Source organism: Scardinius erythrophthalmus (assembly GCF_964197995.2).
Source record: "Scardinius erythrophthalmus genome assembly, chromosome: 3".
Taxonomy (NCBI): Eukaryota; Metazoa; Chordata; class Actinopteri; order Cypriniformes; family Leuciscidae; genus Scardinius; species Scardinius erythrophthalmus.
The window spans coordinates 12,355,549-12,643,906 of NC_138223.1; the positions used below are offsets into that span (position 1 = coordinate 12,355,549).

The following is a 288,358-nucleotide window of genomic DNA, read 5'->3' on the forward strand; positions in this document are numbered from 1 at the left end:
ATGTTAGGTTTAGATGTAGGTTCAGGGGTAGTACCTAGTTATTACCCAGTTTTTGTAATTACTGTAATAAGTACATGGTGGAACAAGACTGTAAAATAAAGTGCTACCAATACTTTTAATCACAAAAGACGCTTTAAATTGATCAAAAGTGACAGTTATTATATTTATAATGTTACAAAAGATTTCTATTTCAAAGAAAGCCTGTTCTTTTGAACTCTGCTTTTTACTGTATTTCAGATTAAATAAATACAGCCTTGGTGAGCATATAAATATACCACTTTCAAAATCATTAAAAAAGTATTATTGATAATCTTAATGAACCAGAATAGCCTAAGTGTGTGTGTCTATCCATCCATCCATCCATCCATCCATCCATCTCTGTGAAGCACCCATAGATAGTTGGTCTATAATAGACCAACTATTAACCTACATGTTACATGATTACATGTCAGGGAGTAAACCTTCTCGGAAGAAAATGCTTTTTAGCAATTAGCTCAATAAACTAGTGTTTTAATAAAAATAAAATCTGTTATTTTTATGTTTAGTGGCAGTTTTATAAGGCATTCGAGGCCGTGCTGTATTGTGAAAAATAGACACAGCTGAAGGGGTTGCGTGCACAGGTTCTTAAAACTGCCCTTTAGCCATCATTATATTCACAATATAGCAGCGCCTTAAGTGTGTAATTGCTTAATTAATACAGCAGGTCTGCTATATCACCTACAGTTACACTTATGGACTTTTAGGAAGCGCAAACTCGCACTCGCAGACTCTCTAAAGGGCCGGTAAATAGCCACCGACTCAGTTATGATGTCAGTGAAGAAGATGTCACTAAGCTGGCCTGACTCCAGCACAGTCCTCCCTCGTGTGTTCTGTGTCTACTGCACCTCCTTTTGTCTCTCTCGCTCACACATGCTGTGAGATGGTACACACCTCTCCATCACTGCAGAATGACTCATCTCCCTCTAGCTTACTTTTACTCCCTGTCCTCTTCATTCTCACATTTCGTCCTTTTTTGCAGTTATTTGCGTCTAATCAGGGTGACCAGACATTCCTGTTTACACAGGACAGTCCCAGTTTCACAAGGTGTACCCTAGTGCCCTGACAATTCACTTACAAATTGGTAAATTTGTCCTGGTTTCAGCTGTTGAACTGACTTAAAATGACGTGTCCCTCTCAATAGAATGCCATTACAGATAAGGAAAAACTTGTTCTTTTCCATGATATAAAAAAATCACACAGTAACAATATCACACTCTCAGTATGCAGTCAATTTCTAAAGATATCTAGCTAGTTAAATCCATTTCTTTGAGCAACACAAGCAAAGTGAGATTTATTGGTAAATCATTTTTCATCGTCCACAGTGATACATCTGAAATGGCACCTGACATAATTTAAACAGCTAAGACACACTGCACTTTTCTATATAGTTGAAGCACTTAAGTGTTATATATGGATGTGAAAGTATATTTTATAGTTTGAGGTTCTAATATTGTTGTCGAGTCGCAATTTGAAAATGATTTAAACGGTTTGAATGTTAAAACCAACCAAGTACATGAATAATTATATATATAAGTTTGGGGTCAGTACAATGTTTTTAAATGAATTAATACTTTTATTAAAAAATGACTGTACAGACATTTATAATGATGCAAAAGTTTCTCAAATAAATTTTATTCTTTTGAAATTTTTATTAATCAAATATTCTGGGGCGGCGTTTAAGGACAATCAGATGTTCTGCAAATCGCTATAAATTTACTTTTGTGCCTGAAGCAATTCATTTATGTAATAAATTTAGTTGATTATCTTTTTTTATTATTTTATCCCTTTTATATCCTTTTTTATTTTATTTGTATGTACTACTTGCCCCATGGGGATTAATAAAGCTAAATAAATAAATATTAATGGGGGGAAAAAACTGTATCACTGTTTTCAACATTGATAATAAGAAATGTTTATTGCACAACATCATCATATTAGAATGATTTCTGAAGGATCGTGTGACAATGAAGACTGGAGTAATGATGCTGAAAATTCAGCTTTGCCATCACAGGAATAAATTACATTTTAAAATATATTAACATATTTTCTTTAAATAATATTTTGATCAAATAAATAAAGTCTTAGTGAGCATAAGAATAATAAAAATTTGATATTATTTACAATCAACATTTATTTTGCCTCATCCACCATCTTGGATTTATTTTTTTCACTAAGCTAATTGCAATGCATTATTAGTTTGCCTCATCTGTGACAGATACACGAAGTGCTGGCTTAGAATTTGGCCAAAATTAGGTATCTTAGGAGGCAGCATAATTAAGTTGTTTATGTTTTGGAAGCACACACTAGGTTTTGGAACAGAGCGAATATGTTTTGTTATTTGCATTTTATTCTCTTCGAAATTCAGGCCAACTGAATTAAAGCGAGATACCCATGAAGATGCGAAAACACACTAAGATTAACCTAAAGGAATAATGCTAACAGGAAACGCACTGAATACACTGTAAGGCATTTTCTGTCCCTACTGTTATTCCCATCATTATTTTAAACAACGATGTATGGGCACCTCCACAACCTGCCAATGTTTCCCAGACTGGGACTTGAAACAAAAAAACTGCTCATATCTAATTTGTTATAAACTCTCTCTGACTCTCTCCTCCCCCTTATCTACTTCATATTTTATCCTTCATTAAAAAGAGAGTGTGGTGTCCGTATGAAGTTGAGAATAAATGTGATAGTGTGTTAAAGCTGGATTGGAGGGAGGGGGAAAGAGACAGAGTGGTTGGCAGGCTAGTGCAGTGGGGAGTGGGGCTAAACGAAAACAGATCTGAGACGGAAAGGGTGAGAATGAGCTGGCACAGCAAACGACAGAGACTGGCAGGAGTCTGAGTGTGTGTGTGTGTATGTGTGACAGAGAGAGGGAGTTGTGTCTCTGTTTCCGAAAGATACTGTGTACATGTGTGTATGTGTGCATGTGCGCTTTGTGTGTGCGGCCATGTGTGTTTTTGTGGACATTAACTCTGTTTCACCCTCAGTAATGCATTGTGATTGGCTGGATAGGGGCTGGCTTTGGCACAGTCTCATTTCCGCAGAAGGCCGTACAACAGGAGGGACTCGACCACATGCCGCATCTGCCTCCTCTTTTGCTGCCAATACACACGCACACACACACACAAACACACACAGGTGCTCATATACAGGTGCTCATATATATGTATATATATATATATATATATATATATATATATATATATATAGGCTATATTAGTGCTGTCAACATTAATATATTTAACGCACATTACATTATCACGCTCTTATTCATGCAAATGCTTTTAAATCATTCAAGCGCGACAAGACAAGAGAATGCACAGCGCGCCAGAATCGAGTTCTCTTTCGTGCTTGAACGAACAATAACACACACAATTGTGCCAAAATGTCTGTTTTGTCGAGTACCCTCATAAGAACAGTCTTAAATGAGTTAATTAAAATCTTAAATGAAAATAAAGAGTTGTGAGGTCCGCGTCATTTGCAGCAGCGGCAAGTCTTAAAGTGACAGCAGCCACTAAAGCTGTCTGTCATTCATTTTAATCAAAGAACAAAGGTAACAGAGAAAATGTCTCACTGCTATTGACTAAAGGACTTTTGTAGCTTTAATATTTAATTGTAGCTTTTCAATCTTTAATTTATAATTTATGCAGTGCAGACTGTTTGATAACTTTATTCAATTTCTTAATATGTCCTACTTGTTAGACAGGTACACAGGTAAATATGACATTTATTATGGGTTTATGTGAGGATTGTTTTAAGTTCACTTCAATTAAAAGTTGTTATATTTTTTAAGCCTAATGCATTTTTAAAAAAATGATAGCTTTCAATACACTGTAATGTTGAATGGCTATGGGGACATCAGTAGCTGTATTAGTATAAGTGAGACTGGCCTTCATTTATAAAAAGATGCCATTAAACAAGTATTTAAAATATACTGTCTTTATGTTGTTTCTACATTAATTTGGGGATTATCTGTGAAATGATTACATTATAAAATATATTAAAAACATACAAATGTAAGTGTTTTTAATCGCTATATATATTTAAAAAAAAGAAAAATAAGGAACTTTTTTACATCCGTGCCCCTGATCAACATTATAAGATATTAATGTATATTAATGCAAAAAAAATCAAAGTCAGTCCTCTTCCTGAATGTCGTATTCGTTCCATAGTTCAGCTGATATGAATTTAACGGGGCCAAATAGGATCTGGCAAGTTTCTGATATCATTTTAAGAAATTGTGCTTATATTTTCCAGAATTGGTAAAAATATTGGATGGTATTTTTAGATAATCTCCCTCATTTTTAATTGTTCTCATAAGCAGCACTAATTAATCGTTTATATTTGACAATTACATTATTTTTTATCTTTCAGTTTTGACAGTAGATGAAACAAATGTAAAAGTTTTAAATAAATATTCTAGGATTATAGAAAGATTCATTCAATTGAGTTTGTTAATGGCTCCAAGACAGCCTGTGTTTTTGATATTAAGTATAGTGTTTAGTGTTTTTTGTGCCGTTATTGGACTGGACAGTAGGAGAGACAGGAATGGGAGTCAAGAGGGAAACAGGACGAGTAGCTGAGGGGTAGTTTACCCAAACAAAAATTATCCCATGATTTACTCTCCATTAAGCCTAGGTGTATACATGGCTATCTTCTTTCAGACGAACACAATCGGAGTTATATTAAAAAAAATAGCAATGCTCCTCCAAGCTTTATAATGGTAATGAATGGCGGTCCTGATTTTGAACTCCAAAGAAGTGCATCCATCATTAAAGTAATCCATACAACTTCAGGGGGTTAATAAGCCTTCTGAAGTAAGCTTTGACGCCTCTTGCATTTCAAACAAATAGGGCTGGGCAACAAACTCAAGCTCCTCTTCTCTTATATCGAAATCCTCAGACATTTCTCTTTAAAAATTCTCGTTTTAGACTGGTGTTTTGTTTTGCTCTATCCTCTGCACTTCCGCGTTGGTCAATATGTCATGCGTCAGGTCAGGGGTTACTCTTTCGCCGTAAATCGTTGCGTACAGACCTCTGTCGGGAGCTAGTTATTTTAGTTTGTAAAGTTTTAAATATGGATATTTTTCTTACAAAAAAAGCAGTAGTAAACTTCTTTCAAGCAACTTTTGTGCTGTTTTTGACACTTGAAAGCTTAATAATAAAAAATAATTAAAAATAATTTAGTGAGCCGTCTTTAAAAAGATAGTGCACTCAAAAATTAAAATTCTCTCATCATTTACTCACCTTCATTTGAAGTAATTAGATTTTATGGTGCATAAAAGCTGCATGCAATGATAATTAAAGTGATTAAAATGCACAAATTAGATGCAAAGAAGGAGCACTATCAGCCAAAATGGTTTTTATGTATTTTTACTGACTCCGAATTGGTGTTTAGGATTAACTATAATCTGTTAACACTAGCATAGATAAATTCAGAGAACATATATAATAGTCCACATTATAGATCTATGATATTAGCTATTTTATGCAAAGTCGAGCACTGGGCTGTTCTGAAAATAGAGCAATTAGTTTGAACAAGTGTGAGGAAGGACTAGGATAAAAGGTGTGAGCTTGAGCTTCAAGTGTTCATTAAGATACAGAAGTGTGTGCTTTTGCCCTGCAGCTACAGGACAGGATCATGCACCTCCTCAGCATACTTTGGGCGGGTGTATGTGTGTGTAGTAGCGGGGTGTTGGGGGTCCAACAGAGAGCACTGATAATTGCATTTGTGCATATTCTTATGCGTGGGTGTTTGGGTGCGTGTATCTTTTATGAGTGTATGAGTGTGAGGAAGTAGTTCTAGGCTTTTCACAAGAAGTGTCTTTGTGTGAAAGAATAAAACAAGATAACACAAATACCGGGATGAAGCGTGATGTCCGCAGGTTTAACATGATCTAATATCAAACAAGAGCTCACATTCCTGCTGAAAACACCCGATTAGACCAGCATGAATGCTGGTCCGGGCTGGTTTTGATGCGTATCCTTGAACATCAAGATTTTATATTCAAATTTCATACAAATAATCAAAGGAATGTGTATCTTTTCTATCTGGGTGCCAAATGTATTTTTTTTCTCTCTCTATTTTAATCAAATTTCTTTACTTCAATTATAGTGAAAGTAGTCCTACTATTTCACAAATTAATTTTTAGTACAAATATTCCACTCATGCAAAATGTTTATTTAAAAAATGAGAAAGATTCAGTTTAAAATACTTTTTGACCAAGGACACGTCCACCTCCGAAAAGTATTTTATGTCAGCTAAAGTTATGCTGGTTAGTGCTTATTTGGTGCTCGCTCAGGAAAACTTGTCTTTCTGGTGAAACTGATTTAGCTTAATGTCAAAATGATCTGGTCTAAAAAATAAATTAAAAAAATGTAACAAGCTTCTCATTTTCACATGGGCCTTTTCACATGCATTTTGTCGGGGTACATATGCATTTAGGGTTAAGATAGTCAAGAAGCCTGAAAGCATCCAAACACAATAGATTAGCTTGTCTTTTCAACAATTCAAGCAGTTCTCCACTGCAAAAGTCCTATTTTTAATCCATGTTATATTTAAAAAAAGAAAAATCTATGAAACAAGATAAATGTGCATGTGATGCAAAAATCACATATTAATGTTTGTTTTCAGAGAATATATCTTAAGTGTTTCTTGTCTTGTGCCGCTGGCAGATGTTTTTTTTTTCTTTCTTTTCTCGCCTATGTTTTTTTTTTTAATTTAGTGAGGTTTATTACACCAATCTGCCAGTGGAAGAAGATGAAATACACTTATATTTAAGATGCATTCTCTGAAAATAAACCTTAAAATCATATGCACTTTTGTTTTACTGGTAAATCCCCAAAGCTAATCAGATTGTCTCTGCTCACATAGCGCATATAATGCATTTTGGACCCAATGAAGTGGATATGGCCAACACATTAGCCAACACGATGACCTTTTAAAAGAGCTGAAGCTGGTGTCCACCTCTTTTATTTTGCTTAATTTACATAGTTTATATGGCAGATTTAAAGCACACACAAATCATCTTTACAATCTGCAATAAGAAAGAAAGAAAGAAAGAAAGAAAGAAAGAAAGAAAGAAAGAAAGAAAGAAAGAAAGAAAGAAAGAAAGAAAGAGAGAAAGAAAGAAAGAAAGAAAGAAAGAAAGAAAGAAAGAAAGAAAGAAAGAAAGAAAGAAAGAAAGAAAGAAAGAAAGAAAGAAAGAAAGAAAGAAAGAAAGAAAGAAAGAAAGAAAGAAAGAAAGAAAGAAAGAAAAAAACAAAACAAAAGGGGGGTGTGTGGGTCTAAAGATCCTGGGAGAGAGATAGCTGCAGGGAAAGAGAGAGAGAGGGCGCAGACTAAAAGAAATGGAGAGGGAGTGAGGGAGACTTTGATGCAGCTGTGAAGGCATAATTTGATCTCCTATGCCACCAAAACTGAGACATGAGGCATGAAATATTTATTTGACCCAACAATCAGCAAAACCGGAGACGAACAAGAAATACAGGCAGACACTCGGGCTCTGAGAGGATGCCGCTGACTGTCAAAGAAATCTCTGCATTTTTTTTTTGCACCCATTTGTTTTTATTATTATGACTCATGAAAATTTTGCTTAAGCTATGTTTTTTTTTTCTGAAACGATATGTATTTTTGAATTTTGTATATTTTATTGAGGGCTTGTCCAATCTTGTTAGAGTGATTAGTTCACCTTAATTGGATACAGTGATATTGAATAATTGAAGAGATATTTACCTTGTGTGGATGGGCTTGTGTGTGTGTGTGTGTGAGTGTGTGTGTGTGTGTGTGTGTGTGTGTGTGTGTGTGTGTGTGTGTGTGTGTTCATGCAGCTACACTGATGTGCGTGTGTGTGTGTGTGTGTGTGTGTGTGTGTGTGTGTGTGTGTGTGTGTGTGTTCATGCAGCTACACTGATGTGCGTGTGTGTGTGTGTGTGTGTGTGTGTGTGTGTGTGTGTGTGTGTGTGTGTGTGTGTGTGTGTGTGTGTGCGTGTGTATGTGTGTGTGTGTGTGTGTGTGCACTTAATCATTAATGATAGAATGTGTGTTTACACCCACTAAAGCCTTCCCGTGCCCTTAAAGATCTGACGGTAATAACACCATCCATCACCTGTGTGCGTGTGTGTGTGTGTGTGTGTGTGTGTGTGTGTGTGTGTGTGTGTGTGTGTGTGTGTGTGTGTGTGTGTGTGTGTGTGTGTGTGTGTGTGTGTGTGTGTGTGTGTGTGTGTGTGCGTGTGCGTTTGTGAAAGAGAGAAAGAAACGGAAAAGGAAAGTAGACTGGCGATTCAGCATACACCCTCTCCAGGCATTCTGTATGTGTTAAAAAAAGAATATCACCATGTTGGGCATAAAATAAAATCTTAAATTCTGTTGAGACTCCTAAAAATAAATGATTTTATCTATGGCACTTTAATAAACCAATAAAATTAGCAGATTATCACAAAGATACAACCTTAAAATCAACATTATACATCTACTTTGCGCTTAAGGGTGAGTTTCTTTACTACTTTTGTACTACCCTTCTTTGTTTCTTTTTGTTTTTGTAACAGAGGGTGATGGGACACATTTTATAAAGTTGAAAGCAGTTAATTTAGGGATTGTTTTTGTTCTACTGAGTGAGCAGCTGAATGTGAGAGATGTATCTAAATTATTCATGAGAAGGTGTGCTTTAACTGCTACTTTTTTCTGTGATTTGCAAGCATTGGTTTTGAATGCATGGAAGTGTGTTTCCGCCAAAGAAAAAAAGGTTAATCGCGAGTTTTAATCTCACAATTCTGAGAAGAAAAAAATGTATGTGATTTGTAAATTCGGAATTGCGAGAAATAAGGTCACAATTTGGAGATCTAAACTTGCAATTCTGTCTTTTTTTCTCTCACAATTTTTAAATATAAACTTGTGACATGAAAAAAAAGTTGCAATTTCTTTTCTTTTTTTTTATTCACAAGCTTTCATATGAATGTGTGTTTGCATGGTACAAAGTTTGAAGGAGTCCTTGCTCATATATTGACAGCGCTGTCCATCAAGCATATCTTTAAAATATTTGTGTTCAACATACATTTGAGAATTATGGAGTCGTGGACTGGGATTTATTTGAAACAAGTGTACTGTTACTATAGACTCAGCATCAAAAATGCCCTCCATCCTCACTGTGCGTGTTCACAAGTCCACCCACTTACATTTGTGAATAAAAAATAACAGCCTAAAAATGTATGCCAAATGCAAAAAGTGCATCCACAACTTTTTTTTGTTGTTGTTGTTGCTTTGCAAAGGACAAATTTAAAGAGCTAGACCCACATTAAATTGAAGAAACAAAATTACCCAGCTGAATTGTAAACTCAAAACAGTATATGGGTCAGTGATGGTGACTTACCGACTAAATCCAAATCCAAAAAAATGGGGTCCATTAACAGTTTGATTCTTCAAAATATCTTGTGTTCTTCAGCAGAGGAAAGGAAATTCATACAGGTTTGGAAAAACTTGAGGGTGAGTAAATGATGACAGAATTTTCATTTTTGGATGAACTATTGCTTTAATCTTAGTTAATGTTAATCTCAACATTTGCTTGTACATTTTTAAGATCAAAAGTTGTTGACGTCTGTTAACATTAGTTCTATCATGAGAACTCTCAGAAGAGTTTTAGCACAGAAATGTATACCCAGCTAACAGGGAACGTTCCCATAAATTTCACTAACGATATTTAAAAGTTTTGTAAATGTTAGTAAAAAAAAACTCTCCTGAAATAATGTTTCTGGTACGTTCTCATAATGTTTATAGAGTTAATACATTTTCGTAACGTTGAGAAAAAAACGCTCTTAGAACAAAGTTTTTAGAACGTCCTTGTGATGTTATTTGTTCCTGACTGATGTTCTCATAATGTTGAGTGAAAACGTTCTTAGAACAACGTTCATTGAACGTCCTTGTGATGTTCTCATAATGTTGAGTGAAAACGTTCTTCTAACAACGTTCATGAAACGTCCTTGTGATGTTCTCATAATGTTGAGTGAAAACATTCTTCTAACAACGTTCATGAAACGTCCTTGTGATGTTCTCATAATGTTGAGTGAAAACATTCTTCTAACAACGTTCTTGAAACGTCCTTGTGATGTTCTCATTATGGTGGGTTAAAACGTTCTTAGAACAAAGTTTTTAGAACGTTCTTGTGATGTTATTTGTTCTTGACTGATGTTCTGATAATGTTGAGTAAAAACGTTCTTAGAACAACGTTCATTGAACGTCCTTGTGATGTTCTCATAATGTTGAGTGGAAACGTTCTTATAACAACGTTCATGGAACATGCTTGTGATGTTTTTTGTACTTGACTGATGTTCTCATAATGTTGAGTGAAAACGTTGTTAGAACAAAGTTTTTAGAATGTCCTTGTGATGTTATGTGTTCTTGACTGTTCTGATAATGTTGAGTAAAAACGTTCTTAGAACACCATTCATGGAACGTCCTTGTGATGTTATTTGTACTTGACTGATGTTCTCATAATGTTGATTGAAAACGTTCTTATTACAATTTTCTTGGAACGTTCTTGTGATGTTCTCATAATGTTGAGTGAAAACTTTCTTCTAACAACGTTCATGAAACGTCCTTGTGATGTTCTCATAATGTTGAGTGAAAACATTCTTCTAACAACGTTCATGAAACGTCCTTGTGATGTTCTCATAATGTTGAGTGAAAACATTCTTCTAACAACGTTCATGAAACGTCCTTGTGATGTTCTCATAATGTTGAGTGAAAACATTCTTCTAACAACGTTCATGAAACGTCCTTGTGATGTTCTCATAATGTTGAGTGAAAACATTCTTCTAACAACGTTCTTGAAACGTCCTTGTGATGTTCTCATTATGGTGGGTTAAAACGTTCTTAGAACAAAGTTTTTAGAATGTTCTTGTGATGTTATTTGTTCTTGACTGATGTTTTGATAATGTTGAGTAAAAACGTTCTTATAACACCGTTCATGGAACGTCCTTGTGATGTTATTTACTTGATTGATGTTCTTATAACATTGAGAGAAAACATTCTTAGAACAACATTCCCAGATAAAAAAAATATGTTCTTAGAATGTTTTTCTAGCATTCCCATTAAGTTATGAAAACGTTGTTTCTGAATGTTTTCTCAAAGTTCAAAACATCCGTTTTTTAAAGTATTAAGAACGTTTTATCATTTTGGAAATGTTATGAAAACGTTCTTTTTTTTTTAATGTTTTAAGAACGTTTTGTCCTAACATTTATACATAGTGAACGTTATGGGAACGCTCTCTTTAGGTTATAGAAAAATGCAGGGAACGTTATGGAAAGCTCTCTTTAAAATATACTGTAAAACCTAAAATAACCTTGTAGGGAAAGTTCTTGAAAGTTATCTTTAGGTTAGAACCTACAGAGAATGTTCCTAGAACGTTCTTTGGTTCCCAGATCTGGTTTGAAATCCAGACCTGTAGCTGTAAGAACTTAATTGCTTACATTTTATGAATTCAAATCAAAAGAAATAGGAACAGGGCAGCACAGCGGCTCAGTGGGTATAGAACTATCACCTCGCAGCAAGAAGGTCCTGGTTCGAGTCCCGGCTGAGCCAGGAGTTAGCAGGTTCTCTGACACATGCAGCATAGGTTAATTAACGATACTCGGGTGTCTGTGTGTAAGCCCGGTGATGGACGGGCCATCCGTTCACGGTGATGTGCACGTCCAGAAAACATTCAAAAATAACGTTTTCATAACATTTCCAAAATTATAGAATGGAATGTTCCTGTAACATTCACATAAACCAAGAAAAAAAACATTCTTAAGACATTAAAAAAACAGATGTTTTGAACGTTCAGAAAACTTTAAGAAATAATGTTTTCAAAACATTTTTAAAATGATTGAATGGAATGTTCCTTTAACGTTCACATTAACCAAGAAAAAAACTTTCTTAATTAATCTACAGCAGCAGCGTAGCAGGACTATTCCACCAAGACCAAATGCATTAACATTGTCATACCCAGCTAACAAAAATAAGTTGTCAGAACGGTTTGCTAACATTCCCAATAGGTTAGGAAAACGTTATTTCTGACTGTTTTTTTAAACACTGAAAACTCTGAAAGCGCACTGCAAACTGCTATGGTGAACGCCAACCAGCTATTTAAATGTTGAGCAGCAAGCTCATTGGTTGCAGATGTGACATTAACCTATCAGCTTGTGCCATGTAGTTAACGATGTAAATAAATATCATTAAGTAAATATCATTAGTTAAAGGTATGGTTCATTTTGAAATTAAATTTTGGTATGTTTTAGTTTACCTCAAGGGCATCCAAGATGTAGGTGTCTTTTTTTCCGCAGTAGTTTCAATTTTGATATTTTTAGGTCAAACCGTTCTTGTCTGTCAGTCATATAATGCAGGTCTATGGTCACTGTCTCAAAGAGCATGCACAGAGTCCAAATTAAAACAATTCCCCATCGTCCAAATTAAACAATTCCCCATCGTAAGTACACATTGATGGCCTAAGACACGAAACGAGCGGTTTGTGTGAAAAAACGAACAGTGTTTTTTATCGTTTTAACCTCTTGTAAACAAACACATCCTTCTTCTTCTTGTTATGATGTTTTATTAACAAAGTTCGGGAGGAGCACGTTCAAATAATCAAGCAATCAATCAACTCATCAAACAATTACCATGTCTACCCTATCAGCATGAGAGGAAGTATATATATATATATTCACTCTGTCAACTCACCTAACTTCCTTGACAGTTTTCAGCATCCCTCCACCACCCCGACTCCTCACTCTTGGCTTGTTCTTTCACAGCCAGGAATACGGGGGGAGTACTCTGGGTTCGGGCCAAATACCGAGCCCGGAGCCCTCTCCTCGGACAGCACGCCAAATACGCATTTATTCTATCTGACTTATTTGTAAGTGTGAACTCGTGAATTTTTACGGCGGATCGCAAACAAATTATGTGCATTACCGCCACCTATCTCAGAAATGGACCATTGACACTTTCCTATACTTCTTTAATCTATCAATGACATAAATTCCCCTTATTTACCCGCATAGAGGCTTCATAGAATTTCATCCAGCGCTGCGTGTTCAGCTCCTCCGTCCAGTCTCAGCCCCCATGACAGAAAAAAAAAAATGTCCAAGTGATCTGAGCGTGCTTCCTGGTGTGTGAAGTGTGGGCGCTGCGCAAGCACCGGAAAGCACCGGAATTAAATGAGGTTTTTTTTCTGTCATGGGGGGGAAATGGTCATTTTTCCGCAGCGCCGGATGAAATTCTATGAAGCCTCTATGTGGGTAAATAAGGGGAATTTATGTCGGTTGATAGATTAAAGAAGTATAGGAAAGTGTCAATGGTCCATTTCTGAGATAGGTGGCGGTAATGCACATATTTGTTTGCGATCCGCCGTAAAAAAACAAGAAGAAGAAGAAAGCGCCGGTAGCGCGCGCGCCCTCAGATCAGTTGGATGTGTTTGTTTACAAGAGGTAAAAACGATATAAATACTGTTCGTTTTTTTTCACACAAACCGCTCGTTTCGTGTCTTAGGCCATCAGTGTGTACTTACGATGGGGAATTGTTTAATTTGGACTTCTCTGTGCATGCTCTTTGAGGTGGTGACCATAGACCGGCATTATATGACTGACAGACAAGAACGGTTTGACCTAAAAATATAAAAATTGAAACTACTGTGGAAACAAAGACACCTACATCTTGGATGCCCTTGAGGTAAGCTAAAGCATACCAAAATTTAATTTCAAAGTGAACTATCCCTTTAAGGACCATCAGCCTGTGGCATCTAGAGATTCATGACAGAACTTGGTATTTAATGCACTGTGATTTTTATTTATTTATTAACTAACATTAACCGAGGTTAATAAATGCTGTAAGAATGTATTGCTCATTGTTAGTTCATGTATTGACTAATGTTAACAAATAAGACCTTATTGTAAAGTGTTACCTGTTTTTTTTGTTTTTTTTACATATCACATATTTTGGCCTTTTTAATAAAAGTCATTTTTTTCAACTGGTCAGATGGTGTTAAATTAAACTTACATTTAATAATCATCATGCCAAAGTTGGGTATGCTTACATGTATTCAAGGTGAAAGAAAAGCATTTTACTATTTGATGGTTACAGCTCTTGACATTCTCTTTAGAAAATGGTAAAACAAAAGAAAAAAAGAAGACATGAAACCATCATGAATATACATAAAAATACACTTGTAAGAACATGAGGCATGTCTTAAACTATTTTTAAAAAAGATTTCTTATTTTGTATTATCATAGGCATTCTTATTTGTCACTGATGCATATATACATAATTTGTGATATTCGACTGTGAATTGTATGCATCCGTGAGACGTTTTTATACTGTTTTGATTCAATTATTGATAAAAAATAAATAAAAAATGAATTCATTTTGAGTGCTTGTGTGCTGTGAATATCCCATAGTTTTCAACATTTGTGGCACATAAATAAATAACATATTTGGTGAGTGTTATGGAATCGTGTCTTATTTAATGTAACAGTTGAATTTTACTGTGCATCTTGGTAGATCAAAGTATCCCACTGCACTGATTTCAAGTCAGAACACGACTGGCAGGCTCTTTTAACTTCCGTAGAATCGGATTTCCTGAACTGCATCTACAGCTTGTTTTTGCAGATTTACATGCTGCATCTGTACAAGCTTTACAAGCATCCATACTCATGCTCTCCTTAATACAGATCATCTGAGAACTCCTTGTTTTCTTCATTAAGCTTGTAGAAACAATATATTTTCACTGTTGTAGACCACTGCACCCATGTTGATGCCTTGTTTAGCACATTGGGTGATAAAATGTTGTTGACACTTTTCTTTAAAGTAGGAATACAGCAGAGAGCCTTAATGCTGAATGCGTTGTATAAATTTACAGCAGCCTTTCACTGCATTAATATCATTTTATAGATGTGCTAGTTGTGTTGTTTACATAACAGTCCTTTTGTATTTGCATTTAAAAAATAGCCTTGTACAATGCGTAATTGTAACAAGACAAATTTTAAATGGATAAAGTCTGATGTGGAGCAGTTTTATGCTACCTAGTTTTAAAGGGGGGGTGAAACACTCAGTTTCAGTCAATCTCTTGCTAATCTTGAGTACCTATAGAGTAGTATTGCATCCTTCATATCTCCAAAAAGTCTTTAGTTTTATTATATTTATAAAAGAAAGATAGGCTGTACCGAGTCTTTCCGGAAAAAAACGAGCGGCTGGAGGCGTGCCGTGTGGGCGGAGCTTACGCGCCGATAGCTAACAACACACAGACATTTGAAGCAGTTTTACTCACTGTTCCAACGCACGACCGTTAACCTTTATCGTTGGGACTGCTCCATCCTTAAGCATTAGATGATCTGCAAATCCGGCGTCGAACTGGGCCTTGTTTATAAAACAATCATCGTCGAAATGCAGGGAACAAACAAAGTCCTGTGACTGCAGCGAGCACAGCGCTCGTACTGCTTTCGCTCTCTCGCTCTGGTCTACGGGAGCGCGCGCGCCCTTCCGGGAGAAGTGCCCTTAGGACCCGTATAAGGAAATTCCGCCTCATCTGACGTCACACATGCCCATACTCGAAAAAAACTTTCCGAAACTTGTGACAAACCGGAAGGACTATTTTTGGCACAGAAATACTCCATCAAACGTACAACTTAATTTTTGAAACTTTGTCCATGTTTAGCATGGGAATCCAACTCTTTAACAGTGTATGCATAAAACTAAAAACTAAAAACTCAGTATGCATAAAATAGCATTTCACCCCCCCTTTAAGTTCTCCTGGGAAAATTTTGAAATCACAATTATGATGTAATGTGCATTCAAGTGTTTTTTGTTAAGGGAACATTTTTTTAAAAAAATTTTAAGCGCTGATGGAACAAAATGAAGGGCAAAAGACTTGGATTTGTTGTGTAATGATGTTTATTAAAGGGATAGTTTACCCAAAAATGAAAAATCATTTACTCACCCTCAAGTGGTTCCAAACCTGTATGAATTTCTTTCTTCTGCTGAACACAAAAGAAGATATTTTAACAATGTCGGTAACCAAACAGTTGATGGACCCCATTGACTTTCATGGTATCCCCCCCCCCCCCCCCATCAACTGTTTGGTTATCTGTATTCTTCAAAATATCTTCTTTTCATCTTCAAAATATCACCCTGAGTGAGCTGTACACAGCCCGCCATGTTTATCTCCTCGCCAGAGCATTTAACAGCAGCATTCAAGCAAGAAATTTCTTCTTATTAAAGCTACTAAAGTTATCAAGTTAGCAGTGAGTTATATTTCTGTCATATTTAGCAGTAGGTACTGTATATTACGCTGCATACACAGATCTAATATACACATGCAATTTCTTTACTTCACAGACATAACCAACTGTGTTTATGTGAACTTTTTTTTTTTTTTTACATAACCTTGTGTGTATTTGACAGTTTAAGCGCAATAAGACTGAAAGAGAACTTAGTTTAATACTCACGGGACGCGCCGTCTGACATCCAGCTTTCTGTGCGTGTGCTTCAGGTGTGTGCGCTCAGAAAATCATATATCAGAAGTTTTGACTAATATGGCTTTAAAACACATGCAGATAATAAACTTTCATGATGATGAAGAACTGCAATGTCACGTGAGCATGACAATTCAAGATGACAATCAAAATCAAACAGATGTTTTTGTTTTTGGCAGAGTATCCAGGAAAGCGCCGTAGGAAGCAGCAGCTCATTTGCATTTAAAGATACATGCACGAAAACAGCATGTTTTCCCTCCTACTCAAAAATGGGCATTTACAACATGGGTATAATAAATGAACTATGGGGTATTTTAAGCTGAAACTTCACAGACACATTCTGGGGACACCTGAGACTTTTATTACATATTGCAAAAAGGGGCATAATACTGTAGGTCCCCTGTAATGTATTTTTTTCCTTCTTGTGCTGCACTGAAAATAATGAGAAATGTGTTCATATGAAGGTGGTACATGTCTTTAAGGAATTTTCTGGGTTATTTTTATCTTGAAGGGACTGTTCATCCAAAACTGACAATTCTATCATCATTTATTCACCTTCACGTTGTTCCAAATCCGTATGAGTTTCTTTCTTCTGCACAACACAAAAGGAGATGTGAATGTAGAGAATGACAGCCTCAGTCACCATTTATTTTCATTGTATGGAAAACAGACACAATCAAAGTGAATGGTGACTGAGGCTGTCAGTCCTCAACATTATGCCAGACATCTCCTTTTGTGTTCCACGTTAAAAAGGAAAGTATGTCATGCAGTTTTGGAACGATATCAGAGTGAGTACAGTAAATGATGACAGTACTTTCATTTTTGGGTGAACTATCTCTTTAATGTCTTTCTTTTCAAGCCTGTTGCCTCATACGCTGGTCGTATTTTATTGCACGCTTCAACAACAAACTAAATTGTAGCAAATCAATATTCACAATTACACCTTAATAATGACCATTAACAACTGGCTTTCATCTTGAACCTTCAGTTGAACCCCCAATCTGAAAATTCAAGGATCAATAAAACTTCTTCCTGTTAATTGTGACTTTGCTTGCACCTAGTAAACACTCATACCAATATGAAGGCAGCATTTCTAGCATATTTCAAATAACCCAACCACTGGCTCCTGGAGAGGTCATATTGCAGGGAAGAGTTGCTGAGTGTGGCTCTTATCTGTCTGAAGCCTTTTTAAAGGCGTTCCCACTAAGCACAGATTGGTTTTGAAGTCTTTAAAAAGACATCACCTGTTAAAGTACGTTCTGTCTACATTTACTTGTTAGCTTCTAAGTAAAAACCACAGTGCTGAAAAGGCCGCTTATCATTTGCAAAGGCTTTCCATTATGGCTAAATGAAGCTTTTTCATAGACTGAGGAACCACTAATGCATTTTATCTCTCATAAACACACAAATAGATGCAGACACACACAAAGGTGTGATTACAGTATCTTGCATATATTCTTTTTTTTTTTTTTTTGTGGGTCAAGTTGTTGAAAATACTGGTCAACCTATGATTTTTTTCTTTTCTCATTTAGAATTATGAAAATGCATGCAAAGTTTCAACATTCTGATGTTTTGTAGAATGTGCATATCAAATGTTTTGGTTCACTGGTCAAAAACGGATAAATGACTTCAAAATACATTTTGCACATGTGGGCGATCATGAGACGCCCCTTTCAGCCAACAAAATAATAGTCCTATGGCTCTGCGTACCGCTTCTTAAACTGTGCAGGGCAGGTCCAAGTTTGGGCTTTCCTCTGTGCAACTTAACGTGTTTCACAGAAATATTTATATCATAAATATTAAATATTAATCTGCACCCAGCCGGTTTTATTTAGCTGTGCAGAGTTAAATCTGTGTGGTGCTGCGCTCGACATTGGACTTCATTGTTTGCTGTAAGCTAGTCCTGGAGAGTTCCTGAAAACCTCCACCTCCCCAGCTCCACCTGCCTAGATCTGCTGCGGTATCTATGTATGTCTATTTATGCAGCAACAGCATATCTTGCATGCTTACAGCAGAGTGTCTGTGCAATAACATGCTTAAACTATTCCGAGAGTTGTCATGATTTAAATATATTTTGTATAAAATAATTTTTTATTTTTTATTTTTTTGCTTTACAGTGAACTTAAAATTCAATAACTTTTTTCCACTTTCATTGTTTGAAGGACTTCACTTCTGCAATAATCTGCAGTGTCTTCTTTAAAGCTGGGGACACCCTTAACGACTAGCTGAACTGAACACACTTACAGACTGTTTCCAACGACTGCAGCAGATTTTAAACGGCAACTGTGAACACCGACTGAACGCAACTCGGCGGATTTGGGCATGATCAGTCGTAAGTATCAAATTACATTCATAATCGGCCTTAAGGCCTGTTCACACCGGGACGAATTTCGCACGCGATATTCGCCGTCGTTTAACGCCTCGTGACTAAACAAAGGGCGCCAATGTGAGTGTGCACACCGACGCGAAAAACGCCACGCGTAAAAACGTCATTTTTTAAAAAACGCCTCGGGTTCGTTTTTTTGGTTTGACGCGCCGCGTCAAAAACTATCCGACCAATGAGATTGGCGCTTTTGCTCACGTGTCTGGAGCTTCTGAAGTTACAGTAAAACACAACTTGGGGGCGCTCAAACACAAAACGGTCTTGTCGAGCACACATACGTAACGGCGAAGAAGATATATGCCGAGTAGCGTCTAAACACTGCCGGGAAGAAATAAGACGAGGAAGATGCAAGGCAAGATGCATGTAGAGCTGCTGGTCTCGTTGGTGTCGGAACATAAAGAACTATATGACAGGCACGACAGCGACTACAAAAATCTTGATAAAAGAGAACTGTTATGGAGTGGTATTAAGCGCCATCTAATGTCAGGGAATGAATTTGCATGTTCACTCGGCTCATCGTCAGCGAAAATCGCTTGGGTGTGAACACATAAAACGCGTTGAAAAACGCTGGCGAATAACGCGCGCGGATATTCGTCTCGGTGTGTACGGGCCTTTACAGTCGTTAAATGTCACCATAAAAAGAGACCAACTGTATTCTAAAGCATTTATGAATTATATCCATATGCTCGAAAAAGGGGGATGACAGTTAACTGGTAGTTTTTCCCTGCAAAATTGAATTTGAATTCTATTTCTTTCAATACTGACTTTAGTATTCAAATACCCATCCCCAGTTGGCATCCTAGAAACACCATTGTCGTAAAGAGAAATATCTTAGTTACTGGAATGAGTTAATTGTGATGGGACTGAAGTCCAGAAGTTATTCATTACAGTTAGGAGCACTACAGGACTCAAGTACTGATGTATTTCTCCTCTAACTTCATGTAATTGCACTTTTCTGTATTTTCATAAGTCCCCTGCTTCGTTCTGCACTCTGAGAACCCAGGGTCAATTTTCTCCGGTGTCTTTTTGTTAAAGGTGGTTATAAAGCATTTAATTTTTTTTTAGGCTTCCACACAAGAGTTAGGCTCCCTCTCCATCAGGGATTTTGATATAATGTCCATCAATTGTTTTGCTTATATTCTGTCTTTCTTCTCCATCAGGGTTTCTCTATTCAGTCTGCATTTACATTTATTCATTTAGCTGACGCTTTTATCCAAAGCGACTTACAATTGCTATATATGTCAGAGGTCGCACGCCTCTGGAGCAACTAGGGGTTAAGTGTCTTGCTCAGGGACACATGGTGTCTCACAGTGGATTCGAACCCGGGTCTCTCACACCAAAGGCATGTTTCTTATCCATTTCGCCACGCCACCCCCTTATGTTATATACATTTACATTGTATATAACTGAATAAACTTTCTGTTCTGATGCTTTAATTTTGAAATGTAACTATGGAAACCTTGTAACTGAAAGTGAGAGCTAAAACTGTGTTCAGAGTAGAATCCCTGTAGGTTTTGATTCTAGATGTTTCTTATTTGACTCTTGTATTATTTTATATTTGACGGTGTATTTTGGGTTTATGTGACTTGCATTAGACAAGAGGCATTGCATCTTTGGATACCTTGGTAAAATAAGGACTAAAAGACCGAATCAGCCACAGATAGATATGCTCACTGACAGATTGCATGTTTAAGAGACTGTAAATAAACTAGCAACTGACAGTGCAGAGGAAGTGGTGAAAATGTCTTATAAACCAGCCTGGTCTAATTGTCAATAGGTATTAATACGTAACATTTACAGGTACAAAACGTACATTTTTGTACGTTTGGATAGATGATGAAACGTACAATATATATTGACAACATTTAAACATAAACATTATTACGTATTGTGTTGGGCAACGATTAATCACATCCAAAATAAATGTTTGTGTTTACATAGCCTATATGTGTGTGTGTGTACTGAGTATAATTATTTTGTATATAATACACAACATGTATATATCTAAGAAATATTTGCAAATATATTTATACATAATTTATATTATATCTAAATATTATATACATAAAAATGTGTGTGTATTTATAAAATAATTATACACAGTACACACACATATATTATGTAAATAAAAACTTTTATTTTGGATGCGATTAATCGTTGCCCAGTAAACAATAAAAAAATGTTTACTAATCGTTTATATCATAAAGATATTTTTATAATTGCCCTTTTACCATTTTATAGATACATTTTAGATCCTTCAACCCTATACCCCAAAACCCAAACATAACCATTGTATATAGATGATATAAATAGAATATATAAAGCGTATAGTCAAAAATGTGTTGGAAATTTTCAATTTTAGCAACAATGATACAATTCTATCATGTAGGTAGATGAGTAGCCTAAACTGTGTTTAATAAATGTGACTGAAAACATAATGTCATTGATGTGACAGTTGAATACAACAGAATCGAGATATTAGTGCCACGATTGTATTATTCATTATAGGATAAGGAAAGCTCCTGTGAGCAGGTCGAGAAAAGCTGAAGAATATAATGAAATTTCATGCAAATTTACAAAAGTTCTTTTTTACAATGCTGAAAACAAACATATCATCATAAAAACAAAGTACAAAAGCACAGTGAACTAATTGGTGCTCCCAATACATAGGCAATTCCCCCAGCTCATTTTACATGTTTAAAATTCATGTCCTCACTCTATGCATCAGTTAGAAAATGCAAGATTGCACAGTGGTGGGGCCGACCTTTCATTCCAAAGATCTATCTATCTATCTATCTATCTATCTATCTATCTATCTATCTATCTATCTATCTATCTATCTATCTATCTATCTATCTATCTATCTATCTATCTATCTATCTATCTATCTATCTATCTATCTATCTATCTATCTGTCTGTCTGTCTGTCTGTCTGTCTGTCTGTCTGTCTACTGTACCTTTCTTCCTTTTAGTGTGATGCTTTTGAATGCTTCTTAGATGATGAGGATAAATAATGTGCATTTTATTTGTACCCATCGCTTTTTCTTGGAGACTTGTTTTGTGCTGTCTTTTCTCATATGCTTTGAATTGAGGATATAGCTATATGCAGTCTAGCCAGGGGTGTTTGCTATTCGAGTGTGTTCTGCAGATGGTAAAGTTTCACCGGTGGATCATATGCTAACTAGACCTACGCGTTAACGTGATGGGATAAAGATGGAGGGTGCTCGCGGGACAGGAACGCTGAATCCACTCTCCCACCCACTTCGACTGGGCGATTGATTGCAGAAGCGAAATCAAAACGCGCGCGGTGGAACAACAGAGGGCGTGAGACGCAGAGTATACGCTCGTGTGTTGACGCCGGTGGAATGTTAACCAGCCCCGGTGCAGCAGCAGCAGGAGAGTCGCGCCGAGATCTGATGCTGCTCCTCTGCGATGACCAAACGAACTGAGATTGACCAGGGACACCCTACTACGTGAATCTCAAATCATCCCAATCCTCGAATTAAACGCATGTTTGAGACTGAGGACACGGGATGGAGAGTAAAGATGGAAAAGGGCTGCTCCTTTTGTTGTGTGTGACTGTAGTATTACGTTCATTCAGTGCTGCATTGCGCTCGCGCATCCGCGTGGCTACGGGGCAGCCCGTGCTGGGACCGGATAGAGTGAGTGGCGACATGCTTATTGTTCACAGGATGAGCGAAACGCACTGCCGCATTCGGACAACGAGAACACTTCTTCGTGATTAAGATATATAAAAAACAAAATAAAAATAATAAAAAACAATAAGATAATAACAATATGGATTTTAAATAACGGAATGACATTAGCTATTCAACCCAATAGTCTCTTATAATAAAAAAAAGAAAACCGTTTAGATCTATCTATCGATCGATCTGCACTTTGAAGTTTTTATTTCACAGTTGAATCTCCTTAAAGAAATATTTGGTGACCAAATACCTCGACCACTAACCTTACAACCATTAGCCTATATCATCATTGTATTCAACTTAGCAGTAACAAAAGAAGGATCACACTTGAACACACTGACCTTAAACAACCAAATACCCAAGACATTTCTTCGTATGTTTTTGTGTAGGCCATACACCAATATGGCTTAGAAATGCCTGGTCCATTGTAAAAGATCCTATTGACCCCAGCCATTATGTCTTTTTCCTTCTAAACAGCTTCTAACCACAGAAAGACTACCAAACATAACATAGCTACTGTCTCTCTGCATGAAACAGCTCCCACTTGTATAAAAACGTTGCTTTATTTCTTTTTGTTTGTATCATACATGCAGGCTACACCTCTTTAATATTTTTTAATGCTATGCATTTTTATAGCTTTAAATTTACTACTTTTACTTTTCTCTTTTACTTATTTTTACTACATTTTCTTCATATTTTATTTTTAATTTAAAATATTTACTTAAAATGTTTTTTTTTTTTTTTTTGAAAAAATACATTCAGTGTCAACAAGTACTGCTTTTGCTGTGTTGATGCACATTTAACAAATTAAACGGACACAGATGCTTAATTTTAAATGTCCGTTCACATTTAGGACAGTGCTGTGAAAACTATTTGATTTAATTAGTTGTTCTGTTTTGAGAAAATTAAGTGCTTCGCTGGACTTGTCTAGTTATATCAGTGTATTTTTCGCTTCTGAGGTGTTTTGTTTTGTGGTCGTATGCAAACACACCCCCGGTATTTGCGCGTTTAGACTGGTTAAAAGGAAAGCGCGAGCTCCTTCGAGACACTCTCGGTCTCCCGTTTCATCTGAACGGTCGAGTTACGTAGCGAGGGAAGTGTTGCAGTGAACGGAGGGAAGAGAGAGGGAGAGGTTGAGAGAGAGTGAGGGAGAGACTGCAGCATCATTTGAGGGACGTTCACATGCAGTGCAGTAGAACGTGCAGGTGAGGGGAGGAGGAGAATGCGGGACTTTTTCCTCAAACACTTCACACACATCCACCACGGACTCCGGAGGAATTACTAAAGGCTTTTGTTGCTACTTCTCTATCCTGCTCTCCATCTTTCCATAAGTGGCTAATTTACGTGCTCTGAGAAGTCGAACTGAAAAGCTTTTCTCTTTGTCAAGTTCACCGTAAAGGAATCTATAAGAGCTTGGCACGCGCTCGTAAGACTGCGGGAAAAGATTGCCAATTTTCCTCCCGCTGTATTTTAAGGTAAGAGAATATATAATTTCAGGGAAAGACTTTAAAAGGCACTTTGGCTTCTTCCCAGCCAGTAGCGAAAGCTCTGGGATGCGAATGTGAGAGCTGAATTCACAGACAGATCTCTTTTGTGTTCTACTGCATTGCAGTTTAAAACAGTGAAAGCGCGAGAGGAACCCGCGCTCCGCAGCATCTCAATGAGCCGGACAAAGTCATTTAAACTGCTCAAATTTGACTCTCGCTTACTCCTAAAAGACACAAAGGAACATTCTTGTCCGTAAAAGAGCTGTAAAGACTTATCGCCAATGCCGATGTCTTCACAAAGTGGATGTGTTATTGTATCGTGTTGAAAACGTGACTGGGGAACTAAAAGACTGTCGGATAAAATAAGATTTTGCCAAAGGAAGCGTTTATAGAAATTATTCGGTGGCGAGTCTGTTTTGGACCGGAGGAAACTGCAGATAGAGAGTGAAAGAGAGAGAGAGAAAGAGAGAGAGAGAGTCATGGGGAGCAGGAGCGTTGGCGCAGTGCACTCCGCGCGCTGCTACCTCGTGCTTATCCTGCAGCTGCTGACTCAGCTCCCGAGCGCCAATTCAGTGCTGCGCTACCGCGTGGCGGAAGAGGGGCCGGCCGATGTGCACATTGGGAACGTGGCTTCAGACCTGGGGCTGTCCACCTCTGGGATTGGGACTGGTGATGTCACTTTTGCTTTGGAATCTGGCTCTGAATACTTCAAAATTGACAACGTCACTGGAGAGCTTACCACAGGCACCAGGAGGATTGACAGAGAGAAGCTGCCGCAGTGTCAGATGATATTTGACGAGAATGAGTGCTTTTTGAACTTTGAGGTGTCAGTCATAGGTCCCCTGCAGAGTTGGGTGGATCTGTTTGATGGCCGTATAGTAGTCACAGACATCAATGACAACACCCCCTCTTTCCCTTCACCAGTACTCACACTATCTGTTGAGGAGAATCGCCCAATCGGCACTCTCTATCTCCTTCCTACAGCCACAGATCGTGATTTTGGTCGCAACGGCATTGATCGCTATGAACTTATCCAGGACAGTAGAGATGGGGGGTCATCTTTGCGCCGACCTGCGAATGGCCCAACAAATGGGAACGGTGGTGACCGTAGGAGAGGGTCAGAAACAGGGTCGGGGCCTGCCAGCAGAAGCAGCGTGTTTGAACTGCAAGTTGCCGACACACCTGAAGGACAGAAACAGCCTCAGCTGATTGTGAAAGGGCCTCTGGACCGTGAAGCGCGGGATTCTTATGAACTCGTGCTACGCGTTCGTGATGGCGGCAACCCGTCCCGCTCCTCTCAAGCTCTGTTACGCGTGTCCATCACAGACATCAACGACAACAGTCCACGCTTTGAGAGAGCAGTGTATGAAGCGGAAATGGCAGAAAACGCCCCACCTGGCACACCTGTCCTGCAGGTGCGTGCCACAGATCGTGACGTTGGCGTGAACGGGCAAGTTGAGTATGTGTTTGGAGCAGCGACGGAATCAGTGCGGCGCCTCCTGAGGTTGGATGAGGCATCAGGTTGGCTGAGTGTTCTACATCGAATAGACCGTGAGGAAGTTTCACAGCTACGTTTCACCATCACAGCCCGTGACCGTGGCCAACCACCCCGCACTGACCGCACTACAGTCGTTCTCAATGTAAGGGATGAAAATGACAATGTACCCATAGTCGAAATTAGAAAAATTGGACGAATTCTCGTTCGGGATGGCGCTGCAATGGTTCCAGAGAACGTGTTGGTGGACACACCAGTGGCGTTAGTGCAGGTGTCGGACCGTGACCAGGGAGAGAATGGTGCGGTTACCTGCACTGTGGTTGGGGATGTTCCATTCACATTGAAACCGGCTGGTGAGACAGCTCTAGCACCTCCACCAGCCACGGATGATGCCTTTGAACGAAACAAAAAGAAATATTTTCTCCACACCTCAGCACTTTTGGATTATGAAGCTACTCGTGAGTATAGTGTCACTATCGTGGCGGTGGACTCCGGTAGCCCAAGCCTCTCTAGTAATAGTTCCCTTCTGGTGCGAGTGGTGGACATAAATGACCACGCTCCCACTTTTGCCCAAAGCTTAGTGGAAGTGCATTTTGCAGAGAATAATGCCCCAGGAGAAAGAGTGGTCACTGTTGTGGCGGCTGATGCAGACAGTGGCAAGAATGCAGAAATTGCCTACTCACTGGATCCATCTGTTAATGGAGCTTTTTACATTGATGCTGATAACGGTGATATTCGTGCCACTGGGACACTAGATAGAGAGCAGAGGGAACGCTATGAGTTTCGTGTGATAGCTCGAGATAAGGGCACCCCGTCTCTGCAGGGTTCTGCTACCGTCGTAGTCCAGGTCACAGACAGAAACGACAATGCCCCCAAATTTGTCCAGGAAGTCTTCACATTCTATGTCAAAGAGAACCTGCTCACCAATAGCCCCGTCGGCATGGTGACTGTTACCGATGCAGATGAAGGCGAGAATGCAGAGTTGAGTCTTTTTGTTGAGCACGATGAAGAGGAGGGTGGAGAGGAGGGGAAGCAAGAAGTTTTCTCCATTGAAAATAACACTGGAACCATTTTCTCCTCTGCATCCTTTGACCGCGAACGGCGTAGCGCATACTCATTCCGTGTGCGTGCTGTTGATGGCGGAGAACCGCCACGGTCTGCCACCGCCACGGTCTCCCTGTTTGTCACTGATGAAAATGACAACGCGCCATCCATCACATCACCCGCTAATGATTCATACACCCTCCTGCCATCCGCTAGCGGGGCCCGGACTGTAGTCCGCACAGTCATAGCCTCTGATGGTGATACAGGGTCTAATGCCGATGTCCGCTATGCTCTGGTAGGCGGAAACCCTTTTCGTCTGTTTGAGATTGGCTCTAGTAGTGGGGTCATAACCTTGGCAGAGCCCCTGGAGAGAAGACACAGGGGTCTGCACCGCTTGGTGGTCCGGGTCAATGACAGTGGCATGCCTTCCCTTTGTGCCACAGCACTGGTGCATGTCTTCATCAATGAGAGCTTGGCCAATGCTACGCTGGTGGATGCACAGGTGAGACACATCAGTTGCAGCATGCTGTTCAAATAAACTCAAACAAAGTGTAATTCAATATAGAGAAACAATAACTGTTTGTGCTGTTGAACAAAGAGCCAGTGTAGAACAGAACCAAATAAGAATAATTAAAGTTTTAGATTTAAATTTAAGAGATGGGGGGGGGGGGGGTGTTCAGATTTAAATTGAAATGAATAATTTTATTTCACATGAGAGGATGGAGCAGAGAAGTGAACTGCAGTCAGAAACTTACTGATAACTTTGCACAACTAGGAAATCCTAGTACGAAATAGCACATTTAAAAAAAAAAAAAAATATATATATATATATTGCTGTTTATAAATATTCATGCATCAAATTGCTGTTGACCCACATTGGATATTGGATAGAAGGAAACACACACAAATACAAAGATGAAAGTTACACAAACACGCTCACACACACACATACACACACACAGTCACACTTGCCTGCGCAGAATAACTATGATTGAATATCCAAGCCTTGACATGATAATTGAGAAGTCTGGGCCTTGCAGTGGGGATGAATGTATATGTGTGCGTGTATGGTTCAGCAGACATAGATGTAAAATGAGGATGCAGTTATCAAAGGGCAGACACACCATTTATGACTTTCCATTTTTGCTCTCTCTCTCTCTCTCTCTCTCTCTCTCTCTCTCTCTCTCTCTCTCTCTCTCTCTCTCTCTCTCTCTCTCTCTCTCTCTCTCTCTCTGTCTCTCTTCCTGCCTCTGTATGTCCGTCTCTCTTTCACTCAGGTGGCCCGCAGCCTTGCAATCCCCCTCTATATGGATATTGCAGGTGACCCAGACAGCGAGAGAGCTCTGGGTAAACAACGCCTGAGCGTTGCTATTGGTGTCCTGGCTGGTGCTGCTGCCGTTATTCTGGTGATCCTTCTGGTTGTGACAGCACGACAGTGTGGGGTGCAGGGTAAGAACGGCTATGAGGCTGGCAAGAAAGAGCCAGAAGAGGACTTTTTCAGTCCACAGCCTCCCCCTCTACAAGCCCAGGCCTCCCAAAATGAACGTGGGCGCAAACCACGCAGAGACAAGCGTAATAATGGTACTGCCAAATCTGAGCGTTCTTTATACAGTGGAATTATGACGGTGAATGGCTGCAGACGTGGGGGAGGTGATGAAGAAGAGGATGATGAAGAAGCAAGCAGTGCCAGTGAGAGGATTGCGGCCCGTTATTGTGCAGCTGCTAATGGAGACCCCAGCAGTCCAAGGCTAAGTGCGAGACGTCACCAGTCAAGCCCAGATCTGGCCCGCCATTACAAGTCCAGCTCACCTTTGCCTGCAGTGCATCTTCAACCCAACTCACCACCCGTGGAAGGCAAGAAGCACCAGGCTGTGCAGGAACTGCCCCCCACCAACACCTTCACTGGCAACGGCACCAGTAATGCAGACGCCATGTCACTCAGCTCAGACCAGTGCTCCGATTATGGCTGCCAAACTGTCAAGTACAGCAAACAGGTAAGAATATATAGATATATGACTCAGTTTCACCACTGCACCTTTAACAAGTACAAAAAATGTTACAAGGCTTGTCAGGACAAAAGCCTCAAGCTTGAACTAGATTTGGATCCCAAAACTAACCTGAATTCAGTGAGTCCTGTGGGATATTCCCATATTATTTTCTTTGAGTAAATTGATATGAGATTTTCCAAGAAATAAGCTGGTATATATGAAAGCCATTTTCCACCTCAATAAAATTGTGAGATAATGTTTAAAATAAAATAAAAATAAGTCAAGCTGTGATATATATAGTCACACTGTGAGACAAAAATTGCAACTGTGAGCAATAAAGCCACACTGTTAGATATAAAGTTGCAATTGTTACATATAACGCCACTTTGTGAGATATAAAGTCACATTTGAGATCTAAAGTCACAATTGGGACATTGAAATCATGAGAAGTATTGTCACAATTACATTTTACAGGCGGGAACAGGCTTCCCTGGATGGATAACACAAGATTCTATCTATTTAGCTACAATATTTTGCCCGTATCTAGTCAATGGCCCTGGGGTTCATTTGTATTTCTGAGGCAAATTTAACGAAATCATATCTCATCAAATACAAAAGAAAAAGAAAAACTACGACAAGCACAAATGTAACAACTTCTGCAATCACCCTGTACTGTTGTTGCGTTACTGCGCGTGGAGTGGTTAAGGTTATACGGTGCTAACTGCCTGCTCTCCTTTCCAGGAGTAGCTACTGAAAATAGACTGTCGAAGAGAGGATAAATGTAACCCATTTTCTCTCACACCACCATAGATCTCTTTCCTCTTGCTCAGTCTCTCTCTTTTTCTCCTTCTGTCTTGCTTTCTATCCTTCTCTCCATCATACTCTCTTTATTTTTCTGTCTTTGACACTCCTTTACATGGTCTTTAATTTTTCTGACACTTTTGGAAGTGTTAAATATAGAGTGAAATATACAGTGTGTCTACCTGCTTTGAGCGGAAACTGGACAGTGTGTTTGACAGGATGAGCGTGAAACGCTTGAGGGAGAAACCATGCAGGCTTGCAGAGTTGTCCTTTTTTTTTTACTTAATCTGTCATCTTTACAGTTTTATCCAGGTCAGATATTTAATGCAGCATATCCAAACTGCTAGCTTAGCACTTAACAGAAAGCATTAAAAAAAGATTACCTGTGCACCCTTTGACAGGTGCTTTGGACAAGCCCGAACCAAAGGGTGGCCTCATACTATAGAGAGACATGGTTAAATTGAACACTGGGATCGCATTACATTTTCTGACAGGTGTTGGGAGCTTAAACCAAATCCGCGGAGGTCTACACGCAAGATATTGAGTCCTAAATGACATGTCATTTTTGGTCTTTTTAGCATGACTGACAGTCGGATTGTAAATCTCTTTACCCAGAGCCTAAAAAACAGCTGATGCAGTCGTTAGGGAAATGTGCGCCTCACAAGACCTAATCAATCTATCCATGCTGGTGTGATCCTGACCGCAGTGGGTGGGTTAATCCAATACCGAGTCAATCCTCTTAATCTGCTGACTTTTATTTCCTCTGAAAATGCTTAATAGAGAATTCGGTCGTGTAGTATGTGCTTCTGCATGTGCATTCATACTCGGCCAAGAGTTTGGTGTGTGTGAGAGAGCGTTAATGCTTACTGGTGAGTTTGTTGGACTCTTTCTGACGGTTTAATCAATTATTGATCACACTGTAATTAACTCCTCTACCGTGGAGCTTTGTGACCTAGCCTAACTTGAGCCCGGTGCAGACGGTGAGTGTATGCGTGCGCTTGGCTGTTGCTTCCATGATGGGACGGTATAGCGTGATAGGAAGCCAATACCCTACCGCTGTCTGAATTTGCAAATAGGCCTGTGTGCGGACACATGCATAAATGGCACTCTCGGAAATTGAACGCCAATGAAAATGGTAATCTTGTTGACCTATATCTGTCTCACTCTCTCTATTGCACGTCTCTCCCATCTTCTATAAATGCACAACTCAGCATTTTCCTAAGTGAAACTCCGAACTCCCTCTTTGCTGATGGGCACTTTTGCTATAGCCCCTCTCCTTTACGCTCACTCACGCCAACACATATCGACCGGCTGCATCCTGTCCCCAGGTCGGCCCACATTCCTGTCATTTTAATAGACACAGTGGCAATCAATATACTAGGCTTGTTAATGTTGCTAGCACCGACGCACACCCGAAGACGTGCCACTCGGGTGTGCAGGGTTAACGGTCAGACAGGTGGGCAGTAGGTGAGTCTGTGTAACTCAACACACACACTTGGGATCAGGCAACAGGTCAGATGGATAGCCGATACACTTGACACTCACACTTGCATGCTCACGAGGGGCCATGCATATGCTAGTGAGGGCCGACTCCAGAGATAGATATTATAAATTAATGGAGGAGACCAGTGATGGAGGGTCCAGGAGACAGTGGGAGACACATGGGGAGAGAGAGAGAGAGAGAGAGAGAGAGAGAGAGAAATGAAGGGAGATTGCTAATGCTAACCTCACTTTTGCAGGGCTGTATTGATTTTCATTGGGAAAGCATTATGAAAGCTTTTACATGGACGTGCACTGCAATTGTTATAAAAGATTGAGAATGATGGTGGAAGTATGTGTGTGTGTGTGTTCGACCTAGCAATGTTATTGGGAGAAAATTGATGAGAAATGTCAAGAAGTCTTCTAAATCTGAAGAGGGAAAAAAATCTAATTTTTGGGAGATCCTTAAAAGGAAAAATGGTAAATTAAGTCACTAAATTATGTTTTGATTCACCTCTAAAAATGGCAGTTTCTTTTAGGGACAGATGTGGGTTTAGAATGGAGTGATTAGAATTAGTGATATTAATTGCAGACCAATATAAGGTAATTAGAAGACCTAGATACATGAACATTTTCAATTCTCTCTGTTTCTGCTTTGTTTTCTGATTGTCTCTCTGATCACATTTAATGTCAACCGCTCGATTAAAAGTCATTTAGTGTAAATGCAAGTACACTTGCAGTAAATAACCTCAGTACTGTGTACTTCCCATAAAATTGTGCTGGACATCTGTGAAACGCAAGGCTATAAAAATGACAGAGGATGCTTTTTAGTGGCCAAGTGTAACGTACTGAAAAATGAGAGGTTAATAATTTATAGATGACACATTAGGTTAGTAACACTGATGGCCATGACCAGATGGGAGGTGTTCTCATGTGACCACCACATATCTTTACAACAACAACCATTAGTGCAAGGTTAACTCATTGTTTATCCATATATTCCTTCAGTGAAACTGAATGATAATTGAGAATAGAGAAGATGTGTAAATAGTGTTTACATGTACCTGACATTTAATCGCATATGTTATATTTCCAAGGGGTCCAAATATGGAGAAGCTTTCTGATTTATTGAAAAGTTATTCATGCAGAGACCTTAAAGTCAGCATGAATTGCTGTTCGCTCGCAAACCCATTTTATTTCCATAATGTGACATATTTCCAATTGAAACAAGATTTTCAGCTTGTAGAAGAGAATCAATTGGGTGTTAAAAAGGGAGTTTTTTTATCAGAATGGAGTCAGACTGAATTCAAATTTGCTACAATAATGCACAGATAGCTATTTGACTATTGATTAACATTAGCCAATAGCCTGCTTAGTGATGTCAGCGTTACAATGAAAATTAATTTCAGTCATTTTTTTCTTTTGAATAACATGCAGTGAAGAATCATTCAATAAGCAACCACAAATGTGCATTTGGAAAGTACTCGGGGTCAATTGAGACTTAGGGCCAATCTCATTTCTCTGTCTTACCCCTTCCCCTTCCTCTACCCCTTTGTCTGCGTCTTCCCCTTGCCCCTCGATACCGAGTGAAGGGGGGTAGGGAAAAAAGAACATTTCTCTAAGAAATGAGACACCACTCGATTACCGTTTGCGTCATCTTCCCTTTCCGCTAGCTGGCTGCTGCTACGTCAACAGAGGCGATACGCGTTGACATAAACAAACGAAGATGCCGTCATCTCGGGTTGTGATATCGATTGCCTGGTCTCTCTTTATCTTTGCACGCTTGTGTGCCATCAGTCAAAGACGTTGATTCATTGTATTTAACGGCGGCGCCGGCGACACCATAGCTAAGCAAAACATTAGTAAACGGCAAATAGCGCATAGCTGCTAGCTAGCGGTTAACTAGCGATTCAAAACAAAAACATTACAATTAAAACCGCTTGAACATTTTATTAAAAGTATCATAAAACACGAGTGTCATTAAACTGCTGAAAATAGTTACATTTGTGCGACTCACTTCTGAGAAATTCCTACCCCTCTCTTTCAAGTGTGGTCCTCCGCAGACTTCGTTTCAAGGGCTATGTAGCCCTACGCCTTGGCCCTAGCCCTTAATCAAAATGAGAATTGGGACGCCACTTCCCCTCACATGAACGCGCAAAAACGAGGGGAAGGGGTAAGAGTAAGGGGTAAGACAGAGAAATGAGACGCAGCCTTAATGTTGATTTTTAATGTTGAATGTTGAGAGTGAAAGAAGTAAATTTCATTCAAGTAGGTCATATGGACAGAAATGCTGGGAAAACACAATTTTATTAAAATATCTTTTTTTCATATCTCCGACACAAAGGCTTTTTTTGCCACGTCGTAAAAAAATCTGAAATGAGCCAGAGAGTCAAGGCTGTCAGAGCTTTGTCATGCACAGTCCTTTTCGCCCGACTGTTTCAACCTCAAAATGAGACACGACAGGAATTTAGGGTATTCCTTACCCATATACTCTCAGACAAGCAGCAACAGAACGAAGAAAACACACACACACACATTATTAAGCTGAGATGCAAAGGTATGCATGGAGATGAAAAGTTCCCATCCTCTTGCATCAGTTTCTAGCACAAGATCTAGGCCATGACTCTTTGCTGTTTCTTCCTCTGTGTCCAGACTGGGAACAGTCCTTAATTTGTATTTTAGTTCGTTTTTTTTTTTTTTTTGATAAAATGATAAAACTGCAGTCACTTCATTGTCTTTGCAAAAGTAAGTTGTAATATTATGCTTATGTTGTGGATTTAGCTGACTAATTTCATATACTGTACATATAGGATGCATTTGAGTCAAAGTGGTTCAGTTAACCGGTATTCACTTCTTCCAGGTCAAGTAGGTCAATCCCCAATGTACTATGATTGGATTATTAAAATCAATTCTTTCTATATTTACCTTCTTACAAAAACATTGCTAGTGCATTGTTATTATCCTGCAGTGTTTCTTTTTTTCTCCGATCTACCAACAGTTTTAAATAAAATCATTTAATCACCTCACCCTCGTTAAAAAAAAAAAAAAACCTGTCAACAAGCATTTTTGTCAGTAATTTTGTTGACTAGATGAATACTGAATGGGAATCCTTTGTAAAAAGATGCTAATGGAATGTTGGAATCAAAATTATTCTTCATCATCTTTCAATGATGCACCATACTTTAGTTCTGCAGCCAAAATATCATCTGGCCAAATGTTTAATGGCTATTATTAGAGATATTCCTGTGCTGGCAGCCCTCTAAAGGCATCAATTCCACACAAAATCACACACACACACACACACACACACACACTTAAACAATTAAATACACACACCCTGAGCAGGCTATTAAACAAACAACCCCACACAATAACACACCTCTTTGTTAGCCCTGTGTATTGTGTCTTTAGCACACTGCTGGCATTGAGTGGGAAAGCTCAAGCATTTAGAGTCCCAGTGTCATTTCCTATTCAGCTCTTACTGAATTGCATTCATATTTGAGCCGGCATTAACTCGGCTCTCCGATTCCCTTGTTCCCAGTACTGAAGGTTGTTGTGGGGTGATCCTTTTGTTGTGGTCTGACTGTAGCTCTGTGGTTCTACAGTTACAGTTCAGGGTTACCCCAGTGTCATGAACCAGCCTGAGTATTCATCTTTTATTCAAACACCCCAGGCTGCTTCTGTCACAGCCTGTCAGAGAAAGAGAGATGCATAGTTAAACCCCTGAGTAATTGAAAAAAAAAAAAAAAAAAAAGAGTTAAGTTAATAAATATATAATAGGTAATGAATAAATAAATAAAAATAGAAAGATCAGCTATTTTTGACAGATTGAGAGATTATAAGAAGTATTACTGTATACAAATAAATACAATATAATAAATAGCCTATTAGAGCTGCAGGATTCTCTCAAGATTCTAAAGAAAAAGTTAGTGATTTACAAAACTTGAACATTAGGCTACTAAATAAAATAAGATATACTTCGAGGTTCTGACAAAATGTTCTTTACTCTGTCCATTTAAAAAATGCAGTAAATAGTAGGAAGCATGTGAATCAAAATGTATAAATGAATGGAAGTATATATCCAATGAACAGTTTACATGGGGTATATAGCTTACACACTTTTAGCTGTCCCTACTTAAAAGGAAACACAGGCAAAGATGAATGAAACATTACAGATGTGTCGATTTTAAGTTTTTACCCACAAGTATTTATTCATTTATTATTTTGAACAAATTAATTTTTAAAGAATTGGTTGAATGTCAACTCAAGTCACTAATAAAGGCAGTTACTTTTTCATTGCTTAATCAATTAGTGGCTTTGAATGAATCAGTCGGAAAAAAAAATCGTTGTGTCACAATTTGCCTACTTATACTATGCCCTAAAAGTATGAGTGTGTTTTTTGAGTGTGTAGCAGAAGAGTAGGCAAGCTTTGGGACATAGGCTACTATTCATCACAGTAATTGTGTCTTTAAGGGACCAATCTGTCACTTAGTTTTGTGCATCCTGCCACAGTTTAAAGGCCCACTGAAGTGCCTTGAAACACGCAGCATTATGTGTTGCCGTAATTTCCACTGAAACAGGAAGACAGGGCGGGATATATCAAGCAGCTCCTCCCCTTTTTTTAATAGCCAATAGTGTTTTATTTATATCACAGCAGGGCCAGAGCAGTTGAGCTCGGTAAAGCCGCAGTTTCCTTCTAATCTCCTCCATATCGCTTTAAAAGATTGCATTCTGTGTAGAATTCAAATGGGTCCGATATGTTTTCTGGTACGCGCCGATTCGCGCATATGATCCGCTCTGTGCTATCGTGTATCTGGACCGGAGCTGCGGCAGTTCGCGTGACACTAACATGAAACCAGACTTCCTTTGCCCCAATGGAAAGCATATATGTACACTGTCTGAATCATTCCCTATCCCCATAGTGCACAATGTGCCATTCACCATGTAGAAAACAGCAAATGTGTGAACACATGACCAATTTTAGCCGCAGCTTCAGCGTCTATATATAATGCAGGGGGCGGGACACTTCAAATTCTAGAGAGCATTTGATTGGACAGAAAATCTGATAAGCTGAAGTTGGGTTTGCCAGCTGCCATTCAAAGAAAAAGAAGAAGCTTAAATGTGTGTGCAGGAGAACTGTTATAGTGTGACACACATACGTGCAAGCTTCTGTGTTTAGCATATTTGATGTGCACTTTTGTAATGAATCACTCAAAATCATTTATTTACTATTTTTATCTACCGTCAGATTATCTAAGATGTCGTTGCCAAAACGCGTTGCTATGGGTTGCTTCTTGTTTCGCACTTAACTGATATTCTGACACCTTGAGTTTCATGCTTTCTAACTTTATCTGTGCTTTCTAATTCACTATTTATTTTCTTTTTGTTGTAATTTTTTAAGATATAAAAATATACGTAAATACAGCGGTAATTGTTATATTGGAATTACTCCAGAATGATCATATCTTTATAAAAGTTCACAATGTTGTTGGAGATGAAGTATAATGTGGATAACATTGAATAATTTTTTTTTTTTTTTCATCAGGTTAGATACTGATTCTTAATCACTCAAACCCCTTACTGTCGGTCTCGCATCATGTTTGTAGTTTTTAACACTTTTTATTTGTGTTTGTTGTTGTAATCGAATCCTCATTCAAAGCACGATGAGTTGTGGGCAATATTAGCTGTTCAATTTTGCATACTAATTTCAGCATACTACAGTTTGGGACACACTAATTCTAATTTTTAATACTATTCAGGATGGATATTATGCAAATTGTGACTCAGCAAAACATTTGTTTTTATTCCTGAATGTATCACCGTATTTGAACGAATCGGTTGAATGAATGATTCAATGACTCACTAAATAAAACTAAAGTGTCATTTGCCGTTTTGGTGGTATAATAACAAGTATTTATTCTTTTGAAAAGTCTTCATTTCATACAGCTATTAGCTTTGTCAAATTAGGTTTATACATTACATACCTTATTAAATAACTATATCTGTTAAAACTTACAAATTTCATTTATTGTAAGTACATATATTTATAATTTTCATAAAGATTTGTAGTCTCTGAAATTGTCTTTAGTGAAGCTGTCCTTACTTTGTCTAAATTATCTGTGTGCTAGAACCGCACATTACATTCAAACACTAATGAGATCACGTTGAAATTCCATATGCACTATGTATCAGTTTGGATAACAAAGAATAAAGGGCACAGTCTTTAATTAGCGTTTTAGTCTGTTTGGACTTGCACACTTAATTATAAGTCTGTAATTAGGGATTTTACCTTGGCTCAACTTTTTCTTGCTGAAAGAAAGCTCAGGAAGGAAAGTAGATAAAAACGGAGAGATGAGGTTTTCTGTCTTCCTTTCATCACATTGTTAGGCCTGCGAACCTGATCATTATATTGGCTCACTAATTCCTGACTTTCCATATATCCATGAACATGATATGACCACCCAAGGGTTTGTTCATGTATGTATAGGTGTATATCAGTCAAATCAAATAAGCTTGTGTTTTTAATTGCTCACTTTTACCGCATTGTACACAATCCATGTGTGAACAGCATGATGATGGGGGAAAGAATAGTGGCTGAATGCAGCATTACCGGGAGTCATAGGGTTTGTGAACTACAGTCTTAGAAACGTTCAGATATACTACTGCGACATTATTCTGCTTCAAACCACAGGCTTTACTCTTTATTTATTTGTTTGTTTAGCTATTTGTATATTTTACCATTTAAGGCACACTATAGGAGCACTATAGATATAATCTTTTCTTTGCTTCTGTTGCAAAGGCGCTTTTCATGTAGAAGAAAAACTACTTGTCGTTCTCCTTGGATACAACACTATACAGTCGTCCGCCCCCCTCCGTCTCACAATGAGTGTGTGGGCAAGTTAGGGCCTGTGGGCCTGTTCCTCTGTCTGTGCGCGTGTGTGTGTGTTAGTGTTTGTGTGTGTGTGTGTGATCCCTTACACCTGCCTGTACACGTCGACCGGAAGCCCTCAGAGATAAGGCCTGATGCTTTCCCTACACTGCCCAAGTGTAACAGTGTTCAGAACAACACCCACCACGCTTCAAAGAATGCTAAAAATGCTTGAAAGTAAAGCAACCGAGGCAACACACTTTCTAACCCTGGATCTAAATCCGACACCCTCCCCAATCTGGATCGCACTCACACACAGACACACTCTTTCGGTCTGCTTTTTGATGCGCACACATACAGCAACACCCATAAACACCCATGCACACAACCCGCACACACTCACACGTGGCACCGGCCCCGGGGGAAACAACAGCCGCCTGGGCGAAAATAAAACTCTTCACTCGGTTAGAATTAAATCAAAGCGATGCAAATCAAATGGCCAATTAAAGCCACAAACACGTTTCCTGGGAGATGAAATGCTGACGCCTAATTGGTCGGATAAAAGGGGCAATACATCTAAGAAGACAGACCTGAGAAGGACGTTTTGGAAACGCAGCAATGAGAAGAGAGGGATACGTGTGTGTGTGTGTGTGTGTGTGTGTGTGTGTGTGTGTGTGCGTGTGCGTTTGTGTTGGGAGATTCGCTGAACATAAGTTAGACTGTCAACTATGTGGGCCGTAAGTGCCTCGTTCTCTTTGTAATTTAGAGCGAGCACTTTGCTAAGCGAAAAGCATAGCGTGAGGTGGAAAGTCTTTTTTTGAAGTTCAACAACACAGTAGTTCTTCAGGCTTCTCACAACAGAGGAGGGATTTTAAAGGCGTTTGTGCTGGAAAAACAGCTAGGAAGAAAGAAAGTGTCTGATGTCTATGCACACACATAAACACGTTCAAGCTGGGGCTGGGTCTTCAGTCGCACGACACGGTCAGACAACTCCCGCTGAGATGTCACAGTTGCAGTGTGTGTTTGTGTGGGTGATGACGAGTGAAACAGCTTGTGAGGAGAGGCAAATTCACAGTTTTTCACAGAAAGTGGAAATGTCTGATGAATTGATATGATCAAATAATTTTGAAATTTACAATCGTTTTGGTTCAGAATTTCAACTTATGGTTGCCAACTTCAAACTTTTTTGTTTTACTTGATCAACCTTGTGAAACAGAAGTTTACTTTTTATATTGAATATGCACTTGTAGTGTACTTCAAATCTTAAAAGTATATTTTTCAAAAACGACTTGCAGATTATATTAATTAAATAAAAAAACAACTTAAAGAGAGTACACTTTCATGTATCTTAACACACTTTTAAAGTGTACTTTGCAATAATGTCTTCAAATTAAACGTTTCACTTTAAAGAACATTTCAAATCATTGTTTTATAATCTTTCGTCATGCTTTAAAGAACTAACGTACTAAAGCACATGTAAAGTACTTGATTATAATTGTGACTGTAGTTTGTTATTCGATACTACTTTTATGTACTAAATTGCAACTTCATCTTTACAAATGTGTAATTACAATGTATTTATATATATGACTTACTATTTTCAATAGAAGAGACTTCAAAGTATTTAGTTTACCTTAAATGATGATTGTCAGTGCATTTATCACACTTTAATTATATTTCAAAGACAATAGAAGTAATTATGAAATCTTAGCCCTATGGGTCAAAAAGCATTCTAACGTTCAGTTAATTGCTTTTAATTTGAATTTAACATAATGCATTTTCATTTAATGGCAATTAACATGCAATTAAGTATCTAAAAAGGACTTTTAATTTCCTAATCCCTATTTTGTTCTCTCCCCTTTTTTAAAAAAAAAATGTTGGGTTTTCATGTTTTATGGGGACTTTTCATAATGATTTTTATACTTCACAAACTGTATATTCTATCCCCCTACACTAACCCTACCCCTAAACCTACTCATCACAGAAAAGCATCTGCCTTTTTACATAAAAAAACATCACTTAGTATGAATTATAAGCTGTTTCCATCATGGGGACCAAAAAATGTCCCCACAAGGACAAGGATTTCAGATATTGCCATCTTTGTGAGGACATTTTGTCCCCATTATGTGGGCTACAATTGTTTATTGCTTCTAAATGGATTGATTTTTTCCCCTTTCCTGTGTTGGGTATTTCCAGAGGCAGCACTAAAAACTGTCTTTTCTATTCTAAGCTTCTTAGGTTAGTGATACTAACCTTTTTAGCCTTACGTAGCATCAGACTCAGTCTCCATCAGGCCACTATCGCTGACCTGATCTCCGTTTATATCACCATTCCTTAAAATACAGTGGTTGTGGCAGTTTTGGTGTTTCATAAGAAAACATGGCAGCTTTCTCCCTCAGGAGCGCTGTGAACCATCAGTTATATTCGGATCTGATAAAGCGTACAGTATGATATTCCCCATAACATTTGTTTGAGCTGCAGGCTAGTGGTTTGACACGTTGAGCTGTGGTTTTTGTGTGAGAAATGTGGGTTCAAATCGGACGTGTATTGATTCTATCCTCGTCATTTTAAGTTATCTGTTTACTCTCTCTCCCAGTAACATGGTGAAAAATATACAATATACAGACAACTGTATATATTTACAATATATAACAGATACTTGAGACATAATAATCAAGTTCCAAACGGATGTTCAGGAGGAGCATGTTCATCTAATTCTGCTAATCATGCCACGAAGGATATATACACAGCTGCTTATCTCACTCCTCTGATAATTCGTCTGGCATCTCTCCACCACCCAGACTCCGCCTTAATTTTTATAATTAAATACGTCCGGGAGGTGGGGGTGGACTCAAGCCCCTTCATTGTGGACAGCAAATCCTTCATCACACTCAAGGATATGATGAACATTTGAACTCATGAAATTGATGTTTACAACAACCTGGTCTTTAAAGAGAGGTGCCTATATTGTCAGGTGTCTTTATGATGGTTTATGCTGGTCGTGGATTGGGTTTTATTAAAGTGCAGAGTGATTTAATGTTTGCATCTAAAGGTCTGAATATTTTATAGCCTAAATATACAGATGGAGAGAGAAAAAACAGTAGCAGAGGGAAAGGAGAGCTGAACACTGCTTTGAAACTGTAGCTTGTCAAGTTATGCTTTTGGAAAAGTAGTTAGCTACTGTATAATAGGCCTACCTTTTTTGAAATATGTAGTTTTTTTTGTTTTTTGTTTTTTTAAAACATGAACTTCAGCATTTGACAGATTTATTTACTCTAAATTACATGAATAAAGCTAGAAAACAACATAATTTATATTAAAAACATAGTGACCAACAGTGACATTTAGCAAAATATTACTACAAATATTAAAAGGTAATTTTATATATGGCTAGAAAATGAAAAATTGTCACTCAAACATCTGCGCATGGACACAAATGAATCCATTCCATATATTCCATATTATAAACATTTAACAAAATATTGTTTGAGAAATTATTGCTATAAATATTATAATTTAATATTGTGTATGACAAACGAAAATACTACATTGACACAAATGTGAATCGTTTTATTGAACTGGTGCATATAAATAAATTGTTCAGTTTATAAAATAAAATAAAAAATCTGTCTCCCAAATTCTCCGTTTGAGATATTTATCCAACACCTCAATTTGTTTAGTGTTTTGTACATTAAACCACTACTTGTTGGAAAAAGTCACTTGTATCTGCAAGCAGTTTTGAAAACAGCAGAAATACTGTCAGTCTGAAAAAAAAAGGGATCTTAACTTTGCAGTGTTGCTACTTTTAGTTAGCTACTTCCTGACACTAGATGTTAATTATGCCTTGGTCACAGAAAGGGCCTATTCTCACAGTGGACGTCATGAGATGAACCTAGATGATGAAGGCTTCACAGAGATGAGCGATTGCGTCTGAGAGGAACTGAGAATGGGGGGCGGACTGAATGAGTGTAGTGTGTACTGTTAATAACACCCCTCTGTGTCGCACGCATACACACACTGAGATTATTGTCACAGCAACCACAGCATGTCGTGAGACATTCGGTGTAAATTTATGTGTGTCACAGGGGTGTGTTCACTGTCTGGGCCACTGAGTAGGTGTGTGCGAATTTATTGTTTCGTGTTCAGAGACTGTCCAAATCGCATGATTTCGGATTTTTCATCTCATCACGTGTCATCTCAGTGACAAGTTTCTGACAGGAAATTGTGTGTGCATTTGTTATGTGGCAAAACTGCATGTAGCATAACTGATTAAAAAGGTCGTATATAGCATGAGCTCATCTTCTTGTGAAAATAACTCACCCGGCACGGGACATACTTATACAGCTCATTATACACACATTGTAAGACATCCTTATTCACTTCATTGTGTATTTTTCTGTGTCTGTAACAGAACTGCATTGTTTGGTTGCTGGTCAGTATAAAATGGACAATAGGGGACGGTGTGTGTGCATGTGTGTGTGGGTGTATCTTTTCGTCACAAGTGGGTATTCATTAAAATTCAGTGTCTCACCATATATACCCAGACACACATGTGAAATTCACAACACGCACACATATTTTGCTGAAGCATCCTGTTTACTACGTAAAGCACAATGGAGACTTTTATGTGGAAGTCTGAGACGATGATGAGGGGAAAGCCATAAATATCACCTCCACATCCATACAGTGCTTGCTAACATCGGGACACCCTCATTAAGCAAGCCTTGTTTTCAGAGAAACAAACCAGGGAGACACAGAGACGTCTGTCAGACATGCACCTAATCATTATATTTTATTCAGTCAAAGCTCAATCACGTATGGATTAGTTTGCCCTCCCCTCAGGAGCTTAATCCGTCCCAAACGCTGCGTGGTTGGTTAAACAGCTTTGCTTCAGACGATGCTCTTTGGTTCCTCTAGGAATTATGTGCTTACACTTGTTTGACTTTGACTCAGCTGTGGCACTTTGACTGGAGTCAGGTGTCTGACTTCATTAAACTAATTATAATAATGAAAACTCACTGCAAGGTCAAGGAATATGATTATTATTATTTATCACTAATTAAAGCACTTGAAAGAAGTCTGCATTTATTTGATTAAATATAGTAAAAACAGCCATATTGTGAAATATTTAAAATAGCTGTTTTGCTTTTCATATTTAAAATGTAATTTTTTCATGTGATGTCAAAGCTGAATTTTAAGCATTATTACTCCAGTCTTCAGTGTTTGAAATGATTCCAGTATGCTGATTTGGTCATCAATATGTTTAATACTTTGTAGAAACCATGATTTGTTTTCAGGATTCTTTATTGAATAGAAAGTTCAAAAGAAATAGAAATCCTCTATAAATGTTTATTTTATTTTTTTCCACCTTTGATCAGTTTAATGCTTTCTTGCTGAATAAAAGTATTACTTTCTTTAAAAAAAACTTACTGACCCAAAAATTTTGTACTAGTGGAAAAAACCTATACCAAAAGTTTAAATACATTTATTTTATTAAGTATACTACAAAGCATTCACATATTTACTGACATATCGTTTGATACGTACTGATAGAAATATTATAATATAGTATAAACTTTATGTGGATGACTTCTTTATTGCACAATGCATATTTCTAAATATTAAGCTGAAAACGTGTTTATGTAAAAGTATGATCTGTATGATCATACAGTATGGCATTTTTCGGCACTAGGGGTCGCTAACCTATTTACAATAACAAAGGCGTAGATTGATGACGCAACATTTGCTAAGAATTATGGATCTTGTCGTCAACGTCAAGCCGACCGATCTATTAATGTTTATGGATGAGTAAATACATCGATGTTTTTATCATGACTGTGATATGAAGCAGTTCGGGATTGCTAAGAGACAGCTATCATCTCCAAACGCGACGCGAGTCCCGCTGATATAAAAGGAATATGGACATTTCATTCTACCGAACTACACGCAGAATTACTACTCACAGGTCAGTTTATTAGACAAATTAAACTTGTGAGGTAACGCAGCGCTGTTTCACTTGGTCTAACATTACACTATCACACTAAACTGCATTTGAATGTGTTGAAATGTATGTGTTAGTCTGTCTGTATGAGACTAGCAGTAAACTAGATCAACATTAGAATAACATAGGCCTACAGATCATATTCTGACATTTTATCATTGTTGAACTATATAACATTGATTAGTTTTATGTAAATGTGCTCACCTGTTTAATAAAGTACGTGTAGGAGCGGTCGAAGTCTCGGATGTGGAGCTCTCGTTTATATACTGTCTATGGGAGCTCTCTGCATCTCGAAAACACCGCGCTGATATTGATTCTCGTTTTAGTCCTCCTTTTTTATCCAAAGTTTGCTTGCCATGGTCCATAATGTTTGAACGAAACAACAACAGCGTGCAAATAGACATTGCGAACTACACAGTTGTCCGCGTCAGTCGCTTTGGTTACTATCAGACGGCTCTGGTTCATAGCTCTGGTTGCCATGGCAGCACGAGCGGAAACCAGGGACAACGTGGATATGACGCCATTGGCGGCGACAAAACGGAAATAAAGAAACGGGACGTTTCTCGAATTAAATTACAAATTTCTCCTGGTTTGAAAGTTGTTGGAAACAGTCGGGATAATGTAAGTACACAACTAAAAAAAATATATAACATAGATATAGTGATTTTTGCTATTTTTAAAGCAAAAATGTTACATATTGTGCCTTTAAAGTGCACCTAAAGTATACTTGCAATAGTTTTTTTTTATATATCGCTGTCAGTGTGAATGCCCCTTATGAACACTCTCAGAAAAAAAGGTACGAAAGCTGTCACTGGGGCTGTACCTTTTTAAAAGGTACATTTTTGTACCTGAAGGGTGCATATTGGTACCTTAATGGTACAAATTAGTACCTAAAAGGAATAAAAGTGTACCTTTTGAAAAGGTACAGCCCCAGTGACAGCTTTAGTACCTTTTTTTCTGAGAGTGAAAGACTAAGTGAGTATGCCAATATTTGCTGACATCATGGCAGATTTTGAATTTTGAAACTCTTTAATTAATAGTCAAGCCAAAAGGATCCAAGATTTTGAATTCTGCTCATGTAATTTCTCAGTCCCTATCCTCTTCTCCTCATCATTTCTTGTCCACTCTGTCAATAAAAATGTCAAAAATAATATTTTAAAAGGTATAAAACTTATACGAATCAAAATATATAGCAAACCTATGTATATGGGCTATAATTACCCACAATTAGAGAACATGTAGGAAAAAAACTGATGTCATTCCATTCACAGCATGCTTGAGAAATTGACAGTGCTTAATTTCAGCCACTGAGCGGCACTAGTGCCCGTCTTCCTCTTTGACTTTGTGTTGCAGTCAGTCGATGACCCCTCTGCAACAGTTAATGTGCGCTAATCCACGCTTGTATATCTCTGTGTGTTTGTGTGCGTGTATACTAGCGCAACCACTTCTTACCTCTGTTTGCTCTCTGCTCTTCTCACGACACTCTCCACCTCTCTCTCTCTCTCTCTCTCTCTCTCTCTCTCTCTCCCTCCTTGTCTCTCTCTCTCACTCTCTCTCTCTCTGCAGTGCCTCTTTCACTGCATGGTGATTATTATTCCTCACACAGACTCACACTGCTGATACTCAGATACTGCTGAGCAGCCCTGTAAATCACCTGGAGCCGAAAGAGAGGAAGAAAGAGAAAGAGAGAGAAGATGAGAGATATTCAGAGAGAGATGAGAGAATTCAAGGTGGGCTGAATGAACCAAAGAGGTTCAAACAGCAAGGGAATTGCGGGAAGAAAAAGGGATGAGAGTTATGGATAAAGAGGAGAAACAAGGGAAAAGGAAGAGAGCAGAAAGAATGAGTGAGTGAGAGGGGAGCGTGAGTGTAAAATGCTGCAGTTAGAGCGAGCCGTGGTGCAGGATGATCATCGGGAGTATCTGTCACGCTACTGCAGAACACATACGCATCTCTGTGACCTTTATTCCGCCGCAGAAACGGGAGTCCTGCGCGCACACTCGCTTATCCTTCTCATGTCATTGAGCAGGAGACGTACAGGAAATTGTAAATGATGTGTGTGTCTGTCCGTCTATCTCCGTCCTACACAAACTTACGCTTGTCAGTTTGCCACCTGCTTGTATTAATAACTGTCAGTGTTTGCTGCTGTTACACACACACGGGTGAAATTGTTTTCCACAGGACAAGCGTATGAGTGAATACTAAACTAAAGCAAACACACAACGACAAAGTGTCTCTCAGTGTGTGTGCAATTTTACATCCTCCTTTAACGCCTTTAAGTCCCACATTTGTAAATGCTTGGTGTATTGCTGGCTTTTGGGCAGACACTGCTATTTCATAAAACTTTAATGCTCAGAGGTTGCGCTTTCATAGATCAGGACAAAAGAAAATTCTGTAAAAAACAAAAACAATTTCTCAATATCTTGTTGTTCTAAAGCCACATGACTTTCTTCATAAAATTAGGAATGTTTTTGTTCCTCGCACAACACTATGTTATGACCTCCAAACACATTTATCATGGTTCAAGGTTTTGTAGACTAATATATTTCCACATTGCCTCACATAATCATCTCCATATCTATGGCTTTTCTGATGTGGTAAACTTGCTTGATAGCTCACCTGATACAGCACTGTGCTTGCAAAGCAGACACTCAGGTCCAAGTTCTTGAAACAAGAGTCACAAAAAAATAGCCCATTGACTTGTAGAGGCAAAAATGGCATGGTTCCTTCAGCGGATGCATTTCTTATTGTTTCATGTTTACTTTTGTGCACTGTCAGATAAGTTCAGGGAAGGGTTTAGTGTAGATGGTATGTTATCTTCAAACACAATTAACATTTTAGGGACAATCGCTGGACATATTTCCAATAATATGCTCCTAACCCACACTTGAATGCCATTGGCTCATTCAGTTGTCAGTCTTTGAGGGGAGGTAAAGCGGTCATGTGATTCATAAAGGAGAGTCTTCTTTGAATAAAGTGAGTCAGTACATGTAAGTGAACGAGAATGATTCATTCACTAAATACAATTCCTTCAAAAACACCACTGAACAAAACACAAAGAGTAAACATGCATCATATCATTGGTTCTCTTTGAGTATTACTGAGATTTATTTTTTGGTTGAACTGGAGGTCTCAATCTTTTAAGAGTTTGATTAGAAATGTTTGAGTTCGCATTGAAATCTTTGGTTTTTGATTAGAGACTTTGAACTGGGCAAATCTGAGCACATTCTGAGATATTGTTGAGAACTTTTGCTCTCTTGGATAGAGATTGTAGAGAGAATACATTTGTGACTTTTCTACAAATTGGGAACAGAATAGACTTGAGCAGAATATTAATAATAGAGAAAAATTATAAATCTGACCAAAATGCTAATTAATCATTTACGGAATAAGCGGAATCGTTAACAGGACAGTTTGTACACACTAATCGTGAATAAAACTGATTCCACGGTTAATGGCAGAGGATTGAGGAGCTCTTCTGTGCTGTTTGAGTGATGTCAGTAATTGAATGTACTTATAGTTGGAACACACTATAGATCCATATCCAAATCAACTCGCCTGAATTATTCATTGTATGCGGCATGCCCTTTCAATATGCAGAGTCATGGAACGCAGAGGAGAGGCTAAGCACTAATTAATCAGGCCTCATTAATTTCCTTTGAGCCGTCAGGTAAGAGTGTTTCTCTCTAATTATGTTGATGACTGCGGAAAGCAGATACACATACACACACACTCAGGTCTGATATCTCACAAACAAGATTGTTAGATGTGCATGCACACCGGTGTAGATGTGGACACACACATGCACACAAAGACAGGCAGGCGGTGATGCACACCTGGTTTAACAGACAGTCACATCATTAAACATACACAGACTCAGTTGGATGTCATGCTGGAAAGGGAAAGGAAATGGCCTGTGTCAGATTAAAGGGTTGGTTTTTAATGTTTGCCGTCAAAGTCCATTAATATTCTATCAGCTCTGTTTCTGCTGCTGGTGCACTGACTGGACCCCAGCCAAGACCCAAACACACACACACACACACACACAAACATCCAAAAGCCCAACCTTTGTGACTTTAGCCAGACTCTGCTTTTCACACACATCCACACAGCCAAACCTCTGTGTCTTTAGCCAAACTCTTCTCTCACAAACACAAACAACCACAAAGCCAAAAGCTCAACCTCTGTGACTGACGCGCTCTCAGTTTCTGTCTCCCACGCAAATGTTATGCCATCATATTGCGACAATATGGCATAGCATGTGTGTTACAAATGTAGAAACTCATATTATTATTCTGTAAAACCTCCTATTTTTCATGGGTAGCAGTTTGACATGATATACAGGTGCAGCTTCTGAATATGCATTACCAACGCTATCTCACGACCAATTCGTACGAATTCGTACGAATGATAAAAAGTTGGCTAATTCGTACTAATTCGTACGACCTAGCTCGTACGAATTTGTACGATTTGTCTAAACCCACGTGATGGGTAGGTTTAGGGGCGGGGTCAGGGGTAGGTCATTCGTATGAATTCACACGAATTGGCCAATTCGTAAAATATGTACGATTTTGCAAAAATCGTACTAATTCGTACGAGCCAGGTCGTATGAATTCGTACGAATAAGCCACCTTGTAGAATTTGTACGTTTTCCCGTGAGATCGGGCTCGCATTACATATGCATATTAAAGAGCCCCAGAGGAACATTTTATTACATGAATGCTTCTCATTTGTGGCTCAGAAGAGAGTGGATTTCCACTTTATTCTTCATTCGTGTATAAGTTTTGTTTCAGATGTACACTACCATTTAAAAGTTTGGGGTCAGTACGATTTTTTTAATGCTTTTGAAAGAGGTTTATTATACGCTCACCAAGGCTGCATTTATTTGATAAAAAATACAGAAATATAAAAACAGTAATAAATATTACAATTTATTTTAAAATGTAATGTAATGGCAAAGCTGAATTTTCAGCAGTTTTAAGTGTCCCTCAGAATATGCTGATTTGGTGCTAAAGAAACATTTATGTGAAATAGATCTCTAACATTATAAATGTCTTTAGTGTCGCTTTTGACAATTTAATGCATCCTTGCTAAATATAAAAATATAAAAGTATTCATTTCTTTTTAAATCTCACTCACCTCAAACTTTTGAACAGTAGTTTTTTCATCATAAAGAGACATTAAACATAATTGAGAAAATTGTTGACACGGTAATGTACAATTAATATTGCATAATATTAAATAGCACCGCTCAGATTATTTGGTCTTTGAGGAATTTAATAATATATGTTCTTATTGAAATATATTGAATGCCCTTTTCTGACACTTGAAATTACAGTAGTCTTTTTCTCAGAAGAAAAATCAGAGAAGCAGGAGAGCTCCAAGTAACAGCTCCATTTATTCGCCATTTAAACTGAGAAACAACAATGTTAAAAAAGATCTAATTCTTTGTTTTATCCTTCCTATAAGAGACCTTCACCCACAGGTTAGCAAGGTTTTAATTGAAAGCGTTTCTAAATAGATAATACAAAACGACAGTGAGAATCACTCTAAAACTATAAGCGTAATGATGACAGTTTAGAACAATGGCTCGTTATTTGTCAAGGAAACCGCGTCAAACCTTAAAACGAATGTTTAATCACTTTCTCACACTCATAATAGGGCTGATTACGCTGTTTCTCAGCCAAATAGGCAACTAAAGTTGAATCTGTGGAGCTTTTAGAACAACCTATTGCATTACTCGTGAAACCTCAAAAATGAGAAGGTTATTCTCAATTCAGTGGGTAATTTGTAGCAACCCTTCAGGCAATTGTGTGGATTTAATGATGCTCTACAATCTTCTGAAATGTTCTTTATGAGCTATGTTCTTTAGCTACTGGTTTAAAGGGATAGTTCACTTTGAAATCAAATTTTGGTATGTTTTAGCTTACCTCAAGGGCATCCAAGATGTAGGTGTCTTTTTTTCCGCAGTAGTTTCAATTTTGATATTTTTAGGTCAAACCGTTCTTGTCTGACAGTCGTATCATGCAAGTGTATGGTCACCCCCTCAAAGAGCATGCACAGAGTCCAAATTAAAACAATTCCCCATCGTCCAAATTAAACAATTCCCCATCGTAAGTACACATTGATGGCCTAAGACATGAAACGAGCAGTTTGTGTGAGAAAACGAATAGTATTTATATCGTATTTACCTCTTATAACACAGCCACGTCCAAGTGATCTGAGGGCGCGGGCGCTTCCTGCCGTCTGACGTGTGCGCAGACTGGTGCATAGATATATATACACTAGATGCCGCATTAAAGACATTCGTTCCAAAGAACTGCCGTAGCCAAGGCAACATCTAGTGTATATATTTCTATGCACCAGTCTGCGCACACGTCACACACCAGGATGCGCGAGCGCCCTCAGATCACTTGGACGTGGCTGTGTTACAAGAGGTAAAAACGATATAAATACTGTTCGTTTTCTCACACAAACCGCTCGTTTCGTGTCTTAGGCCATCAATGTGTACTTACGATGGGGAATTGTTTAATTTGGACGATGGGGAATTGTTTTAATTTGGACTCTGTGCATGCTCTTTGAGACAGTGACCATAGACCTGCATTATACGACTGACAGACAAGAACGGTTTGACCTAAAAATATCAAAATTGAAACTACTGCGGAAAAAAAGACACCTACATCTTGGATGCCCTTGAGGTAAGCTAAAACATACCAAAATTTTATTTCAAAGTGAACTATCCCTTTAAGTGCAGATATCGTTCTTAAATATGAACTTATTTAATCTTCATCAAACAAATCAAATGCAGCCATTAGTGTAAATGTGGGCTTAGGTAATCAGTATACAGTGGCACATAAGCCAGCAGTGCTTGGCAATTCAACATAAAATCCGCCGTAATCTGATTGGTTCCACTGTGTCGATAAGACAATGCAGCAAACAGGCTTATATTCCCACCCATGTTATTGAGCCTCTAGACCCACCCTCATACAGTTAAATGAGTCAACCGTGTACAGTTTTCATAGAAAGCAACAGGTTTCACTGAATTAACATGGATGTAGGCCAACAATGTAGTAGAGTTTGATTGGAAGTGTGGCCTTGACATGCATTCCTGGTCTCGAACAGCACAGCATAGTGCAAGCAACGCTACGGCAGGTTGCTATGATTTCCATGATGTCGAAAACACAGACGATGTCATTAAATACAGTCATAAAGATGGAAAGATCGAATGGACTAGTGTGCATGAATATGAAACCACAAAAAAAATATGAAGTCTGCATTTTCTGCATGTCTCTGTGTGAATGAATGGCGCAGTTTCATCTACAACACATACTGAAGCATGCAGGACATGGACATTATGGAGATAGCGTCTCAGAAGCTCAAATATATTTGCTACAACCCTCCAAAATAAAAGTTTGGTTAAACTTAAAAAAGATTATGATAGAAATATTACCATTATACGTTATTATATTGTCTAGTTCAAAATAAACAAGAATCGGCACACTGCCACTTCTGCTCCCAAGGATTTATTAAAATGAACAACGTTTCGACCCAAAGGTTCTTCGTCAGGCAAGCAACAATCATAGAAAGGTACAATTTATACACACCTGACCTCATTAGTGAACTAATTACCCAGTCATACGATGCAATAACGACCTAATCAAACTCAAATGTAACCAGTAAAGCATCAAAAAAACAGAAAAACAAACCACAGAAAAATACAGAAAAATAACCAACATGATATAAATAAAAATTTAAAAATAATAACATAAAAAATGTTCACAAGAAAAGTTTCAAATCAAACTCCATATTTGGAGAAAGAGTATTAAGTGTATGTATATAGCGAAGAGTCGACAAATTGTGTTTAAAAACATTGAAATGAACAGCAATTGTGTTCTTTTGGTCATTCAAACAATGCTGCGTTTTACCTATGTATGCTAAACCACATGGGCATTTGATCATATAAATGACGTTTTTGGTATTACACGAAATTATTCCCTTAATTGAATATCACACATCACTTTTTTTTTCTTTTTTTTTTTGCTTCATGTTGTAATTTAACCTGTAAACATATTTGCCAGTAAATGAAAGGAATTGTAAAAAAATAAAAATAAATCATAAGGCACTATTATTGTTCAAAAAAATAAATTATTAGCTGAATAAATGTAAACTGAATGCAGTGAAAGTCACATTGGATAAAAGCGTCTGCCAAATGCATAGTAAATGTTGACGTCATCAGTGAAAGTTCACAATGCTGTTTATTATACTGTATATGACTGTATATGATTCAGTAGTCAGTTACATTTTATGATTCCCATTGTTTTCCCCTGCTGTTTATTATCAGAAAAGACCTACAACCCATTTCTGGGTCGCTATCGCACCAATTGAGAAACCACTTATATAATGCATCTGAAACTGCACAATGTTTCTCTCTCTAGCGTACAGAAGAGCTGTGCTCAATGTCGGAGTTAGACCCTAGGAGATCCCTTTCTTAATTGAAAGGCAGACATTCCGAGAAAAGTGAGGAGTGGAGTTAGTAAACGAGGGTGGAGATTATGGGTCAATAAAACAGCGTTCCACTGAGACTTCCAGCAAGGGTCAAGGGCACTGCATTGATTGGCTCAACATAAAGCTGAGTAAAGTGTGTGTGCGCACTCTCTTTATGTGCCTCCAGAGATGCACACAGAGAAAAGAGCACAACGGAGAAAAGTACAAAAACAATATTAAAGATTCAAGGATCTTCTAGGAACGACTGTATGCATAACCATCAAATTATTACGCATTATGCTCCCGATACAACACAGAATCATTTTATAATGATACAACATGCAGAATACTGTACATAATAAAAAGCAGACAGTATGTGTTTTTTTTTTTTTTTTGGCTTGATGTCCCTCAAAACCTCTCAAGTGTCAGGACCATGTCAGACATCAGCTCGCAGACAAAACAGATGATTTGTTCTATTAATGTTCATTTGTCGCTTGCTACATTTGACACCTGACACCCATAAAGACTGATTCATCACCCTCTCCCTTCTCCGTTACGATTCCACTTCCCCCCAGTGAAAAATGAAACCATCAGTTAATTACGGTGTTCATTTAGCGCACTCTCTCGCTCCCGTTCTCTCTCTCTCTTTTCATATAGTCTTGATTAAGGCAGACACCGGAGCATATAAATATGCTTCTTATAAGGCAGATCTCCTAATAGCTGTCAGTCATCTCTCCAGTAGACACTGAAGGGACAATGTGGGACTCGTTTGCTTGGCTAGACTTTCTTCCTTCGGTTTCAAACAGCCTGAACTGGACTTTATGATTTTGTTGGAGACTTTGAATGTGCTGATTTGCTGGTGTGAGATTAGGTTGGGGAGATGGAGTCATACCCATATAGATGAGGCCATAAAACACATGCTATAAAGTATTCCACAGGGTGTAATAAAATGTGTTTTTTCTTATTATATGTGCAACTAAAGTTTTACATTTTCTGAAGAAAATGTAAGTGGTGCTTGCTCATGTCAAACTTGCCGCCATTATGCTAGGATTGTTGCAGGGTTACTATCAGTATCTAAAGACAAAACTAAACCTATTACAAACAGTTTGTTAACTGCAATAAAGCTGAAATAAAATCATGTTTATTTTTATAGCACTTAATACAATAGATTGCAAGCAGCTTTACAATATTAAACATAACAAAATTAGAATTACAACTTCAATTTCTACCATAAAGCAGCTCTGCGGTATGTTCTGACCTCAATAGAGGAAGAAATGAACCAAAGATTTCCATGTCAAAAAAGATGGAGCCTCAGAACAAACCTACCTATTATGTATTCACTATGGACCATTGATAGTTCGAAGGTGTTATCCAGCCTGAGCGAACTCCAAAGGAACTACACTTTGGCCTGATTTTGTTCTGAATGACGTCACACCAGTTTATCCTTCAGTTTCGCTTGAAGTATATTAGGGCCTTAACTGAAATAACTGAAGTTGAAGCAGTACAATTACTAACTGGAAATAAATAAATGAAACCAAAATAGTTATAATTAAAAAAACGAATAAAAATGATAAAAGCAACTTCAAATTTGACTAAAATGAAAACTGAAAATAAAAAGAAATAAAAGCAAATAAAAAATATTAATAACAGCTATAATAGTAAGTAAATAACACAAAAGAGCCGTCCAGTCTTTGTGATAATCAGGTGCCATTGCTTAGTATATATATAGAGAGAGTCTCAATGAGAGATCATTGATCAATCAAATGTCTTATACAGATAATCCTTATTGACGTAATACCTACCGTCACCTATCATGTTTTAATCCCATGCCTCTCTGTGTCTCTCCGCAGCCTCTCAGAAGAGTGACATTTTCTGTGGTGAGTCAAGCTCCGGATCAAGGCTGCTATGATAGTGGGGTGGAGGACTCTGAGACCCCGAGCAGCAAGAGCTCCTCTGGACCCAGACTGGGATCTTTACCACTGCCTGAGGACGGATATGAAAGGACGACACCAGAAGGGAGCGTAGGCGAGGAGGAGCATGTGGAAAATGGTAAAAAGTCATCTGTGGGAAAGGTCTGAGACCACAAAGTGAAAAATGACATGCTTTTCAGAATTTCAAAGTAGGCTATGTCGGGTTTTTTTTCTTCTTTTCGTTTATGTCTTTCGCTTTAAAGGGAAAATTCAAAAGAAGATATTTTGAAGAATGTTGGTTACCAAACAGTTACCATTGACCTTTAATTGCATGGACAAAACACACTGAGACATTTCTCAAAATATCTTCTTTTATGCTTCACATAAGAATCTAAGTCGTAAAAAAATCCATCATGATAACACACGTGACACACACACAAAAAATGCAATAAATATTAAAAAACCTAAGATGTAACATAAAACCCAAATGTACTTATCTGATAACAAAAACTAACAAGAAACATTACTATTTAAATAAAATGCCATCAAATGTAAAGTCTCAAAGCAGGGAATTGTGGGAATATCATTTTCACTGTAAATTATAAGATGGCTGTTCATTTTTACTTCCAAAGTTTAAAGGTATTTTACTGTAAAATTACTTCAAATGTCCTTTTAGATCTATTTCCACCATATACAGTAAAAGGGAACTTGCCATTAAACAATTAACAGGTTTTAACATGTCATTTTTACAGTATTTTACCATTACATTTTTTACAGTGAGGTTCAAAAGACCGTTTTTTCTTCTAATTCTATGCCATATTGTTACCATTACAAATTATGTTCTTAGCAATTGAAGGATTAACATTTTTACCATTTTCTTAGTATTTGGTTTGTCCTCCTTTGCCTTTTTTAAAGCAGTAAATTACAGCAGTACTCATCCTGACATGAACATGGTCCCAGACCTTAGGACGCCGCTGTAGATAGACATTCATTCATTCTCCAGGGACATCACGAGTGTCTAAAACTTGACAGTCTGAACAAAAAATGTTGAACTATGACCTGCGCATATTTCAGTTGAGACAGTTCCCTGACAGGATATCCTAAAACAGCCTCTGTCTCTGTTCCTCAGACCCCAGGCAGCTCCCTGACGTGGCTCTGACAGGAAAGTGCACGCGAGAGTGTGATGAGTTTGGTCACTCTGACACCTGCTGGATGCCCGTGCAACCGTCACCACGAAGACGCATGGAAACACCCCAACTCTCCACCTTCGCCTCGCCCGGCGATAACAACAACAACACGGAGGACGACAGCGACCGAGAGGAAGACGGAGACGGGGGGACGGATAAAAGCAGCGGAGGAAGCGAGGAGGTCCGGGATTCGCTTGCAAACGGAGATCCACTCGGAACTCTCAGCCGCCGGGACCGGAACAGGAACATGGGCGACCACAACCGTAATCTCCTGAATCGCAAAATGACCTCGGCGTCCTATGACACGTTCAGCAGCGCCGGCTTTGGCCGTCGTCTAGAAGAAGAAGACTCACACACCCCAGAGGTCATACCCCTTACGAGGACGGGGGGCGACTATAAGACCAGCTCGTGCCTCACTCTGTCTCGCAGAGAAGTGTACCTGTGAGCTCCAGCCAACCCCTCACGCCACGGGACCGGCCTGAGCAACTTCACGACATCGGAGCAGGAGGATCATTAAGAGACTAGTGCATACCTGTTCAAAACAGGCATCTTCTCCTTGCCAAAAAAAAATCATCATTAATTCATATCTCTAGATGCAAAATATCAAAGTCGAGGAGAAAAAAAAGTGAATCGTCGTTTATTCTTTCATAAACTTGGTCGGACTTTGTCAATGGCAAACACTTGCATGTAAGGGCTCCCGTAGACAGGGGGCGATGTGGAGATTGATGGACAAAATCCGGTTACAGACCACAGAAATGGATGCGATAGTGGCACATTATGGAAATAAAACCATGTAGCATCAGGAAAAAGGAAATCCTAACCAATCATATTTTAATCTAAGTAGTTTCCTGTTGCTGAGCCGGTACAGTTATTTAATTACAGTCAGACTAGTCATGTAAATGCTTTCATCTCAGACTTTTAGAGAAAAATAAGAACAAAAAAAATCTGGTCATCCATTTTTATAATTTGTAAAGCTACTTGTTTTCCTGATTTTTTGTTTTTTTAAAACATATATGGGAATATACTACAGCTCTCATTAGTGCTTCAGAATTTTCAGATATTTTCACAATGACTGTTACATTACCATCCCATCAGACCTCAGAGTTCAAATCAGCCAATTAAATCATGCGACACATGTGCACAGCACAAAAACATGCACACACGGAGATACACGTCTATATCCATTTAGTGCAGATGTGTGTACTGTATAAACAGACATGTTTGGCATACCTGAGGCTTTTTTAAGAAACGGTTTTTTGAAAGTAGATGTAGCATTTTTGCCTGCTTGATCTTCAACTAGTATATAAGACACTGAAGTGTATTTGAATAACTTAATCATTTGTGTAAAGTGCATACACAGGGGCATTAAACAATGTTTAGATACATCTATACTATACTATAAACAACAAATATACTGTATCTCATCCCTTTTAAGTAGAGCTCATGTGTAAACCAAATTTCTTTAAAGGCAACACTGCATGACGATAAGCTAATGCTTATTTTGTTAAATAAGAAAGAATCAGATTTTGTTGTTTTTCTGAGGACATGACCTCGTTAGGAGTGTGTGTGAATGCAAAGCGAGGAGGAGAGCTAGATCTTTAATTTAGCCTGAAATGACACACACAATGTAGTTGTTCAAATACCTGTATTACAGTTCAAACGAATCAAATGAGTCTTTGTTAATCAGCCTCGTCCAGGTCTTCGCCACAATCGGCATCTCATCAAGCCTCTGGAATTTTCAAATTGAGTTTAGGAATGACATTTTTAGCTCTTGTTATGCGTTGTAAGTACAATCTGATTGATAAGAACAAATTGACATGTATTTCACCAACTCTCAGGAAACTTGAGATTCAGTGTGTGTCCTCGGCTTTAGTCTGCGCTCCGATTTGTCCTCACAAGGCCATACATTTGGGGAGCCTGTTTTCTCGCCCTTTCCCTTTTTCAGACACAACGCACCTGGCGACGGTTCCCGAAGTGTGTGTGTGTGTGTGTGTGTTTCCTGGCTTTCCACGGCGAGAATCGCAGACTCATCCCTTTCACTTCACGGAACAGCCTTGGGTCTGGAGCGGGACTGGTGGACTCCAGTCCATCTATGCCAAAATCTGTCCAGTTTTTCTGGTTTTACTGGAAGCACTGGTGCACAAACTTACCTGAAAAAAAAAGACTAGCCCAGAACCTGTGGTTCAGTGCCTGGATGAGAGGAAAGTGTTGAACTGGCCTACACAGGGTTTGTGAAACCGGAGGACTTGAGACGAGGGAATCTGTCTCTAAAGATGGCATGTTTCCTTTGCCAGGTTTATAGGCTAAATATGCTGTTATACAGCAGTCTGTAAGTAGTGTACAGTATGGGGTGCATAACGAACTATGTATATGAAACCATGTCTTTTCTTCTTTTTTTACTGCACGTTTACCTAACAGTTCAGCTCACTTACTGCAAAACGGGGAGGGATGGGATGGGCAAAATAACATTGTGTCTAAAGCGTAACATTCACTTGAACTTTTTTATGAGATAAACACTGAACTCATGTACTTGCAGAACATCCGCCATTTTACTGTTACCCTCTAGAGAAATGACCACTGAACTTTAACCTGAAAGGCATGTTGACGGTCTTTAATCCTGCACCTGTGAGGAATTTTTTAAAATATTATTTCTCTGTTTTTATGCTATGTGAAAGAGGAGTTTTTGAAGCTCTCTCTCTCTTTCCTGGAATTAATGCGTTCGTTGCGTTTGTTATTACAAATAACAAATCAAATGGGGTTGGAATGTTGGAATGAAAGTTTGGTATGTGACATGTAAAAGTTTGATTTTGACATTAAAACACCTTTAAACTGTGTTATGCTTCCTTTTTCACTCTTGAACTTGCTGTTTGATATATGTTTTTTTGCACATATTGATACTGAACACACAGTGATAATGTTTCTTTTGTAATCCTGCACCCTGCTGGTAAAACATAAAATTGCATTCCTTATACACTTCAGTCATATACGCAGTCCTCTCACGCATCTTTTGATTTCTCTTTTTACATTTCCACAGCTTGGTTTTACATAACTTTTTATCACCAGTAAATTATCCAGGGTATTCCTTTTTTTTTTTTTTTGTAAACCTGTGGTTAAATGTGTTGCAAGTAACAGCACTAATTAGCAAAATAAAAAGGGCTCTGAGAAAAGTTTATGATTTCTCATTTGCCAACAACGACTTACAAAGCTAAATGTCCTAACAAAATAAGATAGAGAAAAATAAATGGACAGAAAAAGAAGCAAGATAAGAGTGAATATATTGGCTTCTCACCACTGGAGGGAGCTGAGAATCGCGATTGATGGTTGCTGAGCTTGCTTTTTCTTGTTCTTGACAGGTAAAATAATTGTTACGATCAATCGGCGGAGTAGTAGAAAACGTTGTCTAATTTTAATGAAGTAATTTTGATGATGATGTATTTTTGTAGCATCAGCACCGGAAGTTAGCATCACTATGTTTCCCTCGACCCATTAGGATTTTTCCATTGGCTTGAGTGAACAACAAACGTTTGATTCTTACACACTTTGTTCATCATGATAATCTTGACATTACATTAACATTTACTAACCCTGACAACCCCATTTAGCCACGTTTAAGCAACCGCCTATTTCAAAACAGGTAAAAGCTCACAAAAGGGTATTACTGATGTATTTTATGTCATAGAATAAAACAAGTAAATATATTGAACGTGCATTATCCACAGACCTTATTTCAGGCATTTAACCAAAAACCCATTTTAAAAACCCATTGAGGACGATGGAACCAGAAGTGCTACGAATTTCCGGGTTTTGGCCTACAAAAATGCGCCATTCCCAGCAGCACTGTATTCTATCTGATTTTGCAAATTTTAACAGCAAAATCTATATCAGTAGGAATCCAGGCATTTGGAAATTTTGCATAAGGGCGAACAATTTCCCAACACAGATTTCACAGGTTCAGTTTGGTCACATGCATTTGCTGACCAACAGAAAGCTGTTTGATTTGAAACTGCATGTGAAAGTTCCAACTGTATGAAGCGCAACAATACTAGGCTATTTAATGTGGGCAACCGAAAAAAACAAACATTTTCAGCTTAGTTTATGATTAGTTATCTTATGCAAGACAACTAGGCCTAGTTGTTACGTCTGGGCACTACATTGTTTCACATTGTATCCTTTGGCATTGCGTTTTGTATTTTGCACTATAAAAGCAAATATCTCTGTCTTTCTCTTAAAACTATGATTTGGTTATTATTTTATTACTGTTAATATACATTTTGTAGAGTCTTTATTTTCAAATTTTCCACAGAACCATTAGCACCCCCCAGGACACAATATTGAAATTCCGTGGTCTTTGCTAAAGTTGTACCAGAGTACTGGCTGATGTAATAGAATGTCTAAAATTTTGTGGAACTCGCCTGAATTAAAATCGAGGAACTCGCCCCTGAAGGCATTTTCAATGAGCCAGAGTTCTTTGAAGACCGGAGCTGCTTAGGGAGGATGATGTTTTCACGGATTCCTCTGTCCCAGTGGAATATAGAAATGCTGCTCTAGTTATGGAAACAGCTCTCTTACTTTCTAAATTTTTGTATTTCTCTGCCATTTTCAGGGTCTCCTTTATTGCCAGTAGCTTAGAACATCAGGGATATCCAATCATTTCTCTAGTCCAGCATGTTGTGAATAGTCTAAAGTAATCTGGAAACATACCTAATGCCCGAATGAATATCAGACCAATCATTCAAGTTTCCCAAAGTCAAATGAATACATATACTTGGTATTTCTTTCCTGGCTTCAAAAGAGTGCACTTATTTACTGCTTGCTCATGTACATTTCTGCATGCTTAATTTGGATTCACATTGGGGCCCATCGTGGGCTCATGATGTGCAGCCACTTTGAAGTGCTGGACTCATTTTACACATTTTACAAGACAAATGCTTGTCACCCTGTAAACATAAAGACTTTTTTTTGTTGTTGTTATTGATTTTGGTGCACATAATCATGCATCAGTTACTAGATCTGCTGTCAACTGTAGTTATCTGTATAGTTATTTTGCATTCCATTGCTGTCGCTTTTAAGGCGGTTGTTCTCAAAACACAGGTGGACTCAATTGACCTCAATAAACAAAATAATTATATTTCACAAAAAGATGTCATGTTAAATATATTTTTTAATCGTTATTTATTGACCTATACTCCTTTGTCAGTTTACATGAAAATCAATGCCTAGTTGCCCACTGTGTTGATAGATTTTGCTGACCATTGTACATTGTATAGGCCAAATTATTTTCTAGAGAGTTTTTTTTGTGTGTGTGTGTGTGTGTGTGTGTGTGTGTGTGTGTGTGTGCAAGAACTAAATACATTGGGCAGGTTCAAGTCAAGAGCAGAAATATAAGGTATGTCATAACAATGAATTGGGCGGCTAACCATGACGGTTACCACATCAGGAAACGGGCCAATATTTTTTCAGTATACCCAGCTGTCCAACTACATGATGTGAAATGCCATCTTGTTGAGCCATTCGACCTTTTTAAAAGTAATATTCAGCATGAATCATTAATTGGTCATTCCTGTTACACAGTATATTTCTCTAAATAAAATACTAAACACAATTTTTAAAGATGAAGATCATTAGTTACCTTTTCATTATAACAATACCCCAATTAAGTAAGTGAACATTGCAGCGGATTTTAAATAATTTCTTTGATTTGAGTGGATGTCCTCAAGTGGTGAACACTTTTAACATGAAAACCTGGTAATTTGATAAGAAATGTTTATTCATTTTTTCCCTCTCTAATCAAAACATATTGGGAATATTGTTTCAATTGTCTTCCCGGTGTCCTCAATAACACAATATCACTGTATAAACTTTATGGGCACTAAAAAGTGACAGCAATGCAAAATGCTTTACACAGATAATACATACTTGAACTCTTTGATGAACCAGGGGAATACTCAGAAGAAACACACAACACAGTCTAGATATTAACTAATACAATAACCGACAGAGAACTGAACAACATGGTATACGTGTATATACACAGTGAAGTAAACTAGACACAGGTGTGACTAATCAGTAAGCAAGACAACTAACAGGGAGGAATCAGTAACTAAGGAGACAGGAACTAAACGGAAAGGAAACACATCACTATAGACAAATATAGGCACTATATCACTATAGACAAATCACAACGAGATGAAACACTTTCATTTTTACAATACTATAAGGGCTACGTTTACATTACAATGCTTAAAACATATGTATGTGTATGTTACAACAAGTATGTTGTAATGAGATATTTTCTTCTTTGAGTTTTCCGCGTACAGATGACACCATTGTCAAAATGATCCCCATTCACACTGTTACAGCCCTGCCCCCTTTTTTTAACTTCAATAACTTTTGTGAGAATTCTAGGACAGAGACTCCTCCTTGGTGGGTGGGACTGCTCTAATGAAAATCACTAAACACGCTGTATTCTGCCTCCATGCCTTTAGATGGCGATGAAACACTATAGACTGAACACATAATAGGTATGTGCATGATGTCATCGTTTTCAGAGATTCACGTTTTTGTTGTTTACATGGAGACCGTTTTCAAAAACTTGTTTTTAGTTGAAAACGGTGTTGTGTAAACTGCCCCTAAGTGTGTCCCATCGGGTAATCAAATGTTCTGCACACTCTTGCGGTCTTCACGCGCACTTGAACATTTGGGCCAAATACAGGAAATACGTCATGGAAGTAGACAAGTAGTCAAGTGCAAAGACCGCAAGTGTGGATAACTGAACAGGCCTTATATGATTGTGGTATTAGTGGTACGAATGGTAAAAACCTCTCAACTAATATTTTGATTAAAAAAAAACATCTGTGTCAAAGAAACAATATCCATAAACATTTTTATTAAGTTTCTCACAAATAAAATTGAATCACCTTTAAAATTGGACTAACTTTTTGTCGTTGACATTAATTAGTAATTTAGAAAAAAAGAAATGCAAAGAATACTTTTATTCAGCAAGAATGCATGACAGTAAAGTCTTAAATTATTACATCAGCATATTATAATGTTACACTGGAGACTGGAGTAATGGCTGCTGAAAATTCAGCTCTGCCATCACAGGAATAAATTACATTTGATTATATAATAAAACATAATTCAGTTATTTTATATTGTGATAATATTTCACAATATTAATGGGTTGCTGTAAATTTAACAAAATAAATGGGGTGTGTGCATAAGAGTCTTATTAAAAAACAAAACAAAAAAAAAAACAAGAAAATCTTACCGAATCCAAACCTTTGAACGGTAGTGTATATTTTAATGCATTTATGAGTTTGACTGTGCATGTTGGAATTTGGAAAAAGTTATTTTAGTAAGAACAAATTTGTTTCATTTGTTACTCATTTGGAACCTTTGCAGTTTGGCTATCTCAAAGTCTTATGAGGAAGGAAGGCCACAGTGAAAATGTTGGTCATCATATGTCAGGTAGTTAAGCTTTATGGAATGTGTGGGTTTATCAATCTTTCATCTTATCAGTTTTGTGCAATCTACCACAAACGGTGAAGATGAATCAGCTTTCCACATATAAGGATTTACTCTAATGTAATAAACTTTGACCTCATCTGACATCTCCACCTAGGTAAGAAATCCAACATATTGGGCTCTCTGAAATTTGTTTTTACTATTTAATTATTATAAAAATTAAAGAGGTTTTAATGATTTAACTTGTGCTGTTGTTTATAAAGCATGTTGTTTAACATGTTCATTTTACCTCAACATTTCCAGAGACTGATAATGAAGTGGGCAGGAAGCTTGGAATTTAATTTTACGCAGTGTTTTATTTCTGTTACCTTCATTTTTCATTGTGCAGGGATTTATTCACCATTACAACATGCAGTCAGCTGGATTCCTCCTGTTATGCTATGAATCGAGTAAGTATAGTGAGCCAAAAATTCAGCATATGTAGCATAATGAAACATTCATCTCTCAAAGCAAAAGAGTTGAAAAAGAAACAATATTTCTTATTCTTTATTTTTATGGTGACTTAATTGGTAAAGAAGGAACTGAGGGTAAATGAACTTATCTAAAGATGAGACTGTACTGTGGAAAAAAAAAATGAAATGAAAAATGTTGTTTCCTACAGGTAATACCCCTACACCTGATATCCCGGAGGAGCTAAAAGTCACTGCAAAAAGTTGTAGAGAACTTCTGAAGAAACATGGAAAGAAAGAGGGTACGTATGATCACTTTCAGCACAACACACTCATTTCAGCACAATATTATAATACTCTATGTTCCCCAGATGGTTTGTACCACTTGTTCTCTAAAAACAATGAGATTTACCAAACGTACTGTGACACGACCACCAATGGGGGAGGCTGGACACTGGTGGCCAGTGTGCATGAGAACAACATACACGGGCAATGCACTGTAGGTGATCGCTGGACAGGCCAACAAGGCACCTCTGGGAGATGAGACATGGGCTAATAAAGTCATATTTGGGACACCAGAAGCTGCAACCAATGACGACTACAAGGTAGGCTACAGCTAGTCTAAATAAAATCGCAGGAAATATATTGTGCATTTATGTAACAACAAATCAGCATTACATACACTCATTGCTTATTGTTATTACAGAATCCTGGCTATTTTGACATGAGTGCAAAAGATATTGTCGTGTGGCATGTTACCAATGATCATGAGATGGAGTTCTGGAAAGTTGCTTCCGTTTTACGCTACCACACTAAGAGCCAATTTCTGAAACTGTTTGGAGGGAATCTTTACAACTACTTTAAGGGACTTGTTCAAATTACTTTTCATCTTCTGGCAATACGAGATCTAGCTCAGTATTTCTGAGATTTGAAAAACTAATAGCAGTCTAAGTGTAATTAAAAGCTTTTTTCCCCCTTAGAAACACCCTTTAAAATATGGCGCAGGGGCATGCAATACTGATTTCTGTTCCTATTGTTTATGATGTTGGTGACAAGATGAGGACTACAGAATTGTATGGGAACTATGTTAGAGGTAAATCTTACATTTACTCATGAGCAGTATAAATATTAATAATTATCTTGCAGATGAGACTTTCAGAACAGAAAGCTTGAGATTAGTGGTTTTCAGTTTTTTCATTCATAATACCTTTGGTAAAAATATTGAAGTATAGAATTGTTAATGGCCATTGCAGCCAGAACGGATTTAAGCAATTCACAAATTCATGTGTTGGGGAAGGTTACTTTTAAAAGTAATGCATTACAATATAGCATTACTCCCTAAACAAAAGTAAGTAATTGTGTTATTTACCCAGTCAACAATTTGATCTCACCATGAGCTTACAGGATACTCATGATGTGGTCACAATTTGAGGTCACAAAAATTCCGTTTCCTTGTCTATTTTGTATTCTTTTCAGCCTGTTGCTGGCATTTGACACAAATATTTCTATTTGACGAATTCAGATTCTGGTGTTGTTTTGGGTGACTCCTTTTCACTTCTTAACCTCTATTTCTTTTCACATACTGCTTTGAAATGCACAACCGTATCACCACACAAAAAGCATTGTATTCTCAGCGTTACTGCAAGATCATGCTACTGTATATTGTGAAGTATTGTAAATTCAGTCAGTTTTCTCTTTCGGGGAGCAACAATTTTAGAGCTTTTTATCTAAAAATTGTAAATCACATCATACATATTTACACAAAATCGCGTAAAACAGTTACGTTTTCTCATTAGATTGTTGAACTAAGGCAAGCACTCGCATCCGCATTCACATACTTGCATAAAGTAGGCTATATGTTTCTAACCTCTTTAATAAAATTTCATTAGAATGAAGTAGAAATAGAGAATAAAAAATGACAGCTTGAATTGAAAATGTGAGTAGTGTGTTTTAGACTCCAGAATGATCCAGTGATTTTCTTACAGGGGAGTTTGACCCTGGATATGTAACATTCAGAGTTTTCAACTATTACAATGAGGCCTATGCAATGTGTTCTGGGGTCAGGCCGAAAGGATGCTATGCACAATATGTGAGTATTCCAAATGACAGAAATGTTTTTAAAATCAGATTTTAAATTTCTGTTTAAAGACATAAATCTTTAAACAGCAAATTGAGGCTGGATTTTCTTTTGACTTTTATCAGTTTTGTCCCATTTGTGACATATGTCTATTCCTTAGTATATTGGCATTTATATCTGTATATTTATTTGTTTTGCAGTATTGCATTGGTGGTGGTGGCTACTTTCCATACACTTATTGCAGCGATTTCGCCTATCAGGGTGCAAATAACGGTGCAACAAATGGATAGGGTGCATCTAAAGAGCTCATACAAGCATCTGGGCTTATTTTCTACCGCTAAAATACAAGACATTACAATGTAACTTCCAGCAACTGTTTCTTCATGCACTAAACCAAAGTTCCTTAGTAGACACACACACACACACGCACGCACACAGACACACGCTTTTGTATTATTAAACTCAAACACAAAATGAAAAAGTGTGATTTGCTTCAATATTTCGTCATCTAAACTTGACACCCCAAAGTTACTGCAACACTTTGCCATTGCATTACTATTAGCCTACTTCATTGCTAATAAATAATAATAATAATAATAATAATAATGACAATAAAGCTTTTCAAGAAAATACATACGATTTTTGACATGTTGTCAAATAATAATATTACTAATTTAATGTTCAGGTACTGATAAATCATTAGATTAATAAGGGATTGTTATATTATAGGCCTATTGTTTAAATTGTTTATATTATATTGCTTAAATGACAGCAGCACTAAAGCTGCATGAACACATGATCCATCTCACAAATGTGCATTGGCCTATTTGATTAGTGACCTAGAAACAGTGCATATTCTGATTATTTCTTATTTATCAAAATTCTAAATCCTTCCTGAAATCCTATCTGTTTATTTCAAGTTTAAATGAAATTTTTAAAGTGATCTCAGAATTTGAGTGTAGCCTAAGTAGCCCATTGCCCAATCTTTCCAATCTATTTTTAGACATTCAGGTGAATAATGTAAAAATGTATCCAGAGAGCCACATATGTAAGGAATGACTGCTTGGCCGTGTCTCTAAACGTAATGAGCTGCCTACTTAGCATTTATGGGCGTCGTATAAAGTTTCACATTTAATTATGAGCATAATTAGCGCGTTCAAATATTTGTTCAACAGTTCGTTCAGAATTAATAGTCATCGACCCCTTGTGTTAGCTTTTGAAACACATCATACGAGTAACGTTAGTCGATGTACTTTGACCCTCCTCTCTTCCACTACTTGCGCTGCTAGGAAGGAGGGATCGGAAGTATGTTGTAATGAAACAGGGGGAAATCTTAACATCAAGAAAGGATCGAAAAGAGGAGGCAGTGAGGTGTGATGTTATGGCATCTGAAAGGGGATACAGATGGACTGTTTGTGCTGTGATTGTTCTTTTGATAGCTCTATGTGCAGCCCATATGACAGATCGACCTGCCCGTGAGTGTCATACCTTAAAACCAACGTTATTCTCTATTTGATCGATGATGTTAAATGTAAAACACATTTCCTGATGTTTTGGTTCCCTTTTGTTTTTTTTTTTTAATTCTAGTTATTTTAGCCAGCTAACGTTAACTAGCGAGCACCACTATTAAGTTAGCTGTTTTTAGCCTATGCTAATTGTCCTTTATTATTAAAAAAAGAAAACAACAACAACAACAAATAGTTTAACATCTTATTGTGATTCACCTCAATGTATTTTTTAAACGAAGTTATATGTAAGGCATCCAAATTATTCACATATGTTCTCTCTGTTAGACTCAACAAAACCACAACAAAAACATTTAGAGATGTAATGCATTCAAATTTCCCTCGTTTGGCAGATCTGGGCAGTTTTATGATGTTTCTTGTGAGGCAGATTAGGGCAGGCATGTGACTGCAGGAGGGACAGAGTAACTATTGTAATACTGCAGTTGTAGCTTAGATTGCACCAAAGCAGCTGACCATTTAGTTTCATTAGGAGACCTACAGTTAGGTTGAATTGAATAAGAGGCTGCTACTGAAGTCTACTGAGTGGTGAGTATATTTTAGAAATTGTTGCTAAATGTTGCTTGAAGAGAATTTGTCTCTTTGTCAGAAAACCTAGTCAAATGCCTTTCTACACAGCATTTTTGGGCGTCAAATGTGTGATTCCTACAGAAGCTACCTATTTAGAGAGCGTTTAATTGCAATCTCTGATCACATAACTGCAAATGTGTCATAGTCGGTGATGATCAAGTGGGTTTGCTTTCAGTTTCTCACCCTCACCGCAAGACTTCTGTGCTGAAGATGGATGAGGCCGCCCTTTCGGTGGTCAATGAGATCGAGAATGAAATGATGTTATATGTGCTTTCTGATCACTGCTATCAGGTATCAAATATTAATGTTCTTGGTATATAATACATGCAGAATTTGCCATTGCAAAGGCATGCAGTAATCGCTGATCTTGAGCAGCATGGTGTTAAAGTCACCATGAAATCAATTTCACTTGCAAATACAGTAGTGGCCAAAAGTGATGTCTGGAGGGGATTGGTTTGGGGATTTGTTTTTAATGACCGTACAAGTTCGATTAAACCATCAAAATATGAGAAAAAATATTTATGTTTTTAAAGGGGTCATGACATAGTTTTTTTTTATATTATTTTAATATGTTATCTTATATATCTTGTATATCTTATAATGTTAATAAAGTTTTTTTGCACAAAAACAAATATTTGTTTAATATATAACTCATATATAACTCGTTTTTAATGGGTGGTTCCTTTAAGGCTTGTCAGTATACGGCCACTGTTATAACGTAAGTTCGGAAAGAGCATCAGCGGCCACTCGCTATTGCACGTGAATAAGTGTTTTGAAAACATTATCCAAAAAAAGCAGACATTCACAGACAAATCATTATGAAATTGTTTACTTGCAATTTGCGATTTAGCTGCTGTTAGATCCAATACAGCTGACTTCTTCATCTATCAACAAAAATTTCTTTGCGAACTCTCTGTGCCTCGCTTACAAAATAATCTGCAGTCAAATTCTCTAAACAAACATATAATCCTTCAGCACAATCTAGGATGGCATTAAAATAAAGCATCCACTTGTTCCTGATGCTGGTATCCTTCGGAAGTCAGTACAGAGCCGTTATTTGTCCTCTTCTCGGTAGACTCAAGCGTGGAGTAAAGTGTCTGTATACTGTTATTATACAGTGTAAACAGCGCCAGTGATTTTAATGGGTTCTATTTGCCTTTGACGCGACGCGACGCACGCATGTGGTGTTGGTTAGTGTCAGCCATTAAGCGACTGAACGCCAGTGGGCGGGGCCTGTTGTTCGATGATGTAAAAACTATTTGTCGGTGTCTTGCTTTGGAGGCAGGCGTATGCAAATTAATTTGCCCATGTGACATCACAAATCCCACAATATCCAAATGAGCTGTTTTGGAGCTTGATTAAATAAATGCTTTGTTTATAATGTGAAGGACATTTTAAGCTCTGAAACTTGCAGGATTTTAATGGTAAAGACCTCTTATCAAAAGATCAAGGTAAGTTGAATTTTTCATGTCATGACCTCATCTGATGTCTCATCTTTAAATATTTTAAATATGAAGGAAGAACAAAATGCTAAACTTGGTAAACTGGTTAAACTACAGCTACAGGTTTTATTTTGTTATGCAAAAAAATTCATAGAAAAACTAAATGCTCACACACTGACTACAACATATTAACATATTTTGCACGTTTTTATTTTTTATTTTTTGTATAACAGCCTGGTCAAAAATTATGTCCACACAACTATGCAATATGCTTACATATCATTTGAATAAAGGGTGAAGATGTCCATTTTCCTAGGCCAGACATCCCTTTTGGCCAATAGGGAAGAAAAGACTTTGCAACTGCCATTTCATGCTGACTTTAATACTAAATGCTGCAAGTAATTACATGGTAATAACATGATTGAATGTACCAGTATAATGCTGCTTAATGCTCTAGTATTGTTCCAATTGGACCTCTTTATCCCTGTGTTGTCTGTGCATGCGTGTGCATCAGTGTTTGCCCCAGCCGTTGGGAATATTACCTGCAAGGCCAGTTTCTGGGACCCCCACTACAGTAGGGTTTGTTGTAAGCACACAACACGCTTTGACACTGCTGCTCAACAGCACCTCTACAAACCTGGAGCAATGCAAGTGAGTTATGCATAGATGCGTTTAACACAGAGCAATGGCCGTTTCTGAACGACTTTATAATACCGAATACATCTTCACCATGTTTATTTCTTTTGGCCGTTATTGTCAAGGCCAGGTATAATTGTCAGACAATTGATTTGTTCTTCCAGGGTTCACTTCCAATTTGGGGAGCAGGGGAACTATTCTCTTTGGGTGAAGAACCTGAATGAGCAGTCGCAGGTCAGCTGCACTATGATTATTGAATCAGAGCCTATCAACAGCTACTTGCGTGAGTCAACCTTACATCTGCACACTGCATTTTTGGTCTTTAATTCAGTTTTCTTCTTGGTCATCTTGTATACGTGGCCTTGTCATGTTGTCAAATCCTTAATTTTGGAAAAAAAAAATCTTCTTTCTTGTGGCCAACTAATATAATTTTTCAGCAGCTAATACTGATGCCAATATCTGACTGATTTAACGTCAGTCAGTATACACTTAATACCGTTAAATGCTTGCAAATCAGACATGCTAAATTTAATTATTTAGTCTTATTTTACACATTATTTACAAGACATATAGAGATATCTGAAGATTAATTGGCCTGGGCCTATACATGATCATGAAAAGAGAATTTGTTTTTAATTCTGGAAAAAATATAGCAATAAAACAGGTAAATAATGTATTAAAATCAACTGGGCTGGATGAATGAGCAGTTTTATTGTTTGTTTTTTTCCAGCCATTTTGTTCGCTTTCCTGGCATTTGCTTTTCTGGCTGTATTATCTGCTATCTGGAACACAGTTAAAAGGTAAAGACATCTTTAAACATTTTTTTTAACCATTTAAACAAGCCAGAACAGCTTGTCGCAGCTTTTGTATTTGCTTGTAAATATAGTTCTTCCATTTTTAAGGCTGGATGTTGTGACAAATCTACTTATTCGCTTGGGAAGCACAGTGGAGACAGAGAGGCTGATAAACTCGGTAAGAGTGCTTTTCACTCCTTTTACACCTTTTTTTTACACTTTTAATATTTTCTCAGTGTGATTTTAACATCTTTGAAATAGAATCTCAAACCACCAAATAAAGTGTTTTTGTCATAGTTCAAATATGGTGTGCTAGATTTACTGTAGTGTTTTTGCAGGTTCCAGCTAAGTGGAAAAAAATACGAGAAAGAAAAGGAACTTTTCTTTTTTTTCCTCATGAATTTACACTCTCGCTGTCTTTCTTTCTCTCTTCATCTCCAGGAGCTTGGCACTCCAAACAGATTGGTAAATGCCTCCACGGAATCGATAATTCCTGCCACTACAGGACGGAGGCTTCGTTCTTTGGATACTTTCCGTGGGTATGGTGCTCTTTCACTAATTGTTTTGGGTCCAATGCGCTTGAGGTGGGAATTGAAACATTCAGGTGAAAATGATCTTGCACAGAAGCTGCTACTTTGCATACTGTGAAGCTGGTTGTGTCAACAAGTAATTTGCATTTCATTTCTTATTATCCTGAAATAGAATGATTAAATTCGAATTTGTTAAAACAAGGTTACGTCTGCTGGTAACCTTACCTGACAATTGGAACAGTTATTTTCATTTTCAGTGTTTTATTGTCTGCCTAATTTATAAAAACATCGGTTACACTTTATTTTACAGTGTCATTGTTACAGTGTAATTATATATTTAAGTACTGAGTAATATTAATTAAGTGCATGTACTTACTATAGAGTTAGGGGGTAGGATTAGGATTTGGTTGAGGGTTAGTTGCATGCAATTATGCATATGTAACATATGTAAAAAGGACACTGTAAAATAAAGTGTTACCAAAACATCTCCTGATTTATTGTGGTCTGGTTTAATTCCAGATCTCTGTTAAGACAAAAATGAACATTGCTCTGTTTTCTCCACAGCTTTGCTCTGGTCATTATGGTGTTTGTCAACTACGGAGGTGGACGTTACTGGTTCTTTAGGCATGAAAGTTGGAATGGTAAACTCATTTTTTCTTTACAGTTTCTGATAGCATGTCTTTTAAGCATCAGATCATTTATTATTGGTAACAATGGTGAGGAATACATTTATATGAACATATTTAGAATGTGTCTGAAAAGCACTCATGAATTTAATAGACCTTGGTATGACAACAGGAAGTACAAGTATCTGATTGTGTTCTTCCTCTTGCAGGGCTCACAGTGGCTGATCTCGTGTTTCCTTGGTAAGCCAATCCAACGTCACAAATGACTGATTCTGCATCTCCACATGCATCTTTTGCAGCTTCCTTAAACTCTGTTTCAGTTATTCTTTTATAGCGCAGTATTGCAGTAAAGCTTTTTATTTCTGTACCATGCATTGATTCATCTGCAAGCCACATCGGCGCTGGCATAAGCTGTAATGTATTGGAGCCAAGCATGGGCGCTTATCACTGTGGCACACATGAAGTGGCACATCAAAGTCAGCATAAATTGGTTTCACAGCTGAACTAAACCCAATAACCTTGTTTTCTGCTGTGCAGCTGAAAAGAAGCTAGTTAAAGTCATGACACCTCTGTGTTGTTGCAGGAAGCCTATATGATATGACCATGGAAGGAGTAGTAAAACATAAAAATGAACAGTCTGTCATCATTTCCTCACCGTCATGTCGTTCCAAACCATAACTTTCTTTCTTTGGTGAAAAAAAATGGAGAATGTTCTCACTGCTCTTTCCCATACAATGGAAGTGTAGGGACTGGTGGCTGTCAAGCTCCAAAGGAGTATAAATAAAACTATAAATTCTAGTTTAATATATTTTAAAATGTAATTTATTCCTGTAACGGCAAAGCAAAATTTTGTGCATCATTATTCCAGTCTTCAGTGTCACATGATCCTTCAAAAATCATTCTAATATGCTGATTTGGTGCTTAAAAAACATTTAACTATTACTAATATTGAAAACGGTTTTGCTGCTTAATATTTTTGTGGAAACTGTGATACTTTCAGGATTATTGGATGAATAGAAAGTTCAAAAGAACAGCATTTATTTGAAATTAGAAATCTTCTGAAACAATGTAGATGACAGTGTAGTCCAAGGCTTCTCAAACCATATGATTCCCTTTTTTGATAAACAGACTGAAATTCATGTATTTATTCGTTAAAAATCTCCTGTAGCTCTTGAATCTCTTTCATGCCTTCACATAATCAAAATTTCCATCACGGAATGAGAATGACGTGTCTTTATGGTCTAAAATTTCTCATTTGGTGTTCCACAAAAGAAAGAACGACATGAAGGCAAGTAAATAATGACAGCATTTTCATGTTTGAATGAACTATCTCTTTAATTCTGTGGTTATGGTGCTTTGAGACAATATATTGCATTTCTTACACAGAATACTAAGCCAAGATATAGCTTTGGATGACTTTACTGATGAAGACAGTGTATTTGATTAGAAAGAGATAGTATAGAGAGACAGGAAACCTGGGGGGACCAATGGGATCAAAACATGAGAGACTCCAGAGACAAATGTGTTCTACAGATGTTGAAGAGAAATTGGCTTTCACACAGTTCCATTTGTGGATGATGCTTAATCTGTGTGTTTGAAATCACGCCAGAAAGAACAGTAGCACTTCCTAAAATGAGTATCCTTTTTTTTTTCTCTCCCCTTCTGTCTTCTAACTTTCTTCTTCACAGGTTTGTTTTCATCATGGGTACTTCTATTTGTTTGTCCCTGAGCGGTTCAATTCGCAGAGGTGTCAAACGCACTCATCTGCTGTGGAGGATCGTCTGGAGGAGCTTACAACTCTTTCTTATTGGAGTCATCATCATCAATCCTAACTACTGCCAAGGACCCTGTGAGTAGGAACACATTTTCCTTATTTTTCTTCATAAAACTTTCAAAACAGTGCAGCTCTATCCCTGCAGATATTAATAAATTCTGCATTCTGTACTGTTTTATAAACTAAATGCAGTATGAACCACATCAGCATTAAATATGAGACTAATTAAGGTTCTCAATGTTAAAATACATGCATTGATTTTTTGTTGTTGTTGCATTGGATAGTTAAAGGCCCTATGAAATCAAACTCTAAGGACTTGCTGGTTTTTAGTCCATGTCTGTAACTTTAAGGTCATCTGAATGCTAGTGCACATCTTTTTCAATGGATTAGAAAAATCAGATCAATCAAATATTGAACATTGACTCGACTTGCTTATAGAATATAGAATTCTTCCAATAAAATGTTCTCTCACTGAGAATACCATCTTTCTCCAGCTAGCAATAGCAAGTAGCAAATAATGGTTTTGTTGGATAACAACGTAAAAAAGGCATCCAGCTATTTCCTACCCCAACTTCCTTTTTCAAAAGGAAATACGTAAACACAAGAAAGGAAAAAAAAACATTTCATGGGGTCTTTAGTATTGTCATTTCATAATATATTCAAGCCTAAGATTTTGCATTTAATCGCCATGTCAGATTATTTTTAGGTTTTATTTTTAAGTTGTTTCCAAAATCAGTCAAGTTGTGAGATTGTGAAGTTGAAGACTATAAGCACAATGTAAAAGAAAATATTGTAAAAAATATAAATGATGTTTCATGCATGTGTCTATGTATCTGTACAGTATCTTGGGACTCTTTGCGTATTCCTGGCGTATTACAGCGTCTGGGCTTCACGTATCTTGTTGTTGCTGTCTTGGATCTTGTGGTGGCCAAGGACGGACTAACCAATCTGTCAAGTGTGAGTCATGTTATCCTTCTCCACACGCAATATGCACACATGTAATTATAAACACTGTATAGAAACATATACCGGGGTTATAATCGTTAACTAAAACTGAAAACATTTCTGATAAATGAAATAAAGCTGAAACAAAATAAGACTGAATTAAATTAAGATGAAGCAATAAAAATACAAATAATTATAATTAAGGGTACGTTTACTCAACGATGTACTAAAGACGGAAACGTTTTTCCTTTGTGTTTTTGAAAAGTTTTGCGTACAGACGACAACGTTATCAAAACGATCTTCGCTCTCATGGATTCGCGAAATGACAAAAAAAGATGTATTATGCATGCCAGGCCAGTAGTTGGCGATGTCACTTTGTCGAAGAAATACGCACATATGTATTCTTCTGCATATGCAAATAATGTGTCTCTGCTGGTTGTAGTAGTGGTGCAGTAAATCTACACTTTGCTGGAGAAACGTTAATAAACTCAGTATCTTGAGCAGCACAAACACAGTCCTGTAGTCCACAAATTTGCGTTTTTGTAGTTTACACAGAGACTATAATGGTTTCGTTTAAAAAAAAATGCACTATGAAATGACAAAAGCACATAACAAAATTACTAAAAATGTAAAATTAAAGCTAATTCTAAATATAAACCAAAAATAATAAAACTAAAATAACATGGACACATACTCATCAATGGCCACTTACACACTGTGAAGTTTCAGGAATAACAACCACATTTAATTTTGTGAGTGAATCCCCTAAATGATTGTTCCATGTGTGTACGAAACCCGACTTCTGAAACTGCGACTGACACCGTGGTAACCATAGAAACATTCTGGCTTTTCGTGCGTTTGGTATCCGCTATTTTTGACCAAATGAATATTACATTGACAAAAGACTCGTTGTGTTCTGCAGTGTTTATTAAAGCACACAGTAGTCGGAGGCGTTTTGTTTATGCTGAAAGGCTGCTTCATAGAGCGCGCTCGCAGTGTTGCCATGTCCACTTATTTTAAGCGCTTTTGGGCTTGTTTAAGCTTGGATCACACAGCGATCGGGTTTATGGAGTTATTAAAGTGCACAGGTGCGGGTCACAATATTTCAGTCTTTTTTTCAGCATAAAGCATTTCCATTTATTTTGTTTTTTTTATGGGCTTGTTCTTGTTCGCTGATTTGCATGCAAGATCTGGCAACACGAATGCGTCAGGCTGGCACCGCTTTGCCTGTGATTTCTTGCACCGCACATACAGACAAGAGAAATCTAAATTAAATGCAATATTTTTAATAACTAAATGTATTATAATAATTTTGAGTGAAAAATGTAAAAATGTAATTGAAAATTTTCCCTTGAATTTTAGATTTTTATTTTTACTGTATACACCCCTTTTGTTTGAATGATGCTTTATGATTGAAAGGGTTAAAGGTGCCCTAGAATTTGAAATTGAATTTATCTTGGCATAGTTAAATAACAAGAGTTCAGTACATGGACATGACATACAGTGAGTCTCAAACACCATTGTTTTCTCCTTCTTATTTAAATCTCGTTTTTGAAAAACACCCCTGAAAAATAGGCGAATCTCCACATAACACAGACTGTGACGCAACAGTCGGGATCATTAATTTGTACGCCTCCAAAAATTTGCATATGCCAGCCCATGTTCAAGGCCAGGCGGAACTGCGCAGCCGAATCATCGTCCGAATCATTTTTCTTCGAGAGACATCATGGCTTGCAAACGAGCGAAGCATGGCAGTTGCTCAGTGTTTGGATGTACAAATGAACACAAAGGTATTTTTTTAGTTCCTTCATCCGAGCCTCTGAAGAACCAGTGGGTTATGTGAATGCCTTATGTGTAATTGTTCAAGTTCAGACAGATAATCTTTCTCTCAAAGTCGTTCAATACTGTTTATGCATCAGTAAATTAAGCCAGTGACTAAACGATTAACTTTACGTCATTTCTCTTAGTAGGATGAAAATAATCTTACTTAAACTGTGATTAAAATACAGATAGCGATCAAAGAACAATCCCTTTCCAGTCGCCCAAGCTGTCAATCACACAGCGCAAGTTTATCTGGACACTTGCCAAAACTCGTTATGAAATCAATAATGCTGTTACACTGCACAACGAAGCTCTTACGTACTGTACGTACATCATGTTTGCATTGGTGAAATCATTAGTGAGAGTGCAGAAACTGCGTTGCAATGATAAGATGTTCATTCACGTGATCAACAGGCTTACACTGAAGTCAGAGCCATAGAGAGAAACCCTTTCTCTCTATGGCTCTGACTGAGGTCTCACAGCAGCCAATCACAGCAGTGGGCGTTTACACTGAAGTCTCACAGCAGACACGCCCCTTCAAACAGTGTTCAAATGAGAGGCTAAAATCAGGCTAGGAAAAATGCCTTTTATTTCTAAATTATAACAAATTTTGATCTAAAAATCATACCAACATTATAAGGGCACCCCAGGAAACATTATAAAATAATAAAATAATCCATGCAATGGCACCTTTACTGCTCTAACTGGCATTAACTCTTACTGTAATTATTTTTTAATTGTAATAATAATAATAATTAAAATATTCTATCATCTTGTTGTTCACAGGAAACATGCTGGTACTCGGTGCATGATGTCTGCCTCTACTGGCCCGCATGGCTGTGTGTGATTGTCTTAGAGACGATATGGTTATGTTTGACCTTCCTCCTCCCAGTGCCAAACTGCCCAACGTTAGTAAACTCAAACTCATGATATAAGTATATAATTTCTTTAACAGCTGTCTAAATGTCCTTCCTAATATCCCCTGCCTCATTTGCAATCACAAAGGGAACCTGCTGCAGAAACTACTCTTTTTCTGATTTGTTAAAATTACATGACATTTGCATATATATCAGTAAGATATCATATACTGTATATAAAAATAGATTTGAATAGGTCTGCTAATTAGAATTGCAAAACAGATTGTTAGCATATTTAAAAAGTACTTTTTTCCCCTGGTAAATTATAAAGGGTGAAAAAATAGTTATTACATAATGTTATTAGCCAGTTGTAATTGGTTATATTGAATGGATGGATTGGTGCTACGTAAAATGAATATGCAAATGAAAGTGATTTGAATAGCATGACTCATGTCCATCTATTTGCTATTCATGACATGCATTTTGCATGGAAATTGCTAGATTTTTCTTCTTGATGTCTCTCTCTCTTGCAGTGGTTATTTGGGTCCAGGGGGCATTGGTGACTTAGGGCTGTACCAAAACTGCACTGGTGGAGCTGCAGGTTACATTGATCGCTGGTTACTCAGAGATAACCATATTTACCAGACACCTTCATCACGGGTAAATAGACACCAAAACAACGAGAACTGGTTGTCATTCTGCCAGACATAATTAGTAGGGCTGAGTTTCATCTCGATTCGATTCTATATTGATTCATTTTGATATATGTCAGATACACTACATGTATATTTTTCTCAAGGGGAAAAAAAACCTAACTATTGCTGTGCTCTACACAGAGACCCCTGTCAGTTGGCACATTACGATAATTTTAAAGTTCAAATTAACAATATACAAACATTAAAATTGTACATAAGGCAGTTTTTTATAATAATACATTTGTAATGGTAAAATTATGTTTCTACTCCAATTATATTTTTTTTAAACATAAACATTTAAACTCGCTGTCATAAATTGTTTTCATGCATACATTTATTGAAACATACATTATTGAAGAACAGGTTAAAGGGTTAGTTCACCCTAAAATGAAAATTATGTCATTAATGACTCACCCTCATGTCGTTCCAAGCCCGTAAGACCTCCGTTCATCTTCGGAACACAGTTTAAGATATTTTAGATTTAGTCCGAGAGCTTTCTGTTCCTCCATTGAAAGTCAATGGACGGCATACTGTCCATGTCCAGAAAGGCAGTACAGACATCATCAAAGTAGTCCATGTGACATCAGTGGCTCAATCTTAAGTTTATATAGTGACGAGAATACTTTTTGTGCGCAAAAAGTAAACAAAAATAACGACTTTATTCCACTATTCATTTCCTTCTCTCTAGGCCTCGAGTGAGTTCACGTAGTGTTTTTGCGTAGCGCGTCTGTGTTGTACGTATAGCTCGAGGACTAGAGAGAAGGAAATGAATAGTGGAATAAAGTCGTTATTTTTGTTTTCTTTTTTGCGCACAAAAAGTATTCTCGTCGCTTGATAAACTTAAGATTGAGCCACTGATGTCACATGGACTACTTTGATGATGTCTTTCTGGACATGGACAGTATGCCGTCCATTGACTTTCAATGGAGGAACAGAAAGCTCTCGGACTAAATCTAAAATATCTTAAACTGTGTTCCGAAGATGAACGGAGGTCTTACGGGCTTGGAACAACATGAGGGTGAGTCATTAATGACATAATTTTCATTTTTGGGTGAACTAACCCTTTAAGTAAAAATATAATGAATATGTAATAAAGTGCATATATTTAGCAACATGTTCTTCTCTAGAGTTGATTTTTCTAGCTAACTATCAAGCTATAGACATTGAATGGGTTTTCTGAGATAAATGTAACTTTACGTGACATTATTTTCTAGCTGTTTTATTAATGTATTTCCGCGGTTGAAATTGATTGAGTGATTACATGACATTACATGACATTTACAAGACTTTTTTCATATCAAAAGTAACAAAGCTTATTGCAATTTAGGCACACTACAAATAATGTTTAGTAAAGTTTTGTTCATGCATCAACTGAAAACAGCATAGACTAAAATTTAAGAATCGATATCAATTCATCAAAATGTGAATCGATTAAAATTCAGAAATCGATTTGCTTGAGCAACAGATAAGTTTCCACTCTTACTTTCTGTACTAGCACTCGCTGATGCAATTCATTGTGTTTTTGTCTGTGCATATGTCTAGGTTGTATATCAGTCTATGATGCCCTTTGACCCTGAAGGTGTTTTGGGAAGCATCAACTCCATATTGATGGCTTTTTTGGGTCTTCAGGTGAGTCAAGTAGAAGATCCTGGTTTTCACAGTAGCTCTATTCATGGACCCTTTTCACAGACTCTGGTTCTGCGTTTTCACAGTTATCAACAGTCAAAGTTTCATATTTTCATAACTTAAAAAAAAAAACCATTTATAATGCTGTACTTTGTGTTATTACACTGTCAGTAAATTAATTAATGAATTATCACTGTTGTGAGGGTGTTTCTAATACAATGGCTGAGGGAGTGACGGCAAATTTGACATCTTCTGGCCACTGTAATCAGAGATTCTCTATATTTTTTCCTTCTTTTGGAAAGTCGTTAAAACACTCATGTATTTTTTTCTTTTGATATTGGAACAAATGGGTATACAAACATTATATTTGTTGTTGTCTGCCATTCACCACTATATAAGTTTACTTCCACTTCTAAGAACCCCGGAAATTGCACGTTTTCTTTTTCTTTTCATTTCTCTCTCTTTATTTAAACCTCATTGCAGCATCAGTGATTCTCCTTTCCCTCCCTCTCTCTTACTGTATCAGTTTCAGCAGTGCAGTCAGTCACATGCTTCATGTTAACTATTTTTGTTCTGCAGTGCTTCCGGGAATCACATCTAATAATTGTCTTATCCTATTGCATGTTTTGTTTATTTGTGTTTCAGGCCGGGAAAATTCTGCTGCATTACAGGGACCAACACAAGCAAATAATCACACGATTTCTCATTTGGGGATTCATACTGGTATGTTTACCATATGATTATTGTTTGTTTTTGCTAGCACTTTATATAATAACTATATAATAACTCAGTAAGATTTGTATACGTTTTATTCAGCAAAACATTTATATTGTTACAAAATATATCTATCTCAAATAAATGCTGTTTTTTTTTTTTTTACTTTCTATTTATCAAAGAATCTTTGCAATCTTTGAAAAATGCATCACAGTTTCCACAAAAATATTAAGCATCACATCTGTTTTTAACATAATAATAATAATAAGACATGTTTCTTGAGCACCAAATTAGCATATTAGAATGATGTTTGAGGAATCATGTGACACTGAAAACTGGAGGAAAGCTTTGTAGAAACAGGTTTTTAAAATTGTAATAATATTTCACAATATTACTGTTTTGACTGTATTTTATATACCTACTGTATAAAAATAGAGTACAACATTGTGATCGGTACCCCAGTACGCAGGGGTATATTTTGTGATAAAGAGTTGATTATGCTATTAATTACATGGCTACTCACTGGATAAATTCATAAATCGACATTAAATACTGATTTACTTTCTGAAGTAGAAATGATTTTATTATGAGAAGAAAGAGACCTGATATTGGTGCAGTTATGTAAGAAATAAGGGTCATTTATACAGTTAAGCAGTTGTTATACAAAAAATATTTCAAAACAGAATGCCATGAATGACCAATAACAATCAAGTGCTTCAGAGAGTCACATAACAATGTTTGGTAGTGCTATTAGGGATGCATTTAATGTGTTTTTATTTATTTATTTATGCTTATGTTACAGTTGTCTTATTTTGAACCCCTACATATCAGAAGATTCAAACACAATTTGAAATGTACACAGTCAGTCAATATTTATATAAAGCTGTGTTTGTGGAAACCTCATGCTGTCTATCTTTGCATTAAGGGGATCATCTCAGCTGTATTGACCAAGTGCTCCAGAAATGAAGGCTTCATCCCTGTCAACAAAAACTTGTGGTACACTCAGTCTCATAGTTTTACTTATGTTTTTATTAGATACTATTTAATTTTTAAAAAATATTGTTTTGGTTATTGTCATTATTTGTGGTCACAAATTTCCAAACATCTTGTTCATACACTTTCATTAGCAGAGGAATGTATTGTCTGATGTGTGATTCACAGCTTCTGTCTTGTGTGACTTTCAGGTCTTTTTCATATGTGACGACTCTCAGCTGTTTTGCTTTTGTGACACTGGGTTTTTTTTACTACACGGTGGATGTAAAGAAGTGGTGGTCTGGAGCTCCTTTCTTCTACCCTGGTAAGCACTTTAAACATCCAGAATGAATGTACCTAGACTGATGAATGCACCCAAATTTACTTTATATGGCTCTTGCATTTAAGATTCAACCCCTATGACCCCTCTGTATTATTTGTATTATTGTGGCAGTAACAAACCTCAAGGGGACGATATAGTTACCTTCAAATGCCTGTGCCAGGGTCAGCATGAAACAGAAATGGCGATAGTTTTTTCTTCCCTATTATAAAATATATACGAGTAAACCGGCTTCTTGAACAAGAAAAAAAATGGAGGGCGGGACTTGAATTTGTCCAATGGCAATTGATTGTATCGTTGTGGTTTGCTTTTGCTGTGATGTCATGTGAGTCCAGTAAACCAGTAAACAGTCCATCAGTCCAGTAAACACGCCATCAGAGAAAAGATGTCGCCGCAAAACGGAGAGGAAGTTATTTTGATTAAATATTATGTGGGCACATGCATTTTTAAAAATGTGCACAGATAATTCATTTATAGTAAAAACTGCAGTGTTCTATACAAAATGAGAATTGTCAATTGTCACTTTAAACTTGATTTGTTGTTAATCAGTAGGGCTGGTCCGAATGCATTTTTTGAGCTTCGAAGCTCATAGAGCTGGCAAGTCCCTTCCGCTAACCCCGCTGGACCTCTAGGTTGAAAAATCGTCAATGCAAGTGAATGGGAGAAAATAATTATTTTCTGGTCCCGTTTGAATTGTGCCATGAATGTGAACATATGTTGTCTGTGAATTTTTAATATAATCTTTCGTGTGAAGAATGCTACAATTTAGCGGGTAGAAGTTTGATACGGTTAGACTTTGTGTGAGAGCACTTTGTGGACTACAACTCTTTGCTGCTTTCGACGCGTTTGAAACGTCAACAACACCACTAGCACACGGACACTAGCTCACGGATCCCGCTAAACATGGCTGTGTCTTTGGTGCACTTCACCGCCTTCTTTCAGGGAGAGGACAAAATCGTTGAGGTTGGCGAAAACGACGGGTAAGTCAACGTTATGGGGTGACGTCACATAGGCGACATGTAGTCTTTCTCGTCATGTCTTTTTCACAACTGCTAGCCGAAGAATCATACCATATACTGTCAAACTTGTAACATGAAAAGTTATATAAAAAATTCACAGACAACATATGTTCACATTCATGGCACAATTCAAACGGGACCAGAAAATAATTATTTTCTCCCATTCACTTGCATTGACGATTTTTCAACCTAGAGGTCCAGCGGGGTTTTACGGATGGGCGGGACTTACCAGCTCTATAGTAATGAACATCGAATATTCGAAGCTTCGGAGAGAGGGGGTTGAACATATTCTTCTCTCTAATTACTATGTGTCTGTATGTCCGTTTGCATTTTGATTATTTCGAGAACCCTTCATCCAATCGACTTCACAAGGGAATGCAGTGTCGCATTTGGTGCTATATAGATGGACACGCGAGACGCAACACATTCAGAATTAATAAACTTTTAGTAAACTACAGAACAGCGCGAGCGGGAAGCGGCGCACCTCACGCGGGCAGGGCTTATATGCTCTGAGAACGGACACGCACTAGTGATATAAAACATAGCAGTGTGCAAACTCCAACCTGTTAACATGGGAGCCGAAATAAAAACGGACACGCCACGCAGCCAGTGTGTCGCCGGCCTTATTCAAGCGTGAATGAGAACCGTTTCGCTGGGGATCCCAGGTGTGCAAAAAGAAAAAAAAAAGGAAAAAAAAACCTGAATATTCGAATGTCAAATTTTCAAATCGAATACCAACCCACCGAACGAATATTGGAATATTCGGGTCCAGCCCTATTATTCAGGCAGCTAGCTATAATCATGTTGACAGTTTAATCAAAGTAATAAAACTGACTATAAAAAAGGCAGTTTATGCTAATTATCGCTGTTACACCTTATAACTATGGTGTTTTATTTGGCAGGTATGAATTCCATCTTGGTGTATGTGGGACATGAAGTGTTTGAGGAATACTTCCCTTTTCGTTGGAAGATGGCCAATAGCCAATCACACGCAGAGCACCTGACACAGAACCTCCTGGCCACCTCTATATGGGTGTTCATAGCCTACTTGCTCTACAGAAAGAAGATCTTCTGGAAGATTTAAAAGCATACCTGTATCCTGCAGATTTTAGGACCTGCTCTTCATTGTGAAAGAGATTTTTTTTTGGGGGGGGGGGAGGGGGGATATTTTTAGATGTAGAAAATCAGCAGATCTCTGAACATCTGTGGGGAGACAAAAACTCACACGTGATCCAGGAATAGAACTTGGCTATTATTTGAGAAGAGCAGAAGGAAGAGAAAAGATGATCACATGGCAGTGCAAAGATACCTCTCTGGACTCAACCAAGCCTTCAAAATGAATAACAAGATGCCAATGGCAGATTCTGCTAAATTCTAATTCAGTCCACTAGTTTTGGGTTAATTAATGATGTTTTGAAGCACAGTGATGCGTTATGATTAGATTTGGAATTTCCTAAATTCTGAACGTTTCAGGACTAAGTTAGGTTTAGTTAAATAATTGATTTCAGCAATTGTGAAACTATAAGCAAATGAGAAGGAAAGAAAACCCCAAACTGTCTTCCATCAAGGTGCTGAAAGATCCACTATTAAGGCAAAATAATGTTACACAATTTTAGGTTTAATTTTTAATGTTATGAACACTCTGGGACTTTGTCTTTTTTATTTTCAGTGGACTCTTTATCTCTCTCTTTTATACTGTGGTTTTATTCTTTATATCTTAAGATCAAAGTATCATGGTAAGATTAGGATGTATATGTGTTCTGCCTTCTCAAAAACTCAGGAGATTTGCACAACTTGGAGTGCCAAATATAGTGTACGTTATGCTTTCTCAGATAAAACAAATTCCTTGTTTATTATAGTCGACCAATAACTTGTAACCTCTCCCAAAAATATACATCAAATTACAGAAGAAAAAAAAAAAAACACTAATCACATATTTCCCATACACATTGCTGCTTAAGAAAATAAATGTTCCAAGAGAAGGGAAAATATTGATCCACTGTATTTGTTGTCGACTCGAAAAATCAATTCCATTTTTGTTACAGATAATGGCTATTTTACAGATGTATGAACTACATTTCCTCATGTTTATCTTTGTTTTATCAACATGAATGTTTTTTTGCCATTTAATCTTTTTTTTTTCTTTTGAGTTCATTATATGGATGAGGTGATCATGGGACCTGGCAGCTTTCAATGGGCTCATCTTCAGGAGGGGTTCCCCTCATATCACCAGTTAATCTCAGACAGTCAGTCTGAGTTGCCGAATCTGACATCCATTGTAGTCCTCTAGATACTTAAAAAAACAACAATTTCAGAATTCATGTTTGAGGTATGTGCAATTTTGTGGAACAAAACGTGAAAGCTAAATGTATTATTTCATGGATAGTTCACTCAAAAATAAAAATAAATGTCTGTCATTACCTGCATGTCACTCTTTCTTCCGTGGAACATTAAAGAAGATGTAATCGAAATTATTCAACCCCATTGCAAATCAGGTTTATTGCCAAAACTTTGACAAACTTTCAGATGTTTGCAATGAACAAATCAATCAAAAGTAATTGAAATATCTCAACACAACAAATGTTTCAAGGTTTCCCCAAACTGAAAATGCAACTTTTGCATTTTGCAATGACTTATGCAGTCTCAAAATTATTCAACCCCCTGAATATAGAATCCCTCACAACAGCACAAATCTGCAAAACAGCTCTCAAGCAGAGGTGTAAAGTCCAGGTTTATAAAGTAAAAGTCCCCTTCAGCATTTTGTTTCAATCACCTGGATTTGCTAATTAGCAGTTTTTAAGCCATGAGATAGAACTAATTAGTGAAATCAGCTAGCTGAGTTCATGGCTGGAACAAACATATGGCAGGACTTTACACCTCTGGAGCACACCTAATGCAACTAATCAAGGGCTTTGTTAGTTGCACCAGGTGTGCATATATATATATATATATATATATATATATATATATATAGCAAAATATGTGTATAATGAAATATTTTGAGAGTGTATGGAGTGCAGTGCTTCACGGGAGTGGGTGAGGCTAGAGATCTTTTGGAGCGTTTTGCTTGCATCAACACTGATTAAAAACCTGCTCATTTTCCCTAAATGAATGGAGTTTTTTTACTTTTGGACACTAAAATGAATGGAGTTTTTACTTTTGGAACCAGACTGGATCACTCGCTGTGATCACATTAGTGAAAGGTTGTCCTGCCCTGGCACCAGTAAACACGTCATAAGAGAATATTAAAGATTACAGGGCACATGAACTTCAAAAAAAAAATGTATGTATAAATGATTTATAATATATATATACTGCAATATTCCATACAAAATAGAAAAATGTCAATTTTTTTTTTTCATTGGGTTACTGCGCCTTTAAAAACCTGTCCGACGGTGCGGGCACGCAGTGCGCATGCTTGAGAATATAGGAAGTCGGTAATGGTGACGGGTGATGTGGACTTAAATCGGTCGAGAGCATCAGCGCGTCTTTAAGAAGAACGAACAAACTCTTAAAGACGGACTCACGGATATGACGCGGGGTTTTTGAGAGGTGTCTGAGTTTCTCTGGACAGAGACAGAAAACACCCACAGTCCACAATGATGGCAGAATGCGATCCCACCGACGGCGAGCCGGAGAAAGGCGGTGGAGATTTAACACCGGAGGCGAACTTTCTCAATTCGGAGGTGCCCGCGGTCTTATTTGAAAAGACCCGGCCGGTGCCGTCACTGGGACTTTCGCTTAACCCCGGGGCAGCGGTTCGGATCTCGGACTCGACGGAAAGCGTGCTGACGGAGCTGGAAGCGGACGGGTCGGGGGAAGAGGCGCTTCTGTTACCAGGACCTGCCGGGAATCTCTCACCTCGGGCTGGGAGAGAGAAAAGGACGCGAAGGAACAGACACAGTTCATCATCTGATAATCTGGCATCTCCAGGTGAGCTATATGAGCTGGATATCACTCATAATCTGATTAAACTGGCTCAAACTATAGGTGTCTTCACACACTTCGACACCTTTTGTTTAGCTTCTCAAACAAAATACACAGTTTTGATGTATATTTGTTTCATTGTGATATTTCAGGTTTGCAAAAAGCAATTTTGTTACTACTTTTAAACAAAACAAAATCCACCCTATTTATGAAAGATAACACTACTGACCACGCCTTTATTTAAATATAGCCACTCCCCCTTTTTATTGTATAATCTGAGTTAAATTGGAGAAAGAACGCACACGGGACCAGTCTTCTCTGCATTAGTTTCCATAGCAACCGCGCGTGTTCTGTTTCTGTTAAGCGCAGTGTGTTCCAAAAAAACAGCTGTTATACTTTGGGGAACTTTGTAAGATATTAAATCAAACAGAGAGGGGAGTTTTTTTCTTTTTTTTTTTTTTTTCTTTGCCTCCTCCTAACACACGCTGTACAAGTTTTAATGTAAAAGAAATATATGAAATATTCTAAATTCACCCCCACACGTCTTGCGCTATGTGCTGCCTGTTGTTACCCCATCTGCTTTATCTCAGAACATGGTCCGTTATGCAACCTTTCCAGAGTTCAGTTTACATGCTCTTTGCACTTGGAACACACATGCACAGGTGACACCACAGCAGCTGCTGGAATATCTACACAACTCTTGATACACATGCTTAACTGTTTCTGATTGTTGTAACTTGCTGCATATATTTTCATCTTTCCAGGTGCGTCTGTACTCACAAGATTGTTACCGAGTAGATGTGGAGTGCATTGACTCAATAAAGTTTCCTTGCAAATTAATAACGGGTTCATTTGAATGCGGATAAGCTAGAGAGCAGAATCCGAGCCTTCAGTGAAAGGGAAAAAAATAATTAGGGTCTCTCAAAAGGGGTTGTATTGCCATTGCCTACTCTAAATGAAGGTGTTACTAGAAATGGATCTCTGTGATGCTATTTCTTTTTTCTTTTTCTTTTTTATAGGCATAACGAAGTGTGCAAGTGTTTAACATATAGTTGTTAAATAAAATGCCAGAGACATTATTTATTTACACGACAAAGTAATATGATTGATAACATCCAAAGATCATCACATAACACTAAAAAAAAGCTTAAAATTGCAGTGAAACAGAATCACAATGACAGATTTGTTTCTTCCATATTGTGACATACATACACTTAGCCTAGAAATCTAGACGCACCCTAGCGGCAGCAAATTTTATTTTGCAGCTGGGCGATTCCACAGTTTAGGGCCAACTGCAAGGACAACAGCCTGCAAAATTAATCTTCATGGAGAAAGCCATTGTCCTCAGGTTAACATCCTGAGAAAACCTGGGGTACAGCTGTGTGAAAGGCAGGATAAATCTGGCAATGGTAAACTAGTAAACTTTGATCAAAGTTGAGTTGATGTCAAATTTAACGTATGTAACATGGACGGAAAAACAATGTAAGTTCAAGCAGAAAGTGTACTTAATCTAATTCAGTTTAATAAAATTCTGGTTGAATCCCAGTTCATGTTTTACTTTGTTCCTAATTTGGTATAGTTATGAGTCATGCGTTGTGTATGGTTCACAAAACTGGTAATAGGACTTCCATGCAGGCAGGGTAGCCATCTAATATTATCTGTTCTATATCTTAAAGGTGCATTTTTGAGTCTGGTATGCTCATAAACTGAAAGCCAGCAAAATACTAACAAATACCACAGGTATATTTTTCAAATTTATTTGCCAAATGTAGAAGACAAAGAAACTCTTACAAGTGTGCTAAGTTATAACGTGTGTAACGTGGACGGAAAAAATTAAACAATCCTGCAAGATTGCCTCTGTAACACAAAATAATACCATTTCATGAAAACTGGCAAAGAATAGAACAAGTTCATAACACATTAAAATAACCTGTCATCATACTATCAAATTTAAAGATCATACAGATTGTGTTAACGCACTATAACGTGTTAACTTCGTCAGCCTAGGCTATATTCTTACGAACATTGGACAGAAAAAAAAAAAAAAAACAGAAAAAAAAAAAAACAGAAAAATGTCATTGACGATGTTGACTTTCATGAACAGCTTATTGATTCAAAAATACGCAGAAAACAACGTTGGAAGTTGGACAGACTGAAAATTTCCGTCTAATTTACGAACAAGATGTGCAGAATCTGTCAAAATGTATAAAACCACCATTCATGCATGCTCTTTCACGATGAACGACGCTTTCCGTCCGAAACCACTCGGAATCATCCGACTTGCACACTCTTTTATCCTTTCTCACCACAATGATCCTATTTAATGTTTACTTAACCAAAGTTTACCACGTTCGTAACATTTTAACGTTCGTAACCTTTTGGACAGAATCCACAAACTTACCCACATTCGTCGAAATCCGTGAAATCCTTTTAACTCTTCCTCCCGCGCAGAGCGACCGTGACCTAGACAATCTTATTTCTTTGATGAGAACCGTTGAGACATTAGGAGATGGAAATTCAGCGTCAGAATAAAATGTTCGAGCGTTATGATTTTTTGACAGAAAATCACGGCCCCTGTTTTATCCCGATTTATTAACAATTTATCATCTAGCAATGCATATGAGAATTTAACCCACACAAGATGGTTTTATCGTTATGCTACTGATAGAATTACATGGAAAGATTATATCTCCGCTTCCTATGCCAAGGCTTAGTGGGATAAAAGTAACTTTATTATTTCTTACATCTATCTTTAACAAAATAGTGAACTAAAAATAAAAAAATGACAACAACTGGGTATTATTCAATCTATATTGTTCATTACACCCCTTGTGGACAGAAACTGTGGAATCGCCCAGCTAGTGTCGTCTAGCAACTCTCCGATGGCTTGCGAGCTGGAAAAAACAAACTCTAGTCAGGCCAATGACATCGTGTATAGAGTTGGTGGGCAGGCTTAACATAATGGCGGCAGAGTTGCAACGGTTCCGTGTGAATTCCCTGCTACTTGAAAACAAAGATGGCTGCTAGTGTTGGCGAACAGCGGCCTTTCGAATTGGCTTTGGCTTTGACTCTGGAGGACTTGGAGTTAAGCTTTTCTTTGAGAAAAGAACAAAGAACGGCACTGAAGTCATTCTTAAAGGCAAAAGTTTAATCTATCAACTAGGGATGGGCATTCGATTAAATTTTCTTAGTCGATCGTCGGGAGAATTAACGATCGACTATCGATTAATCATTCATATTTTTATATTGAAATTCATTAGGCCTATTTCTTTAACTTTTTATAAATTAAAAATACAAATGAAAATACAAAAATACAGTTTGTTTGTCTTCTGAGATCTTTATTACAAGAAGATCAACTTGTGGCCAGTGGCGGACTGGCACCAAAAAGAGGCCCTGGCAATTTTAGCAGAGAGGCCACATTTGTCTTCTCAAGTCATCTGCAACCAACAAATAAACATAACATTACATTCTCATCAGGTCAATGATCGCGAGAAATTCCACTGACTAAAAACATTCAAAATACCTTATAAATAGAGAGATTACATACATTTAGGCTATTTGTCCTTCACAGGAAAAATAGAAATAAAAAGTCATTATTATTATTTAGTTCATAAGGCTATTATTTTTCAGAGATAGGCCGTGGTGTTTGTTTGTTTGTTTGCTTTTTTCCTTGTTTTTTTGTGGCCGCCTGCAGCTCTGCTTAATTTATTATTATTTTATTCATATTTACATTTACATTTATGCATTTGGCAGACGCTTTTATCCAAAGCCACTTACATTGCATTCAAGGTAGGCTACACATTTTTACATTTTGTCAGTTCATATGGGGAGCGCGGGGCACAACCTAACGCGGGGCTAGTTGTAACACGCTTGTTTTAAATACTTCCGCACATGCTAGGATGACGAAATTTGGTGTATTTACTAGTTGCCATATCAACACTATATATATATAAAAAAATCCAAAATTATTTATTTTTTGACATTTATTAAACCATAGCAAAAGTAAATTTCTTACTTAAGTTAATTTTTCATCTCTATTTTTTGTGTTTATTTAAAATAAGACAAATCTGATATTTTTTAAATCTCCAAGATGTTAAATAACCCAGTTGTGCAGGCGAGGGCATGTTGTAACACTGCGTTACAATGTGCCCCTATTAGAAATATGCTATTATATTCTATACTTTTATTAATTTTGAGAAAACGTGAGAAAAAGGTGAATAAAGACTGAGAGTCAATGTTCAGAAATTACTAATTATTTATTTGTTTTGAACTATGTTGTATAGCTGTGTTTTCCTGTGTTCGTAGTCAAAACTCAAAAATTAGTTTATATTTAATTATTAAAAATTGTCATTATTTTATATGAAAAAGTTTTTTAATTGTGTTTTATTTAGAAAATATTTTAGTTTGTTTTGTATATATTTTTTATTAGATCAGATAACATTTTAAGCTGTCATATGGTCATGTTACAATGTGCCCCACACATGTTACAATGTACCCTACCTATGGGGCATGTTGTCACATTTGACTTCCATTCTTTCGGGGTATATCAAGAAAAAAGTATATACTGTATTGATAAAACAAAAACACATAATTGTAGTAGACATGTGGGAAATTAATGTGGAAAAAAATAAATTCTCTGAACCATAAGTAGATACACAAACTGAGAAAGTCAAAAAGTGTTACTTTGTGCCCCGCTCTCCCCTACTTAGTCTGTTGATTTGCGACGGCCTATTGTTGCAGACACTCCGCTTTATTTATTTATTTAGCCTTTTTATATGGTTGTGATGAGCGCCGAGCGAGCCGCTGGCTGTGCTGCCGGTTGCGGGCGGCCAATCCGCCAAAAGGCGGCCGCATCTCCGCTTTATTTATTTATTTAGCCTTTTTATATGGTTGTGCGCCACAAGTTGTGATTGCGCCAATAGGCGGCCGCTTCCTCGCTTTATTTAGCCTATTTATTTGTTTGTGATGCGGCCACAACAAGTGATGAGACCAGGCGGCCGCAGTGGCATTTGCCCACATTGCCCAATGGCCAGTCCGTCACTGCTTGTGGCAGTGAAACTGGACGTTCGGTAGACTTGAAGATATGCCCTGTGCTCTAAAACAGCGGAACCTGCAGCTGCGAGCCGGCGTTCTTAAACAGAGACCCATGGCCACTTCATCCGTTTTCTGTGATCGGATAGCTATCTGATCGTGAAAAGACCAAATGTAAATGCCCTGCGAAACGCATTCGAGACGGATTTAAACCCGATCGCTCAAACCACTTCAGGAGGAGATCTGAGACGCATTCCAGATGAAACTGGACAAGAGTAAATGCATCTGGTTGTTGAAACCACATATGTAAATTTGATTTATCCCAAAAATGCTAAGAAATAAACGTGTGGGAGCGTGTTAAAGGCTATATGTCATGTTATAGCCAGATATGACGACGCTACTTCAACACGCATCACCGCAGATGAGCATCTATTCATCAAGCCAACGTGCAAACTATCGCAAATCAAAGTGAAAGTCATTCATCAACACACAGTCATCTTCATTAAAAATAAAGAACCGAAATGATCTTACCAGGGCTGTTGCCGCAATATCTTGTTGCGGTCTTTGATTTAGAAATTTCGCTGATGATCAATAAAATGCAGCTCACATTATGTGACCAGGTGTAAATGGAATCGTTTTGATAAATCAGATAGCTATCCGATCTGAGAAAACGCATGAAGTTCCCATAGAACTTCTGCACCAGTCTACTGATTTCTGTTGAGAAAGATAAGCATGTTGACATGATCTGGGATCAGATGCGACCGCAACCTGGTGACAGCTAGTCCAGCCGCCGAAAACACCCGCTCTGAGGGGACTAACGTTGCCGGGATGCACAGGTACCTCAGCGCTAAAATGAATTCCATTGCTTCAAGACTCACACTACGCAACGCAACCTGCATTAGTTTAATCGATAACAAATAAACGTGATCGACGAAATTCTTAACGATCAATTATCGATCGTCGATTAATCATGCCCATCCCTACTATCAACTAGCTCCGCTGGTGGGAAAACGCTCTGGTTGGTTGTAGCGCTATCCTTTTGCGTGCAGAGGGAATTTGAAAGACAACCGTTTATCCCACCTTTCAGATTGAGCCCTGCCAATGGTGTGTTCCCAGACCCAACATCTTGATGTGGGTCTGGCTTGTCAGGCTAACATACACTAATAAGCCAAAACAATATGGCTAGGCACAGATGAAGCAAATATCGTTGATCATCCCCTAATGACTCCTAATCTCCATCTCCTAATAATAAGGTGACATGTTAAGGTCTGGGTAGATTAGATGGAAATGCTCGGTAAGCGTCGAGACTCGACTTAAGCAAACAATCAGTTCTTGTAATCAACATGTTGGATGCAGGAGAACTGGCCAGGAATAAAGATCTGAGTGAATTTGACAAGGGCCAATGTGGCAAGCAGGATGGGGCTGAGAGGCGTGGCAACAGAGCGAGTCCGGTGGCGCGAGTGCTAATGAGCGGAGAGCTCACTGCAGTGCTCCTGGGTCTGTGAGGGGACGGAGGAGTTCGTCGTTCACAGGATATGCTGCTGTCTGCCATGATGATGAGGAGGAGCTGGCAGAGCGAGGGAATGGGCAGCTTGCTGCCCGGCGCCTGTAGCCGGAGGAGCCATCGTCATCCGCCAGGAAGCAGAGAAGTATGGAGCTGTCCACCGAGGAGCGTCCACTACCATCGCATGGCACTGCATGTGAGGGCCTCTTAGCTGGTTGAGGACCAAGCGGCAGATTATTTTTTTCTGTCTCTCCTCATCCTTCAGTCTCCTTTTCTCTCGCCTTGTCTGTCCTTACCCTCAGGTGCTGCGGCCGTGAAGGCCCCCCGGGAGGTGGGGAGAGTAGAGCACATGGTTCACCAATCTCGGTCCTGGAGGGCCGCTGTCCTGCAGAGTTTAGCTCCAACCAGCTCCAACATACCTGTTTGAAAGTTTCTAGTATGCCTAATGAGACCTTGATTAGCTGGTTCAGGTGTGTTTAATTGGGGTTGGAGCTAAACTCTGCAGGACAGCGGCCCTCCAGGACCGAGATTGGTGAACCCTCCTCAAGGGTATATGTGGCTAGCAGAGCGAGGCCGAGCGCCTTGAGGACAGAGTGGTGCGAGTGCTAATGAGCGTCACCTGCGCGCCACACCGGTCTTGAGTCTCACAGACAGTGCAAGACGAGAAAGGACCCAGGCCTGGACTATTCTGCCGTGCAAAGGCAAAAAACCGTAACTTCGTTTTTGGTCGAAAATGAGTTATTTATATTTTTGGCACATTCAAGACCTTCTTTATCATGTGGATAAGTATCTTGAATCAATTCCGTTTATTTTTCGAGAAAATAATGATTTGTCTTAACAGTAACTTCCAAAAGCCCATGAGAAACCAAGGCAGAACACCGTAACATCAGTTACCGCTCTTTGGCTTTGTTTTGGAACGCTCAAATTACGAGTTACGGTGTTCTGCCTTTGTTTAGCCGCGCGTCAATATGAAGTTACGGTGCCGGTGTTCAATCAAATAATGCTACCTACCAGATTGTAAGGTTATCTGCCTTTGTTTTAATGTCCATTAAAATTAAAATTACGGTGTATCCTGTGTACTTTGTACAGCTGCCATCAGTCGCTCTAACTTCTGATGTCCTCAGAGCGGTCAGAACATATGGTCTGCTCCATCGACAAACGTGCGATTACGATCGCGAAGGATTATGCAGAGTTGACGGAAAAACGTTACACATTGCCGTATCAGATGAATACATCCATGAATTAAAGCTCGCAAACTAGCTGGCAGAGTGCCAAAACTTCGCCTTCAGCCCCGCCCTAAACGCGGTCGAGTCAACGCTGGACTAATAGGAGGTATTTTGTCATGTCAAATGTATTAATAATGCCATCAGAATGCAACCAAAGCACAGGATAGCAATAAGTAGATGGCTATAAATAATTGTAAATCATACAAAATAAATGCCATGATCACTAGATTTTATACAGGTGTGACTGTGTACTATAATGATTTTGTTAATGGTGATCAGCAACTAAATTGATAATGTGGAAGTTACTGCCTTTTGCCTTGGTATGACCTCTCACTTTTTGCTGACAATACAAAGGCAGAGTACAGTAACTTTAAAATAGAGGTCAAAAGTCAAGTTTGAGCTCAAGATTTTTTTATGTATATAATTTCCATTACTAAAACATCTATTTGCCAAATTTCCAGTGTCCTACCTATAATTAATTAAGCGGGACAACTAAAAATCTTTAAAGTCATTTTTCTCAGTTCCACACTCTAGCGACTTAAGGTCTTTTGCCTTTGTAGGGCAGTATTTATGTTGTGTTTTATTATGTTTATATGAGACAGTCATCCGTGAGGGGCTGTCGCTTTACTTTGGCTTTGTTGTTTGTTTATTTGTATCATTAAACTTTGCGTTGATAGTTCACCGGTTCCCGCCTCCTTTCCTGAGCCTTTAAACTTCGCCAAATTGGTATCTCTGAAACGGCAAGGCTTGTGGTTTGCTCTCGGTCAGCAGTGGTGAGAATTTACTAACAGTAGTCTGAGAAGCTACAAACCACAAACTGACGACTGGGTGTTGGGCGCTCAAAGCTCATCGATGCACGAGCAATGAAGGCTATCCTGTCTGGTCCAAGTCAGCAGAAAGTTTACTGTAGCACAAGCCACACGATTTTTTTTATGATAGTAATGGGAGTATTGTGTCACAACACACAATTCATTGCACCAGTACTCGCAATGTCTAGTCTTTTTGAAATCATGCAATTTTGGCAGCATGACCAAGACATCTGCACTTGCAGTTATTTAATTCAGTGGATTTTTTTACTAGACTTTCTGACTGTCCTTTTTTGTGTAAATGAGATCTCTCAGTATGCTCAGCATGCTTACAACGGAAATGGCACAAGTACGTCTTAATTACACATTGAAGCTAAGATGAAGTCTTTAAAAATCAAGCTATTCTGATTATTGATATTTATGACATGCAGATATGTTTTCTGAGGTGTGTTTGTATGGGTGTGTCTGGTCTGTGTGTACGTACTAGAGAGGGAGAGTGTTCTTGTCTTCTAAATGTTTAATGGCCATCAGAGAGGTTCTGTCTGTGTCTAATGGACTCTCTTATTCACCCAGGGAAAGCTGCCCAGAGACGGTCAGCTGAGTGTGTGTGTATGAGTTTTACCTTTTAGAGCATATGTAGACCACTTTGTGTTTAGTGGATTCTGAAAAACGAATGTGAGTTTTGGTAAAATTCATTGTGAAATAAATAAATCTCCTTCATGGGTACATGTATCGTGGCGCGTATGTGTGCTAGGCTTTGTTCACACTGCATTTTAAAAATAGATTTTTAGGACTTGCTGTCTATGCTGTCATTTTGCAAGTGACTTAATCTGATAATCTGTTTGTAGAGTGTAGCTGCATCGGTTGCTATAGTAATAATGCATGCATCTTGCAGATACAGCAAGGCTTTTTTCAACAGCTGAGAGCATCAAACCACTTTCCGATTTGGCTTTGATCAGGTTTGTAAACTTTGGGTTTTGTGTGGTTTGTCAAAAAGCGAAATCAGCTTGAATCATATTCATCAGTTTTTGCTGCCTTTCTAAACAAAGCCTTAGTGAGCATGTTGTGTATGTAGTTCAGTGTTAGTAAGAGACATGCAGGCCCTCTCTACTTTAGTTTGGAATGGATGGTGACTGGATCTGATCATCAATAGGACGTGTGTGTGTGTGCAAGTGCATTAGAAATCCACAATGGTGTCACTAGAAAAAATAAATAAATAAAAATTCTTACGTATTATAATATCCAAGTAAACATCTAATTAAAATGGATTTTCAAAATATATATAAAAAAAATGTAGGGCAGTGATTTGTTTAATTAAATGGAAGCAGATCTAAATGTGAGTTTCAGCTGATTGTAAGAAACGGGGTTTATAAGCGGATGAAATGATTGGAGAAGTCCAGCATACATCACCAGAGAGAAGTAATTTCTTGGGAAGATAAAGTTTTTGTTTAAGAATTACAACGGCATGCATTTAAAAAAATGGAATTAAAATAGAAAGGTGATCAAGCCAATTTGAAGGAATATGTAGAAGTCTTCTTTGTGGTGCATGCATTAAGAAATACTATAGTTCTTAGCTTGTGCAGGAATTGTACTAGCTTGATTCTGTTTAGTCTTTTTTTTTTTTTGTCAAATTTTAAAAAATTGGTATGAGAACCCACATTTTAAGCTGTCAAGACCTAGTACAGCACATGAAAACATTGCATTTGCTGGTCTTTAGATGAATCGCTTTGATATTGTACCTTTCATCTAACGCCTATATATTTTTCCGCCTTTTTTGCACTCCAAAAATGCACAGTGTCCTTTTAATTTTTATCTTTTTGAAGGCTGGTTTGCACACATGGCAAAAGTGTTTGACTAAATTGCATGCTCACTAGTGATTCAGCTTTGAAGCTTTGATTTCTAGGAGTAGGTTAAATTGTTCCAGATAAAAATGGCCTTGAGCATGAATTTCACTCTGATGGAAATTATTAAAAAAATTATTCCCCAAAACGTTCTTCTGTATGGCCTTTTGAGATGAGGGGACATATTTTCATATAAATGTAGACACAAGTAAATATATTTGCTGCACTGTACATTCGACTCACTTTGTATTTGTGCATATAGGTAATAGCAGTGGAGATTTCAACCATTTCCCAGAAGACCCAGAGTTTGGAGAGATTATCCAAAGGGCGGAGCAGGCGATAGAAAATGGCGTATTTCCTGAACGCATCTCGCAAGGATCCAGTGGAAGCTACTTTGTCAAGGATCCTAAAGGGGTATGTGTATTTAAATGGGTGTTGAGATTGTCCCGTAAGAAAATCAAGTTTAAACGCCGTAACAGAAGAACATTACATTTAATCATTTAGCAGATACTTTTGTCCAAAGCGATTTACAAATAAGGTGAACAATAGAAACAGTTGAATCAACAAAAGAACAATATGCAAGTACAAAATGTAAAGACTCAGATCATTCCACCAGCAGGGAACAGTCAAGGTAAAGGTCTGTGAAAGGGATTTTGTGCCTCTTTGGGATTGGCCCCACATGGCGCTGTTCACTTGCAGAACACACGCTTCTGGAGGGCATATAAGTTTGAAGTAGTAAGTTTAGGATATAGGGGTGCAGAGCCAGTGAAATTTGATGTGCCTTGAATTTGATGCTAGGGGCTATTGGCAGCCAGTGCAAATTGATGAAGAGAGGTGTGACGTACTCTTTTTGGTTTGTAAAAGATCACTCTTGCTGCTGCATTCTGGAGCAGTTGCAGAGGTTTGACAGTGCATGCTGGAAGGCCTGCCAAGAGAGCATTACAATATATTCCTGCCTGGCTTGGACAGCGAGTTGTGTAGCATTCTCCGATAGGAAGGTATACTTCCTAATGTGGTATAAGGCAAGTCTGCAGGACAGGGTAGTTCTAGCAATGTGGTCTGTGAAGTTTAGCTGATCAAACAGCTCCAAGGTTCCTGGTTGTCCTGGAAGGAATTATGGATGATGAGCCTAGCTGAATTGAGAAGTTGTGATTAAGTGTTCAGTTGGCCGAAACCTAGGGGTGTGACGATAACCGCATCACCGCAATATCGCGTTGATGAGATGCCTACCGCGGTGTGAGGTCATCACCGCACGTTTTTTTTTTTTTTTTTTTCTGAAAGTTACAGGAGTGCATATGGTGTGTGATATGAACTATAAACACATTAATATTTTGCTTATAATTGACTGTATTCTGCGAGTCTCATGTTCAAGGGCTTCTGGAGAAAAAAAAAAACGCTTCCATGTGGACCTGTGCAAGGGAGGGAGTCGAGGGACAGTCCGTTAAACATAGCCTATGGGGGATTTATTTTTTTGTGTGTGTCTGATTATTATTAATTAACTGCTAGGTTTTGTGATGTTTACAGATAATGTTCAATTAAATTCAAACAAACACAGGAATAAAAGACAAGCATAACGTAAACAGTTGGAGTTAGATTTTAATTGCAAGTAGCGATCTCTCTTATATGGTATAGGAAATAACAGTTGACGGCGCTAGCCGAATGATTCAAAAAATAGCCACGAATCTAGTGTCTAAGCCAAATACTGTGTCGCCTTTGAGGCAGGTGACAATTAAGGGGAAGCCGGTGACTTTGGACAAGGCGCACAAAAGTATCCGTCTCGTGAGGAAATACCACTACCAATAACTAGACCACATCTTAGAAAAATTAACCGTCCTGTGGCGTTTGCAGGACTTAAGTGCAGCACACCTACCTTAGGTCGGCGACACACTGGCTGCGTGGCGTGTCCGTTTTTATTTCGGCTCCCATGTTAACAGGTTAGAGCTTGAGAGCGTGAGACGCGCTTCTCAGTTGCGGCACGAGCCGCGCGGAAAACGCGTGCATGCCAGAAATAGAACCAACGCCTATTTTTCACGCGACACGCAAGCCTGTTGGAAGCGTTTCCTGGCAAAATAATTAAAAGGGTTAAAATAACTATTCCTGGCTAATAGGAAAAGATGTTTGTATGTCATTTTGACATGAATACATATTGATGAATTACATTTTGATGTTTGAAAGTTAAGGTTTTGACATAAATGTAGATATAAATGTAATTAAAAAAATATTATCGATTTTCAAATATTGCACCTGTCAATAGCCTAGAACGAAATATTCTGTAGCCTATTTTGCCGTCAATAGCTAGCCTACTGCCGAGTGCCGACGCTGTCTTTGCTGCTATATATTTATGTTTAACATTAAGTAGCCTAGGCCTTCCACAACTCTCTCCCCATGTCGAATATATCACCAATGAGGCGTATATGTCACCTAGCAGCAGCAGCAGCGCTGTTTCTGGTGTGCAAAGTACGGTGGCCCAGTAGTGCACAACACAACGAAATGTAAAAAGCAAACATAAGTTCACAACACAACGAAATTAAGCCACAACACAACGGAAATAAGCCACAACACAACGGAAATAAGCCACAACACAACGGAAATAAGCCACAACACAACGGAAAATCCACAACACAACGGAAATAAGCCACAACACAACGGAAAATCTACAACACAACGAAATAAAGCCACAACACAACGGAAATGCTCCCGACCACTAGAGGGCTCTCGGAGCCCAGTAAAGTTAGTTTTCCAAGCCATTGTTCTATAGAGTCAGCAGTCTTAATATATCAATACCACGATTAGTTTTAACAGTGTATATCAACATAAAATATTACTTAAAAATAACCTACATGAATTATAGCTGCGTATTTGATTTATACTCGAGAATGCTTGGACGCGCTACGACAGCGCAGGGCACGTCTGGCAATTCCACCAAGTGGTTAAAACGTATAATTTATTATAATATGATTTGATAAATAAAAATAAAAACCATTTGGTGAAATAGGAAGGAATTGGCACAATTCCACCTATAATAAGTCAGTCTGGTCACTAACATGATAAAAGAAAAAAAAACTATTACAGAAATTTCCTAAAAAAAATAATTGTTAATTACTGTAAATACATGAAGGGTATTGGAAAAAAGTCATTATTAAGTCATTATAAAAGTCATATTATGTCAGTCTACTATCAAATACAATCAAGCTTTGGATTTTGAACATGTCTGTTTTTGAATGTTAAAAGTAATTTTAATTAAAACAAATGATACGTTTTAACAACTTGGATGAATTGGCAGACGTTCCCTGAGGGATCATGCGCTGTGGTAGCGCGTCAAAGCATTCTAGAGTATAAATATGAAGCTATAATACACGTAGGTGATTTTGAATTAATAAATGTCGATAAACAATGGTTAGCTACATACTGTTAAAACTAATCGTGGTGTTGATATATTTTTATAGACTGCTGACTCTCTAATGAACAATGGCTTGGAAAACTAACTTTACTGGGCTCCGAGAGCCCTCTAGTGGTCGGGAGCATTTCCGTTGTGTTGTGGCTTTATTTCGTTGTGTTGTGGATTTTCCGTTGTGTTGTGGCTTATTTCCGTTGTGTTGTGGCTTTATTTCGTTGTGTTGTGGATTTTCCGTTGTGTTGTGGCTTGTTTCCGTTGTGCTGTGGCTTTATTTCGTTGTGTTGTGGATTTTCCGTTGTGTTGTGGCTTGTTTCCGTTGTGTTGTGAACTTATGTTTGCTTTTTACATTTCGTTGTGTTGTGCACTACTGGGCCACCGTAGCAAAGACATAGAAAAAGACACGCAACAGAAACGCCACACTCACACCACACAGCCAGTGTCTCGCCGGCCTTAAGACTACCTAATTAATAGTTAATTATTAATATTTACAATTAAATGTTAATTTGTTTATTTTTTTAATAAAGAATACTGCTTTATGATTATTCATTTCCATTGTCATTTACAAGCTACATGCGGTCTTGATCGCGTCTGCAGTGAGTGATGCGGCCGCGGGTGAGGTTTTTTTTTTTTTTGGGGGGGGGGTGTCGGTGTCGGTGTCGGTTAACCGCCAAACCGCGATATTGGTTGCTTCTTCACCGCGGTAAGAAAAAATCCCATACCGTCACAGCCCTACCGAAACCATAAGCAATTCTGTCTTGGCAAGGTTAAGTTGAAGGTGATGGTCCTCCATCCAGCAAAAATATCTGTTAGGCAGGCTGAGATGCGAGCAGCAACCGTCGGACCATCTGGCTGAAATGAGAGGTAGAGTTGTGTGTCATCAGCATAGCAGAGAAGTGAATAGCCATGTCTCTGGATGACAGATCCTAGTGATGTCAAGCAAATGAAGAAAATAAGTAGTCCAAGCGCTGAGCCCTGAGGCACCCCAGAAGCTAGATGTTGCGACTTTGACACCTCACCCCCTCCAAGGACCTATCTGAGAGTTAAGACTTGAACCACTGGAGTGCTGTTCTGAGATGCCAATTGTCATGAGGGTTTATAGGAAGATCTGGTGGTTAACTATGTCAAAAGCAGCAAAAAGATCCAGCAAAATGAGGACTGGTGATTTAGAAGCTGCTCTTGCCAGTCTCAGAGCTTCAATAACTGAGAAGGGCAGTCTCAGAGTGGCTGCTTTTGAAACCAGACTGGTTGCTGTCTAGAAGGTTTTGTGTGAGAAGAACAATAACATTGACAAAGTTCCCATCAGCAGTGGAAAAACAATGTAGATGATGAATTACAAGAAGTGTTTCTTAGGGTGCTTTCACACTAGTTCTTTTAGTGTGCACCTGGGTTCTATTGATGTCAGATTTCGGTTCATTTGTATGTGAACGCTGATTTCCGAAACTCGTGTGCGCACCTGTGAACCGTACCAGAGTTCGCATAAAAAGGTTGGTCTGCGGTATGGTTCATGTGAACTCTAGGATGGTTTGCTGCTGATATAAAGGCAGTTTTACTCAATTTATGATATTTAAAAAAAAAAAAAAAAAAAAAACCCACAAAAATGTGTGTTCTCACTACTTTCCTGTCAAGCATGACTGACGCAATGCAAGCAGAGATAATATCTCATTTCTGCTCGCCTTAATCACAAATGGACTACTGCTTTCTTTAGAAAATTCGCAGTAACCTACATTTGAGGCAGATAGACTCAAGTGCCGTTATGTGCTGAAGCTTTGAAAGCAAAACCAAATGTTCAAAAACCAAAATATAATAGTGAGTTGATCAACGCTATGCATTTTGCCGCCACCTCCTGCATCATCTCACCATGCAATGAGTAAACAGCTGCTGCTTTTGATGCAAACGCACTGCGGTTCAGATCCAAATAATATATTGTGAACACAATCCAGCAGGGGGAGGGGGAGCAATCGAACCAAGCGTGAAAGCACCCTAAGAGCACTAAGCTTTTTTTTTTTTCTTCTGTCTTATCTTCTTTAGAAAATCATTGGTGTATTTAAACCAAAATCAGAGGAGCCTTATGGTCACTTAAACCCTAAATGGACCAAATATTTCCATAAAGTCTGCTGCCCGTGCTGTTTTGGCCGTGGCTGCCTCATTCCTAACCAGGGCTACCTCTCTGAGGCAGCTGCCTCACTCGTGGACCAAAAACTGGGTTTGGGGATTGTACCCAAAACTAAGGTGAGGAGGATGGGCATTATAGAAGCATTTTAATATACCTTAATATAAAGCTTTGATTTTGGAATTAAGAGCCAAACATTTTTTTTCTTTTCTTTTAAGGTTGTAAATTTGTCAAGTGAGACTTTTCACTATAGTGCAATTGACCGTGCCAAATCCCGTGGTAAGAAATATGCCCTGGAGAAAGTCCCCAAAGTTGGACGGCGGTTTCACAGAGTCGGCCTTCCTCCAAAGGTAACACCATCCCCATTTTCTAAAAGGGATAGTTCTTAAAAATAAAATTGTCCAAACTTATTTTCTTGTGGGGAACACAAAAGGAAATATTTTATTAATTTGTACACTGATCTTTTCTGTGTAACAAAAGCATAACTTTACACTTTAATCTAGGTTTTTTGAAGCCATACAATTGCTTAGTGTCAATATTTGCTGAAAATGTTTCGCTGTAGCTCTAAAATCTCATTCGCACTTTGTGCCCAAGTTTGTGACCAAACTTTTTAGATATTAAACCTGCCTTGACACATGATGTTTGAATGCATGGAAGAAAATTGAGAGCAGCAGAGGGCAAGATTTTCAGCAGTATTGATTTGTTCTCTTTTGTGTAGGTGGGCTCATTTCAGCTGTTTGTGGAGGGCTATCATGAAGCAGACTACTGGCTGAGGAAGTTTGAAGCAGAACCTCTTCCAGAGAACATGAGGAAGCAGCTTCAGTCTCAGTTTGAGAGGCTGGTGGTGTTGGATTATGTGATCAGAAACACAGGTACCCAATGCTGATGTTTGAGTTATGAAATATAATGCCCATGTTCTTGAACCTATCAAAATCTTTACCATGGTAACCATAGTCACAACTGTCAAAAAAAGAGAAAGTATATTTTTATACTTTTTGGAGGGTAATTTATGATTTTATTACTATGGTATTTTGGTTGCGGGTAAACTGGTTGCCATGGTTTTTTTCTTTTTCTTTTCACAGCTAGGCTTTACATTATCTTTCTTTATTTCCTGTTTTTCTACCTCCCACACCTTATTTTTTTAGCACAACATGTTATTCCCATATAAAAGAAATGCTAATTGTTTACTGTGCCTTTGAAAAGGAAATCTGACATCTCTTATGTGGCTTCTTCAGACAGAGGGAACGATAACTGGTTGATCAAGTATGAGAAGCCAGGCGATGGAGAGCTGACAGAGAAGGTGAGCTGGGGGATATTTATAGAGCTCTTCTGCTGGGCAGCTTAAAGAAAATGCCATGACTGAGAACCATGTGTACTATGTGCTGTAATGGAAGCAGGCAAATGCAGGGGTGTCCTATTTTTTTTATATGCCAAATGAGCATATGTATAGTATACTAAAATATATTTAATTAAACCTATTGAGGTGTAATATGTTATATCAAAATACTGGGACGTAAAATGTGACGATATGTATCGGTAATGTGAACAATATGACTCGGCTTACTGTATTTATAAGGTATAGTTCACCCAAAAAGTCTGTCATGCACTCACCCTCATGTCACTTTAAAACCTATAAGGTTTTCATTCATCTTCCAAACACAAATGAAGACATTTCTGTCCCTCTATTTAAAGTCCATTCCTCTAAAACTTAAAACTTCCCAAAAAAAAGGTCACAAAGGCATCATAAAAATAATCAGTCAAACGGCTAATCCTAGTCTTTATCGCTTTATATGATGAATAGATTTACATCACACATACTGTAGGAAACACGGACTGTCAAATGTTCTTGCGAGAACGACATGTGAATACATTGTCGGAACATTTAAATCTCTATCACATTTTTAGTTTTAGTATGATGATTCAGAGTATTTTAGGTGGTTTATTCTTATGTAAGTGCATTAATAGAGGCAGAGACAGGAGATGGAAAGCACTGTTGTGCAGCTTGTGTAAGAGGTCCAACAAATGTCTGCACTGAAAGTGCGAGTGTAATGTGTGAGAGAAAAAAAGAGCAGAGTTTTAGTGATATTACTTCATTAAATGTTGAATATAATGTATAATACTGCAATGGGGGAATATTTGTGTATTGATAATGCCAAATATCTGATTTTACTAGTAAAAAAGGGCCTACGTTATTTTAAATATGTAGTTCGTGACAGAGTGAAAGCATATGTCTCTAACATATTCATGATTCTGAAGCTGAAAATGTAGAATTATGTTTATTCTGGTGTCACCATTGCCCTGTGCACTGCCTGTTTAAGTCCACCCCATAATACCAAATTTAGCATTTCAATCAACAGTACTTTAACTTTTTACTATATATCTTAGAAGGAACAGGAAAAAAACTCTTTATTTTTGCTTTAAGTATCACGATAGTATCATATTACGATTGTGATGAGTGTATTGTTACACCCCTAATGTATACATGGTATCTCTTAGTAAACAGTTCCTTTCATATTCACAGTAAAGCTCTGTAAACATCACACCACGTCAAACAAGACTTATTCAGTATTGCGAAAGCAACTGTGCCTTTTATTTCTATTTGATTAAGTTGCTGCAAAGGTTAAATTAATGTAATGATTTTTTCTCAGTCCAACACTAATGCTGAGTTTCTCTTCCATGTCTCTTTTCAGGAATCTGAATGGACTGACCCAAAAGACTCGGCCATAAAGATTGCAGCTATAGATAATGGTTTGGCCTTCCCTTTCAAACACCCTGATGAGTGGAGAGCATGTAAGGATTTTTTATTTTTACATTTCATTCTAATATGCTGACTTGATGCTCGGGAAACATTTCGAAAACAGTCGTGCTGCTTATTTTTTTTGTGTGTGTGTGTGTGTGTAAACTGATGCATTTAAGGATTCTTTGATTAATAGTAAGTTCAAAATAGCAGTGTTTATTTGAAATGGAAATCATTTGTAACATAATTAGGGCTGTCAAACGATTAATCGCGATTAATCGCATCCAAAATAAAAGTTTGTGTTTACATAATTTATGTCTGTGTACGGAGTGTAATTATTTTCTATATATAAATACACACACATGCATATATATATATTTATATTTATATTTATATTTATATTTATATTTATATTTATATTTAAGAAAATGTGTTATTAATATATAAAATATTATAAATTATATATAATATAAATATATATATACTGTATATACATGCAAATATTTCTTAAATATATACATGCATGTGTGTGTATTTATATATAGAAAATAATTATACACCGTACACACGCATGTATTAGCCTATGTAAAAAACTTTTATTTTGGATGCGATTAATCGCAATTAATCGTTTGACAGCCCTAAACATAATATATGTCTTTACTGTCACTTTCAATCAATTTAAATGCGTCCTTTCTCTATAAAAGTATTAATTTCTTAGAGGTTTTTAAACAACACTAAAGAAGTTCCCATATATGCTCAGTTTATTTTTGTCTACCAAGCTCATTTCAAATATCTAAGCATAATACAACATAAATACAGTTTAGTATGTCTAGATTTTACTGAATGAATAATTGGTCTTTGTTTTGGTGCATGTAGATCCGTTCCACTGGGCTTGGTTGCCTCAGGCCAAAGTGCCCTTCACCCAGGAGACCAGAGACCTTGTGCTCTCACGCATTTCTGACATGAACTTTGTACAGGACCTCTGTGAGGACCTTTATGAGATGTTCAAAGTAGGTAATCTAATGTACCTGTATTCTTACCATTCAAGGCAGTGAATTTGTTATAAAAGTGTTGCTTTGGCTGTAGTTTATTTAGAGACTCAACTTCTAGGACAGGGCTTTAGCAGACTGTCAGTCCGGTTTCTGTTAGCAAGTTGAAGCTTAGCATGCTGTCAGCACACTAAAACCCTATTTTAAGTGGCTCTGCTAAAAATACTCCTGCTAAAATTCACAAAACCAAGAAAAAGTCTAGATAAATCATTTACTGATCCCTCTAAGCACCCTGACCTCATAAATCTGTTTTCTATGATGTCGGTATAATCTTACTCAATCTTACTCTATGCAAGAATCTTAGTATGGATTAATGTTCTCTTAAATTAAATGAGTTTTCACATGAACCACTCTGTGTTTTCAGACGGATAAAGGGTTTGACAAAACCATGTTTGAGAAACAGATGTCCGTTATGAGAGGACAGGTAAGTTTTATGCTTTGGAATTATTGTTTTACAATGCTTTCTCTGCTATTCCAGACACAGAGTTCTGTTCTCACATGTTTCATTCTCACTAAATACTGGAGCTCTTCACAATGAAAAATTCACAGCTAACGTATAATTCGGGAAGCTATTTTCACCCTATCACTGCTGAGATGTAGACCTGAATTTAGACCTCATATTTTGCAATGCCAAGTAAAAGATTGTCTCTAACATTATTAGTTATTTTCTGCATATGTTCAGACTTTGTCTAGTGTTCTCTATGCTATTATACATTTAAAAGATTGGGGTCAGTAAGAACTTTTTTTTTTTTTTAAGTCTTTTATGCTCACCAAGGTTGCATTTATTTGATTTAAAAAAAAAAAAAGTCATATTGTGAAATATTATTACAATCTAAAATTAACATTTCTATGTGTATATATTTTAAAATGTAATTCATTCCTGTTATGGCAAAGCTGAATTTTCTGCAGACATTACTCCAGTCTTCAGTGTCACATGATCCTTCAGAAAGAAACGCAAGGTTTTTTTTTTTTTTTTTATCAACACTTGACTGTGGGTTTTCATTCAAAAAAGCTGAGCAAAAAGCTGAGAAAATTATATTTTTGACAAAGACTACATCTGGATTAAATTCACAAAGATTATCAAAACCTAGATGGAGTAGATCGAGTCCATCAACATTCCCGAATCTTCAGTCCAATAGCTTGCCCTGGGTCGACATTTCATTCATAACATTAGGCAGTTTATGCTGTTTAATGTTGATCGTGTATTTTTACATATGCATATGATATGGCTTGTTTGTGCATCATCTTTGCGTGTGTTTTGATCAGGAGATTCAATACTCTTTCAGAAGATGCTTAATAGCGCCTCCTACCGAATAACAGTGAAAACAAACACGAAAAGCCGGAAAATTCCGTCAATGGCAGGGAACCGTTGTCTCATAAATGATGGAAAGTTACATCAAAAAGAGTTAACAATGCAGGGTTGGGATCACTTTTGATCAATTTAAAGGAACACTCCGACTTTTTGGGACTTTAGCTTATTCACAGTATCCCCCAGAGTTAGATAAGTCCATACATACCTTTTTCATTTCTGTGCGTTCTGTAAGTGTTATTTGACGCACCCACTGCTAGCCTAGCTTAGCATAAAGACTGGATGTAAATGGATAAGGTAGCATACTAATCCCAATAAGTGACAAAATAATGCAAACATTTTCCTATTTACATGTTGTGATCTGTATAGTCACAGCGTGTACAAATAACAAGGCTATATGAGACAGAGACCATTTTTAATCGTATAAATACTGGGAACTATATTCTCACTAGGCGTAGGAGCACAGCTACTTGGGCGGAGTGATTAGCGCAGCACACAGTATTTATACGATTAAAAATGGTCTCTGTCTCATATAGCCTTGTTATTTGAACACGCTGTCACTATACAGATCACAACATGTAAATAGGAAAATGTTTGCATTATTTTGTCACTTATTGGGATTAGTATGCTATCTTATCCATTTACATCCAGTCTTTATGCTAAGCTAGGCTAGCGGTGGGTGCGTCAAATAACACTTACAGAACGCACAGAAATGAAAAAGGTATGTATGGACTTATCTAACTCTGGGGGATACTGTGAATAAGCTAAAGTCCCAAAAAGTCGGAGTGTTCCTTTAATGCATCCTTGATGAAAAAAATTAAGTTAATTTATTGATTTCAAAATGTTTGAACAGAAGTGTATGTAGTATTAGGCAAACTGATTGATTGATTGATTGATTGATTGATGAGTTGATTAGGAAGTGTTATTGTGTTGTAAGCGCTGCATAAAACCCCCTGCTCTATGTAAAATTGTACTTGCCTGTTCTTCTCAAATAGATCTTAAACCTGACTCAGGCTTTGAAAGATGTGAAGAGCCCCATCCAGTTGGTGCAGATGCCCCGTGTGGTGGTGGAGAGGAGCCGTGGAGGAGGCCAGGGTCGTGTGGTCCAATTGGGCAATGCTTTTACCCAGACGTTTCACTGCAAGAGACCCTTTTTCACCTCCTGGTAAAGGGTCCTCACAGAGAGGATGAAGAGTGTGTCCTATCTTTGATGGTTAGGGCATATTCAGACACTGGATGGAGAACTTTCTGATAAGGACTTGATGGATGAATGTAGCAAAGGGAGAGACTTAAAAGACTGCACGGAGGATCTGAGGCCTTTTGTTTTCCTGAGCCTTTTCCCAGAATTCTCCTCTACAGCTCACTATGGCTGTCAAGTTGGAATGTCAAAAGGGAATCGTTCTTTGAAAATGTTGAAGTAATGTCGTGACAGCCTTTCTCAACTGCCAATTATTTTATAAGTATAAATATAGATATTATAAATGAAGAATGATGCTTAAAAATAATTTAAACTTTGAAAAAAAAATGCTTGAATGTAACCTGCAAGTTTACATTTTACACGTCTCCTGAGCACATTTCAACACCAAGGAACTCTGGTGACCATGGTATTTAATATGATGAATGTATTTGCTGATTATGTAACAGGATGCTGGTGACGGCATATACATTGTTAAAGGTGGGTGCTTTGAATCCCCTGGTAAAAGTATAATTCCAAAAGGTTGTTTTCTCTCTTTCACACAATCCTGTGTATGCATCTTGGACTTTGTATTCCAGCTGAACGGTTGCTAGAGCAGAGCTGTATATTAAAAATGAAGTGAATAAAAAATAAAGCTTTGGGATTGGTTAAAAAAATGACTGAGTGTTTATTTTATTTTTTTACGTTTTTGATTTGTTTGATGTAGTTGATCATCCCTTTAAAGGGTTAGTTCACCCAAAAATGAAAATTATGTCATTAATGACTCACCCTCATGTCGTTCCAAGCCCGTAAGACCTCCGTTCATCTTCGGAACACAATTTAAGATATTTTAGATTTTGTTCGAGAGCTTTCTGTTCCTCCATTGAAAGTCAATGGACGGCATACTGTCCATGTCCAGAAAGACATCAAAGTAGTCCACGTGACATCAGTGGCTCAATCTTAAGTTTATCAAGCGACGAGAATACTTTTTGTGCGCAAAAAGTAAACAAAAATAACGACTTTATGCCACTATTCATTTCCTTCTCTCTAGGCCTCGAGTGAGTTCGCGTAGTGTTTCAGCGTAGCGCGTCTGTGTTGTACGTCACACGTAGGCTCACTATTGGCCGACGCTGGTCATGTGTGATGCGTGTGACGTACAACACAGACGCGCTACGCTGAAACATTACACGAACTCACTCGAGGCACAGAGAGAAGGAAATGAATAGTGGAATAAAGTCGTTATTTTTGTTTACTTTTTGCGCACAAAGTATTCTCGTCGCTTCATAAACTTAAGATTGAGCCACTGATGTCACATGGACTACTTTGATGATGTCTGTATTGCCTTTCTGGACGTGAACAGTATGCCGTCCATTGACTTTCAATGGAGGAACAGAAAGCTCTCGGACTAAATCTAAAATATCTTAAACTGTGTTCCGAAGATGAACGGAGGTCTTACGGGCTTGGAATGACATGAGGGTGAGTCATTAATTACATAATTTTCATTTTTGGGTGAACTAACCCTTTAAGCCAGGGTTGGGGCTTTTTTTTTTTTTTTTTTTGAATGTATAAAAAAAATATTTGTTCCAAATCAGCAAGTTTTTAACTACCTGTGATGAAAACTGTTTGAGGGGGAAAAAAAAGTTAAAGATTTAAAAAATAATGTTTTTTCCCTCAATTCTCTAGTATTCACTCAAAAATGGTCAGAACACTATTTGACCCACGGCTGAGTAGATCTCAACCTTTTTGACTTCATGCCCTCCCCCACCCCAACCCCTGTTACATTTTATATCCAATAAAATAATTTCAGATCTTGGCATAAATAGAAAGAGACTGCCATTTTTAACATAAAGTGACATGGCATCTGACGCACAGAAGCCGATGGCACATGTCGCTGTGATTGGCACAATCAGTGGTGTAACGGACATAAGACAGAAAGAGCTGTGCATGTAAACCTCACTCCCCTGGCCTCAAGAGGCACGCTAGCGACAGCGGGTTTTAGCGTCCTTGTTAGCATGCCCGTCTACCATGCTGGTTCGAATCCCACTCGGAGCGGGTTGAGTTGGACCGGTTTCATTTGGTGCCGTGACCCGGATGAGAGTGAGGTTTAGGAGGGTGAGTATAGCGGACGTAGGCCAGTAAGAGCCGTGCCTGACACCTACCGTTGTGCTTGCAGTTGCAGCATCATCCAAAAATAAACGGACAGTGATTTGATATTCGTAGTGACTTACTACTGTATATGCTAGCTTCATTTGTTGTGTTTCCTAAAATAGGCAGTTTGCGTGATCAACAACATTGGACAACACTTGACCAGGATCTGAGTGGCACTTGTCACAAGTTGAAAGTCAGTTTAATGTAATTTAAGTTGAAGTGACTTAAACAGCCAAGTTGATTGTGCAGCTATATATATATATATATATATATATATATATATATATATATATATATATATATATATATATATATATATATATATATATATATATATATATGGGTGTTTCTGAAACTACGGGCACTTTTGACTATCCCAATTAAAAAAAAAAATCAACCTCTATGAATTTAATTTTCTATGAATTTTAACCATCCCAGTCTATAATACATATAAAAATGTACACAAAATAGAATGTAGTCGTTAAGATTTTAATCTGGAACATGTTTATTTTTTATGTTTTTTGGGTCATCTTCTTAAAAGTGTCCTTACCGCAATGTTACAATAACGTTCATTTTATACATTTTTCTTTAGTAATTTCTATAAAAAATATAATATATTTAAATAGCTTTTTCAAATTTGATGCAGTTTTGTAAATACTGATATAAAAAAATAATGCACAAAATAGGGAATTTCATGTTTTTTCCTATGCCATGTAAAAAATTTACAGTAACCTTAGATGTCAATTGTTTCCATACACACAAAAGATAACATAATTAACTTTTTATGACAGATGTTGCAATTTCAATGTGTTAATCATCTCAACTTAAGTGTAAAAATATTTTTTTGCAAATGAAAATGTAAAAAAAAGAAAGAAAATAGAGCCGTGCTGCGGTAATGACATCTTGTGTCGGTAAGGACAAATTTTTTTTTTTTGTGTAAAAAATGGCATGTTTATATATATACTAATATATGTATACTAATATATACTTCAGTACTAATAATATACTGAATATTTGTCATTTAATATACAGTAAACCTTGAATTTGTCTCTACTGCTACACAAGGTCTTTACCGCAACACCTAAATTTGCTGCGGTAAAGACATGTTGCGGAAATGACATTTTTGCTAATATTTTAGCTAATTGGCAGCTAGCAAGGCCTACCACATTAGTTTTGACTCTTAGCATCTTAATATACATGAATTCAACAGTAATATACATTTATTTTTAAAATGTAGTTCAAAAATACACAATTATTAAGCTGAATGGTAAGGACGCACAATAAATACTAGAGCAGAAAAAATTATGTTTACCTTATTTTTTTTGGTATCTCGTGAGTGAGGTAGTGTGGTGGCCCAGTCTGTCAGCAATGTGCTCAAGTGATAATTTCTGTTTCCATAGAAACTAGACTTGTTTGTGTTCGATGAAATTTCATAATAAAAGCTTTTTTTCATTGTTGCGGTAAGGACTCAAAAGTGTGGGACAGGCACATTTAGTTTAAAAAATCATAAAAATGATCATTAAATAATAATAAAAAAAAATTAAGATGCTGTAAATGAATCTGTATATTAAACAATTCCATTTGAAATAATGTCATATTGTAAAAGAATGAGCTAATTTTAAGTATCTCAACATTGAAACCACGGGTGTGGGACATGAGCAAAAATGGTGTTTGGACCTATAAATGCTTCATAATTTAACATTAAATCATATTATTTATTCATTATTTTTTTATGTCAAGGTGTGTATTGACACTACGTTTATATTTATGAAACATCAAATGACAAATTTTAACATAAATCTAAAATTTCACTCCTGGGACTTAAAAGTGCCCGTAGTTGCAGTAACACCCATATATGCTAGTAAAAAAACAAACAAGCAAACAAATGCAAAGAAATATCTTAATTTTATTTTTAGTATGTTTAGATTATTATTATTTTATTGTTTTATTTTTTTTTTGATAATCTTGAGGCTCCTTAGTAGGGCCCCGGCCCCCTGGTTGACAACATTGATGTTCTGTCGTTGTGCTGCCACGCTGTGGGCTCTATTAGTAACTGAGTTCATCCGCCTTGTGTTCATGTTGTCAGTTTTTTTGTTCTAAACTTGGTAGTATCTACCTGTATAAACCTAGGGCATGAACAATGTCATCATAACATAAGTCCTGTTCCAGAGCAAAGGGCAAAGTGACCGACGTCTGCTACTTCTACTGTGTATGGAGTGCTGCATGTTCTTATAATGACCAATAGGTGGCAGTGTTCACTCACAAACGAGCACCACTTCCTCACGCCCTAGCTGAGAGAATGCCACCACATCCACATGTCAAAACAAACCAAACAAGTTGATTAATCACCCTATGTAGCTGGACTGAGAGAAACATGTCCTCAATTTGCTGTTTAACCATGTTGCCTTCAATACCTAAACAATGCTAAATATCAAATATCTAGATATAGGCCTATTCGTATGTGAAATAATCAGTGTTGTGAAGATTACTTTGGAAATAGGTTACAGATTACAAGTTACCCTATTTAAATTGTAATAAGTAGTGTAACTACTATTTCAGTTACTTTATTAAAGTAATGTAACTGATTACATTTCCTACTTTTCTAACAAAGGTTTTCAACTGTTGATTTCATTTTCAAACATTTAAACCAGGCAGGGTTAACCAGTAGTACTCACTGATTTACTGTCAGACTTTTAAAATCCTTCATCACTTGAATTAAGATTATAATATTTTCATTGTAAAGCACAGCCACCACAAAATTAGTTTAACTTTGAGATAGTTCTGAGCTTAAATACAGATTTCTGGATTAAATGATTTTTACATTTCCAGCACTGGAACACTTTGTTTTTATCACTCGCCATGGTGGCAACTCTCAGACAGATTTCAGAATCAATGTGGATTGATGTGATTGGTAGACGCGGTGCGCTGCAAATTCAAACAAGAGAGCCAATCAACAGCATCAGAATAGCATTGCTTTACGAAACGGCCACAGCAGGGGGCATCGTGCGCATCAAAAACAGGCAAAGCAATATTATTCAAAATCATAGATTTAAGAAAATATTCAGATGTAACCCCCATTGTTATCATTTAGATTTTCATAAGTAGGCCTACTGTAATTTAAATGAAACTTTTTTTCTCAGTAACTGTAACTGATAGTTACATCTATTTTGTAATTAAATTACGTAACGCCGTTACATTGTAGTTACTCCCGAACACTGGATATAATGCTATGGAATCGAGTTTGTTGAATTGTCCAAATCGTTAAATGGACAGTGTTTAGTTGCATTTGACTGCCAGTTTACAGTTCCCTGAAAGTATGAGCACCTGCATAGACTCAAACTGACTACAAAAAAAGACCTCAGTCTGAATTAAACTAAGACTGAACTAAAAAAAAAAGAAAGAAAAAGAAACAAGCATGCATTTGTGAAATATTATAAAGTCAGGCTGCTCTATTAAAGTTAGGCAAGGTTATTTATTCTCATATTGCATTCATAATGCCTAATACATCATATTCTAAATAGGCTAATCGTAACTGCTGATATTTAAGAAATTTCAGTATCCTAGCTCAAGTGCTGCTTCATTAAGCACAGAAAAAAATACTGACAAGAATAAATGACAAATTCAATACATTATTAATGTTTCATCATCCATATTATTGCCTTTGTTCTACATTGTTTTCCTGTCAGACAGCTGACATGTGGCGAACTAAATTGAAGCACTCATAAACTGCATACACAATCTGGAGGAATGTGTTGTCCTGGTTTCCCTCTTTCACATTATCACACTATCATTTATCAATGTGGGAACTCTCCTCTAGCTCATTCTCAGAAGAAAGATGGAAAACTCTGAAATCTCTCTCTCTCTCCAACTTTCTTCACACACATCTTATCTGTCCTTTCCTGGCTTGTTTTTCAGTTCCCAGAGAAGCACAACTTGTTTTTTTTTTTTTCTGCTGGATTGGTTCATAAATGTGACTCCATATGAGGTGTTAGCCTATTTACCTTTCTTGGAAATAAGATTGCTGGAAGTGTTAAGGGTGTAAAGGTGACAGATTTCTCTGGCTGGTATGACTTTGAGTCTGGACTCAGCTTGCAGGCTTTGCAATGACAATTCCCTACTTTGTTTGAGCGGTATAGATGCATTATGTAAGCAGATGCTGAGATCACCAGCCACACACAGCTGGTTCACTCCCTTGAGACTAGACACTGACATTTTCTTCTCAAACATTGGTGTTGGCTTTAGTAAAAAAGTTATTAGTAATGTGGTCACACTTTAGATTAAGGTCCAGTTCTTACTATTAACTATAATTCTGCCTCAATAAACTCCTAATTACTGCTTATTAACAGTTAGTTAAGTTTAGGTATTGGATTGGATCAAGGGATGTAGAATATGGTCATGCAGAACAATGCATTAATATGTGCTTTATAAGTACAAATAATCAGCCAATATCCTAGTTATATGCAACTAGTTAGTGATAGTTGGACCCTAAAAATAAAATGTTATTGTAGTGGTCACTAGGAATGTCAATTATGAGAATATTCATAATTTTCATATGGACACTAATCATAAAACACTTGTATGAATTCAACAACTCTGTACCTCTGTATTTGAGTGCATATTTATAAATAATATATTATAAATATATATTTTTTATATAAATGATGTCAATCAATATCATCAGGTCAATTAATCATTCAATTCTTTTAAATATTGTACATCTCATTTTCTTCAATTAATTTGCAATTCACTGTTTTAATGCAAGTTTAATATCAATTTGAGATTAATAATGTGAGTGCTGAACACAACTGCACAGAAATTTGTCAAACATTTAAATATGAATGAAAGTCAGACATCAATCATTGAACACAAACGCATCATAGATGGAAGCCATTCATGCTTTTTTAATACATTTAATAGTGCATTTTGACCATGATTAATCTGTACAGAAATAACATTAATAATAAAAAAGATAAACAACTTTCTCATTTCTGTAACTTAGAGTGTAACATTTACAATACAATAAGATACATACAAAAACACGATATGAGTGATATAAATACAGAGGCGTTTAAATTAACTGTCATTGTCATGCGTTATTCTCTGTTTGGCAGCATACGCTTAATTTACACACGTTTATGATACACCGCCGTGGACAGGCACGTAAGTAGTAATAAATCGAGACATCAAACCCAGGACCGTCAGTCATAAAGCGCCTCAATAGGAATACTGGACTCATCACGTCAGAAAGAACTCTGTTGGATGATTTCAGCACTCCTGCTCTGATCTGCTGTGTGACCGCAGGCCTGGCTATATTTAAGTGTAAATGCAAGCTTTGTTACAATTTTAGACTTTTACTTCATTTCTGGTTAACACTGACAAAAACAAACAGACATCACTTCTCCTCATACATTCTCTACCGTCCTCTGACATTGGCTTGGTAGCCCTATAATCAAACCTGAACATCCAACCCAAACAAAAAGCTTTTCCTATCCTTTCAGGTCTTTTCACGCTCTTTTCCCAGGACTCGAGATGTTAAATGGCCCAAACATGAATTTTATTGGTTTGCAGCACTGATCTCGACCAATCACAGGCCTCAGGGTGAGTAAACTGTATTAATGTTCTTCTTTGGAGTTCTGTGTGGAATCCTGAAGAATTGGTCCATCGGTATATTGGTCTCGGCTTTGGTTTTGGTGCTGTTGGAACCTTCTGCTGTTTAAGTGTCTACATGCACTAGTCCTTTTCTCCATCACACATTTCCCGTCTTCCTTTCAAAGGTGTGCCAGCCACCACCATCTGTCTTGTTTATAGACTAACATGTCATGTCCATCCATTCATCCATCTGTCCATTCTCTGTAAGGAAAGCACTGTACACAGCTTTGCAGATACTATGTAACAGTGACGCACACAGGAATAGGTATAAACACTGTATTGCAGCGGGTGCCAGTGCATAGAATATGTCTCATTTGTCAATAATACACACACATAAACATCAGACACACTATTCATATGCTCACTTCCACAGTCATTCAGAAATACGCACACACATAATTGCTTCTCAGAAGCAAAAGCACCTCCCATCTCATGTAGTCACCCTATGACATATTCAGTAACAAGGTCAAGCGTTGTGACGTCAAGGATGATGATGTCATAGCAGCAGGAACGCCTATTTCCAGTCTTTCAGGCTTGTCATTTGATGGCAATCAAAATGGCAAGAACTTTGACCAATGTAGCTTGTTGATTTCGGCACAGTTGACAGTCCGTATCATCTAAGGGCTCAGATCGTGTGTTAAGGGAGTTTAAAATCATCTTCCTCTCTAATGCAAGAGTTTGTTGAGAGGTGAAATGAAACGTCAAAGTGCACACCAGATGTGTGTGTGTGTGTGTTTATTTGTCCAGGCAGGTGAAGGAGTCTCGTATCCTCACCACCTCTGCAGCACACAGGTGACCATACAGCTTATTGTACCATTCAGGGCAACGACCCCTAAAATCACAGAAAAAAAAAAAAAGTATGTGAGTGATGAAGTCCTTTACAGGTCATTGTATTTAATTAAAATACTTGAAATGAATATTGAATTAATAAAGTACATAATTATTTTTTATTAAAAATTAGATTGTTTAATATTAATACTAAATATTGAATTTAGTAAAAATATAAATAATATATTACATATTATTTATTCATTTTAAATTTATTTTAATTAAATAATTACAATTATTATAAATAAATATCTAATAATTTGAAAATAAGATATATTATATAGTATTTGTGTTTATGTTTAATATTTAAATACAAATTAAAATAAAAGAATTGGTACAATTTGATACAATTCTATCATTTAAATATTTAATTTATATAATACACATTTTAATTAAAAATATAATAATTAGTATAAATAAATATTTCATTAATAATAATTATTAGCATTATTAAATATATCAATTATATACTATACTACTATAAATAAATATAATTCAATACATAAATACATATAAAATAATTATCATTATTACTTTTTTAAATATTATATTATATTAATATCCTAATAATTCATTAAAAATGGAATTAAAATATTAAATACAAACATATATATTGGTTCTGAGGAGATATTGAGGTTCCTTTCCTCACCTGTAGTCTATTCTGGAAATGTGTGTGAGACGGCTCTTGTTGGATCCGCAGGGTTCGATATAATAGCGAGAGGTGAGAACGTTAGTACGAACACCCAGCGCCACTGCACTTTCATGATCCACCGACACACACACCAAAGCACACACTCCCTTGGGCAAGTCTGTCACCCACGACCTGAAACATAAAAAAAAAAGGTTTAAAGGCTTAGGATTTTTATGAACACAAAAGAAATTTTCGGATTCTAATTTCAATTATAATTGTAGCATGAAAAACATTGTGTTTCTAATCACCTGAGCACCACGTGATCTCTTGGCGGATGGGGCGCCATGGAGTTCCTGACGTACTGATAGACTTCTGTGTTATGCTCTAGTGCCTCCACAGTCCTGCACTCTAACAGGTCCTCATCCCAGTGTTCCTGTTCCCGCAGAATCCGCTGCAACACGTCCTCAGCCGGCGCAGGCACGTCCACGCACACTTTCCACTGCCGTAAAGACGACCCGTCCTGAACCTGTCGATAAAGATGATGATATACAGTCATTAACAGTTCCAGCACAATATGATATTACTCCTAATTGTGATTTCATCCAAAAATTTGCAATTCTATAGGTAGCTCAGAGGATTCTATACTGATTCATTGCGGGGGTGTCCAATCTCGCTCCTGGAGAGTCAATGTCCTGCAGAATTTATCTCCAACACACTTGCCTGGAAGTATCTACTTATCCTGAAGAACTTGTTTAACTGGTTCAACATGTGTTTAATTAGGATCTGAGCTAAACTATGTAGGTTAGTGGTCCTACAGGAGCAGGTTTGGATACCCCTGCTTTATGGGTACATCAAATAATATCCAAAGACAAGAGAACTAGGCTGAGTGAAAACTGTGATGAATGCAAGTGTATTTTGGTTGGTGTGAAGTGCTAGAACAACCGACAAACTGATGTCATGGTGGGCTCTAGGCCAAAACAGAGCTGGGAAAAGACACTTTCACATGAAAAAGGTGATGTAAGGGGAAAAAAAGACAGCTTTTCCATTAGGCACAAGCAAGAAAATGAGCAAAGGAAGGAAGGGAGCTTGAACATGAAATGTGACTCGAAAAGGGTGTGTATTTATAATGTTCCCTTACCTTCTTATATGCAAGTTCGGCGTTCTCTGGAGTCGAGCAGCTGTCATAACCTTTGAATTTGTCCTTGGCTTCTTTAAGCAGAGCATCAATACTGTCTTTGAGCAGACTTTGGTAGCTACAGGACCCACAGTCTTCCACCAACACCTCCATCCGCATGGGACTCAAGCCCTGCTCCACGTACGAGTTCCTACAGCGTGACATCTCTTCTGGGATCTGAAAGTAAAAGAAGGTATTAATAAACTAATAAATCCCTGAACGCAATCCAGGCTTTTTCATGCTGGTCTAGGCTGGTTTGGTGCTGTTAGGCCAGCATAACCATAATGTTCACCAGCAAATCTGAGATCAGCATGATCTTTGTGATGAAACACATCATGCTAGTTAAGATGTTGAAACTAGCACACCAGCAAAGCATTTTAGGGTCCAGCTAACAAAAAACAAATACAAGCTAGTCTTTTCAGCAGGGATGTTTTATAGAGAACAAAATGAATTAAAAGAGAAACTCATGACTAGTTCATAACATGCAAATCAACACATTAACTTCACCTATGGGAGCAACCAGCAGAGAGTGAACATCATAAGCTCAATTTTACATTACTAATGACAATTCATGATGGTTGTACAGTGAAAAAAAAATGGTGTAAAATAAATTTCACAAACAATCACAAAAAAACTGCAAGTAACACATTGAATTATCTGTGAAATTTGAAATATTTTCTTGTAAAACGTACTATATTAATCTTTGCTTAATAAAAATCTTTTTTCACAGTGTAGTATACTAGTTTTGTCAGTCTAAAATATGTGAATGTGAAGGGAAGAGAAGTGACAAGAGTGATTCATTTGTAACTGGAAGTGGCTCATCCTGTTTGTGTGTGTGTGTTGTCCAGCGTTCTGCCCTTTGTGCGTGTTTTTGTGCGTGTCCTGTCCTGCTCTCTGTCCCTTTCCTGCCTGACTGGTGATGTTTATCATTTCATGGTTCTTGTCCTTTTCCAGCGTTTTGTTGAGATAAACTTGTTATCTGCGTACAGCAAAAAGCATTACGAGCGCGGCCAGACCTTCCTCATCAGATTTAGGGGCGGAAGACCTTTAATACAAGATGCTATCTTTCTGTTACTCAATCTGAATTATTCGCTCTCTATAAATAGCCCATTAAGAAGAAAATAACTTTTGCTAATAGCCCGAAATTGAGTTATATTCTAATGTAAAAGGCTCCACATAATCAGCTTAACTTAATAATGGAGTTTGTTATGATCTGCTCAGGAAAAACAGTGGCACATGGTTTAACAATTGTGCAAGTGTGTAGGTGAACATTACAAGACAATGCTGCTTTGTGGACTTCATTTCAGTCGGATGCAAAATTGAATTTCTTATGTTTTTCAACTTCTTCTGACTTTCATTATTTTAAACTTATCCAGTTAAGAACTTCCTTCCTGACCTCTAAATAGGTACTAAAAGGGAAAGTGTCTGTCTATGTATGTGTACGTTGCAAAAATATTTGCTAAAAACCTGCTGTTTGTGGCCAGGGGTTAGCTATTTATTTTCTTAAAGTTTTCTACAATTCCCACTGATAGAAAAACAACACTAGCTGTAACCATGGGTGCATATTCTCTATGCATTTATAAGTGTTTGTATGGGCAATTAGGATGGATTGGTCATTGCGTAACATCTGCATTAATCTTAACTTAAATAAATTCAGGGGTATTTGGATGCTGTTTTGGTAGCAGATGTGTTGAAATGCTGTAGCGTGATCGTCTGCACGTTAAACGACAGTGCATTTGTCTTTTTATCTGAGCAGCATATGACAGAGAGACACATCTGGTGCAGAGTGATAAGACCACCAGTTTTAAACTGTTACTGACACGGCATTGATACCATTGATATGCTTAAGAGATTAAAGTTTTGTCTGCTTTTTTTCTTAAAACATATGCGTTTGTGTGTTTCTTTTGGACAAAATGTACTCAGAGATAAAGTCATGCTCACCAGGAAGAGTTTTCTGCACTCCTGTATCATATGTGCTAAGCCATGTGTGGCCGCCAGGTTCTCGTTCAAGTCCCTTTGGTCTGGTTTTCCCAAGGTGTTCTTTCTGTTCATGACCCTGTGATAAGGAAAACACATTAAAATGAATATCCAGGTAATGTAAAGATGATGTTTGATGAAATCACTTATCTAATCTGGGTGTGACGGCTAAAATTTAATGCTACATTTTTAAGTGCAGCGGGCATTCAAAGCCTTACATAAGTCATCTCTCTTTTTTTTTAACCTATTCTTCCCTAGTTTCCTGTTTTTGTAGGGCAGTTTTTCAAGCGAGATGGAGTATAATTGCATGGTTTAAGGGTATGAAGTAGTCGCATGCCAAATATGTAGTTTGCAATTAAAAAGATGAGCAGATCTATGTGAAGTCTGTTAACAGGCTACACACACGCACCTGGGTGAGGAGCTCTCTCTCCGCAGTGTGTTGAGGTGGAAAAGAGAGGGTGCCAAACACACAGCCAGGTTAGTGCAGGTCATCTGGTTTTCATCCACGCTGGCGGTTACATCACTCAGGAAGCACAACAAAGTCTGCAGAGCCTCGCGGTTCTCGTCCGGTAAAAGCAACACGGCGGCCCTCACTGCCTGCAGACGCTGCTCTTTGGGAACGTCTGAAAACGACAGAGTTGTTTCATTAGTTTACTCCGAACACAGTGTATGATTGGTCGATCGGATCACAAGTGGAAGATGCTAAATACAGGCGTAAATGGAATGTTTTGAGATTGTCCACTTTCGACCACTTCCAGAGGTGGTCGAAAACGCATTTGACCGGATTACTTTTGTAGTATAAACGCTCATGTGGTCGAATGTGTTCAAGCAGCAGCAAAACACCGCCTGACCTAATACAGCGGGGGAAATAAGTATTGAACACGTCATCATTTTTCTCAGTACATATATTTCCAAAGGTGCTATTGACATGAAATTTTCACCAGATGTTGGTAACAACCCAAGTAAGCCATACATACAAAGAAACAAACAAAAATAAGTTCAGAAATTAAGTTATGTGTAATAATGTGAAATGACACAGGGAAAAAGTATTGAACACATGAAGAAAGGGAGGCGCAAAAAGGCATTGAAATCCAAGACAACTGCTGAAAACTTACAGTAATTAAAAAGCAATCCAGCCCCCTGTCAGTGGAAATTAATAACAGCTGGTTCAGTCCCAAATGATGGCCTACAAAAAGGTCTCATTGCCAAGGTGTCACACAAGACACACCTCATGATGGGTAAAAGCAAAGAGCTGTCTCAAGACCTTCGCAACCTAATTGTTGCAAAACATAATGATGGCATTGGTTATAGGCGCCATTCTAAGCTTCTGAATGGTCCAGTGAGCACTTTTGGGGCCATAATATGGAAGTGGAAAGACAATAATTTCACCATAAATTTGCCCCGACCAGTGCTCCTCGCAAGATTTCTGATAGAGGAGTGAAAAGAATAATCAGAAGAGCTCGATCCATGGATCTACCCAGCGTCTGAGTTTCAAAACACTGAGGAGGCCTGAGAAGGCCTAAGGGCTGATCTAACTGGGAGGCCTCACGAGAGGCCTACGACCATCTGACCAGACCCAGGAGTCCGCGTACTCATAGTGACCCTCAGTGAGGGGAGGGTAGGCAAACCAGGCTGTAGGCAGGATAAAAAGAGGTTCCGGGAGGGAACCAGTAGCAGAGAATGAATACTTTAGTCGAGCCAGGCGCAAGCTTGCCTTCAGAATCTGCCTGCTAAGGCCAGCTGAAATGATAGCAAGGGGCCACTAGCTGCCCGAACCCAGAGTCAGCGGCTGTCGCCGGTCAATGATATTGCCGTGATATGATATTGATTTCAGACACCTGTCACGCCTGAGGCGTTCCCCAAAGCGTCATGCGAGTGCCCTTCACATTTTAATCTAAAAATAGCTACATAGTTAATACAATCAATACACCCACAGCACTATCCTTTTTCATTATGTCATTTAGAGAAGGAAGGAAGGAAGGAAGGAAGGAAGGGAGTTAGTCTTGATCAGGGAGGGGTGTTCAAACTTCAGAAATCAACAATATAAATCAACTGGACTGACAGAAGAATCTAGCCCATTCAAACCGCACAATCTCTATTTTCAGCATATCTGCAATGTGTTGTAATATGCCACCGAAAAAAAAAAAAAACGGCTTTTGAACTGCAAAGGATGGATTGATTGAACTGAAATGTCATGTATGGAATTATGTGTGAGTGTTCGTCAGATGATGTCTGTTATTTCCACCCTTGGAAATGAAAGACCCTGTGTGAACACAAAACAGGCACACACAAACCCTTGCTTTTCTGTGTGGGATTGAGACCTCTCTTGTGGTTGGGGTCAGTTATAGAGTTTGAGAGGACATATTTGTGCTGGTTGTTTTCTTCGTAATTTTGGTTGGGGTAAAAGACCACTATAAGTGGTTATAATGCTATAATGCTGCTTATTGTGAGCCTGTCCAAGCAAGAAAATTGTACTATAATATCACAGTATCATTTTAATATCATGTTCTGTTCACTACAAATGGAATAATTACTGTGATTTTTTTGACACATGGCCGACAGACCTCTTAAATTACATTAGAGTAGTCTATACAATTCTATTATATTCTCGTTACATTTTCTAAATGGAACATTGATAAATATAAAATGAAATAAATTAATGGAAACATGTTTTTGGCTCAAAACCAGACACAATTTTGTATGCTTGTACCATCATCAACAGACTAATTTATGGATGGTTTACTGTACGTGTTTGGAGTTGTTCAAGATTCTCATATTTTTCTGGTGAGCACACACACATATTAGAGAGTTTGTGTGCTGTGAAATAGCTGTGGTAAGTACACACTAGACCGCTTGTGAGTTACAACTTGGTGCTGGCACTGATTCACATTCTGATTTATAGGTGCCAAAACGTCATTTGACAGCTATTTCCTGAACTTGTTTAGATTTCTTCACCCATCCAAGAACAAGCATCTACAGTATAGTACAGTCTTTGTGTAGTTGTGAGTTGCCCTCTGGATATGAAATGCCTTGTTCTTTTAATGTTTGAGTTCTTGTTAAAAAAACAAGATATCAATGTTTGAGAGTACATTTTGTTCAGGCATATGTCAGTGCAAGTGTGTGGTCTTCTACAAAACAATGTAGAAAGTGAAAGTGAATTCTATGCATGTTCTTACATTGATATATTTGCAGAAAGGTATCAGACAGTTTGCTGGTAAGCAGAGGCTCCGGAAGGTCTCGGAAATACTGCTTTAGCATGTCGGCCACGTCATAAGCTGATTGGCCCTCGTAGTTGACTCCGCCCCCACCAGCACCACATGATTCGTTCATTTGGCGAAGGGCTTGGATACGTGACTTCACCCCTGATTTCCTAAACAACCCCACCTGTAAAGAAAGATGGTTAGACATTTAGTATAAATTGTAAAAAAACACTTTGCAATTGCAGTTACGCCCAATTATGTTTTGAAGTTGCTACTGAAATGCAAAATGTCTTTAAATGCAGGCGCTTCAAATTATCTTCCCTTATTCATTTGAATGCTCTCTTTCACTTTCAAACTGACAGCTAAATAGATGGATTACCACTGTGACCGTGAATTTCCCAAATACAGGAAAGACATATTTAGGAAAACTCCCTACCACTTCTTACATAACATAAGTTATGAAGCCTGGAAATATCTAAAATTGTAACTATTATGTAACTTGCCAAGTAGTCTTCCTATCTGACACCAGAGAGAGAGTCCATAGATCACTTGCTTTCTCACAAACACCTTTGGAAAGGAATTTCAACCATGTGACTAACTGTGGTAATATGTAACTAGTGGATATATGGAACCAGGACATTCAGGCATATTTTGCTACATGCAAACCTAGACAGAGAGTGTTGAACTCAAGTATGTGGTGAGAAAACAACAGATGTATTGTGCTTAAATATGGCCTTGTTGCATGTAGCAACACAACAGGGGATATACAACTAAACAGCTGTTCAAATAGGGATCATATAACTAGGTTATGACCTTGACCAGACATTATTTTTCTCTTTGCAGCTTTTTAATAACAAATATTTAGACTGTTGTTTTTCTACAGAGGACTGTATATACCACTGAACAAACCAAAGTTGGGTATGCTATGACGTGTTTGTGAAACCTTCTGTAAGCTTTGAAGCATATGTTTGGACATGTGCGTACTTGCATATTTGCACGTCTGTCATCTCTCACCTGGTCGAGGCATTGGCTCCGTAGGTAACGCATGGCTTGCTGAATACTCTGAGGCAGGGGTTGTCCGCTCCTTTGAACTATCACCTGCAGTGGAACACCAAACACACTCCTGTCTTTATAGTCTCGAACCTTGATCCGCTTCATAAACTTGGGAACAGCCCTGTAAAGCACACAAAAATGTATATATAAATTCAAACTGACATTACAAAACTGACATTACAAACAGTGAAGTGCTGTTTTATCGTGCTACACAGATACTTAATAAAAGAAGCTTATAACCAAGTACTAATTTAAAGTAGTAATTTAAATGTCAATAAATGTCAGGTCATATCTCTATAATAGTACATTCATACCAAACAAAGGCAGATTTTAAAAAGTGTTCAGAGGCACACATGAGCAGCATGTGTCAACAGGATGCTGGTTTGCAAGTGTATAAGTGTGTAGATAATTGTGTATTTAATGGGAAAAGATCTAGAAGCTGGGGGGGGGGGGGCACTAAAAGCTGTTTCCACCTTTACAGACAAAAGGATAAACACTGTGACAGCAGACAATGGCTCTGAGCAGTAGAAGGGATATAATGGAACAAACATGTGGACGTCTATGTGGCAGGTTGTTTTTGTCTGTGCATTTGTAAGTGTGTATGTCTCTTAGGTGCTGAATTGCAGGTTTGTCACTATCATGATGTATGATGGTTTCACACACTGAAATATCTTATTTTATATGTAGTGATGTGCAAGTGTGTGTAAGTGAACACTAATAACAGGAACAGATAATTTACCAAACTGCAAAGCCACAGCAACGCCAAACCCCAATGAGCAAGGAAAGCAGACAGACAGACAGACAGGCAGGCAGGCAGGCAGACAGACAGGCAGACAGACAGACAGACAGACAGACAGACAGACAGACAGACAGACAGACAGACAGACAGACAGACAGACAGACAGACAGACAGACAGACAGACAGACAGATAGATAGATAGATAGATAGATAGATAGATAGATAGATAGATAGATAGATAGATAGATAGATAGATAGATAGATAGATAGATAGATAGATAGATAGATAGATCTGTGTCCTCACCAGCTGAAGCCAAGCTTGTTGGTGGGTGTGTATCTCTCCAGTAGAGCAGTGAGTTTGAGCAGGCTGTATTTCTGGAGGAGGTTCATCTGCAAAACTGACTGACATCCAACTTGTAGCACTCTTGACGACAGACTTGGCCTGTGGGAGATCTGGAAACTTGGCCAGCGCAGTTTCTGAGGTCTGTAACATAAACATTCACACAAAAGTTACACCTAACCAAGCTCAAGCAATCACAAAATGTTCAAAACATAGACATTATAGACAAATATAAATTAGTGTTTATAAACTGCAAGTCATAAACCTCACAGAATTTATTATGGTAACACAACATTCACTCTCACAAGTACACCGAAAAAGTACCTTGACTTACACATATTGTGTATACACACATAAACACAAGTTAAAGGATCAGCTGTAGATAACAGAGATTAATCAAGGCCTCTATCACCAGGTGGGGGGTTAGAATTCCTGTGGTACATTCCACTAGGATTCTGTATCCTTCAAGTCCCTTGTTATGTAAGGAGAGCCGTTCTGACATGCTCTCTCCCTCCCTTTCCCTTAATTCAGCGTGCTTTATTGCCATGATAGTTTTCCATAGAGTTTTGCCAAAGCTCTAAATTACTACATGATTGGTTTTGGTAGAACCGCCAATAAGAAAACATAAGAAATATCTGTCTCATAGATTACTCAGTGTGTGTAAGAGTTTCACCTGTTGGCTCGTGTAAGTGATGCTCCCACACCAGAGTCACATCTTTCACGTGAGCTGAGTGTCTCATCCCTTTCTGCTAGCGGGTTTCCAGTGCTGTCCTGGTCACTGCCATTCTCTGTCTCTTCTAAGTGGTTCTGCAGTGGGGATGATGGACAAGGAGATGCAGAATCAAGGGCTGAATCTGAATCCCCTTCCTCTTCCTCTTCATCCTCTTCTTCCCCAGTTCCTGTTTCTGACCAGGCATTGACCAGTTGCTGCAGGCCACTGACTCGCTCCAACACGTCCTCAAGTTTTGGCTCATCCTCTCCTTCTGCTTCGTCTTCATCATCTCCCACTTCTGAGAAAGGAACATTATCATAGACACTCAATCGACTGTCTAGTGAGGTGGCAGAGCCCCTCCGGGGTGGGCGCCGGCTTAAGTTGTTGTCGCCACTACGATAGGATCCTCCATCTGCAAGTGCTTTAGGAAAAGTGCCAGGCTTGTGGCCTTCAGGCAAATAAAAGAAGATTACACCTCCTTCCTCTTCTCGACTCTCTTCTTCCTCTATCTGTCTATTATCTGAACTCTGACGGTTGCGTCGATTGTTCTCTGCAGTTGAGCTGGGCTCCATCCTTTTACTTTGGGTCTGGGGGTTCTGCTTTTCTTCTTGGTCTACCGAAGGTTGCAGCACAACAAAATTAAATGGGTCGAAGCCTTCCAGGTACATACCACCTCTCTTGGTGGACCCAGCTGCTGTGCTGTGACTACGTGCTCTTGAGACCGGACTGGGCGTACTTACAGCACTCCCACTGCTGGCCTCTGACTGGCTACTCCCTGCACTCCCACTGCTTGTCTGCGTTGAATAGGAGATGTTTCGGTTTGCATTACGATCCAGAGTTGCAATGTCCACACAGTTGAGGCGTCGAAGTTTGTCTTCGTCAAGACCCTCTTTCAGCACTGGCCCACTGATCTCAAGCCTGCCTTGCCCAGCTACACCCTTCTTCTTGCGCTTGGAGGCTGCATTGCTGCTGGTGCGTAGCCGCAAGCTTTCCATGCGCTTCAAGAAGCTCTTTGCTCTTGAACGTGTGCTTTTTTCAGCGCCACTACTTATCAAGCTTGGTTTTAGATCAAATGCAAAGCTACCGCGTTCCAGCGGCGATGGAAGCCCATCAGACAGGGAGTCTTCATTGGCGCCCGACGTTCCAGAGGAGCAAACACTAGCAACTGAGCTCGCCCTGGTTGTGGTGGCTGTGTTAACATTGGAGATGGTTGTTGCAGGACTGGATGGTACGGTGGTACTCAGGGACCCACCTCGACCTCCACTACCAGCGCTGTGCAGAGAACCCACCTCTGGCTGCTCACTAAGATCCGTTAAAATGCTCTCAGCACTAGCATTAACTCCTTCCTTTAGAAGGGGTCCTCTGGCAAAACGCTCATCTTGGGAAAGGAAGGGAGTGAAGGGGCCAGTATCTCCAGCTGGAGGGGAGAATACATCCAGGTCCAGCTGGTCCAGACGAGACCAACGCTTGCTGTCACGCTGGAAAGTCCAACGGCCACTTATGGCACACGGCTCATCCTCATCAGAGTCCTCACTCTGAAATAATATGGAAGAGAGTTAAAGCGACATATTAAAATCATTAACATTAATGACATTAGTGTTATTGTCACATTTGTAAAAGTAAAGACAAGTACTATGAACCTAAATCAGAGAGCCTTTCTTACTGCAGGAAGTGATTTGGTGTCACAATTGGATCTTTTATTCCCTTAATTCTTTTGAGGTATCATTTTGCTCACTCTAACAAGCCTCTTGGGCTTGATAAGGTGTCATATGCATGAAACCAGTGTCCACTAAAGGAAAAAGATTGCATTGTGGTGGGCTTAGTCATGTCAGAGCACAGTCACATGTTCACCATTCCCCCTCTCTGCTTTACTCGGGTTAATCTATCTCCTCCCTAAGGGTGGTAGGGATGGAAGAAAGGGGGTGGTGGACACAAAATTCCAGGCCAGCTCTCAGGGTTCACACCCCAGCCTGAGAGGGCATGTCTGGTCCCATCCCCCATCAATGCAATCACTTCAAGCAAGCCTGAAGAACCATGTATCCTGTGATGTGAATCCTGGACAAAGGGGTTGGATGGGAGGTGAACATATTTTAGAGCTACATGTATGTGTCCTGCAAAGCATGAACTCTATCATCAATCAATCTGTTAAAATAGTCTTCCAAGAGAGATTAAGGAGTTAATTTAGTGGATTCTGGAATATAGAACTAGTGGATAAGTTAACACCCCTGGTTGAGTTAGTGGATCTCAGTTTAGCTGTAGAACAGACTTGCTGTAGATCAGACTAGAACAGTCCTGGAGCCCTAACTAATCAGCAAAAGCAAAACTAGTTGGCCGGTTAACAGGGGGTCGTGGGATCCAGAGGTGTCTCCTTCACGGTTCATAATAACGGAGGCAACGAAAGTTCGTAAAACTTGGGTTGTTATTTTATAGTCCCTGAGGGCAAGCCTTTGATCAGAAGGAACGAAGACCTGGTGTGCAACGTTCCTTCACTGGCCACCAGAAAATCCGCTATTAATTCAAAAAGACTGTTTTCACTTTAAAATAAGCTGCATGGACAGGAAGATGAGGAACAGAGGAGGACCCTACAGAGGCCACCTGAACAGATCAATGCATTCCAGGGATGGTTTCTGCTTGTATGTTTGAAAAAGGCAGATCACTTCCTCAAGTCATCTCCTGACCTCTACCTCTGACTCCATCAACACAAGATGACACTAAAGGGTCATCAGCTTTCTTAACAGGACGCACACTTGACAAGGCTGCCATTGTTCAGACTTACAAATGTTAAGAGCAGAAAAAGAAGCTGCAGTCAGACATGACGGTTATCTTCCTAAGCTCCCTGTTGTGATTGCATAGTTGGATTGTTTGTTGTTGCATTCTCGACCTGCATGTAGTTTGAGTCACTGCTTTGGGGCAGTCTTAGACTATACACACTCACTCTTAAACCACACTGACAGAGTGACCAACAACCGAAGGCAGATTGTGCATTTTCTTCCTTTTACGGTATGGAGGGGGGTTTTAGGATGTATGGTGAGAAAACATGACAAACAGGAGCAAAGGAAATCATAAGGAGAGGAGCTAACGAAAGCCCTCCATTTGGACATAAAAGCCATTCAGACTGCCCTTGAGACATTCTTTATAATTAACTGACACAAAAAGCAAACATGAGTTACATACATTTAGGATCTTTGACTGGACAAAAGAAAGTAAGAGGGTGGCAAGTGAAATGATTTAACAAAATAAAGAGAAAGGGATTTCTGACAAGACACTTACTCTCTTTCTTTGAGGGGTGATCTCTAATCTCATAAGAGCGCACTTGTTTAGGGTGTTCAGTCTCCTGCAATACACACACACATACAGATTAATGAGTGAAACTGTGACAGTCTTTTAAGCAGATACCTTGAAAAGAACCATGGGGTTGCAAACAAAGGCTAAATCCAGTCATTAGCCTACAAACAGATTTTGCCAGAGTCAAAACTGTGGACAGAGACAGAAAGAGAGGAGGGGGCAGAGAGGGGTAAGCAAGAGATAGAGATACAGACTGAGATAGAAAAACATGAGAAGAGGATGAGAGAGGTGGGAGCCAAGCCCGATAATGAGCTGCTGAGGGATAAACTTCAGATTAAGGAGGAAGACAGACGGACAGAGAATTAAAAAGGAAGAAAGAAAAAAGGAGGTAGAAATCTGGAGTGGCGACAACAATACAACAAAAGAGATGGAAAGCTTATCCCAGAAGCCACCTGGTTGGTGTCATGTGACCCTGAGTTAGGGGGGAATGTGTGTTTGTCTGCATTGGGGGGCTGGCACCAGAAAATGGCCTCCAGATGTCTGTGAGCTCCAGCTGGTCTCTGATGGACCATTCTTGGAGTGAAGACACTAAGTCCTGCACTTTCTCTTTCTTTCTTTAAATTATTCTAAGATGAGTCAGTTTATATATAGAACTGAACTCTGCAAATGATAAAAATCAGCTCATTATTAAAGCCTGACAAAGTAAAAAAAAACATGTTTAAAATTGATTTTTGTCTAGATTAAAATTAAAATGTTTAGATTTTTTTTCTAGTCACATTGTATCATAAACAGTTTTAGAGCCATGGGAATGGGAAAATTGGGAAAAAAATGTGTCTATAAATGAGCTAAATATGACAAAATAATCCTTTGGGTAAATGTGTGTCTCACCTGCACAAGGCTTCTATAGCATCTTGATCCAAGAAGTCATGATCTCTGGTAACTGATGAAATCTCAATCGGAAACCGACCATCTGAAAGAGAAAGAGAAAACTGAAATGAATTAAAAATACATTTAATTTAAAAAGGATGGAGACCCAATCAACAGACTGAAGTGTATGTATGTAAGGGGGGTGTTGGCAGCAAATGGAATGTGTGCCTGCCCTCTATTCCCCCCCACACACACGCGCACACACACACGCACACACGCGCACACACACAAACACACACACACACACACACACACACACACACACACACACACACACACACACACACACACACACACACACACACACACACACACACACACACACACACAAACCTCCCCTCCTCCAGTGTTGAAAAGGTAGAGGAAGTACATCTTAGCCAGCCAAACAAACACAGCTGCAATACTGCAGCGCTCAACAGTGGGAGGTGTGTGTGTGTGTGTAGGAAGGGGGTGTTGGAATCACAATAGGTGCTCAGCAACCCTCAGAGAGCCCAGACTGTCGTTATTACCTAAGTTTTTAATAATCATTAATTTCATTTTTTTGGGAAACTTTTCAAGACCAAACAACTTGAATGTACGTGAGTCTGTACAAGTGAGAAAGTGATACATAATTATTTTATTGTCTTTCTGAAGACCTTTTCCTAACTGTACTGGCTCTCTTATCTATAGTGGGGCAATCATGACAGTTGGTCACACACTTCAGATTTCTGAAACCGATAACATGCCTCTCTCATGGCACAATGGCAGGAGTCAGTAGGTCAAAAGTGTGCGATGTTGGACACCTGAGGTGTGGCGTTATCTGACATACTGTATGTATGTTCCTGTATGAGTTTTTTTGTATGAGCAAGAACATTTTGGAGTGCTGAAGTCAACGGTAAATTGTGATGCTGATCACATTTTCAATTTTACAGAGTAAAAATTCCCACTCAAAGAAGAATATTATGACGATTAAGACATCACTGGATCTATTTAGCCTTTTGCCACTTTATTGGGAGGATAGGAAATGATAGGGAGAAGATGGGGGAACTGGAATAGGAAATGGCATGATGAGCATGTGCACTAAACACTAGTAAAAGTCTCTAACGAAAACCACAATTTTAGACAAATGCATGCTACCAAGGCATAACTGGCCACTGTAACGCAATGTCCTTTAGTTAGGAATGGGTGATGTTGGAAAGTCAAGGGTCCCACCTTCATAAAGCTGAGCATACTGTGGAAAACCTGCAGCCCTCAGCCATGTACATGCCTCCTTCGCCTCTATTTCTGTAAGAGAGAGAAAGAGATTGACATTTAAAATTCATGAAAACATTAAGCAGAAACATAATGAAGAAGCATTCATAACCATCTTTTGAAAGGAAAGACTCTCGCTGAGTGCTGGTTATCTTGACTTTTCAACTTGGCGCTATAGTGTAATGTTTGAGACAGCACTGCTAATTGGCCGTCCAAAGCAGTCAGAACTGTTGTTGAGGCGGCGGAGAAGTGCCACATCCCTGTCCATTAACTGTGAACGGCCCTTTAGATACCACATGCCAAATGGCAAACACCACTGAAAGCACCTTGACTCCTTCTGGGGGCCTGTTTCACACAGTGAGGTGTCAGAATTAGGAACTTAACTGTGATTCTGTCACTAGAGACGATATTTTTCTTAGCAACACTCGCACCATGTAAATACTTGCTTAAGAATGCATATATGAAATCAAGATGTGGTATAAAATTACAAAACCAGTGTTTGAAAGCTTTTCAATAGTCCCAGAAAGTTAATGTCAAGTTTTTTTATGTGTGTGTGTTTATCGGACTATGTGATGGTGAATGGGCAGATAAGGATCTCAAAGATTGCTGAACTGAACTCAAGCAGGCATGACGCAGGAACTGGCGAGTTACTGAGATCGCAATCATTCCTGATAACCATTGTGCCCTTGAGCAAGGCACTTAACCTCAGGCTGCTCCAGGGGGATTATCACTGTGGTGGTTAATGGACTTTTTGGGGGGGGGGGGGGATAAAAAGCATCTAAACTCTTTTGTATTTGTGTAAAAGTTCTACATAAACCTCTACACAGACATAGTTTTACTTTAGCACCCTCTAAAGGTTTAACACAGCTAATGCGTCTCTGTGCTGGCCATGCTGTGGTCTATCACAAGCACAATCTACACAATCACAGATCACAATAGGTCGTAATCAGCTGAGAGGGACCTCTCGCTTTTCTCGACGGCTAATTGCGCACATTCCAGACTCTAAAATTCTAATTATTGTAATTGCAATGACTGCAAAGATGCCGTGCAAAATTAAAAGACCACCTGAGATAGGTTCCCCATCATTTCAACAGAAAGAAAAAAAGGCCAGGGATTAGGAGGGGCAAAGGAAAAGAGACGTGAGAGAAAGCCGTGTGTAAAAAGACACTGCCGACTTTGCCCAGAGGAAAGGACACAGACTCTGTCTCTACTAGCGGGGATACGTGACTCCCCACTCGAACGAGCGTGAGAGTGACGGCACGCATGACAACAACAAAGGCACGCGATAAGGGAGGTCCTCTGCCGGCGGAGAGAGAAGAATAAAGCAGGAGAGAGAGGAGTATTTCAAAACGTGCTTTGACATCAAGAATGGCATGGTGAAAATAACTGCACACATGCAACTGAATCTCGAATCTCAAGAATCCACATGCACATGGCGGGATTCCTTTCAAGCAACTGACAGAATTTTGCCCGAAAGCGCTTTTTAGGAGTTCGTGAACTTTGAAGAATTTCCTACACTTAAAATAATGACATACTTTTCTGGTATGGTCTGTAATGAGCGCCGTGGCTTCCTGTGTAAGTGTGTGTATAGATATGTGTGTGTTTGCACTGGCTAGGCACCACTTAAGACCATCCAGCTGCAAGAATGTTAGAGGACTGTATGCATTTAAATGTAAATGATGAAGAGACACACAAACACACACAGGCTCCACAGCAGTGTCTCACAGACTGACTTTTCCTTTCATCAGCAAAGTGCCCACCCCCCGACGCCCGCCTGGTCACAATGGGCCGCTATCACACAGGTGCCTGTCTGACACCAACGGTAAATAAGGCTTTCTTAACTGAGATGGCATCACAAAAAATCATGCAGAGACATATGAGATTACTGGGGTCTTTTCTCAGGAGAACTGTCTAAGACAGTGTTTCCCATCCATGTCCCTGAAGGCATCCCAACACTACACATTTTCAAACTCTTTCTACTCAAATACATCTTAATCAACTTATCAGCTCATTAGTAGAGAATCCAAGACCTGAAATGGATAGGCCAGATAGGGGAAACATCCAAAATGTGTTCTGTTGCAGTCCCTCCAGGAACAGGGTTGGAAACACTGGTGTAAAGTTACAGTAACATTTATCATTGCTCAGCGAAATTGTGTGGGCAAAGTCAAGTCAATCCCATTGGATTCCAAATGATCAGGAGCTTCGCGTGAGGGTGAAAACAGTTCACCACTCAGAAATTGCTTGTGCATAAGATGATCACTTGAGTTCACTGCATTCACCAACAGAAAGCTGCTTGGTTTGAAAGTGACTTCCGTGTGAGAAGTGCTTTATACATCTTTACTCTATACTGACAGTGGACAATAAATGTTTTTGCCTCATAAATTCTGCTGACATTTGCTAATGTGACTGCACCTGAAAAGGGAAACATCACTCTTCGTTTAATCTATATAAGAAACAATTGAGATATTAAAGACATCTGATTGGAGACTTTTCTTTCCTGTGGGTAAACTCACTAAGCGCAGTACAGGAGACATTCATCACAGCTGTACACCCAAAACACACTCAAACATGCTGTCTTTATGAAGATAAATAAGTATAAACACACTTGAGAAGTTGTTTCACACTCTCTCACACTAATGGATGTCACGTAGATGAGCACAGGCTGTTGACACACTGTTTTTTTGCCATCTCAGCACTCAAAGCAGTACACACATCCACTCTTAATTTTCGAATATGGGATGCAAGCTTAAAGTTTTTTTGTTTGTGTACGCACGTCGCATCCTGTGCTCTCCCCGCAAGTCTGTGTGGATCCCCACGCCAGGCGGCGACCACACTTCCCTTGCCTTTCCGAGGCCGACGGGAAGCCAATAAGAGTGGCTCATTCCACAGTTGCCATGGTCACTTTGGAGGACACACCTCCTTTTGTTCAAGGCCAGATAATGGAGGCCTTCAGCGCCAACACAAACACAGAGAATGCCTTACATCCTGTAACACAAACATGGAATGTCGAACGTTCGACCTCAGAGAAAATGAGAAATAGGTTGAACCTCCCCAGTAAAGTAAACAGCCTTTGATTCTTTCTTGATTGTAAAGTAGATGCATTTATATTTAAAGGAAACTATATTTCAGATACAAACACATCAGATTGAGCAACTGAACTAACATTGTGTTGAGAGCCAGACTGACGTCAGTATTACTTCATAGAGTTGGATGTTCTAACATTTTTTTTCCTCTTAATATGACGCACAGTATTCCGAGCCAAGAAAAAAAAAAAAAAAAAAAGTAAGGTCTACATGCCATTATTTCATAGATGTGAAGTGTTATGCAGTTTATGGGTCACTTGAATTGGTTTAGTACCTGTTTAATAACATATAAATAGTGATGATGGAAAAAAAAAAGACATAATCAAGAATCCAAGTTAAAATAGCCTAGTGGTTGACCGTTCAGGGCCGAGTTGCTGATGGTCAAATCTAGAACTCATGAAGGGTGATGGTCAATATAATGCCGATATATATATACAAATAAGTTATACAGAAATTTCATGAATTGACATGAACACTTATCTTACACAATATTTACTGGAGTAAAACAATATAATTCATTAAAAACGCTGTTGGAAGATTATGGTAGAACAAAAATCTTGCTGAATTGGATGCTTTTTCCTTCCCATAATTTTCTCTGAAAATCATGTTCTTTCATCAAATAGTTTTGATTTAGTGTTTTAAAACAGTGCAGTTAAAAAGGAGCCAACAGTCATCACCGCCCCCTCCTATCTCTTTTCCTCTCTCTTCATCAGCCTTAATCTACAATCCATCTGTTTCATATCTTGGTGCCAGCCACCTAGTGGATGCATGACCTGCGACCTCTTCAACGCCATGGTGACTGGATTCAAGCACACAGGATGTCTAGGCGGTATCTGTCACAGAAATGTGCCTTTGTGCATTCTCCTTTTATCAAAGCATACAATATTCCCTCCACCTAATGCTTCCGTTTTTATCTAGTGATGAAAGTTTTGATATATGTTGATTAGAGAGGAGGAAAAAAAGAGATAGACAAGACAGAAGACAAAGAGGCAAACTACAGCCTCCAGACCTGGAGAAAGACAGACAGACGTAATCTCTTGGGATAATGTCCTATGAACCCGGCTAAAGTTGAATTCCTGCTAGCTGGACCTTTTTTGGCCGCTTCTAAAATTACCCTTCCTCCTCCCTTTCTTCTTCCTCCTCTCTTCTCTCTCCTCCTCGTCCTCTTTTTCCTGTCACAGGAAGTTCTCACAATCGCTGGCCGATGGTTCCTCAGCATGGGAGGGAGGAGGTGGAACCTGTGTGAATGCATGTGTGTGCTTAAGAAAGTTTGTGCTGACAGACTTCTCTACTATGGAACCAGAAACCAACACTCTTAAAGATAAAGTTTCCAAAAGGGGGTTTACGCAGCAATACCATAGCAGAAGCATTTTGGGTTCCCCAATAACCTTTAAGTGGTCAGTTCTTAAAATAACCATTTTTTCTTAATGTGAAGAGCATTTAAACACAAAGAGCTCTTTTCCACTGTAAAGAACCTTTTGTGTAATGGACAGGTGCCATGGATGCTAAATGTTCTTCACTATCAATGACAATACATTTTTAGAGTGAACCTAAATTAAATGTCATAGCCTGGTTTCAAGTGTATGTGGGTTCCTTTTTAAGGCTTTTTGAAGCTGTGCTATTCTAGTTAAAGAGTCCCAGTTGCAAATGAACAGCACACAAACATCAACATCTGTCTTTGAGCAGAGCTAGAAGGAATTTTATCAACGATTCATGTGACCTGATGTCCTACTCGCTAAACTCCCTCCAAGACACTAAGCTCTTTATCTTTCATCTTTTCACACATACACTTTAAATCTGCAGATCAAGAGCAGTCATACATCATTTGTTGAGGATCACGCATATCATATTTTGGCATGGCCTTATACAGACATATGGGGGCGAGAGTGAGAGTCAGGTAGCTCTGAAAATGAGAAGACCCCCTCCATCTGGTCACAAACACAGGGGATCATGATCATCGTAGGGTTACACCATTCTCACAGTCACTCAACACCACTATCCCAGCCACCTACACACACTTTGCCAGATGGGTCCATTTATGCCTGTCTTGGACTTTCTGACAGATTTAAGCATTAGCTATCACTGACCTAGAGCCAGCTTGGCCAGGTCTGGTGACTGGACACTTTGTGCAACGCAAGGCTGATCTCAGGTCAGATGATTAGATACGCTTAATGATATGTCACCCTATCCATTTCATCTATGATCAAAAGATTACTTAAAGTGGTGAAGAAAGAAAGACCCTCATCTAATACCACAGAGGGCTTCTTACATACCAACTTATTATTTAACTTTAAAGACTAAAACTAAGCAATCAGACAAATAAATGAGATTTGAGACTGAAAATCTGCCTACACTTCTAGAATGCTTTTATATAAAAGTTTCAATGGATTTGGAGCCATGCAGAGTGTTTTAGAATGTGTGTATGAGTTTCAAGGCTTTTTACTTATGTGAGTCCATTATGCTGACCAAAACCATGACCTTAGATTATGGGGTGGTGCATGTATATCTTCAAAGTGACATGTTTTAAGCATGACATTCTTTCCTTTGGCTCCTCGCTGACCTGCTTACTGCCTTATCATCTGAAGTTAACATGACCCCAAGTTTATCAACCTCTGCTTAGATAAAAAACAACAACAAAAAAAAAAAAACCTTGGAACCTCCTACAACAACATAATATTAAGTGTACACTAGTAAACTAGCTAATCATGTTTTTAATTTTTTAAATAATGTCGATTGATTTAGTTTAGTTAGATTTAGATATATTTGTGGCGTGTACATTTATAATTAAAGAGATAATGTCGTTGTTTTTTTTTTTTTTTAAATATATTTTAAAAATTATATATATATATTTTTTATATTGTCAGTCCCATACTGTTCATAACAGAAAACACTCAAGCAGCGCACTGTTGCTGTGGTTACCTCCTCATGTGATCTCGACTTCTGTCAGTGTCTATTCAGCTCATTCTGTCTAGCTTTTAATCTAACTTTTTTTTTTTTTTTTGGCTACTAAAGCACTTTTTCAAAACACCATTATGATTTCAAAGTAAAAATACATATTGCTAGGACAGCCACCCATCAAGACAAGAATGCACTAGTGCGCCTTCAGAATCAGAGGACCACAGCGCACTTTACGCGCTCTTTGGCAATGGCAGATTTGAGCAAATCCTCCCCCAAGTCTCTGCATGAATGAGAGCGTAGACCAACACTGACGAAACACTCTTATCTCCGAACTATCTGAAATCAACGTAAAACCAATGGTTTCAGGGAGCGCGAGGGGAGATTACAGCCTGGAGCGTGAAACCCATCAAACGCACCACCCAAATAATTGCAACTCAAAACTTTAGGACAAAAAGAAAATCTGCAGCGGAATAACTAAGAGAATGAATGAAAGAGCACTACAATCATTCCATATTTATTAACATAGGCTATATACGTTATCCACTTCTATATCTTAAGATCGTATCTGACAACAAATGTGTGTTATTTCTATTATAAATGGCCCCTAAAATGACAACCATTACAAATACGTTTTGCGCATTTATTTATGATGTCCATAATTATATTGTTGGACGTTAATGCTGAAATATTATAACTGTCCCAATGGTTCAGTAGTGACTGCTTGCAACCTTTCTGTGACCAGCCACAGGTCCAAAACAAGTTTCCAAAGAGACATATCATAGTTGCACGTAAATAATAGGCCACATAAGCATTTCAATGCAATAGCTGATATACTGTAGTATATATATATATATATATATATATATATATATATATATATATATATATATATATATATATATATATATATATATATATGATATGTAATAAAAGTAGCTCTTAAAAATGATATGATAATTACAGTTTTTATATATATATATATATATATATATATATATATATATATATATATATATATATATATATATATATATATATATATATATATATATGATGTCCATTATGGACAGTGGTTTTAAAAGAAGTGGCAGGCCTATACTAATGCAAAACTGCTTGATTTACATTTAAAAAAAAATCAAGCAGTTTTGCATTAGTATAGGTCTACCACTTCTATTAAAACCACAGACCAATGGACATCATATTAAAAAAAGAACTGTAATAAATATAGCCATTACAAATTATATGACTTGTCTAATCAATGTCATCTAGATTCACTTCAAGTCAGCTAGTAAAAGGCTTATTTCTGTCGTTTGAGTATCATACGGCATTCATAGCAGCATCTAATCTAATAATCGATTTTGATTTAGGCTAGGTACCACCAAATGACAAAAAAAAAATAAAAAAATAAAAAGTGATTCATTGGAATTAGCACTGCGTCTAAAGACTCAACTCTTTAGACTCAACAGAGAGACAAGTTAGAAAGAGTTACAGTTAATTAAGGTATAAAGTTATTAGTAAACATAAGTATGCCTACTTACGAGTAAGGATCATGTTGTGTTTTCTATAAATCGCGAGTGTCCCGTTGCGATATGCTTCAGGAGTCCTCTTCGTCTTCGTTTTATTCCAACATTACAGCGAAGCTCGCATGTATTCCAATAGCCTGAAGTGAATTCGCAAATTCTATAATAATAAATAATACTAATAAAAAAAGTTCCTCTGAACTAAATAACGTTTATAGAAGGTCCAAAGACCAAAGAGCAAAAAGTAAATCCATGACTTATTTCCTTTCCTGTCTGCCCAGGGCACAAAAAATTTCCTCAGAGAGCTGTGTTTGAAACGCCTGTGAACGGACTTGTCCGCGTGTGAATGTGAATGAACAGACTGATTCACTGTTTAGGAATGGGAGGACGGAGAACGCTCCACCCCCCCGCCCAGGACAGCCTCAGGTGGGCTTTCGCTGTTCTAGACGGGGAGGTGGAGCTATCATTCAATTGCCAAAGCCTACTTTATTGGCATGTTTATAGCCTATGCACACAATAAAATAGTGACAGGAAAATAATAATAAAAAGTAGAAATGTTAATAATAATGCTAAGTAAATTATACACATTACAAGACATGAAATATATTTTTAAATACAGCAACCGAATGATTTTCATGACGTTTGCTGAATGAGCCTAACCGTTCCCACTGATGCAAAGCGGTTAGGCTACAAAAAGTGAAATTGTATTGTATTTATTTATTTAGGATTTAGGATTAACATTAAGTCCAGCTACTTTTAAATGGATTAAGCATACCTGCACGCAGCCGGGCTTACGTCCGATTAATAAATTACAGTTATTAAATTGTTAATTCATACCAAATTAATTAGGATACATAAAAATAACGATAAACACCACTGCGCGCTATTAATTAATTCGCACTCTTCTTAATGTCTGCTAAAAAATATTTTTAATTTACTGGTCTACTCATTGCCTGTCTTTAATCTAAAAATGTCCTCTCTCCATCTCTTTCTCTTTTTTAAAAGCGAAATTCAAATCATCCAAAAGTGAGAGTGTGGGCTCGAATAGCCTGTTCATTTGGCTGAACGACATTGTTTTGTGCTTAACTACTTTAAACTGCAATTAGAACGGCGCGCCTTTAGCATATCATTAGAGATCTTCATTAAGGAGTGGGGCCGTTTGAAAGCCGCTATTGTGGTACGTGATGTTGTGAAAGGGGAAGACAATGAGTCCGTTCTGCTATGGTAATTCCAACAAGCCCCATCAACAGGCGTCCCTGATTCTGGTCTCTTCCCGCACGCACGTACGCACGCACGCACGCACGCACGCTCATATGTGCTGCGGTGCAACAGTAGCTTTGCACAGTAAAGCAAGACTTTCTATTGTGTGAGGAGCTCTTATTGAGATCAAACAAGCTTAAGGTCCTCGATCTCTGATGCTTCCTGCTTTAGAAGTCAAAAGAAAGTCACGTTCACTTCCTTTTGTCGGTTCAATTAAAATTAAGATATAGAATGGAGACCTATTCATGTAAGCCAGAAGTAAGTAGCCTAGATGGTTTATATAATTAAGCTATGTTCAGAATGGAATATGTTTGTTTAATGGTTACAGAATACAATCTGACAATAATTATTTAAAAAAGTAATGCATGCTATGAGAAAAGAAATGCAAAAACTTGCAAACAGTATGCAACATAGTTGTTATATCATCATTTTGCATTTAATTCAGCAAGTGCTGTTCAGTTACCACTTTAGAAATAATATTTTATTTTTAATTATTTATTTTATTTGATTGGAGTCAGAAAGGAGAATAATTTTTGATAATTTTACTGATATCCAGTTTATCATGCAAATTGACATTCAGAATATGCAGAGATTTAGAATGGTATAATCAGAGCACATTATGCTATCCCATAAGGCCATGAAAGTGGCCTTCACAGTGTACATTATACATATATCCTGATAAAAAGTATGTAAGTCTATGCTGAGCATAGCCTCTTTAATTTCACGTCCCGGTCTGTAAAATAGTGCAGCATGTCTGACTCACAAGGAAAAACTTATGCATAGGAAAATTGCCTTACTTGTGGAATCTCTACATCAGCCTTTATTCCTCACTCTCCAGAAATTCAGCAACTGCATTCAGACATGCCAGAGAGATTGAGTGAGAGATGTGTGTGGTTTTGAAACTGACTCACCAGATTATCTTCCTGTCTCTGTCTATCATGTGTATGCCTGCACCTATTATTTCACTCCACCCTGGCAATTCTATTATAAAACATAAAAGCATTTAATTCTTAAAGGTACACTATTTAACTTTTTTGTTCAAAATTAACAACATTTTAATAATAAGTAAAAACATCAATCAATCAATCAATCAATCAATCAATCAATCAATCAATCAATCAATCAATCAATCAATCAATCAATCAATCAATCAATCAATCAATCAATCAATCAATCAATCAATCAATATCAATCCTTCTTTCAAAATATGTTTTTGTCCCTGATTCACTACGGAAAGATTATTCCAAGTGTTTATGTGGGATGGTTTTCGTGGGAAATTGCGTACATACTTGGCTACTTTGGTGTGGGAGTGGCATAGTTTTCAATGCTAAATCTGGAACCTCCAGGGGAATCACGCGTTAAAAAAAAAGGGGAGTCTGCTGACAAAAGAGAATGTGCCAGAGCTCGTAATAAAACTAGAATCAACATATGATCTAATGTTAACAAATGGAATCTTATTGTTAAGTGTTACAAATAAAATAAATAAATAAAACATTCACATTAATTAAAACTCTGTCTTCAGTTATTCTGTAAGCCTTTCTTTCTTATACAGAACACCAAAAAATGGCATTTTAAAGAATGGTGTTGTCCATATAATGAACGTCAATGGGGTCCAAAACAATATTGGACCCTACTAACTTTCAATGAATGGAAAAAAGCACTTTTTCAAAATATATTCCTTTATGTTCCACAGAAGAAATTAAGTCATGCACTCTTAGAAGAAAAAGTTCTTAAAAGAACCAAGGTAATGTCAGGCACTTCATATACTGAACCTTTTAGGAGTTCCCATCATGTGACCATTTTATGGATTTAGTTTGAATTTATTTAGTTTTAATTTGCTTTTAATTTTAATTAAATTTTATGAATTAGCTCATAAACAATTTATCACTAGAAAAATTTAAATAACCTGTTAAACATGAAAGAGTTATGCAATAATTTCAAACATTTCTCCTAGAACAGATTTGACATAAAGGGATGTTTAATATTAAATCAAGAAACCATAGGGTTTACCCCATTTAACCTTTTCTTTTATTATTATTTATAGGGATGGAACAAACATTATTGTTAGTAAATTATAACAGTATTTTAATTTTTGGGTATACTATTCCACATTTTGTATGTGAAGGCAATAACAAAGATAATGTCCAAGTGCACTAAAAATGTCACCAATGGTTTGAGCAAAAATTCCAACTGCTAAAAATGTGGTGCACAGAAAATGGACAGTGGAAATGGCCTGAACTGAAATTATATTTTGTGGACATTATATTTAGCGTGCTATTGCAAATTAAAGGAGCATATAAGAGACGCCACCCTAGCACTGTCTGACGTTCACCGGATCCTGTACCTTTACTCCCACAATGCTTTGCCTCGCACAGAAACAGAAAAATATGTTGACTGCTGAGAATTTAGAAGTTTGTATTTATATGTGAGTGAATGTGACACCTTTATTTGCTTTATTAGTTCAGTCAGGCTATCTAGTTCTCATTCTAAAGACTGTAATAAATGAATGTAGTACTTTTGAATGTATTTGTGTGCATATTTCACAACAGGCCACTAGAGTAAATCCCAAAGTAAGACAAGGGGAAGCAGAATAATATAATTGTTATTATCAGCTATTTATAAAGCAGCACAGGCTTTAAAACAATCAAAAATAGAACTGAGCAGGTGTGAGTATGTGCATGTCTAACACCACATATTTAAGCTGCGGAAGTAAGCTGATATATTTTTGTTTGCGATTGTGCATGCTAAACAAATGGGGACCTTGTGCATTAGTACATACTGTATTTCATTAGAGCACATAAGCTGGATATGTATGTACAGAATGTGCCAGCTTTAATATCCAGAGAATAAAAACAGGAAAAAGCCACAGACCCCTTACCCTGTTCTTACTGATACATCTCAGCCTCTCCCACTTCCACACAAACATGTGTACACTGACAATAACAAAGACACGCATACAGTACACACTTCCTAAGTCTAAAATTAGGGCTCATTTTTATTTTAAACTTATACATTGTAAAACGAACAGCTATCGGAAAAATAAATGTAAATAAACACCACATAGACATATAAACAATATTAAAAGCTATTCACCACAGGGGTACCGTTTTTTTTTATATATATATATTTTTTAAAAGTAAAATCATCTGGTAACACTTTAATAAGTTCTTAATTGATAACATTAGTTAATGCATCAACTAACAAAGAAATTTGCAATATATTTTCATAACATTTTTAACCTTCGTTAATGTTAATGTAAATGTTAATGTTAAAATACAACTGTTCATTGTTTGCTCAAGTTAGTTCTGAGTGCATAACTTAGCAGAAACAACTTTTGCACTTGAAAATATACTAGCAAATGTTGAAATGAACTGAGATTAATAAATGTTTGAAGAATTATTCATTCTTAGTTCATGTTAACTACTCTAGGTAAAGGCAGGTTAGGTGATTTGTTCCAGAAACATTTTTTTGTTATGCTGGCTGACAAGTCATTTGTGACACTTTAATTTGCTCCATGCTGTGGGTGTTCATGTGTTTTGAAGGAGTGGCTTGGGAGACGCTCTGAAGGGAGGGTGGGATCCTCTGCTTTCAAAGCTTGCTAGCCTCTCGGTAAATTGCCTACCCTACCTTTAATGTTAACTTACAACTATTTTTTGCTCAAAAGCCTATTATTTTGATTTTATTATAGTTCATGTGTTCTTTGTTCCTGTTTCCTCAGTCCCCTAGTTTGCCAAGTATTCCCTTGTTTGTTTCTATAGTTTCTGATTATGTTCTCCACCCATTTCTAGTATGAATCATTATTCTGTCTGCTTATACTCCTTGGTTTCTTCAGTTCATGGATGGTTATTGTTTTTGTATGAAAAGCTGTTACGTTTGTGCTTGCCTTTACCTTCATATTTTGAATGATCTTCTTGTTTAATTTATAAAAAAACTGTTGCAAAGTGCTACAGCATTTATTTTCTTTCATTTATATTCTTTCTTTCTTTCTTTCTTTCTTTCTTTCTTTCTTTCTTTCTTTCTTTCTTTCTTTCTTTCTTTCTTTCTTTCTTTCTTTCTTTCTTTCTTTCTTTCTTTCTTTCTTTCTTTCTTTCTTTCTTTCTTTAAAAAACTCCAAACATTTGAGCACCAGTGTAGCATGCATTCATTGATTCATTTCCATTTTCTACAATTGACAACTGACATGTGGATATGCAATCAAATGTTCAATTTTTATCAATGTAATTGGCAATAAACTATTTAATAATTTTGAACATACGCTTGATATTAGATTTGCTGACTTGCAAAATTTCTCTACATTTTCTGAAGGTAACGCAATTTATAACTGGCTGCTTTGGCAGTTCCCCAATCCATTCCGGATTTTTCCATGAGCTAAGCGGTCTTACGTGTATCAGAGGCATTAGTGTACACAGCTGTTATGGAGATATATACAGAGTGCAGAGATGGAAGACTTCTGGCTCTCCTCAGAAGCTGTCTGGAATCCAAGAGGCCCTGAGGGAGATGACTGAGATAGATTCTCCAACATGGACTCAATGGATTTTTGACAAGTCTGAGATTCTGAATATTTGCCCATAATAGGGGTTAAAAGGTGAATGTACGTCCTAGTGTGCGAATGAACGATGATTATGTCTAAGCATGTGTTGCAGAGCCACATGTGTGTCTAAAAAATAGCCAACAAATGTTTAGCGGTAACAGTGGTGGTATTCACAGTGCCATCGGCCACGAAGAGATGAGCCAGGCATGGCATTCACTCAAGAAGCAAACATGCATTACTGTGTATGAGTGAGAAAGTCACTTAAAGGAACACTCCGACTTTTTGGGACTTTAGCTTATTCACAGTGTCCCCCAGAGTTAGATAAGTCCATACATACCTTTTTCATTTCTGGATGAAATGAAAAATGGATGGAGACTGGATGTAAATGGATAAGGTAGCATACTAATCCCAATGACAAAGTAATGCAAACATTTTCCTATTTACATGTTGTGATCTGTATAGTCACAGTGTGAACAAATTACAAGGCTATATGAAACAGAGACCATTTTTAATCGTATAAATACTGGGAACTATATTCTCACTAGGCGTAGGAGCACAGCTACTTGGGCGGAGTGGCTACTTTGTTTACGGAACCATCAACAGGGTGTCTCGTGTGCTGTGCTAATCACTCCGCCCAAGTAGCTGTGCTCCTACGCCTAGTGAGAATGTAGTTCCCAGTATTTATACGATTAAAAATGGTCTCTGTCTCATATAGCCTTGTTATTTGTACACGCTGTGACTATACAGATCACAACATGTAAATAGGAAAATATTTGAATTATTTTGTCACTTATTGGGATTAGTATGCTACCTTATCCATTTACATCCAGTCTTTGTGCTAAGCTAGGCTAGCGGTGGGTGCGTCAAATAACACTTACAGAACGCACAGAAATGAAAAAGGTATGTATGGACTTATCTAACTCTGGGGGATACAGTGAATAAGCTAAAGTCCCAAAAAGTCGGAGTGCTCCTTTAAGGTTACTTAGTATTTTAATGAAGTTAGCAACTATGGGAAAGAAATGTATAATGTTTATGCATTTTTACTTCATAGACTTGAGAAACATGATTCAATATTAACAATATAGTAATTTTGTTGAAATCACATTTGAGCTGCAAGTCTTGGCAAACTCGACCATATACATCAAAAATACTTAACCTTCTACGGTATTCAGGTGTGAATCAAATACTGTAAACCACTGTCCTCCATAGGTCTCCTTTCCAACTTTATGTGCAATGCTTTTAAGCATTCCCAAAGTATACCATTATAGTTTAGATGATCTGATTACAGATCAGTTTTTCCTCACATTTTTGTGGGTACAGACTCTGTAGGGAGGGGAGACAGTAATGGATTCAGGCTATTCATCCAATAACATGTTGACAATGACATACAAAAAGTGTGCAAATTATAGTCCCTGCTCGGTATTAATACCATCGGTATTAAGATGGGTTTTGGTCGATCGGATCACAAGTAAACAAGGGAGACTGCCGTTTACACCTGGTGTTTTAATCCTTCACTTTCGACCACTTCTGTCCTGATTTCTCCCATGGGAGTGTCTAAGGGTGGGTAAATGTATGGGCTTTTTCAGATTTTTCGATGAAATAAGCTCACGCAATTTACATATAAACGCGCCCTGATAGGACTGAAAACACACGGAGATCAGCAGCTTTCATTTCTGCTCTGACAGCCGCAAGACCATGGCGAACGCGGTGAGTGAGTGTTAGAAATCAGGAATGGTGAGAGAGCGTTGTGCTTGGTATGTTTTTCGTCTTCAAACGGCAAAGTTTAAATCCCATTTGGCCAGCGTACTTCCAAGTAGGCGGTCTTTTGTGGCTGTTCGAAGTTCGATAACAATCGACCATATGAGCATCTACGAAAGCAATCCAGTCAAAGGCATTTCGACTACTTCTGGAAGTGGTCGAAATTGGACAAGCTCAAAATATTGTATATCCCGTTTACTCTTGTATTTAGACAAGGTTTAGCCGTCCACTTGTGATCCGATCGACTAAAATGCATCTTAATACCTTGCAGGTGTAAACAGGGCCATAATTGTAAGACTCAAAATACACTATGTGTCAGAACACAAGTTTTGTATTGATTTACACAAGTAAAGGTGCAGTCACATTAGCAAAAGGTTCATGGTTTACTGTCAATAGTGTAGCAATATATGAAGCAGAGTTACAGAGAAATCACTTTCAAACCAAGCAGCTTTCTGCTGATCTGGGGTGCGTTTCCCAAAAGCATCGTTAGCCAACTACTGTATGGTCGCAAGTTCCATCGTTCTCAGCATAGTTCAACGAGTCAGTGTTTCCCGAAACCATCGTTCCAACGAACATTCGAAAACAACATCGCAAAGTTGTGTGGTTGGAACGACAGGTCTCGACCTGTGGTTAAAAACATAGTTTCTAGTTTGCATGAAATGAGAACTTAATAAATCCTTATCTTGAGCTAAACAAGCAAGCCAACATTCAGTACAACCTGTGTCTTTTATTTTGAATACATACAAATGTCATTTACGTCTTTTAGTTTGTGTAGAGATTTGAAGCACCGTTATTGAAGAGTGAGCATGTGCGATCATGCTCTACTATGTAAGAACGAGTCTATGATTGAATCTGGAAATAAAGCAAAATAACTGAGAAAAATGAGAATAGTCCTCAGATACCATGTCTGTAATTTATATCAGAACATCTAGCGTTAATTCAATGTCAAACAGTTTCATTAAAAGAAGTTATTACTCCACCACGTGCGTGACGTTATAAACCAACGTGGTTGAACGACCACTTTACGACAATATGGTTTCGGGAAACAGTTGTGACTAGCTAGTTGATTTCTTCAACAATGCGTCCGAACTATGGAAGCAGCGAGTTACGTCTCTGTACTTGAAACGCACCCCAGTGTGGTGAATTTGCGTCATCAACTTATGCCCTTGTGTGAAATTCCTGATTGCATGGATTCCTATTGAAATTACTGTTTTTCGCACAAATTTCACAGAATAATGGTAAATGTGACCAAGAAAGACAACATCTGTCTTACTCATGAAAGAACTTTTTGGCTTTCACCATGCGAATAAGACCAGCCTATTTTGTGTTTTGAATGCTGTTCTCCTAATACCTAAACTAAATCCTTGGCCAATTAGCTATGAAGTCAAATGTGTTTGTAACAAAACGAGGGCATGTAAGTAATGACAAAACTATCCCTTTTAAGAAAGCCCTCAGTTAGCAACAAAACAGTCGGACACATTCTTCCTTAATTGAAATTCATCTATTCCTCACTGACAGAACTGCAGGTCCCTTGTGGTTTTTTTTTGTGTGTTTTTTTTATCAGTGGCACAGAATTAATGACAAATGCAACTCCAACATCCCTGAACATGCACACTCCATCTCTACCACACTTCTTTTCAGTTCTCTTTTTCATCTCTTGTTCTCACATTCCTGGCTATATGAGGCTATATTAGAAGACGGCTGCAACTTGAGTGTTGTCAGCTGGCCGAATAGCATAGTTTTCCCACAATGAAAGTGACAGGCCTCTTTGAAACTATAATAACTATGAAGCTTTATGGATGGAATGGATGTTAGCTACTGAAGTTCACAAATGTCCCATAATCCACTGAAGACCAAGCCAAATAAACTTTGGGAAAAGGAACTTCAAGTTCAGGAAAAAAAAGTGAATTTTGTTGCTCGTAAGAGTCTAAAATAAAAGAAGTATTTAAAAAAATCTGCTGTAGAATTGTGTGCTGAGTTTCAAAATGTAAATGGTACATCATTGTACAGTATGTTGTGACTGGAGCAGAATTCTAGCACTTAGTGTTGGATAAATACTTTCAAGCAAAGTGTTATTCTTATATATAAACAAATATTTCTGATGATGGATTTCAAGGCTCATATTCAAATCATGCATTAGTAAAGGAATTTAAAACATAATTATGCAACAGTTCCCTTCTCTAATACGACTGGCCAAGCAGTGTTCTAAGAGCTTATATTTAATATATTGGGGAATTTCATTCCACCCATTTGTATTTTTGTTCCCAACAGAATACTACAAAAGGTTAAATTTGTTAATATTAAATAAAGCATTAGGTATGATGAAATGACAATAAACAATACCTTTATAGCATTTATGAATATTAATCATTTCTAGATATACTAAGATATTTGTAATATTTCAAGTTATGTAAATCAACATTAGTAATTGTATTACGTTCTCATACCCAAGGCGTCACTTTTTAACACTTTCAACCATGCTTCAATATCTGACGCTCAAAGCAGCCTTTAGCGTCCATTTGAGACGCATAACCCTACCACAGACCTAAACCTACCCAACCGAAGCGTCACATATGGACGCTAGGGGGCGCTTTGTGCGTCGAATATTGATGCTTCCGAAAGCGTCAGTTACATGACGCCTAAAGCTACCCATAACCGAAGCTGCCGCAAGCAGTCATTTTGACCGCTATATTCCAAACTCTATATCTTTAATGATAAATACCCAATTGAGAGATTAATGCATTTATTGTGTTAATATGTCTTTAAAAAAACAAAACAACACCAAACTGTACATTTAAACAAGTTTAATTATACATTTATAAATAAATAATATCCGTAGATGTCCTGAACAAAATGACGGAGTAGCCCATATTTGTTTACACAGTTCGATCGCGTCCGCGTCCGCACCCGCCGACACACACACACACACACACACACACACACACACACACACACCAACCATATTCCAGTAGCCTATTGCATCTTGACATTGCAGCCTGTTCATTATAGCCACAATAAAATATAATAATGAAATAGTCAACCTAACATATAAAAATTCCACTGCTCTGTTTGTAGCCTATAGTAGGCTATACCTACAATTCGTACCATTTTGCGCATGTGAAGAGGATGATTTTTTCCGTCGATATTGGATCGTGAGTGAAGTACAAAGCCTATAATAAAGAAATAGTTTAAAATCCAAATACATCGCAAATGTTGAAACATTTTTATTCTAATTAGAGAGTTACGTGAGCCTATAACGCCGCTTACTTTCACTTTCGCTTATAACGCATTTCATTTTGGCTTGTTTATAGTTATTTTTTTCATTCTTGTTCTGTTCTGAATATCATTACATTTAAATGATTTGTTGTTGAATATGTTTAGTGTATTTTTAACCACATTTTATTGTTGTGTATATTGGTTTAGCCTATAATAATACCGCGAAATTCCGTGCGGTCAATATGACCGTCTATGGCCGAAATAGGTAAATATGTTCATTTATTTTTTTGCCTTATGTGTAATTTATATGAAAAACATTTTAAATGAAAATACAGACACTTTTAGGAAAAGTCAGGTACCAGCAGCATTGTATTTATTTTTTCAACAAAGTTATTGCAGATATAAAATTCAAAACGGTCAAAATGACCGCCATGGCCGTTCTAGTGTTAAGGGTAACGCATTACAAGTAACGCGAGTTACGTAATCAGATTACTTTTTTTCCCCAAAACTTTTTTTTGCTGCTGACCATCAATGATCAAATTCAGCCTGTAATCCAGAATAGCAGCACAACTGAAAGGTTTGTTTGAGCTGCACCCTCTACTGTACAGGTGAGAATTTGCATTTCTTTCAGCATGAGGATTTTTCATTTCACTTTTGGTGTGAAAGGGCCTTTACATTTGCCAGGAATATAACTTTTTTGTTATTAAAAACAAACAAGCAAGCCCAGCCCAGGTAAGAAAAAGTAATGCAAAAGTGACGTAATGCATTACTTTCGATAACTAAATGACGCAAGTACTTACTGTTTTAGGGAGTAAGCCTGGTTTCTCCCAAGGTTTTCTTGCAAGGTTTTTTTCTCCATTTTGTCACCTGATGGAGTTTTGGTTCCTTGCCACCGTCACTTTTGTCGCCTTTGGCTTTTGGCTTGCTTAGTTGGGAACATTTAATATTCAACCAAATTATAGATCTGCCTGCATTGACACCATTATATGATAACTGAACTGAGCTGGACGATGACATCACTGTTTTCTCCAGAGCAGCTATATATAAATGAAGTAAATTAATCATTTTTTTACAACAAAAATGAACCATCACTGAACTTACTTAAGATGGACTATGACTCTATTTTCTTCTAGATCTGCTGTACAGTATGAAACATACTTTGTTGCATTATTTGTCTGTTATCACTGTAAAGCTGCTTTGAAACAATCTGCATTGTAAAAAGCGCTATATAAATAAAGGTGACTTGACTTGAGTAACACAATATTGTAACACATTACTTAAAGTAACTTTCCACAACACTGATTATGAATGAATAAATATAATATTAATTTTAACAAAATCAAAATTATTTAGTCGGCTTGCTTGTTTAGCTAAAAATAAAATAAAAAATGTTTGTCAGTTATGATATCTATTGCCTTGAACAGTTGTATATAAGTTGTATATCACATTTGTAGTTGTGCTATTGGTTTTGAATAGTAATGTGCCAAACAGCAAACATGTTGGTATTCTGTTCACTTTTGTGATATTGAGTATAAGAATGAAACAAATGTTGCTGACATACATGTGCGCAGAAAAACAAAGCAACACATGCGCACACTTGCATTACCACTCATTCAAAGAAATGTGCATAATGGGCAATGAACCCACCACCTCCAAATAAAGGCTCATATTTTTTCAATTAGTCATGCATGAAGAGAAAAGATTACAGATGGTTTCCTTTAGTCGGCAGACACATGCAGAGACAGTCGGGTATGAGTGTGTGCATGTGTGAATGTGAGCGCGTGGAAGCCAGTGAAAAAAGAGATCAAGAGTTCAACATAAGAGCAAATGATGAAGTAGCCACAGTGATGTTTACTTTTCCACAGCTCAATTGACTTAAGTCTTCTTTTATGTAACTCATATTACCATGAGTCGTTTTTGGATCCCCTCTCCCTTTTTCTCTCCTACTGGGCCTCTGGTAATAATTCAAAAGGTTGTCATCAATCTCCCTCACTTGAAATGTCTGATTCTGCCCTCATATAGATTCTCATCAACACTTTCAGCTGCTTCAGTAGTCTTTGAGTCTTTAGCAGGCATGGTCCATTTCAGATAACTGATGTTTAATAAAGAGATTTGGTAGTGGAGAGATGTAACCAGAAAGACTGGTAAACCTTTCCAGCCATTACTCAGCTCCTCGAACCAAATGATGATAAATATGATTTTGCATGAACAGATTCTCAAACCCCTAGATCGTAAACTACGGTCAATTTAAAGTCAGAGTTGAAAAAACAAACTCCAGCATAAGCTGAAATGGTTTTTACAAGAGGACTCCTTTAGCATACAGAGAACTGCACTGTTTCGTGCCATGTTCAAAAATACTTCATAGAAGTCTAGTCAGGAAACCACTGGCATACTTCTGCATGACTAATAAAAAACAAACAAATGACTGCGGAGTTAACAAAAAGGAATATTTTGGGCTCTAGTGTAATCCTTGGAAAATTCCGAAGACGCTTGCTTGTTTTATATCAGGGGTTAAATTCAGCAAGAACAATCCTGAACAGTGTTCTGGTAACTTTTTGATGTAAAATATATAGGCTACTTAGAGTTTTTTTTTTTTTGTCAATCAATCCCATTTTCTGTATGCTCTACTTTTTGTCTCCATGTAGTAAATGAACTTTTTCAAAGACACTTTCTTCTTAAAGGGATGGTTCGGAGTAATTTCAACCTAGGGTCCTTTGCACCATGACCTCGAGCCAAACACCCCCCCAGAAGCTTGTTTTCCCTTGGTCGAACATTATTAAAGTTAGAGCTTATTCAGAGATGGGGGGGATCCATATAGTTATCTAAGTCAGTCACACCTCGACTTTCTTCCAAATAATGCATAATTTCTTCCAAATGAATTTATTTCATTCATAATATTATAAATACAGGCCTCTATATTTCCTGCACATTTTTGTTTTTCTGAATTGTCTGAATGGCTAGTAAAAATAGGTAATACAAAACGATTACTTGGTCCCCACCACCAAGGTGAATTGGTTTAGTCTTGACTTCTGGTCGTGATTCGTCGTGAGTGACAGTTGGTATGGGGGGGATCAGGGGAAATCTGTTGATTGTCGATGTCGAGTGCCAAATAAGAGATGGACAAGAAGGGTCAAAGGGCGTCTCGCCCAGGGTGTAATTCAATGTAGAACCGCCACTGACATCAGGAGTTTATTTAAATAGCACTTGCCTGATGGCTTATGTTACCGCTAACCCGGACGTCGAGGTCACTTCGGTGATTTGGGAAAAGCCGTAAAAGTCCTTTACAAAACTGTAGAGCGACAGAAATTCGACGAGGAAGAAGACGAAATAAACTTGCGTTCTAAACTACTTAGAACACTATCTAAGGCTGCATCGAAAGGTAACTTCGCGTCTGATGCCATGTTGGATCCATAGATATAAACAAACTGCTTCGTTGTGTCGCATAGACGTCGTCATCGTCTTGCTGCTCCCTCCCCTTTCTGTGATTGGTCCCCTCGCTGAGGGGAAAATATGGTCCATGGTGTCCAGGCTGCCTAGCAGCGTGAATAAAATCGCGCTGCGTGCAAGGCAGCATGGGAAAACCCAGGCTAAAAATCAGTATCCACAGATCAGAATGACACAAAAAATCCATGGGCAGAGTTTTAATGTACATTTCTATAACAAAGGGTTCAAAAGTTAGCTATAAAAGTTAGCCTTTTGAAAAGTGTATTTTTTAACTGCTGGTGGCACTATGGATTTGTTCATAGAGACCCCAAATTTTATTCCTTATTTTGTTGTAAACATATGTATTATCATCACAAAATGTCAACAAAAGGTGTCAGCATTACAAATGTGATACTGCTTTATCATTATCTAACACTTCTTTTTGTTGAGCACCATAGCAATTAGGGGATTCATGAGCGGCATTCTCATCCTAATGATGCGGCTAACAAGCAAAGATCAGGACATCCTGTTGTTTACAGAGTCGTTTACATGACCGCAGTGATCTTCCTGATTATATCGGCCTCGCTAAATTTGGTTAATGTCAGAAACTCAACAGATTGTTGATTCACAACGTGAACTTCAGCTTGTTTTTCTGGTGTGCATGGCAATAATAAGATAACAGACAAACCAAAATGCAGTCATGTATGAGCTTTTAAGAGAGCACATCATCTGGTTTATCTTTGTCTTGTGTGACTAATGTGCTTTCATGAGCTAGCATTTCAAAGCAGATGTCATGCTTCAGAAGTGTTATATGGCAGACTAACACTCAGACAGACGGTCTAAAATATTATTTGGCTGTGATTTCATGGATCATGATTCATGTGGATTCCTATCACTGGCACAATAATGTGCAGCTTCAGTACTGTGTAAACTTGGCAAAGGTGTGATCGAGTGTGTTGGCTGCCAAGCATGTGCCAGTCGACAAACTACGACTGTGATTTAGTCATGGCCTTGGGCGAAGATATCTTATAATACTGCTAAAATAAACATCCTAAAAGTAGGCTTCACATTCAGGTAAAAATTTGTAACACAGCACACAATGAAAATTAGATGTAGACCAATATAAAAGTATAGGCAAGGCAAAGTATATCTGTAAATGGCAAACATTTCTATAGTCTCAGGAATATGTCTTTACAGCCCAATACCTCTTTACCCTGCTGAACATATTCAGATAATAAGCATTGTTCACACCAGGCGCAAGTCAGTCAGCTTTACTGGGAAGATCATGCTAGTTGACCAGCATTTTGGCAGGTGAAAAGCATGTTTATACTGGTCTACAAGCCAAACCAGCAACACACCAGCATAAACCAATCTTAACCAGCATGGAAATTCAGCTGGATAAATATAAGAAAAAATATAAATACCATCAGTCAAGTAGACATAGAACTGTGAAATACAAGCTGAGATCCATTTTCTGGGAATTCTGCTAACTTTTGGTGCAGCAGATGGGTTCAGGACTTATGGCTGAGGCAGCATATGGTCCGAGCCTTTGCACGGACAGTCAATGGATTACACAGCACAAGCACCTAACATTACTTTTCCTGACCTCCGACCCTGAACTGAACTCTCACCTCAGATGATGCATATTGAACCAGGGGCCATGTCCAAACCAAACCAAACCAGGTGGACACAAGGAAAAATGTGTCTTAAAAAGAGATTGCAGAAGTGTCATGGCCATTCAAACTGAGGGGTCGCATGCAGTGGTTTTAAATAGCCTACAACCAAAAAAAGAAAAGAAAAAAGAAAAATTAATTATTGAAAATTAAGTTGCATGGTTCTTTAAGGTATTTGTGAAAAAATTAGGTCCCCTTAAGGGCAAGTGTGTGAATTCTCCAGAAGTGAGAGTTGGGTGGGGCGATTTCTTGGATTTTCTTAAGAGGTGGGGTCTTCTAGTGGGCACAGAGAGGACCATTGAAGCCAGACATTTAGCAAACTTTTTTTTAATAACTCTTCTAAAAAATCTAACAAGTCTCCATTGGTAAGTCTTAAAGACCACTGTCCCTATCGCTCTGCAGAAGGCGTATATGGATCTTAATCTTGCGGCCCACGCCAAGCTGAGTGCTCTTGAGAAGGAATCTATGGAATCCTATTGACCAAGATGAATAAACAAACACATTATGTTCAAGGGGATTTGATTAAAGAAGAATGACGCAAGTCAGCCCAGGTGTTTCAGCCTACTCTTGGCATTCCTCAAAAACCTTTCCTAAAACCACTAATTTTAAAATAGTTTCTCACTCTGTTTCACACTGTGCAGGTCAGAGAGCCTCTATATATGCCTGAAATGGTACTCAAAGTGTTCTTTGTAATGAGTTTGGGCTGAATATATTCATGTCTAATATTTGCTCAGTCACATTCTTGAGCAGTTAAATAGAACTAAACATATAGCTAAGCTGGTACATGCTCAGTTATTTAAAGGTTTTACAAACTTTTTATTACCAAGAACCCCCAAATATAAAAGAGCCCCCTTTCTGAAAATATTAAGGAAGCCACATTTGTACTGTATGAGAACAAAAGTGTGATATTCTAAAAGATAGCATGTTGTTTCCTAAGAGACACATTATTAAACAATTATATTCAAAAATATTTATTTAGACTAAGTGTAAGTTAAGTTATTTTTTCTATTAAATATTAATGTTAGATGTATTCAATAAAAATGTATTTGTACATTTGTTTCACACTATGTTTTATTTCTCAGTATTTTTGACTTTAGAAAGCAGAATATAAAAACAGTAATATATAAATTACACAATGATACAGTCATTTTAGTATAATGTATATACTTTTATGGTATTTATTAATATTTTGAATTAGTTTTTGAAGTAGTTTTTACTTTATTTTCAGTTTTCATTTTAGTTTAAGGTTTAGTAATTTAGATATTTATAATAGTTTTTTTTCAGTCTCATTTTTAGTCATTTTACTTCAACTTGACCTTATTTAAATTCAGTTAGTTGCCAAGGCAAAAAAAAAGAAAGAAAAAAAGAAAAAAGTTTTTAAAAAGTTTTTTTTTATTATTTTATATTTCAGCCTTATCTCAATTAACAAAAACATATTTAATAGTTTTAGTTAACAAATCAATCAACACCCCTTTGTTGACCACCTGTTTGAATCAAGTGGTTTGATCAGTGGATGAGAACAAATACTATACACCTATACAATATTTTTTTATACATCTTTTTTTTTTTTTACTTTGACTTTCTAATCAAGTATTTTCTCAATCATGGGCTTTCTCAACCCCAAAGTACTACATAAACAGAACAGAACAATCCCTGGTTAAAAATGAGCCAAGCTGATAATCCAAAGCCCACAGAAGTGTAAATCATTCTGTTGCTGTAAAACACCCAACTTGCTGGCAAAACGCCACTGGTGACTTAAAAGTGAAAACATGAGCTCAATTCCCACGAGATAAACTGCTATCACCATCCCTTGCTCAGATCCCAGAATAAAAGGAATCTTCTCTTTGCAGCCAAAACAACACTGATATTCTTTAAATGGTTGGATTATGACTATTAATTCTTACACTAACACACCAACATGGAAGGCTGGTCCACAGATACACAGGTTTATCACAGTATTTTCCAACTTCATCACTCTAGCTTAAATATAGATTCCAAGAACCATTGACACTCTTTACATCACAGGCTGAGAGAGGTCAAGATAGTTTAAAACAATTAGGCATCTTTGACAGAAGTGACTGTCTTCATCAGGGGTGCCCAATCCTGTTCCTGGATATCTACTGTACCTACCTGCAGAGTGCAGATCCAACCCTGATCCAACACACATGTCTGTAATTATCAAGTACTCCTGAAGATCTTAATTAGCTGGTTCAGTTGTGTTTGAGGAACGTAGATTTCCAGGAACAGGATTGGGGTGGTCTACAACATTCATTTCAGACTGAGAGCAGAGACTGTTCCAAAAAGATTTGTCACCATCTCAGAACTCAAGTCTCCAGAGCAAAACAACTCAATTTCAGTCAAAGAAATGTCCTTTTTACACCATTCCAAACGTCATCACAGCAGATTCATGAAGCAGCCAGAACAATATCACCCCCATGGGCCATCCCAAAGACAAGGTCTGGATAAACATTTGAGGGTCCTGGCCCTTATGACCTCCTGTATTAGTGTGGGAGATTGCGACCAATGGATACTGTGATGTGAAACAGGAAGTGAGACAACTAATCAAGTACTGTGGGCTTAATCTTAAACAACTCTAGTTTAATTAAGCCATACAAGTCCAGATAAATGGATAGAGATCTAGAAATTCTTCAAATTAGTTAGTTAGAATTCTAGACCCAGTTAGGCTTAGTGCTAATACCATCCAGCTGCAGTCTTGAAGCTATGACAACAGCTTCTAGAGATCTAGACCCTCACTTAACTTCCCAGCCCCCAATAGATTGAATTCCAGGAACATCTGGAGTGACTGACCCCAAGCTAAAACATTATAGCTGTGCGGTAAGCACCACAAATCATGAGTAGTTATTCTCATAGAGAGAAATAGAGAAAATGATTGTCCATATTCTGATGACAATCAATGCATCTACTTAGACTTACAACGCATGATAACAGTGATCTTGGACTAATTTTTACATCCATTTGGATTTGTCACCAATAAGTGTCTGATTATGGGTGGGTTATACCAGGAATGCGTTCAGCTGGTCATGTGATCTCAAAATGGCGGCAACCATGGGGGGACCAGCCTCATGTGGAATAACATCTCATGTTTTTGCATCTCATGTGAGAGTACATCTAATTTCAATAGCCTAAAACTACACTTGACTCACTGAAATGAGACATCATAGGAATTTCACAATGCAGTCACAATGCATTGGATTACGTTTATGCAGCATACAACACAACAGAGGCCTTATTGAAGTTGGGTTGGGACAAGTATGATGCTGGAAGAACCGTCTTCAGGCATCATTAAAACAAGCTTTGTATGAGGAGTCAGAACTGACCTATAAAAATGGCTATGCAACATTAATGCCTTTGTAGATTAACTTCAAGATTAATGTGCTGACGATTACACCATAGGAATGCAGATAACCATGGTGACCATAAACAAACAAATAACAACATAAAAAAACTTTATTAATAATGACTTCTCACATTCACGCGACTGTATCTGCTGCTAGATTCACATCTTCTCATGCTAGATCCTAGAGACATGAAGAAAAATCGAGAGAAATGTTTAGAGAAAAATAAACAAAGAGACTTTGTTTATAAAACTGATTGTTTATCATAAAACTTGCCATAAAATTAATGTTTTTTGATTTGAAAGCTTATGGTGGTAATATCTTTTCTAAAAGTAGGTCAGTGAAATGGTCCCTCAAATAAGACTTGGCTGCATCCGAAATAACATATTCCCCTACTATATAGTAGGCGAAAAACAGTATGTGACTAAAGAAGTATGTCTGAATTCACAGTACTCATAAAGAGTAGGCAAAAAGTACCCGGATGACCTAGTTCTTTTGGCGAGATTCTGAAGTGTGCATATGATGGACGATGGACACTTTACTATCCCATGAGGCCACGGGAGAGGATTTGTGAATCGCAGTGAAATGATACAACGCATGAAGGTCACATGATAATGACAACATGGTGAATGTAGTACGTCCGAATTACATTCATACTACACACATTCATACTATATCGAATGTACTTTTTTAGCGGTTGTGAAGTAATTATTCAAAATAAGTACCTACTCAAGAGAGTATGCGATTTCGGACGCAGCCATAAAAAGAGCTGTGTGTGAGTGTGTCTGTTAAGAGTGACAAAGTGTTTGGTTTATGAGCCAGATGCACCCCAGCAAGGACCGAGATAAGATTCCACCTTACTGGCTGTGCATGTTTGTCAGTAATTCTTTCCCACCTCACACATGGCCTACGGTTGATGACACTCATACACATCTACACATGCACACACACACACACACACACACACACACACACACACACACACACACACACACACGCACACACACACGTGTTAAAGAGTGTCAGCACTACATTCGGGCGCTCCATCGCCCCTATTATTACCCCATCATTACAGCACTGTTGAGGTCACGTGTCAAAGTTCACCCAACAGGATTCACGTCTTGGGGGTGACACTGCTCTGCAGTGGCTCTCTGAGCCGCTTGTCAGGACGACACTTAGTCTGTGACCTCAGGGTCAGAGGTTAAAGGTGACAGTGACACCGCCCTTATCAGAAAGCTTCAGATGCTGAGAGTCTGCCCTGAGGAGGAGAAGAACAGGGCTTGGACAGTAAGTGTGTGTTTTTAGACAATGAAAGATAGAGAGAGAGAGTGAGTGAGCTGTACAAGTCAGATCAGGGAAATGGAGGCCCTGGGCTACCAGAAAGGCCACACCAATCTCAATTCATTCATCTCTCCTTTTCTTAAGAAAAAAATCCCAACTATCTCTTGCTTTGGCTACCGTGTATAGACCTCCAGGGCCCTATGTTGATTTTCTAAAAGATTTTGCGGATTTCCTCTCAGATCTATTGGTCACTGTTGATAAAGCATTGATTGTCGGAGATTTCATTCACATAGATCATACAAATGATGCGTTAGGGACTGCGTAAACAGATTTACTAAACTCCTTTGGGGTCAAGCAAAACGTCACTTGACCCACTCATCGTTTTAATCATACGCTAGATTTAATTATATCGCATGAAATCCTACTGATATAGACATTGTACTGCAAAGTGATGATGTCACTGATTGTCATGTGCATACTGCGTACTGCTGATATTTGCCATATTGTGCCAAGTTATTGACTAGGTAGAACAATTATCCCACCCAACCACTATAGATATATTCACAAATAACCTGCATGATCTGTCTTAGCTGCTTAGTGTACCCAAACACACAAATAAAGGAAATGATTAGCAGGATTTTCTCTAGTACATTAAAAACTGTTGCAACCACAATTTAAAAAAAGGATAGAGAGGAAAGTACTGCAATATTACCCACACTATCAAGAGAGAAACTTGCAATCTAGAGAGCAAATGGATGCAAACTCATTTAGAGGTCTTTAGAATCGTGCGGAAAGACAGGACTTCCTGTTATAAAAAGGCTCTAAAGGCAGCCAGGGCCGAGCAGACTGAATTAAATATTACATTACAGTTTAGTAGTCACTTTATGACTTTCTTCACTGAGAAAATCGAATTCATCAGAAATACAATTCTAAATGTACAACACAATTATAATATAGGCCTATATTGGTAACCCCACAAGGAAAATATTGCAGTAGCAATGTATTGTCACTCATTTTAAAGACTCTGAAACTATTTCTATTCCACAAAAGGGTTTGTACAGTGGAAAAAGGTTCTTTAGATTATTGAAATATTCTTCATACTAAGAACACAAATGGTTCTTTTAATGGAACTGTTCACTGAAAGGTTCTTTGGGAAACAAAACAAAAAAAATATATTCAATGGCATCGCTGCAAATCACCCTTTTTTAACTTTTATCTTAAAGAGTGTATTATCTATATATTATTTTTAATACCTATATAAAATTCAAATATTATCTATGATACAAATATAAAATTTCTATATACGTAGATATTTTTTGAGCCCTATACCCCACCCCTTAATCTAACCATTCCAACAAAGAGGTAACCAAATATTAATTGTAGCTTAACCTGGCTTCAGTAAATTATTATTTAAATTCCGATCTAGAAGACATTTAATATAACACATTAATAGAACAGACCACTTTTATAATACTTTTAGATCATCCTCCATCACTTTCCTAATCATTTGTGTTCTCTCTATCAGTCTCCTTATAGAAACAGATGGTCTGTGACTGTCTCTATTTGCTCAGTTCTACTCATGATGAAGTAGGTTAGATCCCACCAGAGTCAATTCAAATATTAATGAAAACACTGCATATGTGAAAGACAAACTCGTATGTAATGTGTTTCATTACTGTGGATTAAGGATATTTCATTCATCTTTTCATTGACATACACATATTAACATACACTTTTAAAAAAGGGAACCATCTTAAAATGGCAAATACAAATTGTCTGTCTGCTTATACTAACCCCCGGTTTCACAGACAAGGCTTAAGTCTAGTCCCGGACTAAAATGCATTTTTGTGCTGTTTTAATCAAAGCAACATTTGTTGTTGTTTCGTCTCAAGATGCACATTAGTAATGTTTTTATTTTAGGCATGATTAAAAAGCTACTTAAATGTCATAATTCAACTAAGGCCCAATCCTGGCTTAATCTAAAATTTTCATTAAAATGTTCAAAACGACTGAAGAAACTTCTGACCCAGAAAGCATTCCTGCGGGATACCAAATCACAAGATAATCACATCACTTTTTTACTGCCTGGTTTTTGGCACATTTTTACATATTTTGAGGAAATTAATGATAGGGGGTTAAAAAGTTTGGGTTGGGTGTGGTATAAGAGTTTGAGCAACAGATCTCCCACTGACATAAATTGATGATTTACACACAACATCTACAGTATATAGGACAGAGAAGCTTTTGGCAAAGATAATCTAGCGTGGATGGGTGTTTGTTTAGCCTGAGTAGAAAACATATCTTTATCTACTTTACCAACAACATCGACTATTGACATTTCTGAAATATTTGCAATATTCGAAAGTCTTAGAATTGTATTTATCCACAAAGGCTATGTGACAATGTGTTTAAATAATTTAAATAACTGTTTTCTATTTGTATTCCTGTGATGCAAAGCTGACTTTTCAGCAGCCATTATTCAGTGTCACATCATCTTTCAAAAATCATTCGAATATGTTGATTTTGGTGGTCAAGAAACATTTTTTAAATATTTTGTATAAACCATGATTTTATTTATTTTTTAAATTCTTTGATGAGAAAATTCAAAAGAACAGCACTTATTTGAAATAGAAATATTTTGTAACATCATAAATGTCTTCTATCATATTTGATCAATTTAATATCCTTGCTGAATAAAAGTATTCATTTATTTTGAACTGTAGTGTATATGTAATTATACCATGGGCTGTTTAAATACTCGATTCTGATTGGCTGGAAGGTGTGCAGTAAAACCGTTTAATGCACAGGTAGTTCCAGTCAGTTTGATTACAGTTCGAAATTAATCCGCTACATTGGTAACCATAGTTACACATATACACTTGCAAGCAGAGTGAGAGACGCATATGAAAACGTTTAGGTAGGCTAAATGGATGATTTTTGAATATCGTTTAATTTGTATCAGTGTTGCCTGTCATTCATAAATAATTGTAATAAATCCATTAAAGAATCATTAAGTTAGCTATATGCTTAAGCAACGAGGGGACTGTAGCTGCTAGACTTTAAAGAAGAGATCGACGCACACAGGTAACTCGCGCACGCATCTCTCTCTCTCTCTCTCTCTCTCTCTGTTCCTTCTCCTTCAGTTCTCTGTCTCTCTCTTTTAATAATGAATTTAAATAAATGTGAATTAATTCAAATAAAAGCAATCCGATGGCTCTACTTTATTTAAAGCGGACGGAGTGCAAGAACTGACGAGCCTTAACTTAAGAAATAACCGTCATTTTTACACGTCTGTTAAAAATATACACTGTAAACATCAGTTACAGCTTTAACTTATTTTTAACTTGGCAAATAACCAAGGTATAATTTTAATGCACTTCGTAGAGGCCTCTACGTCGTGCATTAAAATCCTTTAATGCATGGCTAGCCGTGGATTATCCCTTACTTAATTGCATCAAGCTCCAAAACGTTGTCAAACCTCTAATTTTCTATATTAAACTCTTTCATGAAAAAATATGGAAGTTGGATTTTATCTTTCTATTTTAGTAGCTTTGAGCCCAAAGGTGGGTTGTATAGTGTAACACAATGTCTGTTCGTTTGTTCGTTCGTTCATTCATTCATTCATTAATTCATTTATTCATTCAATCATTCATTCATTAATTAATTCATTCATTTGTTCGTTCATTCGCAGTCTTATACATTTTAAATAAACTGACCGTGAACTTGAGCGCACACACTATCTGGTTGGCAATTGAGAGTGCCAAATAATCATTAACATCTAGGTCAAATTCAAATGTTTGAAAACACAATCCAGACCTGTCTCTTGCCAAGAATTTTTTTTTTTTGGCCAGATGTCAGGAATACAGGTTATCCCTGCGATCCTACTGGCACTGGCGTAATTTTGACAGGTGTCACTGATAACGTTTAACCTGTGACAGCAGTAACATTACACATAGACGCTAATAGCCTTGTGTCTGGCGCATAGACCAACACAGAGAGTAGGTTGAAGATTGTAAAGAATTGCTTTTTCTCAGAAACATGCTGGAAATTGCCTTCTACTGACTATCACTAAGTGAGAAACCCTTAATGTAATGAAGACGTAGGCCAGGTCATGTGCAATTGGGTTCACGGCCCATGAGCAGATACAGGATCAGGCATGCCGACAGGTAAGCACATATACTCAAATCTGTAAATGTTTAAAAAGACATATATCTTGTACAAAACTCTGCTTCCTCTATTAGTCTATCTAAAGTTCTTCTACTAGGCTATCTGATGTAAGCATGAATGGCAAGATAGATCCATCTGAAGATTGGCTCACAGCTCTCTCAAAACCTTACCAAAGTAAAAAAGGGGCTCCACTTACTTTGATATATGCAATGGTACTGAAATTCAAGTACAATGGTATTTGTATGGTCCTCCGAAGTACTTTTAAGAATACTATTGTGGTACATGTTTCAAATACCATAGTACATAACAAAAATACAAAGGTATTTGCATGGTATTTTTCATAAGTGATGGTAATATCATGGTTCGAAATATATCAAAGTATTGGTATTTGGAAATGTTACTACCAGGCATTTTTGGAGGTACTATGGAGTGTCATGTAAATTATACCATGGTACATAAACCACAGTACCACAAATTATGTTTCAAAATATCATAGTATCACCACATTATAACATCACTGTACCACAGTAAAGTGGCAAAATAAGCTAAATTTAGGCCAGATTTAATTTTTGCAAATCCTGGATTCCTGATTGCGCGAATTTCTATAAAAATGACTGTCTATTTTTGTTTTTAAATATATATATATTTTTTTGATCATGGTACATATTCAAAAACATGGCATTACCACAGTACCATGTAAAAAAAAAAAAAAAAAAAAAAAATAGTTAGTATATGTTTATTCTAAGGACATCCAAATGCCCGCACAACACTACACTACTGGAGACACAGCATATCTCCCAAATAACTTTCACTTATCATTAACACAGATATGTGAGTGAGAGAGACAGAAAGATCAAGAGAGAGAGAAAGAATGCTGACGATAAGGACCGAACACAGGTTTAAGGTCATGTCTTATAAATGCAGAACCCAATGCAGCCACAACAACCACCCGAAGAGGAAATGAAGCATAGGTCTGTAAAACCAAAACAACGAAGTGGGAGATTATGATGCCTTTGAGACCGAACAATAGCAATGCTTTTATTAAAATCCTCCCATCATTTATACCATGCTGTTGAAATCCTCAAAAAAAAACTCAAATCTTCCTACCTGGAACATGAGATGAATATTCAAGCCATCTAAATCAAAATTGCGCAAGGCAACGTCGCGTCACATTCCAGCGACTGAAAATGCATGAGCAGATTCTTAAATTCCCAGCGTAGTCAATAATTTTATCCCTTAATACTCATCTTTGATCACCAAAATGACATTTAAAAATGTATGAAAAACAAAATTCATGCCTTAAAAAAAGCTTGAATGTAACCTCATTAATTATAAGCGGTTATGAATATGCAAATTAGCCCTGCCTCCACTCACTCACACCAGCTCAGAGATACACACACTCGTTGATGATCACACGTTGACATGATTGGTTACAAGGTAGTTTGTGACGTCAGAAACACCAGCGATTTCAAACCGCGTTTTTGAGACTGTCGTTGTTTCACTGCAGTTTTAAAGAGAAAATACTCAGCAATGGTGTTGACTTATGAATTTGCACATGGTTTGTCTTAAAGCATATTAAAAACACAACATTAAAAGCTTGATTTTCACCACAGGGGGACTTTAGAGAATGAATCTTAGAGCATAGACTTCAACAATGCACGCTCAATTAAATAAAGAATATTTTGTTTCAGCTCTGAGTGATTATAATAGAGACGAAGGGGATGTGGTTCACTTACACAGTCAGGGACCTCTAACCCGGCAGGGGCCGCTGAGTCAGCAAGACAGGGCCCCTGATATCTGGCTGTGGAGCTCCCACAGTCTCAGCTATCACCGCAGGTAAACAAACACAGCAGAACAGATGAAGGACTGAAGATAAGAGTGGGGTATGTAGCGTGGGCTCAAATCTACACAAACAAGCTCAGCATTGCACAGACATAACGAAACACAAGGACTCTGCATATGTATGTGTGCCAACAGTGGAAGGTTTATTACCAATTGTTTGTTCTACCCATAAATGTTTCCAGCATTAAAATAAATAGCATTATATCACCATAGTTGCAGTAACAACGCACAAACTTTAAACTACAATACCACTACAGTTTAGAAAACATGTCCATATTTATTGTGTCAGTTTATATTAAAAGATGCTTTATACCCCTGAAAATTTCCCCTTGGATTTTGTAGGGCCAGTCCAGCTCTAAAAATAGTGCTGAATTTGTCTTTTTAGACAGGATGTAAAATCAGACATTCTTCACGGTATAAGCACCCAGCACAATTTCCAAATATTTGTGCACTGCATACCACTTTTCAGGATGCCTTTTCTGCGTGAAAACACATTGGTTCCTTTCAGACTGGGCTGGTTCTGTTTGATGGGCTCTTGCTGTCTAAATTGTCTGACAATGTCTGGATTTGTCTGTTGACAGAGCTCATATGACAAATAACATCACCTTAAGACCTGTTTTATTGGGGCTATTAATAGATCTCAGTTCATTGGTTTTTACAGATTGCAGTTCCGTCACTTTCACACATTCAGGGTCAAATCTGAGGAAGTCGTCTGCCTTGAGGTTCTATTGTGTTTGCACATTAAATGGCAGAATGACTACCACATTTTTTTCACATTTAACATATAATTTTAAGACAAGTCTGTTCACTCGGCAGCTGTCTTGGTAACACAACCATTTCCAGTCATGCGCAGTTCTTATCTGCTTAAATGATAAAGACCAAAATATCTGATACTGTTTGTCTGTCGATGTGTTTACATGCACTCGATCTGAATGTATCCAATCCAATCTATCGCATACTGTCTGAGTAGTGTCTTAGGCCCTGTTTACACCTGGTATTAAGTTGCGTTTTGGTCGATAGGATCACAAATAGACGAGGCAGATAGCCTACATACCCATTTACACTTGGTATTTTAACCCGTCTGTTTAGTCCACTTTCGACCACTTCTGTCCTGATTTCTTTGAGGGGAGGGTTTTTTTCCAGATCTTTCAGACAAAATAAGCTCTGCAATTTACAAATGAACATGCCTGGGGATGATGGAAAACATACGGAGAGCAGCAGGAATGGTTAGAGAACATTGTGATGTTCGTCTTCAAACCAAACTTGGGTCGCCAGCAGACAAAATTTAAATCCCGTCTAGCTAGGGCGCTTCCCATAATGTTTAAGCGTTAGGTCAGTAGGTGGAGAGTAGGCGGACTTGTGTGGCTGTTCTAACACATTCGACCACATGAGCGTCTACACTACGAAAAGCAAAATGTGTTTTCGACTACGTCTGGAAGTGGTCGAAAGTGGACAAGCTCAAAACGTTTCAGACCTCGTTTACACCTGCATAGCGTCGTCCACTTATGATCCGATCGACCAACAGGGCCATAGCTATGCTTAGTTGCATTGTGTTTTGGTTTGGTACTGTTCTGTTCCCTATCATTCTGTTAGTTTCCTTGTGTGTGCCAGTAATCACTAATTAAATTCACCAGTTGTTCATTTAGTTCCCTTGTTTAACTCTGTGTATTTCAGTCTTCAGTTTCCATTGTTCAGTTGTCCGTTCTTCTTCGTTTGTACTGCGGTTGTTTTGTTTCATAGCGTTTTCAGTTCCGTTTAATAAATACATAAATAAATACATATTACTGAAATTACTTTGATCTTTTTTTTTTCTTTTTTGCAACCAAGAGTGACAAGTAGGTACTACATTTTAATAAAAACGTACTTTGTAACCATTAACAAAGTATGTTCTATATTTTTTTGAATGAATGTGTGTTGCATGAATATAATCTGAGTATACTACATCCATTGTCATAGTCAAGTGACTAATAACGTCAGCTGTGCCAATTACTACCGTTCACAACACCTTAAAAGGGTTGATTGAGGTGTTTACATGAATGTTTTCAGTCTGACCGTCACAAATCCGATTCTAAACAGATTATTTGGTTTCATAGAAACATCACTAGTAATCTGACAATGGTATCATGCACTTTAGCTCAAATCATCATTCAGTATGATTTATTAGCTGTCCCTCATTGGGTCGGAGATGCAAAAATTGCATTTTTACCCTCCTTGTGGGGACATTTGGTCACCATAACATGTTTTTTTTTTTTGACATAATGCACAATTTAAAATAAACACCAATGAAAAAGGTAACTGGCTCTTGAAACTGGCCACATTGATTGTTGCGATTTCTCCTATTCACATTAATCTAAAGATCTACGTTTACCATAAGAGATAATTCTTTAGAGATTTTGTTTAGTTAACATGACAGTCATGAACAAATGTCAAAAGATCCCCAAACAAAAAGAAAGTGAAAAAGAGAGTGAGATGCAAAAGTGGAAAAAAAGAAGAAATGAAAGGAAAGCAAATACCCTTTGGTGTAAGTTTCACAGTGTCACTGGGTTTAGGAAAACATTCCTCTTACTCCCCTTGAATTGAAAGAGTAAATGAGAGTGAGAGAGAGAGAGAGTTAGATGGATTAAAAGCATTAGTGTAGAATTAGAGTAACACACTCACAGTACTCCCTCACATACCACACTCGTGTTTGCTTACACATAAACACTTCAATGTTGTTTAAAAATGTGCTACCTAACTTACCAACATCTTTAAAAGGGCAAATTTGAAGGCCGTTAAACTTTATAGCTTAACAAAACAATTATAACTAAGACAGAATACTGTATAAGTGTCTAGAGATAAGATGTGTATTTGGAAACTGATAAGTTGCACAAATGTCACAATGGATGTTTATCTACAAAAATTTGTTTGTTTTGTTTTGGTGTGACAAGACAAAAAAGGGAAGGAAAACAATCATAATAAGAATAATTTATCTTTCAGGCATGATCAAAATTGCAAGGGTATATTGCAGAGATTGTGTTTTGCAAAGTATAGCAGCTGCGAGGCTCTCAGAACCGTTGACAGAAAACAGGAAGGAATGTTTCAAACTATGAAGAAGATAAGAGAACTGTGAACATCAGCGCTGGTGAGGAGGTATAAAGATAGACAAACACGTAAAACACACACAAACACACACACAGGCGCACATCACATTCCTGGACCCCCCCCCCCCCCCAAACACACACTAAAACTCCTTTCAGATTGTGGTCTAATTAAACTTTATCTCTCTCTCTCTCCACAACTTTATGAGATGGGCGTGGAGAATGTGTTTGAAGATGCTGCACGGCTCAAGGCTGAGGACACAGTGTTACACAAACATATACATATATACAAACAGGGTTACACTGAAAGCTATGACTCACATAAGAAAATTTGAAATAATTACTACAGCATCTAACAAACCATGTACACCCAAGTCTCTATTATAGATATGGCTCAGGACCCTCCTTGAAAGTAAATCTATATTCAATCTATATTCACCTTCAGTGGATGAAAATAAACTTAAATTAACAAATCAGTTGATTCTGTTGAAATAAAGGTCTTATGATACAGTGCATAGCTTAGGCACTCTCCGTTTGGTGGTTCGCACTGTAATGTGAGGGTCTTCACATTCTGTTCTTTCTTTATGATACAAGCCATCATTAAAGGAGTAGTTCACTTCAGATTTAATATGTCCTGATCATTTACTCACCCCCATGTCATCCAAGATGTTCATGTCTTTCTTTCTTCAGTCGAAAATGAGTTTTTGTGGAAAACATTCCAGGATTTTCCAGCCCTATGAAGCTGCACTGAAACTGCAATTTGGACCTTCAACCCGTTGGTTACTATTGAAGTCCACTATATGGAGAAAAATCCTGGAATGTTTTCCTCAAAAACCTTAATAATTTATTTTCGACTGAAGAAAGAAAGACATGAATATCTTGGATGACGTGGGGGTGAGTAAATTATCAGGAAATTTTAATTTTGAAGTGAACTACACCCCTTTAACACTAATGGGGCTGATGTACTTCAGAAGATTTTTCTTATTATTATAATTATTATAATTATTGCAACATTTTCTCGTTAAAGTTTTTTTCAGGTATAGCATAGGTTACAACCCTTTTAAATAAGCATTTACCAGTGGGGAATTTTACTGGACTGTAAACTATTTGAATGAATGAATGAATGAATGAATGAATGAATGACAATTAAAAATAAAATAAAATAAAATAAAAACATGAAAAGGTGAAAAAAGTCATTCAAATAAAATAATCATTTTTTTAGGTCAACTTGAAAAAGATGTGGATTCAAAAAAACATAAAAATATACTATAAAATAAAACCATGCAAAAAACATTAAACAACTTAAAAAAGGTGAAAATACAAATAAATAAAACAAAACATGAAAAAGGTTGGAAAATTCAAATATATTAAAATAATATCAAACAATAAAATAGTGGGTGTGTAAATTCTGGATTCGGTAATTGTATAGTGATGTGTGAAACATTCCTCAGGCCATAACTAGGGCAATACATTTAAAAACAAGTTCAAGTGAAGTTTATTATGGCACCAACTCTTTTCAGATGAAGATGCCTCTACAGATGTGGTTGTTACTGACTGAGGACAGGAAAACCACAGTGCATTAAATGGTACACCCATCTGGTTCTGTTATGTTGCTTTACCCAGCATTAATCAGAGGGTTTGTAGCCTCTTCCACTTGGACCCCAAACAATTCCATGGTGGTCATTTCCTAAAGCAGCACGATTCAGACTCATGGACTGGCCTGTGACCGGCTGGAACAGGTTAGCTGCTGTAAATCATTGAAAACTCAGGGTCGATATGGGAGCTGCGAGCCAGATGGAGAGCAGGTGGAAAGGAAAAGAGGATGACCTTGAGAAAAAGGCCTTCAAACTAGACTCGGCCAGCTGTGGGAATCAACAACATGCCATGGAATTTTGCAGAGAGTGAGCGTGCGTGTGTTTGAATGAGTGTGAGAGAAAAAGAAAGGCGGAAAAGTTAGAGATCAAGCCAAAAATGGCTAATTTGACACTTCCGTGTGGCTTTGTTATTCTTAGCACTTTAAAACTTGAAGGTACAATACCACACCCCTAGTTTTCATCCTCCACTGACTAGCAGGCATGAACACACACATTCTGGGCCTCAGTGGGCATGTACCAAGTTGAGGAGGCTTTGGTCTGAGGGCTAAAGCGCGACGAGGACCCTTTAAAATCGAGCCAGCCAACAAGACTCCCCACTGGTGATCTTTTCACTCAGGACACAAAAGACTGACACCCACTAGCAAAAGCAGTGAAGTCACACAGCATGACAGCGGATGTACAAATAAAGCTGTTGGACCTGATGGACACCACTTGAAACTTGGTGAAGCTCACAGTCCTTTACTCTTGTTTCAAATTCAAGAATCAAATTGGCTTGCTCAGTTTGGGTTTAAAAGAAATGTAATATTCAGTTATATTAACTGCACTGACACTATCAGATGAGAACAAAATGTGAACTGAATTGAGCTGGCACTAATGACACTAACTTTGCAACATCAACGTTATTGAACTGAATGAAATAAACATTGAACTGACTTGAGCTGAATAATGACACTATCGCTTTCTGTAGAGCTGAATTGAACTTGTAATTTGTGGACTTTGTAACATCGACACAGTTATTGATCTGAATTGAAACAACGCTGAACTAAACTGAGCTGAATAATGACACTATTGTCTTCTGAAGAGCTGCTTTACAGCTGAAATTTAATTTGTTTCATAAGTGATTCATTTTACATCAACAATGTTGTTTTCCTGTTTATTAATGTGAAGCTGCATCCATTTTGTATAAAGAGCTATAGAAATATATGTGGCTTAACACGATACTTGTTTGTAGTCCTATATCATTTTTAATTCACTTAGTGATGTTCAAAATGTACTATATTCAGCTGATTTTCAATGTCTCAAAGTGATATGATTTAGTGAACACTGAAATTACGATCCAAATTTATGAATAAAGAATCTCTTTTAGAATTATTTTTGCTTTTATTTATCTGTCCCCTTGGGTTTGTTCAGTCTTGTAATGGTAAACGTGTCCTAGCTCCTATTCACAAGATTCCTGATTAATGTCAGACAAAGCCGTTTAGAAATTATGTAATTCCATTAGCAGCTACGCGCTAAGACCCTCAATTACACAGTTTGTCCTCTGGTCGCCTGGAAGGCTGACATTACGTAAACTGAACTCTGCAGCTGCGCGGGCGACCTCTGACCTAAAGGCAATCTGAACTTTCATCAGCCGTTAGCCTGCTGGGTTATGACGCTAAACGCTTCAGCTAATCCAGTAAAAATCTGTCAGTGGAGAAAGCAAGTTGAGAAAATCATACTAATATCTCATAGAGTCCTGAGCAAATGAGGATGAATTTTCATGCTAGTCCAAAACTGCTTTGTGCTGCTTACTACTAGTAGGCTTTGGTCTAGTCAGGTTGTTCACTAGCAAAAAGTGATGCTGGTCATTCACTATGGACTTATGGTAGTCTTAATATTTAAGCTAGTTATGATGTCTGGAATAGGGACACCAGCACACCAACATCCATCCAATGCTGGCAAATAGCACCAAAATTCAACATATAATGGGGTAAGGCATCAGTGTTGTTATTGCTAACTAAAAAATAAACTGATTAGAACTACTTTTGACAACTGAAATGAAGCTGAAATAAATATAAGATGAAAAACTTTAGAAATGAGAAATATTGCCTTGGCAACTAACTAGTTAAAAAACTAACTAAATAAGAAATTAATAGTACTAAACTTATGAAAAATTAACCTGAAATAAAACTAAAACTAAAAAGAGATACAATTAAAACTAATAAAAATAACAAAATGACAAAAAACTTAAACTAAAATGAAAAGGAAACCTGAAAATATTAAATGAAAAGCTACTTCAAAATATGAATAAATACTACATACTATGAATAAATACTAAATACTACAATACTATGAACACAAAAATACCACTGCAAGGCATTTTGTTGTATGTAATGTATAAAGTTCTAATTAAGAACCCATTCATAGTTTTTAAAGTGTTTTCTGTAAATTTTTTGCAGGAGCATTTTCAATTGTAAAAAAAAAAAAAAAAACTTGTTGCAGTTTGTTGTTGCTCAACAAATGAATTTGGTGCCACTAGTGGTCCAGAAATTAGACACTGCACCTTTAAAAAAAAACATCTTATTTTCGCAGTCTGCATGTGAGGAATGTAAATCTCTTCAGACTTTATGACTATATGCTCTGCTTGTTTACACACACTCATACGCACATATACGCAGTTCATTTACCATGTCAACACCCACACTCTGTTATGCAGTCATTTCCGATATTATTATTTAATTACAAACATCCTGCTTACTGAAGCCACAACATTTTCGCCCTTGCTTGGAAAGAGGGAAGATGGCAATGGTTTGATGTCAAGAGGAAGAAAAGGAGAAAAGAATAGATGAAAAGGAGAAAAGAACGAGAAAAGCTTTATGGGCTGCTGTGACCCACCTCTCTTTCATCTCCGGGTACTGAGGCTAGGGAAAGATACCTTCACACTCTGTGAAAAAAGGGCAGGGGAAGGCTAACATCCATCACCCCGGACCTGTCCACTGCTTCTGGAGAAAAGAGGGGAGAAGGTAGGCCTCTGACCCGGAATCCACACCCTCAGGTCCTCTAAAGCTGGAGAAAGAGGACTTCAAGAGAGGCCCTGGCTGGTTTATGACTAATATGGGGAGATTTGCTGAAAGAGGAAGGTCAGCGAGGGTGATTTATGAAAGACAGTGAGGTGATGGAAAAACAAACACTTAGAAGTAGAGGAGTAAGAACAGTCTGACGAGGGGAGGACACATAATAAAGGATGTGCCAGCTTTACTCATGAATAATTTCATGACGTGATGTTTCATGACGTGAATTAATTTGCTAAATGAATTATACATGCACCATTTATCAATCATCTGCCATAAAACATAATAATAAAATATATTTATTTTATTCGATTTTCCACCATTTTTTTGTTTTATTTTTAAAATTTGAATTTTTTTGCATGTTTATATATATATATATATATATATATATATATATATATATATATATATATATATATATATATATATATATATATACACACACATATACATATGAAGAGTTCAGATGCAAAAGTCTCTAAGTGCCATCTGAAATTTTCTTCTAGAATGATCATTTTTATCAAGCTCGTATATTTAAGTTCAGTAATTTCACTTAAATGACAATTAATAGGTAATTTTCATTGCCATTTAAGTGAATTTACTGAACTTAAATATACGAGCTTGATAAAAATGATCATTCTAGAAGAAAATTTCAGATGGCACTTAGAGGCTTTTGCATCTGAACTCTTCATATACACATATATATATATATATATATATATATATATATATATATATATATATATATATATATATATATATATATATACATATATACAGGTTACTTTTGATATGAAACAATGTCTCACCTTTCAAATTTGGTGTAAACAATAAATACCGTTTTGTGGCTATTTAATGTATCTGACAGATTGCTGTAGAGCCTCAGTTAAAGCTGCTTGTGAACCGATCATCACTTCCTTCAAGTTAATTTAGAGCACCAAATAAACATGAATGAACATAAAAAGGAATGTAGTTTCAACCGTGGAAAGACGTCAGTACACACCGTTTTTCAAGTTCAAATCCTCCAACTACTAACTCTCGGACAAAAATGGAGGATTCGGCGGATTATGATTGGTCAGATCGCCTGTCAATCAAACTCCCTGCGAAGGGTCAATTGACAACTTACTATCAAAATTCTGCTAACCTAAAAAGATGTGAACCACACCTCAGCTATAAAGTTATTTATCACCCAAACAGCTTATTAAAGCTAACGCTTTTTCTTGCTGGCTACCGTTTGAGTGTGTTTGTGTTTGCTCAGCACTATTAGCTCAGCTAGGCAGCTCTGAACGTTCTGTACAGATACTCCAGCACATGAACACATCCTCCGGGTTTTATCACTCGCAAATAAAATGGAAAACAGGGAACATATGTTGACCTGCAGGTAGTACATCAAAATGCAATAATTGGACATTTTACATTTTTCGGTCCTTAGACATCCACAGAAGATTTGTAATATTTAGACCACTTCTATTACTGATTGCTATCAGGTTGTGAAGAGAGTTTCAACCAGTATAACAAAAATTGTTTATAAAAAAATTGCCTTTAATTATCATTGAATTGGATGTGGCATGGGCTAATGTCAGTGACCATTTGTCGATACATTTTTTACAGGAAAACTAATTTTTAAATCCAATATTAGGTTATTTTTTTAACTCCACTAGAAATTTAACAACAGCAACAAAATAATTATAATTTGTCGACCTCTTAAAAAAAAAAAAAAAAAACAGATTTTGTTTGTTAAAATGAAGTTGACATGATCGGTTGCACAGACATATCCACACACAAAATAAACCCATATCCATGGATAGGTTGTAAGCCCACACTATTAAATAAACCATTAGAACACACTGCTACTGCTCATGAAAATTTTAGTGTTTTCTGCATCCAGGGTGGGTTTCAAGATTGTCTTGAAGTTTCCTTCTTTCTTTCTTTTTTTGCTGAAATAGCCATGAATAGCCTGCCTTACTCAATGATGGCTCACTGTCTGACATATTTAATTCATGAGAAAGTGAAGTGCATGCATTCTAGCAGACTAAGTTTTGGAGAAGCACTATAGACCAAACCTTAGATGCACATAAAAAAGTTAATCCATCTCTCTCCATCCCTATCATGCTCTCACACACAATAAATCACTTATGATTTCCCGGCACTAATAGTCAGCCATCTTTAAAACACTTCAATAATGACACAGCATTTCCTGTCTTCTCCAGAGTTCATAACTGACTATCAGGTGTCAAAATATCAGTAATTTATGGATAAGAGATGAAAGAGCAAACCCCTTTTAAGTAATGACATCACATTTCAGTGATGCTAAACTACTGTGCGTACATTAAAAAAAAGGTGTAAGATACAATAAACGTATTGTATTCACATTGTATTGCCAAACAATTTTGTTGCTATTGAGGTGGGATACAGGTAAGGTTAGGGACAGGTCAGTGATATGACTTAGGATTAAGGGTGGGTTAACATGTAAGGAAATAGTAATTCAGATGTAATGACACGCATGTACACAGTAAGAGCATTGCATCAAACAATTAACTTAAATGTTAGTACATAGCAGTTAAAGATGCTTAATATAAAGTGGGACCACACATTTTCAATGCAAAACCATGTTTTGTTTTTGTTTTTTGGAAACATAGTAATACCATAGTTGTCATGCTATATGAATACAGTAAACATTCAGTACAATGGTACATAAATTAGAGTCCCTTATCTGATACTGTCACTATACAATGGTACCATCACTACGTTTTTGTAAGGTCAAATACACATCCACCACTTCTAGCATCACAACGAGGCCATGTTCGTCCTTAGAATATGTCCGGAGAATACTCCCTCCACATTCGCACATCCACATCCACTCACACTCACCTGTCAGCCTCTGGTCTCGTGTGTTTCCGTTAAACAGATCCAGAGCCCTAAAGGTGGAGTATCTGATGTGTTCACTCAAAGATCTCTGCATAAGCAGCAGTCGCATGGACCTCGACATCTTCTCCTGTGCTCTTTCGGTTCTGAATCCTCGTCCTCGTCCTCCTTCACCCCTCTCCCGGGTCTGTCGGTCTCTACTCAGTCCATTTTCTATGTCCGGTTCTGCGTGCGGTGCTGCAGTGTGCATTAGGGAGTTCCCACTGCAATGCTCTCACATTCAGTCCTGCGCTACTGTCTGTGTGTGTGTGTGTGTGTGTGTGTGTGTGTGTGTGTGTGTGTAGGATAGAGTGCTTTCAGACTCAGGCCTCAGTACCTCCGCAATGTGAATTTTCAAAAAGCCACATTTGTGTAATTTAAGTGCACTCGCTCACTCTCTTTGTGTGTCCTTCAAGCTGCTACTTGTCTTCATGTTGTCAGTTTGCATTCGGAAACATCTAAGTGGCTGTACTGATGGAGGCAAAATGTGCGTCATCTGAATTCATCTTAGCGCATTCATTCATTCTGCTTGAGCGAACATGTACTCTTACATGAGAGGAAGCCACAAACAATCGTCCTACGCTAAGATTACACATGCAACAAAAAAGCAGCAGGTGTTGCACATTGACAAGAACCAACCCACATTTGTTTCCTAGCTTTGAGGTAAAGATAGGAAACAATTTCCTGCTCTAAAGCACAATACATTTATATATTCAATGCATCACATCTATTTCATCTAAATGAGGACACAACATAGACCCGTATAAAGCTAATCAAGCTAGTTTTGTTTTTCATATAAAACCGATAGTTACAATATAATTGCAGTAGAATACAATCATTTAGAAATATCACTGCATTATATTAGGAATAAAAAACATTTATGAAACAAAATGTTATGGTTTTGTCTGGTTTAGCTAACATCTGATTACATGTAGGCCTGTCACGATAACAAATTTTGCTGGACGATAAATTGTCCAAGAAATTATCGTGATAAACGATAATATTGCCGTTCTGAGACCATTTTCATTTAATATAATTATAATGGCATAATAATGCAGGTACACCTTTTCAACGATCTATAAACTTTTATTTCTAAAGAATATTAAACATTGAAAACGGAAAACATTTTAAATATCCAAAAAAATGAACAAAACAACCAAAAACAATGAAAGCAATGGACTCTTAGTGTCTGTTAACAAAATAAATGTCTGTTAATAAATAAAATGGATGTAAACAAAATTGCACTTCAAAAAATATTAAACATTAGGCTTTAGACATTAGGCTTAAATAGTGATACATTCCATAACAGGCAAAACTGACAGTTAGGACCTTTGTAAACAAAAAAAAAAAAAAAAGCCTCAACAAGCCATATGGCACAATTTTGCACTGTTACTCCTGTTACTTTGTCCTCCTGTTGCTTTGTCAAGTGATTGTGTACTGTCGGGAAGACGGAGACGCACTTTATTGCGTGTATGATACGCACTGAAAATACTTGGTTAGGATTAGGGGTGAGGAGTGCGTGCGCATTACATGCCATAAAGAGCGTATCATATGCACGCAAAAACTAGTTTTGGCGTATAAATGGCACGAGAAATAACATTCGTGGTATAGATACGCATTTTCATGCGATAGGGCTCGCTGTCGCAACTCACAACTAGCGTCTTCTCTCTCTCCCGGCAGTAGCCGCAAACACTCCCGCCGGCGCTTTCCCATACAAAGACCATGTGACTGACAAGCGCCGCGGCGCCGCCTCCCCACACAAAGACCATGCAACTGACAACAAGAGGGTTCATTCCTCCTATACGCTAAAGAACCGAGCGAGAGTGGTCATCCAGTCTCTTTGGTAGAGAGAGAGAGAGACGAGGAAAACAAACAAGCATGCAAATGGAATTATCGCGGCCGGAAAAATTATCGAGCTCATTTTTTTTATCGTGCGATTAATCGACTTATCGACTATCGCGACAGGCCTAATTACATGTTTGTTAATTTAGGTAAATCTACACACTTCTCTAAGCTAGAGTGCACTACCAGGCTCCAAATGGAAGTTATGTAACAGTAATATGTAAATGAACCGGATTAAGCCCGCCAAACAATAGATGTTGTTTTGCATGGCTGAACTGTTAGTAGATGCACGCGCCCTTTGGACACAGGAAAATAACTTATGCTGTTGTAGCAGTAAACACAATAAAACAAATATAATATAATATACAGAGAAATAATTTGCAGATTTAATTATCTGAGTTCACATTCACACTCAACATGCACTCATTAACTCTGCCTCTCTGTTCACACACTGAGAAGCACAACTGTCCTTGTGATTTATTCTTCATGGAATACGTATGATTTATGGTAACTTATCTTTTATAGTTTAATAATTAAGTTTACAGTGTCAAAAGAATTAAAACTGTTAAATTTTCCACTAAATATAACAGTGCTCAGCAGAATGCTGTTAAAAAACACAAACTCTGCTTCACTCCACAGAGGCTACATTCAATATTGATTAATCTTTTAATATTTCAAATTTCAAATATTGAACATAAACATACAAAAGCAATATCCAGCTATATTTTACTAATACATATTTGTGAAGATTTTTGAGTGAATCACTTCAAACCTCTGTTTTGTCAACAATGAAATGGACAGTTTGAATTGATTCACACAAATGGATCATACTTAACAACAACAGTATTTTTTTTAACACTAGCAGAAGGCATGTGATCTGTGTGTGTGTGTGTGTGTGTGTGTGTGTGTGTGTGTGTGTGTGTGTGTGTGTTGGGGTGTGAAATTACTGGGTTTATGAGCATTCAAAGAGAGTTGATAATTGAAGATAATAGTAACTGTGTGTTTAGAATACTTTGGCAAAAGGATGTAAATTTTGGATTAGTGCTTTTGCATTCCCAGTAATGCACCACTGAAGCGAGCAATGAGGGCTAATTGGCCAGCTAAGAGTCGCACTACAATGGATGCTTAATAATAGCACAAAACACACACACACACACACACACACACACACACACACACACACACACACACACACACACACACACACACACACACACACACACACACACACTAATGCTAATTTACTTTATGACCTCTGAGGAAAAGCTAGAGGAGATAAGCTTCATTTCTTCCTCTCTTTTCCACTCAAAAATCTAGACGATTCAATCATTAAAGCTTGCACACAGCACCATGGTGTAAAATAAATAACAACATTTCTAAGATAGTTTAATTGCCAAAAATGAAAATTCTGTCAGTAATCACTCACCCTTCATGTTGTTCCAACCCCGTAAGGCTTTCGTTCATCTTCGGAACACAAATTAAGATTTTTTTGATGAAATCTGAGAGCTGTCTCACTCCTCCATAGGCTACTATGGGGTCGAAACTTGCGGCCAAGAAAAGTTATTAAAGACATCTTTAAAATAGTCCAAGTGACTACAGTGGCTCAACCACAAGTTTATCAAGCGATGAGAATACTTTTTGCGCACAAAAACCAAACAAAAATAATGACTTTATTCAACTATTCATTTTCGTCTGTGTGGGCCTGAGTGAATTCATGTAGTGTAACAGCAAAGCGCTTCTGGGTTGTACGTCACCACGCAGGCTCACTATTGGCCGACGCTGGTCATGTGTGTGATGCGTGTGACGTACAACACAGAAGCGCTGCATTACACTACGTGATTAAGATTGATTAGTGCTGGGCGGTTTGACCAAAAATCAACATCACGGTTTTTTTCTAAATTATACCGGTTTCACGGTTTTTACCGTTTTTTTTTTTTCAAGCATGATGGGTGTTAACCACATTTTCTACTGAGTGAGAGAGGAAATACTGCAGTAGATTTACTTATAATGCCCTATTTTATTGTCATGAGTGAATATTATAGAAAAAATCCACACTAATATTAATAATACAGGTTTGCAAGGCTGTTTACAAAGAGGTGCCAGCAGGACGCGCTTTAGGAGCGGCAGAAACAGTGGTTTCCCCGGTAACGGCTGCACACAAAGCAGCAACGCTCATAAACACTGCTTTATCAGGAAAGATAAAGAAAGATTCAATCGTAATAACAAAGAAACTTTTCTAAAGACCGTCAGTTCAGTTCAGATACGTTAATACAGTATAAAAACACGCGCGCCGCGAGAAAAAAGACACTCTCACCCCCACACGTCTCGTGCCCATTCTAGTCAATGCTTGTGTTTCAGATCGAAGCTTCCCAGAAGCGGCTCTCCGCGCCGCTTCGCTAAATATAGGCGCCTAGTCTATTTTGACGCACCGCGTGGAGGACGGAATAAAACCTTGTCGCAGCTGTAATGCGCCGCAGACGTGTGTTGTAAATGAGGGGTGAAGACTGTGTCGCGCAGCGCCGCGTTCCGATTAAAGCGACATACACCGGTATTGCGGTATATTAAAAATTCATATCGTAACAAAAATAAACACCGGTATTCGGTATGAACCGGTAAACCGCCCAGCACTAAGATTGATTAAGACAAAAATATCTTAATTTGTGTTCCGAAGATGAATGAAAGTCTCACGGGGTTGGAACAACATGAGGGTGAGCGATTACTGACATAATTTTCATTTTTGGGAGAACTATCCCTTTAATAGCTGGAAATGACCAGTAAATTAAGTAAAACAAATGTATAATAAAAATTTTGTTGGAAAGATACAATAGGTTTAACACAAAGTCTGCACATTTAATGGGCAAAAAGCTCAATGAGGGTGCTCAACAAAAAGAAAATTGTCTGATGAAGCGTCACCTGTGGTGAGAACATGAAATAGCCTAAGGGCCCTATCTTGCACCCAGCGCAATTGACTTTGTACACCGACGCATGTATCATTCCTATTTTGCACCCGTGCAAAGCGTGCTTTTCCCTCCACAGAAGCACGTCGCTAAACTAGGGAATGAACTTGCGCTCCCTGGGCGGTTCAGCGCAAAAAAGGAGGCGTGTTTTGGCGCAAACGTTCCTTCATGCTATTTTGCAGGTTTAGAAAACAATTGCGCCACTAACCAGGAAAAAAAAAATTAAAGTCAGTGGCGCGTTGCGCATGTTATTCATATGCTATTTTAAGGGCGCATGCTTGGCCATAATCAATGTAGCGTGTGCACAACGCGCATACACTTTGATTCTCTCATCTACACAGAAGCAGCAGTTTTCAGTTTTGCAAATCATACATTATTACGAACGATAGATAGATAGATAGATAGATAGATAGATAGATAGATAGATAGATAGATAGATAGATAGATAGATAGATAGATAGATAGATAGATAGATAGATAGATAGATAGATAGATAGATAGATAGATAGATAGATAGATATATAGATAGATAGATAGATAGATAGATAGATAGATAGATAGATAGATAGATAGATAGATGGATAGATAGATAGATAGCATACATCTAGCTTACACATTTACCCAAATTATCATATGCCTTTTTAACCGAAGTTAATTTGGGTGGGTTTCTCCATCCCCAACATCCCTGACGAGAGCGTTGCTCTCCTTGGCTGTGAATCGCTCCTGGCGCACGCCTGGCAAATCCGCAGTTATAATAGGAATCTGCTTTAGAACAAGCGCGCCTGCTCTTAAAGGGAATGTGAGATGACGATTTGATTGGTTTATTTCACTTTACGCCCAAACCACACCTATGAATAATGAAGCTACTTCAGACCAACCCATTTTAGATTTGCGCCTGGCACAAGAGTCATTTATCCCGCCGGGAAAATAGCAACAGCGCCAAGACCCGCCCACAAAGTTACTTGCGCTTTGCGCTTTGACACTTACGTTTCAGATCGTTAAAATAGGGCCCTAAATATGTTTTTATTTTTTAAGCCGTGGTATGTGGTAAGCAATTTTTCCTTTCTACAAACATACAAGAGGTAAAAATAACTCAATTTTAAATGTCTAAACTAGGCACAAAATATTTATTTTGTTTACAAAATATATATATATATATATATATATATATATTTTTTTTTTTTTTTTAGCTCAACTGAAAGCATTTCAAAAAGTTACTTTTGGACCTCAATTGTGAGATTTTAAAAGTGTACAAATATTATTATTATTTTTAATTAAAAACAAAACTTTCTTTTAGTTATCAGCATAATTCATGAAGAGCAAGATCTAAATTTGTCAAGTTTTTCAAATAAGAGAACACAAATACACACATTTAAACCTCACCCTCACAATATCACTTACAACAGAAAAACACAATCTTCTTGGAAATACCAAGATGTCAGCCCATGTGTAATGTTAGAAGTCTGGAAACACTTCGTCCTACTTTCAGCACCCTAGCAGAGTTTTGTACTCAATCACTTACACAAATAAAACACACACACGTTTTTGGGACGCATCCAATCTCTTTCATTCATCTCTTCTGAGCATTCCATTCCTGGAGTGATTGCATCAATAAGATGAAAAGTTCATCTCATTGTTAGTGAATGAGGAGCCTGTGTTGTCATCTGAGAAGAACAAATGTCTCGCTCTGGCTAGCTCTCTAGAAGGGTAATCAATGTGTCTCTCTTTCTTTTGCTCTCTGTCACACCTAAGAAGACACTGTTACAGAAACGATATTAGGGTGATGCTATTAAGATGAAGAGAGACAGATACATAATAAGCAAAAGAAAGCTAGTAGATCATCATGACATTGTGTAGCAGCCAAAATACTCAGACTGATGCTGATACTCTTAAAAGAGGATTACCTGTACACACAATGACCTATAAACACAAAACAATGGGGAACAAGTTCAAGAGGTAACATCTATGGAGTCAACAGAGTATTAAAGTCCCCACCCAAACACAGAGACAAGCAAACAAGCTGACATAAAAAAAAAAAAAAAAAACCTGTGGTCACATCATAAGACCCCTGCTGAGTATTGTGCTGTTGAGTCATGGGACAGAGATTGCTCAAGGCCCACATATGAGGCTAAAAGTGATCTTTACAGAAATCTGAAAAGCTAATATCCTGTTCTACAAAAACTGAACAAGCTGCTTATCCCATCAACTCACAATGCACAACTGACAGTTTCCTGTCCAGCAGGCCAATATCTTACCCCAGCAGGGAATGACCCTGGGAATGGACAAATGGGAATTACCAGTGACATCCATTAAAAGATAATTCTCAGTTATTCAATACTACACGGAAATGTGTAGACCTGGCACTGTCATATTATCAAAAATAACAACTAAAAATAAAACTTTTTTTGTTATATGAAGGTCACATTCAAACTGGCTTGGAAACTTTTTATCAGGCCTTTATCATTTATTCACTAATATCAAGTGGCCTTTATATATATATATATATATATTTATTTTTCCAACTGTCCTAGACCCATACATCAAATCATAAAATAGTAAAATGCATAAAAACTGAAATATTACAATTTAAAACTATCATCATGTAGATAAAGAGTGAAAAAATATTAGCTATGAATTTAGTCGCAGCAAGAGAAAGAAGTGAGTAATTTCATAAAAAAAAAAAAAAAAAAAAAAGTATTCGTAATGTAATTTCCCTTAGTGCCAATGTGAAATGACACTGGTGGAAAAAATACATAATTTTCCTGTGTTGGACAAAAAGCACTTAGATGTAAAAACTCCTCCAACAGAATGACAGTCTTCAAACAGGTGCCTTCCGAAAGGAATACAGCACAGGGATTGTAAGTGTACATTCCCCAAATTTGAACAGCTCAGTCTACTGGTTCTCTAATAGGGGAACAAAGCAGTAAAACTGAGAAGTCTGGGAGTCAAAGGATGCAGCAGGAAGTGGAGAAGTAGAATAAAAGCAGGGGGTGTTAGCAGTGGAAAGAGGTTTGGGACATATTTAAAGTGATGAAGTGGCCAAGAATGTACCCTTGCTCAAACACAAAGTCTCTTTACCAATAATTCAAAGCCAATAAAACTGTGTGGGAAATAAAAGGCTAGGATTGTAAGGGCATTAAGTTCTTAGAATCAAATAAGCATGACAGACAAGCCTAAGAACACATTAGCTCCACAATTCAGACTCTCATTAATGCTATTCTACTATTGCCTCTGGACATGAAGATGACAAACATGAGATCAGGATAGGATCTGTTCAGAGAAGAGGGTTGATTTGTTTCAGCTGGGTTCTTTCATGTGAAACCGTCTCAGAAAATTGGCAATGAAATGTATGTGAATCGCTGGCTAGATAAGGACTCAGTATAGTTTTTTTATATATAGATATAGTATATATTCAGTATAGATCATCTCATGTTTGACAGAATTTATTGGGTTGTTTACTGCTGGGGTGCACATTTCTGTCACGCTACTGCAAACAATCAGCCTCAGACAACAATATGCAAATATGTGAATACCAGTGTTATCAAAAATGAAATTGTTTAAAAGCAATTAATTAACATATTAGTTCAGCAATATGGTTCTTATGAAAACCCTGCAGACAACCCCAGACAACTAACATGCTTGATATCTTGGAATATGGAATATGCCATTGTTTACACAATGCAAAACAACAACAACCAGAAATATGGGTTCAGAACAACCTGAGGGTGAGTAAATAATGATGAAATATCACTTTAAGTAAACCTGATATTAAGAATGAAAACCAGGAATAGAGAGAGAATAGAGTTACAAGCTAGAGATAACAAAACACCAGTTCTGAGTGACAGGAAATGCAGGTAATAATAATCAAGATAAGCAAGACCTCTATGCAGACAAGGAAACCCATCCGAGATATTTAACAAAAAAAAAAAAAAGGAAATTACTTTTCTCAGAAACTGACTCAACAACTTCCTCTTTCCAGGCATACTTATAGCCTCTCGAAATGATGCTACCATAGCAATATATCTTAATCATCCAGATGGGAAAACCTGATGACTTAAGTGGAATTTCCCAGGGTATTACAGACAAAGATAATATCCCAAGATCATAGGTCCAGTAAGTGGACTATTGATTAAACATGCATGCTTACGGAATATGACGTACATTAAAGGCACAATATGTACGATGAATAGAACAATGTTATGTATGTTATAACCAACACGTGCTACTCTGAGTAAATGCTAATTAATAATCTGTTTGTAGGGAAGGTCATAAGCATCAACATATGTTTAAACCAATGAGTAAATAAAAACAGCAATGTAAGCACCTTTTGTGACTTTATTTAAACGCTAAAATACACTCAAAACAAAGAAACAACAGTCAAATAGTATTACAAAAACACCCAGCACACAAAGATATCTATCTATCTATCTATCTATCTATCTATCTATCTATCTATCTATCTATCTATCTATCTATCTATCTATCTATCTATATATATATATATATATATATATATATATATACACACTCACCTAAAGGATTATTAGGAACACCATACTAATACTGTGTTTGACCCCCTTTCGCCTTCAGAACTGCCTTAATTCTACGTGGCATTGATTCGCCAAGGTGCTGAAAGCATTCTTTAGAAATGTTGGCCCATATTGATAGGATAGCATCTTGCAGTTGATGGAGATTTGTGGGATGCACATCCAGGGCACGAAGCTCCCGTTCCACCACATCCCAAAGATGCTCTATTGGGTTGAGATCTGGTGACTGTGGGGGCCATTTTAGTACAGTGAACTCATTGTCATGTTCAAGAAACCAATTTGAAATGATTCGAGCTTTGTGACATGGTGCATTATCCTGCTGGAAGTAGCCATCAGAGGATGGGTACATGGTGGTCATAAAGGGATGGACATGGTCAGAAACAATGCTCAGGTAGGCCGTGGCATTTAAACGATGCCCAATTGACACTAAGGGGCCTAAAGTGTGCCAAGAAATCATCCCCCACACCATTACACCACCACCACCAGCCTGCACAGTGGTAACCATGGATCCATGTTCTCATTCTGTTTACGCCAAATTCTGACTCTACCATCTGAATGTCTCAACAGAAATCGAGACTCATCAACTGTCCAATTTTGGTGAGCTCGTGCAAATTGTAGCCTCTTTTTCCTATTTGTAGTGGAGATGAGTGGAACCCGGTGGGGTCTTCTGCTGTTGTAGCCCACCCGCCTTAAGGTTGTGCGTGTTGTGGCTTCACAAATGCTTTGCTGCATACCTCGGTTGTAACGAGTGGTTATTTCAGTCAAAGTTGCTCTTCTATCAGCTTGAATCAGTCGGCCCATTCTCCTCTGACCTCTAGCATCAACAAGGCATTTTCGCCCACAGGACTGCCGTATACTGGATGTTTTTCCCTTTTCACACCATTCTTTGTAAACCCTAGAAATGGTTGTGCGTGAAAATCCCAATAACTGAGCAGATTGTGAAATACTCAGACCGGCCCGTCTGGCACCAACAACCATGCCACGCTCAGAAATGCTTAAATCACCTTAATTTCCCATTCTGATATTCAGTTTGGAGTTCAGGAGATTGTCTTGACCAGGACCACACCCCTAAATGCATTGAAGCAACTGCCATGTGATTGGTTGATTAGATAATTGCATTAACCTGTTAACCGTTGCCAGAGCGCGGGCGCACTGAAGCGGTTTTTTTTATAAATAGTTCAAAGTTACTATCAGATTTAATGTTATACCTTGACAAACTATACATCATTACAAAGATATAAGACTCAAGTTTCAGAATTTGACCACTATTGTATTTTGAGAAACTTATAGCGACAGTTATTTCTTAATTTGTGTCAGGAGTTATGAAATGAAAAAATGAGTCGATACCTTTGATATGAATTATGCGCGTCAGCCGCTTTCATTCATAAAAAAACTCCCGTGCCGTCGTCATGACAGCGATACACAAAACAACGTCCTTCCGGGCTTTTAGCTAAAAATGTGCAGATTTGGAGAAATATTGATATATTCTCATAGGTTTACATCAGATTTCTATAGACAGGAATAATATTTATTGAATTTATACCCAAATGCGTCGATGTAATCATTATGAGCGTTTGCATACTCTGTTAATGTGTTTTCAATTCATACCAATAGCCTGAGGGCGCCCTCGCCGCCCTGTGCACAGTATTAGAACATGAAGAAGTGCCATAATCATGTGACAATCCAGGAAGCCTCGAACACACACACAGCTAACAACAGATCGCGCTGTAACTATGGCTGTAACATGCAGATACAGACATTTTGAAGACAATAAACATGTTTGCTATGATATTTGAGTTACCTGTGTTTTTCAATCCATGCCAGGTATTTCCATAATTATAGATTATATTTATAATGTAATGCTAATCTATATAGACTATCATTGTGCAGAACAGTATACAATAGTATATTTTCTCTCTGATTTTTTTATCTGAAGCCAAATTAGATCACAGAAAATTATTTAAAATACTCGATTTGCTTTATAAAGTAAGTTTATAAGCACAAACATGGTTTTAATCTCATAAATTGTCGTGTATTGATGGTGTGCTAAGCTAACATGCTAGCTAGCCCTAGGTGCACCTGCCACCTAGAAGTTATATTTTTATTATTTTTTGAATGCTTACTGAAATGTTTCTTTATTCAAGAAATGCATTTAAAACAGTTTAGAATGTAAGGGTGAACTTTGAGAAAAGAAATTAGTGACTGAAACCATATGAATAGCATGTGAATAGCCAGTCGTTATTAACTATAATGCAGACAAAAGAAATGCATATTTAGAGCCATAGCCAGGCTGGAGAAGTGTGAATGTGTGCAGGGGGAGACTGAGACTGAATGGGGCTCGTTTGCACCACAAAACAATAAAGACAATATACTGCATAAATGGTAAGAAGATGACAATAAATATCAGTAGCATTTTAGCATCAAATCAAAATAAAGTCACATGACATGGTCTTGAAAAACATTTCACTAAATACAGAGTTTTGGACTTATTATCTTAAGATTTTAAACATAAAATGTTTAGACATGTGGCATTAGCTGTAGTGCATTTCTAGATTGCTCCAGGGCCAACTTCAATTTTATTTTCATGAGGATGTTTCATAAAAAATAATTTCTAATAACTTTACAAAACTTTGAAGCTATTTATAACAATTTTTGTCATTATGACAATTATTAATTCTACATTACAATAAACTGCCAGGTGTCAGCTTTCAAATGAGATCATACTTGTGCTTTTAGTACAAAGGGTTCATGAACTGTATCTGTTTCAGTTTGGGTATGTCATTTCTTGGGATTTTTCAAAAGTGGGGTTGCAGCTTAACAGGTTAATGAGAAATTGAACAGGTGTTCCTAATAATCCTTTAGGTGAGTGTATATACTGTATATATATATATATATATATATATATATATATATATATATATATATATATATATATATATATATATATATATATATATATATATACATATATATATATAAAACATTCACTGTTGTAGAAAGTTAAGGTGATTGTGAAAGTCAGATGCAAGTCTTAACTGTGGTAAATTGATGGTAAATGAAACCCAATGAAGTAGATGACTGTCATCAAACATATAGATTTCCCATCAAAGGAAGTCTGTAGCAGTAATCAAACTGTCCAATGTAGCTACATCCAACCATGAACCTTATAGTAGTACTCAATGTGGCAAAATCCCAACCAGGACCACAAAGTTGGCACAAATATTCATTCAGCAGATACAGAAAAGTCCTTCTACAAAACACAAAATGCCTCCTGTTATTTATCTCATTACATCCACAATATATTCAATAAGCACAAAGATAATCTTTCACCAGTAAATAAAACATCAACATGATCATATACATTTTAATTGCAGTTGAGCATGAAACAGAATGTTTCCCAACCAGGGCTGTGTTCCAGTCCAAAATTGTCATGCCCTTCACTTGCTAACTTCCCTCCATCTTGTTCACTCGGATGTACGTCATTGCTTACGTTGCATGAGTGCCCACTACTGGCGGAACCTTTGCAATGGGCTGAATTGGAACGTGCTAAGTCCTTGATCACTTAGAATCCACTATGGGGTTGATTTATTCTTTATTTTCTTCCCTTATGAAATTGTTTAATGCAGCATTCTATATGTATAAAGGTGTGTTTGAGTTGTTTAAAAAAAAAAAAAAAAAAAAAATATCAGAGTTATTTGTGGTGGGGTAAATTAAACGCACTATGCGTTGACGTCACAATCGTGTTGCATTGTGGTATATGGAGCTGCCTGAAGTGTACATATGAAGTATGTCCATATAAACTTCCCTCGTCCACTTCACGAAGTGGAACGCACTTCAAAATGGCGGCAGGGATTCAAGTCAAGTCAGCTTCATTTATATGGCAATTAACAATATGGATTGTTTCAAAGCAGATTTACAGATACAGTAGGAAATTACCGTAACAGATTGTTTAGGCTTTACAACAGCTCTAGGATAAAGTTGTTGTCCAGCTAAAGTTAGTTTTGATTGACTGATTCACTTCCGTTGTGAAGATCATTAGTTATAAACTTAGGGGCTGCTAACACAAAACCATTCTAACAGAAAAACCCTTAACGCGCTCCGGCTACCCATCCGTACAAAACAGAGAGACTAATATTAGCGTAGACGCCATCCTTCTTATGATGTAATAAGTACATCAGGATTTATGGGGAGTGTTCCCGGTTCCGGCTGACCTAAACTATGCAGCCTAACACTGAATTATAGAAGTCTATAATGTGTTATGTATGCTAGTTCAAAGAGATGTGTTTTTAGTCTAGATTTGAACTGACAGAGTGTGTCTGCTTTCCGGACAATATTAGGAAGACTGTTCCAAAGTTTTGGTGCTGAATAGGAAAAGGATCTACGGTCAGCAGTCGATTTTGATATTCTAGTTATTATCAACTGGCCGGAATTTTGAGATCGCAATAGACGTGGAGGTCTATAATGCGTTAAGAGCTCGCTCAAGTACTGGGGAGCTAAACCATTTAGTGCTTTGTAAGTGTTCAGCAATATTTTAAAAGCACCCTTAAAAGCAATCCACCCTTAAAAGCAATTTATGAAAATTAAATTCCTTCTTCCTGAATGCCTAGACATTAAATTATAGGTTAAGTTTCAAAAGGGTCCATCAAAATTATATAACCAGCCATTGTTTAAAAATATTAAATAAATACAAATAACAGTCGAGATTTAAACTTATTTCTGTAGCTCTATTCCATCTTCTTAAAGAATGATAATAACAATACAAATCCTTAATGACAAAGTGAAGTTGCATTGAGCATATTCTTGAACAGATTAGGGATGGGTCTCACAAGATGTGTTTTTTATTATGTAGCCTATTGAGGAAAATCAAAAATCAGCTCATTATGAGACAGATTTTAAGTAGAGGAATTTCAAGACACAACTTTTCCAATAAGGTTACAACAAACAGCAAAATATTTATATCACATTTTGTTTTATTAATATACTTTTAAATATGATACTGTTCAATTAATTTTTTGAATTTTTTATTATTTCTTTAGTTTTAAATCAGTCTTATGCTCACCAAGGTTGCATTTATTTGATCAAAAATACAATATTACAATTTTAATGAACAGTTTTCTATTTTAATATATTTTTTAAATATAATTTATTCCTTTGATGGCAAAGCTGCATTTTCAGTATCATTACTCCAGTCTTCAGTGTCAAATGAACCTTCAGAAATCATTCTAATATGCTGATTTGGTGCTCAAGAAACATTTCTTATTATTACATACAGTATATAATATAATATAATGCAATATAATATTTATTATAGATGAATAATTAGGTCCCTGCATTTTGTTGTTCTCCAGACGGTTTTTGAACACAGGAGAACGAGTCTTGTGGGAACGACCAACTAAAAAATCCAGTCAATTGAAACCAGCCTATGGGCTTCCTTAGTTCAGGCATATCGTCATTATTTATGAAAATATCTAGTGGTGCACATTCCTACATACAATACCTTTATACTTCCATTACTACCTCAAGCCATTTTTCATTCACACTCTGCAATTTTCAAGTCAGGAGATAAGCATGGGAGGAATATGCTCACTAGCTAGGCCTGCATGTGTATGTAGTTGCTGCTTGTGTGTGTGCAGTCATGGATTTGAGGAAACTGGTTGGAAGAAGTGTCAAGCTTGTGTGGCTAATCCCAGAACTGACAGTTTCTCAAGCACTCATTTCACCCCTTTCCTCCCCTCTCTTCCCAGAGACTTTCTTTCCAACCTGTACCTGGACTGACCTGGCTCTACCCAGCTGGGGCTCGACCCCAGATGCAGGTGAGGGAGAGAGATCAGAAGTGAGCAATAGACCCATTGTTCTGGACTCAGAGCCTGAGCCGTGACAGGGGGGAATGGGTGCGAAGGGGTAGGAATGCTCTAGGATGAACGCACATCAAAGAACTACAGGCAAAAAGGCCGGAGAGGGAGGCGTTCTGCGGACATGATTATAGGTACCGAACTCATTGGAGATAAGAAAGAATGAGAGGTTGCGCTTGATAGGCACAGACATGAGATCAGTTTTGTAGTTTCACTTATTAATGGCAGATGTCAGTGAGAATGCAGAGGCCTGATCCCAGATCAGCATTACGGGGATTACAATCAAGATAATGTGAGGGAGCAAAGGCTTTCTGTAATGAAAAGCCAAACTGTAATGTTTTACTTTATCCTCAACTCACAGACCATCACCTTCCAAGAAACATGTATGTGTGCCAACAGTAGTGGTACAGGTACCATTAAAACATTTTTGGTATAAAAGACTAGATCAAAATACTGAATATACTGCAAACAGCAGAGCACAATTTTAATAGTACAAAAAATGTTAGTAATTTCTTCTACAAAGATTTCTATTTGAAATAAAATACTCTTTACAGTAGATTCTTCTACATGGTTATCTTTATGTGAACAAATGTGAGGACCCCGTATAGTCTTCTAAAGATAAGATGCCATCACAAGGTTAAAAACCTAAATCCTCCAGCCACATCCATTTGTCTACACTAAAGCAATGGTGCCCCAAATACCCCTTAAAACGACCCTGAATGCAAACTACAGTAACAATGTCTTTCATGGCCATGGAGCTTGTGTTAGATAACAGGAACTTCTTCACTCATACAAACACACAAAACATATGCAAACACACATTCAAAATCACTGCTGCTGGACTTTCAGTGTTTTAGCCCAGTCTGGAAAGGGATAGTACAGTAAGATGTGACGCCTAGATGGGCATCACTTTCCTTGCACAACATAAATACTGTTTGCTCCAGTGTTGTGACCCAAAAGTCATCGCCATAACAACCCGGAAATTAACCATGAATGCTCTTCATCTTGGGGCAAGGTTTGCGTGATGTAACCAGGCTGTGCACCCCACATTCCTGGCCTGATACAGAGAAGCTTTGATGTGCTTTGAAACAGGGGGCCATTGTGCTAAAATCTGGCCTGCATTTTATCATCCATCACACACCAGAATACCAAGCCGTAGAGCCACAGGGGGTCATTGCATAACGCAAAATAGCCTACACAAAAATCCTGGACCTCTCAAAATTAAGAGCTTGCGAGTGATATCAATAATATCTACACCACCAAAATCTGCCAGACCCTGGAAAATGCATGATGCGATGTCTTTTCATCCCTGTCTCCATTGCACACACACACCACTACAAGTAAGTAGATGATGGAGACAGACAGTCTCCAGCTCCTGTTGCTTTCTGCTATTGATTCCAGAGAGACACAGGGGTCAAACCAGAATGATGTCTTATGGCTCGTCTGGTGTCTGGTCAACTTGATTGACCAGAAGTTTCCCACCCACACTTCACCTACCTTTGGATATACATGCATCACTGGAGATTTCTGAAAGTCATTTTCACCACAGTGTCTTTTGAACCACATCTCAATTGTGTATGTATGTATGTGTATTCATGTATTTGTTCATTTATTTATGTATGTATGTACGCATGTATTTATTTATTTTATATTTATTAATTGCACAAAGTGGTCTGCTTTCGGCTAGCATTTTAGTTATCCTAATTACAAACAGTTAAATAATATTTTCATACTTTTTGAAAAATTTCATAACATTAAAGCTTTATTGTAAATGACGCACACAAATATTCTGTTTACAAGTGATTTTTCTGTTTACAAGTGAACTTTCAACTTGTAGATTGTTTTCTTCACACATTTTATCCCTTGAGCACATTAACTCTAATGTCTCCTTGGTAAACAAATGCATGTGCACTAAAAAAAAAAAAAAAAAAAAAACCTTTATTGAGGCAAAATTGTTGATCATAATAAAACCGTAAAGGTTTTTTTTTGAGCAACTGAATCCTTCCTTTCTAAATATTATCTATCCATCCATCCATCCATCCATCTTTTTTATCATAGTGAATGTCGAAAGTAATTTCTGACTCTGGTGCTATTACATTTAACATGACAATTGAAAGTCTCAATGTTAGATTATGGTGTGTTTGGTCCTGTGATAATATTAGTCCCGTGTGAATCGGCATCTCTGTCATTTGGCGGGGTCGTATATAATTTTTTTCAAGGTTTTTGTTTACCGTGCGCTTTTTTATCCATCTTTCGTGAAGAATGGAGGCTGCGTTGGAGTGTTTTGATAGTATTTTGGGTGCTGGGTCATATCGCTATACCTACACCATACAACTATACAATTTGCAGAAAGAGAAAGCTGAAAACCATCAGAAGAGCACAAACAAAAAGAATGATTAGATGGAGATGAATGACTAGCAGCATGCGGTAAGGAACATTCTTCTGTTTATGATATTTCATACAGCTAGACCTATAACGACAAGATATGTCCAAGCAATAGCCTATTGACATCATATCCGGGAGATAAGTCAGTAAATTTGAGTAAAATCACAGGCTTCGCTTATCCCGTGCGAATTCAGATGTGGGTGGGTAATTTCTAAATCACATGTGGTCCCCAGATAATACTAATCCAGTGTGAATAGGGCTTTAGTTAACAAAAAGTACACAACAAATGACAACTGCACAAGTATAACACTTGATATATAGTAGTCAACGAACATCAAATGACCACATAAGAAGCAGAAAATGGCTAACAGAAATCTGTTAATAGCTAGTATGCTACATTTGTCCTTAGCCTGAGGGTGAGACAATCGAAATGCTTTGCCCCAACAAAGCATCTTTTTTAGCCAGCAAATGGTCATGCATCCATAAAGGAACAAAGAGGTTTGTTCTAGATATATATCACTCTTGTAATAATCTTTAATCATTTCCAGACACATCTACAGGTCTCTGTTCTGATAGTCTGACTGAATAACATCTGCTAGTGCTTTAGACAGATCCAGTGCTACCAGTTGACATCCTTTGGCGGGAAAGCAAGGTTGTATGTCTTAACTTGACTCGGATTAACAAAATCTGATAAACGTTTTTCATAACCTTTAATAAGATTTTTCACTGTGATAAATTGGTGAGAAACAAATATTGAAAACATTAACTGAATATCCTAATATTGGAAACAGCCATAACATTATCATATCATATCATATTCTTTCTTTTTTTTTAACATACAGTTTTGCTTTCCATTCTGTATACATTTTTCATCGCTTCTACCGCTTAATGTAGGCTATGATAATAAAACTTGAGATGATGTGGACTTACCTGCTCTGTCTTTCTCACAAAGTACAGCAGAGGTCTGAAAGAAAGTAAATAAAGAAAAAATTATATTTTGCAAATGACAAGGAAATACAATAAGATTAAAAATAGTTCACCCAAAAATAATTTACTCATCTTCAAGTTATTCCAAACCTATATGAATTTCTTTGTTCTTTTTTTCCCGGCTGAACACAAAAGAAGAGATTTTGAAGAAGGGTAACCACTTCCATAGTGTAATACTTCCATAGTATGGAAAAAAAAAAAAAAACCATAAACAGTCAATGGCAAATGATCTGTTTGGTTACCGAAATTCTTCAAAATATCTTCTTTTGATTTTCATTTTTGGGTGAACTATCCCATTAAATCCCTAAAATACATTTTATCATGTCTGAAGGTCAGCTTAGATTAGAAATTCCTGAAATTGAATTCCAATACAACAGTAAGGACCAATACAACAGTTCAGTTTCACAATATAACTCTATAAACATAGTTTGCATTTCAAACCAAGCCAGTATAAACTAGCCTACCACCTGTCGCCCTGTGAGTAAAACACTGTGTGTGTTTGTGTATGTGTTCATGCCCACCAAGTGCAGCTGGCCAAGAAATAAGGCCATTTGTGTAGCCTCTTCAACCTTGAAAACACCCTCCTCCTTATGAACCAGATACAAGATACCTCCAAACACACACACACACACACACACACACACACACACACACACACACACACACACACACACACACACACACACACACACACACACACACACACACTGTTTTCGTGTTTAATTGGGACTTTCCATGGACATAATGATTTTTATACTTTACAAACTGTATATTCTATCCCTTAACACCTACCCCTAAACTTACCCATCACAGAAAACTTTCTGCATTTTTTACATTTAAACAAACAAACAAAAAAATCACAATGTAGGGTTTACCAGGCCACACACAATTTTTATACTGTACAAACTGTATATTCTATCCCCCAAACCTAAACCTACCCATCACACAAAATGTTCTGCATTTTTACATTTTCAAAAAACATAATTTAGTTGGATATATAAGCTGTTTTCCTCAGAGGGACCAAAAAATGTGCCCACAAGGACAAGGATTTTTGATATTACCATCTTTGTGGGGACATTTTTTCCTCATAACGTAGGGTTTACCAGGACCACACATACGCGCACACACACACACACACACAGATGAGAGAGAGAGAGAGAGAGAGAGAGAGAGAGAGAGAGAGAGAGAGAGAGAGAGAGAGAGAGAGAGAGAGAGAGAGAGAGAGAGAGATACATTTATGCTTACCGTACATATACTCTAAAATGACTGATAGTCTGTTTTATCTTCATATGACTGAATGTGATTATCCATAATTTGTTAGATCATGTGTGTACTTACTGATAACGCTGATAAAAGTTTGTTTTTCAACAAGGAGGGTATGAGACAAAAAGAAACCGCTGCATAGTTTTACCATGTCGACACGTCTCAGTGGAGAACACAAATGAAAAAGACCAAAAAAGTGTGTCTAGGAGATTATTTTAGCCACAGCATTTTGCCTGGAAAAATTATTAATCTGCTTTGCAAAGGCAATAATATACCTTCCAAATGTATCACATTTGTGGATTTGGTTAATGACCTTTGCAAAGGCTCTACCTGTGTTTAAACAGAAAGTTTTGGTGGGACATAATGAAGGGCTTTAGTTAAGTCACAACAATAAGCCATGGTTTTGCTTTTCATGCTAGTCAGATGCAGGTAGTAGTTTGTGGTAGGACATTTTAATTGCTGAGAGCATCTGATTGGACACAAATCTACATAGTGTAGGATGAGTCATCAATACTGTTTTCCTAGAAAGGAGAGATTTTAAATGTATAGTATGCTTAAAAAAAATCAAACTGCAGCATGTTTAGGGGCATGTATTGTATTTACATAAATTGTATTAACAATACAACATTGTAATTGATAGCTAAAACTTATTTTTTTATTATTTCTAAAATAAAATACAAATATTAGATGAAAAACTTGAACGTAAAAAAAAATATTTATAAATCACAAATGTTGCCTTGGCAACTGACTGAAATAAGTTTAAGATGAATTACTAAAATAACAAAAATAAATTAAAGCTAATTAGAAATATTAAAACACAAAAACTAAAGAAAATGACAAGCACAAACAACATAAACTAAAATGAAAACTGAAATGATCAAAATAAAATCTAATTCAAGTTATTAATAAATACTACAATAATAATGAATAATACTGTACTGTAATAAGAAATAATACTAAAATAACACTAACACTAGCATATATATGACCTCAACGATAAAAGACATGAACAAAAAAAACATAAAACTCTAATTTTGATTTAATGGGGCCTCTAAATGACTCTTTCCTGAAAGAGCAATGGCTATTAATAACTGTTCCTTTGTTAGTTATTGTTCATTATTCATTTGTGTTGACTTTTTAGTCAGACAGAACAGGAATCTCTGTAGTTCCAAAGGAATGTCGAGGTCTCAGTCTCCGGGTGACCTTCATCCACAGAACTCCTGCTCTGTCCACTGATCTTTGACCTTGTGTAATCCCAAAGTCCCTGGAACAGATCATACTGACAGAAACACCTCCATCATCTGCCTCGAAAGAGCGATGCATCCTGTTATATGAAGAATGTGGCTTTCTCCTCAAAACATCAGACCATATTCTTCTTCTTTATCTATCTCTTTCTTCTGTCTTCTTTCATGTTCTATCTCTCTCCTCAATTCCTTTATTGCCCTCTGTTATCACATTGCCTTATTTTATCTATCTTTGTTTTTTTGTTTCCAAATTCTTTCTCTTTTGTTAACATACCCTCATCATTGCGTCCACCCATCCTCCCCTCATGAAGCCAGATGCATGCTGGGGATTATATACATGTATGTGAGGGGTGCGAGTGGCTTATCTAAGGAGTGTTATCTAAGGAGTGATTGTGATCTTAATGGACACAATGTGCCTAAGACATTCTAAAATCACATATCTGCCATCGTTTTCATGTTAGTATCGCATATGTCCCTGTTATTCTCATTGCAAAGCATGTACATGACTATAAAGAGATATGGAAACATTCTTAAAGGATTTTTGGAGTGAATGACGAGCAAATGTTCAAAGGTGAAGTGTGTAATATATGTACCTCTAGTGGCACCCAATGGAATTGCCAAAAAATAATTCCTTTGCAGAAATGCAGTTATTTCCTTGAACACAAAGTTGGTTGGACAAACTGATAGTCCCGCCTTAAAGTCTCACCATTGGTCGAATCATTAGCCTATTTCACACATATAGGCTAGTCTTTATTGTTTGATCATCCCTTATGCCTGTCATCACAGAATTTACCAGTATTTTGGTGCTGATGTGTGAATGGTCTCTTACCGGTAAAAAGCCAGAACGCTGTTGCTTGTGTGAAGAACAGCATATTTGTGTTTTTACCGGTAAAGTCAATCTGGTAATTTTACGGTAATTTACTGAGATTGCTGTGTGAAAAGGGCTATTGTTGCAATTGGACTGGTCAGGATTTGGCTAACTTATAGCTTTGGCTGCGTTCACACCATGTTGTAATTACCTTAAATAAAGCTCTGCATGCTTTCGAATCGCTCTTGTGGTACTTTGATCAAACACCTATCAGTCTGCACAGCACTGTTTCAAGTCGAACACACTTTAAATCTGCAGTAGTCAGGTAGAACAGCAGCCAGGTAAGTCGTAGCTCTCAAAGAGTTTACATTTTTTAATTACAAGTTTTACAAGCACGTGAAGGCTTTTTAGAGTTCAGAATTGTTACGGTAATAACAAGATGGCGTGAACGCACCATTTCAATGCATTAACATAAAACTGCACACTTCACTTTTATTACCCTTAATTTCTGAAATGCTCAATAGACTAAAGACTTTACCAAAAGATATTCTACCCGACAACACTATTTTTCCATAGCTGAGAACAAATCCACCCATTGCATTCCATTCCTTGTTGATGGTGCTGATACTGAGGTCTGGATAAAGAATTGTCTTGCACCCAATCTGTCTAGGGAACACACACACACTAAAACACTGACACCAATACACACATACCTGAAAATGGTTTATCTGAATCACACAGATAAACATAAATTGACATAATCCGTATAAAAAAAACGATGATGGTTCTCAGATTTACGGCTAAATAATGACCTTAGCAATGTTAGCTAACAGCAAAAAAGTCCCCCATGCTGGCACACTAAGAGCTATCAACAGTAAATCACCCATAAACACGCATAGCCTACATACACATGCATGCCAACACGATTGTAAAATATAGCACAAAATATACCTCAACGTGCATTAAAAAGTCCACAACCCGTCAACTCAGGTTTCGCAACCATAATGTGAAATTATGAGTCTGCAAATACTATGAAACATGATGCAGTATAGAGAGTTAGCCATATTATCATAGTGTGACTGTGACCACCACAGCAACACACTCTACATTCCTCTATGTGTGGGCCTGTTGTTTTCTCAAATTCACAGAATCAACTCAAGGCCACCGACAGTGAAATACTATTAATACTTCGGAGAACTTCTGGCATACTCAGAATAACTATATTTGAGTCAGAGCACTGTTATCATGTGCTATCCCAAACACACCACCCACCACCCTCATACGAGTGGGAAGATGGTTAAAATGAGCTCAGAACAAAAGAAGAAAAGATGGAGAGGAAGCAGGGAATGAGGTGGCAGAAAATTAGGACAATGTGATACATGAAATGAATAAATAATAGAAAGAACAGCAAAACAGACAAGCATCTCTCATACTTGTGGTTTTACTGAAATTACTATCATGCGGGCTGTTGAAAGTGTAGGCTACTATTACTTTTACAAGTGATCGAACAAGATTCCCATAGATTTACATTGAAGAAGAAACTCGACCAATTTCAGCCAACTACTGTAGCAGTAAGTGACCAGCGAACAAACATCTGCTTTAGCAAGCAACACACTAAACACAATAAGAACACCTTTAAAACCACATAGCAACACCATGACAATGATAACACTATAATCATTGCAATGACAAAGCTTGAACTGAAAATACAGAACTTAAAACATTTTACCGTCTTAAAATTGAGTGTGGAAGAAATTGTTTACAATGTACTCTTCAGGGTCCATCACACTTGCCCGGCAGCACTGGACCACCCAAGTATACAAATGTCATATGTTACATTTCAGTCATGAGAGTGAGAGGTTTTTTTGGTATGTGTGTGTTTAAGTATGCAATCGTGTGTGCAAGTATGTGTCCCCAGTCATTATGGGGCAGGATTGGGTCACATTTTTTGGCCTGAAAGGTCCCTGGGCACAGGTTGTCACGGCATTAGGGATCAGAGGTCGTATCAGGTGTCCAACAGAAAAAACAACAACGGGGCAGAGCACTCAAGTACTTATTTACTGGGTGTGTGTGTGTGAGTGAGAGAGACATGGGATAAACATTGATCAGAAACGCATTAAAACAGTTGGTAGGGTAGAATTATGTGGATTGAAAGTCAGCATTCACTCAGTTATACAAGAAATATCTGAAGTCAAACATGCGATGATTATCATAAATGAAAACTCCAAAAGCCAAATATGTTGTACTCATCAACAACTAACATTAAATTCAGCAGACTTGCACTGCTTTTGAAACCAAAGAAACACAAAACATTAGGATAACAATCAGAATGTCATTTTAGAAAGACATTCCTTGTGAAAAATACAATTTAGTTGCAATTTAGTACATTTAAAACATCAAATTGAAATGCAATATAACACTTCAGTTAGTACTTTACATGTGCTTTAGTATGTTATTCAACACATCAAAATAATTGTAGCTACTTCTTTAAAGTATATGGCAAATGGTTATTAAAACAATGATTTAAAATATACTTTAAAATAAAACAAAGTGTCCTTTTAAAAAGTGTATCAAGAAATATAGTCATGCAAGTGTGCTCTCTTTAAGTACATACGTTGCATTTATTTAATTAATAGTACATTATCTGCAAGTACATTTTTTTAAAAACAATAATTTTGAGATTTTAAGTACAGTACAAGTGCATGTTAAACAGTGAAATACTGATATATTTATATATATATTTTACTGATATTTATACTACAGGGCCTTTGAATGCTTGAATCTGATTGGTTGAGGAACGTTCTAAGGTGTGCATTATTTTCAGGGAAACGCACAGCTAAAGTAGTTCCAGGCAGGTCTTGACCGCATTACAGTTCCATATCACTTCGCGTAGTCAACTGTAATAACGGAAAATAGGATACAATTCATAACAAGAAAAAACATTTAGCCGCATGCGCTTGATCTGCAATTTTCAATGTCTAGCTTCACAATCAATGGAAACATGCAGTTTAATTTGAATAAATAAAGTATATAGTCCTATCTATAATCAATAGAAAATTAAACTGAATATAGGCTAAATAAATGGATAGTCCTGCAGCACGGATTATTATTGCAGATAATATAACAAATAAATAATTATTGATAGGCCTTGTTAAAAGGGCTTTGTGTTTCATTTATTTGGCTAGTCTGTCATCTGTCAATAATAGAAAAAAAAGAATGAATTTGAATTAATTAAAAGGAATTGAATTAATAAATAAATAATAATATTGACGCACATTTTCTGTCTCATTATTGCAACATCTCTCTCTAATAACTGCATTAATAAATGGGGACACACTTTAAGGCCGGTTATGAATGTAATTTGATACGTATGACTGACAATGTCCAAACGCGTGTTCAGCGCGTTCAGTCTGTGTTCAAAGTCGGTGTTTAAAATCTGCTGCAGTGGATGAAAACAGTCAGAGAATGTGTCAGCTAGTCGTGTGTCTCCAGCATCTGCTATCAGTGGCTCAAACCTCCGTTACTAACTCTAAAATGACGTTTTGGAATTAGCAACGGAGGCAATGGTTTAGATGCGTAAGAAATTAGTCCTACATACAAGAGCGTTTTAATGACAACAACTTTACAAACGTCTTGAAATACGTAATCTGAACAATGTTTCGAGGTGTGGTAACTGTAGTATAAGCGGAATAATTGACTTCAGGCCGTTGAATTATTAGAAAAATAATGCACACCCGAGGTGAACGGCCACTCCGCTTCGCGTCGTGACCGCATTACCACCTCGGGTGTGCATTATTTTTCTAATAATTCAACGGCCTGTCGTCAATTATTCCTTACATATTATTATGATATGTACTGGAAAATGTATTGTTTTTTTAATTGTAATTTTAAGAATTTTTTGGTAATGGATAGGTTTAGGATTATGGGGATATAATCTACAATTTGTACAGTAAAAATCATTATGTCTATGGAAAATCCCCATAAAACATAGAAGTGTGTGCATGTGTGTGTGTGTGTGTGTGTGTGTATGTGTGTGTGAGTACAAAATTTACCAGCCCCCTAGTCTGGTTAAGAATGTGCAGCTGGTAGGGGTCAGACTGGCCCACCCAAAGCCTGAGTGGGTATGTGTGTGTTTGTGTGTCTCGATGACCATTCTTACTGCACCTTCTTTGACAGATACAAATGTGTTTATTAAAGATAAACATACCTATACACATATACTCTGCATGTATACACAAACCAGGTACTTTTTGCTTCCGTTCAGGTCTCAGAAATTATATATATATTAAGTATAAACACTAAATAAGGTTATTTATTGTTTATACTTAATATATATATATATAATACATACTGTTTGTTGAGTATGTAGACACACAGATGCTATCTATACCCCCCAAACCTCAAACTTTTTCCATAACTAATGAAGGCATTCCTGCACGTGCACTGAGAAACGTGGGAAAAAAAACGACCCCTCTTTTTTTTCTCTCCCTCTTCGCAGTGAGAACACCCTCTTCTTTACCCCATAATAACTTCCATATGTTTTATGCAAACCGTTTTGGCAGGAAGTGATGTAAATTGTCCCTCAGGGCATGTTACATGGCGTAAACTGTATCCTTGACTCAGAGATCACGGTTGACATTACAAGCTACAATCCAAGCTAAAAACAGCCAGCTGCGTACAGAAACGGTCCAATCGTTTTAACGAGAACTTGAGGATACAAACTTAAAAGTTTAATACTCTGATTAAATAAGTATACTTGTATTGCCATCATTACCATATTGCAATATCAAAAATGGTCTAAACATGCTACTGTAAAAATATATAACAATCATGTGGTATGGTCTGAACAATATGACGGTTAGAGACCCACAGGAAGTAAAAGTACAGCAGAGGACAATGAGGATACAAAGAATAATTTGTACCAATTCTAATTATGAAGGACATAAAGCGGACAATGACTGATCCCAAGCTAATAGTATTTTAGATTTATCTTGCCACAGTTGCTTTTTGCTTGCTCACTGGGGGTTTTCAAGGCACTATCATCCGTTGGTTTGGAACAGTTTGTACTGTAAAACACTACACATCAAAATTAGAATTGAATGAAACTGGTCAGGGGACAGCTTTCTCTCTCTATGCCTTGAAAGTTCATTCTCATTCCCTATAGGCTAGAAGTTGATGGTTCAATACAAAAGATTTAAAAAGGCAAGATCAGGAACTACGTCTCATTTCTGGAGAGAATCATATTCTTATGGTGAAGAACATTCCCTCCAAATGTCACTAACCTCACAATAGCTGGTATTTCCCCCTTTTTTCCGGCCCTAATTGACTCCTTGGATTAGAGAAAGAGAGTCGGGATGCTAATCCCTGTAATCCAGTATAATCCAGGCTCCAATAACAATGGAAGATGCTGAATTAAGCAGACGGCACTTTGGGAAAACAAGAAATGAGGCTAACCTATGGTGCAGGATTAGGGTGCCATGCAGAGGCACATGAGGAGGCTCATTACCCTGCTGGGCACAGTGGTCCGAGAAAGAGACACAAGAGCAAGACCAATGCTGCCTGGATGCTACAAATCAAAGATGATTGAGAATTTATGCTTAGCCTTGTACATCCAACCTAAAACCTCTGAAATGTTGACTTTGGTTTGTTGTTTTTCAGACAGACAATGTCTTTTTATACTTTGGAAAAAAAAATGTTTTTCATAATTTGTATACTATATTTATACATTTTACTCTACCTGGAATCCATACACACTGTATACAACACAAAATCACATGACTAGTCCTAGACAGCAATGAGGTTAAAGCGAGATCAAATGGATACTTTGTCTTACGTCTTGTGCTCCTCAGTAAAGATTCTCACGTGAGTCAATCTCACAAACTGCTCAGATTTGCCAAGATACTAAAGCCTACAAGCAAAAGTCAGAGATTTTAATATGAACTCAAACATTTATCATCAAATTCTTCCAAGATAACATATGAGTTATCCTTTACATAACATTATGTAACAATTTTCTAATTTGTATTTATTTTTATTTTTCCCATAAACTTATGTTACAAGAAATAAAGTTTCAGTTACGAGAACATGTTGCAATTGTGAGATAAAAAAAAAAACTATAGATGTCAAATCATGAGATACAAAGCCATACTTCTGATGAATAAAAATGTCATTCATTCACTTTTATTTTTCTGTACTATGAATATCACATGATGCAAAGTATAATCATTCACTAATCCATCTAATACTTTTTTACTTTATCACATCACATAATGGAAAGTATAATCATTCACTTATCCATCCAATATTTTTTTACCATGAATATCGCATAATGCAAAGTACTTCATTATGTGATATTTATATTCAATTATTTTTAAATGACATTTATTATATTTAATATCACTGTGAGCATGTTTGTGTGTGTTTTCTGTACACAGCACCTGTTTCCAGCTCCCCTCTGCCTGTGCGTGTTTGCATATTTACATCATGATTTATAGTTATCAATGCTTTCAAACACAGGGGATCTTGTCACGCACATCTCTCAATCTCCTGCCATTTCAAGCCTATAAATGTATAGTCAACAAATTACTGTACTTCACTTTGGCTGCCATCCTTTGCTTGATATACAAATATGACGCCAGTTCCGACAGATGAAAACCCCTTAAGACAGATAGATTTCTACCTCAGGGGCCTCAAACAAATATATTGAGCTCTGCCCATGCCGGGCCAATGAGCTATCAACACCACGCTGCAAGCCAAATATACTAAACGTCTTGTGCTCTTGACAAGCTTGAGTTACGAGATGAAAGTGGGCCGAAACATTCAGGGTTCTGGCTCATGTGAGGAGAGAAACAAAGACTTACAGGCTGTACCACATATTCAGACCACTGATAGAGAGCATTTTTAAGATGAATTAATGTTATTAGTCAACGACTGCTGGAAATACTCATGGCAGATAGTATGGAAATTAATCTAAAGCATAAAGCAGCTTATGTTTTCCATGACTGCCTAAACAGAGTCCCCTAAACAGAACTATCTCTTTCTTTTTAATCCTCTTACATAAACCAAAATCTCAAAGTGGGTCTTTGTGATGTGTAATATCAATGATATCATTCCATTTACTGTATGTGTCATGTCTGCTTTTCCCCCATTTTCTCTGACACACAGAGCAAGACAAAGCCCTTGTTTTGCGCTCTAAGAATGCCTGATACAGCACGCCTGACCTTGAACATTTCGGAAAACACAGATTTCCTGCTTAAGGTCAAAAATGAGGTTCAATTTTCCACATCCTTCTCTAAAAACATGATTTATTTTGCTCTTTTGCCATCCAGTATCCCTCTCATTCTCGCCAAGGCCAACTTTAACTTATTAAAACTGATAGGAAAATTAAGCCTTCTACATAGCTTAGCTGTTTAGCACTGTTTAACGGAAACCTTCATCTAAAACAAAAAAACAAAAAAATAACCTTTTATTTCAGTTCCAATAAGAGGAACGAGGTAAAATATTCATAAACATTTAGGGAAGTTGGTCACATAACTTTGATATGAAGGAGTTTTGAATTATTAAATATTCAACTTAGAGGTACAAATTAATGAAGTTTGCAGTAAAAGGGGTTACAAAACCAGACACAAATATTGGAATATTTTAGGTTGGGAAAATTTGTAATATTGTTGAAGAGAACTAGCCTACTCTCCAAGCTGGAATGGATTTAGACAGATAAACATTTTTCGTCTACTTATTAGAATAAAGAACTTGCTACCTAAACTACAATACATTACTTAGAAAACTGAATGTTAATTTTAAGGGTAATAAATAAGGATACTTTTCAAAAGTTCAGGGTCAGAACTGATTTAATGCTTTTAGAAAGAATCTTTCCAAAGCTGCTACAAAGATTTGATTAAAAAAGAAAAACAGTAACAAAAATATTTTTAACAGGTCTTACATTTATTTTTATATTTTTAATTATTTTAAAATTGAATTACAAAAAAATTCCCCACAAGGACAAGGACTTTGGATATTGTCATCTTTGTGGGGAAATTTTGCCCCCATAACGTAGGGTATACCTGTACCCCCCACCCCTAGTATGTGACGCTTCGATAAACTTAATTCTGGGAATTCACTGTCACTGCTAGCTCAAATGACATACAAGGGTAGCCAAGGCCTTTTAGTTTGAAGTGCTCCGTCAGTATTTAACATAACTTAGCAAGAGCAAAGATGTCAGCGAAAGAGAAAGAATGTTCTAGTTAGCTTGTGTGTGTATCAAAAGGCAGAATCCTTCACGTGTTTACCAGGTACACTTATGTAATCCGTTTAGGAATGGCAGGAACGAACAAACACAAAGTGGACACACACTTGCAAACAAACAAACAAACACACTTGATGGTCAAAGACATTGAATAGTGTCAGTGTAAACAGTAGTTTCTCTTGTAAACAGGAATGACTTCATCTGTATTTCGCGACATGCGCTATGGTGTGTGTCTGTGGGTACTTGCTGAAACGTGTAAACTTGCATTCCTTGTGTCATGCATTAGTAGTGTATAGTGTATCAATGATCTGCTCTCTGGCTCCATTTCTTAAGTCTCGTCTCCTTGACCTCTGTCTGAGCAGTCTGCTGTGTTGACCCATTGATCAAGATTAAATGGACACAGTCATTCAATGAGAAACTTGCTTAATTTTTTTCTATTAACTCAGTCAAGATGACTACAGACTGAAAGATGAAACATAAAAGATCCCATTGAGATAAGGGGGAATTTTAAGCTCAGATTGGACTCAAATACGGTAATCTTGTGAAAAAATCATGACAATTTAAAGGGGTCATATAATGCCATTTTTGTACAAGCTAATATGATTCTTTAGGGTCTAAATTAAAAGTTTGTAATATACTTTAATTAAAAATTCTCATTAGTATTGTAAGAAAACACTAATTTTACCTGGTCAAAAACAGCTCTGTTTTCAGCACGCCGTTTCAGTGCATGTGTCTTTAAATGATAATGAGCTTTGCTCACCCCGCCCCTCTGTTCTGTGCGTACACCGTTTCTAACACAATAACCACGCGTTGTTCATTATAAACGTGGGATTATGAATTATATTGAGAAGGTCGTACATAGAAAACATGCCGTAATGTACCCTGAGTGTAAACCTTAGATGCATTCATTGTGAAGCCTGCAGCAAGGTTTGCAAATTTCGCATAGATTATTATAAATACTAATATAAAGGTTAATAAAACATTACACTCACATTTTCTGGAGGTTCAGCAGGAACACGTTGGTACCGATCCGGTTTTTTCTCGTTTGTAAAGCTGTCTGGTGTGAAATGATTCGCGCAAACATGAAAGCATGGACGATCGTGGGGAATCCCCGTGAGGGAATCCCCGCGTCAATCCTTTGGGCATATCGCTTCAAAAACAAAACTCTTCAACGGCTCGGATTTAGGAACATCCAAATACATTACTGCTGTGTTCCTTATTTCATCTAAGAACAGAACACCACAATCGCTTAGACGCCATTCTGCTCCAGCATATCCACAATGGCGGACTACTAAGACGGCTGTCACAGCTCACTCAGGGCGGGTCTTGTGTTGCAACACAGCTGTCAATCACAATCGCGGGAGGGGCGTACGATCTTATGACGTCACAATATCGAACGGCTTGATTTCAGAGAGGGTCAAACATATAAGGAGATTAAAACAAAACCACTGGATGGATTTTTATCATGATAGGATGGTTGTGTACAGGCACTGCCAACAGACATTTCAGTGCAATTAACTTGTAGAAGTGCATGTACCATTATATGACCCCTTTAACACAATTTAAATGAATATTACCAATTTCAATTTTGTTCATAAATGCTGATATACCTGTAACTCAAGGATTTTGATGACATTGACTTATCTACTGAAAGCATTATGACTTTTGACATAAATAAATAACTTATTTGTCCTTCACCACATTACCTTGTTTCTGCTCTTAAACAGACCTTTTTAAACTTAACATCCCATCCATCTTCCCCTGCCTCTTACTGACATTTTAAGTGTTGTTTGCCATGTGCTTCTGAAATGTGGAGTCAAGCATGCACTGGGTAATCAGATGGAAGACTCTTTCGCTCACCTTGGAACACAAACTCACACAAAAAACTCACTCGCTCACATCCATAGACATCCAGACATGTGCATGCACAAGATGGGACGATCATAAGAATGTTCTCAGTGTGTTTAGCTGGTGGAAGTTGGCGGCGGTAAAGGCTGTTATTATCATGTTCCAGCAGCTTTTGCTGCTCAGAAAGAAGAAAATGAGAGGGAGGATGAGAGACAGCGACAGAGAGAGTCTCTCTTCAGTAAACTTTAAAGTGGCTGCTGGTACCATAGCACACTCTAATTTACTGTTTACGTTGTAATTCAGCATAAAGAAAAGCAAGTCTAAATGTTGGACACTTCAGTTGCCTCTTTAAAAAGTGCATAAATGATGATTGACACCAGGTTTAACCAATTCCAGAGCCCAAAGAAAGTATGAATGGCGTGTAAAGGCTCTCCTCTTACCAATGAAAACCTTGCATTTAGTTATTAGTATTTGATTTGATAAATTGTTCAATGACAGGTTTTAGTTAACTAACCTCATTTTTTGGTCTAGCCCCAGCAGTTCCAGAGGGTCCTGAAGAGGACAGTGATGATGAAGAGCGATAAAGTGAGGTGTTTAGAGACTGGGAGGAGGCTGAAAGACTTCCTGCTGAATCCAGCGGTTCTAAATCAACTTCCTGTTTAAGAAAAGAGTAACATTGTCATATAAAAACCATCACTACTGTATCAAACCTTTGTCAAGTACTTTACATAGATTTGTACTGAAGATCTGATGCAGTTGCTGACCATTATTTCATACATCATCATCACAAGTCTTTCAGATGAAATTAGTGTATCATTTGCATGAAAGCTTCTGATTGGTGGCCACTCACAGAGATGATCCGCCTCTTTAAATTGGGAGTGCCACTGAGGGAGGAGCTTAGAGCATTTTCAATCTCTTTATCCAACTGATCCAACTTCATTATTAACAGAACCATGGAGTCCAAACGTGACCTTTCCTTCTCCCTCTCCTCCCGTGAGCTCTGAAAGGAGATAAACAGTTTAGCAAAATCAGATTTTATTCGAGAAATGTAAGCTTAAAACCAACACTGACATTAATCCGATGGCTTCCAATGACAATTCTTAAAACATATTTCGCAGCAGACCAGCCGCCGACTCGGATGAAGACGGGACTTTTCCATGTAAGCTGAGGCAACACATCATTATATTTAATCTAATCTTTTCTTTACCCTTAATAGTGGCCAGTGCTATTATGAACAGTTAACCTAAAAATAATTGTTATAAACTACTCCCTCATCTATCATTTCTAAACCTGTGAGACTTGCTTTTGTCAATAGAAAACAATATACATAATTATTTGAATTATTATAAAAAATAATATACATAATTATTGTAATATATAATATAGAATTGACTTTCATTGTGTTTGTTTAGATATTCTTGACAATATTACAAAGCCTGGTTTAATGCCAATAGATTATTATTTAAAATATTTGAAATTATTATTTATATTATTACATTTTTTGACCAAAAAGGGATGAAAATGAGCTGAAGAAAATAAAAGTGCATACAAATACAGAAAGTGGGTGTTTTTAATTAATAATAAATACTATAATACAAAAACAGTAAATGTTTATTAAAAGTTATTTATTTAGTATATGAAAGAATAAATATATTTTTTAGACAATATTACAAAGCCTGGTTTTAAAGCCAATCAATTATTATTTAAATTATTATAAATGATTAATAGCCTAGACCTACTTATATTCAGTGTTGGGTAACTTACTTTAATAAAAATATATAAATTACTAGCTACTAATTGCATCTTCAGTGTTATTATATTACTGTACTAGTCTAATTATGCTCTCGTTTTTAATCATGTAAAAACGTATTACATTATTAATTACTTTCTAAATCCCATAGCTGAAGACAATAAAAAATGCAGAAAGATGGTATTTGTAAACTCTTTTTGGTTAGCAAAATCCCCTTCTCTGCATCTTCACAGTCCACAGTGGCGGAATGATTAAATTACTAGCAGAGAGCTACACAGAGAGGAAAGAGAGAGATAGAGAGAGTGGAAAACACAAGTTGTAATGCTACTCAAGCAGAGAGGAATGATGCTGGCACTTGCCCTGTGTCTGAACCAGGCCTGTGCAAACAGCCCCACACAAAGCAGAGCAGTGTGTAAAGGGCTTGCGTAGCTTGTTCTGGTATTTACCCTTAATACACGCTTGTCTATCACAGAGCACACAGTTAGAGAAAGAGAGACACTCTGCTAATAATGAGCTAACAAAAAATACAATTCATTGTCCCAAACACATTTGATGAGCACATCTATGTGGAAAATGTTTGCTCAAGTCATTATAAAATTTTACTTACAGGGTAAAAAAAAATACAATTTCTCAATTCTCAATTATCTTTCTTCAGTGGAACACAAGGAAGAATGTTGCTCTGTTCTAATGAAAGTGAAAGGGGAGTGGTACTGTCTAGCCCCATAAAAGAGTTAATTTGTGCAATTTTTATTAGGGCTGTTTTCGACTAAGGATTTTCATAGTCGAATCTGATTCGTTTGATTTTGCCGTAGTCGACTGATAGTCGAACCTTTTTTTTTTTTCCTTTTTTTTTAGATAGCAGCTAGATTTTTTTCCATTTCAAACAAAAGAGCTAAAAAACACATATAGGCTATCACACATATATCATAACATTTCATAAACATGAGGAGCAATATGAGAGAGAAATTTGGTGATGGTTGTTTAGGTACATTAAACCACGTAAAGCTTTTTCACGCCCATGAGAACCGCGTGGAGTCAACTCACAGCCGCTCCGCTGCCCTGCTGAAAATGTGAAGCAGAAACGCTTAATATCAGATAACGTCCATAATAATTGGACTCTGGGTTCGATTTTTTGACCATTTTCAGTGGTTATGAGGAGCAATATGAGAGGGAAATTTGGTAATCGTTGTTTAGGTACATTAAACAACGTAAAGCTTTTTAACGCACATGAGAACCGTGTGGAGTCAGCTTTTTAACGCACATGAGAACCGTGTGGAGTCAACTCACAGCCGCTCCGCAGCCCTGCTGAAAATGTGAAGCAGAAACGCTTAATATCAGATAACGTCCATAATAATTGGACTCTGGGTTCGATTTTTTTTTACCATTTTAAGTGGTTATGTGGAGCAACATGAGAGGGGAATTTGGTAATCATTGTTTAGGTACATTAAACCACGTAAAGCTTTTTAACGCACATGAGAACCGTGTGGAGTCAACTCACAGCCGCTCCGCTGCCCTGCTGAAAATGTGAAGCAGAAACGCTTAATATCAGATAACGTCCATAATAATTGGATTCTGGGTTCGATTTTTTGACCATTTTCAGTGGTTATGAGGAGCAATATGAGAGGGAAATTTGGTAATCGTTGTTTAGGTACATTAAACAACGTAAAGCTTTTTAACGCACATGAGAACCGTGTGGAGTCAGCTTTTTAACGCACATGAGAACCGTGTGGAGTCAACTCACAGCCGCTCCGCAGCCCTGCTGAAAATGTGAAGCAGAAACGCTTAATATCAGATAACGTCCATAATAATTGGACTCTGGGTTCGATTTTTTTTTACCATTTTAAGTGGTTATGTGGAGCAACATGAGAGGGGAATTTGGTAATCATTGTTTAGGTACATTAAACCACGTAAAGCTTTTTAACGCACATGAGAACCGTGTGGAGTCAACTCACAGCCGCTCCGCAGCCCTGCTGAAAATGTGAAGCAGATTTTTGAATACATTTTTATTTATTTACATTAGTAAGCTACAGGACATCGTCTTTCAAAACATGACCTGCGCAAAAGCGAAAAAATAAAATAAAAATGGTACCCAGCCCTTCTGAAAATGCGAATGCGTCTCTGTCCCCAGCACATTTCAAACCAAACTGACGCCCATGTATTCGACTATGAGGTTCATAGTCGAATCAGACCTCTCCGAATCGAATCGTCGAATCCTCGACTATTAGAAGTCAGCCCTAATTTTTATTATATATTATTTGATATGCTGTACATATACTTCTTAAACCATATGATAGCTTAACATGAGGAATGACCTGAAATTTGAATCAATAATTATTGAAAATCTCATTCGGATTTTCATATATGCTTCACGCCAGGTTTGATCAGTCATGTAAAATGGCATTGGTAGGAAAAGCAGAAACATTCGATTAAAAACATCATTTTGTGTTCCTTTGAAGGTCATTTGGGTAGGGAATAACATGAGGATGAATAAGTAAGTTTAAGTTTTAAGGTGAAGTACTTTAACTCCAACACCGTCATGCTGTAAAGAGATTTTGGCTGCAATTTACACACACAAACACATTCATTACAGTCACAAGGCCATTTAGTGCTACTGATTAGGTGTGACTGGTGCAGCTGTTGACAAATTTAGCACATCATCACAAAGGATGTGCATGAATGTGTGTTGTGTTCCACAAAAAAACTAAAAAATAAAAGACACCGTGTTTTATGTATTGTTTTTCTCTATACTTAAATTCCATAAAATTAGGTCAAACAAACACAATCATGCCACTCATGACACATCAGCTGACAACAGTGCCAGAGAACAGGAAAAGTTCCTCGTTCTGCTTTGAATGAGTGTGTGTGTGTGTGTGTGTGTGTGTGTGTGTGTGTGTGTGTGTGTGTGTGTGTGTGTGTGTGTGTGTGTGTGTGTGTGTGTGTGTGTGTGTGTGTGTGTGTGTGTTTTAATTTAGAGCACTTTGTCACAGAAAATATATTGTTTGTTAGGACTGTTCTCTGTGAGCAGAGTCAGGCAGAATATAATATGTCTGTTAAAGTGCAGTCAAAGACACGCTATTTGCGATCTATTATCTAGGGTAAGTGTACCCATTAAGCCCATGTACCCTTTAAGCCCACTTTCAACTCTGAAGTCAAATTAAAAAAAGAGAAAATAATATTTTATGCTGCTTATTATTTTAACCAATACAGTGATTTGTTACTTCCCTGGCATTTTTAATTGGATACCAATTACATTTGTCAATGTTGAGTTAGCCCCACCCATGTGCATGCTGTCTCAGGGGACCTCACACAGAGTCACCCCAAAACTTTGGTGTTTCGGGACCCTTCAGAAATCAACACATTTCAGCAATTTTCAGCCATTTCTTTGGTAACTACATTGATATTATGTCAAATAAGAGATAAATGTATTGTTTTTTATGTATGAACAAATAATACTTTATCATTTTATATCATTTTTCTTTAAATGGAAAGATGAGTTTTATTAGCTTGCATTCAAAGCTAATCTCTAGGTCAGACCATTAGCCTTACAGAAAGATAGACTGCCAAAGAATTAAGCATGTGAACTGCAAACAATGAATGTTTTGTGATTCATTTTACATTAATTTACAAATAAATGCATCATAAATTGTTTTGTAGAGAAGATTATTTTTATAAATCAACTTTTTTTTAAGATGGGCTTAAATGGTACAGCGCCACAAAACGCATGCAAACTAGAGCCAACACAAGCTAACCTTTAATGAAAAAAACTTAACATTTCTCAATGTGGGCACAATGAAAATTACTATGATACTTAGTCCACAGTATATTTAAGCTCTATGCATGTATTTGTAAACATATCTTAAATTTTTAAAGGAAAACATTGTCTTTTTTCACCATTACTCACTGTGTACCATTTAAGCCCACCTTATGTGTTTCAATGAGGAATCCCTCTAATTGCAAACTTTGATAAATTTTTTGAAAGTGTTTAATGATAACATACTTACTAAAACCTTTTAACCTTACCTTACTTACACACAAATTACAAACATTCATTCAAATGAGATAGAGCCCAGTTTGTCCTAAAGTCCTGTATGTATAACCGGGCATAATTCGGGAGCCAAGCTGAGTTAAGGCTTGAGATTCTGGGCATGGAGAGGTCCCAGAGGGACCCTATATTCTCCACAGTCCTGAGCCCCTGGGACCGTCCGGCTCTGAGATACCGCCACTTCCTGTCCAGCTTTGACCGGGCAAAACTTGGGGCCCAAGCCGAGTTGGGGCTCTGGACTCAGGGCATGGAGGGGTCACCCAGTGGGCCGCCTATGCCGGGAATATTGAGCCCTAATCGGTTTTCTTCCCGAGGTATGGTCACTTCCAGTGGAACTTTGATTGGGCATAACTCCAGAATCAAGCCGACCTAAGGCTGCATACTCCCGGTATGACCTGAGAGTCCCCAGAAACTCCAGAGTCTGGAGCCCCAACTCGGCTTCCTTCCCGAGATAAACCCGGTTAAACTTCCACCTTTGACCAGGCATAACTTGGGAGCTAAGCCAGCTTAAGGCTACAGACTCCCGGTGTGGGGGGCCCACTAGGAGCCCCTCCTAAGCTCAGAATATGGAGCCCCAACTCGGCTTGGCTCCCGAGATGCACCCGGTCTAACTTCCAGCTTGACTCCAGCTACAACTTCAGTCAAGCCAACTTAAAGCTCCAGACCACCGGCCACTAACACCTACCCATCCCACCCAGGGCTTTAATCAAACATTAGCAAAAGTTTTTTTTTTTTATTCTTCCCTGTCACTGAATAAATATATTGATGTTTTACTTCTTTAAAATCAATAAAAAAAAATATATATTTTTTGAATCAAAGATGATGTGGGCTTATTTGGAACACATGCGGGCTTAAATGGTGCCAAAGTACCAATTAAGCCCATGCCAGACTTCTGACTTTATTCCTAAATTATCTTAATTTTATATTCTAAAATGTACATCAACTAATTAATACATTTTCAAATGAGAGATAAATCTTGCATTTTAACAAATTATTTTTCTTATAAACTATGCCAATATCTATGAAAAAAACCTAGATTTAGATTTTGGTGGGCTTAATGGGTACACTTACCCTATTCCTGGAAATACACTATGATGAAATGTAAATAAATCATTGTAATCCTTTGCAAAGTTTAACGTACACTGTCAATTTTTGGGATTGACAACCGCATTTACTTACAGATCTCGAAATGTCCCGTTCACACAGCAATTTACAGTAGTGTCTCAAATACTATCTGTATGAATGTTCAACTTCAAGCCCATATTCTCTTACTAGTAACCATAGCGACAGTGACCAAAGCGATATCAAACATGGCGACGTCCATAAAAGTATTTCATTAACAGACAGCAGCTTCAATGTAAACATGCGCTAGCCGGACACCTTTAACCGGTGCACTCCCGTCTCGCGCATGATCCGCGCTTAACGTGATAGAACGCAACTGATGGGAGCCGCTCCGGTGGAGAACCAAGAACCTTCAGATGATGCAGAGATAATATCTTCCGCTGTAAGTCACCTAAAACAGAGCCACACACAAAAATTTTGTTTGTGGTTCTGTTTTAAAAACCCTTTGCAGAAGAGCTGTCTCTAGCACTGTATGAAGTGACAGACAACTAGCCCAGTATGGTTCCGGTCACACAGCGCAATATATATTTCTATAAATATGAAACAATTTGTATTTATATTTTGTATAATATAAACTTGTATATAAAGTATATATATATATATATATATATATATATATATATATATATATATATATATATATATATATACTTTATATACAAGTTTATATTATAACCAGCGTTATTTTAGGGTAATTTATATGCTATTATAGTTTTTGTTAATATTTTGAATTAGGATTAAGTTTTTATATTTTCTGTTTTCACTTTTAATTTTTTTTGTTTTTTAAAAAATATATATATACGTTTTAAGTTTCTGTATTTCATTTGAGTTATTTTAGAACTGTATTTCAACTTCAAACAAAAAGAAAATGAGACATTTTGCATTAATTGGCAACTAGATGAAATAAAATAAGTTTAGGCTAATTCTTTATATTTTATTTTATTTCAGTAATGTTTATTTTATTTTATTCAATGTTTTTAGTTAATGGTAATAATCCTGACACTAAATAAAATGAACTAGCTAATCAATCAGTCACAAAAAAAGAAAAAAAAGAAAAAAAACGTAAATAAAGAGTTTTCTTGAAGTTTTAATTTAAGGAAAATGTAAAAAGATGTAAAAAAAAAAAAGATGAATGAACAGAAAGAAACAGAGCTTAAACAGACAAACTAAACCAATCATCGAAAGGAATACAAGGTGTAAACCATAATCAAACAATGAGGAACTAAAGTAACTGATTGAAACAAAAGAAACTAACTGACGACACAGGACTAAAACATGATACAAAATGCACTCAACCAGAAAACAAACTCAGGCATTTCTCAATGTCAAGGAAGGATCCTCGGAAGCCAGAATTTCGAGGATGCTACGTCATCGACATCCGTCGAAGGACTGTTCCAATGTCGAGGATCCTCGGAATTTCCACCAAGGACTCAGCCCTTCGTTCGAAAAATATCCCATACACAGGAAAGGATGCATATGTGTAGCCTTCGCGCTCTTCGCGCTCTCAAATCACCCACAATCCTATGCGCGCAGCTTTGCTATCTTGTTCGAAAAATTCAAAATGTTGGACGTTAACGGACTAACGGAGTCGGAGCGTTAACGGGTCAATATGCTTTCAAATGTAAATATATTTACGTTACCAAACATTTGTTTTAAAAAAATAATTACATGTTATGGGTCAAATTGACCTGCACTGTTTAAACACACTTGACAGTCAAATAATCAATATGATTAAAAAGGAGTTTATTGATTTAAAAACGATTATATTGCCTGAGCGAACAGAACTGCGTCCATAGCAACGCTCTGTTTTTCATTTTCACTGACGTAATGACGTGCACTTGCTAGCCTGTTCCAAAGCCGTTGAAAAACCATAGACAGTAGAATGCTGAAGAGGAGCCTCACCTAGCCTCTGAAGGAAGTGACTTGGAAGGACCAGTCCTGCCAAGGAAGTATCCTTGACATTGAGAAACAGCTTCTGAATACGTCACACCTAAAGTTTGAAATTTTGAAGTTAAAATTTATGGCAATTAAAATGCACAGTGTGAATGCGCTTATCACAGTCACAAATGAGATCTCTTTAAAATCCAAATGGTTTCTCTTTGACACAAATGAGATTAAATGGAGAACAAATGGAGACTTTTGCTTACGTCTCCTGCAGATTTTCTTATGAGAAAACCTCCCCAGCTGGTGTACACATCTCCTCTAAAGTTTCAACAATGACTCTAACTGTGCTCATGTTTACCAGGATACCAAAGTCTGCGATCAAAAGTCAGAGATCTCAATCTAAACTCAAACTTGATTTATCTAGGTCTTCCAAAACCACATTTTCTGAGCTATATACTGTATGCTATCCACAGCATATTAATAGCTCTACTTTTAATGACAATCTCTTACATTTTATTTGCTTGTGTTTTTATTTTTCCTAAGCAATTTAAATAGAAAAGGCAAAATTTGATAATAAAAAAAGTAACTTCATTATCAGAAAAAAAAGTAAAGTGGCACAGTAATTTTTAAAAGGTCAGAGATAACAACACACAGGCCAGGGTAACCGGAAAGTACACATTAACATCACATGCCTGCAAGTTTTTAATGATTGAACTACAGCAAGATTCCTCTCATCTGTCTTGCTTTCTTCACGTCTTATATGTGATATCAGGTGTTACACTGACCTCAGGTGGTGTGTTTTTAGTAAGACACTACAGCTGTGGACATCCTTAAAGAAACACACATACACTGATGCACAAACCCAAGCTTGTGTATATATAGGGTCAGAAATTAAAGGGTTACTTCAGGATTTAGCATTAAGCTTTGTTTTAGTAGAAAACCTGTAGTATTTTCGAATTACCATGCTTTCCACCCTCATATCCCCCTGAGAGGAGAGATTTATGTATTTTTTGTCTGGAAAAAATCCTCCGATGACGCAAAAATCGTCATTTTGCGTCATCGGAGGATTTTCTGGCCAGAGGCTAAAGACTACAGCCAGTAGAAGGCGTTGTTCCGCCTGTTTTCAGCCCGCCCATACAGGGTGGGATCTCACTCAGAATGTACACACTACACAGTGTCAGCCGTCTTTCTTTGGAAGCTAAGCTAGCAGGCTCTTGTTCTGTGGAGAAAGCTGAATAGTAGGAGAAAGCTGAGTAAGTAACCATCCTCCTTTTCCCGGACTTGTCCGGCGGGCGAGATCGTTCAAAATGTCCGGGATTCAGCTTTTGCTTTCTGCGGTCGCCATTCATTGTTTACATGCACACCTTTCAATCTAACTGAATTCATTCCGATTGGTGAATTTAAATGTAGTGTTTACATGAACGCTAAACAAGTGATCGGTTGATGTGTGTTTTACCATTGCTAAGAAAAATTCCCGCTCCTCCGTGAGAGATGCGAGACCCGGCGCGTCTCAGTAATGACGCCACCGGCCTCGCGGCGTTCTCCCGCGGCCGTCAGCCTCGTCCTGCTCGCCACAGTAAACATGATAACGTTGTCCCGCGGCCGTCAGCCTCGTCCTGCTCGCCACAGTAAACATGATGAATGGCGACTGTAGAACGCAAAAGCCGAATCCCGGACATTTTGGACGATCTCTAAATCCCTCGCAAACTCATCACGTAGGCTAGCTTTGTTGTTTACAACTGCGCACTCTTACCGGTAGGCGTGGCCTCCTAAGGCAGCGAAGCAAGTGCATTCTGGGAGTTGTTGTCTTTCATCCACATAAGCCAAAAATACATTTTCTGGCTTTTCTCAGTCTAGAAAGCTCCAAATTCAAAAATTTCTTCACATTTCTTCTACTTAAATGACCTATTTTAAATACACATTCATCTTCCCAGAGGTGAAGTATCCCTTTAAGGGCGGCTTGGGGCAAAAATTCCATAGAAAGTGACAAGCACCTAAAATGAGGAGGTAAATGTGTTCTAATTAGCTCTTAATATTAAATTTTAAGCCTAGCTACAGTAGTAGCTATACATTAAAAGGTTAGTTCACCCAAAAATGAAAATTATGTCATTAATGACTCACCCTCATGTCGTTCCAAGCCCGTAAGACCTCCGTTCATCTTCGGAACACAGTTTAAGATATTTTAGATTTAGTCCGAGAGCTTTCTGTCCCTCCATTGAAAGTCAATGGACGGCAATACAGACATCATCAAAGTAGTCCATGTGACATCAGTGGCTCAATCTTAAGTTTATCAAGCGACGAGAATACTTTTTGTGCGCAAAAAGTAAACAAAAATAACGACTTTATTCCACTATTCATTTCCTTCTCTCTGGGCCTCGAGCTATTTCAGGTAGTGTTTTTGCGCAGCGCGTCTATGTTGTACGTCACACGTAGGCTCACTATTGGCCGACGCTGGTCATGTGTGATGCGTGTGACGTACAACACACACGCGCTACGCAAAAACACTACGTGAACTCACTCGAAGCCTAGAGAGAAGGAAATGAATAGTGGAATAAAGTCGTTATTTTTGTTTACTTTTTGCGCACAAAAAGTATTCTCGTCGCTTGATAAACTTAAGATTGAGCCACTGAGCCACTGATGTCACATGGACTACTTTGATGATGTCTGTACTGCCTTTCTGGACATGGACAGTATGCCGTCCATTGACTTTCAATGGAGGAACAGAAAAGTCTCAGACTAAATCTAAAATATCTTAAACTGTGTTCCGAAGATGAACGGAGGTCTTACGGGCTTGGAACGACATGAGGGTGAGTCATTAATGACATAATTTTCATTTTTGGGTGAACTAACCCTTTAACATTATAAAAAATAAATATTCAAAAGAACAAATGTTATATTCAATCTAATTTATATAATGCCTCTGAAAGTCTAATCCAGGTGGCAAATACCTCTTAATGGAGAAAGCCGACTTGGGGACATTTTATGCCATTGTAAACCGTTTTCGGTCCTCAAGGTCTTTTTTTGTCAGGTTTTTCAAATGTTCTAGGACATTCTGAGACCTTTCATAGCTACAAGGACAGCAAAGCATGTACACACACATGCTCTCACACATACACACAACACATTCTACATTCATACAGCACACCTCTCACTACAGTGACCTTTCCTTGACATTTCGACTGTGCATCTGCTTGTGTTATAATAAGCTTCAATATAAAGTGTGAGACTGAAAATGCATTTTTATTTGAATGTTATGCTGAAACACTCTCCTCAAATAATTAAAGTCACTTAATTCACTTGACCTCAATGATAGATCCGAAAATCATCAAGTAAAATGAAGTAAAAATGTTTTAATTAAAGGTGCTCGTTTGTTCTCAGGTAAATAGCACATGCAGAAATGTGCTATTTACTTCATTCATGACTGATTTATTAATACACATCTGATAATAGAGAACATTATTGAAGTTGGTGAATGGTACAGGTCATTGAGTTTATTCTCAGTATTTGGATTTCAGCCAGTTCAGTCCTTGGACAGCTGTTGTCTGTTATATGTATCTTATTCTCTCTCTCTCTCTCTCTCTCTCTCTCTTACATAGCATTCTGCCGATAAAGATGCTTTGCATGGTCAATTTGTTTATAGTCATAGAGTCTCTTTATGAGACTGCGATAGAAAGCAAATGTTCCCCTCATTTGTAAATCGCTTTGAATAAAAGCGTCTGCTAAATGATTAAATAATTTGTCTTTGAACACTAGAGTCTATGGACAGAACATTGAAAATAAATGCTGAATCGGTGCTCAAGAAACATTTCTTATCAATGTTGAAAACATTTGTGCAGATCATTTTGTAAAAAACTGACTTTTAAAGAGTTTCAAATAATAAATAGATATCTTGTGTAGCTTTATAAATATTTTTACTGTAACTTTTGGTCACTTTAATGCATCCTTGCTGAATAAAAGTAAGAAAAAAAATGTAATTAAAAAAAAAAATCGTACTGACCCCAGACTTTTGAATAGTAGGTGTAATTGCCCGTGATGAAGAATATTTGTATAGGTATTATTTGCCTCCACGTTCATTACAATGTTTTAATGCACAACTAGCCATGAATTACATGTATGGTCTGTCTGAATACTTGATTCTGATTGGCTGAAAGGTGAATCCCGCTTATACCATGACCATTTGCCAGCAGTGACAAGTTAAAGCTGTCATTAATGTTTGCAGCGCTAAACTTAACCAGAAGGGTTGAATTGACAGTTATTTTTGTCAGCTATGACTATAGATCTAGCATTATGTCTGCTTTTAATAAGACACAGAGATTAAGTAGTGTGGTAAAGTTACATTTATATGAATGAATTAGCCGAGAGAGAGAGAGAGAGAGAGAGAGAGAGAGAGAGAGAGAGAGAGCGAGCGAGAGAGAGCGAGAGAGAGGTGTGTGTGTGTGTGTGTGTGTGTGTGTGTGTGTGTGTGTGTGTGTGTGTGTGTGTGTGTGTGTGTGTGTGTGTGTGTGTGTGTGTGTGTGTGTGTGTGTGTGTGTGAATTACCTGCGCCTGTGCAGTGTCTCTCTACTAGCAATGAAGCTGCGAGATGAATTACTTAAAAACAGCAACATTAGAACCTCCTTGCTGTGTAATATAATGTAGTGATTCAGTAGCGAAGCTAATTTATTAATAAAAGCAAAGGGCAGTGATGACAACAAGTCTCTTTGCTCCTGAATGTGTGTGCGGCGCGCAGTGTAAATCTATGTGCGTGTGACATATGTGTATGTGTGCTTCATTGAAAGCAGCATATTAATATATAACGGTGATTACTGACATGGCTTTTTGATTGCATCTTCCAGCCAATCAGAATCAAGTATTCAGGCATCATTTATAATTTATACCGGCAGTGTGAAAACTAAATATTTGCTGCTTACTGAATAGGCTGTGAAACAGAGCTAAGATGGCCTTAGAGGGCTAGAAAGAAATCAAAAGATTTATGCGTGAGTTTGCGTGTGTTCTCTCTCTATTATTATAATGTCTTGTGACTGCCTCCCCATTTATTTTCCATTTAGTACAGAATTATCCTGTCAGAGTCAGTGCTTTGCTGTTGGATTTGCAGAGGTGAGCCAGAATTATGTGAGCGTGTGTGTGGTTAAAGGCTAGTTGCGTATGCCTAAGCTTTTCCATGACACACACTTGTTCTGAAACGCTGTTAAACACAGCACATCAAACATAGCCCTCTGTTCTCACTCTCATGTGATGTATTGTTCTATCTCTGATATAAGTGGCATCTGTCTTACAGAGCCTTAAATGGAGGAATATACCAGAAAACCATTATTTTTAGAATTAAGATCTGCATCTTTAACGGATATGACAACTTTTACAGTTTCACTCTCTTTTAGTGTCTTCTACGGGTCACATTCCTACAGGGTTCTTCCTGTTTTGATTTGACAGAATCCCCACACTGTGAGATCTCCCAGAATCCTCCTGCTCTCTTCCTCTTTCCCAGAGATCTCTGGGGAATGTGCTTATGACTAACAAAAAGTCTGTCCTTAGTGACCCCACAGATCTTTCCTTAAGACCTCAGCGTCTGAAATGAGTGTGTCCTGGAGAGTGACACATCGCTGGTTAGCAGGGATGCTCCGATCGATCGGCCAGAGATCGGTATCGGCCGATAATCACATTTTATGACTCGATCGGTACTCACTAACTTGGCCGATCTCACAAACCAATCTCAATTTGATGACGTCAACGTGTTAGGACATACATGATGTGTAGGGACTTAAATGATTTGGCGCCGCAGTCATGTCATCGCCGGTGTGGAATTACTATGATGTTTCGAAAAACAATGAAAAATTTGCTATTTGCATTGTATGTTCCAAAGAAATCTCATGTGGAGGAGCATTGTCCAAAACATTTAATATGACGAACCTGATTCAGCACTTAAGAACGAGCCACCGCGAGACGTGTGGTGAATACGAAAAACTGGCAACTGCAAAAAAGGCAACGGTAACTAATGCCACTCACTCAGCCATCCATTACAGACAGCAAGAAAGCTAATAAGGCTATAACCGCAAAGATAATGGAATTTGTATGCACTGACAACCAGCTGTTGTCGGTCACCGAAGACATTGGATTTAACCGCCTTATTGCACATCTTGAACCATGATATCAACTGCCACGCGCTAATATTTTACCGATGTAGCTCTTCCAGAGTTATATCGAATCGTCTACAGCCACAGAAACAGTTTACTTCACGAGAATGTGACCGCTGTGAGTTTAACAACTGACATTTGGAGCTCTAGCATATCCCCTATGTCCATGCTAAGTTTGACAGCGCAGTGGATAACTGAAGACTTTGAAAAAAGGCAAGTGATTCTCCACTCCCAAGAATTTCCTGACTCACACACTGCTGAGGCTTTAGTCACTAAATACAAAGACATGTTGCAGTCATGGGACATACCTGAAGAGAAAGTGCATGTCGTACTACGCGATAATACAATATAGAAAAGACAATGTGAGACTGCAACTTACGCAGCGTGCCGTGCATGGCACATACTCTCCATTTAGTGGGAGTCCTATCATAGCGGGCTATCGGTGATGCTGTGGCGATTAGCTGCCGCGTTGTTGGCCATTTTAAGCATTCGCCCCAAACATACTCGCGTTTAGGAGATATTCAAAAACAACTTGGCCAGTCTCCGAAAAGGTTGCAGCAGGACGTCGACACACGATGGAATAGTACTTACTATATGCTCAACTCTCTGCTGGAACAAAAACATGCTTTAATGGCATACACAGCTGACTATGACATTTTGAATCTCAATGCAACACAGTGGAAATTAATTGAAAATATGGTTTCCATTCTTGCACCTTTTGAAGAGTTGACCAAAGAGATTAGCTCATTAAAATCATCCGTGGCAAACGTCATCCCCATATATCAGTGTTCTGAAGCATCTCCTTGAGAGAGAGTCCGACTCGGACCATGGAGTAAAAACATAGAAACAAACACTTCTCGAAGCTGTTGTAAGAAGGTTCTCCAACATTAACAGGGAACCTGTATGTTGTGGCTACAGTCCTTGATCCTAGGTAAGTCTTAATTAATTGTGTAGATATAATGTATATGATAAATTTCATATGTGACCGTCAGTGAAATCCAGGCTAAAATCTCAATCTAATAAGATTGCGTGAGATAATCATTTTTTAAATAAATTTCCCTATTTTAATCTTTGAAATGGTCTTACTCAGTCAATATTAAAGATATCAAGGTTATATTTTCACAGAATGTTTTGAATATATTATATAGGATGATTTTATGTAGAAAACAGGCTTTACACAGGCAGGGTTACATATACTTATTATGGTATTGTAAATGTCAAGTTAAAACAAAAAAAGACTTTGAGTGTGACAAATGTGTTGTGTGTGAAAGTATTAAATTAAATACTATAGTATAATTTTAGGCTAATATAATTGAAATTTAGCAATGATGGTTATTTTTTCTTTCTCAAAACAAGGTACAAGGATAGATATTCTGATGATCAAATCAAACCAGAGGCACACAGACTGCTCGGTGAAGCACTGGATGTACGAGTGAGGTGGGGAAATAGCTCTGATGAGAAGATGGGAGAATCTGTGGCCACACCAAAAGCTCTTCCATCTAGTTCTTTGCAGCAGTGATGCTTACAGCGAAAGTGATTCGGCAGCACCTGAGATAAATCTCTCTGAGCCTTTTATCCCAAGATCTGCAGAACCCCTGGTGTTTTGGGAGAGGAATAAAGGCCGGTTCCCAGCTTTGGCAGAGGCAACACGAGTCTTCCTTAATGCTCCATCGACGAGTGTTGATAGTGAGCGGCTATTCAGTACAGCCGCACACGTTTTGGATGAAAAGAGGAATAGACTGTCTTCCCAAAATGCGGAAAAACTAATATTTATAATAAAAAATAAAAAAAGTAGGAAGTAGGTAGTAGGAAGGGGCCAAAGGACTACTCTGCAGCTTGACAATCACTTAATTATATTCCTTTTATTTTTTCCTTTTTTTTGTATCAAACTACTCCATTTTGTTCTTTTTGGAGTTTAAATTATTCTATTGATTTTTTCCCCTACAGTCTTATATTGGACAATGTTTAATTAAACCATGAGTTATATCTTTTCCATTTTGGAGTTTTAATGTTTCTATTTTAATTTGTTCTTTCTCTAACATTGGACAATGTTTAATTAAACCTAATTAGTTGCATCAAACTACTCCAATTTGTTCTTTTAGGAGTTCAAATGTTGTTGATTTTTTATTATTAATTTTGTCCTGCTCAGACTTGTATTGGACAGTGTTTAAGTTACATCAGACTTCTCCATTTTAGGAGATTAAATGTTTATTTTGTCCTCCACAGTTTACTATTGGACAATGTTTAAATAAACCTGGGGACTGCTCCATTTTGTTTGTATTTATCTTTGTCTTATATTAAGTATATATTAAGCTTCGGAATCGGTAACGGCCGATCACCATGACAAGAAATTGGTACTCGGTATCGGCTGCAAAAATCCTGATCGGAGCATCCCTACTGGTTAGCCACTAATATAAAATGGAAGCTGTCAGCGGCCAACTATCCTGCACAATCCTTCACTAGGAAGACAGGCTTAGAGAGGAGAGAGAAGGGAATAAAACTGGACACATGATAAAACTCCTGAAAGATGCTATGGTACAATTTCAGGCCTCAACTCTTATTGTAATGAAATGGTTTTGCACTATGCATCAGGGGAACTGCATTTTGCTGGTTTGTTTAATCCTACAATTAAATCCTTCAGGCAAGATATGAAAAGTTTACATGTTCCACCTTTTAAAGTTTTTGAAAGTCTGCACTTATTTGATATAAAATACATTTAATATTGTGAATATTATGCAAATTTAAATGACTGTTTTCTATTTTAAGAATTTTTTTAAATAAAATTATTCCTCTGATGGCAAAGCTGAATTTTCTGCAGCTATTACTCCAGTCTTCAGTGTCACATGATCCTTTATAATGCTGATTTGGCGCTCAAGAAATATTTATTATCATAATATGCTGAATACGGATGTGCTGCTTAATATTCATCTAGGAAAAGTGATAGATTTTTTAGAGTTAAATAACATCAACCTTTTAAATGGTACTTTAAATCACTAGTGATACAGTGGCAGTGGGTCTCCAGAGGCAGAGCTGAAGAACTCTAAGCTAAATTAATTGAATTATCATAATGTAAATACACAGAACATCGGTCGTAAGAATACTTGGCAAGTACCTTGTTTTAAAACGACAAATTATAGAAAACGTCAGCATACAATATTTACTTTCACTCGTTGCCTCATACAGCAGTACATGACGCCTCATTTAGTATGACTCATGTACTTTCAAAAGTACATGATTACTTGCCTAAAGTTAGCTCACAGTATTACAAATTCACCTATGATCAACCACCACAAAAATGTCACTGCAGAAACACACTGATACACAGACATATGAAAACATAAAAAAAAAACAAGTTTGTGAAAAAAAAAACCTGTTCATAATAATACTGAAACAAAAGGCCTAACATACTGAAGAAACCCCATATATTGTGTTTGCAATAACCTCATCACAGATTTTCAGGAAATGGCATAAGCTACAACATTCCTTTGGTAAACTCATTTACTTCAGTATCTGAAGTATTTTGCTAGATATTTGGCCTTAGTCTTGAACATGACATTACTACATCATGTGACTGGAGCAGATGTCCATGTTTAAGTGGGACAGAGACTGGGTGTATTATGGAAAGGCACAGAGCGACAGCTTCAGAATTTCCTTCCCAATTATTGTGCTGCATATTATTGAATAAGGTCAATCAAGGACATATGTGGAATCATTTCCCTTACTTCAGCGCTCCGGACACAGTAGCTACCAAAGAAAAATAAAAGTTGCATTATGTGGTTGGAAGGATCGCTCTTCTTTAGCATGTTGTCATGTGAGGTTATCCATTCTAAGTTTTAATATATTGCTGAATCAGAATTACTTTTATCTAAACTGATGTGTATAATTTCAACCAGCATTGTTTGGACATGTACCATGGTAATACTATGATATTCTGGACGATTTTACCATTAAAAAACATCCATCATACTGAATGATTACCATGCACACTACCATTCAAAAGTCTGAGGTTTTTAATATTTTTTGTGAAAGAAGTCTCTTATGCTCCCCAAGGCTGTATTTATTTGATCAAAAACAGTAAAAGCAGTAATATTGTGAAATATTTTTACAATCTCAATAGAAATTTTCTATTTTAATATATTTTAAAAAATAGTTTATTCCTGTGATGGTAATTTTACTTTAAGTCTTCAATGTCACCAAGTGCAAAACCTATGGTAATAACATGGTGCTTTTTTGTTCGCTTCTTAATGACAATTCCATTCAACTCATTCTCTCCCCAACTCACACAGTCACCCACAAACACACTCAATCCACTAAGACTAAACCCAAAACGCGGTGAGATGAGTTCATCCATCAACACACTTAAAGCAGCAAGTGAAGAGCATCACAAGATACTGCCCAGATCAAATAGGGAGCACTGCATTCTGACAACTAAATTGCACTTTACAGTAAGTTTGGACATATTGCTCCTAAGCCACATGTCCTCTTTTGAAACTTGCTGGCACACATTTGTAATCTTGTTTTGGTGGTTGGCCCTGACATAAAGCTTTTCTTAACAGAGGAGAGTTCTGAACCCCTGGCCTGGTTTAGAGTTCCCTGAATCATTTATTGGGAGTTGCAGCAATTGAAAATAAAAGGCACATGAACTAGAGTGGGGGCCAAGGGGCATCAGATGCTCTTTGTACATAGAGGCCTTTAGTGGGTAGTTTCACCTCTTTCACAGAGTTTAAAATGCAGGTCAAAGAAACCAAACATGCTGCAATTCAGCTGGTTGTACATGCAGAACACTGCTTTTTTTGTGAATGATAAAAGAGTGTGAAACTGACATGTACAAATCAAAACATTTATATTATAAATATCCATTTTTAAGCCTGATTGGGCTGATCAAAATGGTATGTGAACTACAGGGAGTGTTTAATAAGCTCTTAAATCTATTTTCTCATTTAAAGAATACTGTCCGCTCTTGAAAAAAAATCTGTTGGGGACTAGAAAAACTCTGCATGAGTGTTATTGTGAGAACAGATGCCCATTTCATTCTCCTACTGGACATTTTGAGTTCATTTGACATGGTTATTCCTCACTTTCCTCGGGTCCCTGGTGCATCTACCAAGCCTTTCTCTGCAAGCATGTCAAAAAATAAGCCGGTATTTTGAGCTGAAATTTTCACATTCTGGGGACACCATAGATTTAAATTTCATCTTGTGAAAAGAGGCATAATATGTCACCTTTATTAACATAGCTACTATTCAGCAAAGATTCATTAAATTGATCCAATGTGACAAAGGCTTTTACATTGTTACCAAAGAAATGAAACTTTTGAACGGTATAGGATGTTGGGTTTTGGATGCTGGTGCATTGGTTTCTGGGGTCCCAAACAACATTGGAACCCACTGACGGCCCCAAATACAGAGACACATTTGTATATCTTCTTTTGCGTTCCACAGAAGAAATGCATACATGGGGGTGAGTAAATGATGAAATTGTGAACTCTCCTTCCAGCTTAACTAGCACTTTCTTGATCAATAAACATCACTAAATGATGACCATGCTGGTCAACTGCTTCATCAGTTTTGCTGGTTAAAAGCTTGACTACTCATTAAATATAGTGAGACCAAAGTGAAATACTGTATGAACAACACGGCTGCTCTAGAGACTTTGTGCATCTCAAGGCCAAATCAGCAGTATTCATCAGGGAGCTAATTATGAGATTGATCTTCATCATTAATATCTGTATCATCATAATTACTGTACCTTTGCACAATTTAATTATCCCTTTGTCTCTAAGGGTGAGTGAAAAGTGATCTAACACAGTATGATGGGGCGAAGTACTGCCTTTTTATTAGAAACTTTATCAGAAATTTACACGTGCATGCACATACACATATCCATTTCTGGTACAGTATCTAAGAACTCTAACAGAACATGTTTTGGAAAAGACATGGAAAATCGCTCCTGGCACTGCATATCTATAGCTATTTGGCTTCCTCTTTATATGCAAAAGTAATCTTTTACGTGCATAGCATCTGGTACGCAAAATTTACCCGTTGGGTAGAATTGGCTGGGTATGTATATTTCGTATCATATGCACGCAAAAAGTGCAAATTTGATGTATGCAAAAAAATGCTTATTGGATGCACATAAAAGTTTTTTTTTGCGTATAAAGAGCATGCAAAGCTCGATCGGTCACATTCTCTGCTCCCTTTCTGTATACAGTTCATTCCAGTTAATATAATTTATTCATCATGCTGATAAGATTATGTGTAGTCTTAATTTTCCAATGGCTAAAGAGCATTAATGTAATTCTTAATTTTATCTGTAGGCCTAGCCAGAATATGATGTGTAGTTTCCCAAAAACTATATATATATATATATATATATATATATATATATATATATATATATATATATATATATATATATATATATATATATATATATATATATATATATATATATATATATATATATATATATATATGTTATCTATTCCTATTGTAGAAGTTTGAGTGGAATTTTATTTACTGAATGAGATTGATAGGTTTTGGAAGCACACTGTTTTATTTATAGAACTACAGAATAGCACAAATTGACCTTACATTTTCCCCAAAGATGTTAAGACGACCTGTTTTGTATTACTAAATTATAACTGTTAAATATATTTCCATGTGTCACTCTTCACAGTTCCTGGTAGTTCATGCTGTAAATGGCTGATTCAGGTGTTTAAAAAACAAAAAGTGCTTCACTCTGGGTCTCAAAAACAATGTCCTGCTTTTATTCACTCACACAATCACATCCCTGTATATTTCAGATATGCTGACTGTGAACATACCACAAGTGGTAGAATGACTTAGAACATTTAAGTAGCTTTTATAAACGTGCCTTGGAAAAAAACATTACTGGTGTGCATCTTGAGACAAAACAATGGCACTGACATCTTTAAAGATATGCCAGTGCAAGTTGCTTTTAGTTAAGACAGCTTAAACATACATTTTAATCGGGGACTAGGCTAAAGCCTAGTCTGAAATCAGGCATTTGTCTTCAAGATAAAACACTGTTATTTTACTCATTGTTTATATGGGTGATAAACATTTAAGGGGTCTTAGTATATAGCAGTTTTGTTTGTTCTTTATTTCCATATAAGAACTTAATAAAAACATGTATAAGATAATATTCTGTATAAAGAAAACAAAAACAGAATTGAATCTTTAATTGAAATCAAATCGAATCTCACTGTGAATCAGATCAAATTGTTCTGTATTTGCAAAAATAGTTCCTGAATCGAAACGAAAACCTATGAATCGTGACTCAAATCGATTATCTGTCTACCCAAAGATTCACACCCCATACCATATGCACAAATTCATGCACACAGTCACAAGCGTACAAACAAAGGGAGAGAGAATGTGATCTCAGACAGTTGCTCAATATGGGGAGTGATTTTTGAAACAGTCACTGTGTTAGTGCCACTTAAACGGTTCCAAGAATCTCAAATCCACCATGAAGCCCAGATTCATACTTCAACTCCCTGATAAATCCCCCGACTGACACAATCCAGCACATTCAGAGTGTCTGCGTGTGAGCAGCATCATGCGTAAAAGGGAAATACTTCAGTTATCATTGGTCTCATCTCCTAAATCAACAATGCTGTGTTGTTGAGAGAATAACCAAGTGAGCATCTATCTTTCCGTCTACATTACTAATACAATTTGCTAATTTTATTGCTCATTCATTGAAAGAGATAATTGGAATAAGCAGGATTCCTTCAGTCCTCATATGTCAAACACAAACTCCCACACTCCCGTTGCTCACTCTGTCCTTCAACTTCGTGTCTCCATTAGCAGTAGAAAAGAGTCGTTCAAGCCCTTAAATGGCTCACATTCATTCCAGCGTTCCGTAACAAACACAAATCCCCACAAGAACTCCAGCCACCAGCCCTGGATTTCAACCTCACAAATAAATGACAATTACACAGCATGGCGTGTTTTGCTTGGGCTGGTTCCTGTCTAATGGATCCTGCTGTATAAATAATGACTGTGTTTTGGACGACGCCTCCAGGGTCTTGTGGAATAGGGCAAGGATGAATAAACACAGAAAGCTATGAGAGACTTTACCTAAGGGACCGAGGTTGGCAAGGCGGGCTGCTGTCAATCACCTACGTAAACACATAAAGGTAAAAATATATGCATGCAAGCACACCCAAAACAGATTACACAAACTACCTGTCACACATCAGAAGACACACAAAGCCTACACATTCTCACACGTACTCTGTTCGTGCCATTTTAGGTCTCGTGTGACGCCAGTTTCTTGGACCGTGGAACATTCCACAGATGCCCATGGCCAAGGATGTAAGCCGGAGTGATGTCATTGCTTTCAATAGGGCGTGGCAGTGAGCTGGCATAGTGATTTAGGATGTGGTGTTTGAAAAGCATGGTGCTATATGAATGCTTTTAATCAGAACTGTGTATACAAGCAAGAACAAACATGGAGAAGGAAGAAAGCATCTGTAGAAGAAACATGCTGGAACCGGTTTGTAAGCAGCTAAAAATAAAAGAAGCATGCACACTGGCCACTCATGAAGAGATGTGAACAATAATAAAAAAAAAGTACTCTACAGTTCAATAGGTTCTTATTAAAAGATATACCTTTATTCAACAAGGATGCATTCAATTGATCAAAATTGACAAAAGCAATTCAAAGAATAAAAAAAATGAATCAGGGTTTTCACAGGAATATTAAGCAGCAAAACCGTTCTCAACATGGACGGTTGCACTTTATTTTACGTCCACCTACAGTGTACTTACCTAAGAAAGTACTGGGTAATATAAGGTAACTACAGTACATAGGTTATGGTTAAGTTTAGTGTAGGTTCAGGGTTAGTACCATGTAGAATGTACATGCATGGGGAACAGTACTGTAAAATAACGTGCTACCACATGGGCAAAAATAAAAAAAGGCTCTTGAGCACCAAATTAGCATATTAGAAAGATGTCTGATGGATCAAGTGACATTGATGAGTAATGGCTGCAAAAAAAAAAAAAACAGCTTTGCCATTTCAGGAATAATTTACATTTATATATGTATATATGTATATATATATATATATATATATATATATATATATATATATATATATATATTCAAATAGAAAACAGTTATTTAACATTTTAATTATATTTAACAATAATTTTTTTTTAAATATTTTTGCTGATTTTGATCTAAAAAATGCAGCCTTGATAAAAAAATAAAAAAATAAAAAAAAAACATTAAAACATCTTAACAACCTCAATCTTTTGAATGGAAGTGCAACTGAACATTGTCATACTCTGTAAACATATCTAACACTATGATAATATGTTCTGAGTGGTTGACACGGCGTTGCTATGTGGCTGATAAGGTGTTCTGAGTGGTTGACACGGCGTTGCTATGTGGCTGATAAGGTGTTCTGAGTGGTTGATAGTTGCTGGCTAGGTTGCTAGGCCATTCTGAATGGATACAGGTGTTTGCTTACTGACTGAAGTCAAAAGTGCCCATTCCCATTTGTGTGAAATTGATATGACTTGAGTTCCTACTTTTTCACTGTAAGTCTACACAATTTTTTTCCCCCTCTTTATTTTACGCCAGGTGAGATTCAGTTGAAAATCGTAAGTCTGATATACAGTAGCTTAGAAAAGTAATGGCACACAACTCTTCAACAAGCTACAGTACATCATTTTTGTTGCCAACCATGTTTGTAACACAAATTGATTGGATGAATTGCCCTCCAAAGTTTAATACTTTTTGGAGTTTGGGTAAAAAAAAACAAAACAAAAAAAAAACCTACAGTACAGTATGAGCTGTGGTGCTCGCAAGAGAGATGCAGGTTTGAAACAAGCCTGATCCCATTCCCGCTGTCTTCCACCCCATAACTTCTGGTCTGCTCTCTATGGTCTCTATAATAAGAACTTGCAAAAATACCCCAAAATAAATAAATAAATAAGAAACAGTCAATACAGTGTTTAATGCGAAACTAATTGAAATCTTGTGATGCATAAAATAGAATGACTTTTCGACGATTTCAGTTTATTTGCATGCTTAATTGCTTTGTTACAGACAATTTATGTGGAAATTCCCACAGAATTTCCCATACTGACTGCCTGACCTTAATAAGCATGGCACATAATGGGAACAAGCCCATAGGCACATTTTTTTTTCATATCTGCTCTTCTTTTTATTTTCCTTGAGTAAAAATAAAACTGAATGGAAAGTTATTGAAACCTGTCATAAAAGTTACATGATTTAAGAGGTTGACTATTTCAGTCCAAAGAAAATCATACCTGTGTATATTATTGTTAACTCAAAAACAACATCAACAACAACAAAATATATGTAAAACATCTTACCTTCCTTGTACGAAGCTTGACAAGGGAACTTTCAGCTTTTGGGACAATCTCAGGTTCTTTGCCTGTATTTGTATTTTGATTTCTCTGAAGTTCCTCACAGAGTCCCTCAGGTTGAGGATCTCCTCTAGTTGTCTCCTTTAGCCTTGAGTTTTGATCATCTGAGTTTGTCAAATTCTCACAGTTATTGGTGTTTGAGTCTGTACTTGTTAACTGTTCTGGCTTCTCTGCCGATATCTGAGCAGAAGCATCATCTCCAGATTCAGGAAAGGACCCCTCATGGATGGTCTGGAGTTTTGAGGAGCAATCATGCAAAGTCTCCATTGTGTCAGTTTTTCCAGATGGTTCCAGTTGAAAAGTTTCACAAGCAGGTGTTTTAAAACTTCCAACCTTTAACACCACATGATCAGAACATTTAAAAATGCCATCACCCTGATGTTCATTGTCTTGTAGACTTTGTGTCACTATGTGATGTTTGCACACTAGACTTGCTTTATTAGCATCTAAGCTAGCTTCTGGAATGTGATGAGTTTCTTGAGAAGTTGATGATGATAAAAAGTTTGGGATCGTAGTTTCATCTGTGCATGAGCATTCAACTTTGCCAGATGTTAAAATTGTCTGTTCAGACATTTCACAACATTGTCCTTCCACAATAATGTGTGGGTCAGCAGATTTCTGTTGTGAGTCAGAGATGGGAGGTTTATTAGTTATGTCTGTAATTCCACTTGTGACACTCATGTGTTCAAGTAACATCTGACTACTCACAGTGACCTTCACTAATGATTCTGTATTTTCTACAGAAGTTCCACTTTTGGTAGAAGTTAGCTCAGAACAGTCAACTTTGACAGAATTGTTTAAGGAGATACGGTCCTCCAACTCAGATGATAAATCATTCGTTCCCTCTGTTTGAGCCAATAATGTGGTGGTAGGCACAGAATGTGTCAGGCTATGGGGAGAAGATACTTTATCCTTGTTTAGTTCCTTATTATCTGGATCTCCATTGTGAGCTTGCGAATTTCCCGAAGCAGAACACTGCAATTCATCTTGATCTGCCACGTTGTCTGAAGGTAGCCTGCTATCTTGGTCACTCTTGTGCCGTGCTGTCTCATTGACAGTATCTCCAGGCATCAATGTTCGGCCCTTTGAACCATCGCAGTTAGGTTGAGATCCACCCTGAAATTTATGTACTATCTTCTCCATCCTTTTCATTCCATCTCCACTACCATTTTCAGGGCAGGATAAAGTCCAAGGCTGGCGATGACCACACTCGGGCATCGAGGCACACCTACCACGCTGGTACCGCACATGGCAGCAGACCAAGTCTAGGTCATCATAGCTGTACTGTAATCCTGTGCGTGGGGTCACATGATCTTCCCAGCTTCTCTTATGAACAGCAACAGGCATGGCCAGATCCCTCTGCTAGCCCATAGAGCCTTATTATTACAACCCACGGAAAGCACAAAACCAGATACAGGTCCTTCTGCAGAGAAAGAGATAATTTCTTACTTCATTGTCAAACACTTACAAGTAATCACACAATCTTTATATGTGAGAGAAATGAAAATGCCACGTGTAATGAATGCTATTGACATTGAATCTCAAGTGCTCTTAAACTTGTTTAGTCTGAAAAGTCTGTTCTATGTTACACTGAAAAGCGCATTAACAACTTAATATGCCAAAAACCTTGTGAACATTCTAAATACTATAGATTTATTTTTTTAACAATCAAGTGTACGCTGACCAACATCGAAGTGTTCATATATATATATATATATATATATATATATATATATATATATATATATATATATATATATATATATATATATATATATATATTCAAAAGATTTCAAAAACTTCTGCATGAATCGTGAATAAAAAAAAGACATATCACATTTATCCTTGCGCCAAGCGTTGAGTCAGCCAAGCATTTCAGCAGACCCTCCACCCACTCAAAAGTACAGTAATACTTCTCTACATTTTGCACAAGTCATTCTTCAGTGATTAGCCATCAATGACTGACTTCTTTTTTAAATTAGACCAGAAGGAAAGTCTCAAGATGGAAAGAAGTGCAGTAATAAAAGACCGTTGGGGGAAAACCACACAGCATGGTGAAATGGCAGAAGCTCTTGCAGTCCCTTAGGTCTGATAGATCTTCATGACGTCTATGTGAAGTCAGCGGTTAGCGGCGAGCGTTCAGAGAAGGTCCTAACCAGGACATTCCTCTCACATCTGGCTAGAAGTTACTCCCTCTGTGGAACATCTGGTCATGAAGTCCAGCCTGGTTTCCTTTGCCAAGCGCTTTCGTGAATTATAAAATTTCGATAAAGACAGTTATCTTCATAAAGAGAGATAATCCTTAGTTGCTTACGTCACTGACATCCTGAACTTACTTTGTGCATGTTTGGTAATGTCTAAGTCTCAGCATTAGTCGGTAAGCCCTGCTAGAATAACTGAATATCCTAATTTGTATATAAACAACAAAAACGTGACAGTAAGCCAGCGCAGTGGATATTTTTAAAGAGACTGATAAGCAGACGGACAGTCTAAATATTAGTACCTGAACGATTCTCCTCTTGTCCTCCTTTTCCTCTGGCCTTGTGAGCGTGTCACCCCGTGTTGGTACCGTTCGTCTGTGGCGATGGAGCGGTCAGTTACCCACTCTCCCCGTCGTGTGGTGAGCTCACCCTCTGACACAGCTAGCTCTGTTCTCAAGCCAGCCAGGACGTCAAGGTCATGTGTCTCCAGGGGTCAACAACTTCTCTGTGGTCCAAACAATTCCTGCTTTGAAGAGGTCTAAAAAGAAATACAGGAAAATACACTGTATTAAATAATTCTCCAAGGTGATAGATATGAATCCAAGTTGAAGCCTCTAGACTAGTACTTCAGTTCTGTTGATATATCAAATGTTCAGCTGTCAGAACAGCAACGCTGCTCTGCAATAATCATCCCTAATTGGTTCTGCAACCAATTTGCGTTATTCCTTCAATGAAGTGGTTGGAAAGATGATGCAAGAACTCCACAAGAGGGAGGAGGAAGCCATTCGGTTCGAGCAATCTCTCCCCAGACGTCTGGGGCGATCACTGATCTTGGTCAGTTCCTGTTGAAGCCTTTTCTCCCTGGTAGACACAAGGAGGAGGAGAAGAAAACAGAGACACGTGGAGCTTGAAACGTGGAGAGCATGTTGTCATCTTGACGGTATTAGAAGTTTTTGCTTAAGATGACTGTTCTTTTTGTTTTTTGACAGTCTCAAGTCACTGTTTCTCTTTCCCTCTCTCCTCCTCCATCTCTTGCTTTCTCAAATTCTCTTTTTAGAAACCAGCCTCTTCATATTCTCTCTAATGTGCAGTTCTTCTGGAAACTGACAGTTGTATACTTTTCTTTTCTCTCTCTCTCTCTCTCTCTCTCTCTCTCTCTCTCTCTCTCTCTCTCTCTCTCTCTCCTCTCTCTCTCCCTCTCTCTCTCTCTCTCTCTCTCTCTCTCTCTCTCTCTCTCTCTCTCTCTCTCTCTCTCTCTATTTCCGTGCTGTTCATAACATTTAATTCTTCCTATAAAATCGGCATGCCACATTCCCTTTTCTCTCACAGACATTCTCACACAGACACACGCACACACACATACACACACACACACACACACACACACACACACACACACACACACACACACACACACACACACACACACACACACACACACACACACACACACACACACACACACACTTTTTCCACGCCTCTCTCTGTGTGTGTATCAGTGTCTTAGCTGGGAAAAGCACTCTCCAGTTTTGATTAGAAGCAGACAGGGTGCTGTGTAAAGGTTTGAGTCAGAGGGCCAAGTCAGATTGCAGTAATGCTTTGGCACTCATTTCTGATAACTAACAAAACAACTCAAGCATTCTTCTTATGCCTGCAAGCAACTCAACTAACCACCCTTTACACAAGCATTGTTACAGTATAGCTAAAAGACCAATGCACATAATGGTAGTAAATGATTAGTAAACATTTACAAACATTATAATGAATAGTTTCAACTTTAGATCGAATACTGCAAAAAGAAAAAAAAAGAAAGAAAGAAAAAAGAACAAATAATTAAAGATGTGTAAATAGGGTGAATCCAGGTCATTTGAGACACTCTTTTGCAATTGAGATGACTGTCCATAAAGGTACTAAATGAAATAAATGAATAGGTTCAAGATTGGGTTCTGCAAAAACATTAACAAATAAATGGTTTGTAAAAAATAAATAAGGAATGTATTACCTTTACAGACTGTGGTTATATGTTGTGTGTAAAGTGCTTAAAATTCAGCATTTGTTAAATGTCTGTTAAGCATTATATAAAGTTTGTTAACAATTTATTAATTTAAGCTTTAATCATTGTAAACCATCTGTCAAAATTTGTAGATTTTTAAAAAGTACATGATTGTATGAATTGAAAGTTTACTGCCATTATAAGCATTTCAATTTAAACAGTGATCTGATAATCATTATGTAATGTTAATTAAGTTCATTAGTAAACATTTGTATGTTTACTATCATACTCATATTTCTAGCTATGTAAATATATATTAACTAATGATCTGTTAAACATAATTTAATTTTTGTTAGTGATTTATTAATGAAACTTATAATAAAGTGTTACCCATAATGGTAATTTTGGTGCCAAAAACGTTTTGGTTTCACTTTATTTTGATGGTCCCTTTAACATGTTCTGTTGACTACAAGTAATGTTGCACCTACATGTCTTCTCACTCTCATTAGAGTGATAGTATAATTGGTAGACTGGTAGGGTTAGGGTTAAGTTGGCATGTAGTTGCAAAGGATAGTCAGTAGAGTGTCTGTTGGGGAGCATCACAATAAAGAGTTAACAGATATTAAGCAGACAGTCTACTAATACTCTAAGTTAGTTGACATGTAGTTGCAAAGTTACTTTGAGTCAACAGAATGTTCAAAAGGGACCTTCAAAATAAACTGTTACCCTCAACACTTAGTATACTATATACTAAATATAGGATATTCCTTGAAAAAATAAATAATACTTGTATTTAAAAAATAAAATACTAGTTCATTTATCAAAACAATGTAATACAAACAGTTCGAACCGTGTTCTCTTAGACCTCTGTATGTTGACCCCTTAACCAACCCTTAAACCTACTTGAACCACCAAACGTGTCCCTAACCTTACCCATACCCGTATCACACCTCAATACAGCAAAAGTGTTTTGCAATATAACATGAACACAATAAATACATTGTACCTAACAAATATTATTATTATTATTTTGTTGTAAGTACACAGTAAAGATACCTTATATAAATTAAGACCAGCCACTCTTATATTGTTCAGTTTTCTCTTACTTGTAGCTAAACACCTTTTTGCATTTAAATGTAAAAATGCATTAGTACATTTGTAAGTATTTTAATTTACATTAAATAATGATCTGTTAAACAGTATATAATGTTTGTTAATTATTTATTAATAAAAGTTATTATAAAGTGTTATAACTCTATAATAATAATAATAATATTTGGCTCAAACCTCCTTACACAAATACTTAAAATATTGATAAAATAATTATTACCGTTATTAGTTTATTATTGTTGTTTCTGTTGATATTATATAATTGTTATAGACTTTATATAAAATTACTGTTTTTCTTATTATATTAGCATAAACATCCTATACACAAGTACTTTCTAAAATTAAACAAATAACAACAATAATAATTATTATTATTATTAGTTAGTTTTTAAGAGGTCTTAAAAAAAAATATAGCCAGAATTGCTTGAGGGACATTTTTGGGATCTTGTAAAAGGGCAATGTCAAATCTCTTTGACAGTGGCTTTCTTGTTCTTGGGCAGCTTCAAAATAGGTATAGTGCATTTCACTGTGTGAGTTGGCTATTTATTACCTAATATAGACATGTTTCTTGACGGTCACCCTCTCTCTCTCTCACTCTCGATTTGTTGTTTAAAGGGAAAGGACTTGGAACCCATACAGAGGAAATGGACGTTCACACTGACAGCCTTTTGCAGTGGCAAATCGACCGGAAGTCATTCTCTCTCAATGGGGGTTTGCAATTTCCTGAAACAGTGATTGTTGGTGACATGAGTGTGTCCAGCAACACAACACAGTTTAGAAAAGCGTAACCATATGCAAATTAATCAAGGGAAGACAGAGGCTAATGTTACTATTGCGATTTAATGTTAATGTTAATGTTATGATTTAAAGGAATAGTTCAACAAAAAAAAAAGAAGAAGAAATATTCTGTCATAATGTACCCACCCTCATGTTGGTAACCAAACCATTTTGGTTTCCATTTGTAAAAAGAAAAAAAAGAGGCATTTCTCAAACTATCTTCATTTATGTTCCACACACGAATGACATGAGGGTGAGTAAATGATGACAGAATTAAATTTGTTTGGGTAAACTTTGCCTTGAACTATATGATTTGTTTCTAACCACATGCAACAATATAATCCACCCATTCATTCGTCTATTCATCCATCTTCCTAGTGTTATTCCTGCTTATTTGCATATATATATACACTTGAAAACTATGCCACATGTTTGGCATTCTGAATGAGTGATCCATATATTGATACTTGTTCATTCATGATGTATTACGCACAGCAGGAGTTTATACTGAATCTAAACACTTTCCTCTGTAAAATATTCATATTTCGCAGCAAGAAAATTGATTTCTTGTCAAAATAAAATGACACTGTATTTTGACTAGAAATCCCATTTATTATCATACATTCAATAAAGCCAATAACTCATCTCACCATAAACCATTTTTTTCAGTGGCTTTCAAAAAAATGACTTTGGCAAATGTTGGGGACATTGCACAAATTACGCCTATGGAAATACAAAAATCTTCTAAGCAGTCAAATAATATGAGTTACATATTAATGCTATTAATAATAATATTAATAGTACTTTAGATATGTAATGTCAAATGCTCTTTTGAAGTTTCTACCCATCAAAGAACCCCTAAAACAGCAGATTAAAATGATTTCTGAAGGATCATGTGACACTGAAGATTGGAGTAAAGAGGCTGAAAATTCAGCTTTGACATCACAGAAATTAATTACATTTTTAAATATATTCAAATAGAAAACAGTTATTTTAACTTGTAATTATTTTTAATTTTACCACACAACACAGGCTCATTGAAAAACGTGCCTGTGGCAACATTTTTGCAAAATGTTCATATCACTGCAGTTTAACAGAAATGAACAATAGAGGCAGTAAAACAGCAAGCACTTTTAATCTTTTTTTTTTTTTTTTTTTTTTTACACACAATTATGATTACAGGGCAGATTATGAATTAAAGTAACACCAAAGATTATTTTGTACCTTAAAATAATGTTTCCAAAATCGTTTCAGTGGTTCATCAATTCGTAACACGGTGAACGGCACTTCTGCGTTCGCTTTGCGACCCTCTATCGGCTATAACCGCACTATGTAAGTTTGCCAGATCGGTAGCGGATCTGTAGTTCGAATGAGACATAAGAAACTACAAATTTGACTTGCTTTACGGCAAGCGTTACAATTGCAAAAAAATAGCAAGCAATGCCATTATTTAGTTTTTCTTCGTTTCTGATGTTGCATCAAACATCATACTTTCATAAAATCATGCAACATACTCTACCTTGTCTGTGGACATTGTTATTTCCAAAGCCGGTGTTGGATAAACAAATAGCGTGCGTGCGACGGTAGGCTGCGGTATAGGCTAAATTATTTACGACAGCAGTAATGGACAATTCCGCTTCCAACCTGTAGGGGGACCGAAGAGGAAAAGTGCTTTGGTGTTGCTTCAATAAAGACTTTTCACGCGGCTCTTAGCAAAATGTTGTGACCTCAAACACTTTTTACCATAGTGCATGATTTGTAAACTAATACATTATAGAGTTAGCATCACTTAATCAGCGTGGAATCCTGTGGAAAACGAGTCACGGTGTTTTTATGTTGCATTTTATTTGTTTACACTATTCAATTCAGAACTGCGGTGATACAAACGCCAAATAAAACGTTGCCATATTCACGTTCCTCTGTTCCCGGAAAAAAATAAACACGCTTTTAGCGTCACTCACTGGCCATTTCACTTTAAAACTGTCGCGAAACATGCAACAAAAATGGTACGTTTTTCTAAAATAAAAATAAAAATATCTTCCTCCTTTGGATCTCTGTATCTGTCACATTCTTTTTGTCCATCACATTCAAACGGACTTTCTGTGGACCTAAGATATGCTCCACCACATATGGAATGATTGTGCGGGAAACTGACAAAACGGACAAAACTGAAATGCAGACAATAAAACTTTTAAACGGACAAACACACTCTCTGTCAAATGACCTTCTGTTTGTATAGCCAAAATCATCCTTTCACTCACTCCATGATAGTTAAGCAAATTGATTTTGAATACACTCACAAGCTCCCAGATAGAAGCCTTGTGCGTGATGTGTGTGTGGGAGGTTGTTTGAAAGAGTTTTTCATGGGAAAACTGTACTGTCCTATTTCTAACTGCTATTCCTGCTCCTCTGACCGGAGGCCAAACATCACATGAACTCATGACAAAGTAGGTCTAGATCAGACTGTGACCAAGATAGTGTGTGTGTGTGTGTGTGTGTGTGTGTGTGTGTGGCTTGGTAAACCCTACATTATGGGGACAAATTGTCCCCACAAAGATGGCAATATCCAAAATCCTTGTCCTTGTGGGGACATTTTTTGGTCCCCATGAAGTGATGTTTTTGAAAATGTGGAAATGCAGAAAGTTTTCTCTGATGGGCACTGTAGGTTTAGGGAATATAATATACAGTTTGTACAGTATTAAAATCCTTATGTCTGAATATCCCCCACCAAAAAAACATGGAAACCCAATATGTATGTGTGACTCAGTTTCTCCTCTAAGTGCATTTACAATATTCAGCTTCATTATCCAATTTTCCGTTCTAACCAAAAATAACTGTTATTTCCTAAAACATTGAAACTCATAATACCTTGATACATGAACAGCTCATGCACACTATAAAAAAAATTGCTGCTCTGAGTCTGAGCCGTATTCGTCATTTGAGATTAAGCTATATTGTTATTTAACTATGAGTAATAGAAAAGGTGCATTTATATGAAAGACCTGTCATCTTTGCTAAAATGCCGAAACACACCCACACTCGCTCCTCCAGAGCGGAAGCATGCCCATTTAGGACCATGAGAGATCCGCTCTCACATTACAGCATTATTAGTCACATGACTCTGGATAAAGAATGAGCCATTCATGAAGTACGCAGAAGTCCCATCTGGTCTGCCCTGTGCTCCATAAGCATTGCTCAGAGTGTCCAGAGGAAATGCTCCTACATTCCTGTGTCGTATATAGTTTATTATTGGTGGACGGTCAGTTTAACTTGAGGTGGACACGTGGGGCTGCTGGAAAGTTTTGCTCGCTTGAAGTGAAAAAGTTGTCAACTTCATATCTGATGCAAATGTCAGACAACTGCTTACTGAGATAGAAGACAAACGGTTCCATCATTTGCATGGAAAGTGGGAGGAGGTAGATCAGGTACAACTTTGCATATCCATCAAAAGTTTCTGTGAACTTCAGTTTTCTAAATACAAATCCAGACCAAGAATAGGAATACTAATAATAAGTAGAAAAAGAAGAAGCAGGATCCAATTTTTGATTTTGTTAAAGATATAAAACAGAGATTGACATTTGATTTTTTTTTAAATAAATATTAGGGAAGCAAAGAAAAAATTAATTAGCAACTAATTAATGTCTTCCATTTTATTTAAATCGATATGTAATTATGACAAAATGGGATATGTAAAACTCCATACCATTATATCAATCTAAATGCAGTTATAAATAACATTGTATTTTCTCGAAATTTTAAAGTTTAGTTTATAAGGGAATCGTGATGATTATACAACAACAACATTACTACTACTACTACTACTACTACTACTGCTAATATAATAATATATAACAGGTCCAGTTTTAAATCTATAAAACAGAAATGTACAATTTTAATTTAAAATAAAAATGTTAGGTATCAATTTAAGGGCAGTGAAAACATTAATTAGTAGGTAATTAATGGCATCAGTTTCATAAAAAAAATTAATAAAAAAGAATCATTACGTAATTACAAAATGGGATGTGTAAAGACCCCATCCATTCACATCAAACTCAATGCAGTTATAAGTGAAATATTTTGTATTTCTAACATTTTTGTAATTAACGGCTTTGGCTTTTAAAAAAACAAAACAATAATACTGATTTTAATTCAATTAAAAATAAGATCAAATTAATGATAACACATAAGTCAAGTACAATAGGAGCAACAAACACAACAAATTTATGGTTTAGTGTTGGAGCTGCTTTATATGCATATAGTAATATCTAAATGTGTGTTTTGTATGCTAATTTGTATATGTTTTTTTTTTTTTTTTTTTTTTTTTTTTTTGCATAAGTCATCTCCTCATGATACTGGCCACCTCTGGTAGAATCACCCACATCCTCAGTTGAACAAATCATGCAATTCTACCCCTGTAGTATAATGGCCTATGTCAAGAGTGTGACTTGGGCCGTTTTATTTTGCCTAAGTCAAAAGACAATGAGACTTAGGCAATTTTACAAGCTTTTCAAGATGGCAGTTGCATCAAAAAGAACGAAAATCTATACTCAACCTCAATTATTGGTTCAGTTTTTTGTGTTTTCTGAGAAACCTGAAAAAATGACTTGGCCAATTATTTTAGGAAGGTGAAGATACTGTATGTTAAGCTTACAACTCAGTTTTTAATTAAGATGTAAATCTTCCAGTAGATATACAACAGTTAAACTGACATAAAAGCAAAGTTTGACCAGGGATAGGAGTCGATCCCAGAGCTTACCAGTGTGTTCTTTGGCAACATGGACCCCCTACACTGAGCTTTAAATTGATTGTTTGAGCCTGGAGATCAGGACCACAACTATATACAATAACCACCATATCCTGTTCCCACGATCTCTGCTCATGGCTGACCCCCAAACACATACACTTGGGCCTTTGACAAAGCATTCGATTGAGCACTGAGCTTTTCTCTGCCTTTACAGTTCTGGATGACGATCCATTTTCAAGTTCAATGGTGACAGTGCTTGACTTCTCGGATGCTTGGATTTATTCCAGAGTTGTATGCTCTTGTATTCTCTCTGCACGATGGCCTTTACTGCCCCCTCACTGATCTCTTTTTTTTTTTAAACCATTACCAACTTTGATTAAATCGCTCTATCCTCTTTGGGTAATTATGTTTTTAATGGGAATTTAAATTGAGTTAAAATTGTTCATCCCCTTGAATGTTTCTCATTATTCATCTTAAATTAATAATTGTTTTTCAGTGTTTTCACTTTCATTCTTTTCAGACTCAATTTACCAATTTATGTGATTACACTTGCATTTGCTTTCAGAACACAATGTAGTATTATGACTGCTTTTTCAAATACAGCAATGTGTGCATATTGAAATGTATTTTTTGGTTGATTTATTAATATGCACTAGACTATTTGTTTCAATATGACATACAAATCGATTCAGTCATGTGACTAAAGCCTGAATGTAATAAAACTAAATTAAATTAAATAATGAATGATTAAATATTTGTTTTGTTTCAGAATTTGGCAAAGTTATTGAGAAGGTAACAGACTGAATACGCCCAATCACTAGTCATTAAACATTGATCATGTTTCTGTTTCTCTATAATGTTCTTTAGGAAAACACAGTTATTTGAGATTTAGAGGAATTTTATGTTGGCTCTTTCTGCATAGCAAAAAACAAACAATAAAAAAAAAACATCCAAACAATCGTAAAAAAAAAAATCTTTGGAGGTGGGATCTTTTGCCTTGGTCCTGTCAACGCTATCTCACGACCAATTCGTACGAATTCGTATGAGTGAGTACGAGGTGGCAAATTCGTACGACCTCACCCCAGTGATGGGTAGGTTTAGGGCGAAGATAGGTTATTCGTACGAACTGGGCAACTCGTAAAATATGTACGATTTAGCAAAAATCGTACGAGTGAGGTCGTACGAATTAGCCACCTCGTAAAATACGTACGAATTGCCGTGAGATTGGTTTGGTCCTGTAAATATCCACTTAGCAACAACCAAACAACCATTCAAAACACTCCAGCAACCACATTTGATGCTGTAGCAACCAGCCACAACACCCAAGCATCACGGCAGTGAGTTTTGTGCACATAAGCACCACTCACATTTTCTTCAGATAATGCAAAAACCTAGTCATCTCTCTAAACTTGCTGAGCTTTGGATCTTTAGTTGGTGGATGTCAGGTAAATGTGCTCTACCATTCATCATCATTACTGTGAGAGGGTTTGCAAGAAAGGGGGCGAGGGATTCTGTGTGACTGATGTTCTAGTGAGTGATGAAGTGTGAGAAGGGGAAGGCAAATGTCAGTGTTTTCCTGCGTTGTGTGGAAAGGGGCATCATTGGTCATTAGATGTGGGCAGCTCTCCTCCTGCTCATTAACCGCAATAACACCTCTCAAAGATTTGTTTTTTTAGACAAGTCTGTTTTAATTAGGACCGATCTCTCTCTCTTGCTCCATTTATTTCCGTCCCCACCACTCGCTCACCTATATTTTCCTGTGCGGTGGAGTCTGGTGGCCCATGTGGTTTGATGCACTGACCCAAAGCAGAAACAGTGTCATAGCGCTTTTAAAGAAATGTCTTTTAGATGCCCACAGACCACATAATCACACCTCATGGCACAAACAGGAACAAATGTGTATCTCTGCGATGTCTTGTCTTGATAACATTGTGAAAAGGGAACAGTCACAGCAGATCAGCTGTATCGTAAAGAGTTCACCGTTAAATTAAAGTTCGGTCATCATTTACTCACCATCATGATGTTCCAAACCTGCATGACTTACCTTTATTTTTCTGTGGAAACAATATACTATGCAAAATAGTGCTGCTCTTTTCATTCAATAGTGGCTGTCAAGCTTTAAAAAGTGACAAAGAACACTGTAAAAAGTAGTCTACATGATATTTGAAGTCTGCTAAAGTCACATGGAAGCTTTGCATGAGGAACAGACTGAAATTTAAGAGGTCATTTGCCATATATTTACATTCTGATTTACAATTCTACAGATTCAAATTTGTAACATCATGATTGGTTATGATAAAAGAGCCAATTGCGTTTGGCATCATTGTCCTCAAATTTGTATTCTGGTGAAATATTTTTTTAATGACGTATGCGTTTTATTGCAACCTGAGAGGGTGTGTGTACTTGTACAAATAGGTTTGTGCTGACCGTTTTGAGTTTTAGATCATCGGAGTGAGAAAAAAAGAGTAAAGTGAGGATCTTGGTCATCCTCACTCTTAGGCCAGTTTGAGGGTCAAAACTTGGTTTTAGGCATAAGGTTATAATTATAAGTTAAGGGTTCGGGTTAAGCCGGGGACACACTTAACGACTTGCTGAAACATTCTAAGACTGAACTGTACACACTTACAGACTGTTTCCAATGACTGGATCAGATTTTGAACACCGACTGAACGCAACTGTCACTGACTCTGCGCGTTTGGGCATGATCAGTTGAAAGTATCAAATTACATTCCTAATCAGCCTTACAGTCGTTAAGTGTGTCCCCGGCTTTAGGCTCTTATGGCTCGGTTCCACAGAGCAGTACGGTACACAATTTTTTCTGTTTCGATTGTCAGAAGTTGTGAATGGTACCAAAATACCGAACCGTACCGTAGCACTATTTTGGGACTCTTCTGTTGGGGTACCTAGCACAGTAGTCTGGTAAAGTGTGGAGCTAGAGTCACTGCAGAACGTTGTTGACAGAGAATCGTAACTTGCGTGTGCTTTTTCGGCTGTGTTTTTCCATGCAGCCTGCAGCCTTTGCTCAAACAAAGCTTGTCTTCTTCTTGTGACAAACAGCCACATGCCGAGAAGCAAGAACAAGATCTGCTGTGTGTCCTATATTGTTGTCAACTGTGTCGCTTTCTTCTTCGTGCAAGAATGACGTCAATCTCTACTTTCCGGCATATACCACACCTATCAAGTAAGGGTACTGTTGGAGGTGAAAACGCAAGCCAGATCAGGGATTACTGTCCCGAATCGTACTGTACTGTACTGCCTGGTGGAAACAAGCCATAAGTTATGATGGGTAGGGTTGGGTTGGGAGCTAGAGATTGCATTTTGTCAATGAATGTCCTTACAAAGAGTGTTTGCTTGTACTTGTTTAACCTGCTGTACATTTGTGATGATCAAATATCCCCACAAGGACAGTAAAACCTGAGATCACCTACATTGTGGGGACCCCCCAACGAGACACATGGATTTAAGGGATAGTTCGCCCAAAAATGATATTTAACCCATGATTTACTCACCCTCAAGCCGTTCGAGATGCATATGTCAATCTTTTTTCAGACGAACACATTTTCAGTTATTTTAGAAAATGTCTTAGATCTTTCAGTGGTTATAATGTGAACCTTTGGTGTCCACCTCATTTAAGTCCCAAAAATGTGCATGCATCCTTCACAAAAGTAATCCATCCGGCTCCAGAGGGATAAACGAAGGCCTTCTGAGGGTAATCCGTGCGGTTCTGTCGTAAAAATATACATATTTAAAACTTTATAAACGAAAATAACTGGCTTCCGGTAGCGGTCGACGCGAGTTCACGGAGATGGATGCTGGCGTATGACGTAGGACGTAGCGTAGGAAGCGTTGTGACGTAGAACGAACGTAGAGTTTTGTTTTGCTCTGCTCTCTGGCTGCGCTGTCACGTTCGTTCTACGTCACGGCGCTTCCTACGCTTAAATATGTATATTTTTACGACAAAACCGCACGGATTACCCTCAGAAGGCCTTCGTTTATCCCCCTGGAGCCGGATGGATTACTTTTGTGAAGGATGCATGCACATTTTTGGGACTTGAAGGAGGTGGACCCCATTACTTCACATTATAACTACTGAAAGATCGAAGACATTTTCTAAAATAACTGAAAATGTGTTCGTCTGAAAAAAGATTGACATATGCATCTCGAACGGCTTGAGGGTGAGTAAATCATGGGTTAAATATCATTTTTGGGCGAACTATCCCTTTAATAAACATAGGCTACTAAATTATATTTATTCGAAAATGTAAAAATGCAAAAAGGTTTCTGTGATGGTAGGTTTAGGGTTAGAGGACATAAAACAGTTTGTACAGTATACAAATCATTATGTATGGAGAGACCCCACAAAGATACCGAAACCTAACTTGTGTGTATGTGTGTGTGTGTGTGTGTGTGTGTGTTTTTTGATTTTGAGTAGAAATTCCAGTAACACTTAATAATGTTCCATTTGTTAAAATTAGTTAACAGTTAACATGAACTAACACTAAAATATTTCTAAAGCATTTATTATTATTAATCAATGTTCATTTCAACATTTACTAATGTTAAAATCAAACGTTGTACCTGTTTGCTAGCATTAACTAACAATGAACGTTGAATGGTACCAAAAATGAATAAATACTGTTACAAGTGAATTGATCATTGTTCATTTTAGTTAAGTCAACTGTTGTTAACAAATGGAACCTTATTGTAAAGTTTTACTGAAAATTCTACCTGATAAAATATTTTAGAGTTTGGCATAATAGAAATTAATATTCATTATAAGATTTTCATTGGCTTGTTAAGATTTTATTAATTTACATGAGTTTTTCAGATCTAGAAAAACAACACCTTTAAAATGAGTTTTTGGGCGGTGAATTAAGATAAGAAATAAGTTGATTTTTAGCTGTTTTAATGGTTTCAGCTAGTCTTTCTGATGGTCTGCTTGTGTTCATCCTCCTCCAGAAACACCACACCTGTCTGTCCAAAGAGCTATTCATCTCTTTCTCCCCCTCTATTCATTCATTCTGTGTTCATCTCATTCACTCTCTCCCATCCATATCATTACAAGAAACACAATTACCAGACACTCAAGCCTTCTAATGTTCTTCTAAAAAGAGCTAAGGCGATTTGGGCTGCTTATGTTTCTCCCTTGATGAAGGCAGTAAGCTCCCATCTGCAACTGATGAGCACAATCAGCCAATCAGAACCGTGCAAATCATGACTGGCAGGAGTGGGTGGGTATTGCTGGACTGAGACCATATGTTGGTAATGAGTTTTTCTTTCCAGCATTTCTCCCTAAAAAAGAAAGGAATAATACAAAAGAAGCTGTAAATAAATAACACCACCAAAAAGTTGTTGATGATTTTGTCCGCCTGGATACACAAAGTAGGCCAGTTGGAGGTGGGTTTGCCCACAGCGTACCTCATTAACATGCTGTGTGTTTGTCTTTTAGACTGGTTGAACTTGTTACAATTAATAGTAACAGGGCTTCATAAGGGTGGGGGTGTCACAACAGATGGTTTGATCTATTTTGTGCTTGCACTGCTGATGAACAAGTGTTCTAAACCCTTTTATTAATGTATTAAATGTCTTGAATGGCAAAATACTATCAGCTCATACAGCAGGTTGTTTCCTTCAACGTGTAATCTGGGATTTGAATATGTTATGCATCGCATTTTGTAGTGAACAATAGCTAATGGCCATTTACAGTACAAAATGCACAATGACTACTTCTTGCATATTACATGAATTCTTTTCTCACTTAAACACAAATGGTGACAAAACTCCATGTACCTACAGGCCAATTTGGACGTTTACATGCTTCTTTCAAAACAGTTAAACATTAGTTCAAAACCTAACATAATACAAAACCATCTAAGACAGACACCAACTTGCTACATTGTAATATTGAATTATGCTAAATCTAAAAAATGAAATACTATCAAAACAATTAGATGTAGCTGAACACCTACACAGATTTGTCTTTCCAGTTCATTACTATCTATACAAAACGGGAAACCGTAGGATTGATTTTGTACTGTAATGTAAATATGAACCGTAACATAAACTGCAGTGAATTCTAAACAGACTAGTGCAAAGTGCCTGTGCAAAATCAGTTTTTGTGTGTGTTTTTAGTAATTGTTGGTTCGGTGTGTTTGAGTGCTCATTGTTACAATTACACAGCAAAAGTTCAGTGAAATGTTTATTTGTGCATGGTAGAAAGCAAATACTGATACTGACATAATGACATACAATAAATATGGAAAATTGAACTACACGATTGAGGGAGCAGGCTACACAGTGAACTCTGAGAAAACAGTTTGTGAATAGGCTACTACAAATGATGGCCGTGAAAGAGACTGAACGCATTTAATGGGATATGTTTAGTTGGTGAATAGCATAGGCTACTATTACACAGTAGCGATAACGCTAAGCACAGAGCAGAATAAAATATAATATAAAGAAATAAACAGTGTAGCTGACTTACAGATTCAGTTAACATCCACAAATGAATAAGCTCGACGATTCAGGGAGCAGGCTACACACAGACAGACAGACAGAAAGACGTTCCTGTAATTTATAGATAGATATAATATTCAGAAGTAAACAGCGTAGTTGACTTACGGATTCAGTTAACATCAACAGATGAATAAGCGTGACGATTCAGGGAGCAGGCTACACAGTGAACTCCGAAAAAATGCTACGCTTGAGCAAACATGAATGAATAGGCTACAACAAATGATGGCCGTGAATAAAATATAATATTCAGAAATAAACAGTGTAGCTGACAGAGTGTTTATGTCAGAATGTTTATTTTTAAACCACAACCTTCTAAGTGCTTCCTTTACCGATATGTTTACCGATATCTTTTGCATTTCTAATCCAAACAACGTCAGACTTGGCACTGCACTTACTCGTGCCCGTAGCAAGACACCTGCCAAGTTTGAAATCCATCGGACTAATGGTTCGAAAGATATGCGAATAACAGACAGACACACCGACAGACGTTCCTGTAATTTATAGTGTCATTCTTGTTTTGTGAAGAAATTTTACAAAAGAAAACACTATAATGCTACCTGTGGTTCATGTTTTTTAGATTGTTGTTTTATGAATGACCAAGTGTTTTTGTTGGTTGACAATCTTTGCCAGTGTTATAGAGGAATGAGTTGATTTGAGACATGTGAAGTGTTTTGGTAGTTTTAGTAAGTTTTGAAGGTGAAATTAACTGCTCTGCCAAGCTGAAAGTTAGTTAAGATAACTGTGTGAAGAGTTTTGAAAAAGTGACCTAAGTGTCAAGGAATGTGTCCTAGTGACTGTAAAAAACTGTAAAGTTCCCAGCTGACAGTTCACTGGCACCCCCCGAGTCCTCCAGCAGGTGGCAGTCTGGTTTCTTTGGTTTCAGCTGAGGGTTAACTCAGGACAGTTTTGTTACAGTGCTGTTGCCTCACCGTGTGTGTGTGTTTTGTGTCTGGGTACATGAATGTATGATAAAGAAATCAAAACAGGGAACAGGTAGGGCCATTCTAATAGCATATGGCATTAATATAACACAAATGGGTTACAAATTGCATAACAGACATTTAAAATAACCATAATATGCTGAAATGCTGTCACATGAACACTCATTTCGTATAATCTGCATTCCTTTTCATTCCTTTTTTTTTTTTAAATACCTTAAAAATAATATTCTGACTTGAATACTGGAAATAAATATAAATCTTTAATGATTTAATTTTGTTATTCAAATGCTTTGTGAGGCTGTCCGAAAGATTGTGATCATAAATAATTAAGTACATTTAAAGTATGGCTACACTTTATTTTGAGGTGCTGTTGTTGCAGTATAATTACACAAATAAGTATTGATTAATATTAATTAACTGTATATACTTACTATGGGTTTAGTTACTTGTAATTATGAACAATTTACTGTTGTTATTATCATAGTAAGTACATGTACCATATGTAACTATGTCAATTTAAAATAAAGTGTTACCTAAAGTAGCCTATTATTTATATATTTTTGTCCAATTCATCTAATTAAGAGTGATATAACCAATAAGTAGGAAGTAATTTTGTTGATCTTTCTCTTTTCTTTATATTGTATTTTTGACGATTTGTTTATGAGTTTTTATGAAAAAACAAGGCTAAGCTCAAGTGGAGCAACCTCAATATATTTTGGTGTATGATTTTTATTTTATTTTATTATTGTAATTTCCAGATGGTTACACTGCTTGACATTATTAGAGCAATTAAATCAAAATACTTGTTGAAACAATTTAGGGGGTATTGTATAGTACCAAGATAAAATATTTCTCACTTTAATATAAGTTATTATATTCAATTCGATCATTTCTCAATGATCCATATAGCGTATAGGATTTATTTTAAGTGTACTACACGCTACATAAAATTCTAAATATAATACATAAACAATCTGTTACACATAAGACTAAACTGTTTGTTAGTTTAGATAATGAATGTTATCTTGTTACTGAGAAAGTCTAGATTTTTTTAAGGCTTAGCTGAGAGTCCAAATGGGGGGAGCAGCAAGAATGGTCAAAGAACAAATCTATGGAGACGCACTGTGGATGCAAACCCACAAAAACAAATCAAACCTAGAATAATGGGATGCCAAAACAGAGCCTGTCCAGCACAGCTCCCCACAGCATGCACAGCTTTCTATTGTTGCCACATTATTGCATCAGTGTTCTGGCCAGCCGGGGTGCAGTCAGCGAAATTAAAGCCATCTGACCCACAGTGCAAATGAAATGAGATGAATATGGAAGCATGATACCAGAGACAAGCCTCTGCTATACAATGTGAGAGAGAGCGAGACGGAACTGACTAAAAGCTTCAGCAGATTGTGGTCTTCCTGGCATTGACTCCCATTGAAGAATCTCTCAAGAACTTTGAATCATGTTTATTTTTACAAAGGTCATGCTCGTGTTTGACTGAAGAAAAAGCTTTGTGTGCCTGTTAGGGAAAGGTTATGGCTTCTGAATGTTCCATCCTTTTCATATAACAAGAAAGAAACTGAACGATTCTTCATCAAAATGGAGATTTCCAATGCCTATTTCATAGTCTGGGAAAATATTCAAATATTTTCAACCAAGTGTGAGTCACACAGCAAGCTGTAGTCATCCTAGTGTATTGTCATACATCAGGCCAGATGGGCTCTTGCATAGCCAGAGCATATGTAAGTGTGTGTACATGTGTGTGTGTTCCTGGAAACTGTCAGCTTTGGCATGACTACTTCAGAAGAGGTCCAGGCAAGACTGCTGTCCCTAGATACGGTTGCCACAGCAGCATCAGAAGGAAGTGGCTCACAGGAATCCTCAGGGCCGTGCACGTGAGGAGTGTGCATGAGCTTGAGGTGATCGAGGAGAGAGCAGCGTATGCAAGTTCATCAACCTACACGCTCTCATTAACATCCACAACATAGGAGATTAGCCACCATGGTGGCAGGTTTATGGGAATCTCGAAGAGATCTCGGCTCGCTGCTTTGTGCAGTAAATAACGCAGAAATTCACACAAGTGGAGGAGAAAATAAGCTATTGCAAGTTGACCATTTCAAATATAACTGTATAAAAGGGGGATTTCATGACCTGGGCTAAAGATTAATCTCATTTAGAGTTCTCCAACTCAAGCTCAATGTGTGTTTGAGGAAATAGGTGAAAAAAAAAGGAAAGAAAGAAAATGTAGAAAAACAACTGCCTTCTAACTCACACAAAAAGTGCAGGTCTGAGGGATATAGAGACAATTTGTTCCAAAATCTAGTGAGCCTCCCACCTAGACAACATTTTTAGGCACATAATCACATTCCTGATGTGCTTTAAAGCTATCATTTGGGCACTAGACTTCAACATAGTGAACACACATTTCTAACTAAGAACACACCACTCCAGCCAAGAATTAAGATGGAGTAAAGAGAAAAGTTGATTATATACAATATTGTTTAAAAGTTTGTGGTCTGTAATTTTTTTTTATGTTTATTATTAAAAACAAACAAATAATCAAAAACAACCAAAATATTGTGAAATAAAGACATTTAATATTGTCTTTAACAATATATTGGCACGTTTGTTTCGATTAAGGCTGGGTTCAGACTACACAATATTGCGATTTTGACTCCTAAATTCTTGTGTCGTGGACAAGAAACATGTCAGACTACACACGATGCATTTCAAACAATTGTTGCTGGCCTTCTTTAACATGTGCATTATGTCATTGAGAAGGCAAAACTAGCGACTCACTTCTGGAAACAAGAGCGTAAACAAACAATTTGGTTTACTAGCCTAATGCTAATTCCAGTACTCACGGGTTGCTGAAGTGCCTATGCTAACGATATGCTATCGTTCGCCAACATGTATCTCTTTTTTTTACTCTGTTGGGGTAGTCCCTCGAGGATACATCATATAGTTAGCATGAGCATCGTATAACTCCACAAACCTTTCCTCCATTGCCTAATTCCACTAGCACCAATACTAGATAGAGTGCCCTCTGGTGGCTGTCAAGGACACTCTAGCTGGTGATCGTTACAAATACCTTTCATTTTGCCATGTTTGAAATCTGTGTACAGTAGAGCTTCTGTTCTCTGAACCGGTTATGGAGGACTGAAAAAATGCCATGTTTGAAATCTGTGTACAGTAGAGCTTCTGTTCTCTGAACCGGTTATGGAGGACTGAAAAAAAGTTAAACATGCTAGTATTTCTGTCGTGATGTCCTGAAGCGCTGCAGATGCGGCATCTGTTGTAGTCCACTATGACACACTATACGAGAGAAAACGATCGATTATTGTGTCTCTAACCAAAAGCAGGACACAATGTCACAGGTACTATATGACCCTCAAAAGTACAGAATGCTCAAGGATACTTCTCATAGGAGTGATGTTGCTCATTACAGTTCAGTACAGGTGTCAGGAATGCACCTCCTTGCAGCAGATCTTTGCTTGTGTGCGATGGAGGAATTTCCGGAGCTGTTTAAACTTAAACATCAATCATTGAAAGTTAAGAGAGACAGGGAAGTGAGCCCTTACTCAGACAAGACCTGACAAAGTGACTGTGTAAGGTGAGTGCTTTTATGCTGACTGTGATGAGGAGATGATGTGCAGGTGACAATGATCTCTGTGATTGGGCAGTGCATGCAGGTGAGGGCCAGGGAGGATTATGGGAAATGTAGTGAGGAGGTGGTGACTTAGCTGGTGACCGTGACAAACTGAACTACAAGTACAAGCCTTTCTGACCCCAAACTTTTGAACTGCAGTGCATATGTCTATTTATTGAGTCTCTCGTGCACTTCACTTGGGGATTTATGCGGTGTATCAGGTACTCTGTATGAGGCTTCATTTTGTGTATATTGCTGCCTTAAATAACAGTAAACAGCTCACTGGGGGTTGGAACAGGGTTAAAGGCGTATCGAGACGCTCTAATAACTTCTTAGTCAGGCACTTATTATAACTCAGACAATTATGAGCAGACCTAGACAGTATTGCTAGTCAGCATTTTCTGCACTGACTGTAAAAGGTTTTAAAAATGTATTAAATGAAGCTATACGTACTAGGCCCTACATGATGTTTTATTAACAAGGTTCGGGAGGAGCAGGTGCAGATAATTAACCCAATTAGCACAAGTGGAGATCAATCAGTAATCAACTCAGGACAATATAAATAACAGCAGAACCCACCTCTGTTCCTTGACAGTTTCTCAGCATCCCACCTCCACCCCATCTCCTCACTTCTAGTTCCATCTACTCTTACCAACGGGGAGAGTATTCTGGGTTCGGGCAGAAATTCCGAGCTCGGACCCTCCACCCGGACAGCACGCCAAATCCGCATAACCTTTACCGTAATATTATATGTAGATGTGAACTCGTGAAACACTTATTAAAGAAAGCATTAATCAAATCTGTCCAAATATTTAATAAACAAACACGCAAGGTTTGGGGGAAGTGTAAAACTGTGAATATTAACAGGTGTTTCAATTCTGCTGATCTTTCTGTGAAATTCTGTGTGCAGATTCCATGTGGGCCTGGTTGTGACATGAATAAACACTCAAACATTCACACATAATAATGGAGCTCAGTTTGGAACAACGCTAGCAGGCTAATGCCAAAAGAAGTGTGTAATGACTGTGTGGTTGTGTGTGCAAAGAAGAGCGGTTCACCAAAATGTTCATGAAACTAGAGCAACGCAGGCCTGACAAAACAGCTCAGCATCCCAAATTCCACTCCAGGCTAACTCCAGTTCAAAGAGTTAGGAAAAATAACATTTCTCAATAGTGAATTAATGAACCAACTAAAACATAGATTTTTTTTTTTTTTATTCTAATAAACATGCTTTGGATTAAAGTGTCAGCTACATAGTTTTTTTTTATGTTTACCAAGGGTGCATTAATTTGATACAAATATATGCTAAAAACAGCAATATTTTGAAATGTGATTGCAATTGAAAACAGCTGTTTTCTTTTAATAAATAATACATTTTCAAATGTAATTTATTCCTGAGAAGGCAAAACTGAATTTTCAGCAGCCATTGCACAGTGTCACACGATCCTTCAGAATTCATTCTGATATGATATATTAGAATAAAAAAAATTATAAGAAGTAAACAAAAAAGAAGCCGTCTTGTCATCTTTAAAGGTACACTGCGGAGAAATTGTGTTTTTGTCAAACAGCGACCCCTAGAGTCGCTGTGGAATACTTGCACTGTCGTAAATACCCCTCCACCCCCCAACCTGTGAGATATTAAAAACTGTTCTCGTGATAATCGCAAGAATCAACGTCAACAGCGTCGTCTGATATCCCTCAGGACTACGTGATAAATACACCTCACAACAACTGAGTTCAGCTGGCAAACTAGTTCGTGAGGCAAGCTAGGCAATAAAGCATAACGCAAAAAAACATGTAAGAGAAACGAGTGTTTGTTAGCAAGTCTGTTAACAGCTCTGATAATCGAAAGCTAGCACATATGTGGAAATTATTGGACTGGTCTAATTATCAGCAATGGATGAATGAACAGCAGGTAAAAAAATGACATAGGCTACTACAAGCAGGCGCAACAACATACAACAGAATGCAAACAAGTTTACAAATAAGAGATTTATTTACTGGCCACTTCATGCGTTTTCTCAGATCGGATTTCTGATTTATCAAAACGATTCCATTTACACCTGGTCACATAAATGTGTTTTTGCGAAACGGATTTAAATCCGATCTTCAATTCTCGCGCTATATGCAGATTTAATGGAGTGCACGTCACCGAAAGCAAAAGATATGAACTGCATTTTATTGATCATCAGCTAAAATTTCAAAATCTAAGACAGCAATAAGAGAGATCAGTAACAGCCCTGGTAAGATCATTTCGTTTCTTTACTTTTAATGATGATGATGATTGTGTGATAAGCGTCTGTGACTTACTTTCACTTTGATTTGCGATAGTTTGCACGTTGCAAATCGAATGAGCATGAATGATTCGATGCTCAGCTGCGGTGATGCGTGTTCCAGTAGCGTCGTCATATCTGGCAATAACATATAGACTATAACACGCTCTCACATGTTTTTTTATTTATTTATTTTGACATTTTGGGGAGGAGTACAATTTACATATGTGGTTTCAACAACCAGATGCATTTACACTTTGTCAGGAATGTGGCCCAGACCACCTCCTGAAGTGGTTTGAGCGGTCGGATTCAAATCCGTCTCGAATGCGTTTCGGAGGGCATTTACACCTGGTCTTTTCACGATCGGATAGCTATCAGATCTGAGAAAACGCATGAAGTGGCCAGGTGTAAAAAGCCCCCATGACAAAAACGAAAGCCGAAAACAAACGCTGGTTGGCCTCTCATGTCCAAATTTGAGGAAGTGGTGGGGGAAGTGACGTATGCCGTAAAGCAGTCGAATTTTGTAGTTCTTTTTGTGCTCTGGTTACTACCCGAACCCCGTAGTTACATAGTGCCAGTAAAAGCGATACAGACCCCGTCAGGCGATGGCAGACGCGTCATTCAACCTATTGTAAGTCGATGTACCATCACAAGGGTCTTGGAAATATATTATGAAGGTTGAAAAGATACATAGTGTGCCTTTAAGTAAAAGTATTAATTTCTTAAAAATACGGACCCTAAACTTTTAAACGGCATTGTAAAAATGTCACCTTTATCATTCTTTTCGATTTATTGTATTAAAGGGTACATAACATGCACAGTTTCACCTAATCTCATGTTAATCTCATGAGTACCTATAGAGTAGTAGTGCATCCTTAATATCTCCAAAAAGTGTTTAGTTTTATTATAATTTTAAAAGAAAAAACAGCTTTCCGATTCTCTCCGGGAAAAGCCGAGGTCCTGGAGGCGGAGCTATAGAGTCAAGCTGTAGTGCTTGATTTCCAGCAAAAGACAGAAATCTGATCCAGTTGTACTTAAATGAATGGGGTCTTTTATCACTGGGACCGCTCCACGTTTTAATAGCAAACGATTTGCAAATCCAGCGTCGAGGCCTTGTTAATAAAACATTCGTCACTGAAATGACCAGAACACATAACCGCACTTCCTACACTCCGTTGCTGCCCCGGAAAAACAAACTGCATCCACTGTTCCTGTAACACTGGGTTCTTTGGAAAGCTCAACACGGTAAGCTTTCCCTCACATCCAAATACACACTTTTTTGGAGACATTCTTGAACAAATCCTATGCAGCGCGGTCGCCGATGATTTCCTGTTGTAGCGCGTTGATGTGCGCGGTCTCGTTGTCCTCTGGGCGACGTGTGCACGGGCGCACTTTTCCGAGAGAAATGCTCATATAAGGAGTTCCACTCTGATCTACGTCATTAGATCCACGATCGAAAAAAAAACAGCCAAAACTTGCACCAACCCGGAAGTAAGATTTTCGGCACAGAAATTCTCCGTTATTCGTCCAAAATATTTTTTTTAAACTTTGCCCATGTTTAGCATGAGAATCTCTTTAACAGTGTAAACAACTCTGAATACATGAAACACCATTGTACCCCCCCTTTAAGGACTATAAATAAATCAGTTATTAATATTAGTTATAATAATCATTTAACTTATTTTTTATTTTGTGTTCATTATTTGTAACATCATGATTATTGCAGTCTATAAATAAATAAATTACATGCTCTAATAATTAACAGACACTTAAACATTTAAATGACTTAATTTCTGAAAAACACCTTTTTACATCGAGGTGTAGTGTCCCTATACATAGGCTTATAATGGAGAGTTCTACAAAGTTCTACCCAGTAAGAAAGAGAATGATCTTACCTTTACTATTGCACAGACTTGCAAAGTTTCCAGAAAACTTATGTCTACCCCAATACACAGTGAAAAAGTCTCTCCCAGGCAGAGTTTCTTGAGTCTTCCCCTGAGGTCTTGCCGATTTCTCTGAATTCTTTAGTTTGTGAGAGGCTGATGAGAACAGGCTCCAGCACATGAGGACACCTGCTTGAGAGATGAAGCCCAGAGCGGCCAGCTGAGCCTGGGATCAGACTGAGCTCTGTCCCTGGAGAGACTACAGATTCACTCTGATGAGAGTGGAAAGGGATTTAGACACACACACACACACACACACACACACACACACACACACACACACACACACACACACGCACACGCACACACACACACTCACACACACACACACACACACAATAATTGTCACTCATGCATCCAACATACTCACATCCCATATATGTTTCTTGTTGAGTTACTCACCTGTTTCTTGTTCCGTGTATTATCCTTGTGTATGTACTGTATATAAGTCCTCTGTTTTCATTGTTCTTTGTTTGGTGTCTTTAACGATAATGGTAAATGTGCAGTGTTTCTCATTCTATGTGTTCATCAAAGTCTCATTTGATAATTCATTCTGCATCACACTCTTCGGATTAAACTAAACAGCAACTGTGACATACACTGTAAATTTTTTTATTTATTTTTGCAGATTGAAGTTGTAAATAAAATAAAGATTATTGGAGCTTTGTTTTACAAGAAAATACCATTTAGATTTTTCTCCTTCAAAATAATTCAATGTGTTACTTGCTGTTTGTAATTGTTTGTGAAATTTACTAGCAATTTATGTGAAAATTGCTTCTACACCTTTTTTTTCAGCATTGGCACTGAATATCATCATTGCACTCCATGTTGGAAATACACTAGCAAAATGAAGAACAACATATTTACACGTAAATGATGCCAAACATCCAAGGACATGATAACATATAACAGAGATACAAACTTAGATTGTATCCACACAAATAAAAAAAATCACATCACACACCTGCAAGCTCTCTCTCTCTCTCTCTCTCTCTCTCTCTCTCTCTCTCTCTCTCTCTCTCTCTCTCTCTCTCTCTCTCTCTCTCTCTCTCTCTCTCTCTCTCTCTCTCTCTCTCTCTCTCTCTCTCTCTCTCTCTCTCTCTCTCTCTCTCTCTCTCTCTCTCTCTCTCTCTCTCTCTCTCTCTCTCTCTCTCTCTCTCTCTCTCTCTCTCTCTCTCTCTCTCTCTCTCTCTCTCTCTCTCTCTCTCTCTCTCTCTCTCTCTCTCATACACACACACACACACACGCGCGCGCGCGTTGGCACTTAGATACAACCTCAAGATTGCAAAGGACAAATCCACATCAGGACACAGAGGTGTCGATCGAGCTGTTTCTCACTTTACCAAACCACTAGGTTTGAAGCTGTCACACCTGCTTGTCCTGTCTGGATAATTCTGAAGATGCACACACACGCACACTGGCCCACAGCACTTAACCAGATGAGAGGACTTGTCGTCTGGGCCACTACACTCTTGGATCATGACCAGCAGAGAGCAGCCTGACTCTGACTGACACAAACACAATTACTTTTCTTCACGTTAGACTTTTGCAATTGGAGAGTCTTAAGATCGCTTTCATTCATTGACTCATTAACTTAGACAGGACCTCTCATACACATAATGGTTCACTGTATTGATATATAGGGGTAGGTTGGGGTATGCCCCCGGGCAAGATAACTTTTGTGATATTTAATCAATCAAAACAGTTTTGAGGTTAACTGACCTAATTTTGTGTTTCTGGAAAATAGTGGTCTTTTACATTGTATTATGTTGAAAAATACAATGTCATACAATGTCATTTTTGAGTCTGTTTGTTAATGAGGGATTTGTGGACACAATGTTTTTATTATGGAGTAAAAAATAAAACTGTGTTTTATTATCCATTGCTCCTGTCTGCCTTGCAGCTGGTTCGTGTCTGTAAGCTCTGTGTAGTTTTCTGTTTTGAATATCTATTTACTATCATTCCTTTTTGTTTATATTGCTAAATATAACTTACTCATCAACATATATTAAATATAGTCTAATATTGCCTATCACATTAATCTGACATCGCTAGCTTTTATCTAAATCGTCATCGCTAGCACAACACGCTAGTATCTCGCTAGCCTGTTAACCTGCCATCTGTGCTTGTCGTCTTTTTTTTTCGCGCGCTCGTGGTGAAACAAACAACAAACATGGTGAATAATGTATTTTCCTGTTATTGTCACTTGCACTTCGTGCCACATGTATATGTCACAGGTCGGGGTGGGCAACTATAAGGAGATGACCCAGCCGCACCCCTCTTGAATTTGGGACACCACTGTGAGGAGCCGATACCACGGGCACACAGGCAGACAAAGGACAACCAGATTGAATAAGATTTAAAAAGGTTTTATTTAATTAACAAAATACTAATTAAAAAGATTCCTGCAGCTAGCCCACACTGCACTGGCTTGCTCCTCTTCACAGGGCTCAGGCGGACAGAGAATGGTGGCTTCTTCAGCGAAGCTGAACTGGTTCTCTTCACGGGGCTCAGGTGGACAGAGAATGGTGGCTTCTTCAGCGAAGCTGAACTGGTTTTCTTCACGGGGCTCAGGCGAACAGAGAATGGTGGCTTCTTCAGCGAAGCTGAACTGGTTCTCTTCACGGGGCTCAGGCGAACAGAGAATGGTGGCTTCTTCAGCGAAGCTGAACTGGTTCTCTTCACGGGGCTCAGGCGGACAGAGAATGGTGGCTTCTTCAGCGAAGCTGAACTGGTTCTCTTCACGGGGCTCAGGCGGACAGAGAATGGTGGCTTCTTCAGCGAAGCTGAACTGGTTCTCTTCACGGGGCTCAGGCGGACAGAGTGTACTGTCCTCCAATTGGTGTCCTTAACCAAAATTAGACAGCCAGCCAAACTCCCGTCATGAAAAACATGAGAGTCAGACTACAGCTTCTTAGCTCCGTTTAATAGAGACTCTTGAGCATGAAGACATGAACAAAGGAGTGAAACTGAAAACAAGCACAAAAAATACACTAAGGTGAAATTGTCACTCGTACAGTACTAATAAAGCTTAATTACAATGAAATGTCTCAGTAAACAATCAGTTCACGAATTGAAATCAAAGATTTATACCCATATATGGTTTTAAATCAACATGAAATCAGCACAAATTTATTATTAGAAAAAATGTTAAACAGAAAATATATAAACAACTTACAGGCAGTTCTTGCTAAGGAGAAATCGAAACGTAACATGATTATTGCAGCTGGAACAATCTTCACCATGTGCTTTTAAAACTAACTTCCTGATTCAGCCTGCAATACCACACTTGACCGCTAGAGGTCCTAATTATTCTAACAAGGACAATACCCAAAGGGCAGAACACTCCCCGCTTGGTGTTTATGACACCACAGTCCATATTGCTACAATTTAGCACAAACTTTCAATCCGTTGATGGTAAAAGTAGGACGACTTCTGTAACAGGCCTTGTGAAGGTCTTTGGAGTACCTTGAGCAGTGGTCCTTAAACTAACTGTTCGTACCTTTCCATTTTGGCTATGAATAGCAGAAGTGACCACTGCCATAGGCCATGTATTGCGAGCAGCTTGGTTATCCTTCAGAAAGACAACATCACCTTCTTGCAAGTTGCGACGTGTCTCATTCCATTTCCTGCGACTCTGTAGGGTTGGTAGGTATTCCCTTTTCCATCGGAGCCAGAACTCATTGGCAAGGGCCTGTACTTGTCTCCACTGCTTGAGAAGAAGATCCCTGTCACCAAATTCCCCTGGAGGAGGTGAAACTGCTCCCTTTTGAGTAAGCAGCATTGCTGGAGTCAAGATGAATGGAGACTGAGGGTCACTTGATACAGGAATGAGAGGTCTGGCGTTGATGATGGCTGAAACTTCGGCCATAAGCGTGCACAAGACTTCATGGGAGAAAGCAGTATGTTTCCTTAGTAGGATACAATCGAGAATTCTGCGGGCCACCCCAATCATTCATTCCCAAGAACCTCCTCTGTGTGAAGAATGAGGAGGGTTGAATTCCCAGGAACAGCCCTGCTCACTCAAATATCTGAAAACCTTTTCCTCCTGTTGTAACTTGTTCAGTCCAAGCTCTTTACTTGCTCCCACAAAGTTCATGCCGCAATCAGACCTTAGCTGCTTTGCGGGTCCTCGAATGGCGAAGAGTCGCCTCAGAGCATTGATGCAGCTGGAAGCATCCATTGATTCGATTACCTCAATATGCACCGCTCTTATGCTCATGCAAGTAAACAATATAGCCCAGCGCTTGCTCTCCGCATGTCCACCTCTAGTGCGTCTCGCTCTGACCATCCAAGGTCCAAAAACATCCAATCCCACATAGGTAAACAGGGGATTTATGTTTAAGCGCTCAGGAGGTAAGTCTGCCATTATTTGTTCCTCCATTTTCCCACGGAGCTTACGGCAAGTAACGCAGTGGTGTAGGACTGAGCTAATCAGCCTTTTCCCTCCAATAATCCAGAAACCAGCCCTTCTCAAGGCTCCTTCTGTAAAATGACGCCCTTGATCTTCTACTTTCTCATGGTAGTGACGCACTAACAGAATGGAGATGTGGTTGTGCTTTGTTAGAACCAAGGGGTTCTTTTCATTGGAGCTTAATGGAGAATTTTTCAACCTTCCTCCAATTCTGATCAACCCTTCGTTGAGAATGGGATCAAGTTTTGAGAGAGGGCTGTTCTTTGGTAGGGCTTTCTTTTCAGAAAGGGCTGCGTATTCCATAGGAAAGCTCTCATGTTGAGTTGCTCTCAAAATGGTGTTCCAGGCTAGCGAATACTCTTGTACGGTTCCAAGTTTATTGCACCAATGCCACCCTGCATGTTCTCCACAACCACTCTTGGATTTGATCGTGTGAACGATGTGGATCAAAAGGGCAATAGCTCTTACAAGGGTTAACCAGGTAGAGAATCTCTTAAATCTTTCTGTCCCTAAGCCATTCAGTCTAATTTGTGTGCAATAGCTGAGGACATCATGTCTTATCTCAACATCATGTTCTGGACAGACAAGTTTGTAGGATTCAGGCTCTTCCTGCAAGCATGTATATGGTTTGGAGAGGAATGGTGGTCCCCTGAACCATGTTGAATTATTGAGTTGAGATGCAGCAACTCCTCTAGAAGCATGGTCAGCTGGGTTGAGCTCAGTCGGTACATAAACTCATTGCTCTGGCCTTGAAGATTGGCGAATTCGTTGAACTCTGTTATGCACATACACATAAAAACGCTTTGTCTCATTGTGTATGTACCCTAAGACTACTTTGCTATCACAGTGGAATCTTACAGCATGCAATCTGAGATCCATCTCATGGCATATCAGGTCGGCAATTTCAACTGCCAATACTGCAGCACAGAGTTCGAGACGCGGAATAGTAGGTTTGTGTTGCAGTGCTAGTTTGGCTTTACCTAAGACAAATCCGACATTACTTCTACCATCATGGTCGATGACCCTGAGGTAAGCCACTGCGCCGATTGCTTTAGTGGAGGCGTCAGAAAAAACGCACAGTTCTGCAAGTTTTGCCTCAGAAAGCGAAATTGAGGAATAGGTTCGAGGAATATGCAGTTGCTTCAGGTCCTGGAGGGAGTCTTGCCATGTTCCCCATTCTCCTCTCTTTTCTTCAGGAAGTAAAGCATCCCATTCTGAGGTGTAGTTTGAGAGTTCCCATAATAGAGCTCTGCCTTGTATGGTGACCGGAGAGACTATGCCGAGTGGATCAAAGATACTGTTCACAGTGGACAGCACACCACGTTTTGTGAATGATTTGCTGACAGATGACACATCATAAGTGAAGGTGTCGCCTGCTATCTCCCAACACAACCCAAGAGTCCGCTGTATAGGAGGAACTTCACCACTAAGGTCTAAGTCCTTTATAGTCTTAGCGTGTTCCTCTTGAGGAAAGGCTTGCATAACAACTGGGCTATTTGAAGCAATCTTGTGCAAACGAAGGTTCGATTCGGCTAAAGATGCTCGTGTTCTTCGAAGGAGAATCACTGACTGATCATCAGTGGGTAGGGACACAAGCCCATCATCCACGTAGAAGTGTCTTTCCACATACTGTCGAGTATCTGAGCCATGTACCTTCTCACCCTCGCTAGCAGCTCGTCTTAGCCCGTAAATGGCAATGGCCGGGGAAGGGCTATTGCCAAAAACATGTACCTTCATGTGGTACTCTATGACATCCTTTGTTGGGTCGCTGTCTCTGAACCAGATGAACCTAAGAAAGTTACGATGGTCCTCTCTGACCTTGAAACAATGGAACATTTGTTGGATGTCAGCTGTGATGGCTACGGGTTCCTTACGGAATCGAAGAAGGACTCCTAACAAGTTATTGTTCAGATCGGGGCCTGTTAACAAAGACGTTGTTGAGGGAAATGCCCTGATGTTGGGCGCTGGAGTCGAAAACCACCCTGATTTGATCTGGCTTTTTTGGGTGGTAAACCGCAAAGATCGGCGGGAACCAACACTCCTCTCCCTCCTTCAGTGGTGGTGCGGGTTCAGCGTGGTCATTCTCCAGGATTTTCTTCATGAAAGAGACAAACTGTTTTTCCATCTCTGGTGTCTTAGTAAGAGTACGCTGCAGAGAATGAAATCTATTAAGAGCTTGTACACGATTGTTGGGAAGTATTTGTCTTGGCTCTCTGAACGGCAATGGGGTGACCCAACAGTTTCCTTCATCCTTGTAAACCTCTGAATTCATGATCTTTAAGAACGCTGTGTCCTCAATGGACGGGGCTAGTTTATTATCGTTCTCGGTTCTTTGGGACACATCACAACCAAGGCTGTTTTCTTTGCGTGCTCCGAGGATAATACCCCTAGGCTCCCCGCTGTAAGAGCTTCCTCTTTCAGGTTCATGTAACTGGTGCAGGGCGAAAGGTAAGTGGCGCGACCATTCTCTAATATATTGGTCCTGAAGGTACTCACACTAGGTATATGGGCATTTCCCAAACATAGCTCACCAACTACCACCCAACCCAAGTCTAACCTTTGGGCAAAGGGTGCATCATGTGGGCCATTAATTTGTTGTCTGACCTTGTGCACCCTAATGATGTCTCTTCCCAGTAAGAGAAGGATCTGAGCGTTGGGATCGAGTTTGGGAATTTTGCTTGCAACTGACCTCAAGTGAGAGTGATTCAAGGCTACATTCGGGGTGGGTATCTCACATCTGCTGGCCAGTATTTGATTGCACTCTATGAGTGGTGGTAGAGCAAAGGATGCACCTCCTGTGGCTAGTGAGATCATGAAACCTTCGGCCTTCCTGGCAGACATATTGGTAACTCCAGCACATGTCCGAAGGGAATAAGAGGAAGGTTCTCTATCTATACCGAACAGCTCAAAGAAATTTTTTTTTTGCCAACGAGCGATTACTCTGATCGTCGAGTACTGCGTACATTTTGACAACCTTCTCTGGCTGATTCTGAGGGAACACATCCACCAAGCAAATCTTAGAGCATGATTTCCCTGGCTGCCCCTTGCCACAGATTTCAGTACAGTGTGACGTCACTGTGGATGTTGACAATTCATTGTCATCTCCTTCTACTCCGTAGCTCAATTGTGGGGTAGAATGCTCAGGCCCTTGACAAGGTGGGCCAGGGTGCATGACTGTGACATGGCGATTACTCTCGCATTCACTACACTTGACAGTTAACTTGCAGTCTTTGGCTAAATGAGTAGTGGACATGCAACACTTGTAGCATATTCCATTCTCACGGAGGAAGGATTTTCTCTCCTCAATAGGTTTGGCCCTGAAAGTGCGACACTTTTTCAAAGGGTGTGGTCTGTTATGTATTGGGCAGTACTTTCCAGGGTTCTCTACTTTCTTGTCACTGAGAACATTGGTTTTGTGAGATGCCAATGGAATTCTTGCCGTCCTGAGAATTGGTCTTTCTTTAGAATGGATATCGCTGGAATGAGTAAATGAGAAACTAGGGTCGTTCCTGATGCGTGCCTCATTGCAAATAAACTCAGCAAAGAATGAGAAAGGGGGAAAAGCCCATTGTGTTCTGCTTTGAACCTGGATCCTTGGGCTACCCATTTTTCTTGAAGAGAGTGTGAGAGCTTTGCTACTATAGGACTGATGCCTCGAGCGGTATCCAAAAAGGCCAATCCAGGCAGGTATCCATCTTGCTTCGTTGATAAGATCTCCATGAGGAGATCTCCAAGTTCTCTAAGTCTCACAGAGTCGTTGTTGTAAATTTTAGCAAACATATCCACTTTCTTGAACAGCGCATCTTCAATTATCTCAGGTGAAGCATAACATTTGACCAGTCTATATCCCAGGCTTTCCTGAGAGCAACCTGAGGATTGTTAACGTGCATTAAACGTATCCTGTTGACATAATGGCCTGATTCCTTGCCTAGCCACTTAGTTAAAAGGTCCAACTCTTCGTTAGCTGAGATGTCAAGCTCCTTTATGGCATTTAAGAATGAGGACTGCCATGCTCTGAAACTTTCGGGTCTGTCGTCAAAGTGACGGAGCCCTGTAGTCACCAATTCACGACGTGCCAGAAACTTTACGAACTTTGTCATTGGGGGGTCTTTGACCGATTCAGCCTGGGAAACATAGTGAAGAGGATTATAAGGTTGAGCTGTGGCATTCAGATTGGTACGAACACCCGACTGAGGATGTGGCCACTGTTCGTTATTAGTCTCTGCTATGTTAGGGCTTATTTTGAGAGGTGAAAAGTAGGAATCAGACATGGTAATGCATCTCTCTGACGATTTAAACTGGTTTTCTGGACGAGGAATAAGTGGCGAGGATTCAAGTGACTTGTCCCAAGTTACTAAGCTTTCCTCATGCTTAACAGGTACAAAGTCATGACAGCGTGAATGTTTTTGTAACTCAGCCTGCTGTGTAACATAATCGTTTGTACGCTGCATACTTTCTTCCTTTAATGATCTTCTAGCACTTTTGTCGTCTGTTACTTTTAACTGTTCCTCAGCTGCCTCTAATATTTCTGCCTGTGCTACAGCCGCTGCTGCCTCCCTCTGTAGTTAGAGCATTCAATTCAGCTGTGAGTCTGGCCTTCTCGAGGAGAGCTTTTGCTTCCTTCTCTGCTTGAGTTTTAAGTTTTAACTTAGCTTCTTTTTCAACAAAGGATGCACGGACACGTGCTGCTTCAGCCTTCGCATGGGCCCTTGCTGCTGCGCTTGCTGTTGAAACTGATGTGTGACAGCTGTCCCCGCTCTTCTGAGAAGCTCTGTCGCCATCCTTATATTCATCCATGGTGCTCGTTCATACTTTGCACACAATCAACATCATAATTTCTCCAACCAAAGTTGCCTTTTCACTGTACTGTCCTCCAATTGGTGTCCTTAACCAAAATTAGACAGCCAGCAAAACTCCCGTCATGAAAAACATCTGAGAGTCAGAATATAGCTTCTTAGCTCCGTTTAATAGAGACTCTTGAGCATGAAGACATGAACAAAGGAGTGAAACTGAAAACAAGCACAAAAAATACACTAAGGTGAAATTGTCACTCGTACAGTACTAATAAAGCTTAATTACAATGAAATGTCTCAGTAAACAATCAGTTCACGAATTGAAATCAAAGATTTATACCCATATATGGTTTTAAATCAACATGAAATCAGCAAAAATTTATTATTAGAAAAAATGTTAAACAGAAAATATATAAACAACTTACAGGCAGTTCTTGCTAAGGAGAAATCGAAATGTAACAGGATTATTGCAGCTGGAACAATCTTCACCATGTGCTTTTAAAACTAACTTCCTGATTCAACCTACAATACCACACTTGACCGCTAGAGGTCCTAATTATTCTAACAAGGACAATACCCAAAGGGCAGAACACAGAGAATGGTGGCTTCTTCAGCGAAGCTGAACTGGTTCTCTTCACGGGGCTCAGGTGGACAGAGAATGGTGGCTTCTTCAGCGAAGCTGAACTGGTTCTCTTCACGGGGCTCAGGCGGACAGAGAATGGTGGCTTCTTCAGCGAAGCTGAACAGGTTCTCTTCACGGGGCTCAGGTGGACAGAAATGGATATCGTTGCTTCAACAAAGCTGAAGCGGGCACTGCTGGAGACACAATAATACCAAAAGCGGTAAAAAGAAAATCATCCACTGATTCGTCAAAGAAGGAATGGAAAGGAGTTCGCCACTGGTTGATCTCATTCATTGGATTTCGAGACAGAAAAGATATTATTTTCATAAAGGGCTGGGTCTCCTCGTGCCTTCGCTATGCACTCCCACTCGTGTTTCACTACAATCCAGACAGAACAGCACACGTGATTATATCAATATATAACACTGCAAATCTTCATAACTCACAGCTTAGGGCGTTGGCAGGGGCTTCCGATCCTCAGTTCTTCAATACAATCTCCTTAACATCCACAATAAAGCATAAGGTGTCCAATCCTCTCCAAAAGACAAGTTATAAGTCGTAAAGTTTCATCGTATATTCCAAAACATCCATCACATCACAATCCAAGCAATGTATAACACTTATCTCTCCTTAATGATGAATTCCTGCTGATAGTTCAATCTCCATTCTCCAAGTATCTAATTCCTCTTCCCATCCAGAACAAACACACCAGCTGGAGCACCCGACTGACGAACCCACGTTGGCAGGGACACAAACGGCTGAAGCACACACTGGAAAACACACACAGAAGACGATCCAAAAAGAACAACTTCCAGCCAACACTGACCTCGAAGGCGACACCCTCAAAACCAACACACTGTTCAGAATATGAAGCCCTTTTGTATATCTTCCTCTCACTGTGATTTCCAATCACCGCTGATTTGCGTCCTTCTCACACCTGGAATCAATCGTCAGTTAATGCTTTTGCCCGGAGTTACAGGAACCGGAGCGCTCTCGGGTCCCACGCCGGAAGCGCTCCCCCCCGGAAATCATGACCGTGCACAAAGGTTCCGCCCTTTCAAACAAAAGTTCCGCCTCTCCTATCGACATATAGCATAGCCTTCTCTGTCTGGGCTTTTCATGTGATAAATGCAGGGAGATAGTCAGGCTTAACCCTCAGAGGTCGGAGATCACGCCGGCGTGATCTGCTCGCTTTTTTCCTTATGAGTTGAATTGAGACCCAAAATACTCTTTTGACTTTGATTTTACAAAACAAGTTTCATACATCAATCGATTCTGTTAAATGTGTATTATTTTTGTGTATACTCACAATAAAAACAAAGTGTTGTGCTTTTTGCCAAATAAAGAAAAATAAACGTGATGCGAGTTCTGCCTTCTATCTGCCAGTGTCGTCCATTCTGAAACGCGTCCGAAAATGAACAATAACTCAGCGAATACTCAGTCAAACAGGCAAACAGACATACAGGCATGAAGCTTGAATTCTCTTCTCTTAAATGAAGTAATTTATATAAAAAACAAATATTCTCATGTTGTGAAATCTGTATTAAAAGAGAGCGATTCCAGTCGACCTCATTAGAGCTAATTCAAATGTAATGTGACTCCGCCTACGGAGAGCGCGCACTATTCAAACGCAAATGAATGAGGCAATCCAAGCAAACCTGTGAACGCCCACATATCAGTTTATTCAGATCATTACTTTAACACCGTCTCAGCAGCGCTGTGAGCAATAACAATAATGAAAAAAGTACCTCAGAAGTGCGGGTATATATCGAGGAGCGAGCTGAGGAATACTGTAAGTTTTTTTTTTTTCTCACGTGAATCGGGTTTCTGTTTTTGATGAATGAACGGCAGAGATGCGCGCTGTTTACCACAGCTCGCAAAAAGACAGTTTAAATTTAAATCGCGTGTGTGAATGAATGAGGATGTTTTAGCAAACTGTATTACTATGAGTAAAAATCGACTGAAATATGTTGAAATAAAATGTAGGCTATTTGTACGTATTTGTACGTAGCAATACGTATTAAACTGCAATTTTATATGCCCTAATATTTCATAAAAACAACGTTACAGTCAGGCGAAATATGAAAGACAACATTTTGTTGACTAGATTTGAGTACAGTTTTTACTGTAGAATATACTGCCACATAAGCTTTTGATGAAAAAAGTAGCCTACCTCAGAAGTGCGGGTATATCGAGGAGCGAGCTGAGGAATACTGTAAGTTTTTTTTTCCTCTCACGTGAATCGGGTTTCTGTTTTTGATGAATGAACGGCAGAGATGCGCGCTGTTTACCACAGCTTGCAAAAAGACAGTTTAAATCGCGTGTGTGAATGAATGATGATGTTTTAGCAAACTGTATTACTATAGCCTCCTGAGATGAGTAAAAATCGACTGAAATATGTTGAAATAAAATGTAGGCTATTTGTATAAGCAATACGTATTAAACTGCAAATTAACATTTGTATGCCCTAATATTTCATAAAAACAACGTTACAGTCAGGCGAAATATGAAAGACAACATTTTGTTGAATAGATTTGAGTACAGTTTTTACTGTAGAATATACTGAATATATAAAATAAGCTTTTGTTTAGCAATTTATATATATATATATATATATATATATATATATATATATATATATATATATATATATATATATATATATATATATATATATATATATAAATAAAGTCATCAACTAAGATGTTAGCTGTTCCAATTTTGGCTATATTCAAACTAATGAATACATAGATATGCCTAAAATGTAGGCCTATAATCTTTTTTTTTTTTTACAAAGAAAGAGTACACTTGAAATATTGTTGAAATTTTAATTATTGTTGTAATTGTAACCTTTTTAATAAAATAGCAAAACATATTTACAAGATAGATGTAAGCAAAATCTTAAATGGTCAATATAAGTCTTCTTCTAATTTTTTGTCCTTGCATTGTGGCTCAGTCAGTCAGAGTCACACCTGAATGAATGGCTAATTATGCAGAGTCATTATGCATAATGGGTGGGACATTTTGTATTCCAAGGTGTAAACCACTCCTCGTTCACGCCCACTCGCATAATGGCTTTCCAAGCAAAACCTGTTTTACATCAATTTAAATCAATGTATTGTTTTATCTGAACGATAAAGCAAGACTATTTTCACATAATTTTGAAGCCAGAACTCGAAGGAAGAACATCCATTTCTCAAAAGTCTTATTCATGCATATTTATTATGAGTTTTGAGGTCTTCTTTCAGCAACTTTCATTTTTAATTTTTTCAATAACCACGCATAAGCATTATTCTCTTAAAAAAAAAAAATATACATGCATGGTGATCACATATTTTGGTAGCCCTGTTTGTGCTATATAGAGTGAATTTACACCTTTGCCATTAACATGTTTATAAATAACTGAAAAAAGCACAAATGTCAGAGCATGTCAGAACACCTCCAGTGCCCAGAAAACACCTCAGACTCCAGAGGGTTAAAGAACTAGAGACACACATCCAAACTTTAATCGAGGATAGTAACAATGCAAGGGCTTTAGATACTGATTTGGATGCGATTCTCCCCACTCAGTGAAACACCCACTGAGAATCCTGTTGAAATTGCCCTAGTTATTGGCAATTCTATTACACGGAATGTGAAAATAGAGACACCAGGCACCATAGTCACATGTTTGCCGGGAGACAGAGTGCCTGAAATCAAAGCAAATTTAAAAGAGCTGGCTAATGCTAATCGTAAATTCTCTAAGATTATTATTCACATTGGCACTAATGATGTTCGACTTAGCCAGTCTGAGATAATTAAAATTAACATTAAAGAGGTGTGTGAACTCGCAAGTACGATGTCAGACACTGTAATTTGCTCTGGGTCCCTTCCTGTTCACAGGAGTGATGAGATACTTAGTAGACTGTCCTCACTCAATGGCTGGCTGTCTAAGTGGTGTCCGCAAAATAATATAGAATTCATAGACAACTGGAAAAGGTTTTGGGGCAGACCAGACCTGTTGAAAAGAGATGGTATTCATCCTTCCTGTGATGGTGCTGCTCTTCTCTCTAGTAATATAGCACATAGTCTTAGAGCTCAAACATGAATTGGGCTCAGGTTAGGAAGCAGACAGACTGGCTAAACTGACCGTCTGTTGCTGTCTCACGTCACTGAGGTCAGATAAATCCCATCACACAGAGACTCTTTCACCTAGATATCATCATATAGACACTGTGTCTGTTCCCCGAGTTAGGAAATACAAAAAAACAGATATAATACAAATGAACAAATGATAAAGCTCGGGTTGCTGAATATTCGATCCCTTACTTCAAAAGCACTTATTGTTAATGATATGATCACAGATTATAACCTAGATGTATTGTGTTTAACAGAAACCTGGCTAAAACCAGACGATTACATTACTTTAAGTGAGTCGACCCCCCAAGATTATTGTTATAAACATGAGCCTTGTCTGAAAGGCAAAGGGGGAGATGCTGCTGTAATTTATAGTAATATTTTCAGAATTACTAAGAGGTCTTGTTTAAAATATAATTATTTTGAAGTGTTGGTGCTTAATGTAACACTATCTAATGTGAATGATAAATCACGTTTGAGATTTGTGCTGGCTATTGTATACAGGCCACCAGGGCACCATACAGATTTTATCAAAGAATTTGCTAATTTTCTATCGGAGTTTTAACTTTAACTGGCTGCAGATAAAGTCCTAATTGTTGGTGATTTTAATATATATGTAGATAACAAAAAAGATGCATTGGGATTGGCATTTAAAGACATTCTGAACTCTACTGGAGTTAGATAATACAAGTCAGGACCTACTCATTGTCGTAATCATACTCTAATATTATCACATGGAATCAATGCTGATGCCGTTGAAATTCTGCAGCAGAGTGATGACATCTCAGATCATTATCTAGTCTTGTGTAAACTTCAATTAGCCAAGGCTTTAAAGCAGACTCTGTGTTACAAATATGTTAGACCTATCACTTCTGCTACTAAAGATTGCTTTATTAATAATATTCCTGATCAGTTTCATCTCCTCAGCAACCCAGATACTGTAGCTTAGAAGAACTCGATATTGCGACAGAAACTTTTGACTCTCTCTTTTCCAGCACTTTAGACACAGTTGCTTCTTTGCGCTTAAAGAAGATTAAAGAAAATAGTTAAACGCCGTGGTACAACGAGCACACTCTGGCCCTTAAGAGAGCAGCCAGAAAAATGGAGCGCAACTGGAAGAAAATAAAACTAGAGTTTTTCGTATTTCATGGAAAGAGATTGTGTACAGAGAGGCCTTAAAAACTGCTATATCTGCTTATTTTTCAACCCTATTAGAAGAAAATAAACAAAACCTTAGGTATTTATTTGAAACAGTGGCTAAATTAACGGAAAATAAAGCTTCAACCCCAGACGTTTCCAAGCAGCACAGCAGTAATGACTTTATGAACATCTTTAAGATTGATAATATCAGGGAGAAAATTATAACTATGCAACCGTCTATCACATCAGACAGTGCATTGTAGTCTCCCTGAGGAAAATTTGATTTATTCATTGCTAGAGGAAGAATTTTCTAAACTCGTTAAATCATCTAAATCGACAACATGTATGTTAGACCCTATACCAACTAAGCTACTGAAAGAGATGCTTCCAGAGGTCATAGATACTCTTCTTAATATCATTAATTCATCTTTGTCATTAGGATACGTACCAAAAACTTTTAAACTGGCTATGATTAAACCGCTTATTAAAAAAATGCAACTTGATCCTACAGAATTAGTCAATTACAGGCAGTTCTCGAATCTACCTTTTCTGTCAAAGATACTAGAACTTGTAAAGCCAAAACAATCTCTGCTACTTTAATTTCCTATCACTGAAACAGTCCTTATTGTTAAAAGCGCTATATAAATGTAGGTGACTTGACTTGACTTAAAAATGTAAACTTAGACCCTTGGGGTAAGATGACAGTATTTAATTAATATTCATATTCAGAAAAATTCAGATCATGTCACTTAAAGCTCCAATATGTAAAAATTGTTGACCACAAGAGGGCGCAGTTTCCAACAATAACCAAGGCGAAGCATGATGACACTATGAAGGAGGTGAGGATGGGAGATGTCGTTTTTAATGCGTTTTCACCATCTAGCGATGTATCTAAATGGAATTAATGAATCATGATCACGGATGAGGTAATTTATTCGTTTTTGTATTACCTGTATGTCTGATCGTATTATTTTATGTCATCATAATTAATGAACTGCAAGGAACGTGAAATGTTATGCTATATTATCCACAACTTACAGCTATTTGTCATTAATTCATATCTATTAAAATCATCTTTACTGTAACTACGTTACTTGTACAATAAAAAAAAAATTATTTGCTTACCTGTCTATCAATACACTCGCGAGAGCAGAGACAGGCGACATTTCTTTTCCGGGACGGACAGTTATTTAAAATCGGAATTTCTCTGAAATAAAAAAATCTTTGGAGACTTTTGAGATATTGTAAGTACACAACTGGAGGAAATATATCACACTGTGCAAGTTATTTTCAGAAATTTTATTACAAAATTGTTACATATTGGAGCTTTAAAGAGCCTTAATCACCTGGTTTCCACCCTCGGTTTCCACCCTTGTGCGGTGTTTTCTCAAAATATTTTTTCTCATGCAATAAGCCAGAAAACTCCACTTCAGTAACATACATTTACATACACCAAATAGTTTTATTCCTATCTATTCTGAAGGTTTTTTTTTTGTTTGTTTGTTTTTTTTTTTACGGAGGGGTTTGTTCATACATTATTTGTATGATTCATTTTATTTCTAAATACATGATGATTTTTTTTCCTGGCTGTTGAAAGTATTCATAATTAATAAAAATAGATATCCTTTAAAACAAAACAAAAATAATAAATAAAAAAATAATAAACACTCTATAAAAACCTTTGACTCTAAGACGATAATAATAAGGTTTATGAGGCTTTATCCAATGTTCAGATTTATGTTCTGAAAATGTACGCATTTTGTATAACTGCATATTTGACTAAACTTCACTTTGCATATTTCATTAAACTTAACATTTTAGAAAACATATAAACAAAACATTTAAAGGAAGTATGCTGATATCTATTTATTTTTTTCCCTGTTTACCTGGGGTGTACCCCATTCGTGTGTGTGTGTGTGTGTGTGTGTGTGTGTGTGTGTGTGTGTGTGTGTGTTTTCAAAAGGTTTGTGAGTTTAGTTTAATCTGGGTCGGCTGTAGTAGACCTGTGGTTTTAAATCTGTGGTAAGTGTGTGTGCTTATCATTATTTACAGTATGAGCTTTTCAAACTTAACTTCAAATTTATTTCAAACTTTATTTACTAAAGGATGGTCAATATTTTTTTTTAATTTCTGTACTCAACTTTGTACAGGAAAGCACACACATTCTTACATATGCTGTATTTTGTCTGTGTTTGCATGAGAGAGGAAGGAAATCCTTCTTAGCATCTGTTCCATTTGACTATAAGCTCAGCTAAATAAGAATCATGTGTTGTCATATTCTCTCTTTCTTTACCTCCTTTTGATTGTGAGGCAAATTTAATTAGCAAAACATTCTCTTTTCTAATTGCATCAGTTATTCCTCTTACTGAGCCCTGTTGTGTTTGCTTATTTTCTTAAATGAAATATGTCATTGTCTTCTCTGTAGAATTAGATCAGTGGTTAGACTTTTTCCACGCTTCTTTATCCTCCCTTATCTTGTTCAGATAATATCTAAATGTATTCTTTGCGACATGTGGCGCATAAAGTCTTATTGGTCTTTGATGATTTATGATGTCGGATTGTAAAGTATGCAACCCACGATCACTATATTAATCACAGAACCGTGTAGTTATTAAAATGATTGTGCTGATTAAGAAGCTCACAAAGAAATATTTGTGCATATTTAGTGACCGTTAATGTCGTATCTGTGAGGTTTCAAGGTTTCAATTATAAATGCCCAATCAAGTGTGCTTGCGAGACAAAAACAAATGAACGCCATGTTAAAGGTGATGCGTGTAAAGTAATTCTTCATTGCTTCATCAAATTGGAGAAAATTACCTAATCACTCTCAAAGTCAAAAACACACATATCATATCTCAATGTGTAAATAGGCTGTGAGCATATAATATTGTCCTCGGATCTTTACTCACTTCCAGTTACATTTAAAATCAATTTCAATTGTAATTTGTTTTACTACTTTTTAAATCACTCAGTAACCTTGGACCAATACATTGTGAATACATTGAAATCCTTTTTATTCTTTGATCCATTTTTTAAATTAAACTTTAATTTCTTATTCTTTTGCACATTGGCTTTTACACTTTCTCTCTCACTCTCTCTTTATTAGTTCATTGTAAAACACTTTGATTTCCATCGTGTCTGAAATGTGCTAATATATATATATATATATATATATATATATATATATATATATATATATATATATATATATATATATATATATATATATATATATATATACTCGCCTTACATTACCTTGGCTTGACTAGCTATTTCTACTAGATCTGACCCTTACCAATTAATTTCATTGATATATCTGAATGTACTTAGGCTGATTCACTTATAAGAGTGAAGAATGAGAAAATATAGTATATGGAGAAATGTAGCTCATATAACAACTGCTTCCTATTAAAGAATTCTGATGCCTCTGCTTTACATATATTGGCGTGTGTCTGTAACTGTTAGTATTGTATTATAGGCCTATATGTATATTTTGCATGAATATATTTATTTGACCTTCAGATGTTTGTCTCTCTCCATCCCTCCCTCACTCTCTCATGTTTAATGATTTGGCCATGGTGATGGAGATTAGCCCAGAGGGAGCAAAAGTCATCTGTTTCCATCTGAGCATTTAATAAAAGGATTACCAATATTCTGTCTTCAGGCTGCCAAGCACACACATCAACCAAATGCTTACACACGCCCACACACACTCACACAGTTTACTATCACTTGAATCTAGAAAGGGAGGAGCTGACAGAAGAAAGAACCTCTAAATAATCAATCAATGTCATAGACATTGACCCTGGCCCTTAACTAAAACAAATCAATTAGGTATAAACAATACTGAGATACATACACATCTGTGGAATAGATGGGTTAACATTCTGGTCAACAAAACCAAAACAAAAAAACAAACAAAAAAGTCATTTCTCTACTTGATCTGTATAAAAAGTGTCAAAAGCCAATACATAAAATAAAATAAATTGGTTTTAGATAAGCAATAACTGACAGCAAACATTTATTATTGAAAATGTACTGTACCTTTGGTGGTAATGCAGGTACAACATCAAGCGGTTAACTCCTTTACTTGTGTACATCATCTTTCGAAACAGTCCAGTCTGTTCTGTAACCATTTGGAAAGAATGTGGTGAATTGATTAGCTATTGTCATGTAGTACAACAAACCTGAAATTACTACTTTGCCATGCAATTACAGAAAATTTCATTTAAAAAAATGTATGTGACACTCAATATTTATTGGTGAAACTAAAGGTAAAAAGCAGTAGACAAATAAAACAATGAATTCATCCATAATACGCAATTTATTTTTTATTAACTGACTTTAATTTACAACTTTTCCAGTTTGTTTATCCAGTTCTTGATTGATTTATTGATTTCTTAATTGATTTACTGTATCTGTACTCAATTATTACTGAGTTACATTTGGGTCTCTAGCAAGCAAATCAGAAACAAGTATTCTTAAATGCCATTGTATAATTATTCATACATGAGAAGAATCAAACTACGCCAGTTCTACTCAGTCATTTAATCTAAATTGCTCCATCTATCAATTACATACATCGCAAAAGTTATCAGTTCAAAAAGACTAAAGAACAGACATTAGGGCTTTTCACACTGCGCTTAACCCCGGGTTATCGTCGTTCTAAACATCGCTTTTAACCCAGAGTAAAGGCGCGTTTCACACTTGTATTTTAGATGCGGGGTTAGCACAGCTTTTTACCTGGGGTTATGAAACCCTGCTCTGGAGGAACTTTTGCTGTGTTAACTCTGCATTGTGGTGCCAAACTTGTACAGTGTGAAATGATGCGGTGTTAGAATGTTACAACTAGATGCTTAGTAACCAACAAACAATCGCTTGCCTTATATAACGCACTTTGGGCAGTCACGGAAACAACGCACAATGTATACATCCATTTCATGGAAAAATATCAAACGGTTATGAAAAACGCGAAGAGACCATCATTCTTACCTTTATAGTTCGAAAAGTTCACACATCAAAAACTTGATATTACAGTCAGCAATGTGTAATACAAGGACACACAATTCTAGAGCCTTTATGTAAACAGGTCACATGCTGTGTTTGTCCAGTCAGTAACACTGACATCTCAAATATGCAAATAAGACTTTAACCCAGGGTTTGGGAAGGTGCAGTGTTAAACGGCAGCTTATGAATACCCAGAATTAACTGTTAATCCCGGGTATAGTATGAGCAGTGTAAAACATGAATAAAGATAACACAGGATTCCGTTTACTCCGAGTTAAGAATGACCTAGGGTTAATCATTAAGTGTGAAAAGCCCTATTGTAAATGTCTCTTTCGACCTGTGTGGTACACCTATACCTCTCAGCTAATCTAACATCTGTTACTAGTTTTTCTGTTACTAGGCTTTGGTAAATCAAATCCCAAAAAAAGTCAGTGTTGAGACCATAAGCAACAAGTACCATACTTTATCCTTTCATCAACACATTTTTGAATTAGCAGCCTCCGATCTAGTGTTGAACCATAGTTAAAGTGGACTAGAACCAGTTCATTTTACTTGAGAGGCTTTGCTGTGAGGTGAAAGTTTCTACAATCTGTCCTGCATGTCCTAGTGTTGCTGCCCATGACCTCAATGCCATGCAGCCAACTGGGACTGCTGGATCAGCACCAACTCAGTATTGCTAATTGGACTGCTGTGGGTCGGACGGGCAGCTTCGGGATTGTTACAGGCTCTCCAGGGGAGAACAACAGCCCTGATTTATTTAGCTGCCCATGGAAATGGTGTAAAAACTTATAATGGGGTGCACTGTATGTCATAAGGGCGACTGAAGCAGAATTTTGATACCAAAGAGTGAGAGAAATTAAATTAAATCAATTTTTCTATAGGGTTATAGAAACCAAGTTCTCTGTGGATTTATGAATATTAACATATTGAAGATGAACTCCTTATCGCTGAGGGGACAAATGTGACATCCCACAACACAAGACAAATATTTTATTCTTCCAGAGTGTGTCCAGACAAACCAGGGTGAATAAGAGGGTGCCAATGGGTGGTATGGGTATTACCGTAGGAGGTCAGGGGTAATTAGACAGAATGTGGCAGGATGGTGGTCCACCCACCCAGGACGATCGGAGGACGTGGACGGAGGCAGGCGCAGCTCGCTCTCATTTCACCATGTGGTAAATGCGTGTTGTCTGCAGGGCCAGCGGGAGAGAAGCCAGCAGGTTTTAAATCATTCTCTTTCCCATCCCTCCCCTGCCAGTTAATTGTGGAATGGGAGCTAATCTGTGGTTTGTGGAGATGGGGGATCTGTTAGGGAGGTCTGCAGGGGGGAAAGAGAGACGTCTGATCGGACTCACCAGCTGGACGCTGCACACGTGCCGTACATTCTCTTCCCCGTTGACCAGAATAGACCAACATGAATTTCCATGCTAGTCAGGTTTAGGAACACTAAAGCTGCGGGCCAGTTTCTGATGAGAAGGTTAATAATATAAGGTCATCTTTAAAGTACTGTTGCTCAGACTGCCAAATTTACAAAAATACAAAGCATTAGGGAGTATTTGCATCATGTGTTTGTAATTTTACCATGAATCCAACCTATGTCCAAAGCAGCATTTCAACCGAAATTACCCGGGAACAATTTGTCCCAGGAACTTTTCTCCCAGGAACTTTATTCCCCCCCAGACCTGTTGCTTTCTGCGTTTCCACCACAGTCTACAGTACCGTGAAGATTAGGCAAATTAGTCTGGTGACGTAGCACTCACCACAACAAATTTTTAAAAATGGTGGTTGAAATGAAATGCTGCGTGGAGTCAATCAATCAAAATGTGGCATGAACTCAACCAATCAGCATGTTCAGCGCCCAAGTCCCACCCCCGAAAGTTCCTGAACTTTGAAAAGGTATTACCTCACGAGTAGGGACTTTCTGAGGGGAAAATATTTACCCGGAACTTCATTTAGACCCTGGTCCCTGCGGTCGAAACACACAGAGTACCATCCATCCCAAAGTCCCTAGTTCCTGCATGTGGAACGTTCCTGCGGTGGAAGCGCGGCTCAAGGGTTGATTTCGACACAGATTTGAGTTTGTTTATATATATATATATATATATTAGTGGTGGGCCGTTATCGGCGTTAACGTGCTGCGTTAACGCGAGACTCTTATCGCGCGATAAAAAAAATATCGCCGTTAATCTATTCTCCAAGTTGGGTTGGAAGCTGGCTCAAGCTACACAAGCAATGATGACGCAATCTACCCGCGGCCGCGAGGAACACCCGCCTGCAACGCATCATATTCGTCGTCATCTTAAGTAAACACGGCTGAAAGTGAAAGCTGGTGAAAAAGATCGGTGCAACGAGCAGCAGCAAACTATATAGACAGAGTGTGTGGGGTTAACAGTTCGGTAAGTTAACACGCGACTAATCCGTTCTACCACCTCAAATTCAAAACGAAACATATCACTGAATACCAGCGCGCGCGTATTATTCCCAATATATCTCAGTGGTGTCGCACATAATCTCTGTCTGCACCCGATTTTAAGAATCGTTGTTGTGTTTCTTTTTAACTGAAAAGACATCAGTTAGACAATATTCTAATTTTAAATTTGGGGTTTCATAAGCTCCAAGCCATAATAAACATTAGACCTACTTAAGTCTCTGCACCTAGTGTACTTAAATTTTATTTATCTGCAAAATTATGTTGTATACTTACAGTTTTGCACAATATATGTTCTCAAAACTACATACACCCTTTAAAAAAAAATACATTTAGCAGTTGTTTAGCAGGGTCTGTGTAACCTGTTCTAAAATGGTTTTATTATAATATATATCGTTATCGCAAGAGGCTGCAATGTAGGCCTATATCACAATATGAATTTTAGGCCATATCACCCATCCCTAATTGATAGCCTATAGTAGTTGATAATAATAAGGCCTACCTAATGTTGCCTACGGACGGTAACAGTACAGAAGTAACCTTTTACAGTCTATGAGTAGAACAGCTTTCTCAAGCAGTTTGTGATGCATTTTGGAAACAGGAGATGAGCCCCTGGTCTAATGCGCCACCTGGCTTGAGAAACCCTTTCTCAAAGACTTACTTTTATAGACATTATTTGGGTAGCACACATATTCTGAATGCCTTCGGCAGAATTCAAATGAGCCATTTTAATCTAGATTAATCTAGATTAATTTCAAAATTAATCTAGATTAAAAAAATTAATCTATGCCCACCTCTAATATATATATATATATTAGCATACAACATTTTTATGGTTTCATGCTCACAGACAACAATATTGCACACAAAACACATTATGGTCAACACAAACCATCCCTGCATCCAAATATTGTGCATAGCCTACTTCTCTATACTTTATAATAGGCGAAAAACAGTATGTGAAATGTGTGGGTGTTTTTTTTTTTGGTTGCCTTTGTGCTGTCATCTTGTAGGTGGCAGGAGAGATGGGGAACACCTGGTCCAAATTAGGATGTGGAGATATAAGTGTTCCTTGTACACACTTACGGGAGGAAAAGTGAACGGGTCGCGAAGTGTGTTCCTCATCAAATGTTGTACATATTCAGACAGTATGCGATTTCAGACAAACCTTTTGTTTTTCATCTCTGCAAGTGAACCTGTATTTAATGTAGTCTGTCCGTAACCCTTTTTGAAGCGACTTGCGACCCATTTTTGGGTGGTGACCCACCGCTAATTTACATAAATACTGCAATTAAATGCGAGCATTCATAACAATAACTGATGCATGAGAAAGGATGATTCAGTGAAGAACAGCAGATGGCATTTTAATTGTTTTACTCTGATCCCTACGCTACATTCACTCATTCTTACATAAGAGATCAGGCAGCTAAAGGCAAACCTGAGTCATCAAATTGTTGCAGCTCTCTTTAAAGAGATAAATGGCCTCAACCAGCTACAAGAGACATGACTGCCGTGTAAATGCTGCTAGACAGAAACGTTGTTGCACAAATATGTGCCTAAGAGACTTAACAGCCTAAATAAAGCGATCCTAATCTTAGGCAACATCGACTTAGGAGACTTGTCGGCGCTAGTGGTGCTACAAAAGGAACAAATGGACGTGTTCCTGCTTCTGTGCTAATTTCCTCTATGGTTGTTCTTCTCTGCATCATAAGCTATAAATTGCCTCTTGCCCTTGATCTAAGACCAGCTTGCACAATCTTGCCCATGTGCAAGAACCTGCAAATCCTGAGGCCTATTTACGCTGAGTTAGCACATGCATCTTGGTCTGATCGTTTTTGTTATCAGATAAGGGTAACACCACGTAATGAAGCAATCCAGACTGGAATCCGATTGCTCAAACTGCAGGAGGCAGTTTGAGATGCATTACAGGAGAGGATAATGGTAAATAAATAAGTGTGAAGGAGAAAACGGCATCGGGCACCCGCTGTAATGCTGGTCACAACCATAAGAGGGCAATGGAGATGCAGCACGGCTCTTTTAAGCGATCCAGTGAAGCCTCACCTTGCGGTGGAACTGTTGACACTGGCGTTGGAACTGATGGTGCTCGGAGTCAAAAAGCCCCGGTTAGCAGATAGTATTTTCTCCACTGTTCTTCACACTCTGCAGACTCCTGTGTTAATCAGACATGTAAACAGATTCTTATTATCTCACCTCAGGGCCTCGTCTCTTTCCTTCAGAGGTATTAGAAGAGAAACAAGAAATAAATACACCCACGCCTGCTTGAGTAAAGACGAGATGAGAGGTGACGAGAAAAAAAAAAAAAACCCAGCAGCTTAAATTCTTTTAATTCTTAAAATACTTAATTAAATACATGAGGCATATAGCAAACTCATGTTATTTAGCTTTAAATATAATCTTCTCTCTATATGCAATCCTCATCCCTCTTTATGTGTTTTGTGTGTGTGTGTGTGTGTGGGCTGGGGTTCGTTGTTCTAGGTGATTTAAAGAGATGAGACAGACACTCTCAGACTGTGGAGATTGAAGGATGTGTGTGTTTGTGTGTAGTGTGTGTATGTGCCACACAATGGCCTCCAGAGGAACAGATCCAAAACACACTAAACTATAGAGATCCATAAATCAGAACAGGCTTCAGAAAAAAGCTGTCAGGGCTGGTACATAACAAAAATAGATTCCTCTGCTAGTAGGGCAGCTGACAATGAATGAGGCGTTCACTATGTGATGGGAGTCTAGATAGACACTGGCCACGTGCTTAACCTGAGATGTTCGATACATCTGGACATATAGTTGCGATTAATGTGTACATATGACGTGCGTACACATAACTTAAATATCAAGCTGAGAGTCCTATAATACACTGACCATACCGTATGAAAAAAAAGAAGAAAAAAAAAAAAGGTTTCTGCAATCAGTACTATCAAGGCACACATACAAGCATAACATCTTCCTGAAAGTGTTTCCTGTCACTATAATGTATGCAGGGCCGTAACCACCACAGACATTCACCCTCAATAATTAGAAATAGCCTGTCCCCCTCAATATTTGATATTCTTGATGCTGCTCTGCTGCACTCCATTAGGCACCGCACTGTTTGTTGTTAGGATGACAACATTTTTTAGTCATTATCATTTTTTGTTATATTGTAATTTTTTGTTACATGTTTAGGCTACTCTGCCTCGGTAGTAGGGCTGCACGATATTAGAAAAATATTACATTGCGATATTTTTTTTTGCAACGATATATATCGCGATATTGCGAGCCATCAATCCAGGCTAAAGTCAATAATTACCATTCCATGTTATTAATAATTTCACTATAAGCAAGCTTCATTACAAGTAACAAAAAGGCCACTTAATATTTTATTCCAGAAACATATTTCTCTCAGAATTCGGTGAACGTTCTACACAGGACCTAACGTTCTTGGACCCGAAAAATTGTTTTCTGTGCTGATTCAGTGACGCGTTCATGTAAACGGCACCTAGAACCAGCAAAAGTAATGATTAATAATATGTAAAATATTACAATGAGACATTTTAATTGTTTATTAATAAACAAGTGTTTTCTGTTGACAATACTGACTCGCGATCTTCGCAGCAGTGATCGGGAGAAATGCACTTTTCATACAGATTTTTTTTTTTTTAATGGTTCTGTTTAAAAGTAGAGATTTCTGTACATAATAGTTATATTTCTATTTTTTTTTACTATTATTATTATTATTATTTTTAGGTGTGTGAGGCGAGTAGGCTACCTTTTATGCTTAGTTTCGGTTCATGGATGATAGCTTAAAGGGTTAGTTCACCCAAAAATGAAAATTCTGTCAGTAATTACTCACCCTCATGTTGTTCCAACCGCGTAAGACCTTCGTTCATCTTCGGAACACAAATTAAGATATTTTTGATGAAATCTGAGCCATGTTTCACTCCTCCATAGGCTTCTATGTGACCGAAACTTGCTGGCCCAGAAAAGTTATTAAAGAGATCGTTAATATAGTCCAAGTGACTCCAGTGGCTCAATCTTAAGTATATCAAGCGACGAGAATACTTTCTGTGCGCAAAAACAAATAAAAATAACGACTTTATTCCACTTTTCATTTCCTTCTCTCTGGGCCTCTAGTTGGTTCGCGTAGTCTTTTTGCGCACAATGCGTAGTGCGTCTGTGTTACACGTCACCACGTAGGCTCACTATTGGCCGACGCCGGTCACGTGTGTGTTGCGTGATGACGTGCAACACAGACGCGCAGCGCAAAAACACTACGAGGCCCAGAGAGAAGGAAATGAAAAGTGGAATAAAGTCGTTATTTTTGTTTGTTTTTGCGCACAAAAAGTATTCTCGTCGCATGATAAACTTAATGTAGTGCCACTGTAGTTACTTGGACTATTTTAACGATGTTTTAATAACTATTCTGGGCCGGTGAGTTTCGGTCACACTGGAAGCCTATGGAGGAGTCAAAATTCTGTCAGATTTCATCAAAAATATCTTAATTTGTGTTCCGAAGATGAACGAAAGACTTACATGGTTGGAACAACATGAGGGTGAGTAATTACTGACAGAATTTTCATTTTTGGGTGAACTAACCCTTTAATCTCCAGTTCAGGCGCTGGCTGCTATATTTAATTTTTATTTATTAGGCTAAATCCAGGAAATTGTATAATGAAATACTGATTAAAATTAAGATACAATTAATACAAAACGAAATTCGTTTTAAAGAAAGGCTTTGTGATTTCTGTTTGAGGTCTCTGTTAAAGTTTTAAAGCAGTCTTTTAGTGCGGTTTTCATAACGGTCGCGTCCGTAATGTCACGTAACATTGTTTTTTCCTCATAAATGCGAACACGAAAAATAAACGACTTTTTTTTAAAAAAGACAACCATCCACAACTTTATAATACTTCAACAAAGTAGCTACCTCTTTTTGGTCAACATCCTCCTTTTTGTAGACGAAATAGGCTAGTAGTAGTCCTAAATAGCTGATTTTGACTTTTTTTGCGGCGGATCCTCTTCGTCGCGCATTTTTGGCTATAGGATTGCCAGTGAATGTTGGCTGTGAGCGGTGAGCGGTGAGCGCGGCACAGCGAACCAATCACTGTGCAGGCACGCGGAACGCGTATGTCACCCCAGCAAAAAGCCATACAACAAACTCGTGTTTACTGTGTGCTACCGTTCTCTTACACTATGGTACTAACGTTACCCTTCACATCGCATGTTCCGGCGATGTGACTATCGCTCATTCGCACATCGCGATGTCGATGTTAAAACAGAATATCGTTCAGCCCTACTCGGTAGTCTAACAGCGCTCGTCAATGTAAAAAGAAAAGAAAAGGTGTGCTTTACTGTTCACAGATGACGAGTGTGAATTCCACACGTTGCTTTAGTTTTAATGGTGAAAAAGTGCATAGTAAGTAAAAAATATGTAGTAAACATAATATTTGACAATATGCTTTACGATTGAAATGTT

At 37.7% G+C, this 288,358-nt stretch overlaps 5 protein-coding genes across 9 annotated transcripts; 4 read left to right on the plus strand and 1 right to left on the minus strand.

Annotated features, from left to right (window-relative positions):
- The first annotated feature begins 23,823 nt into the window (after positions 1-23,823).
- pcdh7a (protocadherin 7a) lies at positions 23,824-58,209 on the plus strand. Its single transcript, XM_081361670.1, has 5 exons — positions 23,824-24,106; positions 24,244-27,159; positions 27,935-28,651; positions 54,129-54,327; positions 55,318-58,209. The coding sequence occupies exons 2-5, from the start codon at positions 24,598-24,600 to the stop codon at positions 55,818-55,820; spliced, it is 3,981 nt and encodes a 1,326-aa protein (XP_081217796.1). The 5' UTR covers positions 23,824-24,106; positions 24,244-24,597; the 3' UTR covers positions 55,821-58,209.
- A 5,278-nt stretch (positions 58,210-63,487) lies between these two features.
- itln1 (intelectin 1) lies at positions 63,488-65,709 on the plus strand (the record flags this gene model as incomplete). The annotated part of the gene is given in 9 exon segments (XM_081362308.1): positions 63,488-63,593; positions 63,663-63,819; positions 63,821-63,896; positions 63,998-64,156; positions 64,272-64,309; positions 64,311-64,384; positions 65,277-65,380; positions 65,569-65,655; positions 65,659-65,709. Coding segments are annotated over 9 exon segments (852 nt in total).
- Positions 65,710-66,647: 938 nt separating this feature from the next.
- hgsnat (heparan-alpha-glucosaminide N-acetyltransferase) lies at positions 66,648-84,671 on the plus strand. 2 transcript variants are annotated; one of them, XM_081361478.1, is made up of 18 exons: positions 66,648-67,419; positions 67,637-67,752; positions 69,418-69,554; positions 69,704-69,822; positions 70,270-70,339; positions 70,442-70,511; positions 70,775-70,872; positions 71,428-71,504; positions 71,699-71,729; positions 73,178-73,338; positions 74,105-74,220; positions 76,816-76,937; positions 77,420-77,546; positions 79,124-79,210; positions 79,853-79,930; positions 80,847-80,917; positions 81,106-81,218; positions 83,155-84,671. In XM_081361478.1, the coding sequence occupies exons 2-18, from the start codon at positions 67,672-67,674 to the stop codon at positions 83,334-83,336; spliced, it is 1,740 nt and encodes a 579-aa protein (XP_081217604.1). In that variant the 5' UTR covers positions 66,648-67,419; positions 67,637-67,671; the 3' UTR covers positions 83,337-84,671. The 2 variants fall into 2 exon arrangements, with proteins under 2 accessions (XP_081217604.1, XP_081217603.1); XM_081361477.1 differs by having other exon boundaries at positions 66,662-66,843.
- A 988-nt stretch (positions 84,672-85,659) lies between these two features.
- Positions 85,660-109,033, plus strand: pi4k2b (phosphatidylinositol 4-kinase type 2 beta). 2 transcript variants are annotated; one of them, XM_081362523.1, is made up of 10 exons: positions 85,660-86,185; positions 96,850-97,001; positions 102,013-102,213; positions 102,313-102,444; positions 102,813-102,966; positions 103,330-103,394; positions 104,785-104,884; positions 105,708-105,841; positions 106,245-106,304; positions 108,185-109,033. In XM_081362523.1, the coding sequence occupies exons 1-10, from the start codon at positions 85,852-85,854 to the stop codon at positions 108,356-108,358; spliced, it is 1,506 nt and encodes a 501-aa protein (XP_081218649.1). In that variant the 5' UTR covers positions 85,660-85,851; the 3' UTR covers positions 108,359-109,033. The 2 variants fall into 2 exon arrangements, with proteins under 2 accessions (XP_081218649.1, XP_081218650.1); XM_081362524.1 differs by lacking the exons at positions 102,013-102,213; positions 102,313-102,444 and having other exon boundaries at positions 85,682-86,185.
- A 6,232-nt stretch (positions 109,034-115,265) lies between these two features.
- dlc1 (DLC1 Rho GTPase activating protein) lies at positions 115,266-237,353 on the minus strand. Of its 3 annotated transcripts, XM_081362085.1 has the most exons (18): positions 236,731-237,353; positions 234,174-235,650; positions 209,716-209,865; positions 209,380-209,520; positions 195,404-195,437; positions 132,218-132,289; positions 130,988-131,069; positions 130,085-130,148; positions 126,776-128,349; positions 126,067-126,246; positions 124,985-125,144; positions 123,947-124,154; positions 121,180-121,393; positions 120,735-120,849; positions 118,758-118,970; positions 117,928-118,145; positions 117,638-117,811; positions 115,266-116,992 (listed from the first exon to the last, which is right to left on the minus strand). In XM_081362085.1, exons 2-18 carry the CDS (start codon positions 235,572-235,574, stop codon positions 116,896-116,898), a joined length of 5,097 nt encoding a protein of 1,698 aa, XP_081218211.1. In that variant the 5' UTR covers positions 235,575-235,650; positions 236,731-237,353; the 3' UTR covers positions 115,266-116,895. The 3 variants fall into 3 exon arrangements, with proteins under 3 accessions (XP_081218211.1, XP_081218212.1, XP_081218213.1); XM_081362086.1 differs by lacking the exons at positions 195,404-195,437; positions 209,380-209,520; positions 209,716-209,865; positions 234,174-235,650; positions 236,731-237,353 and adding an exon at positions 176,858-177,296; XM_081362087.1 differs by lacking the exons at positions 195,404-195,437; positions 209,380-209,520; positions 209,716-209,865; positions 234,174-235,650; positions 236,731-237,353 and adding an exon at positions 139,776-140,107.
- Between the last annotated feature and the right edge of the window lie 51,005 nt (positions 237,354-288,358).

Bases quoted from the DNA above. Each gene is read 5' to 3' on its own strand.
- dlc1 (XM_081362085.1), bottom strand. From the start codon at position 235,574: ATGCCTGTTGCTGTTCATAAGAGAAGCTGGGAAGATCATGTGACCCCA. The intron at 209,866-234,173 runs GTAAGATGTTTT...ATCTCCTTTCAG, and splicing joins TCAAGCTTCGTACAAGGAAG to AGCTCACGGGAGGAGAGGGA. The intron at 126,247-126,775 runs GTGAAACTCTTA...TTTATGTTACAG, and splicing joins TCACTTACACGAGCCAACAG to ACCTCAGAAACTGCGCTGGC.
- hgsnat (XM_081361477.1), top strand. From the start codon at position 66,684: ATGAAACAGGGGGAAATCTTAACATCAAGAAAGGATCGAAAAGAGGAG. The intron at 66,844-67,636 runs GTGAGTGTCATA...GTTTGCTTTCAG, and splicing joins TATGACAGATCGACCTGCCC to TTTCTCACCCTCACCGCAAG. The intron at 67,753-69,417 runs GTATCAAATATT...CGTGTGCATCAG, and splicing joins TTTCTGATCACTGCTATCAG to TGTTTGCCCCAGCCGTTGGG.
- pcdh7a (XM_081361670.1), top strand. From the start codon at position 24,598: ATGGGGAGCAGGAGCGTTGGCGCAGTGCACTCCGCGCGCTGCTACCTC. The intron at 28,652-54,128 runs GTAAGAATATAT...GTCTCTCCGCAG, and splicing joins CTGTCAAGTACAGCAAACAG to CCTCTCAGAAGAGTGACATT. The intron at 54,328-55,317 runs GTAAAAAGTCAT...TCTGTTCCTCAG, and splicing joins GGAGGAGCATGTGGAAAATG to ACCCCAGGCAGCTCCCTGAC.
- pi4k2b (XM_081362523.1), top strand. From the start codon at position 85,852: ATGATGGCAGAATGCGATCCCACCGACGGCGAGCCGGAGAAAGGCGGT. The intron at 97,002-102,012 runs GTATGTGTATTT...TATCTTCTTTAG, and splicing joins TTGTCAAGGATCCTAAAGGG to AAAATCATTGGTGTATTTAA. The intron at 102,445-102,812 runs GTAACACCATCC...TCTTTTGTGTAG, and splicing joins GAGTCGGCCTTCCTCCAAAG to GTGGGCTCATTTCAGCTGTT.